Source organism: Aotus nancymaae, unplaced genomic scaffold (assembly GCF_030222135.1).
Source record: "Aotus nancymaae isolate 86718 unplaced genomic scaffold, 86718_ANA_hifiasm-v0.15.2.pri h1tg000072l, whole genome shotgun sequence".
In the NCBI taxonomy this organism is placed as follows: domain Eukaryota; kingdom Metazoa; phylum Chordata; class Mammalia; order Primates; family Aotidae; genus Aotus; species Aotus nancymaae.
Window position 1 is genome coordinate 16922193 of NW_026988487.1, and position 231092 is coordinate 17153284.

Genomic DNA, 231092 nt, shown 5'->3' on the forward strand with positions numbered 1-231092 from the left:
TGCACTCCAGCCTGGGTAACAGGAGTGAAACTCCGTCTCAAAAAAAAAAAAAAAAAAAAAAAAAAAAAAAAAAAAAAAAAAAAAGAATATGGACATCTTGGCCGGGTGCGGTGGCTCATGCCTGTAATCCCAGCACTTTGGAAGGCCAAGGCGGGTGGATCACGAGGTCAAGAGATCGAGACCATCCTGGTCAACATGATGAAACGCCGTCTCTACTAAAAATACAAAAAATTAGCTGGGCACGGTGGCGCGCGCCTGTAATCCTAGCTACTCAGGAGGCTGAGGCAGGAGAATTGCCTGAACCCAGGAGGCGGAGGTTGCAGTGAGCCGAGATCGCGCCATTGCACTCCAGCCTGGGTAACGAGCGAAACTCCGTCTCAAAAAAAAAAAAAAAAAAGACATCTTAAGATTATATAAATACAGTCTAATGCTACAAAAACACTTCTTTCCTCATATTGCTTTATATAAGATTAATGTATAGAAGTGGCATAGAAAGGTCAATTATTTTATTTCATTTTATTTGAGACAGTCTCGCTCTGTTGCCAAGGCTGGAGTGCAGTGGTACAGTCTCGGCTTACGGCAACCTCCACCTCCCAGGTTCAAGCGATTCTCCTGCCTCAGCCTCCCAAGTAGCTAGGTCTATAGATACCCGCCACCATGCCCGGCTAATTTTTTTTTTTTTTTTTAAATAGAGACTGGTTGGTTAGGCTGGTCTTGAACTCCTAACCTCAAATGATCCGCCTGCCTCAGCCTCCCAAAGTGCTGGGATTACAGGTGTGAGACACCATGGCTGGCCAATTTTTTAAAATTGATATTAAATTTTATGGGATAGAATTGTTAGTTTTACTGAATATAGTTTTTGTTTTTTAAAAAGAAAGTACTAGTCTTAGTTCAAAAGTCTTTATCAGATACCCATATATCAAAAAATGTAGGCTACTAAGTAGGTCCCACACTATTGGATTTCACGGACCAGTAATAAACATTTTTAAATTTTTTTATTTCATATAAAAATATTTACAAACATGGCATCTACTGTTACTTTCATTTTATAAAGGACAGAGAATACAAAAAATAATTTCAGAATAAATGAGTTTTCAATAGAATGAATTTAGATTTAGTTTTTAAAGATCAGTTGGGTTATGGTAGCTAAAGTGGGATGATTGCTTGAGCCTAGGTGTTCCAGACCAGCCTGAGCAACATAGTAAGACTCCATCTCTAATTAATTCATTAATTACTATGCAGACCAACCTTTATTTGCTTTGGAGTAGTTACTCCTGTCAGCCTCCACAATAGAATCATCTAATTTCTTTAAAAAGAAAGGGAAAAAGGGCCAGGTGCAGTGGCTCACGCCTGTAATCCCAGCACTTTGGGAGGCCAAGGCAGGTGGATCATGAGGTCAGGAGTTCAAGACCAGCCTGGTCAAGATGGTGAAACCCCATCTCTACTAAAAATGAAAAAAATTAGCCCAGCATTGTGGCATGCACCTGTAACGCCAGCTACTCTGGAGGCTGAGGCAGAGAATCGCCTAAACCCGGGTCGCAGAGGTTGCAGTGAGCCGAGATCATGCCACTCACTGCACTCCAGCCTGGGTGACACAGCAAGACTCTATCTCAGAAGAAGAAAAAAAAAGGGAAAAAAAAATTTCCCCTGAGACCAACTAAATCAGAATTTTTTTTATTTTAACAAAGCTCTCCAGGTGAGTTGAGAACAACTGCTATAAAAGATAGAAAAACCTCAAGAAATTTATAATCTTATGGTTTTTTTTTTTTTTTTTTTCCTGAGACAGAGTTTCGCTCTTGTTACCCAGGCTGGAGTGCAATGGCGCTATCTCGGCTCACCGCAACCTCCGCCTCCTGGGTTCAAGCAATTCTCCTGCCTCAGCCTCCCAAGTAGCTGGGACTACAGGTGTGCGCCACCATGCCCAGCTAATTTTTTTGTATTTTTAGTAGAGACGGGGTTTCACCGTGTTGACTAGTATGGTCTCGATCTCTTGACCTCGTGATCCACCCGCCTCGGCCTCCCAAAGTGCTGGGATTATAGGCGTGAGCCACCGCGCCCGGCCAACCTTGTGGGTTTAAAGGAGGTATTACAAACTCAAATATCCAGAGGGTCAGCAGTTACATAAGTTACACAGCTCGTATTTTACTAACTTAAAAAGACTGGGAACAAAGAGAAGATAACACAGTCTTCCAAAGAGAAAAAAACAAAAGAACAGGCATCAGGATGGTATCAAACTTTTCAACCTCAGAATCTATAATACAATGGAGCAATGCAATCATTCTGAGCAGAAAGGATCTCCCAACCTAGAATTGTTTTATTTATTTTTATTTATTTATTTATTTATTTGAGACGGAGTCTTGCTCTGTTGCCCAGGCTGGAGTACAGTGGCTTAATCTCAGTTCACTGCAACCTCTGCCTGCTGGGTTCAGGTGATTCTCCTGCCTCAGCCTCCTGAGTAGCTGGGCTAACAGGTGTACACCATCACTCCTGGCTAATTTTTGTATTTTTAATAGAGACGGGGTTTCACCATGTTGGCCAGGCTGGTCTTGAACTCCTGACCTCAAGTGATCCATCTGCCTCAGCCTCCCAAAGTGCTGAGACTACAGGCATGAGTCACCGAGCTCGGTCAGCCTAGAATTATTTTACCAGCCACTATCAATGAAGTGTTGGCTAGAATAAACAGATTTTTCAGACCTCTATTTCTCTTCCTTTTTTTCGAGACAGAGTCTTGAAATACCAGTTAGATATTTCCTAATTTGGTTCAAAACTGCCCACACACATTAACCAATCAGTGTCAGAATATGTAGTTTGCCTATCGCAAATCTAGTGTTGCATCTCATATTTCCAAACAGATATTTTATTTCTTCTTTCTTGGATTAGTCCCTTATTTTAGCAGAGCACTTCCTCCACTTCTGGGAGAGGGTGCCCAAAAGGTAAATTTTTTGAGAAATAGAAGTCTGGGCCAGGCACAGTGGCTCATACCTGTAATCCCAGCACTTTGGGAGGTCAAGGCAGGTGGCTCACGAGGTCAGGAGTTCAAGACCAGCCTGACCAACATGGTGAAACCCCATCTCTACTAAAAATACAAAAATTACCCAGGTGTAGGGGCATTGTGCCTGTAGTCCCAGCTACTCAGGAGGCTGAGGCAGGAGAATCGCTGGAACCTGGGAGGCAGAGTTTGCAGTGAGCCAAGACTGCGCCATTGTACTCCAGCCTGGGCAACAGAGCGAGACTCCGTCTCAAAAAAACAAACACATACAAAAATTGGCTGGGCCTGGTGGCACGTGCCTGTAATCCCAGCTACTTCGGAGGCTGAGGCACGAGAACCACTTGAACCCGGGAGGCAGAGGTTGAAGTGAGCTGAGATCACGCCACTGCACTTTATCCTGGACAATAGAGCTAGACTCTTTTTTTTTTTTAACACCTCCACCCACTCAACTCTTAAAAAAAATCCTGAAATATATATAACAAAAATAAGAAGACTCTGAAAAATGGCCAACTAGCTAGGGACCTCATAATCCAAGGAATGACACAGTAGTAAGTTCTTTGTGTTTTCTCTTTGCCTTGTGTATCCCAGACTTGACAATAGGCACAGAACAAAAAAAAAAGCCCCAACAAAAACCTTGCTCTCTTTAGCCGAAGACAAGGAAAGGAGCAGCCTAACAAGACAGAAAACTTTTAGCCAACAACCACTCTATTCCAGCCAAACACTACTGTACTGAGTTGAATGGTAGCCAACAAAACGCCATGTCTACATCCCAGAATCTGTAATAGTGACTATTTGGAAAAAGGTCTTTGAGATATAAAGTAAGTTAAAGCTGGACGCGGTGGCTCACGCCTGTAATCCCAACACTTTGGGAGGCTGAGGTGGGTGGATCACCTGAGGTCAGGAGTTTGAGACCATCCCGGCCAACATGGTGAAAACCCGGTCTCTATTAAAATTACAAAAATAGAGCCTGGGCGTGGTGGCTTATGCCTATAACCCCAGCACTTTGGGAGACGTGGCAGGCGGATCACGAGGTCAGGAGTTTGAGACCAGCCTGGCCAACATATGTGAAACCTCATCTCTACTAAAAATAAAAAAACGTTGCCTGGCATGGTGGTGGGTATCTGTAATCCCAGCTACTCGGGAAGCTGAGGCAGGAGAATCGCTTGAACCCAGGAGATGGAGGTTGCAGTGAGCCAAGATCATGCCATTGCACTCCAGCTGGGGTGACAGAGTGAGATGCCATCTCAGAAAAAAAAAAAAAAAGATCTTGAAAGCAAGAAGAGAAAAATGACATCTTATGTACAAACAAAAATAGTTACAACTGGATTTATCCTCAGAAACAGGAGCAGGAAGGAAGTGGCAAAGTATTCTTCAAGTAATGGGGGAAAAAATAAGAATTGTTGACCCAGGCTGGATGCAGTGGCTCATGCCTGTAATCCCAGCATTTTGGGAGGCCAAGGCGGATGGATCACCTGAGGTCAGGAGTTCGAGACCACCCTGACCATCATGGAGAAACACCTGTCTCTACTAAAAAAACAAAATCAGCCGGGTGTGGTGGGACATGCTTGTAATCCCATCTACTCGGGATGCTGAGGCAGAAGAATGAACCCAGGAGGTGGAGGTTGCAGTGAGCTGAGATCATGCCACTGCACTCCAGCCTGGGCAACAAGAGCAAAACTCCGTCTCAAGAAAAAAGAAGAAAAAAAAAAGAATTATTGACCCAGACTTGTATGTTCGGTGAAAATATTCTTCAGGGCCAGGAGCAGTAGCTCACGCCTGTAATCCCAGCATTTTGGGAGGCTGAGGTGGGCAGATCACCTGAGGTCAGGAGTTTTGAGACCAGCCTGTCCCACATGGTGAAACCCTGTTGTTACTAAAAATACAAAAATTAGCCAGGCATGATGGTACATGCCTAGTCCCAGCTACTTGGGAGGCTGAGGCAGGGGAATCGCTTGAACCCAGGAGGCAGAGGTTGCAGCGAGCTGAGATGCACTACACTCTAGCCTGGGCAATAGAGTCTCCATCTCAAAAAAAAAAAAAAAAAAGAATCACTTGAGCTCAAGAGTTTAAGATCAACCTGGGCAACATAGTGAGACCTCATCTCTACAGAAAATTTAAACATTAGCCTGACATGATGGTGCATGCCTACAGTCTGAGCTATTCAAGAGGCTGAGGCAGGGGCATCACTTGAGCTCAAAAGGTTGAGGCTGTGGTGAGCTATGATTATGCCACTGCACTGCATCCTGGGTGACAGAGCAAGAACCTGTCTCAAATCTCTCTCTCTAGATAGATAGATAGATATAGATAGAAATATAGATATATATAGTCTCAGCTACTCCAGAGTCTGAAATAAATAAAATATACATGTGTATACATATGCATATATACATATATATATAACCTGTAATCACAACACTTTGGGAAGCTGAGATGGGTGGATTGCTTGATGTCAGGAGTTTGAGACCAGCCTGGTCACCATGGCAAAACCCTGTCTCTACTAAAACAAACAAACAAAAAAATTAGCTGGGCATGGTGGTTCGTACCTGTAGTTCCTCAGCTACTCAGGAGGCTGAGGCAGGACAATCACTTGAATCTGTGAGGCAGAGGTTGCAGATCACACCACAGCACTCCAGCCTGAGTGACAGAGTAAGATTCTGTCTCCTAAATAAATAATAAATAAATAATACATTCCTCTCGAAACAACTGTTAGTACTAACTAGACAGGAAAAATCAGCAAGAATAAAATAGAATTCAACAATACCATCAACCAACAGTATCTAATCCAAATTTAGAAACATTCCACCCATTAACAGCAGGCTACACAGTGTTTTCAGGTTCCCATAAAACCCGAGTAAGTAAATGGCAGGCTTAAGCCATAACTTCTCAATATGGCATGGTGGCTTATGCCTATAACCTTAGCACTTTGGGAGGTGGGGGCAGGAGGATCTTGAGGTCAAGAGATCAAGACCATCCTGGCCAACATGGTGAAATCCTGTCTCTACTAAAAATACAAAAATTAGCTGGGTGTGGTGGCATGCACCTGTAGTTCCAGCTACTCAGGAGGCTGAGGCAGGAGAACGGCTTCAATCTGGGAGGCAGAGGTTGCAGTGAGCTGAGATTGCACCCCTGCACTCCAGCCTGGTGACAGAGCAAGAATCCATCTAAAAAAAAAAAAAACCACAATAACATTAAATATAAATGGTCTAAGAGGTCAGGACTTCAAGACCAGCCTGGCCAACATGGTGAGATCCTGTCTCTACTAAAAATACAACAACAGCAAAAAAACTCCTCAAGTGATCTGCCCGCCTTGGCCTCCCAAAGTGCTGGAATTACAGACGTGAACCACTGTGCCCGGCCTACAAATCCAGTTTAGCTCTCTTCTTCATCCCTACTCTCATATCCATCATCATGTCCTTTTAAGTCTAATTCAAATATCTATATACTGGATATGTATCCCTACTGCCACTGGCTCATTTCACAGTTTAATGTGAAACTTATAATAAAACTTAAAAATATATATTTTTTTGAGACAGGGCCTTACTCTGAAGTAAGACTTTTTGAGACAGGCTGAAGTGCAGAGGCACGATCTAGGCTCACTGCAGCCTCGAATTCCCAGGCTCAAGTGATTCTCCTACCTCAGTCTCCTGAGTAGCAGGAACTACAGGTGGGCACCACCACACCTGGCTTTTTTTTTTTTTTTTGAGACAGAGTCTCGCTCTTTGCCCTGGCTGGAGTGTAATGGCACGACCTCGGATAACTGCAGCCTCCACCTTCTGGGTTCAAGCAATTCCCCCACCTCAGCCTCTTGAGTAGTTGGGACTATAGGCGTGCACCACCATGTCAAGCTAATTCTTGTATTTTTGGTAGACACGGGGTTTTACCATGTTGGCCAGGCTGGTCTCAAAGTCCTGACCTCCAGTGATCCACCCGCCTATGCCTCCCAAAGTGCTGAGATTACAGGTGTGAGCCATTGCACCTGGCCGTATTTTTAAGTGAATAAAAAACAGCTACGCGTAAGCCACCATGGCCAGCCAAAAAATCAGTTCTTATGATTGTATCATTACGCAAATTCTTCCTTCTGGCACCTAGGTTTGGAATACGAGGTTCCCTATTTGAACAGAATGAGTTCACAGTTAAAGAAAAAAATCAATATTTAAATTACTTTCAATGCTGGGCATGGTGGCTCATGCCTGCAATCCCAGAACTTTGGGAGGCAGAGGCAGGAGTTTGAGACCAACCAGGTCAACATGGCAAAACCTCATCTCCGCTAAAAGTATAAAAATTAGCTGGGTGTTTGTTTACATTGTGTTAAAACAAAAAATTTAAAAAAAAGAAAAAGAAAAAAAAATTAGTTGGGTTTAGTGGTGCACACCTGTAATCCCAGCTACTTGGGAGGCTGAGACAGGAGAATCACTTGAACCCAGGAGGTAGAGGTTGCACTGAGCCAAGATTGCATCACTGCACTCTAGCCTGGGCAACAAAGTGAGATTCCATCTTAAAAAAAAAAAAATTAGTTTCAGAGTTCCAAATATTATCACTCCTGTCTCAAATTAAGTTAGGTTTGAGGCATGTCTGTGAATAGGGGGATTCTATACATAAAAATTAAGATGCCATTTCCCTAGAGAGGCTAAGAAACAAATACATTCAACAAGTATTTGATGAATTAAAGGAATGAGATGAAGATGATTTGTAGAAAACAACTCGTCTATCCTCATTCGATCCAACGATTCATTCCGCACACATTGTGTCAGGCAAGATGCTCAGTATCAGACACAGAATACAGAAAGTACAAGTAACCAGCTGGGTATGGTTGCTCATGCCTGTAATCCCAGCATTTGGGGAGGCCAAGGCTGGGGAGGACTGCTTGAGGCCAGGAGTTCAAGACCAGCCTGGGCAACAAAGCTAAACCCTTATTCTCTACAAAAAATAATAATAAATATTTTTTAAGAAGAAAGTACAAATAACCTTTCACAAGTTACAATGATATTTCATCAAAATGCCTGGAGCCACAAGAAGCCCATTTTCCCTTCTAATGAAAGGTAGATTAAAACTGGATTCATCATATCTCACAGAAGAAAAAAGTACACACATTGAGCTTTTAGTTTTTTATTTTGAGTCTGATGGATGGACAAGGTATCTATATTCTAGAATATCTTCTTAATCCCTAAACAAGTGAAAATCTACTTACTTATACGTAAAAAGACAAGGAGAAAAGGTCATGATTGTCTAACAGGGAACGTGAATCCCCAAATAAATTATCTTACAAAAATATCATACTTGTTTTTCTATTTTTTTTACTACTGGTAAAAATGAAAAAAATAATTCACATTAAAATAAAATCTGTAGGCTGGCATAGCAAGACAATTGTTTTTACATATTAAAGTCTTTCAAATAAATATTTTACACACGAATTTAAGTTTTCGAAAAAACAGGTTATTTCCTATATTTTTTTGGTCTGCTAAGAGACCACTTATCAAACTGACATTAAACTGGACTGCAGGTCATACTCTACAAAGAGTAAAATGCATGTCACAGGCAGGTTGGATACACACATGGGCATATTTCATACATTCGAAATGGCTAACACTGCTGTGCATACTACTTCCCTAAGTAGCTTTACCCTGTAAAAATACTGTAGCCTAGGCTGGGTGGGGTAGCTCTGGCCTGTAATCCCAGCACTTTGGGAGGTAGAGGTGGGCAGATCATTTGAGGTCAGGAGTTGGAGACCAGCCTGACCAACATGGTGAACCTCATCTCTACTAAAAATACAAAAATTAGCCAGGTGTGGTGGCGGGCACCTGTAATCCCAGCTACTTGGGAGGCTGAGGCAGGAGGATCACTTGAACCTGGGAGCCAGAGATTGCAGTGAGCTGAGATCATGCCATTTCACTCCAGCCTGGGCGACAAGGGCGAGACTCCATCCCCACCCCCTCAACCCCCACCGCAAAAAAAGAAAAAATTATAATGTTTTTGGGACCTAAAGATTATTGAAGATGGGATAAAAGTCAACACTGCTTACAAATACCTGAACATGGAGAGCACAGTCAACACGTTCATGTGGACAGCATATGAGCAAATTAATACATTACACAGCTTCTGATCTCTTCCTCTTGTTTTATTCTAAAGAGACTTGGATCCTTTATGATGATTTAAAAAGTAATATTACATTAAGTTTTCCTGGTCTAATAGCCAACTTTAAGAAGTACAGTGGAAGGGTATAGAACTTTCTACATCTTCTCATACTTTTAAAGCCAATTTGGTTTTTATTATGATGTAATACTTTAGTTAACAGTATGCTAAAAAAAATTGACTGAATTATATGATTTTTTCCACAACATTCAAGTATCTTTGTGCTAAAATACTACAAAATGAATCCAGTAAACACTTTCCATTTCCAATGCCCTAGGTTAGAGATGAATTCAACTTTTTTTAAAAAAAAGCGATTACAATCACACTGGGCTGAGGACAGCTACGTTAAACCCTGAAAACAAAAGCCAAGCACTCAAACATCTAAAACACCAACACTTTCCATCCAGGATAGAAAAATGAGCATCCAAAGTAAAGAGAACCACAAGACTGATCAAGTAACCAATCAAAAACCACTTCTCTGTTATTTGAACTTATAGTTACTCGAAGCTTGAAGTTTCCACCTTCACTATTATTGGTGGTTCCTAGAGTCACGGCTTCAATGTCAAATGTGACAGTGGACCCAGAAGTAACTGCAGGTAACTGATTTGTCATTTCTTTTCCATTGACAAAAACTGCTCCTAAAATGTTAAGGTAAAGAGTCATTTACATGTGAGCAATAACTAAGAGACCTGAAATAGTTTCTAGATTACTGGTAACATAGCTAATTTGCTAATTCAGATTAAAAAAAAAAAAAACTGGACTTAGCTTTTAGAGTTCTGGTTCAGGACTCTACTCTTTGTTTTTGTTTTGTTTTTTTTTTTGTTTTTTTGTTTTTTGTTTTTACTTTTTTTTTTTTTTTTTTTTGAGATGGAGTTTCGCTCTTGTTACCCAGGCTGGAGTGCAATGGCGCGATCTCGGCTCACCGCAACCTCCGCCTCCTGGGTTCAGGCAATTCTCCTGCCTCAGCCTCCTGAGTAGCTGGGATTAAAGGCACGCGCCACCATGCCCAGCTAATTTTTTGTATTTTTAGTAGAGACGGGGTTTCACCATGTTGACCAGGATGGTCTCGATCTCTTGACCTTGTGATCCACCCGCCTCGGCCTCCCAAAGTGCTGGGATTACAGGCGTGAGCCACCGCGCCCGGCCTGTTTTTTTGTTTTTCTTTCTTTGGACATGACTACTGCAGTACAGGGCGCTACTCTTTTCCAGCAGAGACTATGAGTTTCTCATATCAATGTCATGAAAAGAAACTTGACAGTGTTACAAAATTACTTCCTGTGAAATAGCAAGACTGTTTTCTATGGAATAAACAAGAATCTTATTCTGTGTAATTCTTTTTTTCTTTTTTTTTGAGACAGAGTTTCGCTCTTGTTACCCAGGCTGGAGTGCAATGGCGCGATCTCGGCTCACCGCAACCTCCGCCTCTTGGGTTCAAGTAATTCTCCTGCCTCAGCCTCCCGAGTAGCTGGGACTACAGGCATGCGCCACCATGCCCAGCTAATTTTTGTATTTTTTAGTAGAGACAGGGTTTCACCTTGTTGACCAGGATGGTCTCGATCTCTTGACCTCATGATCAAGGTATCCCATAGTGCTGGGATTATAAGTGTGAGCCACTGCGCCCAGCCCGCTCTGTGTAATTCTTGACTCAACAACACGATTTTTGTTTTTGAACGGAGTTTCACTCTTGGTTCACTGCAATCTCCGCCTCCTGGGTTCAAGTGATTCTCCTGCCTTAGCCTCCTGAGTAGCTGGGATTACAGGCATGCCCAGCTAATTTTGTATTTTTAGTATAGATGAGATTTCTCCATGTTGGTCAGGCTGGTCTCAAACTCTGGACCTCAGGTGATCTACTTGCCTTGGCCTCCCAAAGCAGTGGGATTACAGGTATAAGCCACCACACCTGGTCCCCTCCTTTTTTTTTGAGACGGAATTTTGCTCTGTCACCAGGCTGTAGTGCAGTGGCACAATCTTGGCTCATTGCAACCTCTGCCTCCTGGATTGAAGCAATTCTCCTGCCTCAGCCTTCTGAGTAGCTGGGATTACAGGTGCATGCCACCATGCCCCGCTAATTTTTGTATTTTTAGTAGAGATGGGGTTTCACTGTGTTGGCCAGGATGGTCTCCATCTCTTGACCTTGTGATCTGCCCACCTTAGCCTCCCAAAGTGCTGGAACTACAGGATTGAGCCACCACGCCCAGCCAACAACACAAAATATTAACATGTCTTGCTAGTAATTTTTAAAGAGCACTAGAGATGTAGACTGAATGATTTATTATTTGTAAAGAGTTTAGAACAATGCCTGGTACATAGTAGTTACATAAATCATGTCATTAAGACCAAAGCTTTCAGCCAGTCATGGTGGATGACGCCTGTAATCCCAGCACTTTTGAAGGCCAAGGTGGGAGGATTGCTGGAAACCAGGAGTCAAGACCCACCTGGGCAACAACTTATCTTTACAAAAAAGTAAAAATAAAAAAAAATTAGCCAGACAAGGTGGCATTCACCTGTAATCCCAGCTACTCAGGAAGCTGAGGTGGGAGGAAAGCTTGGGCCCAGGAGTTTGAGGCTGCAGGGAGCTATGATTATGTTACTGTGCTCCAGCCTGGGAGATGGAGTGAGACTTCATTAAAAAAAAAAAGAAAAAGAAAAAGACCTAAATGTTCTCATCTCCTACTATAAATGTGTGAAACTGGCAAAGATTCATATATTACTATAATAATTCATATATTTCCAAGAGAATGACAGTTATTCATCTCTTACCATTTGTACTAATGCACACAGCTTGATCCCGCTGCAGAGAGTCATATCCATCCTGTTTTGCTGCACACACTCCTATGCTATCTCTTCTGTCTGGTTGTCCCACAGTTTCAACTCTGTAAATGAAGTAGAAAGGTCATTTCATACTTTTTTTTTTTTTTGAGACAGAGTCTTGCTCTGCCACCCAGGCTGGAGTGCAGTGGCGCGATCTCAGCTCACTGCAACCTCTGCCTCCTGGTTTAAGCAATTCTCCTGCCTCAACCTCCTGAGCAGCTGCGACTACAGGCAAGCACCACCACGCTCAGCTAATTTTTGTATTTTTAGTAGAGACAGGGTTTCACCATGTTGGTTAGGCTGGTCTTAAACTCCTGACTTCATGATCTGCCCACCTTGGCCTCCCAAAATGCTGAGATTACAGGTGTGAGCCATCGAGACCAGCTCATTTCATACTTTTAAAATGCAACATGAACGATACCTAATAGCTATTAGCTTACCACATTGTTTTTTTCTAAATAATAATAGCAACCATGATTGAGTTCTTGCTATACTTCAGGCACTGTTCTAATTATTTTATATCTACCTTCTCATAGCAGTTTATGAGGTAGGTAGTATTAATGAAAAAAATACAAAAATTGGCTGGGCATGGTGAAACCCCATCTCTATTAAAAATACAAAAAAATTAGCAGAGTGTGGCGGTGGGCGCCTGTATTCCCAGCTACTTGGGAGGCTGAGGCAGGAGAATCGCTTGAACTCAGGAGGTGAAGGCTGCAGTGAGCTGAGGTCTCACCACTGCACTCTAGCCTGGGAGACAGAGCGAGACTCCATCTCAAAAAAAAATAAAAGGCAGTAACAGCCTACCTTCTACACTATTAGGATTAAAGAAGGCTGTTAGCACCTAAAGCACCTTCTCTTTTTTTGAGACAGGGTGTCACTCTGTCATCCACGCTAGAATGCAGTGGCACATTCTTGGCTCACTGTAGCCTCTGCCCCCTGGACTCAAGCGATCCCTCCACGCTCAGTCTCCCAAGTAGCTGGGACTACAGGTGCATGCCACTTTTAACGGCCAGCTTTCTCTTTCTCTCTTTGAAGTCTTGCTCTGTCACCTCTCAGGTTCAAGCAATTCTCCTGCCTCATCCTCCTGAGTAGCTGGGATTACAGGCATATACCACCACATCCAGCTAATTTTTGTAGGCTTTCTCTCTTTTTAATTAATTAATTAATTTTTTGAGAGATAGTTTTGCTCTTGTTGCCCAAGTTGGAGTGCAATGGTGCGATCTTGGCTCAGTGCGATCTTGGCTCACTGCAACTTCTGCCTTCCAGGTTCAAGCAATTCTCCTGCCTCAGCCTCCCAAGTAGCTGGGATTACAGGCATGTGCCACCATGCCCAGCTAATTTTGTATTTTTAGTAGAGACGGGGTGTCTGCACGTTGGTCAGGTTGGTCTCGAACTCCCGACCTCAGGTGATCTGCCCACCTTGGCCTCCCAAAGTGCTAGGATTACAGGCGTGAGCCACTGCACCAGGTAGGCTTTCTCTCTTTTTAAAGAGAAAAGTAGTGGTAAAGAGAAATTTAAAATATGGTTAAAAAATAAGATCGGCTGGGCATGGTGGCTCACACCTGTAATCCCAGCACTTTGGGAGGCCAAGGTGGGTGGACCACTTGAGTTTAGAAGTTCAAGACCAGCCTGGCTAATATGGCGAAACCCTGTCTCTATGAAAAAAAAATTAGCTGGGTGTGGTGGCACATGCCTGTAATCCCAGCTAATTGGGAGGCTAAGGCAAGAGAATCACTTCAATCCAAGAGGAAGAGGCTGCAGTGAGCCAAGATCATCGTTCCATTGCATTCCAGCCTGGACATCAGAGTGAGACTCCGTCTCGGGGGGAAAAAAAAAAAAAAAACAGGGCTGGGTGCAGTGGCTCACACCTGCAATCCCAGCACAGCACTTTGGGAGGCTGTGGTAGACAGATCACTTGAGCTCAGGAGTTCAAGACCAGCCTGGGCAACATGGTGAAACCCCATCTCTACAAAATATACAAAAATTAGCCAGGTGTGGTAGTACTCCTGTAATCCCAGCTACTCAGGAGGCTGAGGTGAGAGGACTGCTTGCATCTGTGAAGTGGAGGTTACAGTGAGCTGAGATCATGCCACTGCACTTCAATCTGAGTAACAGGGTGAGACCTTGTCTTAAACAAAAAGTGGGAGAGCTGGGGAGGGGAATGAGAAAGAAAATAAACCTTTAAAAAAAAATCAGAAAATCTGAGAAGCAAGGAAAGAGCAGGAATGTTCACACAGGAAGTCAGGGAGACCTGGAAGGAGGGTGGTGCTAGCAGACCTAAGCATCTAATGAGAGTGTGTCTAGAGACTGTTACGATCCAGCTAGTAACACAGGTTTCTCTGGCTTCAGCAGCTCTAAGCCTTACAGAAACTTCAGCAGGCACCAACTGGGCTAAATAACAAAGTAGTGACTTCAAGAGTATAGTCTCCCTTCTAACTACTAGGCCCTTAAGCACCCTCAAAAAACTAAATACTGTTTCTCTTGATTCAAGCAGGCCCACTTGCTCCTCCCTTATGCATAGAGTCCTCTTGCATTCACATCTCTGGCTTCAAGGACGATGCCTGAAATTCCTTTAAACAAGGGGAGAAAACATTTTCGTTCCACAGTCAAAACATGACAAAAATGCAAAAGGCTTGCTACGACAATACTGAGTTAAATGGAACTTCAGGTAATCACCCTGCAAAGTGGGGCCTGATGATGCATCTTTAGGAGAGGCCAGACAGACTAACAGTTTATTGAGACCTACTATGTCTTTCACGTCATGGTCAGCAGAAATGAATTTAAATCAATTTGTATAATTTCCAAGGTCTTAGTAAATATTTACTGAATGATTTAAGAAATAAACCTAAGTAGCAATCTATCAGACATTACCATGTATCCAAGGAGGAAGAATTTAAAAAGCAGGAGAGCATCAGATCAAGTGGTAAAAGGTCATACAAGGTAAAAGTTAAAGGAGCTAAGGATACAGTAGTAGAGGAACTGTAGACTTCAACAGTGACTAGAATCATCTTTACTCTCCCATGAAAAAGATGAAAAAGAAGCAATACAGACCAGTCTGGAGTCAGACTGCCCAGATTTAAATCCTAGCTTTGGCATTTACTAACTGTGTGACACTGGGTAAATAATTTCTCTGTGCCTCCATTTCTGCATCCCTAAAATAAATAACTAAATCTATCTCACTGGGTTACTATGAAAACCAAATGAGTTAATGCAAGTTAAGACAATACATGGCACATAGTAAATATTAATTGCAATTATTATTATCATTATTGTAGTCTGAGATCAAGTTAGGAAGTTCTGTCATTGCACAGAAACACCTTGTTCTCAGGAGAGTCACTAATGGAAATGTTTCTGTAAAGAAGGGACATAAGCAGAGAAGGAGTATGTTAGTGCAGAAAACTCATGATTACCTGGGGAATAATTAAATAGATTTTAGGTATTAGTCTTTTTTTTTTTTCTCTCTCTCTTTGTTGGTATTTTTCTGGTTAGAGTCATTCTTTCTTCTTTAAGGGGTGAGAAGAGGTATCAAAAATTAGACAAAACATAAACTAGTATATTCTGACAACTGCTGACAATTCAAATTACTTAACTGGAGAGGAACATGGCAACATTGACTTAGATAAAACATTCAGATACTCTCCATGCCTTAAACAATAAGGGCATGAGAACAAGAGGAACTCAGGTCAAGCATTCACAATAAAATTTCATCTCAAGACAAAAAACTTAGAGGAGAGCTTGCTACACTAACGTGAGTATGGTGAAAATCAGGCAAACTTCACTTCTTTAAGTCAAAACTGATCTTTGGTTTTTAGGAAGAGCTATTTAGAAACATGATCATAAAGAATACATCTCAGGCCAGGCACGGTGTCTCATGCCTGTAATCCCAGAACTTTGAGAGGCCGAGGCGGGTGGATCACAAGGTCAGGAGTTTGAGACCAGCCTGACCAACATGGCGAAACCCCGTCACTACTAAAAATACAAAATAGCTGGGCGTGGTAGCATGCACCTGTAGTCCCAGATACTCAGGAGGCTGAGGCAGGAGAATCGCTTGAACTCAGGAGGTGGAGGTTGCAGTGAGCCGAGATTGTGACACTGTACTTCAGCCTGGGCGACCAGAGCAAGACTCCATTCAAAAAAAAAAAATTACACCTCAGGTAACACGAACAGACTCGCTCTGTCACCAGGTGCCAGGCTGGAGTGCAGTGGTGCGATCTCAGCTCACTGCAACCTCCGCCTCCTGGGTTCAAGCAATTCTGCCTCAGCCTCCTGAGTAGCTGGGACTACAGGTGCATGCTACCACGCCCAGCTAATTTTTGTATTTTTTTAGTAGAGACAGGGTTTCACCATGTTGGCCAGGATGGTCTGGATCTCTTGACCTCGTGATCCGCCTGTCTCAGCCTCTCAAAGTGCTGGGATTACAGGGGTGAGCCACTGCGCCTGGCCACTTTCAGTTTTACTTTATGGAGTAGCATATTCATATGTTTACAGTGTTATCTGCAGAGATGTACTCTTAGTGATTCACAAAGGACAAAATAAATTCTTGGCCTCTATATTTTTGCTTTTTTTTCCCTGGAGACAGAGTCTTGCTCTATCACACAGGCTTGAGTGCAGTGGTGCGATCGCAGCTCACTGCAACCTCTGCCTCCCAAGTTCAAGCGATTCTCGTGCCTCAGCCTCCAGAGTGGCTGGGATTATAGGTGTGCACCACCACATCCAGCTAACTTTTGGGGTTTTTTTTTTATTTTTGAGACGGAATCTTGCTCTGTCGCCAGGCTGGAGTGCAGTGACACAATCTCGGCTCACTGCAATCTCCGCCTCCCAGGTTCAAGTGATTCTCCTGCCTCAGCCTCCTGAGTAGCTGGGATTACAGGCACAAGCCACCACACCCAGGTAATTTTTGTATTTTTAGTAGAGATGGAGTTTCACTGTGTTGGCCAGGATGGTTTCAATCTCCTGACCTCATAATCCGCCAGTCTCAGCCTCCCAAAGTGCTGGGATTGCAGGCGTGCACCCGGCCTAATTTTTGTATTTTTAGTAAAGACGGGGTTTCACCATCTTGGTCAGGCTGGTCTCGAACTCCTGACCTCAGGTGATCTGCCCACCTTGGCCTCCCAAAGTGCTGGGATTACAGGCATGAGCCACCACACCTGGCCTCTTAATTTTTATTTATTTATTTATTTGAGACAGAGTCTCACTCTGTCGCCCAGGCTGGAGTGCAATGGCACGATCTTGACTCACTGCAACCTCTGCCTCCCAGGTTCAAGCGATTCTTCTGCCTCACCCTGCCATGTAGCTAGTACTACGGGCACCTGCCACTATGCCTGGCTAATTTTTGTATTTTTAGTAGAGATGGGGTTTCACCATCTTGCCAGAATGATCTTCAACTCCTGACCTTGTGATCAACCCACTTTGGCCTCCCAAAGTGCTGGGATTACAGGTGTGAGCTGTCAGGCCTGGCTTTTTTTTTTCTTTCTTTTTTTTTTTCTTGAGACGGAGTTTCGCTCTTGTTACCCAGGTTGGAGTGCAATGGCACGTTCTGGGCTCACTGCAACCTCCGCCTCCTGGGTTCAAGCAATTCTCATGCCTCAGCCTCCTGAGTAGCTGGGATTACAGGCATGCACCACCATGCCCAGCTAATTTTTTGTATTTTTAGTAGAGATGGGGTTTCACCATGTTGACCAGGATGGTCTTGATCTCTTGACCTCGTGATCCACCCACCTCGGCCTCCCAAAGTGGTGGGATTACAGGCGTGAGCCACCGCACCCGGCCTTTTTTTTCTTTTTTTTTTTTTTTGAGACGGAGTTTTGCTCTTGTTACCTAGGCTGGAGTGCAATGGCGCAATCTCGGCTCACCGCAACCTCCGCCTCCTGGGTTCAGGCAATTCTCCTGCCTCAGCCTCCTGAGTAGCTGGGATTACAGGCATGCACCACCATGCCCAGCTAATTTTTTGTATTTTTAGTAGAGATGGGGTTTCACCATGTTGACCAGGATGGTCTTGATCTTTTGACCTCGTGATCCACCCGCCTCGGCCTCCCAAAATGCTGGGATTACAGGCGTGAGCCACAGCGCCCGGCCTTTTTTTCTTTTTTTTTTTTGAGACGGAGTTTTGCTCTTGTTACCTAGGCTGGAGTGCGATGGCGCGATCTCGGCTTACCGCAACCTCTGCCTCCTGGGTTCAGGCAATTCTCCTGCCTCAGCCTCCAGAGTAGCTGGGATTACAGGCATGCACTACCATGCCCAGCAATTTTTTTGTATTTTTAGTAGAGACGGGATTTCACCATGTTGACCAGGATGGTCTCGATCTCTTGACCTCGTGATCCACCTGCCTCGGCCTCCCAAAGTGCTGGGATTACAGGCGTGAGCCACTGCGCCCGGCCTTTTTTTTGTTTTCTTTTTTCTTTTTTTAAGACAAAGTCTCACTCTGTCGCCCAGGCTGGTGCCATCTCACCTCACTACAACCTCTGCCTCTCAGGTTCAAGCGATTCTCCTGCCACAGCCTCCCGAGTAACTGGGATTACAGACGTGTACCACCAGGCCCAGCTAATTTTTGTATTTTTAGTAGAGACAGGGTTTTGCCATGTTGGTCAGGCTGGTCTCAAACTCCTGACCTTAGGTCATCCACCTGCCTTGGCCTCCGAAAGTGCTGGGATTACAGGCGTGAGCCACCTCGCCTGGCTGCCTCTAAATTTTTAATATTGATGTTTGAGAGATATTCTACTTACCTCTACTTACCAAGAGGAAAAGAGACATAAACATATTAAACATCAAGCATTTTATATACATTTCCCAGTTAATCTACATAATAACCCTATGAATACAGGTGAGAAAACTAAAGCTGAAGGAAATAAAGAAGTCTTCCCACAGTAACACTGCCTATAAATGATGGAATAAGCTCAGGATGTTTTGAATTCAAAGCTCATGTACGCTCTGTGCACTTCACTCTGCTTCCTGAGGCAGGTGAGATGTTTTACCATCTACTTGCCTGAATGTTAATGTCTGCCCACAAAAATAAGTTGGAGCTCTGGAGTAGAGAACACCTGATGATTCAGAATCGTTCCGGAGTGCTATATTTCTTCGGCTGCTCAGACTGTACCCCTCAAAGCCAGCTGTCCACTCTTTTTAAAAGCAAAGATATTGAAAACTGTTAGAATCTCTTGAGGAACATCTTCAATACAAACACATTAAATAAACCATGAAAATGGGAAAGACTACTCGTAGGGGCCATGGTCAAGTTCAATAAAAGAAAAGAAAAGATTCCACTAACAGAGTATCATGATGAGTCCCACACATTACAAAAAAGATTTTAGTACATTCCTGCATAATTTTGGCATAATAAATCAAATAAGTGTTATCTCCTATCTAATAAAATCACAGTTCAAACATAATTGCTTGAACTTATTCCAACCTGATAAAAATCTAATTAATAAATGAGTCTACATCTTCTAAAAAAGAATGCAGGAGAGAGATCAATTTCAAATCATAAGACTTTTAAGAAAATGTTCCTCTCCAGATATTTCTTGAGGGTTTGGAAAATCAGCATCAGCTGGGCACAGTGGCTCATGCCTACAATCCCAGAATTTTGGGAGGTCAAAGCAAGAGGATTCCTTAAGCCCAGAAATTCAAGACCAGCCTGGGCAACATAGCAGACCCCGTTTCAACAAAAAAATAAAAAATTAGCCAGGCACAGGGGTGCATGCAGGTGGTCCCAGCTACTTGGGAGGCTGAGGCAGGAGGATCTTGAGGTCAGGCTGCAGTGAGCCATGATTATACCACTGCATGCCAGCCTGGGTGACAGAGTGAGACCTTGTCTCAAAAAAACTAAACAAATAAAATTAAAATTAAAAAAAGAAGAAGGGCTGGGCCGGGTGTGGTGGCTCATGCCTGTAATCCAAGCACTTTGGAGGCCAAGGCAGGTGGATCACCTGAGGTCGGGAGTTCAAGAACAATCTGACCAACAGAGTGAAACCCTGTCTTTTAAAAAAAAAAAGAAGAAGAAGAAGGCCGGGCGCGGTGGCTCACGCCTGTAATCCCAGCACTTTGGGAGGCCGAGGCAGGCGGATCACGAGGTCAAGAGATCCAGACCATCCTGGCCAACATGGTGAAACCCCGTCTTGATTAAAAAATATAAAAATTAGCTGGGTGTGGTGGCATGCACCTGTAGTCCCAGCTACTTGGGAGGCTGAGGCAGGAGAATTGCTTGAACCCAGGCGGCGGAGACTGCAGTGAGCCGAGGTTGTGCCACTGCACTCCAGCCTGGCGCCTGGCGACAGACCAAGATTCTGTCTCAAAAAAAAAAAAAAGAATAATAAAAAGGATTATCAGTGTCCTACACAGTATTTTCAATCTTTGGTTTTTAGTGAGGTTAAAAATCCCATCCAGCATTTCTTTTTTTTGGACTCTGAAGATAAGAAATGATGAAAACAAAAATCACATGAAGTAATCTGTGTAAAACACATGGTGCATGTTGTTCTTATCAATTCAGGATCTATACTTAGAATAGCTGGTTGTCAGGAGGTGGAAGTTGCAGTGAGCCAAGATCATGCCACTGCACTCCAGCCTGGCGAAAGAGCAAGACTCCATCTCAGAAAAAAAAAAAAAGAATAGCTGGTTGTCAGTGTCCTGACCTTAGCACAGACTACAAGTATTCTAATATACAGTTACGGTTCAGGAGAGAAAAGATTAGCAGCATACCATGAGGCACCAATGTGGAATGACCTATCTGGGGGACGCTCCAAGGACTCCACTCCTGTCGGCCATCTCCTCGGGCGCAGACTCTGAACTGATAATCAACATTGGGGTCTATGTGCAATACTATGAATTCAGTTTCAGAACCCACATATACATCCTCAAAATGATTTGAAGTAGATTTACGAAACTGGAGCCTATAATCTTGGGCTGTAAAGTCGTCATCCACCTAGGGAGAAAAACTTTATGTTAGGTAAAAAACAGAAAATGACTTCTCTCAGCATCACTGCTTAAAAACTTTGAATGGAACTATTTTGGACCAAGCAGACAGGCTCACATGCTGAATATGGGGTATTCTTGAGAAGGCCACAGAAAATATGCCATCACATTATCATCTCCTTCTCTTTTTTTGAGACAGAGTCTCACTTTGTTACCCAGTCTGGACTGCAGTGGTGCAATCTCGGCTCACTGCAGCCTTGACCTCCCGGGTTCAAGCCATCCTCCTCTCTCAACCCAAGTAGCTGGGACTACAGGCGCACATCCCCATGTCCAGTTAATTTTTTGTAGAGACGGGGTTTCACCATATCTCAGGTCTTGAACTCCTGAGCTCAAGCAATCTTCCCATCTCAGCCTCTCAAAGTGCTAGGATTACAGGTGTGAGCCACTGCGCCTGGATTCCCTTCTTTTCTTTATTGGATCATGTGTTCTATACTTCTCAGTCTGATATAAAAATGCCTGCTTCCTTTGAAGAAATGGCATGTTTTCTAATCAATGCCAAAGATAAAACATTCAAGATTCAATGATAAGTTTCCCACAACTATAAATCATTCATAATAACCAAGAGATAATTAACATATAGTATACAGGACCCCCATTAATTTTTACAGCTCCTGTATATATTCTGTATGTTAATTTAATTAGCCACCCGATAGAAAAATGGGTAAAAGACATAAATAAGCATTCTACAGGATAAGAAATATAAATAGCCAAAAATACACATTATAAATATTCACCCTAATTTGTAATATGGAAAATACAACCTAAAAACCACAACAAGGCAAGAAGTGGTGGCTCATGTCTATAATCCTAACACTTTGAGAGGCAAAATCAGGTGGAACACTTGAGCCCAGGAGTTTGAGGCCAGCCTGGGCAACATGGCAAAACCTCATCTCTAGAAAAAATAACAAAAATGAGCTGTGTGTGCAAGCACATGCCTGTAGTCTCAGTTATTTGGGGCTGAAGCAGGAGGATCACTTGAGCCCAGGAGGTCAAGGCTGGAGTGAACGTGATTGTGCCACTGTACTCCAGCCTGGGTGACAGAGTGAGCCCCTGTCTCAAAAACAAACAAACAGCTGGGCACGGTGGCTCACGCCTATAATCCCAGCACTTTGGGAGGCCGAGACAGGTGGATCACAAGGTCAAGAGATCGAGACCATCCTGGTTAACATGGTGAAACCCCGTCTCTACTAAAAATACAAAAATTAGCTGGGCATGGTGGCGCACGCCTGTAGTCCCAGCTACTCGGGAGGCTGAGGCAGGAGAATTGCCTGAACCCAGGAGACGGAGGTTGCGGTGAGCCGGGATTGCACCATTGCACTCCAGCCTGGGTAACAAGAGCAAAAACCTCCGTCTCACAAAACAAAAACAAAAACAAACAAAAACAAACAAATAAATAAAATAAAACCACAACAAGTCACATCTAGGCAAAAATATAAAGTCTCACAATGCCAATTATTGGTCAAGATATAGAATAACAGAAACTCACATACTGCCTGGAAGGCTAAAATGATACAATCATCTTGTAGAAAGTCTGTTATTACCTATTAGCATATGGATCCAATACTCTAAGAAGACCTTATAATTTTACAGCTAGGTAAATATTAATATTTTGCAAGTTTCACATATGTTCACAAGGAAATACAAGTAAAAATACTTATAGCAAAAAAACTGGAAGTAATTAGGCCTGCTAATACGAGTTCGAGGCCAACATGGCAAAACCCTGTCTTGACTAAAAATACAAAAAAAATTAGCTGAATTAGCTACTGAACCTGGTGGGGAGTGGGGCATGGTGCAGAGGTTGCAGTGAGCCAAGGTAGCACCGCTGCACTGGGCAACTGAGCAAGACATCATCTCAAAAAAAAAAAAGGCGAGGCACAGTGGCCCACACCTGTAATTCCAGCGCTTTGGGAGGCCGAGGTCAGTGGATCACTTGAGGTCAGGAGTTCAAGACCAGCCTGGCCAATATGGTCAAACCCTGTCTCTACTAAAAATACAAAAATAAGCTGAACGTGGTGGCGACAGGCGCTTGTAATCCCAGGTACTGGGAAGGTTGAGGCAGGAGAATCACTTGAACCTGGGAGGTGGAGATTGCAGTGAGCTGAGATCAAGACACTGCACTCCAGCCTGGACTCCGTCTCAAGAGAAAAAAAAAAAAAAAGAAAATCTCAGTTAAGAGTGTAGCTAAAGGGCCGGGCGTGGTGGCTCACGCCTGTAATCCCAGCACTTTGGGAGGCCGAGGCGGGTGGATCACGAGGTTAAGAGATCGAGACCATCCTGGTCAACATGGTGAAACCCCGTCTCTACTAAAAATACAAAAAATTAGCTGGGCATGGTGGCGCGTGCCTGTAATCCCAGCTACTCAGGAGGCTGAGGCAGGAGAATTGTCTGAACCCAGGAGGCGGAGGTTGCGGTGAGCGGAGATCACGCCATTGCACTCCAGCCTGGGTAACAAGAGCGAAACTCCGTCTCAAAAAAAAAAAAAAAAAAAAAAAAAGAGTGTAGCTAAAAAGATAAAACAAGAAAAAGAAAGATAGTTTTTACCAGCATCATAAGACAGGGTGGAAACAAATACACAAAATCGTTTTCAGATTCAAGCACTCATCTCTGAATGATGTATTTGTCAACAGCCAAAATACTATGACTAATTTGGACATGGTTTCTATTAAAATACAGTAACTCATATTCATAATATAATCTAACACACAAAACTCTCAGCAATACTAAGTGTGTAATGAAACTATACTTTAGGAATCTTATTTCAAAGGTATTAGTTCAGTGTTGAACAGAAAAAATATTTTTTTGAGATGGATTCCATCTCACTCTGTTGCCCAGGCTGGAGTGTAGTGGCATGATCTTGGTTTACTGTAACCTCTGCCTCCTAGGCTGAAGCCATCCTCCCACCTCAGTTTCTTGAGTAGCTGGGACTCACAAATGCACGTCCCTGTGCTAGCTAATTACTTTTTTTTGTATATTTGGTAGAGATGGAGTTTCACCATGTTGCCCAGGTTGGTTGAACTCCTGAGCTCAAGAAATCCACCTGCCTCGACCTCCCAAAGTGCTGGGATTAAAGGTGTGAGCGTGGTCCAGAAAATATTAAGACATTCAATATTCACTATAATCTTCTGGCTTTTCTAATAAGTAGAAATGGAAGAAATCCTCAAGTCACTGAGGTAAGCCTAGAAAATATGTGATGAGAAACAATGTTGTAATACAGAGACTTTAAAAAGTTCTTTCAAAACTATTTATCTAAAACTGGAAGAGCAGCTGGGCACAGTGGCTCACGCCTGTAATCCTAGCACTTTGGGAGGCTGAGGCAAGTGGATCACCTGAGGTCAGGAGTTCAACACCAGCCTAGCCAACTGGTGAAACCTCGTCTCTACAAAAAATAGAAAAATTACCTGGGCGTGGTGGCAGGTGCCTATAATCCCAACTACTCGGGAAACTGAATCAGGAGAATAGCTTGAACCCAGGGGAAGTGGGGAAGAGGGGGAGCAGAGGTTGCAGTAAGCTGAGATCATGCCACTTCACTCCAGCCTGAGCAAAAGAGTGAAACTCCATCTCAAAAACAAAAAAAAAGAAAGAAAATGAAACTTCAAGAGCTACCTCAGTATTCTCTGTGACTTCATTTTAGTCAAAGATTGTTGTTTGGGAAGAAAAAAATATATTCAAAAGTAGTTAATGAAAAAATCTGAATGGCCCCTAAATCTCAAACCCATAATGTGGAAGCCATTTCTAGAATTGTGAATTACATACCTTACACCATCGTACAATGATGCCTCCAGGTTTCTCTATTAGTTCTTCTATCTGTACTGGTGGGCGAGATGCTACTGTTCCATGCTTAAAAATGTGGTCTTTCACTATGTTAAGAATTGAGTCATCCAACTGAGCAGATAAACAAGGCACATCAACCAGTAAAGGTACTTCTGGCAAGCTGAGGAAACAAAGCTCATGTGTTATGAGACCTCTGATGGTTAAAAAATACAAGAAATATTTTAGAGCGGTCACATGCTTGAAAGATCCTGAAGTCCCCAGTAAGTAATTCTCATGGCAGTAGGGGATGTGCAAGATGTTACACAAATACTCTCTTTTCAAATAAATATAAGCAAAACAAAGTTGGTAAGACCCCAACTGTCCAGTTTATGCCAAAAGATCTGGTTTATTGGAATATGACTCAGTTTCAACAATACATTGAGAATTTCTAAAATTTTACAATTCTTTTATACGTTGGATTGAAAAAAATCTGAGCCATACTAAAGTACCAAAGATTATAATCACAACTATTTCATATTAGTAACAGTGGTAATGGGCAGTGACACCCTCCTCCTTTTTTTTTTTTTGACACAGTCTCACTGATATGGTGTGATCTCTGCTCACTGCAACCTCCACCTCCCAGATTCAAGCAATTCTCCTGCCTCAGCCTCCCGAGTAGCTGGGACTACAGGCACATGCTACCACACCTGGATAAATTTTTATTTTGTTTTATATTTATTTTGAGATGAAGTCTTGCTCTGTTGCCCAGGCTGGAGTGCAGTGGTGCAATCTTGGCTCACTGCAACCTCCGCCTCCTGGGTTCAAGCGATTCTCCTGTCTCAGTCTCCCCAGTAGCTGGATGACAGGCATGCACCACCACATCCACTTAATTTTTTTTTTTTTGAGACAGTCTCGCTGTGTCACGAGGTGCCAGGCTGGAGTACAGTGGCGCAATCTCGGCTCACTGCAATCTCCGCCTCCTAGGTTCAAGCAATTCTCCTGCCTTCCCGAGTAGCTGGGACTACAGGCGTGTACCACCACGCTCAGCTAATTTTTGTATTTTTTTTTTTTTTTGAGACGGAGTTTCGCTCTTGTTACCCAGGCTGGAGTGCAATGGCATGATCTCGGCTCACTGCAACCTCTGCCTCCTGGGTTCAGGCAATTCTCCTACCTCAGCCTCCTGAGTAGCTGGGATTATAGGCACGCACCACCATGCCCAGCTAATTTTTTGTATTTTTAGTAGAGACAGGGTTTCACCATGTTAACCAGGATGGTCTTGATCTCTTGACCTCGTGATCCACCTGCCTTGGCCTCCCAAAGTGCTGGGATTACCGGTGTGAGCCACCGTGCCTGGCCCTAATTTTTGTATGTTTTAGTAGAGACGGGGTTTCACCATGTTGGTCAGGATGGTCTCGATCTCTTGACCTCTTGATCTGCCCGCCTCAGCCTCCCAAAGTGCTGGGATTACAGGCGTGAGCCACCGTGCCCAGCTTTTTTTTTTTTTGAGATGGAGTCTCACTCTGTCGCCTAACCACCATGCTTGGCCTGAAAAACCTTGAAATACATATTCTCTTATCTCCCTTAATCAGAATCTTGAACAGAGGGAGGAAAAAAACAGACATAGTTTAAATGCTTAAAAGTAAGTCCAAAAGGCACAAACTCTTTTACCTGTCCAACTGAATGTGCGAGGCCTTTTTGGTAAAGCTCCACAGTTTCTCATTCTCTTCTCCCACACCATCAAGCATGGCAATCTCACCTACAATCAAGAATAAGAGAACTAGTACAGTGAAAATGATCGAATATAAAGTAATCAACAAAGCTGGTGGCTCACACCTGTAATCCCAGCACTTTGGGATGCTGAGGTGGGCGGATCATGAGGTCAGGAGATTGAGACCATCCTGGCCAACATAGTGAAACCCCATGTCTACTAAAATACAAAAAATTAGCCGGTCATGGTGGCTTGAGTCTGTAGTCCCAGCTACTCGGGATGCTGAGGCATGGGAATCGCTTGAACCTGGGAGGTGGAGGTTGCAGTGAGCCGAGATCATGCCACCGCACTCCAGTCTGGTGACAGAGCAAGACTCCATCTCAGAAAAACAAAACCAAACAAAAAATAAAGTAATCAATACAACTCATGTCTGGTGGGTCTCTAGTGTTCTTAGAAATAGTTCTTAAGTGATGCCACAGTCAAATTCCCAAAAAGTTAAAGTAGAAACTATTTTAGAAGTGACTCTAAGATCAAATCCAAGAGGAAAAGGGATACATAGTGGCAACGTTTTGCTAGAGATGAAAAATCTACCTGCTCTATACGAGGAAATCAACCTATTTTAGGCAAAGCAGAAGGCCTTGGGACTTCTTCCCATCTCTCCTATGGAATCATTATGAACTTTAATAGGAGCCAGTACAAAATACTGCCCTGAGAGGAGCAATAGGGGATAAGGCATTTTTTTTTCTTTTTTTTGCTGGGTTTCATTCTGTCACCCAGGTTGGAGTGCAGTGGTAAGATCATAACTCACTGCAGCCTCGAACTCCCAGGATCAAGCAATCCTCCCACCTGAACCTCTCAAGTAGCTGCGACCACAGGTGCACGCCACCATGCCCAGCTATTTTTTATTTTTGGAAGAGATGAGGTCTCACTATATTGCCCAGGCTGGGCATAGGGCTTGAAAAGTCAAATTATGCAGCTATGTTTTCCTAAAAGAGTATCATACATCAGATTATAAATTATTCAACAGAACACTAAAATGTTACATAGAGGTATATGAAAATAACCAACTTCTATGTCCTTCCACAGCCCTGAAGAACACTGCCAGAACTCTATTCCATGTGAATGTACCCTGCAGTTACTCAAGTTTTTTGAGACCATATGACCTTCTCCTTCACCAAAAGAAAAACAGAGACATGGCCAGGCACTGTGGCTCATGCCTGTAATCTTGGCACTTTGGCAGGCTGAGTCGGGCAAATCACCAGAGGTCAGGAGTTCAAGACCAGCTTGGTCAACATGGTGAAACCCTGTCTCTACTAAAAATACAAAAATTAGCTGGGCATGGTGGCATATGCCTGTAGTCCCAGCCTGTAAGGGAGGCTCAGGCATGAGAATCGCTTGAACTCGGGAGGTGGAGGTTGCAGTGAGCTAAGATAGCACCACTGTACTCCAGCCTGGGCAACAGTGTGAAACTCTGCCTCAAAATTAAATAAATAAATAAAATCCCCAAAATTCCACAAATAAGTTTTTGTCCTTTGGGAGAGGAGGAAAGAGTCTGACATTAAAAATATTCCTGGAAAAAAAAAAAAAAAAGGCCGGGCGTGGTGGCTCACACCTGTAATCCAAGCACTTTGGAGGCCAAGGCGGGCGGATCACCTGAGGTCAGGAGTTCAAGACCAGCCTGACCAACATGGTGAAACCCCATCTTTAAAAAAAAAAAAAAAAAAAAAATTCCTGAAGTTTCCTTCTGCTGCTGAGATGTATAATAATTTTTTTAAAACTAAAAAACATAAAACAGGCCGGTATGGTGGCTCACGCCTGTAATCCCAACACTTTAGTAGACTGAGGTGGGTGGATTGCTTGAGGTCAGGAGTTTGAGACCAACCTGGTCAACATTGTGAAACCTTGTTTCTACTAAAAATACAAAAAATTAGCTGGGCATGGTAGTGGGCGCCTATAATCCTAGATACTCAGGAGGCTGAGGCAGGAGGCTCACCTGAGCCCAGGAAGCGGAGGTTGCAGTGAGTTGAGATCACGCCACTGCACTCTAGCCGAGGCAACACTGTGAAACTCTCAAAACAAAACAAAAAACCCATAAAATAAAATTTTGGACATATAAAAATATTCAAGTATTAAATGCTATAACAATCACACATGTGCTTCAAAGAATTTCTTCTTTTTGAGACAAGAGTCTCACTCTGTCACCCAGGCCCGAGTGTGACGCATAATCACAGCTCACTGCAGCCTCAAACTCCTGGGTTCAGGGGATCCTCCTGCCTCAGCTTCCCAAATAGCAAGGACTACAGGAATGTGCCACTAGGCCCAGCCAGGATTTATCTTCTAAAATAAAAACAAATGATCAGTCCTCAAGGTGATGAGTGTATACTCCTGGTCTGTGATGCACTGCTTCTGGGTTTGTTTCCAAACACAAAGGCACCATGGAAAGACATTCCGTGGTACTGCTAGAAATATTTTCTGAAAAGCACTGTTATGGTCAGTGGTAAATAAACACTTCTCACTGAAGATAAGACAAAAACGTAACTAGCGTGTAAAGGTAACACTAGTACTATACTCTAAGTGGGACCAAAAGAAGATGAACTTCTAGGTGGAGTGAGCCTTGTGAGTCATCCATACTTTTTCCCACGCCACTCTCAGGACTCATTCTGCAGAAGGCATGGAATTCAGTCTCCTTTCCTGGCTCCTTTCTCAAATGACCTTTAAATGTTGGAGCCCCTTTAAATGTTGGTGCCCCTTAGTGTTCTAATCTCTTTCATCTGCTCTTCTCACATTACATGGTGTCCCTTGATGATTTCCTTATTCTGATGGATTGAAATTTGATATATATGCCATTAACTGCCATACTGACATCTCCTGGTATGATCTGTCTCCTAAGAATCATACCCATATTTCCATCTTAAGCACCTCAAGGCCAGGTGTGGTGGCTCATGCCTGTAATCCCAGCACTTTGGGAGGCCAAGGCGGGTGGATCACGAGGTCGGGAGATCAAGACCGTCCTGGCCAACATGGTGAAACCCCATCTCTACTAAAATACAACAAAAAATTAGCCAGGCGTGGTGGCGGGCACCTGTGGTCCCAGCACTCCAGAGGCTGAGGCAGGGGAATCGCTTGAACTCAGGAAGTGGAGGTTGCAGTGAGCCAAGATTGCGCCACTGCACTCCAATGCACTCCAGCCTGGGGACAGAGCAAGACTCCATCTCAAAAAAAACACCTCAAAGTCACCATGCCCAAGCCAAATGCCTAACTATGTACTAAAGCCCTCTTCTCCTCCTTCATTTCCTGTGTCAAAAAGTAAAACACAGCACTGCCATTTACTCAGAATCCAAAAGCAGGCTGATTTTGGTCATCACAAATCCTTCCCTTTCCACTCCATCACACATGTAGATAATCATCTACAGACAAGTCACGCTCAGTAAAATAATAATTCTATTTCTGCAGGAAAAAAAAGTCTCTATCTTGTTGTTTTTTGAGTTCAGAGTCTTGCTCTGTCACCCAGGGTAGAGTGCAGTGGCACGATCTCAGCTCACTGCAACCTCCACCTCCCAGGTTCAAGAGATTCTCCTGCCTCAGCCTCCCAAGTAGCTGGGACTACAGGCGTATGCTACCATGCCCAGCTAATTTTTGTATTTTTAGTAGAGACGAAGTTTTGCCATATTGGCCAGGCTGGTCTCGAACTCCTGACCTCAGATGACCCACCAGCCTTGGCCTCCCAAACTGCTGGGATTATAGGTGTAAGCCACTGCGCCTGGCCTTTTTTATTTATAAGGGACAGGGTCTCATGCTGTTGCCCAGGTTGGCGTGCAGTGGTGCAATCATAGCTCAAGTCTCTTCTCACATCAGCATCCTGGGTAGCTGGGACTACAGGCGTGTGCCACCATGCCTGGCTAATTAAAAAAAAAAAATTTGTAGAGACGAGGATCTCACTATGTTGCCCAGGCTGGTCTCGAACTCCTCACCTCAAATGATCCTCCTCTCCTGTCTAGCCTCCCGGAGTGCTGGGATTACAGGTGTGAGCCATTGTGCCTGACCCAAAATCTCTTAAAACCAGTCCTGTCTCATCTTTATCAGCCATTGCCTTTACCATTCCCACCTAGATTACTCTCTAATAACTTTTTTTGAGACTGAGTTAAAAAAAAAAAAGTTTTTTTGAGATTGCTCCTGGGCTCAAGCAATCCACCCACCATGGCCTCCCAAAGTGCTGGAATTACAAGCATGAACCACTGTGTCCGGTTTCTAATAACGTTTTTTTTTTTGAGACGAAGACGTCTCGCTCTGTCACCCAGACTGGAGTGCAATGCTGCAATCGTGGCTCACTGTAACCTCTGTCTCCCAGGTTCAAGCGATTCTCCTGCCTCAGCCTCCTGAGTAACTGGAATTACAAGTGCCCACCACCACACCTGGGTAACTTTTGTATTTTTAGTAGAGATAAGGTTTTACCATGTTGGCCAGGCTGGTCTCAAACTCTTGACATCAAGTGATCCTCATGTCCTGACATACCAAAGTACTGGGATTACAGGCCTGCACTATCCCGCCCGACCTTGGCCTCTAGTAACTTTTTAATCAAGTCTCTTTTCCCTCTAGTCTTAAAATCTCTGATAGAGTCTCCAAAAATAGGCAGGGTCTTTTTTGTAAAATGCACATCTGAGGCCGGGCGTGGTGGCTCACGCCTGTAATCCCAGCACTTTGGGAGGCCGAGGCGGGTGGATCACGAGGTCAAGAGATCGAGACCATCCTGGTCAATATGGTGAAACCCCGTCTCTACTAAAAATACAAAAAATTAGCTGGGCATGGTGGCGCGTGCCTGTAATCCCAGCTACTCAGGAGGCTGAGGCAGGAGAATTGCCTGAACCCAGGAGGCGGAGGTTGCGGTGAGCTGAGATCGAGCCATTGCACTCCAGCCTGGGCAACAAGAGCGAAACTCCGTCTCAAAAAAAAAAAAAAAAAAAAAAAAAATGCACATCTGATCATATCACTCTGCTGTTTAAAATGCTTCAACTGATCCTTGAATATGCCATTTACTCCATTTATGATGATATTACTTATATTACTTCTGCTTGGAATCATGCTGTTACCTCTTTTTCCTATGTCTGTTTGATGAATTGCTTCAAGCCTCTGTGGAACTCTTCTTACAGAAAGCTATCCTACACTTTTCCAGGCAAAGTTAAGTACTTCCTCCTCTATTCTCCAATAAGGTCTTAGATCTTTCTTACCATGTATTTCTCTCTCACTGGGCTCTGAATCCCAAAGGAAATAACTCTTACCTATTTTATTCTTTTATTGATTGATTGACTGACAGTCTCACTCTGTCACCAGGCTGGAGTGCAGTGGTGCAATCTCGGCTCGCTGCAACCTCTGCCTCCTGGGTTCAAGTGATTCTCCTGTCTCAGCCTCCCAAGTAGCTGGAACTACAGGCGTGCACCACCACACCCAGCAAATTTTTGTATTTTTAGTGAGACGAGGTTTCACCATGTTGGCCAGTATGGTCTTGATCCCTTAACCTCATGATCCACCTGCCTCGGCCTCCCAAAGTGTTGGGATTACCGGTGTAAGCCACTGTACCCAGCCTATTTATTTATTTATTTATAGATGGAGTCTCACTCTGTTGCCCAGGCTGGAGTGCACTGGTGTAATCTCGGCTCACTGCAACCTCTGCCTCCTGGATTCAAGCGATTCTCCTGCCTCAGCCTCCCAAGTAGCTGGGACTACAGGCACATGCCACCATGACCAGCTAATTGTTTGTATTTTTAGTAGAGATGGGGTTTCACCATGTTAGCCAGGATGGTCTCAATCTCTGACCTCATGATCCGTCTGCCTTGGCCTTCCAAAGTACTGGGATTACAGGCGTGACCCACCACACCCGGCCTCTTATTCTTATATTTTTTGAGACAGGGTCTCACTTTGTCACCCAGGTTGGAGTACAGTGGTGCAATCATGGCCCACTGCCACCTCGATCTCCTGAGACAGGGTCTCACTTTGTCACCCAGGTTGGAGTACAGTGGTGCAATCATGGCCCACTGCCACCTCGATCTCCTGGCCTCCAGGGATCCTCCCACCTTGACCTCCTAATTAGTTGAGACTTCAGGTGCATGCCAAAATGACCAGCATTTTTTTTTTTTTTGTAGAGACAGGCTGTTGCCCAGGCTGGTCTTGAACTCCTGACCTCAAGTGATCCACTTGCTTCAGCCTCCCAAAGTGGTGGTATTACAGGTGTGAGACACTGCACCTGGCTCCCTTGTTTATGTTATGTACCTGACAAAGACCTACGTTGAGAGAAGGTGGGAAGACATAAAGAAAGGAAGGCAGCAGGGCATGACTCATGTAAATAATTGGTTAAAGACATGAGTAAACACCAATCACATTTTTTTAACTTTCTAAATAGAACAACGGAGACTATAATTGTGGTGGCTTTCGCCTGTAATCCCAGCACTTTGGGAGACCAAGGTGGGAAGATTGCTTGAGAACAGCCTGGGCAACATGGTGAAACCCTGTCTCTAATAAAAATATAAAAATTAGCCGGGTATGGTGGCACACACCTGTAATCCCAGCTATTTGGTAGGCTAAGGTGGCAGGATCACCTGAGCCAGTGAGATCAAGACTGCAGGGGGCCCTGAGAGTGCTACTACACTCTGGCCTGGGCAACAGAGCAAGAGTAAAACCCCTGTGTCAAAAAAAAAAAAAAAAAAAGAATATAATTCAATTGTTTGTAACACAGAGGATAAATGCTTGAGAGGATGGACACCCCATTTTCCACGATGTGATTATTACATGCTGCATGCTTGTATCAAAACATCTCAATGTGCTCCATATCATTTATTCTTTATTGTTTTATAACACTTCAATTGCACTTGCCATGGGGATACCTAACTGTATATCTCTCATCCTATATTACAAACTGTCTCTAGGTAAGAACATTCTAAGAACCCCACAGCTGGCAAGAAGCCTGCTATCTTGAGGAATCAGCAAAGTGTCAATCTGAACAAACCATCTTTAACATGTGATATGGCTTGGCTCTGTGTTCCCACCCAAATCACATCTCAAATTGTACTCCCATAATTCCCATGTGTTGTGGGAGGGACTTGGTGGGAGACAGCTGAATCATGGGGCGGTTTCTCCCATACTGCTCTCAGTAGTGAATAAGTCTCATACAATCTAACAGTATTTTAAGGGGAAACCCCTTTTGCTTGGCTCTTATTCTCTTCTCTTGTCTGCCACCAGGTAAGACGTGCCTTTCACCTTCTGCCATGAGTGTGAGTCCTCCCCAGTCACGTGGAACTGTAAGTCCATTAAACCTCTTTCTTATGTAAATTGCCCAGTCTTGGGTATATCTTTATCAGCAGTGTAAAAATGAACTAATACAACAGGCTCCCTGGTCTCCCACCTTCTCGGACTAAGTCCTCTGCAGTGTTGACTCCATGTTCTATGAGCTTCTGGCAGTCATCTAGTGGTTTAATGGTCTCCTGTTCAATGGTGTCCACCTCTTGCAAAAGGGTCACCAATCGCTCATCCAAGAGCTTCCCAAGGGTTCCCTTTAAATCATTAAAATGCTGTTTGAGAACATCCCTTGTCTGTGATGCACTCTCTTTGATCTAAAAAGAAATAACAAAATATTCAAAATCAGAATCTCTAAAAAAGGCTAATCCATAGGGATAATTCACAGTACTCTAAAAGCACCGAATAACTATCATCTTCAATTCAGTAAAAAAAAAAAAAAAAAAAAAAATTAATTGAAATTATATAAATATAAGGTGTGATGTTGTGATATACATATACATAGGGAACTGTTATTATAGTCAAGCTAATTAACATGTCCATCTCTTCACATGGTTACCTTTGTGTGTGGTGAGAACACTTAAGATCTCTCCTAACACATTCCAAGTATACACTACAGTATTATCAACTATTGTCCCCATCCTGTACTTGAGATCTCTAGAATTTACTCCTGTTAAATAACTGAAACTTTGTACCCTTTGGCCAACATCTCCTCATCCCCAACTCCATCCCTGGCAAGCACCATTCTATTTTCTGCTTCTATGATTTCGACCTTTTTTTTTTTGAGATGGAGTTTTGCTCTTGTTACCCAGGCTAGAGTGCAATGGTGTGATCCCGGCCCACCGCAACCTCCGCCTCTTGGGTTCAAGCAATTCTCCTGCCTCAGCCTCCCGAGTAGCTGGGACTACAGGTGTGCGCCACCGTGCCCAGCTAATTTTTTTGTATTTTTAATAGAGACGGGGTTTCACCATGTTGACCAGGATGGTCTCGATCTCTTGACCTCATGATCCACCCGCCTCGGCCTCCCATAGTGCTGGGATTATAGGCGTGAGCCACCGCGCCTGGCTGATTTCAACCTTTTTTAGATGCTACATATAAATGAGATCATGCGGTATTTTTATTTCTTATCTGGCTTATTTCACTTAGAGTAATGTCCTTCAGGTTCATCCATGCTGTCACAAATGACAGAATTTCCTTCTCTTTTAAGGTTGAATACTATTTCATTGTATATATACATCTTCCATTCATTGTAAACCAAATGTGATTCATTTGCACAAACAGGCAGAAGTACACAGAGTTGGCCTTCAAGTCAGACAGAATAAGCCAAATCTTGGTTTCATCATTCACAAACTATGTCAATTTGCTTAAGTTAATTAAGTATTCCATGCCTCAATTTTCTTATTTGTCAAATGAGCATTATAATAGTTACTTTGGCCAGGCACAGTGCCTCACTCCTGTAATCCCAGCACTTTGGGAGGCCGAGGTTGGCAGATCAATTCAGGTCAGGAGTTAGAGACCAGCCTGGCCAACATGGGGAAATCCCATCTCTACTAAAAATACAAAAATTAGCTGGACATGGTAGGGTGGGCCTGTAATCCCAGCTACTTGGGAGGCTGAGGCAGGAGAATTGCTTGAAACCGGGAGATGGAGGTTGCAGTGAGCCGAGATTGCACCACTGCATTCCAGTTGGGCAACAGAGTGAGACTCCATCTCAAAAAAAAAAAACAAGAAAGAAATAGGCTGGACGCGGTGGCTCACGCCTGTAATCCCAGCACTTTGGAAGGTTGAGGCGGGTGGATCATGAGGTCAGGAGATCAAGACCATCTGGGCCAACATGGTGAAATCCCGTCTCTATTAAAAATACAAAAAAATTAGCTGCGCGTGGTGGCACACGCCTGTAGACCCAACTACTTGGGAGGCTGAGGCAGGAGAAATGCTTGAACCTAGGAGGCGGAGATTGCAGGGAGCGGAGATCGCGCCACTGCACTACAGCCTAGGCGACAGTGGGAGACTCCGTTTCAATAAAAAAAAAAAAAAAGAAAGAAATAATAGTTACTTCATGGAGTTGCTGTAAGGATAAATTAAAATAATCTATGTACTACAGTGGGTAAAATAAATGGCACATTGTTGTACTCGATAAACAAATGGTATAAATTATTATCTGTACAAAGTAGTTCTTGAAAACTGTATGCTTCAATACTAAAAATTGTTTAATTATGAGAGGATTAAAATACATTTTACTGAAAAACAGCAAAGAAATGGTAGATTAGAAAGCCATGGTCAGGGCGAGGCAAGGTAGCTCACGCCTGTAATCCCAGCACTTTGGGAAGCCAAGGCAGGTAGATCACCTGAGGTCAGGTATTCAAGACCAGCCTGGCTAACATGGTGAAACCCTATCTCCACTAAAAATGCAAAAATTAGCTAGGTGTAGTGGCGGGCACCAGTAAATCTCAGCTACTCAGGAGGCTGAGGTAGAAGAATCGCTTGAACCCAGGCGATGGAGGTTGCAGTGAACCGAGATCGCGCCACTGCACTCCAGCCTTGGCGAAAAACACTCCATCTGAAAAAAAAAAAAAAGCCATGGTCAGGCGCAGTGGCTCACACATATGATCCCTGTACTTTGAGAGGCTGAGGCAGGAAGATCACTTGAACCCAAGAATTTGAGACTAGCCTGGGCAACATGGAGAAACCCTGTCTCTATAAGTAATACAAAAAATTAGCCAAGCATGGTGGCACATACCTGTAGTCCCAGCTACTTAGGAGGCTGAGGTGGCAGGATCACCTGAGCCCAGGGGGTCGAGGCTGTAGTAAGCTGTGACTGCACCACTGCACTCTAGCTTGGGTGATACAGTGAGACCCTGTCTCTAAATAAATAAATAAAAATAAAAAGCCACAAAAGAAATTACCTCATGGATAAAATGCCCTCATTATGCTAAAAGAAAACCAATAATTTATTTAAAATCCAAAGAGATTTGTAGGAGGCAGAGCTGGGACAATGACTCAATCCTTTTTGAATCATAGTACACTTTGTGAATCTAAATGAGAGGTTTATAAAGCCTCTTCCTTTCAAAGTTATTGAAAGAGAAGAAAAAACAAAGCCTCTTCCCCCCAAAATGAATGATCTATACCCCCCAAAATTATTCTATTTCAAAAGTTTACAAATTCCCTCAGAGCCAAACCATGGTTTGCCTGGAGCAGTAATTACAAAACTTCGTTTGCAGAAGGAGCATCTAGGCTACTTGTTATAATCAGACTGCAGAGGTCCATCCCAGATCTACTGAATCAGAAACTGACAGGAGGGGCTAAAGGATTGTATGGATGGAGTTCTTATTTTTTGCAAGCACACCTGTAATTCTGCAGCCCACACTTTGAGAAACATTGCCCTAAATCTACAGATCTCAGATTAAGAACCCATATTCTAGGGGATACGACAGTGAGCCACTGCACCTGGTCCAGATTTTTATTTTAAAGACTGCAGATAACAGGCCAGGCATGGTGGTTCATGCCTGTATTCCCAGCATTTTGGGAGGCCCAGATGGGAGGATCACCATTACACCCTGACCTGGGCGACAGAGCAAGGCCCTCTCTCAAAAAACAATTCAGATAACATATAATACATTTTCTCTCACTTAATGGGAAAATTCTAACTACAAGCCATTCTGTTAAGTTAAAGCAAAAACATACTTCACTTTCCTTAATTTCATATGACATACTGTTTACTACCATAACCCTTTTAACTTCCTCTTAGCAAGAAAGTTTGAAGTGTAAAAAAAATCTACCAAGAAAGAACATACAAAAATATGAATAACAGACAATATTTCAATAGTTAATCGATAAATTTAAAAGCTTTATATTTATTCTCTAAATTCTCTCTGAATTTAAAAAGCAGAATACAATATTGTTTTCCAGCAATGTTCATGACCATGTAAAAACAAAAAATGCCCATGGCCAAGGACTACAACAGAAAAAGAGCAGTCTGATTTACTGGGTGGGCAGATCATAGAAACAATTTTCTCTTTATTTTTTTTGAGACGGAGTTTTACTCTTGTCGCCCAGGCTGGAGTACAGTGGCATGATCTCAGCTCACTTCCAGAGATTCTCCTGCCTCAGCCTCCTGAGGAGCTGGGATTACAGGAACGCGCCACCACACCCAGCTAATTTTTGTATTTTTAGTAAAGACGGGGCTTTACCATGTTGGCCAGGCTGGTCTTGGAACTCCTGATCTCCGGTGATCTGCCGTCTCAGCCTCCCAAAGTGCTGGGATTACAGGCATGAGCCACCTCATCTGGCCCTTTTATCTCCATTTGACATTAATGCAGTTATAATAATATTTGTACAGTTAGTAAAATAATTCTTTAAATTACAAAAAAATTCTAAATTAATTGTTAACTAATTTCTGTAGTTACCAAAGAATTTCTGTGAAATAAATCCAAGTCAAAATTAAAAAAAGAAAGAAAGAAAGGCCATAAACCCAAACCGTACTTGATTCAGCTCACCACTCAACTATAGGATCTTTGCAAACTGGGCCCTCATCTACATAGAACCTGGCAAACAAATGCTGTTGAGTGAAAATGCAGTTAATCACGTTCCCTTCAAAGAACTTTCTAAAAGAACCAGAGAGAGAACAGCTTATGATTTTAACACATCCCCTGGGATACTGTTAGAAATTCAGAATCTCAGGCCCCACCCAGAACTGCTAAATCAGAATGTAAATTTTTTTTCTTCTTCCTCCCCTAGAACCTATATTTTTAACAGGACCCTCAGGTGCTTTGTATACACATTACAGATACCAGAATAAATGAAGACCTTGTGTCACAGAGCTGTAATACATTTCAAACAACCAAGAGGAAATTCTGCAGTTGAGCACTATGCTGCCGAGATACTGTCTTGCTCTTTAGCGGATACAGCACACACAGGAAGTGCATTGGTTAGGTAAAGTCAATTTCCTCTTTAGAAAGAATTCAAAAGCTCCTTCAACTGTTGCAGAGCCTATGTTTTGTTTTCGTTTGAGAACCTCAGAAAAAAAGGAAGTATGTGAACACAAAACAGAGAGAGGGCTAAAAAAGTGAGAATCAATTTCCAAACTCATCTTTTGTACCCTCATTGTAAATTTTGTCCCTTTTGCTCGTAGAATCTCAACCACTGCTATTTCAAACTTGATACTACCTTGGGATCATTTTCTTCTCTTTGAAATAGTTCATGATTTAAACCTAGCCACCTTTAATCCAATCATGTAATGAATCAAGTTCATTTGCTTGGCTTTATGAAACTAATTTAAAAATGCAGCTCCAGTCGGGTGCAGTGGCTTACGCCTGTAATCCCAGTACTTTGGAAGCCTGAGGCGGGTCATGAGGTCAGGAGATCGAGACCATCCTGGGTAACATGGTGAAACCCTGTCTCTACCAAAAATACAAAAATTAGCTGGGCATGGTGGCTCTCACCTGTAGTCCCAGCTACTCGGGAGGCTGAGGCAGGAGAATCACTTGAACCTAGGAGGCAGAGGTTGCAGTGAGCCGAGATTGTGTCACTGTACTCCAGCCTGGGCTACAGGGCAAGACTCTGTCTCAAAAAAAAAAAAAAAGTGCAGCTCCACTGCTGAATTTCTTCATATCTGCTGTGGTACCAATGGTTCCATGTGTTCATTGTTAACTAAATAAATCTTCACAATATAGTTCCAGAAAGTGAGGACCAAAGAAGACAACTTACCCAAGTCTTATACAGTGCCAGAAGGAGTCTAACTCCAAAGACTATGCTCTTTCATTACACCAAGGTGTTTCAAACTTACAGAACACCTTTTTTTTTCCAGACAGGTTCTCACTTGGTCATCCAGGCTGGAGTGCAGTGGTACAATCACAACTCACTGCAGCCTTGAACTCATGGGCTCAGGTGATTCTCCCACCTTAGTTTCCCAGGTAGCTGGGACTACAGGCATGTGTCACTACACCCAGCTATATTTTGTATCTTTTGTAGTGACAGGTTTTCATCATGTGGTGCAGGCTGGTCTCGAACTCCTGGACTCAAGCAATCCTCCTGCCTCGGCCTCTCAAAGTGCTTGGATTATAAATGTGAGCCACCCACACTCAGCCACAGAACACTATTTTAAAAGAGCTCCGGGCTGAGCGCGGTGGCTCATGCCTGTAATCCCAGCACCTTGGGAGGCCAAGGTGGGGGGATCATGAGGTCAGGAGATTGAGACCATCCTGCCCAACATGGTGAAACCCCATCTCTACTAAAAATATAAAAATTAGCTGGGCGTGGTGGAGCGCACCTGAAGTACCAGCTACTCAGGAGGCTGAGGCAGGAGAATCACTTGAACCCAGGAGGCAGAGGGTGCAGTGAGTGGAGATGGCACCACTGCACTCCAGCCTGGTGACAGAGCAAGACTCCACCTCAAAAATAAAAATTAAAAAATAAATAAATAAAATAAATAAAAAAGATCCCAGATCAATCTGTAAATTATGTACTGGATTAAAACACTTCTTGGTATAACGTGTAGTATTGGCCAGGTGCGATGGCTCATACCTGTAATCCCAGTACTTCGGGAAGCCGAGGCAGGCGGATCACAAGGTCAGGAGTCCGAGCCCAGCCTGGCCAGTACGGTGAAACCCTGTCTCTACTAATAATACAAAAATTAGCTGGGCGTGGTGGCAGGTGCCTATAGTTCCAGCTACTTGGGAGGCTGAGACAGGAGAATTGCTTGAACCCGGGAGGTGGAGGTTACAGTGAGCTGAGATGGCACCACTGCACTCCAGCCTGGCAACAGAGAGAGACTCTGTCTCAAAAAAAAAAAAAAAAAAAGTAGTAGTATTTCTTGCCCCTGTGTAAAGACTTGTGTAGCGGACAACCAATCAGTCTCAAAGGCTACCTAACCATTCAAGGAAAAAACAACAGTGATGATTTGTAACAAAACAGACTTAATACAAATGACAGGCCGGGCGCAGTGGCTCACGCCTGTAATCCCAGCACTTTGGGAGGCCGAGGCGGGTGGATCACAAGGTCAAGAGATTGAGACCATCCTGGTCAACATGGTGAAACCCCGTCTCTACTAAACATACAAAAAATTAGCTGGGCATGGTGGCGCATGCCTGTAATCCCAGCTACTCAGGAGGCTGAGGCAGGAGAATTGCCTGAACCCAGGAGGCGGAAGTTGCGGTGAGCCGAGATCGTGCCATTGCACTCCAGCCTGGGTAACAAGAGCGAAACTCCGCCTCAAAAAAAAAAAAAAAAAAAGAATACAAATGACAGGCCGGGCGCTGTGGCTCACGCCTGTAATCCTAGCACTTTGGGAGGCTGAGGTGGGTGGATCACCTGAGGTCAGGAGTTCAAGACCAGCCTGGCCATCATGGTGAAACCCCATCTTTAAATAAAATAAATAAATATATAAAAAGAATACAAATGACAGGCAAGTCAAGATTTCAAAAAGGAAACTGTAATATTCATTGTTTATGTTGATTAATATTTGAAATAATTTGCCACTAAAACCTTTAATGTAACAGACCATTAAAACTTAATTGGCCGGGCGCGGTGGCTCACGCCTGTAATCCCAGCACTTTGGGAGGCCAAGGCGGGTGGATCACGAGGTCAAGAGATCGAGACCATCCTGGTCAACATGGTGAAACCCCGTCTCTACTAAAAATATAAAAAATTAGCTGGGCATGGTGGCGCGTGCCTGTAATCCCAGCTACTCAGGAGGCTGAGGCCGGAGAATTGCCTGAACCCAGGAGGCGGAGGTTGCGGTGAGCCGAGATCGCGCCATTGCACTCCAGCCTGGGTAACAAGAGCGGAACTCCGTCTCAAAAAAAAAAAAAAAAACTTACAAAGTTCCGGCCCAGGTGGTGGCTCATGCCTGTAATCCCAGCACTTTGGGAGGCTGAGGCAACAGGCGGATCACAGGCCAGGGGATCGAGACCACCCTGGCTTAATATGGTGAAACCCCGTCTCTACTAAAAATACAAAAATTAGCAGGACATGGCAGTGAATGCTTGTAATTCCAGCTACTCAGGAGGCTGAGGCAGGAGAATCACTTGAAACTGTGAGGCAGAGGTTGCAGTGAGCCAAGATAGTGCCACTGCACTCTAGCCTGGCTACAGAGCAAGACTCTGTCTCAAAAATAAATAAATAAAATAAAATTGAAGTAAATTGTAAAAATTGAACTAAAATTGAAGAAGTTAATCAACATATTTTTTCTCAGTTCATGTGAAATGTATATTACATTAGCTATTTGTCTTTGTACTGACACCAAGACATTAGTCATTACTAATAATGAAAACAGTAACCATACAGCAGCAGCTATCATCTACTAAGTACCTGCATGTCAGGTAAAATTGTACCCATGGTCTCATTTAACTCTACCATAACCCTGTGAAGAAAACATCTGTAGATGAGTAACATGGGAGTCAGAGAAATAAAACTGGCCACATCACAGTTAGTGAAGTGGCAGAGATTTTGAATTGAGTCTGACTCAAGAATAGACTTGTAAGTACTGCTATGTTTCCCCTTGTTTCTCTTACACTTAGGCTTTTTTTTTGAAAAAATGCTTCTTTGAGAACTTTCAAAAAGAAAACGTATATTAAATGATTTGGTAATCTGTTACATTAGTGGCCCCCAATGAACCAAGAATTCACACTTGCAAGTACTAGTGGCCTTGTGTGGTCCTCTCCCCTAGAATCTGGGCTGGGCCTGTGACTAGCAATGCAGTCACATGTGCATAGCGATAGAGTGAAACTCATCCTGTGCCAGTTCCAGGCCTCATCCTTCAGAAGACCTGTCAACATCTGCATTTTGGAGGCTACCATGAAAGAAGTATGCCTATCTTGCTGGAGAGGACAAGGGGAAAGGGAGAGGAAGGGGAAAGATGGGATGGGAGGAAGAGAAGGAGACAGATTGGCAGCAAGCCCCAAGTATGCCAGTGTTCCAACTGAGACTAGCTAATACTAAGTCTCCAAATATAAGTGAATGTTCTATGTCAGACATTCCAGCCTCAACTGCAACCACAAGAGTGTTGCCAAGCAAAACCAGGAGAACTACCTATCTGAGTCCCAATCAACTTCCAGAGTTGTAAGCAAATAAAATGGTTGCTTTTAAGTCATTAAGTTTTAGCACAGTTTTATTATGTAGCAGGTAAACAAACCATATGAAAAAATACATGTTTAATTCTCTATTTTCTGTACTAATAGAGTGCACATACTCAAGACCACAGACAATCTAAAAAAGAATGTCTGCAAAATTACACCCACAACATTCATAAAGGCATTCTTTCAACATTTATTGAGGCCTAGTATGTGCCAGAAATTAGGGTTATAAAGACGAATAAGGCATGGTCTTCACCTCAAAAACTCTGATTCTGGTAATGGAGATGGCATGCAAAAGTAACTATCATGAAATGAATTATGTTCTTACATAACTGGGGTAGCCACAAACTGCCATCAGAGCATAAAAAGAGCATTGTAATGGAAAAGAGAGGAGACATTTAAAGAAAAAATTGTCAGTTGGAGGAGTAGGGGATGTCACCTTACATAACAATAACATTTAGTATTATTATGGCTAATACTAATTAAGAATCTCTTATCTCCTAGGCACTGTGCTAAGCATTTTTTTTTTTTTTTTGAGATGGAGTCTTGCTCTTCACCAGGCTGGAGTGCAGTGGTGCGATCTCGGCTCACTGCAACCTCTGTCTTCTGGATTCAAGCAATTCCATTGCCTCAGGTGCCCGAGCAGCTGGGACTATAGGCGTGCGCCATCATGCCCAGCTAATTTTTTTGTATTTTTAGTAGAGATGGGGTGTCACCATGTTGACCAGGATGGTCTCAATCTCTTGACCTCGTGATCCACCCACCTCGGCCTCCCAAAGTGCTGGGATTATAGGCATGAGACACCACACCTAGCCCTGTGCTAAGCATTTTAAGTAAGTTTCTCATTTTAATTCCCACAATGGCCAGGTAAAGTAGATTCTATCCTTATCCTTATTTTACAGAGAAGGAAACTGAAGATTAGGAAAGTTTAGTTTCTCAAGCTCTCATGGCTAATAGGAACAACTACAATAACTGCAAATATCAGTGACTGACTAATAGCCCTCAATAAAAAAAAAAAAAAAAAAGGCCGGGCCAGGCATGGTGGCTCACGCCTGTAATTCCAGCACTTTGGGAGGCTAAGGCGGGCAGATCATTTGAGGCCACAACAAAAGCTATGCATGGGAAAATATTCTTGGTAAATGCTTATATGCTTATAATGTTAACAAAAATTAAAAACTCATACAAAGTTGCATATCCAGTAGTCTCTCAACTTTGCAGGATATGTATAGAAGAATACATCAAAATGTTAACTGCAGTTGTAAGTAGTAGAATTAAAGGTTATTTTAAAATTATTTCATCTGTTCTTGGTTTTCCCTATTATCTGGATTTAACCTTTTCTTTGAATACTATGTTAGGAACATTTTAAGTACTACTACTGTAACAAATTGTACTTAGATTTTTGTAGTGTTTTGAAAATGGGTAAAGAAGGGGAAGTGGGAGATAAAAGGAGCAATAACAGCTTTCTTTTCTTTGCTAAGCTACTAAGACTTCCTGCCTTGGCTTTCTGAAATAACTTTTTTTTTTTTGAGACAAGAGTCTCACTCTGTCGCCCAGGTTGGGGTGCAGTGGTGCCATCTTGGCTCACTATAACCTCTACCTCCCAGGTTTAAGCGATTCTTCTGCCTCATCCTCCCAAGTAAATGGGATTACAGGCAAGTGCCACCATACCCTGCTAATTTTTTTATATGTTTAGTAGAGACAGGGTTTCACCATATTGGCCAGGCTGTTCTCGAACTTCTGACCTTAGGTAATCTGCCTGCAATTACAGGCCTGAGCCACTGGCCCACCTGTTTTGAGTAAATGCTACATTCATCCCCGTCTTTAACTGGTATGCTATGTGTTTTCAAATTGTGTAGGAATATGATCTATAGAGAATCTAGTGTTACACAGTAGGAATATCAAGAATAATATTATACATTAGGAATATCAAGAATAATAACCTTCAAAAAGTTATCTGAAATCAATAATTTTAAAAATGAAAACATCTGGGCCGGGCACGGTGGCTCACGCCTGTAATCCCAGTACTTTGGGAGGCTGAGGCGGGCGGATTCCAAGGTCAAGAGATTGAGACCATCCTGGCCGACATGGTAAAACCCTGTCTCTACTAAAAAAATACAAAAATTAGCTGGGTGTGGTGGCGGGCGCCTGTAGTCCCAGTTACTTGGGAGGCTGAGGCAGAAGAACTGCTTGAACCCAGGAGGCAGAGGTTGCAGTGAGCCAAGATCACGCCACTGCACTCCAGCCTGGTGCCTGGCAACAAAGTAAGACTCTGCAAAAAAAAAAAAAAAAAAAAAAAAAAAATCTGGTCTGAAGAAAAAACATCACAACAAACCAACCAAAAAAATAAATTTAAAAAATGAAAACAAAATACTACGGGAGACTTATTCACCAAATGGTCACATTATAGATATTAAGAAATGCTAGAACAAGCACTGGCTTGAGATTGTCAATTACTCACTTCTTTACCTTTGTATAATTATCTAACAAATGTCTACTATTTCAAACAATGTTTTAATCTTGAGAATAAACCACAGCAGTTTATGAGGCTACACTTTTAGTTTAAACTACAGAAATCAGTAAAGAGCTGATGAAGTAGTAATGATGTACTCTAAGGCAATGTGCCTCAATCTTTATTTTATTTTTATTTATATATTTTTTTCCCCTCTCTTAGTGACTTTCATTTAACAGCAGCCTCAATCTTTAATGTGCATACATCTCACACCTGGGGATCTTGTTAAAGCACAGATTCTGGGTCAGTAGATCTGGGGTGGGGCCTGAGATTGTGCATTCTTCACAAACTCCCCAGTGATGCCACTGCAACAGGTCATGGACCACATTCATAGTAGCAAGCATCTAAGGGACACCACTGGGCAGAGCCTGACAGGGCCCTCACCAACTAGTATCTTTTTCCTTTTTTTTTTTTCTTTTGAGACAGAGTTTCACGCTTGTTGCCCAGGCTGGAGTGCAGTGGCACAATCTTGGCTCACTGCAACCTCTGCCTCCTGGGTTCAAGTGATTCTCTTGCCTCAGCTTTCCAAGTAGCTGGGATTACAGGTGCCCACCACCACACTAGCTAATTTTTTTTGTATTTTTAGTAGAGACAGGGTTTCACCATGTTGGTCAGGCTGGTGTTGAACTCCTGATCTCATGTGATTCACCCCGCCTTGGCCTCCCAAAGTGCTAGGCTTACTGGCGTGAGCCACCACACCCAGCCACCAACTAGTATCTTAATTAGGTACCAGGAGCTTACCATTTGCTCTTGAAGGAGCAGAGACTTGATTTTGTCAGTGTCCTGAGAAACACTGAATCAGAATACCAAAAGGTACCTGAAAGCTAACACAGTCATTTTATAGAGTGAACTAGAACACACAGACTAAAATATTGCCATTTCTCACTGTAGGTACCTCCAGTACCTCAACTAATTCCCCTTTGATAATGTACAAAGATGAAGTTTTTAAACTTACAAAGCTTGAAGACCAGGCCCTGACTTTGGCAATGTCATCAAGGTTGTGCCACTCTGCGAGGCCTGAGTGGCCAGCTGACGGCACTACATGACATTTGGATCAGCTATCTCTACTTATAACAAGCAGAAAAGCCAATGCTATAGAAATAGAACAAGTGATGAAGATATAATGGAAGTGAAATCTAAAAATGAATACATAAAAAATACTTAGGTTTTTCTTACTTGTTTTGTTTTTAGGGGTAGTAACCTAACGATCAGCCACCAAAGGAAAAAGGAAAGCATAAATCCATGAGGGCAGTATTCTGTTTCCTTGAGCACAGAATCTAGGATCTAGAAGTTTCTCGGTCCTACAGTAGGCACCCAATAAATATTTATTGAGTGAATGAACAAATGAATATTTAAGGAGAGTGGGAGTTAATTTCTTTGGTATTTGCATCTTAGCACCAAGGATTCCAGTGAGCTATAGAGAACTATTCTTAATGATTTCAACATCAGCTAGGACAAGTTGGCTGTAAACATTATCTGATTTCCTGAAGACAATGAACAGCTTTTTAGCTTTAACTTACTGAAACATTAGGAGTTACAGGCAATCCTTGCATTCCTACACAGAACTTCCTTTTCTCTGAAAACAGGGTAGGACCCAAACTCAACAACAAGAGGAGAAACTGCTACATGTTGGCAGTTTTGACAGAATAACTTAAAAGACATTTTTATTCTTCTTCCTTTTAAATGTTCATACAACATGATTTCTTTTTTTTTTTTTTTTTTTTTTTTTTTTGAGACGGAGTTTTTGCTCGTTACCCAGGCTGGAGTGCAATGGCGCGATCTCGGCTCACCGCAACCTCCGCCTCCCGGGTTCAGGCAATTCTCCTGCCTCAGCCTCCTGAGTAGCTGGGATTACAGGCACGCGCCACCATGCCCAGCTAATTTTTTGTATTAGTAGAGACGGGGTTTCACCATGTTGACCAGGATGGTCTCGATCTCTTGACCTCGTGATCCACCTGCCTCGGCCTCCCAAAGTGCTGGGATTACAGGCTTGAGCCACCGCACCCGGCACAACATGATTTCTTAACAAAAGACAAATTTCATGTGCGATGTTGAAGGATAAGAAACTAAAGCAAAGATAAAAGGTAGGCCAGGTACAGTGGCTCACACCTGTTATACCAGTACTTTGGGACGCCAAGGCAAAAGAAACGCTTGAGCTCAGGTGTTAGAAATCGGCTTGGCAGCTGGGCGCGGTGGTTCACCCAGGTGTGGTGGTAATCCCAGCATTTTGGGAAGCCAAAGTGGACAGGATCACTGAGGTCGGGAGTTCGAGACCAGCCTGGACAACATGGTGAAACTCTGTCTCTAGTAAAAATACAAAAATTAGATGGGCATGGTGGCAGGCGCCTGTAATCTTGGCTATTCAGGAGGCTGAGGCAGGAGAATCTCTTGAACCCAGGAGGGGGAGGTTGCAGTGAGCCGAAGGTTACAGTGAGCCAAGATTGTGCCACATCACTCCAGCCTGGGCAAAAAAGTGAGACTCTGTCTCAAAAAAAAAAGAAAAAAGAAAAGAAAAAGAAAATAAACCAACCTAACAAACACAGGAAGACATCATCTCTACAAAAAAAGTTAAACAAAATTAGGTGGGCATGTTGGTGTGTACCTATAGTCCCAGCTACTTGGGGATCTGGGGATCTAAGACAGGAGGATGGCTTGAGCCCAGGAAGACGAGGCTGCAGTGAGCTCTGATCATGCCACTGCATTCCAGCTTGGCAGCTTAGGTGACAGGGAAAGACTTTGGCAAAAAAAAAAAAAAAAAAAGAGCCTGGGTGTGATGGCTCAAGCCTGTAATCCCAATACTTATGGGCTAAGGCAGGTGTTCATCTGAGCTCAGGAGTTAGAGATCAGCCTGGACAACATGGCAAAAGCCCATCTCTACCAAAAATACAAAAAATTAGCCAGGTGTGATGGCACGCACCTGTAGTCCCAGCTACTCAGGATGCTGAGGCAGGAAAATCGCTTGAACCCAGGAGGCAAACGTTGCAGTGAGCCAAGATCATGCCATTGCACTCCAGCCTGGGCAACAAGAGTGAAACTGTCTCAAAAAAAAAAAAAAAGCCAGCCACGGTGCTGACACCTGTAATCCTAACACTTTGGGAGGCCTAGGCAGGTGGATCATGAGGTCAAGAGATCAAGACCATCCTGGCCAACATAGTGAAACTCCATCTCTATTAAAAATAAAAAAAAAAAGTCCGGGCACGGTGGCTCACACCTATAATCCCAGCACTTTGGGAGGCCGAGGCGGGTGGATCACGAGGTCAAGAGATCGAGACCATCCTGGTCAACAAGGTGAAACCCCGTCTCTACTGAAAAATACAAAAATTAGCTGGGCATGGTGGTGCGCGCCTGTAGTCTCAGCTACTCGGGAGGCTGAGGCAAGAGAATTGCTTGAACCCAGGAGGCGGAGGTTGCGGTGAGCTGAGATCGTGCCATTGCACTCCAGTCTGGGTAACAACAGCAAAACTCCGTCTCAAAAAAAAAAATAAATAATAAAAATAAATAAATAAATAAAAAATAAAAAAAAATTAGCTGGCGTGGTGATGCATGTCTGTAGTCTCAGCTACTCGGGAGGCTGAGGCTGGAGAATCACCTGAACCCAGGAGGCGGAGGTTGCAAGGAGCTGAGATCACACCACTGTACTCCTGCCTGGCAACAGAGCAAGACTCCATCTCAAAAAACAAGATAAAAGGTATGCCAAGAGTTTCTGCAAAGGTTAAACAAAAAGTTACCATGTGATCCAGCAATTCCTAGTTATATTCTAAAAGAACTGAAAACACGTCCACACAAAAAGTTGTACGCAAATTCTTCATAGCAGCATTATTCATAATAGTCAAAAGTGGAAATAATCCAAATGTCCAGTAATTGATGAATGGATAAATAAAATATGGTATATCCACATAATCATTATTCAGCCATAAAAAGGTTTGAAGTACTGTTACATGCTACCACATCAATGAACCTTGAAACATTATTCTGAGTCAAAGAAGTCAGTCACAAGGGGCTACACATGGTATGAGTTCATTTATATAAAATGTCCAGAATAGGCAAATCCATAGAGACAGAAAGTAGTTTTGTGGTTGCCAGGGGGTATGGGAGTCACAGCTAAGGAGTTCTTTTAGGGGTGATGAAAATATATTTGAAGCCGGGCATGGTGGCTCACACCTGTAATCCTAGCACTTTGGGAGGCCGAGGTGGGTGGATCACCTGAGGTCAGAAGTTCAAGACTAGCCTGGCCAACATGGTGAAACCCCATCTTAAAAAAAAAAAAAAGAAAAGAAAATATATTTGAATTAGCCAGTGGTCATGGTTGGACAACTCTGTGAATATACTAAAAAACATTGAACTGTAAACTTTAAGGCATGACTTTCATGGTATGTGAATTATATCTCAACAAAAAAATCATAGGCCGGGCATGGTGGCTTACGCCTGTAATCCCAGCATTTTGGGAGGCCTAGTGGGGAGGATCACCTGAGGTCGGGAGTTCGAGACCAGCCTGGCCAACATGGAGAAACCCCATCTCTACTAAAAATACAAAATTAGCCTGGCATGGTGGCGCATGCCTGTAATCTCAGATACTCAGGAGGCTGAGATGGGAGAATCCCTTGAACTCGGGAGGCAGAAGTTGCGGTGAGCCGAGATCACGCCATTGCACTCAGCTTGGACAACAAGAGCGAAATTGTCTCCAAAAAAAAAAAAAAAAAAATCACATGCCAGGCAGCACAGTTGCTTACACCTGTAATTCCATCACTTTGGGAAGCAGAGGTGGGAGGATCCTTGAGCCCAGGAGTTGGAGACCAGCCTGGGAAACATAACAAAACTCTCTCAAAAAAAAAAAAAATCATATGCCAAAAAGATATAAAATCAGAAAGTAAAAAATATAGACAATAGGTAGCATCCCTTCCTCTCTGTTCTTCTCATGTTTCTCCCATGCAAAATCCTTGACTAAAGTGCCATATATTTTACATAGTTATTCTGAAAATGACTGGAACCCTAAAAATATCCTAACCACCAAACAAAAGCAGCTGCTTATTTTGATAATATTTTTGTACCATAGACCTTCCTTAAAATGCAAGTTGACAGAGGACTTAAGCCACAAACCCAAACATGCACAGTCCACTAGAGTTCAAGAGATGCTGTTTTAACTGCCATCGGCACAAAACACATTCCCAAAAGAGACTCACACTCACAAAAGAGAACTACATTATTACTCAGTCTAGTCAGAAGGCAATGTCATCAGGAACCTAATTGTGATAGATGTCCATTTAGTGTTTTCTGTCTGAAGCCCAAGACAATGGGCCTCAAAAACAAAACAAAACAAATCTCATACTAAACTGAATTACAGAAAAGCATGCCCTGTGTTTAAATTGTTGGATATAAAATAAAAAAAATATATAGGTTTGAAAATTGAATACTGAACCATCTAGGGTATAATCACGTAATTTTTTTAATGTATCCAAGATCATAAGAAATTAATAACTATTCCCAGGTGCTAAACTCACTCATTTAGTGTCAACTCTACTGCTTCTTAACTGGTAATGCTGAGAATGCACAAAAAATAGTCACGTCATATATAATATATCTCAACTGGTTGAAATGTTAGTCCTATAATAAGAGGTATATTAATCTTTTTCTTTTTATACAAAGAAAAAGATTAGCGTCCCTATTTCAAAATAGCAGAAGGAATAATGCAGATGTTTTCAAAGAGAAATCGAGATGAGTGCACTGAAAGGCCTTGAAAATATTCAGCAAATCAGGATATTCATATCTAGATTCTGCTTCCGGTTTCACTAATAAAATACAAATTGATGTATTTAAAGCTGGCCTACACCGGCTTTACAAATATTTTTAAATATATAAAACCCAGCCGGGCAAATATGAATATTTTTAAATATATAAAATCCCAGCACTTTGGGAGGCCAAGGTAGGTGGATCATGAGGTCAGGAGTTCAAGACCAGCCTGGACAACCTGGTGAAACCTCATCTCTACTAAAAACACAAAAATTAGCCAGGTGTGGTGGTGCAGGCCTGTAATCCCAGCTACTCTGGAGGCTGAGGCAGAAGAATCTCTTGAACCCGGGAGGCAGAGGTTGTAGTGAGCTGAGACAGTGCTACTGCACTCCAGCCTGAGCAACAGAGTAAGACTCCATCTCAAAAAATATATATATACACATATATATTTACATATGTTTATATACATTTTACATATATATATATAAAACCCAAAACATGTTGTGTCCTTTATGATGAGAATATCCAAAGACACTGTTAGGGCAGCACTTTTCTACCATTTTCGGGTTCTATGCAGCATGGGAGTTCTAAGATGACCATATAGATTAATACTAAGTGTGACCCAGAGAAATTCAGATGGAATCCCATTCACTCAGGAAGCACTTAATGGCCGGGCACGGTGGCTCACGACTGTAATCCCAGCACTTTGGGAGGCCAAGGCGGGCAGATCATGAGGTCAGACGTTCAAGACCAGCCTGGCCAACATGGTGAAACCCCGTCTCCAGTAAAAGTACAAAAAAATTAGCTGAGGTTGGTGGTGCGCGCCTGTCATCCCAGCCACTCAGGAGGCTGAGGCAGGAGAATCACTTGAACCTGGGAGGTGGAGGTTGCAGTGAGCCAAGATCGGGCCACTGCACTCCAGCCTGGGTGACAGAGCAAGACTCTGTCAAAACAAAACAAACAAACAAAAAAAACCACTTGTTAAGCAGTTGTGTTAATGGCAGCCTGAAGATTATCTGTCCTATCTCCCAATGGCAGCAGGTTATATCTTTTTCTGTATATGTTCGAGGCTGTAGAGAAACCACAGGGCTTTCCTGTATCTTTGATAACTCAATCCCCGTGAAACAGATAATTGCACCACTTGAAAGTATATTTAGCTTTTCCTTTCAGCACTCCTCTCTTAAAATCTGTTTTTTCATTTCCCTATACTTTTGTATTCCCTCTCTCAAGGACAACGAAATCATTTTCCTTCTTCTCCTTTTCCAACATAGCTTCACTTTCACCTTAAATTTTAAACCTTCTAGAACGGGATTACTCTAAATGATTTTTTAAAGGCATTCAAGATCGTATATTCAGGCATTAACCGAATTCATTGTCAACGCTACTGCTTCTCAATCCTACCTCTCCCTCACTCTCGCCTCTTAGTCCTCCCTTTCCAATATCCATTTTGTCTCCACTTTCAGCTTTCCCAGGTCACTGTCCCACCCCTTCCTCAGGGTCTCTAAAATCCATGTCTATCCACCGCAGGTTTTCCCAAATAGTCTCCTCCCCCGACTCATCACTACCCGCGTGACCCCCTCGGATTCTGCTCTGGTCCCTCACTCTCCCCAACTTCGGAAGCCACTGCTACTCCCACCGCTGTCCCAGTTTAGGGAACGCTCCTCACACCCTCCCTCCACCCCCAAAACTTCCCCTTACGACCTCCCCAACTTCTACCTTTCCCGTTCCCAGACCCCACTAGGTCTCCCTTCACCTTCAATGAATGCCTCTTCCCTACTGTAGAGTTTTCGGACACTCCCGCCCCTCAAAGCCCTCCCTGCCCTCGCCCTGCACCCGCGCCACCGCTGGGCCCACAGCGCCCCTCTGGGTGCGGCCCTCCGACCTGCCTCCGCGCCTCCCGCAGCCCCTCAAGCCGGTGACCCAGCTCCCGCCGGTAGCTCTGCGCCGCCTCCACGCTCTCGCGGGCCTCCTGCAACAGCAGCTCAGGCTCCAGCTCCATCGCCCCCCTCATCGGGCCGCGCAGGCGACGGCAGCTGGCGCGGACTCCCGACTGTGCCGGGCGCCTCCGAGCGGCCCGGCGAGGCTCCGCGCAGACGGAAACTCCGCCCCGCCCCGCCGCGCCACGCCCCACGACGACCTTGATTGACGGGCGCGCGGCGGCGCCTAGCGCAAGTGGCGTCCGGGTCCCAGCGCCGTCCTCCCAGTGGCTCACCCCGCCTCTTCCGTGCTGCGGCACAGTGCCTCCGGCTGGGCCTCCTTGGGAAACGTGCTGAGGCCTGGCAAGATTGATAACCAGCACCTCGCCAAGTGCGTCTCACAACTCATCGCTTTCTTGCCTAACCTTCAGCGCTACCTGTATCTCCATTGCTCAGACGAGGAAACTGAGGGATAAAGTGGGGAACTGGTCCGGCGCTGTGGCTCAGTCCCAGCACTTTGGGAGGCCGAGGCAGGCGGATCGCTTGAGCCCTGGAGCCCTGGAGTTCGAGACTAGCCTAGACAACACGGCGAAACCCTGCCTCATCAAAGATACTACTACTATTACTACTACTACTGCTATTACTACTGCTACTAGCAACGCGCAGTGGAGCACGCCTGTAGTCCCAATTTGGGAGGCTGTGTTGGGACCATCCCTTGAGCCCCGGGGTTCGAGGCTGCAGTGAGCTGTGTTGGAGCTACTACACTCTAGCCTGGGCGACAGAGCAAGACCCTGTCTCTAAATAAAAAATACTTTTTTAAAAAAGTGGCCAATTGACTTTTCCAAGCCGCATGATTTGAGCCCAGATCTGACACGAGAGCCCTGGTCCTTAAATCATCGTTTTGCTATCTCTCAGCAGCACAGGCCTTAGGGGAAGTTACTAAAACCCAGGTGTCAGCGAGGCACGGTGGCTCACGCCTGCAATCCCAGCACTTTGGGAGGCCAAGGCGGGTGGGTCACGGAGGTCAGAAGTACAAGACCAGCCATGGCCAACATGGTGAAACCTCATCTCTACTACAAATACAAAAATCAGGCTGGGCGCAGTGGCTTACGCCTGTAATCCCAGCACTTTGGGAGGCCACGGCGGGTGTATCAGGAGTTCAAGACCAGCCTGACCAAAATGGTGAAACCCTGTCTCTACTAAAAATAATAATAATAATAATACAAAAATTAGCCAGGCGTGTTAACAGGTGCCTGTAATCCAGCTACTTGGGAGGCTGACGCAGGAGAATTGCTTGAACCCAGGCAGCAGAGGTTGCAGTGAGCTAAGATTGTTCCATTGCACTTCAGCCTGGGTGACAGAGCAAGACTCCATCTAAATAAAACAAATTAGCCAGGTGTGGTGGTGGGCACCTGTAATCTAAGCTACTTGAGGATTGAGGCAGGAGAATTGCTTGAACCTGGGAGGCAGAGGTTGTAGTGAGCCAAGGTTGCGCCACTGCACTCCACCCTGGGTGACAGAATGAGACTTGGTCTCAAACAACAGCAACAGCAAAACCCAGGTGTCACCGCCCAGGAGTTCGTGGTCTAATGAGGGATCCAAGAGAGAGGCCTAAGAGATGACCAGCAGGACAGCAATTCTGGCACAAGTCTAAGAAGGGTGTTGGCAAGTGTCTTCTGTAAGGACCAGGTAGTAAATAAGCTGGGCTTGGGCTTGCCAGACCAGAAGGTCTCTGTTGCAACGGGTGTGACTGTAAGTAATAAAACCTTATGGGCAGGGCGTGGTGGCTCACATCTGTAATCTTGGGAAGCCAAGGTGGGAGGATTGCTTGAGCCCAGCAGTTTGAGACCAGCCTTTGCAACAGGTGGAGACTCTACAGATTTAAAAAAATAATTAGCCGCTCATGTGGCGCCCTCCTGTGGTCCCAGCTACTCTGGAGGCTGAGGTGGGAGGATTCCTTGAGCCCAGAAATTCAGGACCAACCTGGGTAACACAGCAAAACCTTATCCCTACAAAAATAAAAAAAAAAATAAATAAGTAAAATTACAAGGAAAACTTCCATAAAACCAAGACACAAATCTTGGTCTCATTCAACTTGGTTTTCTTAGTCTGATGGAAGGCAAGAAATGTGTATCTATCTACACAATACCCAGAAACAAAACAAATAAAAAAACAGAAAGAAATATTCTAAAACTGCTCACTCTCAGGCTTGAATTTTTTTTTTTTTTTTTTTTTTTGAGACAGAGCCTTGCTCCGTCCCCAGGCGCCAGCTGGAGTGCAGTGGTGCAATCTCAGCTCACTGCAACCTCCACCTCCCAAGTTAAAGCAATTCTCCTGCCTCAGCCTTCCCGAGTAGCTGAGACTACAGCTGTGCACCAACATGCTCAGCTAATTTTTGTATTTTAGTAGAGATGGGGTTTCATCATGTTGGCCAGGATGGTCTCGATCTCTTGACCTCGTGATCCACCCGCCTCGGCCTCCCAAAGTGCTGGGATTACAGGCGTGAGCCACAGCGCCTGGCGCAGGCTTGAAATTTTTTTTTTTTTTTTTTTTTTTTTTTTTTTTTTTTTTGAGACGGAGTTTCGCTCAATACCCAGGCTGGAGTGCAATGGCGCGATCTCGGCTCACCGCAACCTCTGCCTCCTGGGTTCAGGCAATTCTCCTGCCTCAGCCTCCTGAGTAGCTGGGATTACAGGCACGCGCCACCATGCCCAGCTAATTTTTTGTATTAGTAGAGATGGGGTTTCACCATGTTGACCAGGATGGTCTCGATCTCTTGACCTCGTGATCCACCCGCCTCGGCCTCCCAAAGTGCTGGGATTACAGGCTTGAGCCACCGCGCCCGGCCCGAAATTTTTTATTTTATTTATTTTATTTATTTATTTTTAAAGACGGGGTTTCACCATATTGGTCAGGCTGGTCTTGAACTCCGAACCTCAGGTGATCTGCCCGCCTTGGCCTCCAAAGTGCTTGGATTACAGGAGTGAGCCACCACGCCCAGCCGAAGCTTGAAATTTTTATATGCGTTGTTTTTAAATTTGGAGCACAAGCTCCTAAAGAGTAAATACTCTTGTCCATCACAGTTAGAGAGGAAGCTGGTCTGGAAGTAGATGTCAGCTGACCATTAGACAGAGTTTTACAGAGATATTATCTCCATGGCATCACATTGGTCTAGAACAGACTTTTCAAGTGTACCCAGAGGATTCCAGGACACAGACTCCTGCCAATAGGATTCCCAAGAAACAAACTAAGCAGCTTGCCAATTTATTTATTTACAATAGGAATATAATTGTTGAAAAAAAATCACAATAGCTGGAAAATCAAGTTGTAACCAGAGAGTTGGATTCAGATCAGAATACTTTGGTCATCTGGTCAGCAAACCCTTTTTCCCTCTCGTCTCCAATCTCTTCTCAGAAAGCTCCTAACTGTACTGGACACAGTTAACAATTTTTTGCTCTCTGACTCCACCTTTCATTCCCGCCCCCCTTTTTATTGTTTGTTTGAGAACTGTCACCCAAACTGGAGTCCTGGGCTCAAGCAATTCTCCCACCTCAGTCTGCCTAGTAGATAGAATTACAGACACCTGCCACTAGACCCAGCTATTTGTTTATTTATTTATTTTTGAAACGGAGTCTTGCTCCTTTTGTCCAGGCTGCAGTGCAGTGGCGCAATCTCGGCTCACTGCAACCTCTGCCTCCTTGGTTCAAGTGATTCTCCTGCCTCAGCCTCCTGAGTAGCTGGGATTACAGGCGCCTGCCACCACGCCTGGCTAATTATTTTGTACTTTTAGTAGAGACGGGGTTTCTCCATGTTGGCCAGGCTGGTCTAAACTCCTGATCTCAGGTGATCCGCCTGCCTAGGCCTCCCAAAGTGCTGCGATTACAGACATGAGCCACCGTGCCCAGCCGACCCAGCTATTTTTAATTTTTTATTTTTTTGAGACCGAGTCTTGCTCTGTTGCCCAGGCTGGAGTGTAGTGGCATGATCTCGACTCACTGCAACATCCACCTCCTAGGTTCAAGCAATTCTCCTGCCTCAGCCTCTAGAGTAGCTGGGATTACAGGCGCCCGCCACTATGCCCAGCTAATTTTTTGTTTTGTTTTGTTTTTTGCAGACAGAGTCTCACTTTGTTGCTCAGGCTGGAGTGCAGTGGCACAATCTCGGCTCACTGCAACCTCTGCCTCCTGGGTTCAAGTGATTCTCCTGCCCCAGCCTCCTGAGTAGCTGGGATTACAGGCATGCACCACACATACGGCTAATTTTTGTATTTTAAATAGAGATGGGGTTTCGCCATGTTGACCAGACTGGTCTCAAACTCCTGACCTCAGGTGATCCACCTGCCTTGGCCTCCCAAAGTGCTGGGTTTACAGGTGTGAGCCACCCGAACAATTTTTTGTAATTTTAGTAGAGGCGGGGTTTCACCATGTTGGTCAGCTTGGTCTCGAACTCCTGACCTTGTGATCCACCCTCCTAGGCCTCCCAAAGTGCTGGGATTCTAGGCGTGAGCCACCGCGTCCGGCAATTTCACCTTTAAAAAGGAGCTAGCCGGCCGGGCGCGGTGGCTCACGCCTGGAATCCCAGCACTTTGGGAGGCAGAGGCAGGCAGATCACGAGGTCAAGAGATCGAGACCATCCTGGCCAACATGGTGAAACCCCATCTCTACTAAAAATACAAAAATTTGCCGTGTGGTAGTGCGCGCCTGTAGTCCCAGCTACTCAGGAGGCCAAGGCAGGAGAATCGCTTGAACCTGGGAAGCGGAGGGTGCAGTGAGCCGAGATCGCGCCACTACACTCGGCCCTGGCGACAAAGACTCAGTCTCAAAAAAGAAAAAAAAAGGGGGGGGCGGGGCGGCTAGCCTAGGGCGATAAGAATGTAAATTTTAATTCTGTCAACTGATTAGGTAACTTAGTGAAATCACGTCCTCCACGGCGAAACTGGGCTATAGGACGGACGTGCAAATTTCTAAATTCCCGGGTTGGCTTTCAATCCCACAGTGTGGTATTTCCACTTCCCGCGAGTTCGCCAAGGGAGGCATTTTGGCCCTCTCGGCTCACCGTCCGCGCAGCCTCCAAAGCAGCCGTAAGCCCCGCCCCTTGCGCTCAGGACGGCGCGAAAACCCAATTGACAAGAATTCCCTCCGAAGCTCTGTGGTCCGATCTGCGTTCCATTTGCTTTTCCCCTCCCCAGCCTGGGTCCCGAGCACTCATCCTGGAGCGCTGGTTTTGAGTGCACCCTGCATACACTGGCCGCGCCTCAGGGATCTCGCAGCCCGCGCTTTCTCGCCGCCTTTTTCCGTGTTCGACTCGGCTGATCAGGGCCCATCCTCCTCGCCGGCTCTCTATCGGTGGGCGCGGGGGAATCCGAGACGGCTCAGCAGAATCCCAGCAAGTCGCTCCTACTGGAGCGGGCCGCCTCCATGGCCTCTAGGCAGGCCAGGCTGGACCGCGTAAGGTCCTAGGAGCCGGGATTCCGGGAAGCGGGGAGTATGGTGGGGGTCCTGGCCATGGCGGCTGCAGCTGCTCCCCCTCCCGTGAAGGACTACGAGATTGAGGTGAGGTTGAGTCAAGGATCTGTCGAGTTCCTTCCTCTGTCTTTTGGGGGGATTGGGACGTGGGTCTGGGGGGAAGGTGATCCTGACTTTCCCTCTGTGAGGGGAAAGGTGGGAACATTGTGGAGACCCACAGTTGTGTGTGACACATTGTGTGCAACAGTTGCTAGTGTGTGTCGTTTCTTAAGAGTCGTGACAAGTCCTGATAAACATTTGGATTGTGAGATATTTGCGGGGATCACAGTAAGTTGGGGCCTTAAGATAACACGGCCAGTTCCCAGATCCCGAAATGTTGGTAGAACATGATGTTTTGGACTTAATACATATCACAGGGGATCCCAGGGTCAAGTTCTGGGTTCCTGATTTGGAATCACTGAACTTTAGCTCTGAAAAAGATCTTTAAGTTCAACTAGTTCGTACAACTACCTGTGCTAGGAATGCCGCTTTAGAATGTCACAATAGAAATCAAGCAAGGTACTTAAATAAATGAGTTTCTCATGGCTTAGTTTTGGCGGTTGGGAGTTGCAGCGTGACATGTCGATGTTCTTTTTCTTTGATCAAGTTTCAGTGACAGGCACTAAGTGGTCATTATAGAGATTCTTTTTTTATTTTTATTGAGTCGGAGTTTCACTGTGTTGGCCAGGATGATCTCGATCTCTTGACCTTGTGATCCGGCCGCCTCGGCCTCCCAAAGTGCTGGGATTACAGGCGTGAGCCACCGCGCCCGGCCTTTTTTTTTTTTTTTTTTTTTTTTTTAAGAGTTAGGAATGCCACTTTCGAACGTCACAATAGAAATCAAGCAAGGTACTTAAATCAGTTTCTCGTGGCTTAGTTTTGGCGGTTGGGAGTTGCAGCGTGACATGTCGATGTTCTTTTTCTTTTATCAGGTTTTAATGACAGGCACTAAGTGGTCATTACAGAGATTTTTTTTTTCTTAAAGACGGGGGTTTCACCATGTTGATAAGGCTGATCTTGAACTCCCGACCTCAGGTGATCCGCCCGCCTTGGCCTCCAAAGCGCTTGAATTACAGGCATGAGCTACCATGCCCGGCCTATAATAGAGATTCTAATGCAAGTAGTGGGCTAGCATCTTAAAGGAGACTTGCTGTCTTTTACACCTTTTCATCTCAGACTGCATTCTAACTGAAGCATGTATCTTGGCGTCCTCGAAGAGAGTTAAGATGTGTGTATGTTCATTTAACTGTGAACAGTTGTTTGTTTTTTAGAATCTGGTGACTTTTGTCTACTTAGTTGTTATGCTGATACTCCTTTGCTAAATCAAGGCAGCTAGTTACTCAACTTGTCTCAGGTGTGGAAAGGACTTCTGGTACTTGATGTACAGTTCTTGACTTTTATGTGGTCTGTTCTATCAATCTTTCTGTCACAGTTTCTGGTTTTGGCGCCCTAATGCTAAGAGACCCTATTTCATAATAATGTTACTTAGCATTTAATATAGTAAGGGTAAGAACCTTATACACATTATTTGGCTTAGTAGCAACCTTATGATCTGTTATCTGTATTCTACCAATGAAAGAAGGTAAAAAAAATAGCTAAAAGTAAGTTAATTTAATTTTTTGAAAAAGTAAATGAAAAGTTAAAAGTAATTTGCTTAAGATTCTACATCAGTAAATGTCAGAGCCAGCATTTGAATTTAGATCTGCCACACTCCAGAACCTATGTATGTTGCCTTTGATATAGTTGCAGTTTTTCAAATAATAACAATGGCGTTTTTCTTTTTCTTTTTTTTTTTTTGAGACGGAGTTTCGCTCTTGATACCCAGGCTGGAGTGCAATGGCGTGATCTCGGCTCACCGCAACCTCCGCCTCCTGGGTTCAGGCAATTCTCCTGCCTCAGCCTCCTGAGTAGCTGGGATTACAGGCACGCGCCACCATGCCCAGCTAATTTTTGTATTTTTAGTAGAGACAGGGTTTCACCTTGTTGACCAGGATGGTCTCGATCTCTTGACCTCGTGATCCACCCGCCTCGGCCTCCCAAAGTGCTGGGATTACAGGCTTGAGCCACCGTGCCCGGCCACAATGGCGTTTTTCTAGTATGTGTATGATTCCTTTCTTTCTTTTCTTTTTCTTTTTTTTTTCCGAGACAAGGTCTTGCGCTGTCACTCAGGCTGGAGTGCAGTGGTGCAATCTCAGCTCACTACAACCTCTGCCTCCTGTGTTCAAGTGATTCTCTTGCCTCAGCCTCCCAAGTAGCTGGGATTACAGACATGTACCACCACATCCAGTTAATTTTTGTATTTTTAGTAGAAACAGGGTTTCACCATGTTGGCCAGGCTGGTCTCAAACTCCTGAACTCGAGCAATCTGCCCATCTCGGCCTCCCAAAGTATTGGGATTACAGGCGTGAGCCACCGAGCCCAACCTGATTTTGTTTTAACATACACAATTTTAATCTGTCTATAACTTATTTTGCCTCATATTTATCCAAATGTTTAGAAATTTGTCCTAATATTTATTACTCCTTTGCCCACTAACTTGAATGCTACTGTTAACATACACCAAAATTTAAAATATAGCCTTATGTCTGTCTGCTTCTGCTTTTCTAATCTGTTCCATTGAGCTGCTTGCCTATTCTTTTTTTTTTTTTTTTTTTTTTTTTTGAGACGGAGTTTCGCTCTTGTTACCCCGGCTGGAGTGCAATGGTACGATCTCGGCTCACCGCAACCTCTGCCTCCTGGGTTCAAGCAATTCTCCTGCCTCAGCCTCCCACAGTAGCTGGGATTACAGGCACGCGCCACCATGCCCAGCTAATTTTTTTTTGTTGTATTTTTAGTAGAGATGCGGTTTCACCTTGTTGACCATGATGGTCTCGATCTCTTGACCTCATGATCCACCTGCCTTGGCCTCCCAAAGTGCTGGGATTACAGGCATGAGCCACCGCGCCTGGCCTGCTTGCCTATTCTTGCATCACTATTTTGCATTTGATCATGATAGCTTTGTAATATGTTTTAGTTTTCTGGAAGTATAAATCCCCCCTATATTATCTTTAAAAAAAAGTCCTTGTTATTCTGGCAAGTTTATTCTAATAAGTGAACTGAGAGAAGTTAAAAACAAAGGCTGAGGGAGCTTTTTGTAACCAATAAGGTCATATTATTTTTAATTTTTTTTTGAGATGGAGTCTCGCTCTATTGCCCAGGCTGGAGTACAGTGGCCTGATCTTGGCTCCCTGCAACCTCCACTTTCCCTGCTCAAGCCATCTTCCCACCTAAGCCTCCCTAGTAGGTAGGACTACAGGTGCGCATTGGCACACTCAGCTAATTTTTTTGTATTTTCTGTAGAGATGGAGTTTCACCATGTTGCCCAGGCTGGTCTTGAACTCCTGGGCTCAAGCAATTCTGCCTTGGCCTCCCAAAGTGCTGATTACAAGCATGAGCCACTGTACCCAGCAGGTTTTGTTTTAATATAAAGTTTGTACTGAAGTATATATATATATACACACATATATATAGTAAAGTGCACAAATTATAAGTGTACAGCTTGATATGACGTTGAGATTTGAATGTAGATTTAACTTTATTTTTTATTTACTTAGTTTTTTGAGATGACATCTTGCTCTGTCGCCTAGGCTGGAATGCAGTGGCACGATCTTGGCTCACTGCAACTTCAGCCTTCCAGGTTCAAGCAATTCTCTTGCCTCAGCCTCTCGAGTAGCTGGGATTACAGGCGGGTGCCAGCCACCATGCGCAGCTAATTTTTTGTATTTTTAGTAGAGATAGGGTTTCACCACGTTGGCCAGGCTGGTCTCAAACTTCTGGCCTCAAGTGATCCACCTGCCTTGCCCACTGAAAGTGCTGGGATTACAGGTGTGAGCCACCGTGCCTGGCCTGGTTTAACTATACAGCTTATTTTCTTCCTACGGCCAAATGTGATGGCTTGCGCCTGTAATTCCAGCATTTTGGGAGGCTGAGGCAGGCTGATCATGAGTTCAAGAATTCTGACCAGCCTGGCCAATATGGTGAAACCCCATCTCTCCTAAAAATACAAGAATTAGCCAGGTGTGGTGGCATGCACCTGAATTCCAGCTACTTAGGAGGCTGAGGCAGGAGAATCACTTGAATTTAGGAGGCAGAGGTTACAGTGAGCCAAGATCATGCCACTACACTCCAGCCTGGGTGACAGAGTGAGACTCCATCTCAAAAAAAAAGCAAAAAAACCTTATTTTCTTTCTAATGTATCATGTTTTTCAACTAAAGGAGGCTTTTTAAAAAAAATTCTATTATGTAAACTATTAGATCCATGTTTAAAATTTATATTTTGTATTATCTTGCTTGAAATAAGTGCCTTTTTTTCCTTTTTAATTGCTAGCCATGCAAAAAACGAAGGAAAGATGATGACAGATCTTCCTGCAAAACAATTACAAAATATTTATCACCACTAGGGAAGACTGGGGACAGGCTTTTTGCTCCACCAAAACCTAGTAATATTCTGGATTATTTTAGAAAGACCTCACCCACAAATGCGAAGACACAATTAGGGAAAGAGTGCAACATAAAGTCATCTGAATCATTACCTGTTGACAGCAGCAAAGATTGTAAGACACCTTTGGAAATGTTCTCAAATGTAGAGTTTAAGAAGAAAAGAAAGAGGGTTAATTTATCTCATCAACTAAATAATGTTAAAACTGAAAATGAAGCTCCAATTGAAATTAGTAGTGATGATAGCAAAGATGACTGTAGTTTAAATAATGATCTTGTGGAAAGTAGTACTTCTGTTTTACATTACAAGAAACAAGTAGAGGTACTTGGAGAAAACATTCAAGATATAAAAAGTCAGCCAAATACTGTGAGCTCCCTGCAAAATTCTAAAAAAGTAAATCTTAAACAAGGGACCACAAAAAATGACTTCAAAAAGTTGAGAAAAAGGAAGTTCAGAGATGTAGTAGATCTGTCTGAAAGCTCACCCTTGGCAGAGGAACTAAATTTGCTTAAAAAAGATGACAAAGATAGTAAGCAGATGGAGAATACTACAAGTCAAGCAAACTCTAGAGATAATGTAACCGAAGCAGCCCAGTTGAACGATAGTACAATAACTGTCTCATATGAGGAATTTTTAAAAAGTCACAAGGAAAATCAAGTGGAAGAGATACCAGACTCTGCAGTGTCAATTTGTGTTCCTTCTGAAACTGTTGAAGAAATAATAAGAAGTGGTTATACAAGTGAATCAGAAAACTCTGAAATTTCCCAGCAGGTACGCTTTAAGACAGTTACCGTTCTTGCGCAGGTTCACACTATTCCCCGCAAAAAGATAGGGAAAATACCCCCAATTTTCTTGAAACAAAAGCAATTTGAAATGGAAAATAGTTTATCTGATCCTGAGAATGAACAGACAGTTCAGAAAAGAAAATCTAATGTTGTTATACAGGAGGAAGAATTAGAATTGGCTGTGTTGGAAGCTGGAAGTTCTGAAGCTGTGAAACCAAAATGCACTCTAGAAGAAAGACAGCAATTTATGAAAGCATTTAGGCAGCCGGCATCAGATGCACTTAAAAATGGAGTTAAAAAGTCTTTTGATAAGCAGAAAGACCTTAATGAAAAATCTCTACGTGAAGAGGGAAGAGATGACAATTCTAAAAAAATCATGGAAAATTCTAGTATCCAAATAGTTTCAAAAAATGGCAATTCACAGTCACACACTGATAAAGGAAGTTTTCCAAAGGAGAAAAGTAAAAAGCTAAAGAAGAATAAGAAAACATTAGATACTGGGGCTATTCCAGGTGAAAACATAGAGGGAAACACTCAAAAGAAAGAAACAACCTTTTTCTTAAAAGAAAAACAGTATCAAAATAGAATGAGTTTAAGACAAAAGAAAACAGGATTTTTCAAAAGCAGCACTTTATTTGACAATGAAAGTCTTGTTATTGAAGATATAGCAAATGATGACCTGAAGGTTTCTTTTCTGTGTAACAATAATAAATCGTCAAGAAAAACCAGCATACCAGTTAAAGATATTAAAGTTACACATTCTAAGGCTGAATCTGAAGACACCTTGCTAAATGTTTCCACACCCAAGTCAACCAGAAGATCTGGAAGAATTAACAGTACACCTACTACAGAAACCATCAGAGGTATTGATTCTGAAGATGTACAAGATAGTAGTCCAATAAAGGCTTCCACTCCCAAAGCAGCCAACTTACCGGAGAAGCATAGCTTATACACAGCGGAATTAATAACAGTGCCCTTTGATTCAGAGAGCCCTATTAGGTAAGGTTTGTTTTTGTTCTAAAATTCTAGTATTCTGAATGTATTATTAGCTGGGGACAAAAATGCTTTAAGTATTGGAGGGTATTTTTTTTCCTGGAACATAGCTATTTACAAGAAAAAGAAGAGGATCTTTCTTTCTTTCTTTCTTTCTTTCTTTCTTTCTTTCTTTCTTTCTTTCTTTCTTTCTCTCTCTCTCTCTCTCTCTCTCTCTCTCTCTCCCTCCCTCCCTCCCTCTCTCTCTCTTTCTCTCTTTCTTCTTTCTTTAGACAGAGTTTTGCTCTTGTTGCCCAAGCTGGAGTGCAATGGCACAATCTCGGCTCACGGTAACCTTCGCCTCCTGGGTTCAAGCGATTCTCCTATCTCAGCCTCCCTAGTAGCTGGGATTACAGCCTTCCTAGTAGCTGAGATTACGCCACCACACCTGGCTAATTTTGTGTTTTTAGTAAAAACTGGGTTTCTCCTTGTTGGTCGGGTTGGTCTGAAACTCCCAACCTCAGGTGATCCACCCACGTCGGCCTACCAAAGTGCTGGGATTACAGGTGTGAACCACCATGCCCCGCCTTGAAGAAAAAGCACAGAGCTTCAAAAATGCTTCTTTGTTTGCCACATTTAATTATTTAATTTTGAATTTGTTTAAAAAATTATTTATTTATTTATTTATTTATTTACTTATTTATTTATTTATTTTGAGATGGCATCTTACTCTGTTGCCCAGGCTGAAGTGCAGTGGTGCTATCTCGGCTTACTGCAACCTCTGCTTCCTGGGTTCAAGCGATTCTCCTGCCTCAGCCTCCTGTAGCTGGGATTACAGGCATGTGCCACCACGCCTGGCTAATTTTTGTATTTTTAGTAAAGACAGGGTTTTACCATGTTGATCAGGCTGGTCTCTAACTCCTGACCTTGTGATCCACCTGCCTTGGCCTCCCAAAGTGCTGGGATTACAAGTGTGAGCCACCAAGCCTGGCCTTTAATTTTAATTTTTATATTTTATTTTATTTTATTTTATTTTATTTTTGAGATGGAGTCTCACTCTCGTCCAGGCTGGAGTGCAGTGGGGTGATGTCAGCTCACGGCAATCTCTGCCTTCTAAGTTCAAGTGATTCTTGTGCCTCAGCTCCTGAGTAGCTGTGATTACAAATGTGTCCCACCATGCCCTGCTAATTTCTTGTATTTTTAGTAGAGACGGAGTTTTACCATGTTGGCCAGGCCAGTCTTGAACTCCTGACCTTAACTGATCTGCCTGCCTCGGCCTCCCAAAGTATTGGGATTGCAGGTGTGAGCCACCATGCCTAGTGAGTTTGACTTACTTTTGAATCACTGGTTTGAAACTGATGGGAATTATTTTTTTTCTCCTGTTTTAGAACAGTCCAGAAATTGGAGCCCTAGTTGGTTCTTAGCTATCTGTCTATCTACGTATCTCTAGCTATCTATCTGGAAACAAGGTCTCACTGTGTTGACCAGTCTGGTCTTGAACTCCTGGGGTCAAGCAATCCTTCCATATCAGGCTCCTGAGTAGCTGGGATTACATGCAGACACCACTGTACCAGCTCTATCTTATCTATATTTAATTGAGATTCTTGTATGTTATAATCATGAAAATGTTTCTGAATATTTTTCTTTCAGAATGAAATTCACCAGAATTAGTACTCCCAAAAAATCCAAGAAAAAATCTAACAAAAGATCTGAGAAATCTGAAGCAACTGACGGAGATTTTATTTCTCAGACTAGAAAGGTAATTAAAATATTAGAGAGTCCTATAAGTGGCATTCTGTTTCCCTAAAAAACAAATAAAAGGCCAGGCACAGTCGCTCATGCCTGTAATCCTAGCACTTTGAGAGGCTGAGGCGAGCAGATCATGAGGTCAGGAGATTGAGACCATCCTGGCTAACATGGTGAAACCCCGTCTCTGCTAAAAGTAAAAAAAATTAGCTGGGTGTGGTGGCGCACGCCTGTAGTCCCAGCTACTCAGGAGGCTGAGGCAGGAGAATTGTTTGAACCCAGGAGGCAGAGGTTGCAGTGAGCCTAGATCATGCCACTGCATTCTAGCCTGGGCGACACAGCGAGACTCCATCTCAAAGCAAAAACAAAAATAAGATACTGAAAAACCCCACATTACTATTGGAAGTACTGAGCCAAAAGAAAATTCATGTATTTCATAAATTGGTTAACTACAACCCTGTGATATTTTTCACTATTATCTCTTTCCTCTGGTTGATTAAGATACCTTATTGTGAGGTGAAAGCAATCGATAAAGGCAGAGTATAATTTACTTATGAAAAGCTTTCTTAATGAGTTTATATTGTGATCAGTTTCCTTAACACTGCCGATCTTAGTTTGGAATGCTGTAACAAATTACTGTAGACTAAGTGGCTTAAATGACAAATATATTTCTCTCAGTTACGGGGATTGAGAAATGCACAATCACACGTCAGCTGATGCAATGTCTGATGAGGTCTGCAGATGACGGTCTTGTTTTCTCACATGGTAGAGAACATGTAGAGAGAGGGCTCCACCCACATGACCTCCTAAAACCATCACATAAAGGGTTAGGATTCCAACATACGAATTTTCAGGAGATACATTCAGTCTGTCACAGTACCTATAGGTCATGATTGAATTTTTGGCTTATTTCTGTAGATTAGAGACTCAAAAACAGAGTTTTTCAACCTTGCTGTTATTGAAATTTTGGCTGGATAATTCTTTGCTGTGTAGGACTGTCCTGTGCATTTAGCAGCACTCTGGCCTCTATCCATAAGATGCCAGTAGCACCCCAAGTAACTCCCATATTATGACAACCAAAAATGTGTCCAGTCATTGCTAAATATCCCCTGGAGGGGAAAATAATCACTTCCACTTGAAAAACAACAGATCTAAAGGGAGAGGTAAGATATATAAGAATGGTTTAGTTGTTTCTGCAAAATAAGCTCCTTGTCCCCACCATGGCAGAATTGGAGTAGGTACAGGTATGTGTGTTTCGAAAAAGCCACCAAGGTAACTCTGAATTAATCCTTGGGTGAAAACCACTTTCCTTTGCTTTTATTTAACAGCTGTCATTTTTGACATCACATTCTAGGCACTGTGCTTAGTACTCACATCATTAATCTCATAAAGTAAATATTATTTAACCCTGTTTTGTAGATGAAGAAACTTGCTGTTAGTTCATAGGATAAGGAAAAGGTTTTTATCTGTGACTCTGGGAAGTGTCTTTCCTAGTGTTACACAACTATAAGTAGTTAGAAAGATGGTCTGTAGTCTTTGGGAAAACATGCAAGATTCCAGCTGATTGTACCACAGCTAAAGGTTAAAAGTCTCTGCAGTGAACTTTGTCCCATATATTTTATTTTTCTTAATTCTAGAAGACAGCTTCAACTTTAATTTTTTTAGAGATATGTCTTGGTTTGCCTCATGTACTACTTAAAATTGGGATTTAATAGTAAATTTTCCAGCAACAGAAGTCTCAAAATTAAATGTATCCAAATTAGGACCTTTATCCAAACTTAGATCAGTTATTTTGTCTCAGTCTGTCAATGAACCTCTTACCACAGGGCCCTTGTTTACTGAAGCCTTATCCAGGCTTGTGTACTAGCTCTAGGAGAAAATCTTAGTAATTTTCTGGGTGAGATTTTTCTTTTTTCTTTTTCTTTTTTTTTTCATTTGTTATTTTTGTAGAGACAAGGTGTTGCTATTTTGCCCAGGCTGTTCTCAAACTCCTGAACTCAAGCAATCCTGCAGCCTTGGACTCCCACAATGCTGGTATTACAGGCATGAGCCACTGTGCCTGGCCAGATTTTTCATGTTTCTGTGAGAATAAGGAGTAAACTGGTTCTCCTAAGAACCCCATATTGATAACAGTTTATTGTTTATCCTTGCAGATAATAGTTTTTTAATAGTTACATTTTTTCTCTCCAGACATCTTTTCTCTGCCTAAATGTATATATTTTTTATAAAGGGATCGATCATATAATGTAAACTGTTCTGCGTCTTTCTGTGTATGTTTAATTCCAACATAAAAACTTGTTGAACTCAATATGGAAAGCACATTCTCTGGAAGATAATATTTAAATGTATATGGTCACATTGTACGTCAATGGCAGTGCTAAGCCTGAAGGTCAGACTTTATTCTTACCTGATGCTCTTTTTCCATATCAAAATACCTTTTCAACCTTGCTCCAAAGGATTCAGCCTAAAATACTCTTTGTACTCTAAAGTACCATGTTGTAATTCTTGTTTGTTTTTTTGAGACAGTTTTACTCTGTTGCCGAGGCTGGAGTGCAGTGGCATAATCACAGCTCACTGCAGGCTCAACTCCCCAGGCTCAATCCATCCTCCCACCTCAAACTCCCAAGTACCTGAGACTACAGGTTTGCACCATCATGCCTGACTAATTTTTAAATTTTTGTAGAGATAGGGTCTTGCTATATTGCCCAGGCTGGCTCCGAATTCCTGGGCTTAAGTGATCTTCTCTCCTGGGCCTCCCAAAGTTCTGGGATTACAGGCATGAGCTACTGCACCTGGCCTTATGTTGTATTTTTTATGTAATAGATCTTCTTGCTCTGTCTCTGTTTCTCTCTCTATATATATGTAGGTATGTGTGATGTATATACACATAATGATACACACAATAATAATGTACACTATATAATTGTACTATACCTGTTTGTACTCTTTCTTCTTTATCATATATAAGAACCTTGAGACTGAGTATGGTGGGTCATTTCTGTAATCCTAGCACTTTGAAAGGCCGAGGCAGGCAGATTACCGGAGGTCAGGATTTGAGATCAGCCTGGCCAACGTGGTGAAACCAGGTCTTTACTAAAAAGGCAAAAATTAGCTGGGTGTGGTGGTGGGCTCCTGTAGTCCCAGCTACTTCAGAGGCTGAGGCAGGAGAATCGATTGAACCTGGGAGGGGGAGGTTGCAGTGAGCTGAGGTCATGCCACTGCACTCCAGGCTGGGTGGCAGAGCTAGACTCTGTCTCAAATTAAAAAAAATAATAATAACCTTGAGGCCAAGGTCCCTGTGTTATAATACTATTTTCTCAATAGTATCCAGCCTAGAGCCACTCATACAGTAGACTGGGTAACTGTTTGTATGTGGAAAGTACTTTGCTTGAATTTGGTGACTAAAATTTAAAAATACACTGCCAAGTCTATACTACAGACATCCTCCTGGGTGTTTTGTTCACATGTAAATTTATTTACTTGGATAATTTCAAGCAAGAAATAAAGGCAAACTAATAATAACTAGATACATTTCAATTTAAGGTCCCTGGTAAGATTTGAATAACCATTTCTTTATTGATTAATGTGATTTGCAATTGTATTTTTTTCTATTAGTAAATATTAAATATTTTCCAGTGATATAAATTAATATTTCAATTTTTTGTCTAGGCAAGCAATGCTTCCAAAAACATATCAAAAGCAAAACAATTGATTGAAAAAGCAAAAGCTTTACATATCAGTAGGTCAAAGGTGACTGAAGAAATAGTGATTCCCTTAAGGCGCTCCTCTAGACATCAGACACTTTCTGAAAGGAAGAAATTGTCCAAAACAGAAGTAAGTATTACAGATATCTGTTGGTATAAATTCTCTCCTATTTTGCTGTTTGGAGTGGGAGAAGGAAACTGTTATAAAGTTATGAGGTAGGTTTGTGTGATAGCTTGAAGTGGTAGAGAGAATATTATTTTCAGTTTTGCTTTAAAAGCCTTCTGCTTTTTTTTGTTTGCAGAATACAGTTTGAATCCTTCTTAAGTCACTCAAGATCTTTCACAGGATGAACTACCTCTTCCCTTTTTTTTGTTTTTTGAGACAGAGTTTTGCTCTTGTTGCCCAGGCTAGAGTGCAATGGCATGATCTTGGCTCACTGCAACTTCCACCTCCTGGGTTCAAGCAATTCTCCTGTCTCAGCTTCCCAGGTAGCTGAAATTACAGGTGTATTTTTAGTAGAGATGGGGTTTCACCATGATTGGCCAGGCTGGTCTTGAACTCCTGAACTCAGGTGATCCACCCGCTTTGGCCTCCCAGAGTGCTGGGATTACAGGCGTGAGCCACCGTGCCTGGCCCTCTTCCCTTTCTTCAAAACAACTCTTTGCTCTAGTCACACTAAATTGTTCATTTTTCCCTAAATGGTGCAGTTTTCACGGTATTCATTTTATTGTTATCAGCTTGAAATATACATTCCAGGTACTCTCTTCTATGTGAGGAATTCCTACTCAAGCTTTGAGATCCTGCCAACTGCCAATACCTCCCCTTTTGAAAAAAATACTTAAGTTGTGGCTGGGCATGGCGACTCACGCCTGTAATCTCATCTCAGCACTTTGGGAGACCGAGGCGGGCGGATCATGAGGTCAGGAGTTTGAGACCAGCATGGTGAAACCATGTCTCTACTAAAAATACAAAAATTAGCCAGGTATGATGATGCAAACTTGTAATCCCAGTTACTCAGGAGGCTGAGTCAGGAGAATCGCTTGCAGAGGCAGAGGTTGCAGTGAGCTGAGATTGCGCCATTGTATTCCAGCCTGGGTGACAGAGTGAGACTCCGTCTCAAAAAAAAAAAACAAGTTTAACTGAGATATAATTCATATACCATGCACTTCGCCATTTAAAGTGTACAGTTCAGTGGCATTTGTATATTGATAGAGTTGTGCATTTATTACTATAGTCAATTTTAGAACATTTTCATTACCCCAAAAATAAACTCTTTTCTTCTTAGTTGTTACCCCCCAATCCCCTCATTCCAACAGCCCTAGCTAACTACTAATCTTTTTCTGTCTCTAGATTTGCCTTTTCAGGACATTTCAAATAAATGGTATCATATAACGTGATTTTTTTGTGTCTGGCTTCTATTGCTTAGGATGTATTTTCAGGATTTATGTTATAGCCTCATATTTCTTTTTATTGCCAAATACCCGATTCATCAGTTGATGGACATTTGTGTTGTTTCCACTTTTTGGCTATTCTGCACATTTTACCAACTCCTTCAAGCTTTGCTTGTATTCAAGACTCTTCTGGTGGAATATATAAAAAGAAAAAATAACAATAACAAAAAATAATGCCCTAAGCACAGTGGCTCATGCCTGTAATCCCAGCACTTTGGGAGGCTTAAGTGGGCAGATCACAAGGTTAGGAGTTCGAGACCAGCCTGACCAACATGGTGAAACTCCATCTGTACTAGAAATATAAAAATTAGCCAGGCATGGTGGCATGCACCTCTAATGTAATCCCAGCTACTCGGGAAGCTCAGGCAGCAGAAATGCTTTATCCCAGGAGGCGGAGGTTGCAGTGAGCCGAGATTGTGCCACTGCTCTCCAGCCTGGGTGACAGAGCAAGACTCTGTCTCAACAACAAAAAATAAAAAATAAAACAAAATAAAATAATGAAAGCTATGCTGATGCCTTCAAAACAAATAGTTTCTTTCCTGATGGGTACTTTACTTTTGTATATTTTTTTGTATTGATTGTGCACTCACCATGCTGTATTATAACTAGTTTAAACTATCCGCTCATGGATTAGCTCTTCCTTTCTCCTCTATATTCAGATATAACATTTGAGGCCAATTCTTAAGTTTTGCCTGTGTGTTCCCAGTTTCTTCTATATTGCCTCACATATGGTAAGGGCTCAGAAAATCTATGTTGATGACAGGAAAATAACAAACTTCATTCTTTTTTTTTTTGAGATAGAGTCTCACTCTGTCTCCCAGGCTAGAGTGTAGTGGTGTGATCTCTGCTCACTGTAACCTCTGCATCCCGGGTTCAAGCAATTCTCCTGTCTCAGTCTCCTGAGTAGCTGGGATTACAGGTGTGTGCCACCATGCCTGGCTATTTTTTTTTTTTTTTGTATGTTTAGTAGAGACAGGGTTTCACCATATTGGCCAGCCTGGTTTTGAACTCCTGACCTCAGGTGATCCACCTGCCTCAGCCCCACAAAGTGCTGGGATTACAGGCGTGAACCACCACACCTGGCCAACAAACTTCATTCTAATACATTTCTAGGGTGTACAGTTCTAACAGGGCTATAACCAGACTTTTTATAACTTGGTCATATTGACTGTTTATTTGGAATACAGTCTGTTAGTTGCTTTTTAAAAATTTTCTGCATATGAATGCCAGGTCATATGTTAGTTCATTTATTTATTTATTTATTTTGAGGCAGAGTCTCACTCTGTTGCCCAGGCTGGAGTGCAGTGGCGAGGTCTCAGCTCACTGCAACCTTCTCCATCTCCCAGGTTCAAGCAATTCTCTCTCCTCAGCCTCCTGAGTAGCTGGGACTACAGACATATGCCCCTACACCTGGGTAATTTTTGTATTTTTAGTAGAGACGGGGTTTCACTATAGGAGGCCGAGGTAGGTGGATCACCTGAGGTTAGGAGTTTGAGACCAGCCTAGCCAACATGGCGAAACCTTAGCTCTACCAAAAATACAAAAATTAGCCAGGCATGGTGGCGCGTGCCTGTAGTTCCAGCTACTTGGGAGGCTGAGGCAGGAGAATCGCTTGAACCCAGAAGGTGGTGGTTGCAATGCTTCAGCCTGGGAGACAGAGCGAGATTCTGTCTCAAACCAAAACAAAACAAAAAAATAAAATAAAGAGCGGATGCAGTGGCTCATGCCTGTAATCCAAGCACTTTGGGAGGCTGAGGCAGGTGGATCACTTGAGGTCAGGAGTTCAAGACCAGCATGGCCAAAATGGTGAAACTCCGTCTCTACTAAAAATATAAAATTAGCTGGGTGTGGTGGTGTGTGCCTGTAATTCCAGCTACTTGGGAGGCTGAGGCAGGAAAATCGCTTGAACCCGGGAGGTGGAGGTTGCAGTGAGCCGACGTTGCACCACTGCACTACAGCCTGGGTGACAAGAGCGAAACTCCGTCTCAAAAAATAAAAATAAAAAAGAAAGCCCATGGTCATAATAAACTCACTCTGATATCATATAAACTTGTATGATGTAAGCTTGGATCCCTGCTATTCTGGCATGTGTTTTCTGTTTCTATCAGGTAATATCTGATGGGGAGATGTATGGAGCTGGTAATTATTTTTTCTATGGTTTCTATCACTGTGATTCTTTTGAAATTTCAGTGACGTTAATTATATGACTTAATTAAATTTCTTTTTCTTATTTTGTTTTAGGATTCAGTTATAATAATAGATTCAAGTCCTACTTCTTTAAAGCATCCGGAGAAAAATCAGAAGAAACTTCAGTGTTTAAATGATGTGCTAGGAAAAAACCTTAATACAGCCACTAAAAATGTACCTGGTAATCAGACTTAATAACATTTAGAATGTATATTAGAATGTTTGGGTTTTTTGTTTTGTTTTATTTTTGTGTTTCGGGGTATTCTGAATGTGCTCATGATTCAAATTTCGTATCTTATATAAGACTTTAACTGTATTATATTTCTATTTTAATAAGTAAAGTTATGATATAGTGAAGAGTTTTATTATTATTTTTTTTGAATCAGAGTCTTGCTCAGTTACCTAGGCTGGAGTGCAGTGGCGTGATCTCTGCTCACTGCAACCTTTGCCTCCCGGGTTCAAGCGATTCTTCTGCCTCAGCCTCCCAAGTATGTGGGACTACAGGCCTGTGCCACCATGCCCAGCTATTTTTTGTATTTTTAATAAATAGGGTTTTACCATGTTAGCCAGGCTGGTCTCAAACTCCTGCCAGTGAAGAGTTTTTCAGGCTGGGCATGGTGGCTCACGCCTGTAATCCCAGCACTTTGGGAGGCCAAGGTGGGTGGATCACCAGGTCAGGAGATGGAGACCATCCTGGCCAACATGGTGAAACCCTATCTCTACTAAAAATACAAAAAATTAGCTGGGTGTGGTGGCATGTACCTGTAGTCCCAGCTACTCGGGAGGCTGAGGCAGGAGAATTGCTTGAACCTGGGATGTGGAGGCTGCAGTGAGTCTAGATCTCGCCACTGTACTCCAGCCTGGGTGACAGAGTGAGACTCCATCTAAAAAAAAAAAGGGGAGGTGGTTTCAAAGAGAAATTGAGCATATTTTAATTTAATGCATTTCTGTGTATCTTTTGGCTTTGGTTAAGTTGGTGGTTCCTAAATCTGACTGATCATAAAAATTATCATCTGAGTAAATTAAAACATTTAATAAATCTTTGATCCTTCCTTAGTTATATTGAATAAGAATTTTCAGAGGTCGGTTGTAGGAATTTCTAGTTAAAAAAAAAAAAAAAGTTCCCCAGGAGATTCTGATATTGCCAGGTTGAAAGAACAGATCATTTTATAGGATTTTTTTTTTTTTTTAAGTGAGGTTTCACCCTGATGGCCAGGCTGGTCTTGAACTCCTGACCTAAGGTGATCCACCCACCTCGGCCTTCCAAAGTGCTAGGATTACAGGCGTGAGCCACCGCGCCCGGCCATGGAATTTTTTTTTTTTTATTGAGATGGTGTCTTGCTCTGTTACCCAGGCTGGAGTATAGTGGCACAATCTCAGCTCACTGCAATCTTCGCCTCCCGGGTTCAAGCTATTCTCCTGCCTTAGCCTCCTGAGTAGCTGGGATTACAGGCACTTGCCACCACACCCAGCTAATGTTTGTATTTTTAGTAGAGATGGGGTTTCACTATGTTGACTAGGCTGGTCTCAAACTCCTGACCTCAAGTGATCTGCCTGCCTCAGCCTCTCAACGTGCTGGGATTACAGGCATGAGCCACCGTGCCCGGCTGAAATTTTTTAATTAAAAAATTAAATTTGTAAAAGCCAAAAAGATGTTTTGAAAGTAGCTTAAGGTGGAGATGGTAAACATTGATACTAACCTAAGTATTTATTTTTCTAAGGAAAAGTGAAAGTTGCTCCTTTATTTCTTGCAAGAAAAGCACAAAAAGCAGCTGATCCTGTCCCTAGTTTTGATGAAAGCAGGTAAGACCAATACAAATTTTTAAATGCCAAAATATATTTATGGAATGTGTTTGTATTGATTTGTTTACTGTGATGAGAAAGCATGTGAATTATCATTTGAAGCTCTAGTAAGTCCATTTTAAAAGATGACAATATTGAGTTTGGGACAAAAAAACTAAAAAAAGAAAAAAACTAAAAAAAAGAAGAAGAAAATAAATAAATAAATAAAAGACGACAATATTGACAATGCTGCAGCTGCTATTTGAATATCTTGGTTTTTTGCAAATGCTTTGCCCATTGCTAGATAAAACAGCATAATAAACAGGCAAACCAAAAATACAAAAAGCTGATTATGAATTTTATTCAGTAAATATGTAATACCTACTAGTATGTACCAGGCACTGTTTCTGGTATCAGAGATATTATGGGGTAAGACAGGACACATTTCCTGTCCTCATAAGGCTTAAGTGGAGATGGGAGACAGTCTATGATTAAACATTCATTAGGCCAACAAATGAAAAATTGCAGTTGGGCTAAGGAGAGGTAAATTCATATTGAGGAGATTTGCTCTGATTAAAGAAGGCTTCACTGGGGAAATGACATCTTAACTGAAATCTGAACAATGGGCAGGAGTTCACTGGGGGAGGAGCTGTGTTTCAGCCAGAGAGAACAGTCTGTGTAAAGTCCCTGTAACTGGAAGGAGCTGATTGAATGCTCGTGTGACTGGAGCACAGAGAGCAAGTGTGAGAGGTGGGTGCCAGCCAACATAGGACCTAGGAGGCCATGTTAAGAGATTTTATCATTATGTTAAGAGCAAATAAGAAGCAGCCAAAGGGTTTTAAATGTAAATATGGACATAAACAGATTTGGATTTTAGAAGTTTAATCTGCCTGCTGGATAAAGAATGGCATGGAAGAGGGGTTAGAGTGAATGTAAGAGTCCAGGTGTTGTGAGATGATGGGGGTGAGGACTAGGTTGCTGGGGATGACATACGAAAAGATTCTGGGAGATGAATTAAAAATCTCTTGATGATTAATTAGATTTGTGGGGGGAGGGTGTGGGTGAGGAAGATATAGTATGACATGTAAGTTCTAGTTTAATGCACCTGGATGGCATGATGGAAGAAGATCAGGTCTAGGAGCATCATGGGTTCAGATTATCTTTTCTTTCTGTTTCAGTTTTATTGAGGTATAATTATATATTGTTAAGCACACACAACTTAAGTATGCAGTTTTGACAAGTGCATCTTATCAAGAAATAAAATCTTTCCTTTAGCTCAGGAAGGTTTTTTGTCCTCTTTTCCTATTATCCCCACCAGCACTATCACAAGATTACCAAAATTTTCTGATTTCTATTTCCATCAGTTAGTTTGATTTCTATTATCATAGATTAATTTTGTCCGTTCTGGAATATCACATAAACTTCATATATGTATTATTTTGTGTCTGGCTGCTTTTGCATAGTATATACACCCACAAACACATATACACGTACTTTTTTTTTAAGGCAGAGTCTTGCTCTGTCACCAGGCTGGAGTATAGTGGTACAATTACAGTTTACTGCAGCTGTGACCTCCCAGGCTCAGGTGATCCTCCCTCCCACCTCAGCCTCCCAAGTAGCTGGCACTACAGGCATGTGCCACCCATGCCCAGCTAATTTTTTGTATTTTTTTTCCTTTGGTAGAGACAGGGTTTGCCATGTTGCCCAGGCTGGTCTTGAACTTTTGGACTCAGGTGATCCAGCTACCTTGGCCTCCCAAAATGTTGGGATTACAGGTGTGAGCCATGATGCACGGTCAGCTCTATCAGTTCAAAGTATATATTTTGGTGAGCTTTGTCAGTTATACACACAGTGAAACCACCACAATCAAGATACCAAATTATTTCTACTACCTGCCTCAGATGTGTCATGCTCTTTTACAGTCCATTCTCTAAGTGGCCCCAACCCAGCCAAATGCCAATCTCTTTTCTGTATACTAATTTATATTTTCTAGAATTTTATGTTAATGAAATAATATAGTACATGCTCTTTTGTGTCGAAATCATATAGTACATGCTCTTTTGTGTCTGGCATCTTGCAGTTGGCATCATGATTTTGAGATTTATTCATGTTGTCAAATACATCATTAGTTTCTCTCCTCTCCTCTCCTCTCCTCTTCCTCTTCCTCTTCCTCTTCCTCTTTTCTTTTCTTTCTTTTCGTGACAGGTTCTCTCTCTCTTGCCCAGGCTGGAGTACAGTGGCATGATCTTGGCTCACTGCAACCTCCGTCTCCCAGGTTCAAGTGATTCTTGTGCCTCAGCCTCCTGAGTAGCTGGGAATACAGGCACTTGCCACCATGCTTGGCTAATTTTTGTATTTTTAGTAGAGACAGGATTTCACCACGTTGACCAGGCTGGTCTTGAACTCCTGACTTCCAGTGATCTGCCAGCCTCAGCCTCCCAAAGTGCTGGGATTACAGGCATGAGCCGTCGCGCCTGGCCATATGTTTGCTAAGTAGTATTCATTTTATGGATATACCACTTTTTGTCTCTCCATGTACCTATTAATGGACATCTGGGTTGTTTCCTTTTGTCTTTTCCCTCTGCTTTAAGAGATAAGAGTCTTGAATGGGCACGTTGGCTCACACCTGTACTCTTAGCACCTTGGGAGGCCGAGGTGGGCGGATCATGAGGTCAGGAGTTCGAGACCATCCTGCCAATATGGTGAAACCTCGTCTCTCTTAAAAATACAAAAATTAGCTGGGCATGGTGGCAGGCACCTGTAATCCCAGCTACTTGGGAGGCTGAGGCAGGAGAATTGCTTGAACCTGGAAGGTGGAGGTTGAGTGAGCCAAGACCATGCCATTGCACTCCATCCTGGGTGACAGAGCAAGACTCTGTCTCAAAAAAAGAAAAGGAAAGAGAGATGGAGTCTTGCTTTGTTGCTCAGCCTGGTCTTGAATTCCTGGGCTCAAGCAATCTTCCTTCCTCAGCCTTCGGAGCAGCTGGGACTCAGGCGTGCACCACTGCACCCAAGCATTTCCAGTTTTAAGCTCTGGGGAATAAAGCTGCTATGAACACTCACGTGTAAGTCTTTGTGTGGATACACATCTTCATTTCCTTTTTAATTTTATCTGTTTGAATAGCTATGTATTCATATTTCATAGTTTTAATTTACATTTTTCTTGTGTCTCCTGATGGTGAGCATCTGTCATGTGTTTATTGGCTTTTGCATATCTTCCTTAGGGAAATCTTTTGCCCATTTTCTTATTGACTTGTCTTTCATCTTGTTGAGTTGTGAGGGTTCTTTATATATTCTGACTACATGTCCTCTGTCAGATATATGGTTTTGCAAATATATTACCATACCTTTTTATTTGTTGTATTTTTTGAAGTACAGAAACTTGATAATGTCCAATTTATGGGTTTGACAAGCCTAACATTTAAAAGGCACAGAGAACCTAGAATAGACAAAACAATCTTGAAAAAGAAGAAAAATTTGAAGGTCTCTTCACTACGTGATTTCAAGACATTGAACAAACCTACAGTAGTAAAAGTGTGTCGTGTTTATATAAAAACAGAAAAATACCAGTCTGGGCAGCATTGTGGGACTTCATCTCTATTAAAAATAATAATAATAAATTAGCTAGGCATGGTGGTGTATGCCTATAGGCTCAGCTACTTGGGAGGCTGAGACAGGAGGATCACACGAGCCTGGGACGTCATGGCTGCAGTGAGCCATAATCACACCACTGCACTCAAGCTTGGGTGACAGAACAAGACCTTGTCATTAAAAAAATAAAAAAATTTGCTCTTCTTAAAAATTTGAAAATATATAATAAATTTTTGTTTATTATAGAGACCATATAGCACTGTAGAACACTTGAAGCCATTCCCCCTATCTAGCTGTACTTTTATATCTGTTAACCAACCTCTGGCTATGTCTCCTTCTCTCCTCCCATCCCCTACCTTGACTAACCACTATTTTCTTCTCTACTTCTATCAGATTTTTTTTTTTTTTTTTTTTTTTTTTTGAGATGGAGTCTCACTCTGTCACCCTGGCTGGAGTACAATGGCACACTCTCGGCTCACTGCAACCTCCCTCTCCCGGGTTCAAGTGATTCTCCTGCCTCAGCCTTCCAAGTAGCTGGGATTACATGTACGTGCCACCACACCTGGCTAATTTTTATATTTTTAGTAAAGACCAGGTTTCACCATGTTGGTCAGACTGGTCTTGAACTCCTGACCTTGTGATCCACCCGCCTTGGCCTCCCAAAGTGCTGGGATTACAGGTATGAGCCACCACGCCTGTCCTTTTTTTTTTTTCAGACAGAGTCTTGCTCTGTTGCCTAGGCTAGAGTACAGTGGTGTGATCACAGCTCACTGCAGCCTCGACCTCCTGGGTTCAAGTGATCCTGCTATCTCAGCCCCCTAAATAGCTGGAACCACAGATGTGCACCATTATGTCCGGTGAATTGTTTTTTTGGTAGAGACGAGTTCTTGCTACGTTACTCAGGCTAAGGTTAATTTTTTAAGCTTCCACATACGAGTGAGAACATTTGGTATTTATCTTTCTGTGTTTGGCTTATTTCACTTAACATAATATTCTCCAAGCTCTAAGACATCTCTTACTAGAGGTCTTGGGTAGTTCAATTAGAAAAGAAGAATATATAAAAGGACATAAAGGTTTGGAAAGGGAGAAGTAAAACTATCCTTATTTGCAAATGATACATTTAAAAAAATCATGATTTTAAAGAAATTATTATTTAAAAATATATAGGGTAGGGCAGGCACAGCAGCTCATGCATGTAATCTCAACATTCCAGAAGGCTGAGGTGGGTGGGCAGATCTCTTAAGACTAGGAGGTCAAGGGTTAAGACAGCAAGACCGCCTTTTTTTATTTTTTTTTATTTTGAGACAAAGTCTTGCTCTGTTGCCCAGACTGGAGTGCAGTCACGCCATCTTGGCTCACTGCAACTTCCGCCTCCCGGGTTCCAGCAGTTCTTCTGCGTCAGCCTCCCAAGTAGCTGGGACTACAAGCATGCACCACCACACTCAGCTAATTTTTGTGTTTTTAATAGAGACAGGGTTTCATCATGTTGGCCAGGCTGGTCTTGAACTCTTGACCTCAGGTGATCCACCTGCATCGGCCTCCTAAAGTGCTGGTATTACAGGCATGAGCTACCATGCCTGGCCAGGAGAACTGCTTTAAGGAGTTCAAGACCAGCCTGGGCAACAAAGTGAGACTATGTCTCTAGGGAAAAAAAGTAAAACAAAAAATTAGCAGGGCACAGTAGTGCACACCTGTACTCGGAGCAACTTGGGAGGCTGAGGCAGGATGATCACTGGAGCCCAGGAGTTCAGGGCTACACTGACCTATAATTGTGCCACTGCATTCCAGCCTGGGCAAAAAAGCAAGACTGTCTCTTAAAAAAAATAAAAAAATAAAAAAACAAGAAAAATTGTAGATCAGCTTTAGTAATCTCTTTTGCTTTCCTAGTAGCTTGATGAATTTCTGTGTATGTATTAATTAATTATTTTTAGAATTGGGGTCTTGCTGTGTTACCCAGGCTTGTCTTGAATTCCTGGCCTCAAGTGGTCCTCCTCCCTCAGCCTTCAGGTAGCTGAGAGTACAAGTGTAGGCCACTGCACCTGGCTGAATCCGTGCTTTTAAAGAAAATTCTTGCTAAATGGCAGCCTAAAATGGGGAAGGCATCTGTTTGAGCATGCTATTATCTTACCTGCATTTGATTTACCTGGCAGAATTGTTTGAAGGAATAAATTTGCTAATTTTAGACTATTTATACTTTGATTTCTTATTCTTATGTTCCTAAATCTGTGTACCATAAAATCTTTTTTTTTTTTTTTTTTTTGAGACAGAGTCTTGCTCTCACCAGGCTGGAGTGCAGTGGCGCGATCTTGGCTCACTGTAACCTCCACCTCCTAGGTTCAAGCAATTCCCCTCCCTCAGCCTCCCAAGTAGCTGGGACTATAGGTGCACGCCACCATGCCCAGCTAATTTTTTTGTGTTGTAGTAGAGATGGGGTTTCACCATGTTGGCCAGGATGGTCTCGATCTCCTGACCTTGTAATCCTCCTGCCTTGGCCTCCCAAAGTCCTGGGATTACGGGCATGAGCAACCACACCCAGATGAAAGATTTAAATTTAAATTTAATTTTAATTTTTTTTTTTTTTTTTTGAGACGGAGTTTCGCTCTTGTTACCCAGGCTGGAGTGCAATGGCACGATCTTGGCTCACCGCAACCTCCGCCTCCTGGGTTCAGGCAATTCTGCCTCAGCCTCCCGAGTAGCTGGGATTACAGGCATGCGCCACCATGCCCAGCTAATTTTTTGTATTTTTAGTAGAGACGGGGTTTCACCATGTTGACCAGGATGGTCTCAATCTCTTGACCTCGTGATCCACCTGCCTCAGCCTCCCAAAGTGCTGGGATTACAGGCGTGAGCCACCGCGTCCGGCCCTAATTTAATTTATTTATTTATTTTGAGACGGAGTCTTGCTCTGTCACCAAGCTGGAGTGCAGTGGCATGATCTCGGCTCACTGCAACCTCCGCCTCCTGGATTCAAGCGATTCTCTTGCTTTAGCCTCCCGAGCAGCTGGGATTACAGGTGTGTGCCACCACGCCCAGCTAATTTTTGTATTTTTCGTAGAGGCGGGGTTTCACCATGTTGACCCGGATGGTCTCCATCTCTCGACCTTACAATTTACCCACCTTGGCCTCCCAAAATGCTGGGATTACAGATGTGAGCCACCGTGCCCGGCCCTAAGATTTTTAAAAAATAATTTATGTTGAAATAACTTTAAACTTAAGAGAGGTGCCAGAATACTACAGAGACTCCCATATCTCCTTTACCAAGATTCCCCACATTCTTGACCTTTTCTTGTTTTTGTTTTTTTCTTGAGACAGAGTCTCGCTCTGTCACCCAGGCTGGAGTGAAATGGTGCGATCTTGGCTCACTGCAACCTCCACCTTCCATTTTCAAGCAATTCTCCTGCCTCAGCCTCCCGTGTTGCTGGGATTACAGGTGCCCACCACCATGCCTGGCTAATTTTTTGTTTTTAGTAGAGACAGGGTTTCGCTATGTTGGCCAGGCTGGTCTCGAATTTCTGACGTCAACTGATCCACCTGCCTTGACCTCCCAGAGTGCTGGGATTACAGGTGGGAGCCACTGCACCCTGACCATTTTTATTAAAGAGTGCAGATTTTATGTTCTATAGGATGACCCTCAACCTGGGTCTGTCTCATTTCCTTATAACCAGACCCAGCTCATACAGTCTTGTCAGGATTACCACAGAAACAATGCCTTGCTCTCCTTGGTGCATCATGCATGGAGGCATATCAGCTGGACATGTTGATATCTACCAGATTTGTCCATCTTAAATTTATCCTTTTCTCTTTGAAATTGACCAATATTTTGTGGAACAGTATTCTAAGATTATGCCAGTATCTTTTATTCTCTTTTTCTTTTTCATTTTTTGAGACAGGGTCTTACTCTGTCACCGAGGCTAGAGTACAGTGGCATGATCCCAGTCCCTGCAATCTCTGCTTCCCGGGTTCAAGCGATTCTTGTGCCTTAGCCTCCCAAGTAGCTGGGATTATAGGTGTGCACCACCACACCTGGCGTGTTTTTAGTAGAAACGAGGTTTCTTGATGTTGGCCAGTCTGTCTCAAACTTCTGGCCTCAAGTGATCTGCTTGCCTCAGTCTCCTAAAGTGCTGTGATTACAGGCATGGCTACCTTGCCCGGCCTCTTTTTCTTTTTTAAAAATAGAGAATAGATCTTACTATTTTGCCTAGGCTGGTCTTGAACTCCTGACTGGGTTTACAAATTTGAGCCACTGCACCTGGCTAAATGCCAAAATCTTGTTTCTCATCAAACCTGCAATTATTGGTCTTGATATTGATGAGGTCCACATGATGATGGTTTCCAAATGCTGATTCTCCATTGCAGTCATTCTTTCTCTATTTGTTATTTGGCTGCTATAAGGAGGAGCTTTTGTATCTCCTCAATTTCTGTTTATTCTCTTATCTCTAAATTTTTAATTTATTCACTGGATTGTAATCCATTCATATTACTTATTTTGGTACTCAAATTATTTTTAATTTGGCCAGTGTGAGCTCTTCAGCTTGGTTTCTATGTTCCTTTGACATGTCCTCATAATTTATCGAGCATTTCTTTTTTTTTTCTTTTTTTTGAGTCAGAGTTTCGCTCTTGTTACCCAGGCTGGAGTGCAATGGCGCGATCTCGGCTCACTGCAACCTCTACCTCCCGGGTTCAAGCAATTCTCCTGCCTCAGCCTCCCGAGTAGCTGGGACTACAGGCACACGCCACCATGCCCAGCTAATTTTTTTTGTATTTTTAGTAGAGACAGGGTTTCACCATGTTGACCAGGATGGTCTTGATCTCTTGACCTTGTGATCCACCCCTCTCGGCCTCCCAAAGTGCTGGGATTATAGGTGTGAGCCACTGTGCCCGGCCTTTTTTTTTTTTTTTTTAATTATTTTAACTTTTCTTTTTTTTTTTTTTAATAGAGATGGGGTTTCGCCACGTTGGCCAGGTTGGTCTCGAACTCCTGACCTCAGGTGATCCGCCCGTCTCAGCCTCTCAAAGTGCTGGGATTACAGGCGTGAGCCACCGCGCCCAGCCCGAACATTTCTTAAGTTGTGGAACAGGAAGATATTCTAGGCCTCTCTTTTACCTGCCTTGTCTCAGGTCTTCAGTAAGACATTTATCTACAGACCCCTGGTTCTTTTTTGTGGAGGTGCCCATTAAGCTCATTGCTTCTGATATGGCAATCCTTCTAGGCCTCTTCAGTAGATAAAGTTAGGATATTGTGTTTGTCTGTTTTTAATTGCCATAAATGAATACCTAAGACTGGCTAATTTATAAAGAGGTTTACTTGGCTCACAGCTTTGCAGGTTGTACAAACATGGCACCAGCATCTGCTCAGCTGTTAGTGAGGCCTCAGGAATCTTTAACTCATGGCAGAAGGGGAAGGGAGAGTGGACGTGTCAGTCACATGGTGAGAGAAATAGCAAGAGAGAGGAGGAGGTGCCAGCCTCTATTCAACAACCAGCTCTCTGGTGAACTAATAGCTAGAGAACTTACTCATTACTGTGAGGACAGCACAAAGCCATCATGAGGGATCTGCCCCCATAACCCCAGACACCTAAGCCTGCCTCCAATATTGGAGATTATTTCTTTCTTTCTTTCTTTTTTTTTTTTTTTTGAGATGGAGTCTTGCTCTGCCACCCAATTGCCCAGGCTAGAGTGCAATGGCATGATCTTGGCTCACTGCAACCTTCGCCTCCCAGGTTCAAGTGATTCTCCCTGCCGCAGCCTCTCAAGTAGCTGGGATTACAGGCACCTGCCATCAAACCTGGCTAATTTTTGTATTTTTAGTAGAGATGGGGTTTTGCAATGTTGGTCAGACTGGTCTTGAACTCCTGACCTCAGGTGATTCGCCCACCTCAGCCTCCTAAAGTGCTGAGATTATAGGCATAAACCACCATGCCCAGCCTATATTTCAATAGGAGATTTGGAAGGGACACGCATCCAAACCATATCAGTCAGATGTATATGTATGTGTGTGTATATATATATATACACACACACACACACACAAACACACATTCAAAACTATTTTCTATGTGTGTAATATGTGTATATGCATGTAATATATGTGTAACATATGATACATTCTCTATAATATGTATATTTTATATTAGTACCTTGTACCTGTCTCCTTAATACTTGTCTTCTGCTATAGGGACATACTAATTTAACTACAATTTTTTTTTTTTTGAGACAGAGTCTTGCTCTGTCACCAGGCTGGAGTGCAGTGACACAATCTTCGGCCCACTGCAACCTCCGCCTCCTGGGTTCAAGCAATTCTTCTGCCTCAGCCTCCCAAGTAGCTGGGACCACAGGCATGTGCCATCACGCCTGGCTAATTTTTGTATTTTTAGTAGAGACGAGGTTTCACCATGTTGGCCAGGATGGTCTCGATCTCTTGACCTTGTGATTCACCCACCTTGGCCTCCCAAAGTGCTAGGATTACAGGCATGAGCCACCGTGCCTGGACCTAACTACAATTTTACCTGTCTTTTCCTCCTTCCCTCCAATTAACAGTAAAAAAAGCACACCTCCTCTTTTCAAAAATTAATTTTTCTATCCGACTTTATAGCTCATTTCCCCTTCATTTCACTCAAAGAGGAAAGGAAGACAGAAATACAGAAAAAGTTTTTGTAGCCTCTTTTGAATTACCAGCCCAAATATCCAATTGCACAGAATATTGCCATTCTTGCTATCTCTACAGACAGGCTAGGAAGGGCATATAAGCTGTGACACACCACCCCCAACCTCCTCCTTCTACCACTCCAGCCTCCCATTCTCCCCCATCCTTTTGCCTCCATCCCACTCCTGCCACTGTAGTCAGCTTTCCTATGATTTGCAATCTGAAGATAAACTAGGCAAAACTGAGACAATAAGGACCCTACTCTTCCTGCTGTTACATTGGAAACACTATTACATCAGAAGTTCTTGTATTAACTTTATGAAATATGACACTGATTTTCTTTCCTGATTGTTTAACAAGAAAACAAAAGACAAGAGGGAAAAACTCACCTACCACCCAAAGATAGCCCCCGTTAACATTTTGGTGGATGTCTTTAAGTTATTTTTTCTATACGTATTTATTTTTATTTAATTTCTTAACATGGGTAGACTTTCAGTTTTGTGATAAGCAAAAAAGAATGTGACCAGCTTATATTTTAGGTAATTTTATTACCTATAAATGTATTAAATAAATTTAATAAAATTAATATTTGTCAGTATTTTGCTGGGCACAGTGGCTCACGCCTGTAATCCCAGCACTTTGGGAGGCCAAAGTGGGTGGATCACAAGGTCAGGAGTTCGAGACCAGCCTGGCCGAGATGGTGAATCCCTGTCTCTACTAACAATACAAAAATTAGCTGGGCGCAGTGGCATATGCCTGTAATCCCAGCTACTCAGGAGGCTGAGGCAGGAGAATCGCTTGAACCCGGGAGGCGGAAGTTGTAGTGAGCCAAGATTATGCCATTGCACTCTAGCCTGGGCGACAGAGTGAGACTCCGTCTCAAAAAAAAACCAAAAAACAAAATATTTGTCAGTATTTTATATAAAATTACCTAAGATATGAAATTTTCATAAAATGTGTACATTGTATAATTATATTTTATACATAAAGCTAATATTTATATAAAGTTACCTAATATATATTTTATATATAGGTAAATTTCTGCCTTCCAGCCTCAGGCAGTTCTCGTGCCTCAGCCACCCGAGTAGCTGGGATTACAAGCACCATGCCACCACACCTGGCTAATTTTTTGTATTTTTAGTAGAGATGGGGTTTCAACATGTTGACCTGACTGGTCTTGAACTCTTTGCCTCACATGATCCACCCACTCACCTCAGCCTCCCAGAGTACTTGTATTACAGGCATGAGCCACCATGCCCAGCCCTAAAAATGTTTATTTTCTAGATAGTATAGTTTATTCTTTTGTTTATAACCTTAGCTTTTCTTTTTCAAATCATTTTCCTAAAAGTCAAGATACATCTGAAAAATCTCAGGATTGTGATGTTCAATGTAAAGCAAAGCGTGACTTCCTAATGAGTGGTTTGCCAGATTTGTTGAAACGGCAAATTGCAAAGAAAGCTGCTGCATTGGATGCGTACAATGCAGTGAGTACAAGCTTCCAGAGAGTCGTTCATGTACAACAAAAGGATGATGGTGAGTTTGTCTTTTATTATTGAATATTTACTCTTCAACTGTCAGAAGTAACATTAAACTATGTAAGTTGCTTAAAGATGAGGCTGAGGTTTAATTATCATTCTTTTTTTTTTGAGATGGAGTTTCGCTCTTGTTTCCTAGGCTGGAGTGCAGTGGTGCAGTCTCTGCTCACCACAACCTTTGCCTCCCGGGTCCAAGCAATTCTCCTGCTTCAGCCTCCCAAGTAGCTGGGATTACAGGCACATACCACCATGCCTGGCGAATTTTGTATTTTTAGTTGAACTCCCGACCTCAGGTGATCCACCTGCCTCGGTCTCCCAAAGTGCTGGGATTACAGGTGTGAGCCACCGTGCCCAGCCTAATTATCATTCTTACGGTGATTTCAGTGTGAATTCTAAGGACAATTTCTCTCACTATTTTTGGGTTTGGTTTCAGGACCCACTTGTGGATACCAGCTCTCATGGACACTCAGGTATCCTGAATAAAATGGTATAGGCCGGGTGCTGTGTCTCATCCCTGTAATCCCAGAATTTTGAGAGGCTAGCACAGGAGAATAGCTTGAGCCCAGGAGTTTGAGACCAGCCTGGGCAACACAGTGAGATCATGTCTCATAAATATATAAATAAATAGCTAGGCATGGTGGTGCATGCCTGTAATCCCAGCTACTCTGGAGGCTGAGGTGGGAGGATCACTTGAGTCTAGGAGGTCAAGGCTGCAGTGAGTTGTGATCATGCCACTGCATTCCAGCCTAGGTGACAACAAGATCCTGTCTCAAAAAAAAAAAAAAAATTTTAGCCTTTCTTCTGTATGTGGGAATTTCCCAGCTAGTCTTTCCAGTAATTTATTCTACTTTTCCTTATTTCCCATCTCTGTCTCTGGCCATTCAATTGATGAAGGCCTTCTGGTTATTTTTACCAGTACAGCCTTTATATAGCAATTTCTAATAGTATGTTCAACTACAGAAATTAGTTATGCTTTTCTTGCCTCATTTTGATAAACTAATTTTCACAGGAGTACTGCCATAAAACTTAGCATATCTATTTGTAGATGATCAGAGAGGCAAACACAGAGGGAACCTCTCTCTCTTAAAACCTTCAAAATTATTGAACACATACTATTGTCTGAAATTCTGCTGAGCAATTTGTATACCTATCTAGTTTAATCCCCATAACAACTCTAAAAGGTTGAGAATTATTATTATCACCCTCACTTTGAATGTGAGGATGAAGAAACTAAGATTTAGGATCTTGCTGGTGCTCACAAGGTTAGTAAGTGGCAGAGGTTGGGTTTGAATCCGGGTCTGACTTAAAAGTAGACCAAGATGCTAATGCTAACTGCCTCCTAAAAGGTTTTTTGTTTGTTTGTTTTGTTTTGTTTTTTGAGACGGAGTCTTGCTTGTCACCCAGGCTGGAGCGCAGTGGCGAGATCTCAGCTCAGTGCAACCTCTGCCTCCCGGGTTCAGGCAGTTCTCTTGCCTCAGCCTCCTGAGTAGCTGAGATTACAGGCCCTTGCCATCACGTCTGGCTAATTTTTGTATTTTTTTAAATTGTACTTTGGGTTCTGGGGTATAATTTTTGTATTTTTAGTAGAGACAGGGTTTCACCATGTTGTCTAGGTTGGTCTGGAACTCCTGACCTCAAGTGATCCACCTGCCTTGGCCTCCCAAAGTGCTGGAATTACAGGCGTGAGCCACTGTGCCCAGCCCTCCTAAAAGTTTTATCCTGAGTATCAAGGTTGATTTAAAAAGAAAGGAAAGTTTGTTAGCATTTGTTTATTTTTAATAACTGGGAGGAAAGTCTAAGTGATTTTTTTTTTTTTTTTGAGACAGAGTCTTGTTCTGTTGCCAGGCGCCAGGCTGGAGTACAGTGGTGCAGTCTCGGCTCAGTGCAATCTCCACCTCCTGGGTTCAAGCAATTCTCCTGCCTCAGCCTCCCGAGTAGCTGGGACTATAGGCGCAAACCACCATGCCCAGCTAATTTTTGTATTTTTTAGTAGTGACAGGGTTTCACCATGTTGGCCAGGATGGTCTTGATCTCTTGACCTCGTGATCCTCCTGCCTCAGCTTCCCAGAGTGCTGGGATTACAGGCATGAGCCATCTCGCCCAGCCGTAATTTTTATTAATTGTATTTGTTGGAGGTTACGATTTTTCTTCCCTTTCTAGTCATTGGGTTTTCGGTACTTTTGTGTTAATTAGGTAGTTGTCAAGTCTTTTCATGTTTACATATTTGACATTCAGTAAATGGATAATGTATAAATAAGGTTAATTAAGATGTTTTTTCTATTTTTCTTTAGGGTGCTGTTTGTGGCATTTGAAACCACCCCCTTGTCCTCTCTTAACTAAATTGAAAGAACTGAACACTGAAGTAATAGATCTCTCGAAATGTGTTATTGCTCTTGGTGAATTTTCTACATTGAATTCAAAGTTGAAAAGCAGTAATTCTGCTGCTGTGGTAAGTATTAAAGAGTTCATCCGTTGTAGTGTTTCCCTTACATCTTGCAGAGGAAAAAAATTTTGGGATATCTACTCTTGTAGCCTCCAGTTTTGTCCTAGATTTTAATTTTTAAAAAATCTAATTGTAGTACATATTTTAAAAAAATACTCATAGACCTTTAAAAACATTTTGAGAATTAATCATAGCCAGTTCTGAAAGAATATTAGATTACATAGCACATTTAGATACTTTATAAGTTAGCTTTATAATCTAATAGATATAATTAGTTCAAAGGGAGAAAAATAAAAGTAAATTAATTATTTGTAAGCTTTATATTTAGTGACTAAAGCTAATCTCTTTTTTTTTTTTTTTTTTGAGAAGGAGTCTCACTCTGTTGCTCAGGCTAGAGTGCAGTGGCACGATCTTGGCTCACTGTAACCTCTGCCTCCACGTTCAAGCAATCCTTCTGCCTCAGCCCCCCTCGTAGCTGGTATTATAGGCATGTGCCACCATGCCTGGCTAATTTTTGTATTTTTAGTAGAGATATGGTTTCACCATGTTGGCCAGGATGGTCTCGAACTCCTGATCTCAGGTGATCCACCTGCTTCAGCATCCCAAAGTGCTGGGATTACAGGCATGAGTCACCGTGCCCGGCCTAAAGCTAATCTTACATTGCTATTGATTTATGATGGACAGAAAGTGGTTGGTAATATTGTAATTAACATACATAGATGATGTTGATCTGTTATTGTACATTTTGTTCTTTATTGCAGTTCATGAGGACAAGGAAGGAATTTACTGAAGAAGTAAGAAATCTTTTGCTTGAGGAAATTAGGTGGTCAAATCCTGAATTTTCCTTGAGAAAATATTTTCCCTTACTTCTACAAAAACGAATTGAGCACCAAGTACTTTCTTCTGAGTGTCATGGTAAACAAGGTTAGTGATAATTATTATCATTTATGTTAACATATCAGTTTGGAGTTTTTATATATTCTTTTAAATTTTTATTTCTGAGATGGAGTCTTGCCCTATCACCTGGGCGGAAGTGCAGTGTTGCAACTTTGGCTCACTGCAACCTCCGCCTGCCGCGCTCAAGCGATTCCTGTGTCTCAGCCTCCCGAGTAGCTGGGACCACAGGCATAAGCCACTGCACCCAGCTTATTTTATTTTAAAATTTTTATTTATTTTTTTGAGACCAGGTTATGAGACTAGCTAGTTTTTGTATTTTTGGTAGAGACCGGGTTTTTCCATGTTGCCCAGGCTGATCTTGAACTCTTGGGCCCAAGTGATCCTTCCGCCTTGGCCTCCCCAAGTGCTGGGATTACAGGCATGAGCCACCATGCCCAGCCTAACATGTCAGTTTTGAAAACACTTAACCATTGACTCTTGGAAGTGTTCCCCATAGGCAACATTGCTTACAGTTGGCAGGGATAATTGTTCAGCTGAAGTAAAAGTATCTTGTACAATGCAATGTGCAGTGTTAATCCCTGCCAGTTTCCAAAAATGCCAACCCAAAGATAGCTTAATTATGTTAAAATATTAATCATTTATTTAAGGAATGCCTTAGATAATTTTAGCTTAAATAGCTTTAATTTAATTTAATACTTAGACTGTGCAAAAGACAGTCTAAGTATTAAAATCTCCAGCTTGCTTTCAGTATGTTGTATTTGATTCTTGGCTTTTCATTTTATTTAATTAATTAATTTACTTACTTTTTGTGATAGAGTCTTGCTCTGTCACCCTGGCTGAAGTGCAGTGGCGTGATCTTAGCTCACTGTAACCTCTGCCTCCCGGGGTTCATGTGATTCTGGTGCCTCAGCCTCCCTAGTAGCTGGGATTACAGGTGCTGCCACCATGCCCGGCTAATTTTTACATTTTTTAATAGAGATGGGGTTTCACCATGTTGGTCAGGCTCGTCTCGAACTCCTGACCTCAAGTGATTCACGTGCCTTAGCCTCCCAAAGTGCTGGGATTACAGGCATAAGCCACCAAACCTGGCCTATTAATTAATTTATTTATTTATTGAGACAAGAGTCTTGCTCTGTCCCCCAGGCTGGAGTGCAGTCACACGATCTTGTCTCACTGAAGCCTCCGCCTCCTGGGTTCCAGTGAATCTCCTGCCTCAGCCTCCTGGGTAGCTGGGATTACAGGCACATGCCACCATGCTCGGCTAATTTTTGTATTTTTAGTAGCAATGGGGTTTCACCACTTTGGCCAGGCTGGTCTCAAACTCCTGACCTCAGGGGCTCCTCTTGGCTCGGCCTCCCAAAGTACTGCGATTACAGGCGTGAGCCACCGCACCCAGCTTACTTATTTGTTTTTTAAGAGACAAGGCCTCACTTTGTGGCCCAGGCTAGAGTACAGTGGTGTAGTCATGGCTCCCTGCAGCCTCAACCTTCTGGGTTCATGTGATCTTCCTACCTCAGCCTCCTAAGTAGCTGGGACTACAGGTACACATCACCACTCCTGGCTAATTTTTATATTTTTAGTAGAGATGGGGTTTCCTCATGTTACCCAGGCTGGTCTCAAACTCATAGACTCAAGCAATCTGCCCACCTCAACCTCCCAAAGTTCTGAAATTACAGACCTTGGCCACTGCACCAGGCTTGCTTTTTCATTTTAAAGTTATAAAATTATTGGATACTTGGAAGTGATATTGATATTACTGTTTTTTGTTGATTAGTAAGCACATGCATTTCTTTAATTCCCAAAGTAGAACTAGAGCCAGATGTCAACCATAAAGAAACCAAAAGGAAACGAGTGGAAGCAGAAAATTCTAAGTCAAAAAGAAAGAAACCAAATGAGTATTCAGAAAATCTGGAAAAGACCAATAGGAAGTCAGAAGAACTTGGTAAAGGAAACAACTCTTCTGGGATAAAGCGAGATTCTTCCAAAGGTATGTTTTCTAAAACATCCCAGAAGAAACAGATTGCTTTGACTACATCTAAAGTGGAAACTAAAACAGTTGAAGATTTTGATACTCTTTTTTTAAAAAATTTAATTGAATTGTATTTTAATTTAAGATTTCATTTTTCTTTTTTTGAGACAGAGTTTCACTCTTGTTGCCCAGGCTAGAGTGCAATGGCACAATTCCAGCTAACTGCAACCTCCTTCTACTTCTTCGGTTCAAGTGATTCTCCTGCCTCAGCCTCCTGGGTAGCTGGGAATACAGGTTCCCGCCTCCACACCCAGATAATTTTTGTATTTTTAGTAGAGACAGGCTTTCAGTATGTTGGCCAGGTGCATCTTGAACTCCTTACCTCAGGTGATTCACCTGCCTTGGCCTCCCAAAGTGCAGATATTGATATTCTAATAATTAGATGACAATCTGTACCAGAAATATTAATGTCTTCCATTCCTGGCAAATTAGTTTTTCCTTCTTGTCCTAGAACTCTTTTGTTTTTTAACTTTTCATTCTTTCCTTCTCCTTTTTGTATGTGCTTATTCCAACTTTCAAATAATAAATATGTATTTGAAATAAGTATAACCTCGCAGATTATGGGCTTACAAATAACCCTATTGACAGATAAATGTTCAATCTTTGATTTTTCTGGGCTTCTATAAATATATGTGCTTTTATTTTCTTATTTTTTATTTTTTGAGACAGGGTCTCGCTCTGTTGTCTGGAGTACAGTCGCCTGATCTCAGCTCACACAACCTCTGCCTCCCTGGTTCAAGTGATTCTCCTGCCTCAGCCTCCTGAGTAGCTATGATTACAGTCACGAGCCACCACATCCAGCTAATTTTTGTAGAGACAGGGTTTCACTGTGTTGCCTGGGCAGGTCTGGAACTCCTGAACTCAAATGATCGCTCGCTTTGGCCTCCCAAAGTGCTGGGATTACAGGCATGAGCCATTGTGTCTGGCCAATGTATGTGCTTTAAAAAAAATCTGGTATTGGCTGGGGTCGGTGGCTCACTCTTGTAATCCCAGCACTTTGGGAGGTTGAGGCAGTGGGATCACGAGGTCAGGAGTTCGAGACCAGCCTGACCAACATGTTGAAACCCCGTCTCTACTAAAAATACAAAAATTAGCCAGCCGTGGTGCGTGCCTGTAATCCCAGCTATTTGGGAGGCTGAAGCAGGAGAATGGCTTGTGTAAGGTATGTTGCCGAGTTAAAATGAGGAAACTGAGGCCAGTGTGAGAAAATGAGAATCCAATTTATTCAGCTCCTGGGTGAGGTTCTATGGTCCGGGAAGGGGCCAGAGAAGTCGCACTGGGCTTCTCAGGGTGTGAGGTTTTATAGGGAGTGGAGGTAATTGATTGGTTTTTAGGGAAACAAAGAGCAGACAGTTTCATTGGTGAGGAGGGTTGATTGATTATTAGGGAAACAAAGAGCAGACAGTTTTATTGGTGAGTTTCATTGGTGAGGGGGTTTGATTGATTACTAGGGAAACAAAGAGCAGAGAGTTTCATTGGTGAGGGTAAGTCAAGGTGCTGATGGGGCAACCTGCCATTGGTTGCCAGGCGGGACTACTGGTGGGCTGACCGGCTGGGGAGGTCAATGTTAAGCTGCCATTGGACAAATCTTTGGCGGGCTTTTTAAATTTTGAAGGGGTCGAGTGAGGAATGCAGGAGTGGGTGTGTGGAGCCTGCATAGAGAGACCAGATAGGAGTGGGTGTGGGGAGCCAGCATAGAGAGGCCAGCATGGGGAGAGATAAGTGTGTCAGCATGGAGAGGCCGGCACGGGGAGAGATAAGTGTGTCCATTTAACTCCTGGTGAGGCAGCCGGCCTTACAGCTTGAATCTGGGAGGTGGAGGTTCCAGGGAGGCAAGATGGCATCATTGCACTCCAACCTGGGAGACTCCATCTCCAAAAAAAAAAAAAATTGTATTGTGCTTACTTCAGCAGCACATACACTAAAATCAGAATAATACAGAGAAGATTAGCATGGCCCCTGTGCAAAGATGACAGTTGTTTGTTTTTGTTTTTTTTTTAGTAGAGATAGGGTTTTGGTATGTTGGCTGGTCTCAAACTCCTGACCTAAAGTGAAGGGATGGCAATTTTAAAATTAAAAAGTTAAAAAAAAAGTAACAAAGTGGCCAGGGGCGGCAGCTCACGCCTCTAATTTCAGCATTTTGGGAGGCCGAGGCGGGTGGATCACCTGAGGTCAGGAGTTTGAGACCAATCTGGCCAACATGGCAAAACCTTGTCTCTACTAAAAATACAATAATTAGCTGGGCATGGTGGCGCACGTCTATAATCCCAGCTTCTTGAGAGGCAGAGGCAGGAAAATCATTTGAACCTGGGTGGCAGAGGTTGCAGTGAGCCGAGATCTATCCACTGCACTCCAGCCTGGACAACAGAGCGAGACTCCATCTCAAAAATAAAAAAATAAAAAAATAAATAGTGCTGACAAACAAGCGAGTACATGTGTCTTTTTGGTAGAACAATTTATTTTCCTTTGGGTATGTACCCAGTAATGGGATTGCTGGGCCAAATGGTAATCCTAAAAGAAAAGAAAACAAATGTTTAAGTGTGCACTTTAAAATTTTAATAAGATTATGGTGGTTTTTTTTTTTTTTTTTTTTTAGGGGAAAGATTTGGTGTGAAGAATTTTAAATGTAACATTGTTTTAAAATTACCTCTTTGGCATTTTGTAAATATAAATATTTCTGCAAATACCTACTGTGACATTGTAACAATAATATCAATGACTAAGAATTCATGTATGTTTATGTCAAGGAATATGTTTAATTTTTTTGTTTGTTTGTTTTAGATTCTGGAACTGAAGACATGCTTTGGACAGAAAAGTATCAACCTCAGACTGCCAGTGAACTCATAGGAAATGAGTTAGCTATAAAAAAGTTACATAGGTTGGTAAAATTTGTAAAGGAATTGAGAAATAGTTTACAAACTTAGTTTTACTATTTTTATTTTGAAATTATAGTTTTAAAGTAATATATGTTATGATAAAATATTTTAAAAACTGGTAGAATTTTAAGTGAAAAGTAGCTCTCTTTTCTTATATTTCTCCTCTTCGGAGATAATCATTTAAATTTCTTGTAAAATCTTCCAGAAAAATATTTTATGCGTATGTTAGTTTTTCCTTTCTAACAAATGGGATCGCATTACTATTAATTCAGGTCCCTGGTCCTTGGTCTTCAATTCTCACATCCAGAAAATTCTGAACATTTTTAAATAAAAATATTAAGTGATGGCTGGGTGCGGTGGCTCACACCTGTAATCCCAGCACTTTGGGAGGCCAAGCGGGCCCGATCACTTGAGGCTAGGAGTTCGAGACCAGCCTGGCCAACATGGCGAAACCCTGTCTCTACTAAAAATACAAAAATTAGCTGGGCGTGGCGATGCATGCCTGTAATCCTAGCTACCCCAGAGGCTGAGGCATGAGAATCACTTGAACCCAGGTGGCAAAGGTTGCAGTGAGCCGAGATTGTGCCAGTGCACTCCAGCCTGGGCTAGAGTGATACTCTGTCTCAAAAAAAAAAAAATCAAACCAAAACAACTTAAGTGATTGTGGATGTACTGCCTGTACCCTATTAGGAGTATTATGTCTTATGCAGTATATGTACCAAATAACCTTTTAAGTATCTGAAAAGTTATGAATTCTAAAACAATCTGGCCCAAAGGATTTCATATAAGGACTTACGGACCCATAATTTATTGCATGAAGTTGGTACTGTTCTAAGTACTTGTATTATTCTTAATTCATTTTATCCTTAGAACAATACTCTGAGCAGTTGGGTACAGTGGCTCATGCCTGTAATCCCTGCTTTGCTAGGCTGAGGCAGGAGGATTGCTTGTGGCCAGGAGTTTGAGAGCAGCCTGGGCAACATAGGGAGACCCCCATCTCTACAAAAAATAAAAAAAATATTTGGGCATGGTGGCATGCATCTGGTTTCTGAGCTATTCAGGAGACTGAGGTGGGAGGATCACATGAGTCCAAGAATTCGAGGCTGCAGTGAGCTATGATTGTACCCCTACACTCCTGTGACAAAGCAAGACTGTCTAAAAAAAAAACAAAACTATGAGCATAAATTCTGTTCTCATCTCATAGATGAAGAAACCAAGGCCTAGAGAGGCTGAGTTATTTGTCCAAGGTCACACAGGTAGAAAGTGATGGAACTGGGGTTTAAACTCAGGCATTCTAGCTCCAGATTAGAATTGAATCTTGCTGTTGTACATTGTATATTAGGCATCTTTCATGTAATTACACAATATACTGCAGTTCTTTTGTGTGTGTGTGTGAGAGAGACAGGGTCTTGTTCTGTTGCCCAGGCTGGAGTGCAATGTTGCAATCTCGGCTCACTGCAACCTTCATCTCCCATGCTCAAGCCGTCCTCCTACCTGAGCCCCCCAAGTAGCTGGAACTACAGGCATGTACCACCATGCCTCGCTAATATTTGTATTATTTGTAGAGACAGGTTTTGCTGTGTTGCCCAGGCTGGTCTCACACTCCTGGGCTCAAGCAGTCCACCTGCCTCTGCCTCCCAAAGTGCTGGGATTACAGGCCTTAGCCACTGTGCCTGCCCTGCTACCTCAGTTCTTTTTAATTGCTGTGTACTGGTTTCTAAGTTAGTGTACTATAATGTATCTTTTTCCCCACTGGTATACTTTTATGTTTTTTCTGTTAGAGGCTAATATAAACAATGCTGCAGTGAATATTCTTGCACATATAGTCTTGTATATTTTGGCAGAAACTACTTCATTTAAAAATGTTCCTGTCTGTGTAAAAATATTGTACTCTTTAGTTGATTTACAAGCACTATGGATTGCTTAGAAACTAACCGTATGCCATAACTTTCCCCAGTAATCATTTTACCAGAAAGTCTAAGAGATCGCTATATTCTGTGAATTATTTTTATTACATTTTCTTGTGGCAGTTGGTTGAAAGACTGGAAAAGAAGAGCTGAATTGGAAGAAAGACAAAATCTGAAGGGAAAAAGAGATGAGAAACAGGAAGGTATTTTGTGTCATTTTTTTTTCACTGTTTCACTGAACATTTTTAGAGTTAGATTAACTAAAACTTTCTATAAAATTTCTTAATTGGTATTTTATATTTGATTTTCTACTTTTTATAAATTCATTTTTCAGCATTTATTGCAAGACATTTGTGGGATTGATCATTGGGTTTCATAAAGTAGAATTGCTTCCTCAGCAATTATTTTATTTGCAATTGAATAATTTTTCAGATGTCTTGGGTAGCATAGACTTCAAAGGCAGTTCAGATGATGAAGAAGAGAGTCGTCTTTGCAATACTGTCCTTATATCAGGGCCAACAGGAGTGGGAAAAACTGCTGCAGTGTATGCTTGTGCCCAGGAGCTTGGGTTTAAGGTTAGTAACAGCTATGACGGGAGAATGTTAATGTAGTAATTACCCTTGGATTAAAAGGAAACATAAACCATTCCCCCTTTGTTTTTTCTTATATTCTTCTTTTAGATATTTGAAGTCAATGCCTCTTCCCAGCGCAGTGGTAGACAAATTCTATCTCAATTGAAGGAAGCTACTCAGTCCCATCAAGTAGACAAACAAGGTGTAAACTCACAAAAACCTTGTTTTTTTAATAGCTACAACATAGGCAAGTCACCAAGTAAGTAAATTATTTTCCTTAAGCCATAACATTTTGAAAAAAATAAAATTTAAGAAAATAATGTTAATTATCAGCATTTTGCTACTTATTTTTTATCTTCTACATATATACATGTTCCATGCCCACCCCACCAGACTATTTTAAAACAAATCTGAAGACCATCATATCATTTCACCCATACATTCTTCAATATTTATCTCTATCTGATAAGGACTTTTAAAAAAGCATAACTATAATATCATAATCAGACCCAGCAGAATTAACAACCAGCCTAAGCAGCACAGGGAGACTTTGTCTCTACAAAAAAAAAAAAAAAAAAAAATTAGCTGCGTCGGGTGGTATGTGCCTTTAGTCGCAGCTACTCTGGAAGTTGAGATGGGAGGATCACTTGAGCCTGGAAGGTTGATGCTGCAGTGAGCTGTGATTGGACCACTGCACTCCAGCCTGGGTGACAGAGTGAGACCCTGTCTCCAAAATAAAAGGATCTATTAACTATATTTGTCCGTATCATCTAATATACAGTCTGATGTCAGTTTTTTATTGTTTCAAATTATTTGTTCAAATCTGGATCCAAACAAAGTTCATATCTTATATTTGATTCATGTCTCTTTCTTTTAATCTCACTAACAGTTCACTCACCTTTCTTTTCATGTCATTTATTTGTTGAAGAATCTGAGTCATTTGTCATGAAATTTTTCACATTCTGGATTTGTCTGCTGATTATATCTTCTTGGTGTCAGTTAACGTATTTCTCTTCCCTATATTTCTTGTAAACTAGCAGTAGATCTATGGGCTTGATTAGATTCAGGTTCTGTTCTGGGTCTGGCATACATGTATAGGTGGGTTGTGTATTTCCTCTGACATTATAGCAGATTATCCATTGTAGATTACAAAATGATAATTTTATAATTTTCTTTTTTGCATTTATTAGAATTTTAAGAAGAAACACTATTCCTCAACTCTTTGGATGCTTTGAAATATAGTTTGTAGGCACCAGAAATGCTTCATTCTTTCCTTTATTAGTTCTTAGAGTAATGGTGTCCTAGCAGCCTTGACAGTTGACCAGTGAGTTTTTGTGTAGTTTAATTTTTTAAGTGTTATTATGAACTCATGGATTTTTATATACATATGATATGTTTCAACTCGTTGTGTTTATTATTTGTTTGTTGCTTTGAAGATTTTCTCGCTAGTTTTAAGTAATTTGATCATGATGTGCCTTGGTGTACTTTTCTTCATGTTTCTTGTGCTTGGGATTTGGTGAGTTTCTTGCATATATGTTTATAGTTGGGAAGATCAAAGTTGATAAATTTCTACCAGTATTTCTTGAAATATTCTTCTGTACTCCTCATTTCCTTTGGCAACTCCAGTTATTATAGGTATTTGAGACCACTTGAAATGGTCTCCTGGCACACCGATGCTTTGTTCAGTTTTTCAGTCTGGTTATTAGTGTTTATTCAAGTTTATGTATTTTTTCTTCTGCAGTATCTAGTATGCTGTCACTGGTATAAGTGTAGTTTTCATTTCTAGAAGTTTGATTTGGGTCCTTTTTATATCTTCTGTTTTTCTACTTACCATGTGCCCAGATATTCCTCTAGGTTTTTGAACATATGCAATACAGTTACAACAACTGTTTTAGTGGTCTTGGTTACTGATTCTCATCATCCATGTCCTTCTTTCTTTCCTTTCTTTTCTTTTTTTTCTCTCTTTTCTTTCTTGATGGAGTCTCGCTCATGGTGCCCAGGCTGGAATGCAATGGTGCGATCTCTGCTCACTGCAACCTCCACCTCCTGGGTTCAAGCAATTCTCCTCCTGCCACAGCCTCTCAAGTAGCTGGGATTACAGGCATGTGCCACCATGTTCAGCTAATTTTGTATTTTTATTAGAGATGGGGTTTCTCTATGTCAGCCAGGCTGGTCTCAAACTCCTGACCTCAGGTGATCCACCCACCTTGGCCTCCCAAAGTGTTGGGATTACTGGTGTGAGCCACTGCACCAGGCCCATCCGTGTCATTTCTGAATTGGCTTTTCAATTGATTGATTATTCCCTGTCTCATTATGAATTGTATTTTTCTGCTTCTTTGGATGCCTTCTTTGGATAATTTTGATTGCATGTCAGACTTTATACAGTTTACCTTCTTGTGTGCTGGATATTTATGTATTCCTATGACTGTTTTTTTTTTTTAATTATCAATTCTGCTCTTTCTGTACCTATAACTATTTGTTAACTTTCTTTGGTGATGTGGTTAAGATAGTTTGAAACTTATTATTTTCAGGTCTTGTGTGTGTTTGTTTTTGAGACAGTCTCAATCTGTTGCCAAGGCTGGAGTGCAGTGGCATGATTATGGCTCTCTACCACCTTGTATTGGGCTTAAGTGAACCTCCCACCTTAGCCTTCTGAGTAGCTAGGACTACAGACCACTGTACTCAGCTAATTAAAAAAAATTTTCTTTGTAGAGACAGGGTCTTGCTGTGTTGTCAGGCTAGTCTCAAACTTATGACCGCCAGCAGTCCTCCTGTCTTGGCCTCCCATAGTGCTAGAATTACAAGTGTGAGCCGACAGCACACCCAGCCTTTTCAGGTCTTTTAAACTGCAGTAGGCAAAACAGTAGCAACACTTAGTCTAGGGCTAATTTTGCCCTACTACTTAGGCAAAACTTTTCTGAGTGCTTCAATGCTCCATTAGTTATGTTTGTCAGTCTACTTGATGGGAAGATGAATCATTCCCAGCTCTCTGTGAGCCTCAGAGATGGTTTCCTCTGATCGTTCACTGATGAGTACTCACTTTTAGACTTGAGGGGGACTCTGCAAATTTCAAGAGCTTTATCCAGCTGTTTCTTCTGTATTCTTCCCAACATCTCTGTCTACTTGGCCTCCTCAGGTTTCTTTTTCTTTCTTCTTTTTTTTTTTGAGACGGTCTCACACTGTCACCTGGGCTGGAGTGCAGTAGTGTGATCTTGGCTCACTGCAACCTCCGCCTTGTAGGTTCATGTGATTCTCCTGGCTCATCCTCCCAAGTAGCTGGGATTACAAGCACCCGGCACCATGCCCAGCTAATGTTTTTGTGTTTTGAGTAGAGATGGGGTGACGTTTCACGACGTTGGCCAGGCTGGTCTTAGACTCCTGGACTCAAATCTGCCCACCTCAGCCTCCCAAAGTACTGGGATTACAGGCATGAACCAACACACCCGGACAACCTCCTTAGGTTTCTAGTGCAGTCTCAATTCAGAAAACATGGATTGGCTTTCCCCTTGCTATGGCAATTTTCTCAGGGCAGTAGGCTGGGCAGTCCTAGTGTTCACCTTATTTGTTTTTTGTATCTCAGAGATTACTGTCCATTGTTGCATGATGAAAAAGGCTTGAAAAGTGTTATTTCATATACTATGTCCAGTTTTTTTTGTTGTTCCTATTTTCAATGGGAGGATAAATCCAGTGCCAATTCTATACCTTGGCTAGAAGCAGAATCCTATCTTGTTTTCTCTTTGTGCTCATATTTTTCCATCTTTGGCTAGCAGGGAACTGTTGTTTTTTTTTTTTAAAGATGGGGTTTCACCATGTTGGTCAGGCTGGTCTTGAACTCCCGACCTCAGGTGATCTTCCTGCCTTGGCCTCCAAAGTGCTTGGATTACAGGCGTGAGCCACCACGCCCGGCCCAGGGAACTGTTTTAATTGGTTTCTGTCCTTTTAACACAACCCCAGCAATAGTTAATATTTTCCTTGCTTTCTGGCATGTCAAGATGTCCCAGACCTATAGTTAGCTATTTCTGCAAGAAGGTGGTTCTTTTGTTGTAAAATTTCTTTTTTATTTTATTTTATTTTTTCAGACGGAATCTGGCTCTGTCGCCCAGGCTGGAATGCAGTGGTGCGATTTCAGTTCACTGCAACCTCTACCTCCTGGGTTCAAGGGATTCTCCTGCCTCAGCCTCCTGAGTAGCTGGGATTACAGGTGCTTGCCACCATGCCTGGCTAATTTTTGTATTTTTAGTAGAGACGGGGTTTCATTATGTTAGCCAGGCTGGTCTCGAACTCTTGATCTTGTGATCTGCCCGCCTCAGCCTCCCAGAGTGTTGGGATTGTAGACATGAGCCACTGTGCCCAGCCAAATATTTTTATATTTTAAGATGTTGTATGTCTTACCTGTGGTGTTGAAATGTTCTATATTTATGAAATGATGGTAATGTCTGTGACAGGTTTTTTAACCTCAAGGTTTTCAATAAGCTTATTGAACACCTAATATACAGGGGCTATGATAAGATCTGTGGAGGCAGAGGGTACAAAAAAAGAATAGGACACAGGTATGGAAATATGAACATAAGATGGTATGTGAGGAAGATCCTATTCTGAGGCCGTACAGTAATTAGGACTTGTAAGGACTAAAACCAGGTACTTAGTGGGTAAGACAAGATATATGCTGTGGAAAAATTCCATGGGGATTCTGGAGAGTAGAGGTGAACTATTTATTTTTTAACTTTGTATCTATCTTCCAAAGTATCTCTAGAAATACGTATTATTTGCTTAACAATATTAATTTATTACAGGTCTAAATTAAAGCTGTACAACAAAGGTCTGTAATGTGCTCAGTGGATACTGTTATTTTCCTTCTACCCTCTTCTGACTTTAAGCAGGTGTAGAAAAAAATCATTGGAGGGATTGTGAACATTATTTGTTATAAGAATGTGTATTTCTGTCTGGGTACGGTGGCTCACACTTGTAATCTAGCACTTTAGGAGGCTGAGGTGGGCGGATCGCTTGAGCTCAGGAGTTTGAGACCAGCCTGGACAACATGGCAAAACCCCATCTCTAATAAAAATACAAAAAATTAGCCAGGCATGGTGGTATGCTCCCGTAGTCCCAGCTACTTGGGCTGAGGTGGGAGGATTGCTTGAGTCTAGGAGGTCGAGACTGCAGTGAGCCAAGATTATGCCACTTCACTCCAGCCTGGGTAACAAAGTGAGACCCTGTCTCAAAAAAAAAAAAGAAAGAATATATATTTATTTGGAGTAGAGTGTCTTCTCTAAATGACTAGCTTAACCTTCTTTACTGGTAGAATAAATAAATATAGTAATATTTGAATGTACAAAGTATTTGAATGTAAGAATGAAAGAAAATTTCTGTGCCTTTGATTTTTAACTGGTAAGAGTAGAAATATAGAAACAAAATAATTATCTTGTTACCTGTATGATTTTTAGAATATTTATCATTCAATGCAATTTGTTTTGGGCAGAAAAAATAAGCTCGCCTAAGAAAGTTGTTACATCACCAAGAAAAGTTCCTCCACCATCACCAAAAAGTAGTGGACCAAAGCGAGCACTTCCTCCCAAAACCTTGGCAAATTATTTTAAAGTATCTTCCAAACCTAAAAATAATGAAGAAATAGGAATGCTTCTGGAAAATAATAAAGGTAAGACATTAAATTGACAAATTAAATTTTATATTTTTTAATAATGACCCTTATATATAAAAATGTGAACACATTTTACAAGTTCCTGTTGCTATTTATTAAATCTCAGCTACACTGAAGGCTGCAGGTTCTACATATAGAAGTTTTAATATTTTGTTTCACCTTTTTTTTTTTTCTAAAAGACAGAGCCTTGTTCTATCACCCAGGCTGGATGATTTCGGCTCACTGCAACCTCCTCCTCCTGGGTTCAAGCGATTCTCCCACCTCAGCCTCCTGAGTAGCTGGAATTAGAGGCGTGCACCATCACACCAGCTAATTTTTGTATTTTTAGTAAAGACGGGGTTTTGCCATATTGGCCAGACTGGTTTTGAACTGCTGACCTCAAGTGATTCACCCACCTCAGCATCCCAAAGTGCTGGGATTACAGGCCTGAGCCACCACGCCCAGCTTATTTCAGTTTTTGTTTGTTTGTTTGAGTCGGAATCTGACTCTGTCATCCAGGCTTGAGTGTAGTGGTGCTATCTTGGCTCACTGCAACCTCCGCCCTCCTGGGTTCAAGTGATTCTCCTGTCTCAGCCTCCTGAGTAGCTGAGATTACAGGCGTGTGCCACCACGCCCAGCTAATTTTTGTATTTGTAGTAAAGTTGAGATTTTGCCATGTTGGCCAGGCTGGTCTTGAACCCCTGACCTCAGGTGATCTGCCTGCCTCAGCCTCCCAAAGTGGTGGGATTACAGACATGAGCCACCATGCCTTTCCAGTTTCAGTTTTGATCATGGATTTCAGTTTGAGCTTCTTCTGTAAAAATATCCAGTGTTTTACCAAAAGTTGATTTTACCTAAAATACCAATATTTTATTTATGCAGGAATAAAAAATTTTTTTGAACAGAAACAGATTACTCAGACTAAATCTACAAATGCAACTAATTCAAATGTCAAAGATGTTGGAGCTGAAGAACCCAACAGAAAAAATGCAACATCTCTTATTCTTTTTGAGGAGGTAGGCTTATAGAAGCATACATTTGTGAGAGCTCATGATAAAGACTTACTTTAAAGAATACTATGTTTTCTTATAAAGAATTGTAAAATAGCTAAGAAGGTCAGGAATATGTGAAATTAAAGCAAATGAAACTGTCAACTCTAGAAGAATTTTTCAGGAAGATGATTAATGTAATTCACAGCTGCTAATTATTGTTAAATGATTGTGTAAATTCAGATTCATATCTGTCTAGTTATAGGTGGTTGTGTTTTTAACATTTGATAGTTAATAATTTTAAAATTCATTATAGTGTGTGACATTATAAACTTTCAAGATGGCTGAATTCACACTGTTCATAAATTCATAAATTTTGTCTCTGACAGAATATTTACTGTGTATACATAACTGATATTCAGTAAGTGTATTGTTATTTATTACATTAATATTCTAATAAATCGTTTGTAGGTTGATGTAATCTTTGATGAAGATGCTGGGTTTTTGAATGCAATCAAAACATTCATGGCAACAACTAAACGACCTGTAATCCTTACTACAAGTGGTAGGTAGCAATGATTTTACTTCAGTTAAACAGTTACTCAAATCTGTAGTTAATCTGGAGACTGGAGTAATTATAATTAACTCACAAAATAGCAATCACTTTTTAAAAATGGATACTACTTTGGGTTACTGTGTTGGGTGTTAGATATTTAGGAAGCAGAGAACAATCTCTAGAATGCAAATAAGAGATCTAGTTAAGGTATTTTGGTAGGGAAAATACTAGATTCTTCTCTTTGCTTCCTTATCATAGCTATAATTAGATCACTAAATCTATTTAGTGGTCAGGATTTTTTATGGAACGCAATCTTTCCGCTGTTCTTAATACTGAACTTAGCCATTCTTTAGCCCCTGATAACACTTTCTTATGGATTATGGCATATTTAGTTAGCTACCATCAGCCTAACAGAATTGATCCATCTTCTAAAAAATTATCACAGAATGTTTAATTTTAAAAACTCAATTTCTGGGCCGGGCGCGGTGGCTCAAGCCTGTAATCCCAGCACTTTGGGAGGCCGAAGCGGGTGGATCACGAGGTCAAGAGATCGAGACCATCCTGGTCAACATGGTGAAACCCCGTCTCTACTAAAAATACAAAAAATTAGCTGGGCATGGTGGCGCGTGCCTGTAATCCCAGCTACTCAGGAGGCTGAGGCAGGAGAATTGCCTGAACCCAGGAGGCAGAGGTTGCAGTGAGCCGAGATCGCGCCATTGCACTCCAGCCTGGGTAACAAGAGCGAAACTCCGTCTCAAAAAAAAAAAAAAAAAAAAACTCAATTTCTTTTTTAAAAAAACTACAAATACTATATATTATAATATTCTAATATTTTTCCAATTATAAACATTCATGAGGCTAGGCTTTACTTACAAATTAATGCCCATTTGGACTTAGTGATTGTACTCTAAGAATATTGAGAAAAATCTTATTAATCTCAAGTTAGGTGTTTTTTGTTTGTTTGTTTTGTTTTGTTTTGTTTTGAGACGGAGTCTCGCTCTGTCGACCAGGCTGGAGTGCAGTGGTTCCATCTCAGCCTCCTGAGTAGCTGGGACTACAGGTACACGCCTCCACGCCAAGCTAATTTTGGTATTTTTAGTATTTCACCATATTGGTCAGGCTTGTCTTGAACTCTTGACCTCAGGTGATCCACCAGCCTCGGCTTCCCAGAGTGCTTGGATTACAGGCGTAAGCCACCGTGCCCAGCTAGTAGTTTTATTAGAAGATCATAGTTGGTCAGGTGTGGTGGCTCATGCCTTTAATCCCAGCACTTTGGGAGGCTAAGGTGAGCACTTGAACCTGTGAGTTTGAGATCAGCCTTGGCATCATAGTGAGACCCCATCTCTATAACAAACTTAAAAATTAGCTAGGTGTGGCAGCTTGAACTTATAGTCCTGGCTGCTTGGGAAGCTGAGGCAGAGGATCACTTGAGCCCAGGAGTTTGAGGCTGCAGTGAGCTATGACTGCACCACAGCACTGGGCAGTGGGGGTAGGGGGTGCTAAATATTTTCATAGAAAAGTATAACTGGAAAAGTTATTTAATGGTCTTAATGTTTAAGAATTTTTTTGTGTGTGTGTGTGTGTGTAGATCCAACATTTAGTTTAATGTTTGATGGCTGCTTTGAAGAAATCAAGTTCAATACTCCTTCCCTGGTAAGTTTTAAATTTTGATAATCATAAATTACATATCACAATTGTGTAAAAGTAGTTTATTATTAAATACAGCTATAATTTAGCTAGGTGTGTTGTCTCATACCTGTAGTCTCAGCTACTTGGGAGGCTGAGGCAGGAGGATCACTTGGGGGTGGAAGTTACAGTGAGCTGAAATTGTACCACTGCACTCTAGTCTGGGTGACAGAGTGAGATTCTGTCTTTAAATAAATAAGGCAAGGCACAATGGCTCATGCCTGTAATCCCAGTACTTTAGGAGGCTGAGGAGGGCAGATTGCTTGAGCTAAGGAGTTCAAGACCAGCTTGGGCAACATGGCAAAACCCTATCTCTACACAAAAATACAAAAAAATTAGCCAGGCATGGTGGCACATGCCTGTAGTCCTAGCTACTCAGGAGGCTGAGTTGAGACAATTGCTTGAGCCCAGGAGGTCAAGGCTGTGGCTGCAGTGAGCAGTGATTGTACTACTGCACTCCAGACTGGGTGGCAGAGCAAGACTCTGTCTCAAAAAAAAAAAAAAAAAAATAGCTGGCCAGGCATGGTGTCTCACGCCTGTAATCCCAGCACTTTGGGAAGCCGAGGTGGGTGGATCACCCAAGGTTGGGAGTTCGAGATCAGTCTGACCAACATGGAGAAACCCTGTCTCTATTAAAAATACAAAATTAGCCAGGCGTGGTGGCGCATGCCTAATCCCAGCTAGTTGGGAAGCTAAGGCAGGAGAATTGCTTGAACTTGGGAGGTGGAGGTTGCAGTGAGTCGAGATGATGCATCACGCTCCAGCCTGGGCAACAAGAGTGAAACTCTGTCTTAAAAAAAAAAAAAAAAAAAAAGCTATAATTTAAATGTGGTTTCTAAGGAATATGTTAAAATTTTTAAGTTTCAGGAAACTTCCGATTATTTCTCATTTTTTGCTTTAAAAATATTTTTCAAATATTTAAATTTTTAAAAATTTTTACTAGGCTCCAATGTTCACTAGGTTTTTTGCCTGATAACAATGCTTTTCTGAGGTAAAATTTAAATACAGTTAAAAATGCCCTTGCATGAATAACCTAACAAATATATTGTGTACATATAACATACATAAAAATCAGTGTCATCGTTATGCAGATCAAAATATAGAGCATTTCCATTACCTCCAAAAGTTCTCAGGGACCCTTTCTAGTAAGCATCCCCTTCCCCACCAGAAGTAACCACCTTTTTTTTTAACCTTTAAAAAAAAGTTTTTTTGTGTGTGTCTTTTTTTTTTTCTTTTTTCTTGTTTTTCATTCTTCTAAAAATAAATATTTTAAAATCAACAATCAGTTGCTGGGCATGGCGGCTCATGCTTATAATCCCAGCACTTTGGGAGGTTGAGGTTAGAGGATTGTTTGAGGCCAGCAGTTCCAGGCTGCAGCTATGATTGTGGTCAAGTCAGTTTTACTGTATGGGTTCTTTATTTTATTTTATCTTTTTGGATGAAGTCTCACTCTGTTCACTCAAGCTGGAGTGTAGTGGCACAATCGGCCTGTTGCCCAGGCTGGAGTGCAGTGGCACGAGCTTGGCTCACTACAGCCTCCACTTCCTGAGTTCAAGCAATTCTCCCACCTCAGTCTCCTGAGTAGCTGGGATTGGAGATACATGCCACCATGCCCACTAATTTTTTTTTGTATTTGTAGTAGAGATGGGATTTCACTATGTTGGCCAGACTGGCTTTGAACTCCTGACCTCAATCCACCTGCCTCAGCCTTCTAAAGTGCTGGGATTATAGACGAGCCACCACACCTGGCCCTGTTCTTACTTTTAAATTGTGTTTCTTAGCTGGAGGCGGTGGCTTATGCCTATAATCCCAGCACTTTGGGAGGCTGAGGCAGGCAGATTGCTTGAGCCCAGGAGTTTGAGACCAACCTGGGAAACATGGTGAAACCCCATCTCAAAAAAAACAAAAAATTAGCCAGGCATGGTAGTGCACACCTGTAGTCCCAGCTACTGGAAGATTGAGGTGGGAGGATCACTTGAGCCTGGGAGGCAGGGGTTGCAGTAAGCCAAGATCATGCCACTGCACTCTAGCCTGGGTGACAGAGCAAGATCCTGTCCGCCCCCGCCAAAAAAAAGTGTTTCTCTTAAATATCACATAGTTGAATCTTTTAAAAATCTTGTCTAGGCCGGGCATGGTGGCTCATGCCTGTAATCCCAGCACTTTGGGAGGCCGAGGTGGAAAGATCACGAGGTCAGGAGATCAAGACCATCCTGGCTAACATGGTGAATTAAACCTCATCTCTACTAAAATACAAAAAACAAAATTAGCCAGGTGTGGTGGCCTGCGCCTGTAGTCCCAGCTACTTGGGGTGCTGAGGCAGGGGAATCTCTTGAACCCAGAAGGTGGAGGTTGCCATGAGCCGAGATTGCCCCACTGCATTCCAGCCTGGGCAACAGAGAGAGACTCTGTCTCAAAAAAAAAAAAAAAAAAAAATTTGTCTAAAGAGGCTGGGTGCTGTGGCTCACACCTGTAATCCTAGCACTTTGAGAGGCTGAGGTTGTAAAAAGAAAAAAAATCAACTGGGTGTAGTGGCATGTTCCTGTAGTCCCAGCTACTTGGGAGGCTGAGGCAGGAGGATTGCTTGAGCCTGGGAGGTGGAGGTTGTAGTGAGCTGAGATTGTGCCACAGCACTCCAGCCTGGGCAACAGAGCAAGACTCTGGAAGAAAAAGAAAAGAACAATTTGTCAAGACAATTCTTCATTCTTCCTTTTATGTAGTCTATTGGATTAATCAAGTATATTATTTCATTTTACCTTCACTGTTGGCTTTCAGCTATATGCTAATATGGTCTCCACTAGCCAAATGAAGCTATTGAGTTTTTAAAATGCGGCTAGTCTACAGTTAATAAAAGATCACATTTTGTATGATAATAATTATATGAAATGTCCAGAGTAGGCAGATTTATAGAGACAGAAAGTATATTAATGGCTGCCTAAGTCTGGAGGAGCTAGGTAGAAATAGGAAGTGACTGCTGATTGGTCTGGGGTTTCTTTGGGGGATGATGAAAATGCTCTTTAATTAGACAGCGATAATGATTACAAAACTCTATAAATATACTAAAACCATTGAATTTTACATGTTAAGTGGGTGAATTGTATAGTGTATGAATTACATCTCAATACAGCTTATTATATATTTTTTAAATGTGGCTAGTCTGAATTAATTTGTGCTAAAGTGTAATATAAACACCAGATTTTTTTTTTTTTTTTTAGACAGGGTCTCACTCTCTTTCCCTGACTGGGGTGTAGTGGCTCAGTCTCAGCTCACTGCAACCTCTGCCTCCTGGGCTCAAGCAAGACTTAGCCTTCTGAGTAGCTCAGAAGGCTCAGCTAGCTGGGACCCTAGGTGTAACTTCCTCAGCCTTCCAAATAGGAAGTTTGGACCACCTCAGCCTCCCGAGTAGCTGGGACCATAGGTGTGCACCACCACGCTCAGCTAACTAAAAAATTTTTTTTGTAGAAATGGGGTATCATTATATTGCCCAGACTGGTCCTGAATTCCTGGACTCAAGCATTCCTCCTGCCTCAGCCTCCCAAAATGCTGGGATTGGATAGCACCAGATTTTGAGGACTGAGTGCAAAAAATAGGAATGTAACACATCTCACTAATTTTTATATTGGTTACATTTTGCAATCATAATATTTGCATATATTTTAAAGAAATGTAAAATTAATTTCACTTGTTTCTTTAATTTTTTAATGTGGCTCCTAGAAAATTTAAATTACATATATGGCTTGGTTTTTAAATTTTTTCTATTAAAAAATTTGCTTTTGGTAAAGAAATCATAACAGTGTACAGTTGAGTAGTGTTAAGTATATTAACATTGTTCTTGCAAAACTGAAATTCTGTGCTTGTTAAATGAAACTCCCTGTTTCCTCCTGTCCAGTAGCTGCTGGCAACTACCATTATACTTTGTTTATATGAATTTGACTACTCTAGATACCTCATATAAGTAGAATCATACTGATTTGGCTTTTTGTGACCGGCTTTTTTTTTTTTTGAGATGGAGTCTTGCTCTGTTGCCAGGTTGGAGTACAGTGGTGCCGTCCACTGCAATCTCTGCCTCCTGGGTTCAAGTGATACTCTTGCCTCAGCCTCCTGAGTAGCTGGGACTACAGGTGTGTGCCGCCACGTCCAGCTAATTTTTGTATTTTTAGTAGAGACAGGGTTTCACCATGTTGGCCAGGATGGTCTCAATCTTTTGACCTCATGATCTGCCAGCCTCGGCCTCCCAAAGTGCTTGGATTACAGGTGTAAGCCATGGTGCCTGGCCGTGACTGGCTTCTTTCACTTAGCATAACATTCTCAATGTTAATCTATTTTGTAGTATGTAGATAGCTTACAGGGTTTTTGTTTGTTTGTTTGTTTGTTTGTTTTAGTTTTTTGAGATGGAGTCTCGCTCTGCCACCAAGCTGGAGTGCAGTGGTGCGATTTCAGCTCACTGCAAACTTTGCCTCCCAGGTTCAAGCGATTCTCCTGCCTCACCTTCCAAGTAGCTGGGATTACAGGCATGCGCCACCATGCCCAGCTAATTTTTGCATTTTTAGTAGAGATGGGGTTCCATCATGTTGGTCAGGCTGGTCTCAAAATCCTGACCTTGTGATCCGCCCAAAGTGCTGGTATTACAGGTATGAGCTACTGTGCTAACCAGCTTACAGTTTTTTGCTTGCATTATATTTCTTTCTTTCTTTTTTTTTTTTTTTTTTTTTTTGAGATGGAGTCTTGCTCTGTCACCCAGGCTGGAGTGCAGTGTTAGAATCTCGGCTCACTGCAACCTCCACTTCCCAGGTGCAAGCATTTCTCTTGCCTCAGCCCCCTGAGTAGCTGGTATTACAGGTACACACCACCATGCCCAGCTAATTTTTATATTTTTAGTAGATACAGAGTTTCACCATATTGCCCAGGCTGGTCTTGAACTCCTGACCTCAAGTGATCTGCCTGCCTCGGCCTCCCAAAATGCTGGGATTACAGACCTGAGCCTCCACACCTGGCCCTTGAATTATATTTCTGTTGGACAGTACTGCTGTAGATTCTAGATGTTCTTTTCCTTCATCCTTGCTAAATTCTTTTATTAGTTATAGTAGTTATTTTGTTGGTTTCTTATATTTTAACTTTTTTCCTATTTTTTAAATTTTTATTAGAGACAGGGTCTGGCTCTGTCACCCAGGTTGGAGGGCAATGGTGTGATCATACCTCACTGTAACTTCAAACTCACAGCCTCAAGTGATCCTACCCCCTTGGCCTCCCAAAGTGCTGGGATTACAGGCATGAGCCACCACACTTATCAGTTTCTTAGGGTTTTCTATCTTCTGACTCATGTTATCTGCAAACAGAGATAGTTTTCTTTCCTTTGTTTTTTCTGCCTTTACTTCTTTTTGTTGCCATATTTTATTGGCTAGGACCTTCAGTATGATGTTAGGTAGAAGTGATAACAATGGACATCCTTAGCTGGTGCTTGATCTTAGATGGAAAGTGTTCATTATTTTACTATTGCATACAAAGTTAGCTATAGGTTCTTCATACCTTCTTTTTTATCAGATTAAGGAAATTCCTTTTATTCTAATTTTCTTAGAATTTTTATCAAGAGTGGGTGTTGGATTTTGTCAAAAGCTTCTTTTGCATGTGTTGAAATAATATTTTTCTACTTTTATCTCTCCCTATGGCTAATTACACTGACTGATTTTCTAATGATAAACCCCACTTGGTCATTGATGTATTATTCTCTATATATTGATGGATTAGATTTGTGATTAATTTATTAAGAATTTATGTTTATTTTCTTGAGGAATACCACTTTGTAACTTTCTTTTTTCTTTTTTTTAAGAATTATCTTTGTTAGCTTTAAGTATTTAGGTTAAGCTGCCCTCAAAATGAGTTGAGAAATGTTTCCTTCTGTTTTTTCTAAGAGTTTGTATAGGATTGACATTCTTTATTTTTTGGTACTTGATATAATTCATCAGTGAATTTATGAGTTTTCTTTGTGGGAAAATCTTTGATAAATTGATTTTTTTTCTTTTTTGAGACAGAGTCTCACTCTGTTGCCCAGGCTGGAGTGCAACAGTGCAATCTCCACTCACTATAACCTCCGCCTCCCAGGTTCAAGCAATTCTCCTGCCTCAACCTCCTGAGTAGCTGGGATTAGAGATCCGATATCGCCATGTTGGCCAGGCTGGCCTTGAACTCCCGACCTCAGGTGATCCCTTTGCCTTGGCCTCCCTCAATTTCTCTGCCAGGTACAATGGCTCATGCCTAATCCCAGTACCTTGGGAGGCTTAAGGCAGGAGGATTGCTTGATGCCAAGAGTTCGAGACCAGCCTGGGCAATATACTGAGACCCACCCCATCTCTACAAAAAAAAAAAAATTAATTACTTTTATGCACTCAGTGTAATTTCTAACCTGGTTTTTAAAAAAGTGTGTATTTTTCAGTGTTATAATATTCATATTTATAATTTTATTATAAAATATTCTATGAAGCTATACTGTTACTTAATCCTAAGGGGTTTTGTCAAGGTTTACAAAACTGCCTCCAGTGTTCAGGTTGGAGAATCTCCTATAAAAGTTTCCTTGCTGGAGAGAGATCCAAGATGGCCAATTACTAGCAGCTCAGAAGTGTAGCTCCCAGTGAAAGCGCAGAGAACGAGAGGATGCCACACTTTCAGACGAATTTTTGGTGCTCATGGACCAGGAGATTCCCAGCAGAGGAGCCCCACGGGTCGCCAGTGCGACTCTTGTGGCCGGCGTGGCGGTTCCTGGTGCAGAGTAAACGGGACTGGGTCCCCTTCTGGTCGACGTTTGGAGCTCCGGGAAGGCAGAGTCCCCTATTCAGCTTATTGAAAAAGGGACTCAAGAAGGAAGCCAGACTGGAGATTCCCAGGCAGAAAGGCACCATGAATCTTATTGCCGCTGTTTTAGCTGGCGCAGTGGGTTGCTCAGATTCTGGCGCTGGGAATCAACAAGTTGGACGTCCACTCAGAGACCTAATTTGAAAGTCGGTAATTACAAAGACGACAGGTGGATAAATTTACAATGACGGGAAGAAACCAGTGTAAAAAGGCTGAGAATACCCAAAATCAGAATGCCTCTCCCTCTACAGGGGATCACAGTTCCTCATCAACAAGGGAACAAGGCCTGATGGAGAACGAGTGCATTCCATTAACAGAATTAGGCTTCAGAATGTGGATAATAAGAAACTTCTGTGAGTTAAAAGAACATGTTCTAGCCCAATGTAAAGAAACTAAGAACCTTGAAAAAAGGTTTGACGAAATCCCAACGAGAATAGACAATTTAGAGAGGAATATAAGTGAATTAATGGAACTGAAGAATACAATATGAGAACGCCACGAAGTATGCACAGGTTTTAACAGTCGAATTGATCAAGCAGAACAAAGGATATCAGAGGTCGAAGACCAACTTAATGAAATGAAACGAGAAGACAAGATTAGAGAAGAAAGAGTAAAAAGGAATGAGCAAAGTCTCCAAGAAATATGGGACTATGTGAAAAGACTTAATTTATGTTTGATAGGTGTACCTGAATGTCATGAAGAGAATGAATCCAAGCTGGAAAATATTCTTCAGGATATTATTCAGGAAAACTTTCCTAACCTAGTAAGGCAGGATAATACTCAACTCCAGGTAATACAGAGAACACCACAAAGATATTCCTCAAGTAGAGCAACCCCAAGACACATAATCGTTAGATTCACCAGAGTTGAAATAAAGGAGAAAATTCTAAGGGCAGCTAGAGAGAAAGGTCAGGTTACCCATAAAGGGAAGCCTATCAGACTCACAGCAGATCTCTCATTAGAAACCTTACAAACTACAAGAGAGTGGGGGTCAATATTCAATATCCTCAAAGAAAAGAATTTTCAACCCAGAATATCATATCCAGCCAAACTAAGCTTCATAAATGAAGGGAAAATAAAATTTTTCGTGAACAAGCAAACACTCAGAGATTTCATCACCACCAGGCCTGCTTTACAAGAGCTTCTGAAAGAAGCACTACACACAGAAAGGAACAACCAGTATCAGTCATCCCAAAAACTTACCAACAGGTAAAGAGTATCTCCATAATGAAGAATCTATATCAACTAATGGGAAAAATAGTCAGCTAGCATTAAACGACAATATTAAACTCACAAATATCAAGATTAATCCTAAATTTAAATGGATTAAATGCCCCAATCAAAGACACAGACAGGCAGATTGAATAAAAAGTCAAAACCCATCGGTACACTGTATCCAGATCCATCTCACAAGCAAGGACACACAAAGATTCAAAACAAAGGGTTGGTGGAAGACTCATCAATCAAATGGAGAGAAAAAAAACAAAAAACAGGAGTTGTAACTTTCATCTCTGACAAAATAGACTTTAATAGTAACAAAGACTAAAAGAAACAAAGAAGGACATTACATAATGGTAAAAGGATCAATGCAACAACAGGAGTCAATGATCATAAATATATATGCACCCAATGTAGGAATACCCAGTTACATAAGACAAGTTCTTAATGACTTATAAAGAGACTTGGACTCCTGTACAATAATAGTGGGAGACTTTGACACCACATTGTTAATATTCAACAGATCAACGAAATAGAAAATTAACAGGGACATCTATGATTTGAACTCAGACCTGGAACAAGTAAACTCGGTGAATATTTATAGAATTCTTCACCCCAGGTCCACAGAACATTTTTCTCAGTATCACATTACACCTATTTTGAAAGCGACCACATAATTGGAAGTAAATCAGTCTTCAGCATTTGCATAGCATTTCACAGACTTAAATGAAATATTGGTTGGCTGTTTGTTTGTTATTTTCTTCCCTTATTCCTTCCTGTCTTCGCTGTTAAGCACAATTATCGGCACAAAAGAGGTTTTTGATACCTGTTTTTAGATTGCATTCCAGCCTGGGCAATAGAGCAAGACTCCTGTTCTCTCTCCCCCTTTCTCTTTCTTTCTTTCAAAAAAAAAAAAAAAACTTTCCTTGCTGTCTTGCACAATATACAGTTAGTAAAAGAAATATATGTAAATGCTTTTAATTTAGCAGTATATTCCCTTATATTTTTAAAAGCAGTTTCATCCTCAAGAAGAGCATTTAAGATGTGAATTTTACCAAAATTTGTCTCACTTTAGATGCTATTTGTAGGTATTATTTCTGTATTTCTTTAAACTTAGCAGTTAACCACATTTCTCTCTCTGTTTTGAAGCTAAATGTTGCCAGCTACCTACAAATGATTTGCTTAACTGAGAATTTTAGAACTGATGTAAAAGACTTTGTAACCTTGTTAGCTGCAAATAATTGTGATATCAGAAAAAGTATCCTTTACTTACATTTCTGGATTAGAAGTGGAGGCGGATTTTTAGAAGAAAGACCATTAACCCTTTATCGTAAGTTGATTTCTTATTAAATAAATTTCTATTATGGGACCCTTTTAAAAAATCTGTGCTATGACTGGATGCAGTGGCTCATGCCTGTAATTCCAACACTTTGGGAGAGTGAAGTGGGAGTATCTCTTGAGGCCAAGAGGTCCAGATCAGTCTGTGCAACATAGTGAGACCCCTGTGTTTATGAAAATTTATGGGAGGCCAAGGCGGGAGGATCACTTGAAGCCAGGAGTTCAAAACCAGCCTGGGCAAGAAAGTGAGACCCCCATCTCTACAAGAAAAAATTGTTTTGTTTAGCCAGGCATGGTGGAGTGCGCCTGTAATGTGGGCTACTCATTATTAGGAGTATTAGGAGGCTAATGTAGGAGGATCACATGATCCCAGGAGTTTGAGGCTGTAGTGAGCTATGATTGTACCACTGCACTACAGCCTAGACAATACAGCCATGTCTTAAAAAAAAATTTTTTTTTAATTAAAAAACTCTGTGCTATACTAGAATAGTTCAAAGATTATAAAACTTTTAAGACGTTATGTTGTCTTGTTATGTTAATCTTCAAAATAAATATGCATGTGTTAACTTTGTTCATAAAATGTTTGGACCTGGAACAGTGACTCACAACTGTTAATTCCAGCACTTTGGGAGGCCAAGTAGGATGGATCGCTTGAGCTCAGGGGTTTGAGACCAGCCTGGACAACATGGCAAAATCCATCTCTACAAAAAATTAGCTGGACATGGTGATGCATGCCTATGGTCCTAGCTACTCAGGAGGTGGAGATGGGAGGATCACTAGAACCTGGGAGATTGAGGTTGCAGTAAGCCAAGATCATGCCACTGCACTCCAGCCTGGGTGACAGAATGAGATTCTGACTAAAAAAAAAAAAAATTTGTAAACACCAAATGTGAGTAAATAGAATTAAACTGGACCTAGAAAGCTGGATTTTTTCCCTGGCTATGCTACTCTTTACAATTAATAGGTAAGCATACTTACCTGGCAGGGGAGATACCATGATCACAATTAATAGGTAAGCTCCAAAATTCACTTTACTTTTTTGAGCTTGTTTCTTCACCTCAAAAATGAGAGATTTGAACTAGATAATCTGTAAGTTACTTTTCCTTTTGTAGTTGTGCTTTTAAGATGATCTCATTGTTTAATTAAAAAAAACACATACAGGCCAGGTGCAGTGGGTCACGCCTGTAATTCCAGCACTTTGGGAGGACGAGGTGGACGGATCACAAGGTTAGGAGATTTAAGACCATCCTGGACAACATGGTGAAACCCTGTCTCTAGTAAAAATAGAAAAATCAGCTGGGTGTGGCAGCACACACCTGTAGTCCCAGCTACTCAGGAGACTGAAGCAGGAGAATTGCTTGAACCCTGCAGATGGAGGCTACAGTGAGCCGAGATCGTGCTACTGCTCTCCAGCCTGGGCAACAGAGCGAGACTCTGCCTCAAATAAGTAAATACATAAAATAAACACACACAAACTCCCACCCTATTCCCCTTTCCTCTTCAAAAGTTTTCTTTTTCTTCTTTGAGGTGGGGTCTCAATATATTGCCCAACCTGGAGTATAGTGACTGTTCACAGGCAGGATCATAGTGCAGGATAGCCCTGAACTCCTGGGCTCAAATGATCCTCGTGTCCTAGCCTCCTCAGTAGGCCAGTGTCCAGCTTCCTCCCGAGAAATTAGACTGTTAAATTTTCAAACTGTTACTTACACATTTATTAACATATGGTTTCTTATAAACAAATAATACTATAACAACTTTTTCACTTACTAAAAACATTGATTTTTCTTTCTTTTTTTTTTTTAATTTTTATTTTTAAAAGATGGGGTTTCACCATGTTGGTCAGGCTGGTCTTGAACTCCCAACCTCAGGTGATCCGCCCGCCTTGGCCTCCAAAGTGCTTGGATTACAGGCGTGAGCCACCACGCCCGGCCTTAAAAACATTGATTTTTCTACATGAGTATATATATATATATAGTATTCCTTTTATGTGACTATAATGTACAATCACTTTTAGCTTCAGGAGTCTTTAAATTCTATCTTTTCTGGAAAATTTTTATTTCAGAAATGCTTTATTTTAGTTTTTCAGTCATCATTTATTACCTATTCAAGTCACAGACACTTTTTGAGTACCTTCTCCATGCCAGGTCCTGTGTTTACATGGTGAAGACATGGTTCCTTGCCTGAACCATAGTCACAGTTCTCTAGTTACAGATCCTACTCTGGTAAATATGCAAATATTTCAAGGAAACCAAGGTGAAATTATCTAATATTAATTCCTTATCAGTTTTTTCCCTTTAATTAATTTAACATTTTTTTTTCCCTAAAGACATGTTACCAAAGGCCTGAATAATTTAACACTTTAACATATTCTTCTTCTTCTTTTTTTTTTTTTTTTTTTTGAGACAGGGTCTTACTCTATTGCCCAAACTGGAGTGCACTGGCGGTGCAGTCATGGCTCACTGCAGCCTCAATCTCCTGGGCTCAAGCCATCCTCGAGCCACCTGAATAGTTGGGACCACAGGGTATGCACCACTATGCCTGACTAATTTTTGCATTTTTTGTAGAGACAGGGGTCTCACTATGTTGTCCAGCCTGGTATTGAACTTCTGGGCTCAAGTGATCCACCCACTTCAGCCTCCCAAAGTGCTGGGATTACTGGCATGAGCCACCTCACCCAGCTTCATATTATTATTTTTCAAAGTAGATACTCCTATATATTCTATTTAGTGTAAGCTCACAGCTTTAACCATTTCTCAAAAGTAAATATAATGCATAACACATGGAAAATATCCTGGTGTAACAAATTAGTTAATAACTTTTTGATATACCACTGGATATAAATTGTTACAGCAAGAACTTTAGAAGATAGAAAATAAGTATAGTATAGGTTCTCTTCTTAAAAATGTCTTTTTTTATATACATTTCATTCCTGCCTTTTTTTTAAAAAAAACCACAGATACATAAAGTAAAACAATATTCCCCTGCTTCTTAAAAGTAGCCACTGTTAGACCTTTATGCGTATAAAATGCAGATACATACTTATTTAGCAAAATTAACCAGTACTATATATGTTGTTAGACAGTTATTTTTAAGTTTATTGTCAGCACATACGGTTCTATCCCACTGTTTTTCACAGCTGCATGCTTTTCTATAGAATAGAATGGATGTAACATAATTTAATTAACCATTACTTATAGACATTTAACTTATCTTCAATTGTGATTAAAATACAGTGAATATCTTTATACATATATCCTTGAATATGTCAGTAATTCTGATGGAGAGAATTCTAGAAGTATGACTGCTGGGTCACAAAGGCTGTCTACACTTTACATTATGATAGTTGTCAGACTGCCCTCTGACAATAATTATACCAACTTATGCTCCCATGCATATTATATGATGGTTTTTTATCTGTACTGCTGACAGAACTAGATTATCATTCTTTTAATTTTGCCAATTTAAAAAGTGAAATATGTACAGTATCTTATTTCGAATTTGCACTTCCGTCCTTAGTGGTGAAATATCTTTTATTTAGGACTTTGAAATTATTAGTATTATTACTATTTTTTGAGACGGAGCCTTGCTCTGTTGCCCAGGCTAGAGTACAGTGGTGTGATCTTGGCTCACTGCAGCCTCTGCCTCCTGGGTTCAAGTGATTCTCCTGCCTCAGCCTCCCAAGTAGCTGGGATTACAGGCGTGCACAATCACACCCAGCTAATTTTTTGTATTTTTAGTAGAGATGGGGTTTTGCCATGTTGGCCAAGCTGGACTTGAAATCCTGACCTCAGGTAATCCACCCACCTTGGCCTCCCAAAGTGCTGGGATTATAGGTGTGAGCCATTGAGCCCAGCTGAAGTTATCATTATTATTTTTACCCCAGTCAGAGTCTCGCTCTGTTGCCCAGGCTGGAGTACAGTGGCATGATCTCAACTCACTGCAACCTCCGCCTTCCAGGTTCAAGCTATTCGCTAGCCTCAGCCTCCCTAGTAGGTGGGACTACAGGTGTGCGCCACCACACCTGGCTAATTTTTGTATTTTGAGTAGAGACGAGGTTTTACCACCTTGGCTAGGCTGGTCTGAAACTCGACCTCAAGTGACCTGCTCGCCTTGTCCTCACTTGAGGTCAGGAGTTCAAGACCAACCTGGCCAACATGGTGAAACCCTGTCTCTACTAAAAATACAAAAAGGTGTGGTGGCGCGTACCTGTAATCCAGCTACTTGGGAGGCTAACGCAGGAAAATTGCTTGAACCCAGTATGTGGAGGTTGCAGTGAGCTGAAAATCCCACCACTGCACTCCAGCTTGGGTGACAGAGTTATACTCTGTCGAATGAATGAATGAATGAATTAAACACATATGTGGAGAACAAAATGGGGGTATTGATCCAGAAGATGTCAAAGGATCTCAGGCTTTAAATAATTGTTTGATACAATTTGTTTAATATATATATAGCTAAGATTTTCTTTTATTTTGTAGGAGGAAATAGCAGAAATGTACAACTAGTTTGCTCTGAAGATGGCCTTGATAATAAAATTCACCCTAAAAATACTAAAAGGAAACGTGCAGACCTTCCAAAATGTGACAGTGGCTGTGCTGAGACCTCGTTTGGCCTTAGGAACATTTTTTCCCCATCTGAAGACTTATTTTCATTTTTAAAGGTATTTTCAACATCTATCTTGCAATGTTGAATTTATATTCCTTTTCATATTCCCAACACTAGATTCCTACCTTTTGAATCTCAAGTTTAACTTAAATATGCCTATAATTTGTATAAGCAATCTGATTTTAACGCTTTCTACCACTTTGACAAATGGTACATAGGCATTGCTCTGACTGCATATTATAGGATTTAGAATAGAATTTAGAAAATTTTTCAGATAGACTATTTCAGAGAAGTAGTTTTAAATAAATGAGCTTTTTTTTTTTTTTTTGAAACGGAGTCTTGCTATGTCGCCCAGTCTGGAGTGCAGCGGCGCCATCTTGGCTCACTGCAACCTCCGCCTCCCGGGTTCAAGCAGTTCTCTGCCTCAGCCTCCCAAGTAGCTGGGATTACAGGTGCCTGCCACCACGTCCGGCTAATTTCTGTATTTTTAGTAGAGACGGGGTTTCACCATCTTGGTCAGGATGAGTCCGAACTCCTAACCTCATGATCCACCCACCTTGGCCTCCCAAAGTGCTGGGATTACAGCCATGAGCCATCGCGCCCAGCATAAATGAGCTTCTAATTATAATTGGAGTATATACTAAATACATAGAGAATTCTCCAAATTAACAGTCTAAATTTAATTGTTAGACTTACTATATATAGTACTATTTTGATGTATTAAGTATAGATAAATAAAATTATGACGGGTAGTGTCTCAGTACTCTGAAGTTAGAATAGGCGTAACACTGTATTCATATGGGTAGAAAAGTGTTCAAACACTGTACTGCTGTAACTTTCTTTACTCAAAATTCTTTTTCAGCACAAAATCACAACGAAGGAAGAATGGCATAAACTCATCCAGCTTCTTACTGAATTCCAAATGCGGAATATAGATTTTTTATATAATAATCTTGAGTTTATTCTGCCATTACCAGTTGACACCATTCCAGAAACGAAAAACCTTTGTGGCTCATCAGTAACTGTGGATACCAGTGGAGCAACAAAAAGTATGAAATGTCTTGGTAGGAAACATTCTGAAAGAGAACAGCCATTGAAAAAGTCACAGAAAAAGAAACAAAAGAAAAAATTGGTAACATTAGATGATAGTGACTTATTCGACACTGACTTGGACTTCCCTGATGAATTTATTAGCCTGTCCCCTGTGTCGTCTTCCTCAAATTCAGAAGAAAACAAAGCCAGAGACAAAGGAAGCAATCCAGAGACAAAGAAATCTATTTCTTGTCCTCCCAGAACACCTGCAGGAAAAAAAAGTTCTCCCCTCGTTTCTCATTGTTTAAATTCTCTCTCTGAATTCATGGATAATATGTCCTTCTTAGATGCCCTTTTAACTGATGCAAGGGAACAAAAGGAATACGGTAGAAATGACTTTAGCTGGACAAATGGAAAGGTTAAAAGCGGACTTTGTGATGAGTTTAGTCTTGAGAGTAATGATGGATGGACTTCTCAAAGCTCTGGAGAATTAAAGGCAGCTGCAGAAGCTCTTAGCTTTACTAAATGTTCTTCTACTATTTCAAAAGCACTGGAAACCTTGAATTCTTGCAAGAAATTGGGAAAAGATCCAACCAACGATCTTACTTTTTATGTTTCACAAAAGCGCAATAATGTATACTTTAGTCAGTCAGCAGCCAACTTAGAGTAAGTCTTACTTCCTTTACTTTTTATTCTTTAGTAATAAATGGTAAAGGAGAAATCATTATTTTTTTCTTAATTTAAAAATGCTGTACTATTGATTATGGTAAGCCGTTATCATTAATAATGTAGCTTCTAATGAGACAGTTAAGGAGACCAGGTTGATTGTTGGGAAGAGAAATAATGAGTGATTGGGGTGGATCTGGGTAACGCTTGAATGACACAGGAAGAAATTTGGTCTTGCTGTGATAGATAGCAGATAGTTACTGAGATTTTTCAGTATGGGAGTAATTGATGTGTTGACAGGCAATTAATCTGGAAGTGTCATCTGGTCTAGGCCAGAGGCAAGGAAACTAAACTGGTTGTGCTTAGGATTACTGCATTTGTATTGGGCATTAAAAATTAAAAGCAATGCATTACTTTTACAGCAATGCTTGGAAGAGGATAGCAGTCATTAAAAGTGTATTTTCTAGTCGATCTCTTCTCTATGTGGGTAATAGACAAGCTAGTATAATTGAATACCTGCCAACCCTTCGAAACATCTGTAAGACTGAGAAGCTAAAAGAACAAGGAAAAAGTAAAAGAAGGTAAAGGCTCTATTAAAAACAACATTTTAGATAGCTTTTTTAAGATTAATACATATTTTCATAAGATGAAAATATTAATATTAAATTGTATTTTTCTTTGTAATTTTGACAGATTCCTGCACTATTTTGAAGGAATTCATCTTGACATTCCCAAAGAGACTGTGACTACTTTGGCAGCTGACTTCCCTTAATGTTCCATACTAACAATGCTTTGTATAGATTATTATGTGGTTCTTAAGATACATTTTTATATTATGTGGATCTTCATGGAAAAGTTTATTTCTCAATGTACATTTTAAACAATTTGTATATTTTTTTATTGGTGTGCAAATATTTAAAATATTTGAGTTACAAATTGTATATATGATTGTGGTAATATTTTTTTCTGAATTTTTGTATTATCTGACTTAGCTTTGTTGGAGTATTTTTTGTATGTGAGCGAACTGTTTCTGAAAGGTAGAGTTCATTAAGATGAACTCTATTTCAAGTGTTTATATTATATATTAGTTTAATATTCAGATACATTATCTTTTTTTTTTTTTTCTTTTTGAGACGGAGTTTTGCTCTTATTACCCAGGCTAGAGTGCAATGGCGCGATCTCGGCTCACCGCAACCTCCACCTCCTGGGTTCAGGCAATTCTCCTGCCTCAGCCTCTCAGGCACGCGCCACCATGCCCAGCTAATTTTTTGTATTTTTAGTAGAGACGGGGTTTCACCATGTTGACCAGGATGGTCTTGATCTCTTGACCTCGTGATCCACCCGCCTCGGCCTCCCAAAGTGCTGGAATTACAGGCGTGAGCCACCACGCCCAGCCAGATACATTATCTTGGCTGGTCCAATGGTAGTGGGTTATCAGAACTTACTAACATTAGTGTCACTAAAGTTGGTATACAACCCCCACTGCTAAATTTGACTGACTTTTAAAAAAAAAAAAAAAAAAAAAGTAAAACAAAAACATTATCTGGTGCATTATATTTTTAACACAGAAGTTAAGGATCTTAATATTGTTGTTTTTTGTTTTTTGAGAAGAACTCTTGCTCTGTCACCCAGGCTGGAGTGCGGTGGCCTGATAGCGGCTCACTGCAACCTCCACTTCCTGGGTTCAAGTGATTCTCCTGCCTCAGCCTCCTGAGTAGCTGGGATTACAGGCACACACCACCATGTCCAGCTAATTTTTATATTTTTTTAGTAGAGATAGGGTTTCACTATGTTGGCCAGGCTGGTCTTGAACTCCTGACTTCAAGTGATCAATCTGCCTCAGCCTCCCAAAGTGCTGGGATTACAGACGTGAGCCACTGTGCCCAGCCTATATTGTACAGTTTTGAAGAGTATAGATGCATACCTGTTTATAAATATGTATGAAGATAGATGTTTTTACCTCTTACTTGTTCAGTTTACCTTTTCTTGTATTAATTAGTATATTGATCTAATTAAAAGTTAAAGCTAAAGGCTTTATAAAATATTTTTAAAAGTTCAGATGTAATCATCTTGGTAAATATGTACATTGTATAGGTTTGAATACAGGATGTAACTTAAAGATTTCATCCCTATACAGAAGAGAGAATTAAGATCTTCTGAAGTTTTTTGTTTTTTGTTTTTTGAGATGGAGCCCAGGCTAAAGTGCAATGGTGCGATCTCGGCTCACCGCAACCCCCACCTCCTGGGTTCAAGCAATTCTCCTGCCTCAGCCTCCTGAGTAGCTGTGATTACAGGCAGGTAGGCACCATGATGCCTGGCTAATTTTTGTATTTTTAGGAGAGATAGGTTTTCTCCATGTTGGTCAGGCTGGTCTTAACTCCCAACATCAGGTGATCTGCCCGCCTCAGCCTCCCAAAGTGCTGGGATTACAGGCGTGAGCCACTGTGCCCAGCTTGAAGTATTTTTAAAAATACTTATCTATTTTTTTCCCTCTTAAAAAAAATTAATGGGAGTGTTTTCCTCCCTATAAGGACACATTTAGTATTTTATTTATTTTTAGGTTTATAATAATTCAGGGAAAAAAATCTTTATCTTTTTTTTTTTTTTTTTTTTTTTAAAGAGGTCTCACTCACTCTTGTTGCCCAGGCTGGAGTACAGTGGCACAATCATAGTTCACCATAGCTTCAAACTCCTGAGCTCAAGTGATGCTCCTTCCTTGGCCTCCCAAAGCATTGGGATTATGGGTGGGAGCCACTGCACCCAGCCTTTTCATTCTTAATGATGGTAAATTCCTGTAAGATTTAGATTCACTTTTATGATAATGCCATGTTTGTTATGAACAACTAGGTAGTTTGAGAAACTATTTATCAAAATAGAAAACAATGGCAAAGGAGATGGTTTGGATGGAAAGAGAATGATTTGCTTTTTGGACATGCATAGTTTGAGGTATCTGCATTTCCAAAGTGGATATGTTCAGGTACACAATGACCTATGTAAATGTAGAGAGACTTTATTTGTGCATGCCAACAGGTCTAGAGTGTATACCAACTCTAGGGAGTTGGAGGTGCTAGAGAAAGGAGGACTTCCACTTTTTGCTTTATGTTTCAGATTATTTGAAATATTTTTGAACAAGTATATTTCACTTTTGGATTATGGAAAATGTTCATGTTATAGAAAATATTTAATACTTTTTTTTTTTTTTGGGTAAGAGATGGGGCCTTGCTATGTTGCCCAGGCTGACTTCAAACTCCTGGGCTCAAGTGATCCTCCCCCTTCAGCCTCCTAAGTAGCTGGCACCACAGGCAGATACCTCTGAGATTTAATAATTTGACACCAAAGAGACTTATGGTGGCTCACACCTGTAATCCCAGCACTTTGGGAGTCCCAGGCGGATGGATCACAAGGTCAAGAGATAGAGAGTATCCTGGCCAACATGGTAAAACCCCGTCTCTACTAAAAATACAAAAATTAGCTGGGCGTGGTGGTACATACTTGTAGTCCCAGTGACTTGGGAGGCTGAGGCAGGAGAATCATTTGAACCTGGGAGGCGGAGGCTGCAGTGAGTCTAGGTTGTGCCACTGCACTCCAGCCTGGTGACAGAGCGAGACTCCGTCTTAAAAAAAAGAGACTCAAGAGGCTTAGGTTCATAAAGAAGATACATTGAGAGCCTCAACTAAGGTAGACAGTGGTAAAATGGACATCAATAGATGGTCTGTCAAGTTAAAATATTACAAAGTTAAAAAATGAGCCTGCCAGGTGTGGTGGCTCACACCTATAATCCCAGCACGTTGGGAGGCCAAGGCAGGAGGATTGTGAAGTCAGGAGTTTGAGACTAGCTTGGCCACTGGTGAAACCCCATCTCTACTAAAAATAGAAAAATTAGGCAGGTGTGGTGGCGCACACCTGAGGCAGAAGAATCGCTTGAATCTGGTAGGCAGAGGTTGCAGTGAGCCGAGATTACATCACTGCACTTCAGCCTGGGCAACAGAGTGAGACTAGGTCTCAAGAAAAAAGAAAAGAGCCTATTAGACAAAACTTGTTTGTTTTTGGCTAATAGATTTGAGCTGATGAAAGTCACCTTTTGGGGCTGGGTATGGTGGCTCACACCAGTAATCCCGATACTTTTGGAGGCTGAGGCAGGAGGATTGCTTAAGGCCAGGAATTTGAGCCCAGCCTGGGCAACAAGGTGAGATCCCCTATCTTTACAAAAAATAAATTAGCTGGGTATGGTGACATGTGCCTGTAGTCCTAGCTGTTCAAGAGATAGAGGCAGGAGGATTGCTTGAGCCCAGGAGGTGCTGCAGTGAACTGTGATTGTATCACTGCACTCTAGCTTCAGCGAGAGTGAGACCCTGTCTCAAAAAAAGAAAATCAGCTTTTGGAGGCAGTGTGGCAAACCACATTCTACTTAGACAATGAGAGGAGGATTCTATAAGCTGTGTTATCAGTTATCTTTATTTTCATAATAAGCACCACCTAGGAAAATCATTATTCTCTATTTTAACAATATGATCATGCAAATGCTTAGTATAGATAGTAGTTGCCTTTAAAGGGAGATATGTTTGTTTCTTGTTTTGACTATTTGGCATCTTACTGTTTATTTTTTTAATGAAAAATTTAAAAATATTATGTGGTCTTGCTGTGTTGCCCAGGCTGCTCTCGAGCTCCTGGGCACAAGCGATCCTGCCTCAGCCTCCCAGAGTGCTGGGATTATAGGCATAAGCCACTGCGCCCAGCCCTACCTTACTTTTTAACACACAAACCTGAAAGGCACAGAATCTCATAAAATGTTTATTGATTTGGTCTTGGCTTATTGTGTAGACCATTTAGTAGCCGAAAATCATAAAATACGCTCAAAATATGTTCTTTTCCAGGAACGTGGATGTTCAAAACAGTTGGTTTTACATTAGAGCTAAAATTATACATTAATATGACTAGCACATTAACCTCAGAATTCTAAGGCTCAGAGTCAAACACTGCTAATTCATAGAAGGCAACAGCTTGTAATAATGAATCATAAAGCTCTTCTACTCTTCGTGGTTCACTAGATAAAAACATCTGTCTGTAGTGGACTATTTTATCTGATGGGAAGAACACCCGAGGATCCGCCTTCAGTACAGAATCGGAGAGGAACTGCTTCACTAGTTCTTTTCCACTAGTCCTGAAGTCACCAATCATCAGTTCAAAATGCTTCCCCACTGCGTTTCGATTCATGCTCAGCACCTGGTGCTGCCCATCCTGGGCAAAAGTTTTATTTAATAAGGCATACAGCATGGCTTCCACGATTTGAAAATGTAACAGTATAGGAAACAGAGATGAGTTCTGAATGGAAAGTGCTCTTTTTTCCAGAACATAGAAATCTGCTTTAGGCATCTTTGAAATGATTGAAGAAATCTTTAAAAAAAAAAAAAAAGACAAAATAAAGGAGCAGAAATAATTCATTACATTTTATGTTTGGACCCCTCTCTGTCCCTCTTAGTTAACTTGTACTATATTGCTATTGACAATTTTGAAATGATTGAAAAGGCATTTATGAGCAGTCTGGTTCTGTTCATGGTTCTGTCAGAACAATAGCTAAGCTAAACTGTTTAGTCCTCCTAAGTACCAGTTTCTTGATCTGTACAATGGACATCATAATTTCTAAAATCTGTATTGGCTTTAAGATTAGACAACTTAACTGTTTTATTAACCTACAAAAATTTTCTGGGATAGAGCATAGGGTTAGAATAACTAGGCAGGAATCAATCACCTCTGCAACTGACTAATCACATCCAATGCTCGACTAAACCACAGATTTTATATGTATAATCCAGGTGATCATTCCTGCCCATTTCACAAGGTTTTGAAAACTCAAATGAGACAATGTGATGTCATTTTAAGAAATAAGCTTTATAAATAAAAGACAATGTTCTATAACATTTAGAATGGAATACCATTGATTTTCTCAGTGTCTGCCTTTGATACATAAGGCATTTCTTTCTCTCTCTTTTTTTTTTTTTTTGAGACATAGTCTCACTCTTTGACCAGGCACCAGGCTGGAGTGCAGTGGCGTGATCTCGGCTCACTGCAACCTCCGCCTCCTGGCTTCAAGCATAAGGCGTTTCTTGAACTAACTAAAGCTTGAATTTTTAAAAATCAAAGGTGACAGAAAACATAATAGGAACAGAAGAAAACCCATCTTTACTGTTTTATTACATTCCTTTTGGGACCAGAAGATTAAACTACACAAGGAGCTCTAGCAGGTAGGAATCCGGAGGTGCAACTGCCTTACCTCTTCTAAATAGACGGATGATGAATATGTAGTTTCCTTCATTAATCTCCAACGATCACTTTGCTGCCAGTCCAGCACTGTCAATTTACGATCAAGGTGAGCCCAGGCAATTCTTCGAGTACCAAAAACAACAGATACGATACTATTAGCTGCCTAAAAGAAAAGACTGGTATAATTAGAAGTGTAAAGATTTTACAGATAAAAACTTAATCTACAAATTCAGAATGACTAATTTTTGTAATATATACTTATTTATAGTCTATTAATTGAGAATATTAAAGAGATGCAGGAGTGGCCAGGCACGGTGGCTCACGCCTGTAATCCAAGCACTTTGGAGGCCAAGGCAGGCAGATCACCTGAGGTCGGGAGTTCAAGACCAGCCTGACCAACATGGTGAAACCCTGTCTTTAAACAAAAAAAAAAAAATTTTTTTTTAATAAAAAATAATAAAAAAAGAAATGCAGGAGTAATTATTATTATTATTCTGTTCAAGATGGAGTCTCACTCTGTCACCCAGGCTGGAGTGTAGTGGCACAATCTCGGCTCACTGTAACATCCACTTCCCAGATTCAAATGATCCTTCTGCCTGAGCCTCCGGAGTAGCTGGGATTATAAGCACTCGCCACCACGTCCAGCTAATATTTGTATATTTAGTAGAGACGGGGCTTCACCATGTTGGCAGGCTGGTCTCGAACTTCTGACCTCAAGTGATCCGCCTGCCTTGGCCTCCCATAGTGGTGGGATTTCAGGCATGAGCCATTAAGGAGTAATTATTATTAAAAGGTAACCAGCAGCAGTTTATAGATAAAGAACCTATACTCATTCTCAGCACCTAGCCCAAAGTAGGCATTCAAATACTCAAGTGTAGCCAGGGTTTGTACTAGATACAAGGAAACAACAAACGTAACTGTACATTATAAGAAATGCCACCATAAAACTTGTAGAGAGGGGAATTAGGGAAGGTTTACTGGAGGACTAGGAGAATGAGACAGTAAACGGGAAGTTATTTCACCCAGATGTCTGGAAAGATAGGCTGCTTGACATCTCACACTATGGCAGTGGAATAAAGACTGGGAAAAGGGCAGAGGACTAGGCAGGTGTCTGTAAAGGTAAGTAACTTGCTTTATCCTGAGGGCTACAGGTGCCACTAAAAAACCTCAGAATTTTAAGGAATAACATAAGATTAACATTTCGGAAAAATCACTGATGGTGTAAAAGATGGGCTGGAGGGAACTAGACTAACGGTAGGGATCTGTGTTAGGTACCTGTTAAACATGAGAAAGTATTAAGAATTGAAGACAATGACAGAAGGAAAAGAAACAGTGCGAGCAGAATTAATACATAGGTTGAAAGAGGAGTCTAGGATAATTCCAGTTTTATATCAGTGACTGAATGGCATCATTAATCATGATGAAGATAGGAGTCACGTGACCTAGAGAAGGCAGGAAGAAATGTTTTGGTTTGTTTTTAATGTATTAAGTTTGGGTTGCCTGTAGGGTTTCAAAAGGGAGATATATAATAAGTAATTGAATACATAGATTTTGCTCCCTATCAGATCTGGGCTGACGATGGAGTACAATGCTATATCACCTTTCTCCAACATGGCTCACTTAGATATATTTACAAACTACTATGTTCTATAGATACTGAGGCAAACAAACAGGAACAATTAGTTCTCTACCCATCTCCCTTTCATTGCTAAGGATTGGATAAATACCTTATGACAAAATAGTTTAGATGCCCAAAATACAGACTTCCTTTTGGTTCTTTTCTTTAGCTCCGTGACTCTCAAGCTTTAGTGTGCATAAGCATTACTGAACCAGACTACACACAGTAAGTACTTCATGGGCAACCAGTTTTTTTTGTTCCTCCAGATTAGCTATACTGCATTAGCAACCAATTTTTTCTTAAAGGATTTTACTGCATGACTTATGTCTCCATACAAACTGACTTTAGAATCTAGCCCACTAAATAAGATGCAACTCCACTATAATCTGGGTATAAACAGTTTTGGCCATGAATTTGGATGAGAATACTCCCTGAAAAATTTGGTTGAAATATGTTCCAGATCAATTGCAGCAGTTCTACCTGAAGTCCATGAGTGGACTTGAATCTGCCAGTCCTCTGAAACTGTGCAATATTCTGTGTATATGTGTTATATCTTTTTCTTTTTCTTTTTCTTTTTTCTTTTTTCTGAGACGGAGTTTCGCTGTTGTTACCTAGACTGGAGTGCAATGGTGCGATCTTGGCTCACCGCAACCTCTGCCTCCTGGGTTCAAGCAATTCTCCTGCCTCAGCCTCCTGAGTAGCTGGGACTACAGGCACACACCACCATGCCCAGCTAATTTTTGTATTTTTACTAGAGACAGGGTCTTGTTGACCAGGATGGTCTCGATCTCTTGACCTCATGATCCACCCACCTTGGCCTCCCAAAGTGCTGGGATTATAGGCGTGAGCCACCGTGCCCAGCCTCTTTTTTTCTTTTTTTTGAGACTGAGTCTCACTCTGTTACCCAGGCTGGAGTGCTGTGGCACGATCTCAGCTCACTGCAACCTCCGTCTCCTGGGTTCAAGTGATTCTCCTGCCTCAGCCTCCTGAGTAGCTGAGACTACAGGCGCACACCACCACGCCCAGCTAATTTTTGTATTTTTACTAGAGACAGGGTCTTGTTGACCAGGATGGTCTCGATCTCTTGACCTCATGATCCACCCACCTTGGCCTCCCAAAGTGCTGGGATTATAGGCGTGAGCCACCGTGCCCAGCCTCTTTTTTTCTTTTTTTTGAGACTGAGTCTCACTCTGTTACCCAGGCTGGAGTGCTGTGGCACGATCTCAGCTCACTGCAACCTCCGTCTCCTGGGTTCAAGTGATTCTCCTGCCTCAGCCTCCTGAGTAGCTGAGACTACAGGCGCACACCACCACGCCCAGCTAATTTTTATATATATTTTTTTATGTATTTTATCATTTTATTAGGAATAATTCCAAATGGGTTATGAAGAAAATGTATTCATTGAATTTGACGAGTTTTCCAAAAACTCTTAATGAAGATATGTCTGCCCAATAATAAAACATCAGCAGAACTATCATATACTGAGCAAAAAATCAGGCTGATAACAAAAGCAACATGCAACATAAAAAAGACATGATATATAGGAAGACAATCTGCTGAATATTAAAAACCATCTAAATATCAATTCTTTGCAACCAGCACAGAACTAATTAGCTATCAAATCCAAACCACACCAAGGTAAGTTTGGTTGATGTAGGCCAGGAGTCAATGCAGGGGGAAAAAATTTCCTCAGTGCAAGAGAGCTGAATAGTGTTTTGGATCTTTCCCTGGCTGATACAAGCAGTAGTAGAAAATCTTTTTTGGCAAGGGAGAGAAATAAATACAAATGGAATGCTACATTTTTAAATTAGCAGACTGTCTCAGGGATGATAAAGGTGTCACTAAAGTAGCAAGGGGGTAACTTTAAAACATTATTTGTCTGGGGCTCAAAAAACACTCAAAACAGATTTATTTAAAGGTTTCACAATAGCTATGTCCAGGCATTTAGGCTTATGGGAAGTAAAATTAAAAGAGGATACCTTTTCCCCAAGGAGAATTTTTTTAAAACCAATAACATTGCTAAATAGCAACATTATACTTGGTAAACAATAATTGGCAACAAAATAAGTTCTGCCCAAACCAGTCCCAGATACTGTTTAATAACCAAGATACAAACTAATTTTGTTGTAACAAGCCTAGACCAATCTTAGCAAACATGTCCTTGGTTATCCAGTTTCATTTAACATTTTGAAAGCTCATTTGACAGCCAGTCAAGTCCTTCATACAGACCAGTTCCTTGTGTTGCACAAGTGGCTTGAACATACCACGTTCTGTTACGAAGAGACTGAAGACCTAGTTTATCTGTCATTTCACTGATGGCCATAGCATTTGGCAAATCCTGTTTGTTTGCAAAAAGCAGCAGCACTGCATCTCAACTGATCTACCAGAAGCATTTTCTGCAGCTCATCTGCTACTTCCTGAATTCTTTCACGATCATTGCTATCTACCACAAAAATAAGACCCTGGGTATTCTGGAAGTAATGCTTCCAGAGAGACCTAATTCTATCCTGACCACCAACGTCCCATACTGTGAAACAAATGTTCTTATATTCTACTGTTTCCACGTTAAAACTAATGGTAGGAATGGTGGTGACTATCTCCCCTAACTTCAGTTTATACAGAATGGTTGTCTTGCCAGCAGCATCCAATCCAACCATCAAAATGCGCATCTGCTTCTTGCCAAAGAGGCAGGAGAAAAGGGAGGAGATAGTGAGGCCCATGGCGGTAGTGGCACTTGCGATGGGCAGAAGCAAAAGGGGTTTGGGGCGGCCCCGTGCTTTCTCCTTTCGCGCTCCCAGCAAACTAAACCAGAGGGAAGAGAAAGCGGAGGAACAAACAGGGAGGCTGGAACGTCTCGCTGGCCGCTGTGCCGATGAAGCTCTGGGACAGGAATTAGCCGGTAGAGGACCTGCTAGGCGACTGGCGCGGCAGCTCTAGCTCTAGCCTTTAGGCTTTGACTGTGCCACATCACGCGGCGGCCGCGGCAACTTCAGCCGCGGCCCGGCCCCTCCAACGCGGACAGAATCGCGTCACCGCTGCCCCATCCCCCTGCGCTTCTGGTAATTTTTGTATTTTTTGTAGAGATGGGTTTCACCCTGTTGGCCAGGATGTTCTAAATCTCTTGACCTCGTGATCTGCCTGCCTCGGCCTCCCAAAGTGCTAGGATTACAGGGGTGAGCCCAGCCCTAGAATGTTTTGCTTTTTTTAATCTTACCTATAGACGTGTGATTCAAGATAGAATCCTTTTTAAAGGAGGAAAGGAAAATAAAATAATTTTAAATCCTGCCAGAAAGACTGGTATAATGTTCTAAAGTCACTCCCTGGCCATAACCCATCTTGGCTCCTTAATTTCTCATTAATCCTAACATCACCTTTAGACACAACCTAGTATCTCTATGACACTCCTCTTAAATAAGCCTTGCATAGACCTACTTCTCAACATCAACTGTTCTTTCTACCTAGAATGACCTCCTCTTCCAGCCAAAGGATCTCTCCTTTAAGGTCCAAATTGAGTTATTCTAGTAAACTTCCCACAACAGTCACAGCCCACTGTTTTCTCTCCTCTCAACTGCCAATTCACTATCTGTACATCTCACTATTTGGTAGTAATCATATACTTGTCAACTAAACCTGAAGAACCTTCCCAATGCCCAGAAGAGTGGGTTCTCAAATATTAGGCAGTATAGCAGACATGAAGAATATACCTTAAGTCTTTCTCTTTGTATGTCTGGTTTGAGGAGTTTTCTCAAGAACCGGTTTTCTGGTAACTTTCTTTTATCCCCTCCAGTCTTTGAACAAAGTATGGAGTTACAAACTTGAACTGTACTTTTATACTGAAACAAGGGCACATTCATTAAACTCTCCAAATTCTGAAATGGCCCAAAGTTTTGTCTGTGCTTTATGATATTGATAGACCTTCTTCCACGAAGCAATCTGAAAGCTTCAAGTTCTTCCGTAGATGCTGTATTCAACACATGCAAGATGGAAGCCTGCTGTTCTGAAGAGAAGCGCTTGTCAACTGCATTTTCAGGCTCTTTTGCACTTTCATCACAAAAAGTAACATCAGAAATAATTTTCTTAGGTGTAGTGGATTTTTTCCGACAGCAGGAATTATGTAAGGCCTGGGACAGGGATGACCTCGATGGGGCCAGAAAGCATCTCCACCTCCCTAAAAGGAAAATTTAGTAAAATATAAGATGGGATGTCCTACTTCCTTTAGTGTTAGTTGCAAACTTGACTAGATGCTTTGCAAAGTCACAAATACTTTCCTGGAATTTAAGAACTACTAGAGGACAATATTAAATTGTCCTGGAGAATAATCTTTAAAAGAGGATTCGTTTTTAAACTAAAATTATAGAGTTTTAAATACGGCTTTCGTTTTCAAGTCAGGAGAAATGTCTTCTGATTTTTATGGATCAGACCTAACTTTTACTGCCTAGAAAATTGTTGTTTTGCACTCATCAGGAAGCAACTAGTTGAAATATTTGTTTTTGAGACGGAGTCTTGCTCTGTTGCCCAGGCTGGAGTGCGGTGGCACGATCTCGGCTCACTGTAACCTCTGCCTCCCGAGTTCAAGCAATTCTCCTGCCTCAGCCTCCTGAGCAGCTGGGACTACAGGCATGCGCCACCACACCCAGCTAATTTTTTTGTATTTTTAGTAGAAACAGCGTTTTACCATATTGGCCAGGCTGGTCTTGAACTCCTGATCTCATGATCCACCCACCTAGGCCTCCCAAAGTTCTGGGATTACGGGCGAGAGCCACCTCACCGAAATAATTATTTCAACTGCTTAACGTTTTTGATATTTTTAATGTAGAGCGATCTTTTGGTAAGTAGTATTTCCTGTTAAGGTTTGTCTTCACTTCTGTTAAGGTTTGTCTTCACTTCCATTTTCACTAGTATCTCATCTGGTGGAATCAAGTAAAATTAAATTTCATACGTTTTTAATAAATATTTCAGCTAAGTGGTAAATTTAAAGGCAGTTTTATATTCTTCCGTACACTTCAAGATTTCTATCATGACGTTTTTGCAAGCATATGAAACACCATACAGGCCAGGCGCAGTGGATCACGCCTGTAATCCCAGCATTTTGGGAGGCCAGCCTGGGCGGAGGACCTGAGATCAGGAGTGCGAGACCAGCCTGGCCAACATGGTGAAACCTCCGTCTCTATTTTAAAAACAAAACAAAACAAACAAACAAAACACCATACAATGAATAACTTTGTAAAACCGGTGGGAAGTCACTCTAACATCGCAGCCACAGGAAAGTAATGCGGCCAGAGATAAGCAAGTAGCTGTGAGAATCTGAACCATCCGCCCACTTCGAGGAGCTACCTGTGAACCCCGAGGTCAGGGAAGCACAAATGTTCCGAAAACCGCCCCGTCAGCTAGGCTGGGGCTCCAGGAGAGGGACCTGAACATGGGACATGGGGAAGGAAACACTCTAGGACATGAGGGACATGAAGGAAACACTCCAGCTTCCTCCAGAATACCTCCAGTGGTATTTCATTAGCCTCTAGGGTCAGAGGCTAATGACAAACACTTAATTAACCCAGTGTTCCAAGCACCCTACCTACCTCCCTCCAGGAAGAGGCTACGGACTACCATCTCCAAACTGAATCGGTAGGTCCGGTCTTCCTCCATTGACTTCCGGTTCCTGCGTGCTGCGCCCAAAAGCGCCCGGCCTGCACTCGGCGAAAAAGTTCGTGTCAAAGCGGCGTTCTGGGGCAAGGCCCGAGGAGTGTCCCGCCAAGCAGTGGGTCGGCCGCGTCTGGGCTGTGGGCTTCCGGCAGGCCCCACCGGAGGCCTTGTCCCCGGATCCGGAGCCCCTGGCTGGCCCGCAGACTTCTTCCACTGCACCGGGGAAACGTTCTTGCCCCTACCGACTCCTGGGAGCCACTGGGCCGAATTTCCAGGAACGCGATTCAGAGGCCAGTTTTAGTCTGTAGTGGGCACGGTCCCTTCTTCGTACTCCTTCGTAGAGACTCCCTAGGTTTCTCCAAGACACTTAGATTGAGGAGCTCCTGTTGGAGCCCAGCCTGGGGCGCCGGGAGCGGGATCTGGTGGGGACAGCGTTGACAAGGTACTCAACCGTTTCACCAGATAGACTGGAATAACGGGGAGAAATGCGAAGTGTTTCAAGAGCTCAGCTGGTGAACAAGGCAGGCAAGCTATTAGGAAAGGGCGAGGGAGGAGGAGAGGGCTTTGGCGCTGGAGCGGTATTCCACTTAGAAGGGATAAAGGGAGATGAATCTGGCGCCAAATTTAGTTGATCCCTTGAATGCTGGGTGGGGCCGTTGAATAGCTGCACCAGGTAGGAAGCCCGAAGTCCCTCAGCTATATAATTTGCAGAGTCAGACTGGAGATGTGTTTCTATAAAATTGGCCATATAGTGTATAGCGAACGTGAGGCTGGATTGGAGGTGACGAACCTGGGAGCAAAGAGAAGTCGCGAAGCGAGTGCATTTTGCCCAGGCTGGAGTGCAGTGGTGCGATCTCGGCTCATTGTAACCTCGGTCTCCCGATTTCAAGCGATTCTCCTGCCTCAGCCTCCTGAGTAGCTGGGATTACAGGCGCGCGCCACCATGCCCGGCTAATTTTTGTATGTTTAGTAGAGACGGTGTTTCACCATGTTGGCCAGACTGGTCTCGAACTCCTGACCTCGGGTGATCCGCCCGCCTCGGCCTCCCAAAGTCCTGAGATTACAGGCGTGAGCCACCACGCCCGGCCAACCATAAGGAATTGAAGTTGGGAGATGTAAGGAGAGTGGAAAGAAAAGGATTCTTTCTGGAAGATGGGGATCCAGTTAAGGAGGGAGAGAAAGGTGATGAGTTTATGTTTTTTGAGGCAGCAATGGGTTGATTGTTCATGTCTGGAGGGCAATGGAGCTGTAGGGGAATCATAAGTATTAATAAGTTCTGGTCGGGAGCAGTGGCTCCTGCTGTAATCCCACCACTTTGGGAAGCCAAGGGGGCGGATAGCTTGAGCTCACGAGTTCCAGACCACCCTGGCCAACATGGCTAAAAAATTAGCCGGGTGTAGTGTTGCACACCTGTCGTCCCAGCTACTCAAGAGGCTGAGGTGGGAGAATCACCTGAGTGTCCAGGAGGTAGAGGTTGCAGTGAGTGGAGATCATGCCACTGCACTCCAGCCTGGGGCACAGAGCTAGACCTTATCTCAAAAAAAAAAAAAAATAAAATAAATAGTGTTCATAGGAAGTCTAGGAACCTTGGCAGTTTCTGGGGAACTTAGGAATCTAACAAGAAATAACATCAACTTTTTGTGCAAGATCCTCCAAACCAAGAGGAAGTAATTTCCTCAACTGTAGGGCTTATTCAACCTAATGAGATGTTATGATTGTATTGCATCCCTCAAAAAAGATTTGTTGAAGTCCTAACCCCCAGTACCTTATTATTTCCATATAAGGTCATTATAGATGTAACTAATTAAAATGAAGTCACACTGGACTGGGGCAGAGACTAATTCAATATGACTGTTGTTCTTATGAGAAGATGGAAGCAGGGATTGGAATGATGCAAGCCAAGGAAGGCCAAGGGTTGCCAGCAGTCACAAGAAGCTAGGAGAGAGGCATGGACCAGGGTCCCCCCAGAGCCTTTGAAGGAACCAACCCAGATAACACTTTGATTTTGGGCTTTCAGCCTCCTGAACTGGAGAGAGTAAATGTCTGTTGTTTTAAGCCACCCAGTTTGTGGTCATTTGTTACAGCAGCCCCGAGAAACTAATACATGAGGCCATAAGGAGTCCTGGTGATGCTTTCAGAGACTGTCTGGTTTGCTAGCAAGACACAGTTTATCACTTATGAACTGCATGACCAGAGGCAGTTTCTCATCCTCTCTGAACCTCACCTTCCTCATTTGTAAAACAGAGTTAATGGTACCCACCTCATAGGGCTACTTGGAGAATTAATGAGCAACTGGATACAAAGAACCCAGCACAAGATAAGAGTTCAATAAATGTGGTTTTCCCCAGTAAAGCATCATCTCTTATTGAGAAATAATTATGAATGACCTATAGGGGAATTACGCTCCTTCCTGAAAGCATTTATTCAGAAATGTGCTCTAACCAGAGCCAGAAATATAAAAGAAAGTGACAACTACTGCCTGATTTACTGTAAAACCAAATTGATGCCTTCAAAATGAAAGTCACCGTCTTTCCCCAGAAACCAGCTCCTTCTCGCTTCCCTGTTTTTGTCACCCAGATTAAGGTGTCTCTGGCTCCTCCTACTCCTTCCATCATTATGTATAGCCTGTCATCTAGTTTCTGTGTTTTTAAAACTGTTTTGACTGTGATCCAGGATACATGTGTGAAACAAGTTTCATTTAAAAAAAAAAGACCGGGCATGGTGGCTCAACACCTGTAATACCAGCACTTCAGAAGAGCAAGGCAGGCAGATTGGTTGAGCCCAGGAGTTCATGACCGTCCTGGGCAATATGGCAAGACCCAGTCTTTACCAAAAATACCAAAAAAAATTAGCTGGGCATGGTGGTACGCATCTGTAGTTCCAGCTACCTGGGAGGCTGAGGTGGGAGAAGCCCTTGAGCCCGGGAGGTGGAGGTTGTAGTGAGCAGATATTGCACCACTGCACTCCAGCCTGGGTGGTGGAGTGAGACCCTGTCTCAACAAAAAACAAAAACAACCTTTGTATTTTTGCATGTGATACACTCTGATATTTTCTATTTTCTTCATTTTTTTTCCAAGTTAAGAGTGCAAAAGGTTTATTGGAAAAAACAAAAACAAACAAAAATCTATTTTTAAGCCTGCAGGACATTAGGGGGAGATGTCCAGTAGATAGATATGCACATCTGAAGCTAAGGAGGAGCACTGAGGTTGGGCATAGGTTTGGAGGCCGTCAGCATATAGAGACGGTACTTTACCCATAAGAACAGATGCAATGAGCCAGGGAGAGGGGCTAGGTGTGAGAAAAGCACAGTGAGACAAGGAGAGGACTCCTTGGAAGCACCAGCATTAGATGTGGTTAGAGGATTCAGATTCCCAAGAAGATTGAGAAGCAATGTTCACACTTAAAAGGAGACAGGAGGCTGGGTGCTGTGGCTTACAATTGTAATTCCAGCACTTTGGGAGGCCAAGGCAGGCAGATCACCTGAGGTCAGGAGTTCAAGACCAGCCTGGCCAACATGGTGAAAACCCGACTCTATTAAAAATACAAAAATTAGCTGGGTGTGGTGGCGGACGCCTGTCATTGCAGCTACTTGAGAGGCTGAGGCAGGAGAATCACTTGAACCTGGGAGGCAGAGGTTGCAGTGAGCTGAGATTGCGCCACTGTACTCCAGCCTGGGCGATAAGAGCAAGACTCCGTCTCAAAAAACAACAACAACAACAACAACAAAAAACACATCACATTGTGATACTTCTACATGCTCATGAGAATAGCTACTGGAAATCTCATACATTGCTGATGGAAGCGTGGGTTGGTAGAATCACTTTAAAAAACTGTTTGGCAATATCTACTAAAGCTGAAGATTTGTACATCCTATGGCCCTGTAATCCAACCCCTGGGCATATATCCAACAGAGTGCAAGCAGATGTGCACTAAAGGACATGCAATTAGTGGAGCTACATGTATAATATTGCCAGTATTCGCCAGCTGTCTATTTGCAAAAATGGTGATTTCACGTGGTTAAACCTGATTACAAGAATGTTCATAGCAGCACTATTTGTATTGGCCAAAACCTGGAATATCTCAATGGCAGATTATTGTGTATTTATTGAATAAACATTTTACCCAGTAATGTGGATAAATCTCACAAACATAATGTTGAGTGAAATAAGCCACACCACTATAATATATATTTATGTATTTTTGAGACGGAGTCTTGCTCTGTCACTGGCTGGAGTCCAGTGGTGTGGTCTCGGCTCACTACAACCTCCATCTCCCGGGTTCAAGTGAATCTTCTGCCTCAGCCTCCTGAGTAGCTGGTACTACAGGCACACACCACCATACCCGGCTAATTTTTGTATATTTAGTAGAGACAGGGTTTCACTATATTGGCCAGGCTGGTTTTGAACTCCTGACCTTGTGATCCTCCTGCCTCGGCCTCCCAAGTGCTGGGATTACAGGTGTGAGTCACCATACCTGGCCATATTTATTTATTTATAGCTATATATAAAGTACAAAAACAGGCTGAGTGCATTGGCTCACACCTGTAACCCTAGCACTTTGGGAGGCCAAGGCAGGCAGATTGCCTGAACTCAGGAGTTCAAGACCAGCCTGGGCAACATGGTGAAACCTGGACTCTACTAAAAATACAAAAATTAGCCAAATGTGGTGGCGCAAGCCTTGTAGTCCCAGCTACTTGGGAGGCTGAGGCACAAGAATTGCTTGAACTCAGGAGGTGGAGGTTGCAGTGACCTGAGATCCAGATTGTGCCACTGCACTCCAGCCTGGGCAACAAAGTGAGACTCTGTCTCTGGAAAAAAAAAAACAAAAACAAAACAGACTAATCTATGATGATAAGCATGAGATTACCTTTGGGGCTAGTCTCTGAAAAGAGAATGGAAATGTTTTGGGATACTGGTTATCCTTTTTTAAAAGCTCTGTGCACTAGTTGAACATGTGTGTGTGCATTTTGTAAAATTCATTAAGCTGCAGGCTTATGATTTGTGTACTTTTCTGTATTTGTGATACTTCAGTAAAAGATTACTTAAAAGTTTAATTATTGAATGGGCATGGTGGCTCACGCCTGTAATCCTAGCCCTTTGGGAGGCTTGAGGTGGGAAAAATTGCTTGAGACAAGGAGTTCGAGACTAGCCTGAACAACATAGTGAGACACTGTTTCTACAGAAAAATTTTAAAATAGCCAGGTGTGGTAACACATGCCACACCTACTTGGGAGACCTACTTGGGACACCTATTTGGGAGACCTACTTGGGAGACCTACTTGGGAGACCAAGTCCTACCTACTTGGGAGACCAAGGTGAAAGGATCACTTAAGCCCAGGATCTGAGGTTATAGTGAGCCGTGACCATGCCACTGCACTCCAGCCTGGGCGACAGAGTGAGACCCTGTCTCCAAAAATAAAAAATAAAAAGTTGGCTGGGGCTGGTGCAGTGGGTCATGCCTGTAATCCCAGCACTTTGGGAGGCCGAGGCGGGTGGATCACTTGAGGCCGCGGTTTGAGACCAACCTGGCCAACATGTCAAAACCCTGTCTCTACTAAAAATACAAAAATTACCCAGGCATGGTGGTGCTCGCCTGCAGTCCCAGCTACTCAGGAGGTTGAAGTGGGAGGATCGCTTGAGCCCAGGAGATGGAGGCTGCAGTGAGCCGAGGTTGCACTACTGCCTTCCAGCCTGGGTGATGGAGCAAGACCCTATATCAAAAAAATAAAAATAAAATAAGATAAAAATACAAAAGTTGAAGTCTTCAAATTATTTTGAATTAGATATGTATCATAATTTTGAATGTTTATTTCATGACATAGTCTACTTTATTTAGTCCTCAAAGTCATTCGTCACCTTCAATACAGACTCCTGAGAAAAGGACTGCTGATTCTTGAATAGATAATTTGGGGTAGGGAGCACATGATATATTTCTCTGACTGCTCCACCCCCAACTCTCAGGGAAAGATAATTGTCCTACCAATCTTCATCTGGAAAAAGTTTTGGATTTTTTCCCTGCTTTTATGTTACATTTTATTATGATTTTCTCAGTATTATACACAACTAAAACGATTAGACAAATGATCAAAATAAAATGCAGCACTCACAATTTGAGACCCAGAATCAGAAAACTTGGCTCATGCTTCAATGTTGTTACATATTTCCTATGCATCTCAGTTTCTCTCTCTCTCTCTGTCTCTCTCTTTCTCTTTCTTTTTTCTTGAGACAGAGTTCAGCTGCTCTCTCTTTCTCTTTCTTTTTTCTTGAGACGGAGTCCAACTGTGTTGCCCAGGCTGGAGTGCTGTGGCGCGATCTTGGCTCACTGCAACCTCTGCCTCCCGGGTTCAAGCGATTCTTGTGTCTCAGCCTCCTGAGTAGCTGGGATTACAAGCACATGCCACCATGCCTGGCTAATTTTTGTATTTTTAGTAGAGACAGGGTCGCACAGCTGACTTTGCTGTTTTTAGTAGATACAGGGTCTCACAATGTTGGCCAGGTTGGTCTCGAACTTCTGACCTCAGGTGATTTGCCTGCCTTGGCCTCCCAAAGTGCTGAGATTACAGGCGTGAGCCACTGCACCGGTCAAAACTAAGACTTGAATTTAGGCATGGAGGCAGGAGTTTGCTCTACTGACCAATGGAGGCTGGGCTGGAGGATGGTGTAGAGGAGAGAGCTGGGGTAGGAGAGGGACAGCATGAGCGAGATACAATGGCATGGAGTTGGATAGCTCTGTGCTCAAAGGATGTGGACAGAGCACACACCAAGCACATTACCTCCCCTGGGCCTTTGCCCTGGTTATTCCCTTCCCCTAGGACACTCCTCTCTCAGATCGCTGCTGGTTAGCTTGACCCCTATCTACAGATCTTTGCTCAAATCTTACCTCCTCAGAGAGGACTTCCTGACCTGTCTATCGAAATAGCAATTTTCATTCTTCTCTATCCCCTCACTCTTTCTTTTTCTTTTTCTTTTTTTGAGACAGAGTTTTGCTCTTGTTGCCCAGGCTGGAGTGCAGTGACGCGATCTCAGCTCACTGCAACCTCTGACTCTCGGGTTCAAGTGATTCTCCTACCTCAGCCTCCCAAGTAGCTGGCATTACAGGCATGTGCCACCATACCTGGCTAATTTTGTATTTTTGGTAGAGATGGGGTTTCTCCATGTTTGTCAGGCTGGTCTTGAACTTCTGACCTCAGGTGATCCACCCACTTTGGCCTTTCAGAGTGCTGGGATTACAGGCATGAGCCACCTCGCCCAGCTGTTCCTTTTTCTTTATAGCACACATCACTCTTGCACTATTTTGTATATATGTATATTTGTTTCTCTGTTCATTTTCTGTCTCCCTAACTTGAAGGTAAGCTCCACAAAGGCAGCTATCTCCCCAGCTATGTGGCCATATCTCAGCACCTGTAACAGTATCTGGCACATAGTAGGTACCCCATAAATAATGAATGAATGAGCAAGCCCTGAGGGGGTACTGCAGTGGTGAGTCCCTCTGAGATGTGAGTGGTTCCAGTTGCTGAAGACAAGGTGATATTAAACACACAAATATGTTGGTCAACTCGATCACATTATTTACTCTGCATGGCTGCTTGTCAGCTGTTTCATTTGCCTTCAAAAGGAATTATTTCTTTCCTTCAAAAAGGAAAATACTTTGTGATCCCAAGTCTTCTTACTTTATTGATCATTATTTTTTACTGATCCTCGTTTCTTTGTTTATTTAGCAAACATTTGTTGAATCCCTGCTATGTGGCATGCAGGTGCTTGGGGATACAACAGAGAACACATCTGACCCAACCCCTGTCCCTGAAGCTTAGAATTGTGAGAGACCAATAAACCAGCAAGCAATTACAGTAGAGTAGTAGAGTATGATGCTTGAAAATACAGTTTTTTGTTTCATTTTGTTTTTTGAGACAGAGTCTCACTATGTTGCCCAGGCTGGAGTGGAGTTCAGTGGCGTGATCTTGGCTCACTGCAAGCTCTGCCTCCCAGGTTCAAGCAATTCTCCTGCCTCAGTCTCCTGAGTAGCTGGGATTACAGGCACGTACCACCGTGCCTGGCTAATTTTTTTTTTTTTTTGAGACGAAGTCACTCTATCGCCAGGCTGGAGTGCAGTGGTGTGATCTTGGCTCACTGCAACCTCCACCTCCCAGGTTCAAGCAATCCCCCTGCCTCAGCCTCCCAAGTAGCTGGAATTACAGGCACACGCCACCATGCCCAGCTAATTTTTGTATTTCTAGTTGAGATGGGGTTTCACCATTTTGGTCAGGCTGGTCTCGAACTACTGACCTTGTGATCTGCCCACCTTGGCCTCCCAAAGTGCTGGGATTACGACGTGAGTGACTGCACCTGGCCTGTATTTTTTTTGTTGTTTTTTTGTTTGTTTGTTTTTTTAGTGGAGACCAGGTTTTGCTGTGTTGGCCAGGCTGGTCTCGAACTCCTGATCTCAGGTGATCTGCCTGCCTCAGCCTCCTAAGGCATTCGAGATCAGGAGTTCGAGACCAGCCTGGCATAAGCCACCGCACTCGGGCTGTTTTTTTTTTTTTGAGACCCTGTCTCTACTAAAAACACAAAAATTAGCCAGGTATGGTGGTGTGCGTCTGTAGTCCCAGCTACTCAGGAGGCTCAGGCAAGAGAATCACTTGAACCGGGGAGGCAGAGGTTGCAATCAGCTGAGATCATGCCACTGCACTATAGCCTGGGAGACACAGCAAGACTCAGTCTCAAAAAAAAAAAAAAAGAAAGAAAAGAAAGCAAAAAATGGGTATAAAGTTGTATGAAAAATATGGTTCCAATCATATTTAAATATGCATAAAAGACCTGAAGGAAATTCACAGAATTGTTAATGATGGTCAGCAGCAGGATTATTAAAAAGCATAATGTTAGGGCCAGGCACGCTGGCTTAAACCTGTAATCCCAGAGCTTTGGGAGGCTGAGGTGGGCAGATCACTTGAGGCCAGGAATTTGAGACCAGCTGGCCAACATGGCAAAACCTCATCTCTACTAAAAATACAAAAAATTAGCCGGTTGTGGTGGTGTATGCCTGTAGTCCCAGCTACTCGGGAGGCCAAGGCAGGAGAATTGCTTGAAACCGGAAAACGGAAGTTGCAGTGAGCCAGATTGTACCACTGTACTCCAGCCTGGCGACTAAGCAAGACTCCGTCTCAAAAAACATAAATTAGCTGGGTGTGGTGGCACCTGCCTGTAATCCCAGCTACCTGGGAGGCTGAGGCACGAGAATTGCTTGAACCTGGGAGGCAGAAGCTGCAGTGAACAAAGATCGTACCACTGCACTCCAGCCTGAGCAACAGAGACTCTGTCTGAAAACAAACGAGCAAACAAAAAACCATAAAGTTAGGTTGAACTTAATGACATTTCCATTGTCATTTTGGTAAGTCAATTTCATGTGGTTCAACCTAATATATTGGTGAAAAGAGTCTAAGGCAAAATTGGATTCAAATCCCAGCTTCAGTATGCATGATTCAGTATACAACATCTCAGTTGTGTAACCTTGGACAAATGTACTTAACTTCCCTCTGAGCCACAGTAGCCTCATCTGTAAAATGGGCATAAACATAGTCTGTACCTCAGGGTTATGGCTAAGATTAAATGGAATAATGCATGTAAGGGGTCTGGCACACTAGAATCCCAGAATAAATGGTGGCCATAATCGTGGGTGGTGGCTTTTTCCTTCTTTTTTTTTTTTTTTTTTTTTTTTTGAGACGGAGTTTCGCTCGTTACCCAGGCTGGAGTGCAATGGCGCGATCTCGGCTCACCGCAACCTCCGCCTCCTGGGTTCAGGCAATTCTCCTGCCTCAGCCTCCTGAGTAGCTGGGATTACAGGCACGCGCCACCATGCCCAGCTAATTTTTTGTATTAGTAGAGACGGGGTTTCACCATGTTGACCAGGATGGCCTCGATCTCTTGACCTCGTGATCCACCCGCCTCGGCCTCCCAAAGTGCTGGGATTACAGGCTTGAGCCACCGCGCCCGGCCGGCTTTTTCCTTCTTTACTGTATTTTTCAAATTTCCTATAATATACTTTTAAAAAATTCTAAAGCTAATAAACATAATTATTTTTTTGTTTGTTTGTTTTTGTTTTTTGAGATGGAGTCTTGCTCTGTCTTCTCGAGTGCAAGACAAGCTTCTGTCTCTGGCTGGAGTTCAGTGGCATGATCTTGGCTAACTGCAACCTCTGCCTCCCAGGTTCAAGCAGTTCTTCTGCCTCAACCTCTTGAGTAGCTGGAATTACAGGAACCCACCACCATGCTCAGCTGATTTTTGTATTTTTAGTAGATACGGGGTTTCACCATGTTGGCCAGGCTGGTCTCCAACTTGTAACCTCAGGTGATCCACCCACCTCAGCTTCCCAAAGTGCTGGGATTACAGGCATGAGCCACAGCGCACCAGCCAATTATTTAATTTTCAAAGGAATTGTGCTCTATTCCCTGAAGATCTTGAGTTGGGATCTTGAGGCTCTTCCTGGGAATGTGGTTGAGGGCTTTCTTCCAGCCCTGCTGTGGCTTGGGTTGGCTAGACAAAGACAGTGACCTGAGAAGAGGTCTAGATGTTTTGCTTGGTGAGACCCTGGAAGCTTTATTTACAGAGGACACTCTGTCTCATGGCCCAAACTGCTCCCTCACTCCAGCGTCTGCTGTACTGAGCCCCTCAGAGGGGCTGCTTTGACCCATCCTGTTCCTCAAACCCTGGGTCACAGTGCTCAGTGTCCGCCTTGGTCATGACAGCCTTTGGCACTGTCCTCTTCATTTAGAAGCAGTTTCATCATGTCCAATATCCAGGAGTGGGCTACAGAGTTTTGTTTTGTTTTTGAGACAGTCTTGTTCTGTCACCCAGGCTGGAGTGCAGTGGTGTGATCATGGCTCACTGCAACCTCTGCCTCCTGGACTCAAGCAATCCTTCCATCTTAGCCTCTTGAGTAGCTGAGACTACAGGCACACACCACCACAGCCAGTTAATTTTGGTAATTTTTGCAGAGACGGGGTTTCACCGTGTTGTCCAGGCTGGGGCTACAGTTTCTGTCTAGGATGATGCAAAAGTTTTGGAAATAAATAGTGTAGGAAATATAGGGTACAAATTCAGTTATGAGAATAATTCTGGGGATCTAAGGTGTAGTATGTACGGTGATGGGTGTGTTCATTAATGTGATTGTGGGAATCATTCTACAATGTGCATAAATGTCAAATCATTCACACATTGAATGTATACAATCTTTCTCAAATATTTGTTAAAATAGGGATAATTGCACAACATTGGGAATATAATTGAATGCAATTGATGACATGGTATTGTACACTTAGAAATGGTTAAAATGGGTGGGGCATGGTGGCTCATACCTGTAATCCCAAAGCTTTGGGAGACCGAGGCTGGAGGATTGCTTGAAGCCAGAAGTTGGAGACCAGCTTGGGCAGCAAAGCAAGCTTCTGTCTCTGTGAAAATAGAAAAAAAAAAATTTGCTGGGTTTGGTGGTACGTTCCCATAGTCCCAGCTACTCAGGAGGCTGCAGCGGGAGGATCACGTGAGCCTAGGTGTTCAAGGCTGCAGTGAGCTTTGATTGTACCACTGCACTCGACCCTGAGTGACAGTGACACCCTTGTCTCTAAAGATAAAAATGGTTAAAATGGCAAATTTTGTGTCATTTAGATTTTATCACAATTTTTAAATTTATATTTTTCTTTTTTTTTTTTTAAAGGAGCAACCTTATTAACTGAACCATAATTTAAGTGAAAAAAAAAAAAAAGTCCAGAATGCACTAAAGGGAGAAAGTTTCATGAAATCACCTGGGACTGACTGAGCCACAAAAGGACATCTGGATTTAGGCCTGTTCCGATTCTTATGTGGCTCCATGACCTTGGATAACTTAACTCCTCTGAGGCTCAGCTTTCTCTTCTGCAAAGTGGCCTGATATGATGCTGCCCTCAGAGAGTGTCGTGAAGCTCAAATATGATCAAATGTGTGAGACTGTTTTGTAAAAAAAAAAAACAAAAAAAACTGAATGATTGAATGATTGTTCATCAGCATTGTCCTGCCACCATCAACACAAAAAATTAAAAAAGAAAAGAAACAAAGTAAAACAAAAGAAAAGAAAGCCAGACACAGTGGCTCACGCCTGTAACCCCAGCACTTTGGGAGGCCAAGGCGGGCAGATCACCTGAGGTCAGGAGTTCAAGACCAGCCTGACCAACATGGAGAAATTCCATCTTTACTAAAAATACAAAAATTAGTTGGATGTGGTGGCCCATGCCTGTAATCCCATCTACTTGGGAGGGTGAGGCAGGAGAATCACTTAAACCCAAGAGGCAGAGGTTGTCATGAGCCAAGATCACGCCATTGCACTCCAGCCTGGGCAGCAAGAACGAAACTTCATTTCAAAAAAAAAGAGAAAGCCTTATAAACAAAATACCAGAGTACATTGTTTTGCTCTGAGGATGCCTGAAATGCCACATTTAAGGCTGTTTGATGGGAACCTCCAGAAATAAGGAAGGGAAGAGGGGGACACTAAAGGAATCTCTCAGTCTCTCACTCCTTACCCTAAATTAGATGCTATATTTTCTCTTGTATTGGCTATTTTTTTCTTTTGTTTTTTCTTTTTTTTTTTAATTTCTAAAATTCAACCAGAGCCTACTTAGAACTGAGTTGGCTTTTGTGGGACCTGCAGGGAGGTGGCAGTGAGACTCAAGGTGTCAGAGGAGTGAAGGAGCAGGGACTGGGGAAGGGTGGGGTGCCAAGGAAGTGCCCCCACATCACAATTTTGCCTCAGTGCTGGGGAGAGGAGAAATGTCCTTAGCTTGTCTCCTCCTCTCCCTCTCTTCCTCCTCCCTCTGCCTTCATCTTTCTCCTGGGAGATTTATTTCTGTCCCTTTTTTCATCTAAGGCAACGGAAATGAATCATCTTTCAGCCTGTTTAATAAACAGCCCCATGCCTCCTGACCCCAGCTGACTCTCTCACTGGCTCCTCTGTGGCTGCTCCTGGGCTAGGTCTCACCCCCTCAAAGGCAAGACCCCCTCATGGCTAGCTATTCTTGGTAATGTTCTCCACCCTCCCTTCCCGCTTAGTCCTGGCAACTTGACCTCCTCCCACCCCAGGGATGACTGGAATCACACACAGCATTCCAAGCGACAATCCCACGAGCTGACCAGAGGGGCAGGGGAAGCAAGGGGGCCACCATGTTTGGAGGGTTTTTTGTGCCATCTCAATGACCCTATTAGTGGATCTCAAAATCTGCATTTTACAGTTGAGGATTCCGAGGCTCAGAGAAGTGAAAGAACTTGCCCAAGGATGAACAGTTGGGAAATGTGGAAATGAAGGAGTCAACATTTAAAGCCTGAATTTCTGGATTCCTGAATTCATTCCATTACAGCAGATTGCTGTGCATGTGTGTGCACGTGAGTGCTATCACCCGCATGTGTGTTGAACAGGGATGTAGGCAGGTCAGCTAGAACATCAGCTGCGATTCACCAGGATGGAAACCTGATTTTATCTTGAAGGTTAACACCTGTCTATCATATGCAGATAACTTAATGCATCCTATGCATGTGTGCATTAAGCCATCTGCATATGATAGACAGCTATTAACCTACAGAGGAGATGGCAAGTATGTACAGTATGTATTTCACCAGGAGGCCCGTGAGTCACTGAAGATGATGTCAGGGAGTTACAAAGATAGGGGAGCGGGAAAGAGGATTAATGAAATGCCCAGGTTTAAGAACACCGGTATCTTACCTTCACCTCGCAGTGATGGAACTTCACAGGTTAAAGTGCATGGCCGTGTCCACCTTGGTGAAACCACACTTTTCTGGTGAACAAAATCATGCAGCTATTAGTTGGACTTCTAAAAATGTGCAGGTACCATTTCTAGGAGCAATATGGAATACAGGAATAAAACTGCTAACGCCAAACTCTCTGGTGTGGGGATGTGTGTGTCTGGGGTCAGAGAGTGGAATTAACACAAGTATATAAATAACCATGATGCAAGGTAGATAGAAAGTGCTCAGGGCCAAAAGAAATGGACACATACTGCAACAGTATTCTAGGAGGCCCAGAGGCTGCAGAGATTACTCCAGGTAGGGTATCATGGAGGGTTTCCTGAGGAGATGGTATTTGCATATAGCTATGTCTCCAAATAGATTTTAAGATCTTACATCAACAGCATGGTTTACGAGAAGTTAGATTCTGGTTAATTTTCCAAGAAGCGCTGAGATGCAGACCTATGCCCTTGTTCCTTTTTCAGAGACATGGAAACTGAGACCCAGAGAGGTCGATTAGGTTGTCCACAGCCTCGCAGCTAGCAAGTGAGGGGCTACGATTTGATCTTGGGCCAGGGTGTTAGACTCCAAGTTGCGTGCTCCTGTCCCTCCCTGCGCGTTGTCGGCGGAGCCCGCGACCTGCCTGGACTGGCCGAGGGAGGGGCGGACAGTCCGGGTGGGCGGGGCGGGGCTGGCGGCCGCCCGGGCCTGGCTGAGGCACAACGGACGGGTCGGTCTCCACCTGCCGGGCCGAGCGCACAGGCCATGGGCTGAGCCCCACTTAGCCCGCCGGGCCGGCCATGGGCGATCGCGAGCGCAACAAGAAGCGGCTGCTGGAGCTGCTGCAGGCTGCGGGCACCGGCAACGCACACTGCGCCGACTGCGGGGCGGCGGGTAAGAGCGCGGCGGCGCGGGCGGCGCGGGACCCCCGGCCGGACCCCCAGCCCGCCGGACTCCTCCCCTTGGCCCCACCGGATCCCGCCCTCGGTCCCCGCTGGACCCACATGTGGGACCTGCGGGCCCGGATCCCTCCCACCTACACCGTGAACCTCCCACCCGAGCCCTGACAGCTCTCTCGGCACTCGGCCCCCGGTCCCTCAGAGCCCAGGCCCTGCTCCCCACGCGGGACCGGCGCGGATCTTCCCACGTTCTTGGACCCCGACACGAGAACCGGCAGCCGGGAGCCCTGCCCGTCCCGCTGTTTTTCCTGGCCGGCACCCGACTGCCAGTGTCTCGGCACCCAGGCGCTCCCCAAGCCCTCGGACTCAGACATCCCACACAGCTAGGACCAGACCTCGGGCCCAGGCCCCCGACCGTCGCGTGCCCTCTGCCCGCTTCTGGAAGCCCCCGAAGGCCTCCCCAGCGCCCCACCCCGCGGTCGCCGAGAGCCCCGTGACTCAGCCTCCCCACCTGCAGCTCCCCGCCGAGCCCCGTGGTGCGCCCCCCGCGCCCTCCTCTCGGTTCCCTCTGAGTCCCGTCACTTCCACATCGCGCCGCCTCAGACTCTTCCCCCGGACCCTGGACTCCCTCCAGGATCTTCATCCTGGTCGCTGCGCAGCGGCCGGTGGGCTAACCAGAAGGTGCCAGGCTGGCCGCTTAGTTCGCCCTAGTTGGGAGAAAGGGCGCCCTGCCTGCCCCAGCACCCCCAGCCCAGCCCTGGTTTCTTCGCCGCACTTTCGGCTCAGTTCCTCTCCTGCCTCTCCCGCTGCAGATCCCGACTGGGCCTCTTACAAGCTGGGGGTCTTCATCTGTCTCAACTGCTGCGGCGTCCACCGTAACTTCCCTGACATCAGCAAAGTTAAATCCGTGCGACTTGACTTCTGGGACGACAGTATTGTGGAGGTAGAAAGGCATGCGCGTGGAGAGCCGTGGAACCGCGGAGCTGGGGTGGAGGCAGTGGGCAGGTGGCTCCCATTCTACAGACGGGAAAACTGAGGCCCAGAAATGGGCAAGTCTTGCCAGAGAAAACACAGTCTACAAGATAGCAGCTTAGACAGAGGTCCTGAGTTCAAATTCTGACTCCATCATTTGCTTACCTTTTTTTTTTTTTTTTTTTGAGACAGCGTCTTACGGTGTTGTCCAGGCTGGAGTGCAGTGGAGCAATCTCGGCTCACTGTAACCGCTGCCTTTGGGGTTCAAGTGATTCTCCTGCCTCAGCTTCTCAAGCAGCTGGGATTATAGGCGCCTGCCACCGCACCTGGCTAATTTTTTGTATTTAGTAGAGACCGGGCTTCACCATGTTTGTCATGCTGGTCTCGAACTCCTGACCTCAGGTAATCCACCCGCCCCGGCCTCCCAAAGTACTGGCATTACAGCTGTGAGCCACCATGCCTGGCTACCACCACCAATTTCACAGGACTGTTGTGAAGATAAATGTAGGCTCAGTCCAGACACAAAGAAAGTAGTTAGTTAACAATTGCTATTGGATGGGTGTGGTGGCTCACACCTGTAATCCCAGCATTTTGGGAGGCTGAGGCTGGTGGATCGATCGCTTGAGCCCAGGAGTTCAAGAGCAGCCTGGGGAACATGGTGAAACCTCGTCTTTACAAAAAATACAAAAGTTGGCTGGGTGTGGTGGCATGCACCTTTCATCCCAGATACTTGGGAGGTTGGGGTGGGAAGATCACCTGAGCCTGTGAGGTTGTGGCTGCAGTAAGCCAAGATCGCACCACTGCACTCTAGCCTGGGTGACAGAGTGAGACACTGCCTCAAAAAAACAAAACAAAACAAAAAGTTGCTGTTATCATTAGTGAAGCCTTGGACTGGAGGAAGGGAAATAACCTGATTCATGGTCTTAAAGTCCTCCTCCTTTCCCCCTAGGCAGAAAGAGGACCACTTTGCTCTCCTGCCCTCTGGGTGTGGAGGATACCCTTAGCCTCCATGGCAATTCCATTTTGGTCAGAAAACCTCAAGAGAGCAGGCAGTTCTGAACTGTTTGGGTTGGCTGAGGGTTTCCAGGACTACTGGGGAAGCAGGCTGACATTTACTGAGTGCCCACTCTGTGCTAGGTACTGTGCTAGACAGCACCGGGCTGGAGGCTTTAGTGTCACCTTACTATGTGCTGGGTCTTGGGAAACAACAATGAACAAGATAAAGCCCCTGCCCATACAGAGTTTACATTCTACTGCAAGAGAAAGGCTAGAGACCAGTAAACCAGCACATAAACCTGAAGGATTTTACTTGCACCTTATAACTCCCCTGTTCTATTTTCTTTTCTCTTCTCTTCTTTTCTTTCGAGATGGAGTTTGACGCTTGTTGCCCAGGCTGGAGTGCAATGGCATGATCTTGGTTCACTGCAGCCTCCACCTCCCAGGTTCAAGCGATTCTCGTGCCTCAGCCTCCTGAGTATCTGGCACGTGCCACCACTCCTGCTTAGTAGAGATGGGGTTTCACCATGTTGGTCAGGCTGGTCTCGAACTCCTGACCTTAGTGATCCGCCCACCTCTACCTCCCAAAGTGCTGCAATTACAGGTGTGAGCCACAGTGCCAGCTTTTTTTTTTTTTTTTTGATATGAAGACTCACTCTGTCACCCAAGCTGGAGTGCAGTGGTGTGATCTCTGCTTACTGCAACCTCCACCTCTTGGGTTCAAGTGATTCTCCTGCCTCAGCCTCCCGAGTAGCTGGGATTACAGGCACCCACCACCATGCCTGGCTAATTTTTTTGTGTTTTTAGTAGAGATAGGGTATCGCCATGTTGGCCAGGCTGGTCTCGAACTCCTGATCTGAGGTGATCCACCCACTTCCGCCTCCTGAAGTGCTGGGATTACAGGTGTGAGCCACTGCGCCCAGCCCCCTGTTATATTTTCTTCATTTTTTTTTTTTTTTTGAGACAGTCTTACTCCCTCTGTTACCCAGGTTTGAGTGCAGTGGCACGATCTTGGCTCACTGCAACCTCCACCTCCCAGGTTCAAGCAATTCTTGTGCCTTAGCCTCCTGAGTAGCTAGAATTACAGGTGTGCGCCACCACACCGGGCTAATTTTTTTTTTTTTTTTTTTTGAGACAGAGTCTTGCTCTGTTGCCCAGGCTGGAGGGCAGTGGCATGATCTCTGCTCATTGCAACCTCTGCCTCCCATGTTCAAGCGATTCTCCTGCCTCAGCCTCCCATGTAGCTGGGATTACAGGTGCCCGCCACCATGCCTGGCTAATTTTTGTATTTTTTAAGTAGAGACAAGGTTTCACAATGTTGGCCAGGCTGGTCTCTAACTGCTGACCTCAAGCGATCCCCTGCCATTGGCCTCCCATAGTGCTGGGATTACAGGCTTGAGCCACCATGCCTGGCGGTTTTCTTCATTTTTACAGGTGAGATTCCAAGGGTCACTCATCAAATAAATAGCAGGCAAGATTTGAATCCTGCTCTGTTGGGATTCAAAGCTGGTGACACAGCCTAGAGGCCCCTGCAGAGGAGAAGAGTAGGATTCACTCTACACCAGTAACAACCTGGTGCTTCTTCCCACTTCTGCCCTCACCCTAGCTATGCCACTGCTGCCAGGGCCGCTTTTGGTGTATCAGCCTCTGGGTCTCCTGAGTGCCAAAGGGCCCTACTAATCATCCTGACCTGTGCACTCCATGAGGCCAGCACCCACTTCTTCCATCCTCCAGGCACATTTGTCTCCTGCAGACTTTCAGGGCTGCTGGGGGTCCTGCCCATCTGTGGAAGGCATGAGAGGAAGAATATGAGCCTTGGAGTCAGGTCTGGGTTCAAATCCCAGTTCTCCACTTATAGCTTTGTTTTGTTGAGCAAGTCATCTAATCCCTCTGAGCCTCAGTTGACACATCTGTAAAATGAGTGTCAGTGATGTGACAATGGCTGAGCTGATGTGTGAGCACTGTGGAGTCCTGTGCCCATATGAGGCATGATTATATCTGCCTATGATTGTTACAGGCCGGGGCTCCCCAGCGGTATGCATGACCAAGCCCGGTGGGACATCTCCTTCTTGGAGGCAGTTTCTTCTGACTCAGCCTGAGTCAGTGGCCTCATAGTTTAATTTCATGTTTCTTCAAGTTCTAATATTACCCCAAATTGCTGTTGTCTTACAGTTTATGACCCGCAATGGGAACCTCCGTGTGAAGGCCAAGTTCGAAGCCAGAGTCCCAGCTTTCTACTACATCCCCCAGGCCAATGACTGCCTGTGAGTGAATGATTCCTTAGGGACTGGGTGAGGGGGTTGTCCTGGTTCCACCTCCTCCCGCTCTCCATCTTTGGTGCCTTCGTCTGTGGTGGTCACTGCGATGGGCCTGGTGTGCAGGTAGATCCAGGAAAGCACTGGATGTCATCACAGAGAGCACATGGGAGGACTGGTGTGAGCCTCTTTCTGCCTCTGTTGCTTAAGCGTGCCTCTTCCTTTCTCTGGGCCTCAGTTTCCACAGCCCTGAAATGGAGGATTTTTCTCCATGATCTCTGCCTCTCTATGATCTCTATGATCTCTGACTGTGACATTCTTGTAGCCTACAGATGGTGGATAACTTGATAGAGGGGATAAACACTGGTATCTTACTAGACCAAATGTGTTTCAGCTACTTCCTTTAGAGAAATAAGTCTAGGGTTCTGCCACCTGAGCTCAGGTTAGCTCTAAGCAACTTGCCTGAGCTGCAGATCTCTAAATAATAACCATAAAAATAAGAATAACAGCCAGGCACAATGGCCGGTCCCTGTAATCCCAGCGCTTTGGGAGGCTGAGGTAGGCGGATCACTTGAAGACAGGAGTTCAATGCCAGCCTGAGCAACATAGCAAGACCCTGTCTCTATAAAAAATAAAATTAAATTAACTTAGCCAGGGCATAGTGGCCCGTGCTTGTAGTCTGAGCTACTAGGAAGGCTGAGGTAGGGGAATTGCTTGAGTCAGATTGCAGTGAGCTAGGATTGCATGTGTCACTGCACTCTAGTATGAGTGACAGAGTGAGACCTTGCATATATATTTTTTTGTGGCAAGGTCTCACTCTGTCACTCATGGTAACCAGTAGTTACCATATATATACACACATATATATGGTAACTGCTGGCTGGGCATGGTGGCTTATGCCTGTAATCCTATCACTTTGGGAGGCTGAGGCAGGTGGATCACTCTAGGTCAGGAGTTCAAGACCAACCTGGCCAACATAGTGAAACTCTGTCTCTACTAAAAATAAAAAATTAGCCAGGTATGGTGACTTATGCCTATAGTCTCAGCTACTTGGGAGGCTGGGGCATGAGAATTGCTTGAACCCGGAGGTCAAGGGTGCACTGAGTCAAGATTGTGCTACTGCACGCCGGCCTTGGTGACAGAATGAGACTCTGTCTCCAAAAAAAAAAAAATAGCTACTAATATTATTGAGCTTTGCCCAAGTACTAGGCCCTGTGCGAAATGCTTATGTGCACGTATCTGTTTAATTCTCTCAACAACCCTACAAGTACTGCTATTATCCCTATGCTACAGATGAAAAACCTGAGGTTTGTGGAGGCAGAACTGGTCTAGCCTGTCTGACACCGGGGCCTGGGTGTCTGTATCATGGCAATGGGAGAATTCAGTGTAAGAGCGGGGCTTTGAAGCAGCAGGAGGGTTCAGTTCCCCTGGAGGTGAGGGTTAGTGTGATACTGGTACCTAGCGGCTCTGGACCTCTGCAGATCTGACTGCCTGAGCTGCAACTCCTTCCCAGGTACTTAGACTCGCCATCCGGGCTGCTAGACAATGTCTTGTGTAAATGCAGAGAAGGTATTCCGTTAGGCTGACACAGCCTTATGGGGGTATGCCTGGCAAACAGAAAGCAGCTGCATTTCAGCTGCTGAGCCTCAGCAAGGTGCTTCTGGACAGTGCACAGACTATATAACCGTACCTAGTGGTCCTGTAATTTCTCAGTGCTTAGACAATTAAGGGCTACTCAGTCTGTGGAGTGGCTGGGGAAGCACAGCTTTCTACTTGGAAGACCTCCGTTTTCTTTCCCAACTCTACCATCATCTAGCTGTGAGGACATGGACAAGTTAGCAAATCTCTCTGTCAGCATTCTCATCTCTGAAATGTGGACAAGGATGCCCACGTCATCGCATAGTTGTAGAGATTACATGAGATAACTTAGGTAGAACCTTTCACATGCCACCCGACACACTGCTTTGAGTCCATTTCACCGTGTCTGCTTCAGAATGCTACCTGTCTGTGGCCAGTTGTGGGGTGTGCTGGCTCAACTTAAGAGGGCCTGTCTTATCCTGGCTAGCTGCTGCCACTCTACCCTTTGCTCTAAGCGCTCCGTAAGTAGCTGCTCTGTGCTAGGCTTCCTGCTGGCACTACACAGACATTACTTGCCATGACTCCAGCAGCAGCCCTGCACTTTAACCCTTTTTAGCTGAGTACTAATGACCACCTCCAAGACCAAGACTGGTGGCCCTTAGTCTCCACTCGTTCTCCCAGCTCTGATCCTGGGTCCCAGGCTTTCCACCTTCACGGTGGGCCAGGTGATTCTCCTCAATGATCTGTGGGCTGTGCACTAGGAAGGACTCTCTCTCTCTCTCTCTGTTTCCTAAAATATAGAGACGAGGTTTCACTCTGTCACCCAGGCTGGAGTTCAGTGGCACAATCATGGCTCACTGCAGCCCTGACCTCCTCGGCTCAAGTGATCCTCCCACCTCAGCCTCCCAAGTAGCTGAGACTACAGGTGCATGCCATCATGTGTGGTTAATTTTTGTTAACCTTGTAATTTTGTACTTTAAAAAAATTTTTTTTGTAGAGATGAGGTTTTGTCATGTTGCCCAGGCTGCTCTCAAACTCTTGAGCTGAGCTCAAGCCATCTGCCTGTCTTAGCCTGTCTTGGCCTCCCAAAGTGCTGGGATTACAGGCATGAGTTACCATGCCCAGCCTGGACTCTTGATTATAAGTGACAGAAACCCTATTTATTTATTTATTTATTTACTTATTTATTTTTGAGACAGAGTCTTGCTTTTTCACCCAGGCTGGAATACAGGGACACAATCTCAGCTCACTGCAACCTCTGCCTCCTGGGTTCAAGCGATTCTCCTGTTTCAGCCTCCTGAGTAGCTGGGATTACAGGCACATGCCACCATGCCCAGCTAATTTTTGCATTTTTGGTAGAGATGGAGTTTCACTTTGTTGGCCAGGCTGATCTCAAACTCCTGACCTCAAGTGATTTGCCTGCCTTGGCCTCCCAAAGTCCTGGGATTACACGTGTGAGCCACCGCGCCTGGCCAGAAATGCAATTTAAACCAGCCTAGGAAAAAGAGGATTTGATGGGTTCTGGGGATCAGACTCCCAGAAGGACAGTGGTGGAGCCGGCCTCAGGAAGGACCAAGCCTGGAGCTCAAACACCATCAGGTCTCTCACACTCTCTCGGGCTCTCTTCTCTCTTTCTCTCAGCCAGGCTTCCTCCACACAGCTGGCAGCAAGGCCGCAAGCAGGTGCCAGGCTCCACCTTCCAGCATAGCTCTGGAGAAAGCTCCATCAATCTCTCCTTCACTTTTGATCCTCTTGGTCCACACAGCCCAGAGCAGCAAAGAGCTCTGAAGGACCAGGTTAGGCCAGATGCCCAGCTCTAGGTCATTCCTGTGGCTATGGGGTAAGGTCATATATACCTTGCAACCTGGAAAAGGTGAGCAGGAACCAAACAATTAAAATAATGTCACTCTCAGCTGTGTGGTTTTTCTGCAGGACTCAAGGATGACAATCTCTGATTGAGGTCACATTAAACATCTACTATGGGCTGAGCAGGTGCTGGGTCCTTTATGTACGTTTAAACCTCTTATATTTTTTTGTTTTGTTTTTATTTTTGTAGAGATAAAGGCTGAGTATAACAATAGTGACACATTCCCCACATTCAGAGGAGTTAGGTAACTTGCTCTTGGTCACACGGTGGATAAATGACAGAGTGAGACCAGGTCCCAGGTCGTCAGATCCCAAGATGACTGCTCTGTTCAGTGTAGCATCCCCAGACTTCATGTGCAGGCACAGGAAGAGGCTCCTGGACTCTCCTGCCTGAGCTCATGAACATGCAGTGGGCGCGGGCAATGCAGATAGTCCAGAGGAGCCAGTATCTGTCTCATTGACCTAGAGAGCCGAGACTGGGATTGGAATAGCTCAGTGGTTCTCAGATAGCCCACCAGGAGAAATATTTCCCCCAGAGGGCATTTGGCATTGCCTGAAGACATTTTTGGGTGCCACACTAGGGTGGGGGTGCTACTGGCATCTAATGGGTAGAGGCCAGAAATGCTGCTAAACATTCTATGGAGCATGGGGAAAAACCTACAGGACAACACAACAAGGGATTATCCAACCCTGAATGTTAACAGTCCTGAGGCTGAGGAATCCTAGGTAGCTGGAACAGGCAATGAGGCACTGCTGTGATGTTCCCACTCTCAACTGCAGGGACTTGGAAAGTCACTGTGAGAAAAGAATGCATCCGTCCAGGCTTGGTGGTAATCCCTGCACTTTGGGAGGCTGAGGCAGGAGGCTCGCTTGAGCCCTGGAGTTCGAGATCAGCTTAGGCAATATAGGGAGACCCCGTCCCCACAAAAATTTAAAAATTAGCCGGGCATGGTGGCACATTCCTGTGGTCCCAGCTACTTAAGAGGCCGAGGTGAGAGGATCGCCTGGTCTAGGAGGTCTAGGCTGCAGTGAACCGTGGTCACACCACTCTAGCCTGGGACCTTGTCTCAAAAAAACAGAAAATGCATCAAACGCAGGTGACCACTGGTTCTCTCTTTTTAGGGTCTTAAAGGAACAATGGATTCGAGCTAAGTATGAGAGACGGGAATTTATGGCTGATGGGGAAACCATCTCACCACCAGGTAAAGTTATTTCCATCATCTTTTGAAATCTATGTTCTAATGAGCTCTAGAAACACCAAGTGCCTGAATATTAGGAGCCAGATCCATCCAAGAGATGACTGCTGTTCTCACTCTGGCTACAGAGGCCAAGGTGTGGGTTCTTCTGACTGAAATAACAACATGTCAGCTGGTGGGTCTTTATGCTCTAAGCAGCAGAGAAGCATATTCGTCTCAGGTCTTTGAAGCGTCACAAGCATGTACAGACTCTTTTTTTTTTGAGACAGGGTCTCACTCTGTTGTCCATCCTGGAGTGCAGTGGCACAATCACAGCTCACTACAGCCTCAATCTCCTGGGCTCACATGATCCTCCACCTCAGCCTCCTAAGTAGCTGGGAATACAGGCACACGCCACCACACCTGACTAATTTTTGTGTTTTTATTTTGTAGAGATGGGGTTTTACCATGTTGCCCAGGGTGGTCTTGAACTCCTGAGCTCAAACAGTTCTCCTGCTTTGGCCTCCCAAAGTGTTGAGATTACAGGTGTGAGCCACTGTGCACAGTGAGATTTTTTTTTTTTTTTTGAGACAGAGTCTCGGGCCGGGCGCGGTGGCTCATGCCTATAATCCCAGCACTTTGGGAGGCCGAGGTGGGCGGATCACCTGGGGTTGGGAGTTTGAGTTCAAGACAGAGTCTTGCTACATTGCCCAAGCTGGAGTGCAATGGTGTTACCTTGGCTCACTGCAACCTCCGCCTCCTGGAGTAGTCGGGATTACAGGTGCACACCGCCACACCAGGCTAATTTTTTGTATTTATAGTACAGACAGAGTTTCACCATGTTCCCCAGGCTGGTCTCGAACTCCTGAGCTCAGGCAATCCACTCGCCTCGGCCTCCCAAAGTGCTAGGATTACAGGCGTGAGCCACCGTGCCTGGCTAGCCAGACTCTTAATATAAATTGCAGGAAGACTCCTCCACTGGGCAGATCAATTAGGAAAAGATATCCCTGGCCAGGCTCGGTGGCTCACATCTGTACTCCCAGAACTTTGGGAGGCCGAGGTGGGCATTTCACGGGGTCAGGAGTTAGACCAGCCTGACCAACATAGTGAAACCCAGTCTCTACTAATAGTACAAAAATTAGCCGGGTGTGGTGGTGCGCACCTATAATTCCAGCTACTCAGGAGGCTGAGGTGGAAGAATCACTTGAACCCAGGAGGCAGAGGTTGCAATGAGCCAAGACCACACCACTGCACTCCAGCCTGGGTGACAAAAGTGAGATTTTGTACCCCCCCGCAAAAAAGATGTCCCTGCTCCTGGTGAACTTAGTTCCTGGTGCAGTTCAAGTCTTGGTGAGGAGCATGGGCATAAATTTAACCTTCCTTTTGACCATCGTGCAGGGTACAACCTCTTCTGTGGCCCTGGACCTGTGGCAGTTTCACCCCCACTGTTCTGAGTCCAAGCTGACTCTGACCCAGACAGAAAAGTATACAAAACCGCTCTTAGAGGGCCACAGGCAGTGCTCAGCTCTCCTGGCTACCAGAACTACAAATTTCTATTCTATTCTATTCTATTCTACTCTATTCTATTCTATTCATTTATTTATTGAGTCAGGGTCTCACTCAGTTACCCAGGCTGGAGTGCAGTCACATGATCTCAGCTCACTGCAACCTCCGCTACCCAGGTTCGAGTGATTCTCATGCCTCAGTCTCCCGAGTAGCTGTGATTACAGGCATGTACCACCATACCTGGCTAATTTTTGTATTTTTAGTAGAAACTGGGTTTCGCCATGTGGCCAGGCTGATCTTGAACTCTTGACCTCAAGTGATCCGTCGGCCTTGGCCTCCCAAAATGTCAAGATTACAGGCATGAGCCGTTGCACCTGGCCCATAAGTTATTCCTCAAACGAGCAGATCCCTAGAGGGTACTCATTATTTCTAAAGTTTCATTAGGTTAATGCTATCATGAAGTTGGGCAGGACTATATGTATTTAGTTGAGGTGTCTTTCAGAATCAGTCCAGTTTCTCAGGACTTTGCCTTCTTAAGACATATTCTAGGCACTGGGGATGCAGCAAGGAACTAAACAAAACTCCTATTCTTGGGCCGGGCGCAGTGGCTCACGCCTATAATCCCAGCACTTTGGGAGGCCAAGGCGGGTGGATCACAGGTCAAGAGATCGAGACCATCCTGGTCAACAAGGTGAAACCCCATCTCTACTAAAAATACAAAAATTAGCTGGGCATGGTGGCGCGCGCCTGTAATCCCAGCTACTCAGGAGGCTGAGGCAGGAGAATTGCTTGAACCTAGGAGGCAGAGGTTGCAGTGAGCCCAGATTGCGCCATTGCACTCCAGCCTGGGTAACAAGAGTGAAACTCCGTCTCAAAAAAAAACCTCTTATTCTTAAGGGTCCTCTTATGAGATGGCCTGATATCACAGAAGGTCAAGAAAGAAAGGTTTTAGGCAGTAGGAAGTGACCTGAAGTGAGAAGACATCATAAAATTTGCCCCAGATGGGATCCTTGTGTCCTGCAGCTGAAATAGGGACCTTTGAGTGGAGATATTTCGGCAGCAGATGGAAGGCTCATCTCCCCACTTGAGAACCTCTGAGATTCCTGAGCTGCTTGTGCATCTTAAGGTCACAGGTGTTCACTCTTTGTCATCCTTGGTGCTTAAGGTAACCGAGAAGGATTCCTGTGGAAGCGAGGAAGGAACAACTCACAGTTTCTGAGAAGGAGGTTTGTACTTCTGGCAAGAGAAGGACTCCTGAAGTACTACACAAAGGAAGAGGTAAGATGCCAGGCCAACAAGGGCGGGTCCCTCTGTGGGCACTCTCTCCCCACTAATGTCTTCATTCAGTCAGCAGTGCCTTGTCTTGTGGATAATCTCAGCCCCTGAGAGGCAGGCACATTTGGCTACTTTGCCTTGGTTGAACAATCAACCCAGTCCACTAAAAATCATACTTTCTGTCCACCTAGAATCAGTAGGCAGTCCATGTTTAAGCCTTTGATGACCACTTGATTTTACTTCATATATTCATTCACTTAAGAAACATTTATTGAGGCCAGGCATGGTGGCTCACGCCTGTAATCCCAACACTCTGGGAGGCCAAGGTGGGTGGATCACGAGGTCAGGAGTTTGAGACCAGCGTGGCCAACATGGTGAAACCCTGTCTCTACTAAAAATACAATTAGCCGGGCATGGTGGCAGGTGCCTAGCTAATCCTAGCTACTCGGAAGGCTGAGGCAAGAGAATCACTTGAACCTGGGAGGCGGAGGTTGCAGTGAGCCGAGACCGTGCCAGTGCTCTCCAGCCTGGGCAACGGAACAAGACTCCGTCTCAAAAAAAAAAAAAAAAGGAAAAATTTATTGAGTACTTACTGTATGCGAGACATTATTCTAGGCACTGGGGATACAGCAGGGAACTAAACAAAACTCTTGTTCCCAGGGAGCTTTCAGTTTAGTGAAAGGAAATAGCTCTGTAATAAAAATATCAATATATAATATACCAGCAGGCAATAGTTTTATAAAGTGAAATAGAAGAGGCTGCACACGGTGGCTCACACCTGTAATTCCAGCACTTTAGTAAGAGGCCGAGGCTCAGGAGTTTGAGATCAGCCTGGGCAACACGGTAAAACCCCATCTCTACAAAAAATACAAAAATTAACTGGGCCAAGCACATGCACCTTTGTATGGTAGCACATGCCTGTAGTCCCAGTTACTAGGGCGTCTGAGGTGGGGGAATCGCTTAAGCACGGGAGGTCGAGGCTGCATTGAGCTGAGATTGTGCCACTGTACCCTAGCTTGGGTGACAGAGTGAGACCCTGTTTCAAAAAAAAAAGAGAAGAAAAGAAAAAAGGAAAGTAAAATAGCAGAGAGTGAGAAGACAGAGAACAGTGAGAGTGTGTCAGGGAATGCTGCCACAGAATGATCAGGGAAGGCCTCTCTGGTGGCATTTGAGCAGATAACGGAATCAATGTGAGCACTGAGTTATGTGGATATGTGGAGGAAGAGTAGAATAGAGGGAGGAACAGTATGTGCGGAAGCCCTGAGCACAGGTATGGCCAAACACTTACACCTTTTTACCGATTCAAGAAAGATAATCCCTCTAAGAGGGTGCAGCCCCAAGGCTCCAGTCTCAAAAATCAGGAGCCTGGTTTGCAGTTGTCAGCCAGGAGCTTTTTATGCAGTGTAACTACTTAACCATAAGCTGCAGCCCTGCTTCTGAGCTAGAAGTGTGTTTGGTGGGTATAGGGCATCAAGGAGGGTGGAGCGACTAGTGCAGAGTGAGCAAGGAAAAGGGTGGAGGGAGATGAAGTCACATGGTGGAGGGCCTCGTAGGTCACAGCAAGACTTGGGATATCTTTTGCTAACAGTTTATTGAGATATAATTCACACACCATATAATTCACCCATTTAAAGTATACAGTCAATTGGCTTTTAGTATATTCACAGAATAGTAGAACTATCACCACAATTGATTAAAAAACTTTTTCATAACCCCCAAAAGAAACCCCTTATCCCCTAGCTGTAATTCCTCACCCCACCACTAGCCCTAGGCAACCACCAACCTACTTTCTATCTCTACGAATTTGCCTATTCTGGTTATTTTTATTTTATTTTTTAGAGACAGGGTCTTTCTCTGTTGCCCAGGCTGGAGTGCAGTGGCGCAATCATAGCTCACTGCAACCTTAAATTACTGGACTTAGCGCTTCTCCTGTTCCAGACTCTCAAAGCACTGGGATTGTAGATGCATATCACTTCACTCAGCTAATTTTTATTTATTTATTTTTGTAGAGATAGGATTTTGCTTTGTTCTCAAACTCCTGGCTTCAAGCAATCCTCCACCTCAGCCTCCCAAAGTACTGGGATTACAGATGTGAGCCACTGCACTAGGCCCATATCTGTCTTTTTTCTTATAACCATCTTCATGTATATGAAGTCGTATCTCATTGTGGTTTTGATTGGTGTTTCCCACATGGCAAATGATGTTGAGCAGCTTTTTAATGTGCTTATTGGCCATTTATATATCTTATTTATAGAAATGTCTATTCAGGGCCAGGCCCAGTGGCTCACGCCTGTAATTCCAGCACTTTGGGAGGCCAAGGCAGGCAGATCACAAGGTCAAGAGATTGAGACCATTCTGGCCAACATGGTGAAACTCCGTCTCTACTAAAAATTCAAAAATTAGCTGGCTGTTGTGGCATGTGCCTGTAATTCCAGCTACTTGGGAGGCTGAGGCAGAATTGCTTTAACCAGGGAGTTGAAAATTGCAGTGAGCCGAGATCGCACCACTGCACTCCAGCCTGGCAACAGAGCGAGACTCCGTCTCAAAAAAAAAAAGAAATGTCTATTCAGATCCTTTCCCCATATTTTTATTCGGTTATTTGTCATTTTATTATTAAGTTGTAATCGTTCCTTCTTTTTGAGACGGAGTTTTGCTATTGTTGCCCAAGCTGGAGTGCAATGGTGTGATCTTGGCTCACTGTAACCTCCTCCTCCTGGGTTCAAGCGATTCTCCTGCCTCAGCCTCCCGAGTAGCTGGGATTACAGGCACCCACCACCACGCCCAGCTAATTTTTTGTATTTTTTAGTAGATATGGGGTTTCACCATGTTGGCCAGGCTGGTCTTGAACTCCTGACCTCAAGTGATCTGCCCATCTTGGCCTCCCAAAGTGCTGGGATTATAGGCGTGAGCCACCGCGCCTGGCCTAGTCGTAATAGTTCTTTATATATTCTAGAAACAATTCACTTATACATGTATGATTGCAGAAATTGGGAGTTTGGGATTTTACTGAGATGGGAAGCAATTGGAGGATTTTGAGCAGAGAAGTGATATTATTTGACTTAAGCTATTTATTTATTTATTGAGATGGAGTTTCACTCTGTTGCTCAGGCTGGAGTGCAATGGTGCAATCTTGGCTCACTTTAACCTCCCTCCAAGTAGGGAGGAAGGAGGCCAGAGTGGAGGCAGAGAAATTAGTCAGGAAGCTGTTGCAATAACCCAAGTGAGAAAGAATGGTGGATCGGACCACCAATCAGGATAGTTAGAAGTGGTCAGATTCTGGATATATTTTGGAAGTAGAGCCAACAGAATTTACTGAAGGGTTGGATGTGGGGTGTGAGAGTAAGAGAAATCAAGGATGATTCCCAGAGTTTTGCTCTATGAAACTAAGGTGGCAAAGACTTAGACCCCTAAGGGGATGCTCAAAAGTCCTTTATATTTTGACATGCCTATTAGTCATCCAGTAGAGACATGGGGAAATAAGCTGGATGTACATTTCCTGAATTCTAAATCCAAGTGACAGAAGTTGGATATATGAGTTTGAGGCTTGGAGGAAGTTTGGAACTGGAGTCAACAGCATGTAGACTGGTTTAGCAATGGGACTGGCTAGGATCACTTAAGCAGGAAAAAGGCGTTCAAAGACTGAGTATTTTGGTTATTTGTTGCTGAGTAACAAACCATCCTAAAACATAATGGCTTAAAATATCACTTTACTATTTCTTACAATCCTATGGGTCAGGAATTTGAGCAGGCCTCTGCTGTTCCAGTGTAATCCATATGACATCAGCTGGGCTACTCTGCTGCCCTTAGCTGTCTAGAGACCCAAAGAAGCTTTCACTCACATGTCTGGTGCCTTGGTGTACTCTATATGGCCTCTCTCTCTTCCTCATTCAGGAGTCTAGCTCAAGCTTTCTTGTGGCATGGCGGCTGCTTCCCTAAGCAAAAGCAAATGCTACCAGACCTCTGGAAGGTTAACCAGGAACCACATTCTATTGGTCAAAGCAAGTCATGCAACAAACCCTGATTAAAGGGGAGAGGAAATAGATTCTACCTCTTCAGGGATAGAGTGTCATGTATACACTGGGAGGGAAAGACTTGGTGAGCACCATCTCTGGAGATCATCTACTCATTGAGCCCTGGGGCATTCCAGTATTTAAAGGACAGAAAGATGAGAGGTTTTCAATAAAGAGAATTTGAAATTGTGGCCAACAAAGTAAGAGAAGGACAAGCTCTGAGGACTTTAGACTTCACCTTACTCTACTTCCTGTATGTAGAAATTATTAAATATTTCTCCTATTGCTTTTCTAGGCAGACCAGAGCAATGCTAAAAGAAGGTGTGTCTATGGGAAGGAGAAGGGAGGATGAAGAGAAGTGGGCTAAAGTTTACAAACATATTGTAAGACGGAAGGAATCAATTCAATATTTGATACCAGAGCGGGGTAACTATACTTAACCAAAATACTCAGGTGACCAAAACCCTAAATACCCTGACTTGATCACTACACATTATATACATGTAGCAAAATTTCACATGTATCCCATAAATTTGTACAAATAATAATAAAAAAGGTCTGTCCAGTGTGGCCACATCGGGACCAAGTGAAAAATGTTAAGGGTTGAAGAATCTTTACCCTGCAAGTTACAGGAAGAATTTCTTCTCAGTCTTCAATGTAAAGAACTGAAAAATATGACTTTTTCAACATTTTTGCTGAAATGGTACAAAAGGCAGGAAGAGAAAGTGCTACTGTAGCTAGGAAAGGTCACTAAACCCCAGCAGCTGCTGTGAGTTGGCCTCTCAGACGGGGCCTCATCATTTTGGGAAAAGTTGATCTGTTTTTCAGTCCTACGCCAGTTCAGTCTAGAATAGTCCAGAAATAGAATAGGCTCCCTGTGTTCTTTTTTGTTTATTTCCCAAAGTGGATACTTTGAAATTATAAAGGTAGCTCATTTTTAGCTAAAACTTTTGGATAATACAAAAAAGGAAATGAAATATAAAGAAAGTGGAACTCAAAAAAAAGGCCGGGCATGGTGGCTCATGCCTGTAATCCCAGTACTTTGGGAGGCCTAGGTGGGTGGATCACTTGAGGTCAGCAGTTCAAGACCAGCCTGGCCAACATGGTGAAACCTCATCTCTACCAAAAAAAAAAAAAAAAGGCCAGGTGTGGTGGCTCATGCTTGTAATTCCAGCACTTTTGGGGGCCAAGTCAGGCAGATCAAGAAGTCAGGAAATTGAGACCATCCTGGCCAGCATGGTGAAACCCCATCTCTACTGAAATACAAAAAATTAACTGGGTGTGGTCCTAGCTACTTGGAAGGCTGAGATAGAGGACATTGCTTGAACCCAGGAGGTGGAGTTTGCAGTGAGCCGAGATTATGCCACTGCACTCCATCCTGGTGACAGAGTGAGACTCTATCTCAAAAAATTAAAAAATGAAAATAAAAAAGTTCTTAGATAAATGAGTTAAAAGATAAAAATTAAAAATATAAACTTTATTTTTCAACATAAGCTCCATCAAGGTCAACACTTTTATAAAAGATGACACCAGCCATTTAGTCTATCCCCAAGCAATTGAGGGTGCTGGGAATTTAACCATGCCAATGCAGTCTTTTCTACATTTTGTTTTTTATATTGTTGTTTGAGACAGGGTCTTGTTCTTTCACCAAGGCTGGAGTTCAGTGGTACAATTCTAGTTCACTGCAGCCTCAATCTCCCAGGTTCAAGCGATCCTTCCACCCCAGCCTCCTGAGTAGCTGGGACTACAGGCACATACCACCATGCCTGGCTAATATTTTTATTTTTTAGCAGAGACAGGGTTTTGTCATGTTGCCAAGATTGGTCTTGAACTCCTGAGCTCAAGCAATCTACCTGCCTCAGCCTCCCAAAGTGCTAGGATAAAAGATATGAAGTACACGCCTGGCCTTTTTTTTTTACACTATTAACTGAAGAAAGCTGGGTACCCTTTACAGATTTTTTAAGATTAGAAAACAAAAGAAGTTAGAAGGAGCCAAATTAGGACTGTAAGGTGGAGGCATAATGACTTCCCATTGAAACTCTCACAAAGTTGCCCTTGTCTGATGAGAGAAATGGAGCTGAAGCATTGTGGTCGGGGAGAATGACTCTCTGGTGAAGCTTTCTCAGGTGTTTTTCTGCCGAAGCTTTGGCTAACTTTCTCAAAACACTCTCACAGTGAGCAGGTGTTACTGATCTTTGGCCCTCTAGAAAATCAACAAGAAAAATGCCTTGAGCATTCCCCAAAAAACTGTTGCCGTGACCTTTGTTGTCAACTGGTCTGCTTTTGCTATGACAAGATCACTTCCACCTCTCGGTAGCCATTGCTTTGATTGTGCCTTGTCTTCAGGATCACACTGGTAAAGCTGTTTCATTTCCTGTTACAATTCTTCAAAGAAATGCCTCGGGATCTTCATCTCACTTGTTTAAAATTTCCATTGAAAGCTCTGCTCTTATTTGCAGCTGATCTGGGTGCAATGGCATTGGCACCCATTGAGTAGAAAGTTCGCCCAACTTTAATTTTTCAGTCAGAATTGTGTGAGCTGCACCAATTGAGATATCTATGGTGTTAGCTATTGTTTGTGCTTTTAATTATTGCTCCTCTTCAATTAGGGCATGAACAAGATAATTCTTTTTCCTTGCAAATTGATGTAGATGGTCTGCTGCTGCAGCCATCATCTTCAACATCATCTTGTCCCTTCTTAACAAGTTATCTATTTGTAAACTGCTAATTTCTTTGAGGCTTTGTCCCCATGAACTTTTCTTAAACCACCAGTGATTTCACTATTCATCCATCCAAACTTCACCATAAATGTTGATGTTTGTTCTTCAATTTTAGCAGAATTCATGTTGCTCTGAGAGATGCTCAAGTTGATGTCTTATCCTTCTTAGTGCCTCAAATGAAATCCCATTCAGATATGTTATAACAAGTTAGTATGAGTTTATTTTAGTGCAAAATAATTTGAAATCCTTGTGTAGTTTTTTCATATCATGTGTTTTCCATGAACTTTTCTAAGTCCCCTTGTATAAGATTATTATATGATTCATTTGTTGTTGTTGTTGTTGTTGTTGTTTTGAGATGTGCAATGGAACAATCTCGGCTCACTGCAACCTCTGCCTCCCAGGTTCAAGTGATTCTCCTGCCTCAGCCTCCCGAGTAGATGGGATTACAGGCATCTGCCACTACACCAAGCTACTTTTTATATTTTTAGTAGAAACAAGGTTTTACCATGTTAGTCAGGCTGGTCTCGAACTCTTGACCTCAGATGATCCCCCCACCTCAGCCTCCCAAAGTGCTGGGATTACAGGCGTGAGCCACTGTACCCAGCTTATATGATTTCATTTATATGAAATTTTAGAATAGGCAAAACTATACTGATAGAAGACTAAGTGGTTATCTGGTGTTGGAATGGGGTAGAGATTCTGCAAAGGGGGATGAGTGAACTCTTTTGGGGTGATATTTGGGATGATAGTAGTTTTTTATTTTTTTGAGACAGAGTCTCACTCTATCGCCCAGGCTGGAGTGCAGTGGTGTGATCTTGGCTCACTGCAACTTTTGCCACCCGGGTTCAAGCAATTCTCCTGCCTCACCCTCCTGAGTAGCTGTGTCTGCCACCATGCCCAGCTAATTTTGCATTTTTAGTAGAGACAGGGCATCTTGGCCAGGCTGGTCTTGAACTTCTGACCTAGTGATCCACCCGCCTTGCCTCCCAAAGTGCTGAGATTACAGGCATGAGCCACTGCACCCAGCTGATAGTAATGTTTTATATCTTGATTGTTGTGGTGATTACATGGGTATATACATTTGTCAAAAATCAAACTATACTCTTTTTTTTTTTTTTGAGATGGAGATTGCTCTGTAGCCCAGGCTGGAGTGCAGTGGTGCAATCTCAGCTCACTGCAACCTCCGCCTCCTGGGTCCTGGTTCAAGCGATTCTCCTGTCTCAGCCTCCACAGTAGCTGGGATTATAGGCAGGTGCCACCATGCCCAGCTAATTTTTGTATTTTTAGTAGAGATGAGATTTCACCATGTTGGCCAAGTTGGTCTTGAACTTCTGAACCTCAGGAGATCTGCCCGCCTCAGCCTCCCAAAATTCTGAGATTACAGGCATCAGCCACCACACCTGGCCTATACTCTTTTTTTTTTGAGAAGGAGTCTTACTCTGTCACCAGGCTGGAGTGCAGTGGCGCAATCTCAGCTCACTGCAACCTCTGCCTCCTGGGTTCAAGCAATTCTCCTGCCTCAGCCTCCCAAGTAGCTAAGACTACAGGGTGTGCCACCATGCCCAGCTACTTTTTGTATTTTTAGTAGAGACGGGGTTTCACCATGTTGGCCAAGATGGTCTTGATCACTTGACCTTGTGATTCTCCTGCCTGGGCCTCCCAAAGTGCTGGGATTACAGGTGTAAGGCACTGTGCCAGGACTTTTTTTTTTTTTTTTTTTTTTGAGACAGTCTCCCTCTGTTGCCCAGGCTGGGGTGCAGTGGCGCAATCTGGGCTCACTGCAACCTCCGCCTCCTGGATTCAAGCAATTTTCCTGCCTTGGCCTCTTGAATAGCTGGAATTATAGGCATGCACCACCACGCTTGGCTAATTTTTGTATTTTTAGTAGAGACAGGGTTTCACCATGTTGGTCAGTCTGGTCTTGAACTCCTGACCTCGTGATCCGCCTGCGTCAGCCTCCCAAAGTGCTGGGATTACAAGTGTGAGCCCTACCACCCAGCCCAGCCTGTCTTTTTTTAAAAGTTGGGAGAAATATTGAGAAAATTAAATACACTTTTTTGTGTTTTTATTATTTCTTTTTTGAGATGGAGTCTCGCTCTGTGGGCCCAGGCTGGAGTGCAGTGGCACAATCTTGGCCCACTGCAACATTGACCTCCTCTGGGGCTCAAGCACTCTACACACCTCAGTTTCCTGAGTAGCTGGACTATAAGCATGTGTCACCAAGCCCAGCTAATTTTTGTGTTTTTTGTAGAGACGGGATTTCACCATGTTGCCAAGCCTGGCCTCAAACTCCTGACCTCAAGTGATCAGCCCCCCTTGGCCTCCCCAAATGCTAGGATTACAGGCATGTGCCACTGTGCCCAGCCTGGTAGTTCTCACAGTAGATTTTAAAAAATAAAAGTCTCCCAGCAATCTTCTAAGAAAGCCATTGTTAAGAGTGTAGAGTAGGCTGGGCATGCTGGGTGCCGTGGCTCGTGCCTGTATTCCCAGCACTTTGGGAGGCTAAGGCAGGAGGGGATCACTTGAGGCCAGGAGTTTGAGAACAACCTGGGCAACATAGTGAGACCCTACCTCTATTTAAAAAAAAAAAAAAAGTTGGGCAGACGTAGTGGCACAAGCCTGTAGTCCTAGCTATGCAGGAGGCTCACTTGAGCTGGAGTTGGAGGTTGCAGTGAGTATGATTGTGCCACTGTACTCTAGCCTGGGTGATAGAGTGAGACCCTATCTCTAAAAAAATAATTTAAGAGTGTTGGTGTAAATCTATTTATACTTTCTATGCACATTCAAATAAGTGGGAAGGTGGGAAGGTAAGATGCCTGGAGCTGCCACCTCAGCCTCCAGCTTGGCACCCCAGGACTCAGCAGGCTCAGCTCACCACCTCCCCTGCTCACTGGTGCTGTGCTCAGCTGCCTCTTGAGATTTTTCTGCTTCCATTTTCCTTAAGCTATTGTGACTTCCCAATCTGAGTCTGTAATGCATACTTGTGTATATATTTGCATGTTTGTGTGAATGTATGTGTGCACATTTTATATTAATAGATTTTATGTTAATAGGTAATTTTTTTTTTTGACACAGAGTCTTGCTCTGTTGCCCAGGCTAGAGTGCAGTGGCGAGATCTCGGTTCACTGCAACCTTCTCCTCTCGGGTTCAAGCCTATTCTCCTGCCTCAGCCTCACTAGTAACTGGGATTACAGGTGCGTGCCACCACACCCGGCTGATTTTTGTATTTTTAGTAGAGACGGGGTTTCACCTTCTTGGCCAGGCCGGTCTCAAACTCCTGACCTCAGGTGATCCACCCACCTCAGCCTCCCAAAGTGCTGGAATTACAGGCGTGAGCTACCTCATCTGGCCCTAAATTTTATGTTAATAGGTTCCCTCTATACCTCCAGTACTGGGACTTGGAATTTTTCACTCATGAATTTCATGGACTTTTAAAAATATTAGTAATATTGATTTAAATTATTCTTTAAAATATTCTATGGTATTTCATTGTATAGCTATACCAGGATTTATTTAACTTTTTATCATTGATGGACATTTAAATAGTTTTCCTTTTTTTTTTTTTTTTAACTATTATCAGCAAGACTATAATAAATATCTTTTGACATACATATTTGCATAATAATACATTTACTTTTTAGGGGTAGATAATCCTTTTTTTTAAGGTTAGAGACAGGGTCTCACTCTGTCACCCAGGCTGGAGTGCAGTGATGCAGTACGAGCTCATTGAAACCTCAAGCTCCTGGGCTCAAGAGATCCTCCGTGTCAGTTTCCTCAGCCTCCCTAGTATGTGGACTCCACGTGCATGCCACCATGCCTGGCTAATCAGAAAAAAAATTTTTTTTTGTAGAGGTGAACTTTTTTTTTTTTTTTTGAGATGGAATTTAGCTCTTGTCGCCGAGGCTGGAGTACAGAGGCACAATCTCAACTCACTGCAACCTCCGCCTCCTGGGTTCAAGCAATTCTCCTGCCTCAGTCTCCTGAGTAGCTGGGATTACAGGTGCCTGCCGCCATAGCCAGCTAATTTTTGTATTTTTAGTAGAAACGAGGTTTCACTATGTTGGCCGGGCTGGTCTCAAACTCCTGACCTCATGATCTGCCCGCCTAGGCCTCCCAAAGTGCTGGGATTACAAGTGTGAGCCATCTCACCCGGCCCAAGATGGAGTGTTGATATGTTTCCCAGGCTGATCTTGAACTCCTGGTCTCAAGTGATTCTCCCACCTTGGCCTTCCAAAGTGCTAAGATTACAAGTGTGAGCCTGGCACCTTGGGATAGATTTTTAGATGCAAAATTATGCATCTGGATGTGACCACATTTTCCTCTAGAGAAGACTGACTAGTAGAACTTTCTTCAGTGATGGGAATGTTCTGTGTCTGCCTTGTCCAATACTGTAGCCACTAGCCACAGGTGACTACTGAGCACTTGGAATGGGGCTAAGTGCAACTAAGGAATGCCCCCACATCTGCTCATATCTGCTTTATTTGTTTAGCTTCCATAATGATTTGCTTCCCAAAAAGTTCTGTGGCTAAAAAGCGTGAAAAGTTCTAAGTTAAGACCTTTCCAAACGCCTTTCCAGCTCAATGGGGCCAGTCTAATTAGACAGAGGTCAGACATCATGGGATGTGCAAGTACAGGAGGTCAGTAGAATATCTGTGATTTTTTTTTTTTAGACGGAATCTCACTGTCAACCTGGCTGGAGTGCAGTGCCACAATCTCAGCTCACTGCAACCTCTGCCTCCACCTCCAACCATTCTCCCGCCTCAGCTTCCCGAGTCGCTGAGATTACAGGTGCCTGCCATCATGCCTGGCTAATTTAATTTTTGGGTTTTTTTGTTTGTTTTTGTTTTTGGGATTCAGTCTCTCTCTGTTGCCCAGGCTGGAGTGCAGTGGTGTGATCTTGGCTCACTGCAACCTCCGCCTCCTGGGTTCAAGCAATTCTCCTGCCTCAGCCTCCTGAGTAGCTGGGACTACAGGTGAGTACCACCATGCCCAGCTTATTTTTGTATTTTTAGTAGAGGTGGGGTTTCACCATATTGACCAGGATGGTCTCGATCTCTGGACCTCATGATCTGCCTGTCTCGGCCTCCCAAAGTTCTGGGATTACAGGTGTGAGCCACTGTGCCTGGCCTAATTTTTGTATTTTTAGTAGAGAAGAGGTTTTACCAAGTTGGCCAGGCTGGTTTCAAACTCCTGACTGTAGCTGATCTGCCTGCCTTGGCCTCCCAAAGTGCTGGGATTACAGGCACGAGCCACTGCGTCTGGCCAGTATCTGTGAATTTTGATAGGAGAGCAAGAACATTTAAAACCCATACATTTACAAATTGATGTTTGTTTGCGTTAAGGCCTTGGTGAAGCTTGACCAGAAGTCACCCTGTGGACTGTCAGCATCTTGAGTATCCTCTTTCTCTCTTTCAGGGTAAAAGCCCCAAAGCTGTCATCAGCATTAAGGACTTGAATGCCACCTTCCAGACAGAGAAGATAGGGCACCCACACGGGCTGCAGATCACCTACAGGAGAGACAGCCACGTCAGGAACCTGTTTGTGTATCATGAAAGTGGGAAGGTGAGATGCCTGGAGTCGCCACCTCTGCCTCCAGCTCACATCCCAGGACTCAGCAGGTGCAGCGTACCACCTCCCTTGCTCACCAGTGTTGTGCTCAGCTGCCTCTTGAGATTTTTTTGCTGCCATTTGCCTTAATCTATCATCACTTCTCAATCTGAGACAAAAATATGAGGAGGGAAGGGTGAGATCAGGGAGAGGAACCTGGCAAGTACCATGGCTAGCCACCAATGCACAGTCACCAATGGAAGTCTAGTTACAGAAGTGACTACGCCCAGGCATGCAAAGCCAGGTAGGGCCAGAGATTCTGAAACTCGGGGAGGAACTGATAGACAGTCAGGCGGCAGTGCACCCTGGGACCTGCTTCTCAACATGCGGTCCTGGCCCAACAGCACTGGCATCAGCCAGGAGCTTGTTAAAAATAGTCTCAAGGCTAAGCATGGTAGCTCTTGCCTGTAATCCCAGCATTTTGGGAGGCCAAGACAGAAGGATCACTTGAACCCAGGAGTTTGAGACCAGCCTGGTAACATAATGAGACCCCATCTTTATCCCAAAATACCCCCAAAATTAGCTAGGCATGGTGGCATGTACCTATAGTCCCAACTACTTGGGAGGCTGAGGTGGGAGGATCGCTTGAGCCTGGAAGGTCGAGGCTGCAGTGAGCCATGATCATGGCACTGCACTCCAGCCTGGATGACAGTGCAGGACCCTGTCTCAAAACAAAAAGAACAGAAAGAAAGAAAAATAGAATCTGAGGCCCACCCTGGATCTACTGAGTTAGAAACTGCATTTAAAAAAAAAAAAGGGACTGGGTATGGTGGTTCATGCCTGTAATCCCAGCATTATGGGAGGCTGAGGAAGGCAGAGCAGAAGGTCAGGAGTTCAAGACCAGCCTGGCCAACATAGTGAAACCCTGTCTCTACTAAAAATACAAAAATTAGCAGGGCATGGTGCCACGTACCTGTAGTCCTAGCTGCTTGGGAGGCTGAGGCAGGAGAATCACTTGAACCTGAGAGTTGGAGGTTGTAGTGAGCCTGTATTCCAGCTTGGGCAACAGAGTGACACTTCGTCTCAAAAAAAAAAAGAAAGAAAAAAGAAAAGAAACTGCATTTTAACAGGATCCCAGGTGAGTCTTGTGCACATTAAAGTTTGAGCACTTTTTTTTTTTTTTTTAACTTTTGAGACAGAATCTCACTCTGTTGCCCAGGCTGGAGTGCAGTGGCCTGATCTCGGCTCATTGCAACCTCTTCCTCCAGGGTTCAAGCGATCCTCCTGCCTCAGCCTCCTGAATGGCTGAGATCACACCCGGCTAATTTTTAAAATATTTTTAGTAGACATGGGGTTTCACCATGTTGGCCAGGCTGGTCTTGAATTCCTGACCTCAAGTGATCCGCTCACCTCAGCCTCCCAAAGTGCTGGGATTATAGGTGTGAGCCACTTCTCCCAGGTGAGAAGCATTATTTAATAGTCCAGGAAATCAGCCCAGTCAGAGACCAGCAGGCCAATGTGAAAGAATAAGCTGGGTCAGCTTCTGAGCAGAGTTACCTGACTGGACAGGGGACAGAGATGCTAAGTGGGGGTGGATGAAGGTGGGTGCTGACATTTCGTGAGCATATATTAACTCCCTTGGGCACTGCTTTTGGTGATTGCAGTCCATCATTTCTTAATCCTCAAAATAAGCCCCACATTACTGAGGCATGGACATGTTAGTAACTTGCTCAGGATCACAGCCAATGGTTCCTGAGCCCTGCACCCCCTTTACCACCCCATGTGCCTCTGTACTGTAGGGAGGACCCTTGGCAGCAGGAGCCAGGAAGCAAATGCAGGAACTAGACCTTCCCAAGGGGCCCTAGCACCACGGCCCTAGCCCCCACTCCATGCCAATCATTGCCACAAGGACTTGTGTTGAGGCACCCAAGGTCTCTGGTACTCAGGATACACAGCTCCCTCCTATCTGCCCAGTATGGTGCATCTGACAACCTGGGTCTGGCCATTCTTCTCTTTTGTGTGATACCCCAGCCTCTCTGTTAGATGAGCATAAGTGAGGGCTGCAAATTCCTGCCTGCAGGAGTCAGGGGGTGATTTTTTTTTTCCTTTTTTAGTTTTAATTTTTTTAAAATATAGAGACAAGATCTCGATATGTTGCCCAGGCTGGAGTGCAGTGGCTATTCACAGGCGCCATCCCACTACTGATCAGCATGGGAGTTTTGACCTGCTCTGTTTCTGACCTGGGCTGGCTCACTCCTCCTTAGGCGACCTGGTGGTCCCCCACTCCTGGGAGGTCACCATATTGATGCCAAACTTAGTGCAGACACCTGATCGGCATAGCGCAGTACAGCCCAGAACTCCTGGGCTCAAGCGATCCTCTTACCTCAGCCTCCCGAGTAGCTGGGACTACAGGCACAAGCAACAGTGCCCAGCCAAGGGGTAATTTAAAAGCTAAGTGGGGCCAGACTACTCAAGAAGCTGAGACAGGAGAATCGTTTGAAGCCAGGAGTTGGAGGTTGCAGTGAGCCAAGATCACGCTACTGCACTCCAGCTTGGGCGACAGAGCAAGATTCCATCTCAAAAAAAATTAAATAAAATAAAAAAAGCTAAGTGGACAGGTTTAAGGGGTGGGGAGGGGGCTGTGGCAAACAGGGAAACCTGCATGGAGGGTTAAAACAAACAAAACTTTGGGAACCACACAAAAATGTATGCAGGTTGGATTTGTCACCAGGGTCACCAGATTGTGACTGGAGAGACCTTCCAAGGTGAAGGCCTAGGCTTGTCTTTTCTCCTCATTCCCTTAGTGCCTGAGACCAGAGAAGGGTCTTTTTTTTTTTTTTAGATAGAGTCTTGCTCTGTCGCCCAGGCTGGAGTGCAGTGGAACAATCTCAGCTTACTGCAATTTCTGCCTCCCGGGCTCAAGCAATTCTCCAGCCTCAGCCTCCCGAGTAGCTGGGATTACAGGCATGTGCTACCATGCCCGGCTAATTTTGTATTTTTAGTAGTGATGGGGTTTCACCATGTTGGTCACACTGGTCTCGAACTCCTAACCTCAGGTGATCCACCTGCCTCGGCCTCCCAGAGTGCTAGGATTATAGGCATGGGCCACTGTGCTTGGCCAGAGGGTTCTTAATGAACCCCAGGACAAAAGAGCACAGAGCCCTGGAATACTAGGACTGTGTGCTTCGCCTATGAGAGAGAAAGGGGAATGGTTTCATTCATTTGAAACCACATTCAGATGATTTTCTCAATCACCATATTATATCAAAGTCCCAAACTACGACTATTTGAACCAGTCTTTTAGCCTCCTAGTTTCAAATTCCTGGGAGAAGGAATCTGATAAGCGCAGTCCAGCCTCTGTATTGGTCCAGGCCTGGTCCAGTTGCTATGGTTAAGCAGGGGCGGGATCACAGCAGTAAGTGGGGCTGCAACTGGAGGTGGGTGAGGATAGGTAGGGTAGTTCTCATAGGAGCAGGGCTTGGGCTGAGCAAGCACCGATAATCTATCTATTACAACATCAAAACTAACCTGCAGGATAAGTAGAATACTTTAGGTAAAATGTATGTGTGGATGGAGTGGATTAAGCAGAATGTCCCAAGAAGAAGGAACAGCAGGTGTTGGGAGAATTGCAAATAGTTTTGCGTGGAAGGAGCTCAGACAGCAAAGTCATACTAAAGAACTTAAGACTTTTTTTCTGAGGGTAGTAGACAGGACTCTAAGCCAGACTAATTAGATCTGTTTTTCTATTATCTGATTTTCTGATTAGAAAATCACTCTGGCTGCCATGAGAGGGCCAATCAGAGAGCAGCTGATCAAGGCCAGCTAGATACATGGTTGTCTGGGTGGGAGATGAAGGTGGCCCACGCTGCTGAGAGATGCATTCTCCCAGAGTGACAGCAGAAGGGGCTAAGCCAGCTTTGGTCTAAGATGCCATAAGCATCCTTATTAGAGGAGCCTCCCCAGGTATACCTGCTCTCCACCCAAATGCCAATCTTTGACATCTGAGGACAATGATTTCCTAGAGCCTTGCTCCTTCGAGTGTGTTCCACTGATTAGCAGCATCATATCACCCGAGAGCGTGTTAGGAATGCAGAGTCTCGGGCCCCATTCCAAACCTACTGAATCTGCCTCTGCATTTTAACAAGAGCCTCAGGTGATTTTGCACACGTTAGAAGGTGAAAAGCACTGTCTGAGGCCATTGCAGAATTCCTGTGCGGTTCACCCCATCCTTTCCCAGGGTTCTGGGGTTATCCCTGTCAGAGGCTTCCTGTTTGCCCAGGTTAGCCCAGGAGGCTCTGACACAGTCCTCCCTGGATGCCCCTGAGCTGAGCTGTGGGGTGTGTGCAGGCGCTGAATGCATGTGCTCCACACCCAGTGCCCAGCTAGCTTCCCGCCATCAGACTCAGCCTCCCACCCACCCCATCTCACTGCTGTGTGTGTCCTGTGCACTTCTCTCGGCAGGAGATAGTGGACTGGTTCAATGCTCTCCGTGCAGCCCGTCTGCAGTACCTAAAAATGGCCTTTCCTGCGCTCCCAGAGTCTGAGGTGAGCTAAACGTGGACCCCAACTTCTGAATCTCCTCTCAGCCATCTCCTTCTTTCCATGTCTGTTGACCTCAAAGACACTCAGAAGCCAGACTAGGTTTGTTTGCAGGCAAGACCTCGACATTGAGGGCTGGGCAGCTCCGAGGGAAACCCAAGGCATTCTCCAGGGTAGCCTGGGGCTTACAGCCTCACATACAACAAGGCAGCCTCCCAGAAGCAGATCAGTTTCTCCCCTTCAGGAGAGCGTCCAGGAGCTCAGCATTTGGCCATCTCTTTCTCACCCCTTCTCCCTCAAAAATGTACAAATGATCCCTCACATATTGCTCACAGAGTGCTTTGAGCCCATTTTGTACTGTGAAATGACAGCCAGGCAGGGGTGATTATTTCCATTTTACTGATGAGATATACAGTCCCAGGAAGGGCAGGTGAATAACCAAAGGTGCTCTTCCCTTTCTAACATCCCCGCTTTGCCCTGTGATGCTCTGGGCTTGGGAAAGCCTGGGATCCTCCCCATTACAGTTGTAACAGGAGCAGGTCTGCCCTCCATGGTCAACAGCGTGGGGAGCCGAGAACTTCATTTGGATTGTTTCCAGACTTCTGGGGCCTCCATCTCCCTATCTCAGGCTGGGCTGGGGAGGCCCACATAGTGTGGGGCAGAGGATGCGGCCTTGAGCCAGGAAGCCTGGGCTCTCAGGGATGCTCTACTGCTCACTTGCTGTGTGACCCCTGAAGGTCCTGGCACCTCTCTCAGCTTCTGTTTCCATATTAGTAAGATGGCAGTTAGTCGGGGTCATCTTCAGGGTCCCTTCTGGCTCTGAGGTTCTATGCTCTTGTCCTTTTCTTTTTTTCTTTTTTGAGATGGAGTCGTGCTCTGTCACCAGGCTGGAGTGCAGTGGCACGATCTTGGCTCACCTCAGCCTTCATCCCCCGGATTCAAGCAATTCTCCTGCCTCCGCCTCCCGAGTAGCTGGGACTATAGGCGCGCACCACCACACCAGGCTAATTTTTGTATTTTTTTTAGTAGAGACAGGGTTTCACCATGTTGGCCAGGATGGTCTTGATCTCTTGACCTCGTGATCTGCCTGCCTCGGCCTCCCAAAGTGCTGGGATTACAGGTGTGAGTCGCTGTGGCCAGCCTGCTCTGGTCCTTTTCAAGAGGCTCCCCTCTAAGAGGATTTTGTAAGTGATGGGGGTGGAAAGCCATTTTAATGTTGGGATTTTCTTATTCCCAACCATTAGAGACTCCTTGAAAGCCTAAATGTTTCTTAATTCCAAGGTCTGTAGGGAGCTAGGTGTCTGGAATGGGGTCTCCTCCTGGGCCCAGGGATGTGCTGAGATGGCAGCTGTCTGGGAGCAATTCCAGCAAGGCCTGGGCCACAGCCCTTGAGTCAGTCTGCTGAGTTTGCACCCAGAACTGGTTAATGCTGGCTCCCATGGGTGGGGACTGCAGAGTGCTGACTGCTGACTGTGAGGAGGGAGGACAAAGTGCAGATGCTCAGCCTTATTTAATCTGGGCAAGCTTCCCATCTTTGCTGACCCATGTAAAGGAAATTGCTCTTCCGTCAACGTCCTCAGTGTTCTCCTGCCTCTCTCATCCACTGTCGGTACCCGATATCCACCGCTGTCTTTCCTCCCATTTAATGTCTGTGTATGGTGTGAGGTTCTGAGCAATCACCAGGCCTGGCTCATGCTTTAGGGTCCACATGTTGAAAACCCAGGGCATCCCAGTGGGGCTGTGGTCCTGTAATAAATGCATATGGTCTCTGAAGCCCAAGAGCCTGATGCGTTACCTAGGGCAAGTCACCTTACCCCTCTGAGCCTCGATGCGCTCATCTGTCACCATGGCCACCATACCTACTTTCTAGGGCTATTGTGAGACTCCAGCGAGCCAAGGCATCTGAAGTGTAGGAAGCAGTGCTCCAGCCATGTGATTTGTCTTTTTCTCCCAATGGTTTCCCAAGGCCTCTACTTGCTCTGTGCTGGCTCAAATTCGGAATATTGAATAGTTAGGGACTCCATCTATTTTCTCCAAATGGAAGAATTAAAGCCTACTGAATGTATTTTAGGAGAAGGGGATTAGTATAGTTTATATTTTCTTTCTTGTATTTAAAACATTTTTTATTTGTTGTAGAGATGGGGTCTTACTTCTGTTGCCAGGGCTGGTCTCGAATTTCTGGCCTCAAGCAATCGTCCTACCTCAGCTTCCCAAAGTGCTGGGATTACAGGTGTGAGCCACCACATCTGACCTATATTTTCATTTTTGGCTCACAACTTTCCCTCTTTTAGACTTCCCATGGCTGTTCCCAAGACCTCATTTCCCCTGCTGGCTCCTGGAGCTCTGGAGAAGCTCCTTTATTCTTAGAAGCCTGGACTGTTGTTTGAAGCTCTAGACTTTCCAAGTTGAAATCCAGGAGCAGAGGAGGCCATCATCAACCCCTGGAAACTTCTCTAAGTGCAGGCTGCCAGGCTGGAAGGGATGCTGGGGATCACATGATCCAGGTTGCTTATTGCTCAGAGGAGACATAAGGCCTCGAGACACGGAAGGTCTTACAAAGGCAATGCAGCTCCTGGAGGCCAGAACTGGAGCTAGAACCGGGTCTCCCTACTCCTGCTTCAGAACTTCCTCTGTCCAGTCTGGCATCATTTTCTTTGCTTTTTTTTTTTTTTTTTTTTTTTTTTTTTTTTTTTTGAGACGGCATCTCCCTCTGTTGCCCAGGCTGGAGTACAGTGGCACGATCTCGGCTCACTGCAACCTCTGCCTCCCAGGTTCAAGGGATTCTCCTGCCTTAGTCTCCTGAGTAGCTGGGATTACAGGTGCATGCCGCCATGCCCAGCTAATTTTTGTATTTTTGGTAAAAGTGGGGTTTTGCCATGTTGGCCAGGCTAGTCTCAAACTCCTGGCCTCAAGTGATCCACCCGCCTCAGCCTCCCAAAGTGCTGGGATTACAGGTGTGAGCTACCACGCCCAGCCTCTAGCGTCATTTTCTCATTACTCTATGTCAGAATCCTGACCAATGACCAGGCCTTGCTCAAGGTCCTGCTCAGAGAGCCCTGGCCTGTTTATACTTTAACCCCCTAGTGTAGTAGCTGGAGTACAGTCTAGTGTCATCGGCCCTGGGCGTGAATCTCAGCTCTTCATGCTTCCAGTGATGTGACTTTAGGAAAACCCCAGCACCTTCTCTGTGGCCTGGTTTCTTCAGATGTGTAATGAGGCTGGTGATACCCACCTTGCAGGGTGATTGAGAATTGCACCTGGAGCCTGACGCAAAGTGGACCCTCAGAACATCTTCCCTGACACCAAGAGGGTCTCCGCAGAGCCTTGCCTAGGTCCATACGCTGGGGTTGCTGAAGGGGTCCTTGCACCGAGACCTTGTCATGCCAGTAAGCTCTGCAAACATCTGGGGTGTTGTCAACTGGCTTTGTTGAAACATTAATATTACATCCATTGCACTTTCCAAATATAATACCGTGAACCATGAGCACACATCCTTCCCCATTTCAAACTTCCCCTTGGTCAGGAGCCAAGCTAGGCAGGGAAGCTGGAGCCTTGGGGTGTGAGTTGGGGGTCAGTGTCTGTCTCTCTTCCCCAGCTCGTGCCATTCCTCACCAGGAACTACCTCAAACAAGGCTTCATGGAAAAGACTGGGCCAAAGGTACCTCTACCATTCCTGGGGAACGTACATGGTTTAATGTGTATAAAAGGTTTAATGTGTTTATGGGATGATTTTTAAGAGGACAGTGAAAGGTGTTAGGCCAAACTTGTCCAGCCCACAGCCCATGGGGCACTTGCAGCCCAGGATGGCTTGGAATGAGGCCCAAAACAAATTCATAAACTTTCCTTTTTTTATTTTTTGAGACAGAGTCTCACTCTGTCACCCAGCCGGAGTTCAGTGGCGTGATCTCAGCTCACTGCTACCTCCGCCTCCTGAGTTCAAGCAATTCTCCTGCCTCAGCCTCCCAAGTAGCTGGGATTACAGGCACCCACCATTATGCCCAGCTAATTTTTGTATTTTTAGTAGAGCCGGGATTTCACCATGTTGGCTAGGCTGGTCTTAAACTCCTGACCTCAAGTGATCCGCCCACCTCAGCCTCCCAAAGTGCTGGGATTACAGGCATGAGCCACCGCGCTCGAACAAATTCATAAATTTTCTTAAAACATTATGAGAGAGTTTAACGATTTTTTTTTCTTTGCACATCAGCTGTCATTAGTGTATTTTATGTGTGGCCCAAGACAATTCTTCTTCTAATGTGGCCCAGGGAAGGCAAAAGATTGGATCTCCCCATTTTAGGCAGTCGTTATGAAAGCGAGCCTTGGGCAAGTGGCAAAAGTACTCAAAGGGTTGTTTTTGGTTTTCTTCCTTCACTAGCCAAGGTGCAGCCCCTCCTGTGGTTCTCATTGCAGGGCTTTCTCTCCCTGCCCTAAATCAGATTTTGGCCGAGGCCAGTACTTTCAGCCTTGCCAAGCAGTAGCCACTTCTGATTTTTCCCAGACTTCCTTTTTCTCTAACTTCTTTGTCCACCGCCTGAGAAAGAGGAAAGTGCCTTTTCTAACTCAAGGCAGTACCTGGAGGCAGCGGTGAAGCTGGGAGAGGGTAGGGTGGGGTTGGAAGGGGAACGGGCGGAACCTTCAGAGCCTGAGGGCTCCTGCCTGGGCCCCAGGGAGAAGCACTAGGGTGTCTGACTGCGGTGGCTGGGCGGGAGAACCAGTGGGACTGGCCGGCTCCCTTGGCTCGGCCTGGGCTGGCCCCTGACCTCTGTCCTCAGAAACTGACTTGGTCATCTGTGGTAAGAGGTTCCCTCTTTTGCAGCAGAGAGAACCCTTTAAGAAAAGGTGGTTCGCCCTGGATTCTCATGAGCGGAGGCTGCTCTATTACAAGAACCCACTGGTAAGAGCCACTCCTGCTCCCTCCACAGGGCTTCCTCAAACAGAGCTGGGTAGTGCTTGTCTGGGACTATGTGAAAATTACAGATAAACACATCTCCCAGGGCCCCAGAGCTAGAGAAACCTCCGGAGGAAAACCTCTACCCCTTGTTTTTGTTTCTCTTGAAGTAATCTCCTGTGGCATGAAGATTCTCTCCCCTCGCTTTTAGGAAGTCCATTATGAGTATCCAAAATGCTGCCCCTGGTAGTTAAATAAGGTGTATTTCCTCCTCTAGTCTCCAGGGCTCACTTCTAACCAAGAGGCTGTGACGTGTGGTGGTTAGGAGTGCGGTGGATTCTAGAACCCAGCTGTCTGGGCTCTGGTCTCAGCCCTGCCACTTGTAGTAGTGTTGTCCTGGGCTGAGCACTTAGCTCTCTGTGCCTCAGTTTCCTCTTCTGAAAAACAGGTTTCATAAGAATGCCTTCCCCAGAGGTTGCCATGATGGTTATAAGAGCTACTATATGTAAAGCATTGTAATTCCTTATTTTAATAAGCTCTCCATAAATGTTAGGTATTACTTATTTATTTTTTTAGAGAGTCTCTTCTGTCACCCAGGCTGAAATGCAGTGGCATCATCACAGCTCATTGCATCCTTGAACTTCTGGGCTCAAGGTATCTTCGTGCCTCAGCCTCCTGAGTAGCTTGGAACACAGGCATGCACCAACATGCCTAACTAATTAGAAAAAAAATTTTTAGGGCTTGGGTGCGGTGGCTCTTGCCTTTATGTAATCCCAGCACTTTTGGAGGCTGAGGCAGGAGGATCGCTTGAACCCAGAAGTTTGAGACCAGCCTGTGCAACATAGTGAGATCCATCTCTATAGGAAATTTAAAAATTAGCTGGGTGTGGTGGCACATGCCTGTAGTCCTAGGTACTTGGGAAGCTGAAGTGAGAGGATCAAGCCCAGGAGGTTGAGTGTTTACACCCAACCATGATTGTGCCACTGCACTTCCAGCCTGGGTGAAGAGTGAGACCCTATCTCCAAAAATAATTCACAATAACAATAATTAATAAAAGTTTTTTGTAGAGACAGGGTCTCCCTGTGTTGCCCAGGTTGATCTCATATTCCTGGCCTCAAGTAATCCTCTGCCTCGGCTTTCCAAAGTGCTGGGATTACAGGCATGAACTACCAGGCCCATCCTCAGTATCTTTTCAACAGATGATGTGTATGATTTATTTCAGGGTTTTGATCTTTCAAATTCTGGGTCCCACTTAGCAGAAACCCCAGCAGGGACACTCATACCCCCTTCCCAAAATAGAGCTTGGAGGCCGTCAGGGCTGCAGGGCCTCTCTGCCCTGAGGGCACCCTCCAATGACCCTGTACCCTCTATTTTCAGGATGCCTTCGAGCAGGGCCAGGTTTTTCTTGGGAACAATGAGCAGGGATATGAAGTCTATGGAGACCTGCCCAAGGGCATCCGAGGGAATCGCTGGAAAGCCGGACTCACCATTGTCACCCCAGAGAGGAGATTTGTCCTCACTTGCCCCAACGAGAAGGAGCAGCAGGAATGGCTGGAAAGTTTGCGGGGTGTCCTGTCCAGCCCCTGGACGCCCCTCAGCCACCTCAGTAAGAAGCAGGAACTGAGGAGTGTTATTTTGGCCAAGGGCAGAGGGCAGAAAGGGGCTTCTTCACTTAGGTTCAGCTGTGATGCCACAAAAGATTCCTGATTCCTGCCTATGCTCTTTCCACTGTCTTCTCTTACTGCAAAAGAAAAGCACAGACACACACATTACTGCCAGAAAGTCTCCTCTGTCCAGCCCATTTTCCCCTAACAGAGCTGTTCCCCAGGAGCTCTTAGAGGAGTTTGGCTCTGGCAGAACCCCTGGTGCTGTCTGTACCCTTCGCAGTGTGGGGGCTGAGCAGCTTCTCTCTCCCTCCACCCTCCTCTCTGCTGATCCTTTTTCTCGTGAGAAAATCCTGGCCTGTTATTATTAGCTAAGGTCACACCCGCTGGGCAGCTCCTGGGATTTTTGGATTCCTCCCCACTCCAGGCTATTTCTAGTGGCTTCTTTTCTCCGAGTCCTCCTGTCTGCTTCTCTCCTGCTCCTCCTCTTTACCCGTAGGCCTTCCTCAGTGCCTGTGAAAAAAGAGGAGACGTGCTGAGCTCCAGCAGGAAACTGCTGGCCCAGGCCCTGGCTTCTGGGGCTCAAAGGAGAATTTCTGTGTTTGGAAAAGTACAGACTGAGCAGGTGACCCCCGACAGCCCCTTGGGGGAAACCCTTGTACCCTGTGAGTCTGACTGATATAAACACAAACTCTCTTGACTGTCCGACAAAGGCCAAAGCCAGAGAGCCTCAGAAGGGACTTGCAAATTGCGAGTGAGGTGCTCCAGCTGGCGCTTTCTTTTCTCTGTGGACTGCTGCTTATGAGTTTCTTGGTTTTTCTGTCTCTGTGCCTCTGTCCCTCCACTTTTTTCTCCTTTGCTGGTATGTGCATCCCCTCTGACGCCCTGGCTCTCACCCTTTCATTCTGTTTTTCATTCTGACTCCCTCTGTCTTTGTGTGTGTGTGTGTGTGTTTCTTTTTTTGAGACAAAGTCTTGCACTGTCACCCAGGCTGGAGTGCAGTGACATGATCTCGACTCACTGCAACCTCCTCTTCCTGGGTTCAAGAGACTCTCCTGCCTCAGCCTTCCAAGTAGCTTTACAGGCTTGTGACACCACTTGTAGCTAATTTGTTTTGTATTTTTGATAGAGACAGGGTTTCACCATGTTGCCCAGGCTGGTCTTGAACTCCTGAGCTCAAGTGATCTGCCTGCCTTGGCCTGCCAAATTGCTAGGATTGCAGATGTGAGCCACCGTGCCCATCCATGGCTCCTTTTGTCTTTATGCACCTGTCCCTTTGCTGTCCGTCTCCTCCACAGGGCAGCATTGGCATGGCCACCTTCCTCAGCCCTCTTCATTTCCTTTGTAGCTGCATCAACAGAGAGTGGCCACCACAGCAGGTGACCCGTTAACTGAGGAACTGGCTGCTACTGAACACCTGGAGCTCCTGGTGGGGAGGAGAAGTTCTCACCTCAGGCCTGGCTGCCCACCGTAAGTACCCTGCAGTCAGCAGCCATCCCTGGCAATGAACTCTGCCAAGACTGAAACTGTGGCTCTGGCTGCATTAGAACCCCATCAGCTACCTGAGCCTTCCCCACCACCCCACCCTGGAATCTGAGGATCTGGTACACAGATGGACATCCATCCCCTCCTCCCCCATACATACCCAGGCTTGAAATGCCCTACAGGCCCAGAACTTTCTCACATCTGAAATGGAGGCATTGCAATGAAAAGGCATCCACAGCATCATGCAAGTGACATCTTGTAAAAAAAAAAAAAAAGTTTCATCTGAATCTAACCATGAGGAAATCATCAGACAAATCCACATTAGGGGCATTAAATTGCTAAACATCTGACCCAGAATATTAAAAAATGAAGAGTGAAAGGTAAAGAAAGTAGTCAATGGCCAAGTGCGGTGGCTCACACCTGTAATCCCTGCACTTTGGAAGGCCGAGGCAGGTGGATCACAAGGTCAGGAGATCGAGACCATCCTGGCCAACATGGAGAAGCCCTGTCTCTACTAAAAATACAAAAATTAGCCAGGCGTGGTGGCATGCACCTGTACTCTCAGCTACTCAGAAGGCTGAGGCAGGAGAATTGCTTGAGCCCAGGAGGCTGAGGTTGCAGTGAGCCGAGATCACGCCACTGTACTCCAGCCTGGGTGACAGAACAAGATGGCCTCAAAAAAAAAAAAAAGAAAAAAAAGAGACTAAGATATGGCAACCAAAAACAATTCACGGTTCTTGATTGGTCCTGGAAAAATAATAAACAGCTGTAAAGGACATAATTGAGAAAATTGGGAAGTTTGGATATGAATGTATATTAGTTAATAGTATTGTAATGCTGTAATAATTGTGCTGTATTTGTATAGGAGAATGTTCTTTTTCTTAGGAGATACATACTGAAGTATTTAGGGATAAAATGTAATGATGTCTACAATTGATTCTTTTTTTCTTTGTTTTGAAATGTAGTCTTGCTCTGTTGCCCAGGCTGGAGTGTAGTGGCGCAATCTCGGCTCACTGCAACCTCCACCTTCCAGGTTCAAGTGATCCTCGTGCCTCAGCCTCCCGAGTAGCTGGGACTATAAGCGTGTGCCACCATGCCTGGCTAATTTTTGTATTTTTAGTAGAGACCAGGTTTCATCAGGTTGGTCAGGCTGGTCTGAACTCTTGACCTCAAGTGATCCACCCACCTCAAGCTCCCAAAGTTCTGAGATTACAGGCGTGAGCCACTGTGCCTGGACTACAATTAATTCTTAAATGGTTCAGCAAAAAATAAGTATATGTGTGCATGTATAATGTATGTGTATGCAGAGAGAGAGAGAAAAAAAGAAGCACAGAGAGAGAACCACTGTGCAAAATGTTAGCAACTGATGAATCCATATGAAGTATAGATGGGTGTTTATTGTCCTATTCATGTAAATTTTATGTAGATTTGAAAGTTTTCCAATTAAAAAGTTGTGGGGAAATGGCTGGGTGCAGAGGCTCATACCTGTAATCCCAGCACTTTGGGAGGCCAAGGTGGGTGGATCACTTGAGGTCAGGAATTACAGACCAGCCTGGCCAATATGGTGAAACCCCATCTCTACTAAAAAAATACAAAAATTAGCCAGGCATGGTGGTGCGCAACTGTAGTCCCAGCTACTCGGGAGGCTGAGGCAGGATAATTGCTTGAACCTGGGAGATGGAGGTTGTGGTGAGACAAGATCATGCCACTGCACTTTAGCCTGGGTGACAGAACTAGATTCTATCTGAAAAAAAGAAAGTGAACCGTGATTGTGCCACTGCACTCAAGCCTGAGTGACAGAGCGAGACCCTGTCTCAAAAACAAAAACAGCCGGGTGTGGTGGCTCAGGCCTGTAATCCCAGCACTTTGGAAGGCTGAGGTGGGTGGATCACTAGGTCAGGGGTTCGAGACCAACCTGACCAACATGGTGAAACCCCGTCTCTTTAAAAAAAAAAAAAAAAAAAAAAAACTAAAACAAAGTGAAGAGACACAGCACTTTGGATACATGGCAGAGAGGGATCCAGTGTGGGCTCTGAGTGTGGCCCTGCCACTAGCTCGAGACCACTGGAGTATTCACTTCCCCGCCTCTGTGCTTTGATTTTTCTCTTTGAAATAAAGTTACACTAACTATTGAAATTCAAAATAATACCAAGTATTTATGCACCTCTTAGGTGCCAGGCCCTGTGAATAGGCAAGAGATGACATGGTCCCTGCTGTCGCAGATCACAGACCACTGGGGAGGCAGCCTCTTAACAGGCAGTACAGTAAGATGAGTGTTCAGAAAGGGGAAGAGCAGGCTGCTGTGGGACTGCGTGGTGATGGGGCTTAGCCCAGTTCAAGGGAGAAGGAAGCCTCTTTCCTCTCCAGAAAGTGACATGTAAATTGAAACCTCCAAGCTGTTTAGAGGTTGGTCTAAAGGAAGAGGGTGAGGAAGCACTCTAAGCAGAGGGAACAAAGTGCTCAAAGGCGCCAAGATGGAAAAGAGGAACTGAAAGAAATCTCACATGGCTGAAATGTTAGAGAAACAGAGCGCCAAGACCCCTGCTCTGTGACTCATTGTTCCCTTCCTCTGTCTTCAAGCACCATGCAGAAATACACTGATGTTCTCTCTTCACTTCAGTGGAGACCCAGGGAGCTGGGAGGGTCTCTGTGGCTGGGTGTGGTGGCTTATGCCCATAATCCCAGCACTTTGGGAGGCTGAGGCAGGAGGATCAAGACCAGGAGTTTGAGAGCGGTCTGGGCAACACAGTGAGACTCTGATAAAATGTCTACAAAGAAAAAAAAAGACTAGCTAGACATGGTAGCGCATGCCTGTAGTCCCAGCTATTTGGGGGGCTGGTGTGGGAGGATCACTTGAGCCAGGGAGGTTATGACTACAGTGACCCCTGATTGCACCACTGTACTCAGCCTGGGTGATAGCAAGACCACGTCTCAAAAACAAACAAAAAGATTCTATGCATTTTATGGGACTTCCCTTTGGAGCCCCCAGTCAAAGCACAAGCAACACATCAGCCTGTTTCCTTCCTGAAGCTTCTTGACTGCCCAGATAGAGAGGTGAGTCCTCTCTATCTCCTCTGGCTCTGTTGTGCATTAAGGGCCAGTTTACTTGTCTGCCTCTTCCACCACCTGTGAACTCTGCTGGGTGTACTCTGCTAAATTCTGGGGATGAGGAAATTAATAAAGGCACAGTCCTGCCCTCAAGGAACTTATGGTCTAGAGGAGAAGAAAGTAAGTAAACACACAGTAACAAAGCTACTTGAAGAGGCAAACTGGGATTCTAAGGGTGGGAAAGAACAGACCCAAGAGATAAAGTTCTGGCTGGGCGTGGTGGCTCACGCCTGTAATCCCAGCACTTTGTGAGTCTAACAAGGGCAGACAACAGTCAGGAGTTCAAGACCAGCCCAGCCAACATGATGAAATCCTATCTCTGCTAAAAATACAAAAATTAGCTGGGTGTGGTGGCGTGTGTCTGTAATTGCAGCTACTCTGGAGTCTGAGGCAAGAGCATTGCTTGAACCTGGGATGCAGAGGTTGCAGTGAGCCAAGATCACACCATTGCATTCCAGCTTGGGCGACAAAGCGAGAGTCTATCTCAAAAAAAAAAAAAAAAGATAAAGTCCCAATGAAATGGAGTGCTTGGTTTTCGATGATTCCTTCCCCAAGGATGAGTATACCTCTATACCCTTTTTTAAAAATATTTATTTATTTATTTATTTATTGAGATGGGGTTTCAATTTAGTTGCCCAGGCTGGAGTGCAATGGCGTTATCTCGGCTCACCACAACTTCTGCCTCCTGGGTTCAAGCGATTCTCCTGCCTCAGCCTCCCAAGTTGCTGGGATTACACGACTTGGGAGGCTGAGACAGGTGCCCACCACCACGCTTGGCTAATTTTATATTTTTAGTAGAGATGGGGTTTCTCCACGTTGGTCAGGCTGGTCTTGAACTCCCGACCTCTAGTGATCTGCCTGCCTCAGCCTCACAAAGTGCTGGGATTACAGGCTTGAGCCACCGTGCCTGGCCACCTGTATACTCTTATATTAAATCCTGTTTTGGCTTGTTATTGCAAGGAAGTTTCTATTACTTGAATCAGTCCCAACCAATAAAGTTCTCTAAAAGAGATGATGCCTATGCTGAATCCTAAAGAATGAGTAGAAGATATTCGGGTTGGGGTAGGAGAAGGCAGAGAAAGAAGCATGTGTAAAGACTCAGAGGTATCAAGTGTAATGGCACATGCCTGTAGTCCCAGCTATTGGGGAGGGTTGGGTGGGAGGATCACTTGAGCCTAGGAGTTCCGGGCTTTAGTGCACTATGCTAATTGGGTGTCCACACTAAATTGGGCATCAATATGGTGACCTCCCTGGAGTGAGGAACCACCAGGTTGCCTAAGGAGGGGTGAACTGGCCCAGATCAGAAATGAAGCACTTCGGAGCTGATCAGTAGAATTCACAGGCCTGTGAATAGCCATTGCACTGCAGCCTGGGCAACATAGCAAGACCACATCTCTTAACAACCACCGCCACCAAACAAAGTCCCAGAGACAAGAGAGAGCATGGACTGTTCTAGAAGCTTTAAATAATAGAATATGGCTAGAGGACAGACTGTTGAGGGTAGGGTGAGTAAAAACAGATGAGACTGGAGGAAGCATTTTTTCCCAATAATGGTGGAGCAGATCATATCAGAACACTCATCCTACAGGTAACAATTATAAACTCTGGACAGATTATAACAAAACTATCCAGCTGGGCACAGTGGCTCACGCCTGTAATCCCAGCACTATGGCAGGTCAAGGTGGGTGGATCACCTGAGGCCAGGAGTTTGAGACCAGCCTGACCAACATGGAGAAACCCCATCTCTACTAAAAATACAAAATTAGCTGGGTGTGGTGGCGCATGCCTGTAATCCCTACCCCGGAGGCTGGGGCAGGAGAATTACTTGAACCTGGGAGGTGGAGATTGCAGTGAGTTGAGATCCCGCCATTGCACTCCAGCCTGTGAGCCACTGCTCCCAACCTTGATTTCTTATCTAATTTAGCATTAGAACCCAGGGTCACGGGATGAGTATTAACACATGTACTTGAATTGAAAAATTTCAGGGCTAGACTTGGTGACTCATGCTTGTAATCCCAGCACTTTGGGAGGCGGAGGCGGGAGGATTGCTTGAATCTGAGAGGTTGAGATTAGCTTGGGCAACATGGTAAACCTTGGTCTCTACAAAAAATACAGGCTGGGCATGGTGGCTCACACCTGTTATCCTAGCACTTTGGGAGGCTGAGGCAAGTATATCACCTAAGGTTGGGAGTTTGAGATCAGCCTGACCAACATGGAGAAACCCTGTCTCTACTAAAAATACAAAATTAGCCGGGTATGGTGGCACATGCCTGTAATCCTAGCTACTCGGGAGGCTAGGGCAGGAGAATCGCTTGAACCCAGGAAGTGGAGGTTTCGGTGAGCCAAGATCGCACCATTGCACTCCAGTCTGGGTAACAAGAGCAAAACTCTGTCTCAAAAACAAAAACAAAACAGATCGGGCGCGGTGGCTCATGCCTATAATCCCAGCACTTTGGGAGGCCGAGGTGGGCGGATCATGAGGCCAAGAGATCAAGACCATCCTGGCCAACATGGTGAAACCCCGTCTCTACTAAAAATACAAAAATTAGCTGGGCGTGGTGGCGTGCGCCTGTAGACCCAGCTACTCGGGAGGCTGAGGCAGGAGAATTGCTTGAACCCGGAAGGCGGAGGTTGCAGTGAGCCGAGATTGTGCCGCTGCACTCCAGCCTGGCTTCTGGCAACAGAGCAAGACTCTGTCTCAAAACAACAACAACAACAATGACAACAAAATAGCAAGGTATGGTGGCATGTGCTTGTGGTCCCAACTGTTTGTGGGACTAAAGCGATGGCTTGAGCCTGGGAGCTTGAGGCTGCAGTGAACAAAGATCACATCACTGCACTCCAGTGTGGGCAACAGAGACCCTGTCTCAAAAAAGAAAAAATAAACGAACAAACAAAAATGTGTGTGTGTGTGTGTGTGTGTGTGTATATATATATTCAAATACATAACATAAAAGCACCTTTCCAAAAAATGTTAGATTGACAATGATATATTGAAATAAAAAATAATTTTTCTAGTCCTTTCTATCAGTAAACAAGGTGTCTTGAAGTAAAAGTGTGATTGCTTATAATTGATAGTCCTTTGCTAACCTTGGCAAACTCTTTTTGGCATACTGTAGTTGCCCAACGGGTTCTTCCTTCCCACTGCACAGGCAAAACCATGAAGAAATAGTTTAATTAACATTAAGGTGAGCTTGGCCATGTGGGAGAACTGGAGTTATCAATCAGTCTCCCTAAAGGCTGGAGGTTATGGGTTTTCGGTTTGGTAGGCAGGGACTAGTCAATGGATGCTGCTGATTGGTTGGGGATGCCGTCATTCGGAGTGTGGAAAATAGTCCTCATGCACTCAGTCCACCTCTGGGTTAGGCCACAGGGCCAACTGAGTCATGAGTCACCAGTCCTGGTGGCGTAAATTTGGAAAACTTCTCCAATGACCAATCTTAGATTCTAGGATAGTGATGTTATCTATAGGAGAAATTGAGGAAGCCACAAGTCTTGTGACTTCTGGCTACATAACTCCTGAGCATAAGGGATTATAGAAATTATGTCAACATGTCAGCAGAATTCAGGCCCCTCCCATAAATTTAATTTCGTGGACTTTCAATAGTTTTACAAAGGTGGTTTCAGCCCTGTGAATAAAGAAGGGATTAGTTTTAGGGAGGGACTATTATCATCCTGGCTTCTAAGTTAAACAGTAAACTAAATTCCTTCCACGGTTAGCTTGGCCTACCCCAGGAATGAGCGAAGACAGCCAGCCTCTGAGGCTAGAAGCAAGATGGAGTCAGCCATGTTAGATTTCTCTCACTGTCATAATCTTTGCAAAGGCGATTTCAATACAGCTCAGAAAATGAGAAAGTGAATATTTATTTGTTTGTTTATTTGCTTTGAGAGGGAGTCTTGCACTGTCTCCCAGGCTGGAGTGCAATGGCACGATCTTGGCTCACTGCAACTTCTGCCTCCTGTGTTCAAGCGATTCTTCGGCCTCAGACTCCAGAGTAGATGGGATTACAGGCACCTGCCATCATGCCTGGCTAATTTTTGTATTTTTGTAGAGACAGGGTTTCATCATGTTGGTCAGGCTGGTCTTGAACTACTGACTTCAGGTGATCCATGCACCTCAACCTCCAAAAATGCTGGAATTATAGGCCTGAGCCACTGCACCTGGGCATAAATGCATTTTTTAAAGAAACCAGCCCATCTTATTAATAACTATCATTTCAATAAAATTTTCTGTTTAAAAGTTATTTATATAAATTACAGCATACTTTTGTTTTGTTTGACTGCGAATCATGATTATATTGATAATTCAGTCTGAGAGAAAAAATTTAACAAGAGCCCTTTTGTCATAGAAATTTAAAAAGAATTAAAATTTTAATACATATACATACTTTTGTGGCAGAGAAGTATTACAAAGTGATAAAAGACTTACATGGACAAAATATATTGCCTTGGAATGTAATTCTGTGGAGAAAATAGAATGGAAATACAAGTTCAGAAAGATAAAAGAATGACAAAATTTCTGATGTAGGCTGGGTGCAGTGGCTCATGCCTGTAATCCCAGCACTTTGGGAGGTGGAGGCAGGTGGATCACCTGAGGTCAGGAATTTGAGACCAGCCTGGCCAACATGGAGAAACCCCATCTCTACTAAAAATACAAAATTAGCTGAGCGTGGTGGCACACGCCTGTTATCCCAGCTACTCTGGAGGCTGAGGCAGGAGGATGGTTTGAACCCTGGAAGTGGGGAGGCTGCAGTGAGCCCAGATCGCGACACTGCACTCCAGCCTGGGCAATGAAGTGAGACTCCATCTCAAAAAAAAAAAGATCTGATGTAAATGAAGAATTTGTTATTATGTTTTTACTACCAGAGCTGACCACTCTCCTCCTTCCCCCTTTCTTATAACCACTGCATGATTTTGCATAAAACTTTTAGAGAGTGTCCAAGTTTTTTTCCAGAAACTTGGCTGTGAAATGGAAAAGAGGAGAGCTGACTCGGGATGCTTAGGTCAAAGGTAACTTTATTTTATTTTTTATTTTTAAATTTTTTTTGAGACTAGGTCTAGCTCCTTCCCCAGGCTGGAGGGAAGTGCTGTAATCACAGCTCACTGCAGTCTTGGCCTCCTGGGCTCTCACAGCTCACTGCAACCTTCACCTCCCCTCAAGCAATCCTCCCATCTCAGTCTCCTGAGTAGCTGGGAGTAGCCAGGCCTGTGCCACCATGCCTGGCTAATTTTTTTTTTTTTTCTTAGAAAGAAAGAAAAAAAAGAATGAAGAAGAGGAAGAAAAAGGAAGAGAAAGAGAAAGAGAGAGAGAGAATGGGAGTATTGCTTTCTTGACCAGGCTAGAATGCAATTTAGTTATGGGTATTGAAAACCACTTTTATACCAATAATTATACTTAATGATGTAGACAGGAAGGAATAAGGGAAGAAAATAACAAACAAGCAGCTAACCAATATTTCATTTAAACCTATGAAATGCTATGCAATTACTAAGGAGTGATTTACTTCCAATTATGTAGTCACTTTTGGAATAGGTATGAGGTGGTAATGTATGTTTTGTGTATTTGAAGTAGAGAGTTCTATGTATGTTTATTAAGTTTACTTGTTCCGGGTCTGAGTTCAAGTCCTGGATGTCCTTGTTAATTTTCTGTCTCATTGATCTATAGAATCGTTAGCTCTTCTTGTTACATTGATCCTTTTGCCATTATGTAATGTCCTTCTTTGCCTCTTTTGATCTTTGTTGCTTTGAAGTCTACTTTATCAGAGGCGAGAATTGCATCTCCTGCTTTTTGTTTATTTGTTTATTTTTACTCTCTGTTTGGATGGTAAATCTTCCTCCTTCTCTTTGTTTTGAGTCTTTGTGTATTGTTGCATGTGAGATGGGTCTGGATGCAGCATACCGATGGGTTTTGGCTTTTCATCCAATTAGAATATATATAAGTTTAATACTGCCATTTGATGCTAGCTGGCTATTTTGCCCGTTAGTTGGTGTACATTTTTTATTGTGTTAATGCCCTTTGCTTTTTGATATATTTTTGGAAAGGCTGATATTGGTTGTTCCTTTATATGTACAGTGCTTCTTTCAGAAGCTCTTGTAAAGCAGGTCTGGTGGTGGTGAAGTCTCTAAGTACTTGTTTGTTCACAAAAGATTTAATTTTTCCTTCGCTCATAAAGCTTAATTTGGCTGGATATGAAATTCTGGGTTGAAAGTTCTTTTCTTTAAGGATATTAAATATTGGTCCCCACTCTTTTCTGACTTGCAGGGTTTCTGCTGAGAGATCTGCTGTAAGTCTGATAGGTTTCCCTTTATGGGTAACCTGACCTTTCTCTCTGGCTGCCCTTAGTATTTTCTCCTTCATTTCAACCCTAATAAATCTGGCAATTATGTGCCTTGGGGTTGGTCTTCTTGAAGAATATCTTTGTGGTGTTCTCTGTATTACCTGGAGTTGAATATTACCCTGCCTTGCTAGGTTGGGAAAGTTTTCCTGAATGATATCCTGAAGAGTATTTTCCAACTTGGATTCATTCTCTTCGTCACATTCAGGTACACCTATCAAACGTAAATTAGCTCTTTTCACATAGTCCTGTATTTCCTGGAGACTTTGCTCATTCCTTTTTATCCTTTTTTCTTCAATCTTGTCTTCTCGTTTCATTTCACTGAGCTGGTCCTCGACTTCTAATATCCTTTTTTCTGCTTGATCAATTCGACTGTTTAAACTTGTGCATACTTCGCGAAGTTCTCGTGTTGTGTTTTTCAGCTCCATCAATTCACTTATATTCCTCTCTAAATTGTCCATTCTAGTTAGCATTTCGTCAAACCTTTTTTCAAGGTTCTTAGTTTCTTTGCATTGGGTTAGAACAAGTTCTTTTAATTCACGGAAGTTTCTTATCACCCACATTTTGAAGCCTGCTTCTGTTATTGGAACACACTCGTTCTCCATTAAGCCTTGTTCCGTTACTGATGAGGAATTGCGATCCCCTGTAGAGGGAGAGGCATTCTGATTTTGAGTATTCTCTGCCTTTTTAGGCTGGTTTCTTCTCTTCATTATATATTTATCCCTCTGTCGTCTTTGTAATTACCGACTTTCTAACTAGGTCTCTGAGCGGACGTCCAACTTTTGATTCCCAGCGCCGAAATCTGAGCAAAGCACTGCGCCGGCCAAAACAGCGGTGTTAAGATTGATGGTGCTTTTCTGCCCGGGAATCTCCGGACTCTGCACCTAGAACTGCTGCGCTAAGACGCCAGCAAAACCGCCGCGCCGGCCACAAGAGTTGCTCTGGCGACCCATGGGGCTCCTCCACTGGGAATCTCCTGGTCCGTGAGCAACAAATATTCATCTGAAAGTGTGGCGTCCTCTCGTTCTCTGTGCTTTCACTGGGAGCTACATGCCAGAGCTGCTACTGATCAGCCATCTTGGATCTCTCTCCCTTTTTTTTTTTTTTTTAAGATGGAGACTTGCTCTGTTGCCCAGGCTGGAGTGCAATGGTATGATCTCGGCTTACTGCATCTTCCCCTTCTTGGGTTCAAGCGATTCTCCTGCTTCAGCTTCCTAAGCAGCTGGGATTACAGGTGCCTGCCACCACGCCTGGTTAACTTCTGTATTTTTAGTAGAGACGGGGTTTCACCATGCTGGCCAGGCTGGTCTCGAACTCCCGACCTCAGGCGATCCACCATCCTCGGCCTTCCAAAGTGCTGGGATTACAAGCGTGAACCACTGTGCTTGGCCAATTTTTGTATTTTTTTGTAGAAACAGGGTTTCACCCTGTTGCTTAGGGTAGTCTCAAACTCCTGAGCTCAAGCAATCCACCTGCCTCGGCCTCCCAAAGTGCTGGGATTACAGCATGAGCCACCATGCCCGGACAGTGATTTCATTTTTTAAATTGGAAGATCTGAGCATGTTTAACTGTTTAGTATCATGCCTATTTTACAGAAAAAAAGAGATGCTCTTAGAAGCTATGATTTTACTTCAATGTGAGATTCTGGAACAAGATCCAGGTAATCTATCAGTCAGGATAGGCTAGGTTATGGTGTATCAATACACACCCACTTAATCTCAGTAAGCTGAACGCATCCTAGTTTTCTTCTCCCGCTTACTACATATCCTAGGGTGGGTTGGCAGGGAGTCTGCTCATCTTAGCCACTCAGTGACCCAGATCACTGAATGATGGTTTTATCTCCATAGTTGGAGCAGCTGGCAGAAGGGGATACAATGACCAGCTCAGTCGCCTTTAAAGCTGGTGGGAAGTAACATTAGTACCTCTGTGTGTTTCAGGTGTGTCAGGGAAGTGCCAGTCCTACCCTGTGCCCAGAAAGGGAAAGCACTGGAAACGTTGATGAGCAGCGCTGCCTACTCCATGACACTTCCAGTGTTGGAAATAACCGCAAACATTTTTTTTGTCCTCAGCTTCACGAGTAGCTGGGACTACAGGCATGCACCTAGATGACTGGCTTTGTTTTTTTGTTTTGTTTTTCTTGTTTTTTGCTTATTTATTTTTTGAGACAAAAGTCTCGCTCTGTCACCCAGGCTGGAGTGCAGTGACATAATCTCAGCTCACTGTAACCTCCGCCTCCCAGGTTCAAGTGATTCTCCTGCTTTAGCCTCCCAAGTAGCTGGTACTACAGGTGGGTGCCACCACACCTGGCTAATTTTTGTATTTTTAGTAGAGAAGGGGTTTCACCATATTGGCCAGGCTGGTCTCGAACTCCTGACCTCGTGATCTGCCCACCTTGGCCTCCCAAAGTGCTGGGATTACAGGCGTGAGTCACCGTGCCCGGCCTTGTTTTATTTTCAGTAGAGATGGGGGTTCGCTATGTTGGCTAGGCTGTCTTGAACTCCTGACCTCAAGTGATCCAAAGGTCTGCTACAAACTTGTATTATCTGATACCTACTTTGAGCCCAGGCGAGAAGGGGTAAAGCATGAGGCATTGTTAGTTCATTTCAACAGATTGGGGAGTTGTGGGTTTTAGTCTCTGACGCCTCATTGTTACCATGAGAGCTTAGAAGTTCCATTACCTCTATGGGTCATCTGGGAGGACTTGGTGCTCTTTTAGTTCTAACATTTTCTGCTTGCAGTGCGCTTAGGACTGGAGTAGGAGGTGAGTGAGTGGGAGAACGCAAACCCCACAAACGCCAGGCGAGGCATCTTAGGAAAACACTTTCTAGTATTTTGTCCGCGTGTCTGTAGGGGAACGCACTTACGTCCCGCAGAGGGCAGTAAGGACACAGAGCGCAACTCTGCTTTATAACTGCGAGTTAAAAAGCCTTGAATGCGCGTCAGAATCATATAGGGGAGGTTTTATAAAATACCCGTGCTCCGCCCAAGACAATGAAATCAGACTCCCTGCGAGCGGGGCCCGAACATCAGCATTTTTGAAGACACCCCCCCCCCCCCCGCCCCCGCGCCGCCACCGTGACTGTGCGCCGGTGATCCTTAACCCCCGCTACTTGTTAGAGCAGCTGGATGACACCTCGCGGGCTCATTCTCACAAATGAGCTCCTGAATGGAGTCCTTTCCTCCCAAGAGTTGTCGGTGTTGCATCTTTTTGTTGATTGTGTGTGTGTGTATTTTTTTTTTTTTTTTTTTTTTGCCTACAGCACCCGGTATTCCCAGGCGGCCTCCCATCCAATTACTAACCAGGCCCGACCCTGCTTAGCTTCGGGCTTGTTCGTATTTATATTTTTTTAGCCTACGGAAGAAGACATCCAGTGTCGCTGCATCTTAATGGGGGCACATCCAGCGAAAGGGTATCTTGGAGACATCCGCGGGTTCCTAGCGGCTGGCGGCAAGTGGGTTTCCGAGGGCAGGGGGCCGCCACTGAAGGTCAGCTTTGCCATTCGCGCTGCGCTGTGGAGGCTCTAAGTCCGCTTTCAGCAGGACCGGAGGAAGGAGACTGGGTGGCCTCCCAAGGGAGGAGGGGAAGAGGCGACCGAGAAGAGGAGGGCCGGGGAAAGAGGAAGAGCGAGGGAGGAGCCTGAGGAGACGCGGCCCCGGGCGGGCCCGCTCGACCCCGACGTCCGCGCCCAGCCTGGTCGCCATGGCGGGCCTGGGCCCGGGCCCGGGCCCGGGGCCCGCCGTCCCCGTGTGGCTGGCCGAAGACGACCTGGGCTGCATCATCTGCCAGGGGCTGCTGGACTGTCCGGCCACGCTGCCGTGCGGCCACAGCTTCTGCCGCCGCTGCCTGGAGAGCCTGTGGGGCGCGCGGGGCGCGGGGGGCCGCTGGGCCTGCCCCACCTGCCGGGAGGTCGCCGCGCAGCAGCCGCGGCTGCGGAAGAACACGCTGCTGCAGGACCTGGCCGACAAGTACCGCCGCGCCGCGCGCGAGCTGGAGGCGGGCCCCGACTCGGCCCCCCGCCCCGGCCCCGGCTCCGGCCCGGCCCCCAGGCCCCGGCGCCGCCGGTCACTGTCGCGGGTAGGGAGGCCGAGCCCGCAGCTCCCCTCGCGTCCCCGGGCTGCCCCTTTTCTCTCTGGCTCGAACTCCCTTCCTCAGCCGTTCTACTTTTAAACGTTCCTTTTCTCAATCTAACTAACAGTGGACTCCCGCTCTTAGGAGGAACTTTGAAGTTCAGAAAAGTATGAAGAAGCAGAAAAAAAAAAATTTCCCCATCTCCCGAAAGCCTGTCAACCTAGCAGCTATACGCCTTGGCATATTTCAACTTCTTCCCAATCTATCTGCGGTCTCTTTCTCTCAAAATTGTAAAATTGTGGTAAGATGTATGTAACATTAAAACTTGCCATTTTTGCCTTTTTTTTTTTTTTTATCTCGAGATGGAGTCTCTCTCTGTCTCTCAGGCTGGAGTGCAATGGCACGATCTCGGCTCACTGCAACCTCCGCCTCCCGGGTTCAAGCGATACTTCTGCCTCAGCCTCCCGAGTAGCTGGGACTACAGGCGCGCACCACCGCGCCCAGCTAATTTCTTTTCTATTTTAGTAGAGACAGGGTTTCACCGTGTCGCCCAGGCTGGTCTCGAACTCCTGAGCTCAGGCAGTCCTCCTGCCTCTGCCTCGCAAAGTGCTAGGATTACAGATGTGAGCCACCGCGACCGGCCTCATTTTAACCATTTTTAAGTGTATAATTCAGTGACAAATTAGTTACATTTCCAATGTGCAAATAACACTGCTGTTTCCAAAACCCTTTGATGACCATAAACAGAAACTCTGTACCCATTAAGTAGTAACTCCTCATTTTCCCTCCCTCTAGCCCCTGCTCACATCTAAGCTACTTTCTGCATCTGAGTTTTCCTGTTCTAGTTATTCATATTAACTGGAATCATTCAATGTTTGTGCCTTGTTTCTTTCACTTAGCATAGTGTTTTCAAGGTTCATTCATGTAGCATGTGTCAGAACTTTATTCCTTTAATGAAGGCTGAATAATATTCCATTTGGGTGGATGTGCCACATTTTTTATTTCATTTTTTATTAATTTTTTTGAGATGAAGTCTCGCCCTATCGCCAGACCGGAAGTGCAGTGGCTCCATCTTGGCCCAGCAACCTCTGCCTCCCAGGTTCAAGGGATTCGCCTGCCTCAGTCTCCCGAGTAGCTGGGACTACAGGTGCGCACCACCATACCCAGCTAATTTTCGTATTTTTAGTAGAGACGGGGTTTCACCATGTTGGCCAGGATGGTATCGATCTCTTGACCTCGTGATCCGCCTGCCTCAGTCTCGCAAAGTGTTGGGATTACAGGCGTAAGCCACTGCGCCCGGCCAATGTGCCACATTTAAAAAAATCCATTCATCCATCCTTGGACATTTGAATTGTCTCCACCTTTTGGTTACTTGTGAATAATGCTGCAGGGAACATTGCTGTGCAAGTATCTGAGTCCCTGTTTTCCATTCTTTTGGTATATACCTAGGAGTGTGATTGCTGGATCATATGGTAATTTTATGTTTAACTTATTGAGGAATGGTTTGTTTTCCACAAGGCCTGTACCTTTTTGCATTCCCACTAGCCATATACAAGGGTTCCAATTTTTCCATATTCTTCTGAATACTTATTTTCTGGATGGTTTTGTTTTTCTTTTTTAGCATAGCTTTCACACCTTCATATAGGCGTGAAGTGATATCTCATTGTGTTTTTTTTTTTTTTTTTTTTTTTTTTGAGATGGAGTCTCGCTCTAGGCTGGAGTGAAGTGGCACAGATCTTGGCTCACTGCAATTTCAGCCTCCTGAGTTCAAGCAATTCTCCCTGCCTCAGCCTCCGGAGTAGCTGGGATTACAGGCACCTACCACCACACCTGGCTAATTTTTGTATCATTGCCAAATCAAATGTCATAAATTTTGCCCTGTGTTTTCTTCTAAGAGCTGTATTATTTTAGGTCTTACATTTAGGTCTTTGATCCATTTTGAGTTAGTTTTTGTATCTAATGTTAGGTAAGGATCCAACCTTATGCTTTTGTGTATAGATATCCAGTTTTCACAATGCAATGTGTTGAAAAACTGTCCTTTCCCCATTGAATGGTCTTGGCACCTTTGTCAAAAATCATTTAATCATATATATGAGAGTTTATTTCTGGTTACTCTATTCTATTCCATTAGTCTATATGTCTGTTTTTATGCCATTACCACTATTTATGACTCCCTCTGTCTATGGTGGTTCCCGGGTCCAGTTTTATAGAACCCAGGACCTGAACTTTGCTGTTTTAAAGGTGGAAGTACAGAAGAGCATCACAGAAGTTGGTCAGGAGCTGACAGAGCTGGGGGAACGGCTTATAGACATTGTCAGGAGCCTGCAGAGTCAGAGGCCACTATCAGAATCTGGACCAGACAATGAACTGAGCATCCTGGGCAAGGTAGGCTCTTCTGGGAGAGGAAAGGATCTGAGAGGGGTTAGGGCTAGGGATTGCTTTCAACTGAAACAACATGAATGTGTTTGAAGCTGAAGGATGCAGTAGGTCTCAACCTTTTATTGTTCTCTTCACTACCAGACATGGATGATTGGACATTTCGTATGCTGAGGTAAGGTTGGGAAGCTTTGAGTGGGCTAGGATCGTTCCACTTAACCAACTATCTCTAAGATCACCAATGACTTCTGTGTAAACCCTGTAGACATTCTGATGCCTGTCTTCACTGACCTTTCAGCAGCCTTTGACACAGTGGACCCCACCTTTATTCTTAGCTTTTGGGACAGCAGTCTTCTGCCTTTTCCCCACCTCTCTCTGAGTGATCCTTCTCAGTCTGTTTGCAGGCTCTCTCTCCTCTGCTCAGGAATTCAATGCTGGACTTCCTCAAGGCTGAGTTATAGGTCCCTTTCTCTCCCCTCCAGGTAGTCTTCCCTGTACCCATGGCTTTAATGACTACCTCTGTGCACAAATATAGCTCCAGCCTGGACCCTTCTCTGAGCACTAGGCTGCTATATCTCCCTTCTCATCTTTTCTTCTTGGGTATCTCAAAGCATCACACTTAACGTGTCTTAAACTGCTCCTCTTCTGGGATTTCTCGTCTCAATGCTGGCCCTATTATTTTTCCAAGTGCACAAGCCAGAGACATGGGAATCATGTTACCTCCTTCTCCCTCACCCTAATATGCAGCATGTTATAGCTCTAAGACCTGCCTAATTACCTCTCAAATCTATTTACTACTCTTGAGCTCCTTTGAGACTTCTCTAATCCAAGCCTCTGATAATTTCGTGTCTGGATTGCTGTCATAACCTTCCGAATGCTCCACTCTCCCTCTTCTAGTCTGTTTTCCTCATGGTCATCACAGTGACCACCATAAACACATCTGAAAATGTAACTCATCTGCTTAAAACGTTCAAGTGACATCAGTTTGCTCAGGACTAAGACCCAAATCCTCACAGGATCAACAAAGCCCTGTAGGATCCCATCTGTGTCTGCCTCTCAAATCTCATCTCTGCTCACTCTGCCTGGCTCTGTGAGCTCCCAGCTACACTGGCCGCATCAGTGCCTCTGGTGTCTCACGTCTTCCCACTACAGGGGACCCTTCATGGAATGCTCTCCTTTCCCTCTATCACTTAGGTAATGCTTGCTCATCCTGCAGATCCTAGCTAAAACATCCCTTCTTCAGAGAGAAGCCTTCACTGATTTCCTCCAACAAATCAAATTCCCCCATTAGAGGCTCTTAGGATTCCATGTACCTTTCACTGGTAGTAGTTATCACCATTGCAACTTTGTAATGACTTGTGCGTACTCTGTATTAATGTCTGCCCCCCTCCCTTTTCCTGCACTAGACTCTTAGCTTCATGAGGATAGGGACTGTTGATGCTTTTGTTCTTTTGTCCACCATTGTATCCCCATGCCCTAGCACAGTACCCAAGTACCCACTTATAGCAGGGCTCAACAAATACCCACTGAACGTATGAATAAATGCATCTTCAGGGATGCGATGTGTTGGGATAGAAAGTCTGAGAGTCTGACTTTCAGACTTAACATTGTCACTCACTAGTATCATGACCTTGGGCAAGTCTTTTCATCCTTCTGCGTATCAGGTTCCTATCTGTAATGTAGAAATAATAATACGTGGCCTGCCACATCACTGGTTTATTGTGAGGATTAAAATAGGTTTAAAAAAGTGCTTGACCAATGTTAAAATATGGGGTGATATAATTAACTGTGGCAATTTAGTTAACCCCTATGAACTTCAACTTCTTTTGTTGAAAATGGAGATTTTTTACAGGCTTTTAAACCTACTTTGTGAGGTTGTTATGCAAATGAGAGAAAGGCAATAGCTAGCATGTGGAAAACACTCAATAAGTGTAATACTACTGTATTTTGATTGGTGGAAAGAATGAGGAGTGGATTATGCAAAATTGGGAAAGAAAGTCAGGGGTTGAAGTTGGTGAGCAGATAAAGGGCTGTATTGGGGAAGAACAGGACCTGAGGCTAAAGAAAATCAGGGAGCATGTGTTGGAGGCCCCAGAAAGCAGGACCTAGATGCAGGCAACTTGAGAAGTAGCTCAAGTGACATGATATAATGATAGAGGTGGGAAAAGATTCTTTTTTTTTTTTTTTTTTTTGAGACAGAGTCTTGCTCTGTCGCCCCCAGGCTGGAGTGCAGTGGCGTGATCTTCTCAGCTCACTGCAACCTCTACCTCCTTCCTGGGTTCAAGTGATTCTCCTGCCTCAGCCTCCCACTTGGCTGGTATTACAGGCACCTGCCACCATGCCTGGCTAATTTTTGTATTTTTAGTACAGATGGGGTTTCACCATCTTGGCCAGGCTGGGCTTGGACTCCTGACCTCAGGTGATCTGCCCACCTTGGCCTTCAAAAGTGCTGAGATTACAGGCGTGAGCCACCACGCCCAGCTGAAAAGGTTATTCTGACCTCCATGGTTTATCTCAGTAACTGTCTGTAATATTTATTTTATAAAGCCCCTAGGAGTTAGATGTGGCCCCCTAAAAACAGAAAAAAAAAAGAAAGCCCCTATAAGATGCATCTAAAAATGTTAAACTTTTTTGGTATTACCTGAGAAATCCAAGTTTATTGTGCAAAATGTTAGAATAGCATTAAATAAAGCAAATTAAAATGCTCCATAACTCCATCACCCAGAAATAACCACTCTTTGATATTTTTGCTGTACTATATATTATTCCAGATTGTTTTCAAGGCATATATTTTGAGGGCCTAATTTTGTTTTTAAAAACTTGCTAGCTGCATGCAGTGGCTCATGCCTGTAATCCCAACACTTTGGGAGGCTGAGGCAGGTGTATCACCTGAGGTCAGGAGTTCAAGACCAGCCTGGCCAACATGATGAAATCTCATCTCTACAAAAATACAAAAATTAGCAGGTGTGGCAGTGGGTGCCTGTAATCCTAGCTACTTGAGAGGCTGAGGCAGGGGGATCCCTTGAACCCGGGAGGTAGAGGTTGCAATGAGCTGAGATCATGCCACTGCACTCTATCCTGGGCGACAAAGCAAGACTCAGTCTCCAAAAAAAAAAAAAAAAAGAGACTTATTTGGAGTTAAATAGATTAAATAAAAAATTATAAATGGACAGAAGGACTTGAATATAATATTTGATGGGCTGTGTAGGGGACTTCTGTTTATTCATTTTTAAATGATTAATCAATAGACTTTTTCTTCTGGCATGGATCTTTTCATGGCTTCTCCAAAGCTGGTGACTTCTGATGCAGCTGCAGGGAAAATCAAACATATTCTCCATGACCTAGAAGAAATTCAGGAAAAATTACGAGAAAACTTGTCCTGGAAAGAGGCTCCTGAAGCACAAACACAGGGTGAGCTGATCTTATTTATTGGAGGAGGATTAAATATGGAAGTTGGGGGTAATGGCGAAGTTCTCCATGGCTTTGTTCTTTGGGGACAGGATCCCAGAGTCCAGCTATATTACCACTGTGGTATTGGGAATCAGGTAGGGGTGGGCTGAGATGTTTTTGTGGCTGAATATGTTTTTGGCGATGACTGAAGCTAAGTATCACTTAATAGATAGAAACTCATTTTTGAAGATTCATGCACATCCAGGCAGGCAAATCATCTGAGGTCAGGAGTTCAAGACCAGCCTGGTCAACATGATGAAACCCTGTCTCTACTAAAAACACAAGAATTAGTCAGGTGTGGTGGCAGGTGCCTGTAATCCCAGCTACTTGGGAGGCAGAGGCACAAGAATCACTTGAACCTGGGAGGTGGAGGTTGCAGTGAGCCAAGATCATGCTATTGCACTCCAGCCTAGGCAACAAGAGTGAAACTCCATCTCGTTTCTTATTTAAGTGGAGAAGCATGATTCCTTGGAAAAAGTTTCTTAAGGAAAACAATTAGAGAGTTTATTAGTTGTCCCAAAAATTTTCTGAGAAAAAAGCAACTTTTTATTCTGTGTGCTTCTAAACTTAGGTTGGATTCTTTAGTAATTTTATTTATTTGTACAAATTTAAGATCAATTTTTAAATTTGGGGGGTTACGTTTAAAATTTCTCATTCAAAAATCAAAACAGGGCTGGGTGCAGTGGCTCACGCCTGTAATCCCACCACTTTGGGAGGCTGAGGCGAGTGTATCACCTGAGGTTGGATTTCGAGACCAGCCTGGCCAACATGGTGAAACCCCGTCTTTACTAAAAATACAAAATATTAGCTGGGTGTGGTGGCACATGCCAGTAGTCCCAGCTACTCTGGAAGCTTAGACAGAAGAATCGCTTGAACCCAGGAGGCAGAGGTTGCATTGAGCCAAGACTGTGCCATTGCTCTCCAGCCTGGGCAACAAGAATGAAACTCTGACTCAAAAAAAAAAAAAAAAGATGTGAATGTATACTGCACTTTTAATTTGTGTTTTTCCATGAATTGTCTGTTCATCTCTTGTGTTATTGGTCTTTTTAAAATTGACATTTAGGAACTCTTTGTAAATTAAAGAGATTAACCTTTTGTCTGTTATATGAATGGCAAATTTTGTTCCTTAATATCTCATTTATCTTTTATAGGTTTTATAATGCCATACAGACATTTTTAATTTTACTTTTTTTTTTTTTTTTTTGAGAAGGAGTTTTGCTCTTGTCACCCAGGCTGGAGTGCAATGGCATGATCTTGGCTCACTGCCACCTCTGTCTCCTGGGTTCAAGTGATTTTCCTGCCTCAGCCTCCCAAATTGCTGGGATTACAGGCCTGCGTCACCATAGCCAGCTAATTTTTGTATTTTTAGTAGAGACGGGGTTTTACCACGTTGGTTAGGCTGGTCTCGAACTCCTGACCTCAGGTGATCCATCTGCCTTGGCCTCCCAAAGTGCTGGGATTACAGGCATGAGCCACCACGCCTGGCCTTTACATAATTTTTTATAGAGATGAGATCTCACTGTTTTTCCCAGGCTGGTCTCAAACTCTTAGGCTCAAGCAATCCTTCTGCCTCTGCCTGCCAAAGTGCTAGGATTACAGCTGTGAGCCACCATGCCCGGCCTCAATTTTTTTTTTTTAAGAGACAGGAGACAAGGTCTTGTTCTGTTGCCTAGATTGGTTGACTAGAGTGCCATGACAATTCCTAGGCTCTAAATGTTTCCTTTTTATTTTTATTTTTTGAGACAGAGTCTGGCTCACCCCAGCCTTGACCTCCCAGGCTCAAGTGATCCTCCCTCCTTAGCCTCCTGAGTAGCTGGGACTGCAGGCACATGCCACCACACCTGGCTAATTTTTGTATTTTTGTTAGATACTGGGTTTCACTATGTTGCCTAGGCTGGCCTGGAACTCCTGGGCTCAAACAATTAGGTCACCTCAGCCTCTTGAGTAGGTGGGACTACAGGTGGCGTGACCACACTTTGTTCATTTTTTGTGTATTTTTTTTGTGGAGAATAGGTCATGCTTCTATTTTCACATAATAAATTTTATCTGGTTTTTCTTTTAAGCATTGTAGATTTTAAGTTTTGGTTAGAAAACTCAACCACCTGAAGTTTAGAAAGTAATTTTCTGATGTATATGTGTGTGTTTGTATTTTTACAGTTTACATTTAAATCTTTGGTTTCATGTTTTACATTGAAACCTTTGACCCATTTCAAGTCTATCTCAGCATGTATCCTAATGCATTTTGTTTTATTTATTATTATTATTTTTTGAGATGGAGTCTCACTCTGTTGCCCAGGCTGGAGTGCAGTGGCGTGATCTCATCTCACCACAACCTCTGGCTCTTGGGTTCAAGTGCTCTCTTGCCTCAGCCTCCCAAGTAGCTGGGATTACAGGCTCCCGCCATCACATTTGGCTAATTTTTGTATTTTTAGTAGAGATAGAGTTTCCCCATGTTGGCCAGGCTGGTCTCGAACTCCTGGCCTTAGGTGATCTGCCCGTCTCAGCCTCCCAAAGTGCTGGGATTACAGGTGTGAGCCACCACGCCTAGCCTGTAACTTTAATTTTTTAGGAACAGGTCTTACTTTGTTGCCCAGACTAGAGTATAGTGGCACAACCATGGCTCACTATAACCTCAGCCCTCCTTCTTCAGCCGCCCCAGTAGGACTGTAGGCCCACACCACCATGCTCAGCTATTTAAAGAATTGTTTTGTAAGGCTAGGTGTGGTGGCTCACGCTTGTAATCCCAGCAGTTTGGGAGGCTGAGGCAGGCAGATCACGAGATCAGAAGTTGGAGATCAGCCTGACCAACATGGTGAAACCCTGTCTCTACTAAAAATACAAAAAGTAGCTAGGTGTGGTGGCACACGCCTATAGTCCTAGCTACTTGGGAGACTGAGGTGGGAGAATCAGAAGAATCACTTGAACCTGGGAGGCAGAGGTCATAGTGAGCTGAGATCGTGCCATTGCACTCCGGCCTGGGTGACAGAAAAAAAAATTGTTTTGTAAAGACAGGGTCTCATTATGTTTCCCAGGCTGGTCTGGAGCTCCTGGCCTTAAGTGATCCACCTACCTCAGCCTCCTAACTAGCTGGGACTATAAGCATGGGCCACCATGCCTTGCTTCATGTTGCAGAATTGAAACTCTATACCCATTAAGCAACAATTCCATATTCCCTCAACCCCCTCTTACCTGGCAACCACTATTCCACTTTCCGTTTCTATGAATTTGACTATTCTGTATATCTCATCTGAGTAGAATCATACAGTATTTGTGTGAGAGGTTTATTTCACTTAGTATAATGTACTCCAAGTTCACTTATGTTGTAGCATATATCAGAATTTGGTTTCTTATTGGGTGTTTTTTGGTTTGTTTCTTTGAGATGGAGCCTCGCTCTGTTGCCTAGGCTGGAGAGCAGTGGCACGATCCTGACTCACTTCAACCTCTGCCTCCTGGGTTCAAGCGATTCGCCTGCCTCAGCTTCCTGAGTAACTGGGATCATAGGCATGTGCCTCCATGCCCAGCTAATTTTTGTATTTTTAGCGGAGACATGGTTTCACCACGTTGGTCAGGCTGGTCTCGAACTCCTGACCTTGTGATCTGCCCCCCTCGGCCTGCCAAAGTGCTGGGATATCTAAGACATGAGCCACCGCGCCTGGCCTTTTTTTTTTTTTGAGATGAAGTTGCTCTGTCACCCAGATTGGAGTGCAGTGGTGCAATCTTGGCTCACTGCAACCTCTGCCTCCCAGGTTTTTTTTTTTTTTTAATATAAAGATGGAGTTTCACCATGATGGCCAGGCTGGTCTTGAACTCCTGACCTCAGGTGATCCACCCACCTTGGCCTCCCAAAGTGCTAGGATTACAGGCGTGAGCCACCACTCCCAGCCGCCTCCCAGGTTTTTAAGCGATTTTCCCACCTCAACCTCCCGAGTAGTCGCTTGGATTACAGGCATGTGTACCACACCTGACTAATTGTGTGTGTGTGTGTGTGTGTGTGTGTGTGTGTGTGTGTGAATTTTTAGTAGAGACAGGGTTTCGCCATGTTGTCCGGGCAGGTCTCGAACTCCTGACCTCAAGTTATCCGCCCACCTCAGCCTCCCAAAGTGTTGGGATTACAGGCATGAGCCACTGCACCTGGCCAGAATTCATTACTTTTTTTTTTGAGACAGAGTCTTCCTCTGTCATCCAGTCAGTGGTGCCATCTCGGCTCACTGCAACCTCCATGTCCCAGGTTCAAGAGATTCTCCTGCCTCAGCTTCCTAAGTAATTAGGACTACAGATGCGTACTACCATGCCCAGCTAATTTTTGTTATATATATATATTTTAGTTCGAGACTGGAATCTCGCTCTGTTGCCAGGCTGGAATGCAGTGGTGCAATCTTGGCTCACTGCAACTTCTCCTCCTGGGTTCAAGCAGTTCTCCTGCCTCAGTCTCCTGAGTAGCTGGGACTACAGGCACGCTCCACCACACCCAGCTAATTTTTGTATTTTTAGTAGAGACAGGGTTTCACCATGTTGGCCAGGATGGTCTCCGTCTCTTGACCTCGTGATCTGCCTGCCTCGGCCTCCCAAAGTGCTGAGATTACAAGCGTGAGCCACCACGCCCGGCCTACTTTTTGTATTTTTAGTAGAGAGGAGGTTTCACCATATTGGCCAGGCTGGTCTCGAACTCCTGACCTTGTGATCCACCTGCCTCGGCCTCCCAAAGTTCTGAGATTATAGGTGTGAACCACCGCACCCAGCCTAAATTCATTACTTTTTGAGGCTAAATAATTCCATTGTATGTATATATCACATTTGTTTATCCATTTCTCTGTCTATGGACACATGGATTGCTTCAGTTCCCACCTGAATTTTGAGCATGTTCTCTTGACAGGCAGCTTTCTTGCTCTCATGGCCTAAGTTGTCACAGGCACACCCTAGACAAGGTCTTTCATCTCTTCTCAGACTAAGTCTTAGATTCACTTCAGCTGCAGTCACTTAAAGATACAACTAGGACAAGATTTCACCTTCTAAGTCTGCACTCTAGGACGTCCTTTACTTATCATATGCCTGATGTGGTCATTGTATTCTAGCACACATGACTGCTTAAAGTTAATAATTAAAGGTTAGCACATTGAGAGGGAGAGGTGTCAGCAATGGTGATGAGTCTCACACCAACTCAAGTTACCTAGTTTATATAACAACAGTTTAAAGCATTGACTTGGGGGTCCTGTATATTCTAGGTGTCAGGGTGCTGCAATCCTCTGGAACTGTATTAGTTAATTTTATTTGATAAGTGTGCATGAAACACCTTCTATATATGGGGCTGGCATGGGGTTTGGTGCTTAAAACAATGTAGATGAACAAGATCTCTGCCATCAAGGAGCTTAGAGCTTAGTGAGGAAACAGTGTAAAGTCCGCAGTAAGAACACGGAGGTGCATGTACCTGGGCTGCATGCACTGCCTCTGCCTGATCCAGTCCTGACACTGAAAAATGTGCAGATGATGAGAAGACAAGCCGCGTGCCTTGATCATGATGTTTGGATACCTTCAGTTTGCCTTTTTCTGATGGGACTTTCCCCTCCTAATTTTTTTGTTACTTAGGGGAACTCTTGGAAGCCCCATCTTCCTCCTCATGCCCATTGTCTGACCAGAGCCGCCCTGCACTCAGGAGAGCTTCTCAGTTTGCTCAGTGTAAGTATGTGGTTCACTTTAAACTTGGGTGTGGCTTGCTGCGGAGCAGAGCTTCGAGAACATGCTGTGTCCATCTATCTCCCTACTGCTAGGGCCACTCCTTGGCTTACTGCACATGGATTATTCCCTATACCAGGTCCTTCCATTGGGGGGAGCTGATTGCAAAGGCAAAGCAGGTTGAGACTCTATACCCAAGAGCACTCAGAGCCTAGGCAACCTTTGAGCATCTCTGCTGTGGCCACCAACTACAGCCAACTGCCTGTTCCCAAACCTGCTGAGATCTTTCTGCTGTCCCGGTCTGGCGTAGTCCTTAAGAGCATGGATCCTGGGGCCAGACTGCTTGGGTGTGACTCCCAGCGGCTCCACTAACTAGTAGTGTGATCTTGAACAAGTCACTTAAGCTCCTAGAGCCTGGGTTCCTCATCTATAAAATGGAGATAATATAGTACTTCTCTTGCGGGATTGCCATGAGGGTTAAGTGAGTGAGTATGAGGAAAACACCTGGAGTAGTCATGCTATATAAGTGTTAGCAATTTACTCACTCAATAGGAAAACATATGAAATACACAAAGTGAATAAGATATGGTCCTTAATCAGGAAGTTTCAGTTTAACTGGGGAGATATAAACAGCTGTGGTCATAAATCACCATAAGATAGCTAGAAGACGGTAAGTATCTTGAGAGAACACATAAAGCACCAAGGGTGTTGAGAAAAGCAAGAGATGACTTTTTTGCTGGGTGGGATGCAGAGAGGGCTTCCTGAAAGATGACTAGTGGGTAAGTAAAAGTTAATATGGGAAAGGAGTATTGTTGATATAACAATATCAAAGACATGTATAGAAAATTGCAAGTTGATATACCAATTTTTGTTTGTTTGCTTGTTTATTTTTGTAGAGACAGGGTCTCTCTATGTTGCCCAGGCTGGTCTGGAACTCCTGGCCTCAAATGATCCTCCTACCTCAGTCTCTCAAAGTGCTGGGATTACAGGCATGAGCCACTGTGCCTGGCCTGATTTTTTCTTTTTAGAGACAGAATCTTGCTCTGTTGCCCAGGCTGGAGTGCAATGGCACAATCTTGGCTCACTGCAACCTCTACCTCCCAGGCTCAAGCAATTCTCATGCCTCAGCCTCCCGAGTAGCTGGGATTACAGGCATGAACCACCATGCTCAGCTAATTTTTGTATGTTTAGTAGAGACAGGATTTTGCTGTGATGGCCAGGCTGGTGTTGAACTCCTGGCCTCAAGTGATCCACCCACCTCAGTCTCCCAAAGTGCTGGGATTATAGGTGTAAACCAGTGTACCCGGCTGAAGGAGCTGGCCTGATTTTTTAAATTGACATGAAGTAACTTTATAGTGGGTGCAGTGACTCATGCCTGTAATTGCAGCACTTTGGGAGGCTGAGATGGCAGGATCGCTGGAGCTCAGGAGTTCGACACCAGCCTGGGAAACATGGCAAAATCCTGCTTCTTTTCAAAATAAATTTTAAAAATAAATAAATAAATATAATTGTACATATTTATGGGATATATAGTGATGTTTCAATACATATGATGCATAGTGATCAGATCAAGGTAGTTAGCATATCTGTCATCTGAAACATTTGTCATTTCTTCCTGTTGGGTGACGTGCCAATTTTAATGCCAGTGTGAGTAAAACATTATCACACCAAAAGATACAAAGCTGCTTTTTGCTATTTCAAGACCTCTTAGCATGGATGATCAAAAGGTAACTGGCCATGTTCTTATTGTTCTTTTTTTTTTTTCCGAAGGGGCCATTAATCCAACCTTTAACTTGAAGAGCCTTTCCTGTAGCCTGGAAGTGTCCAGGGATTTCCATACAGTGACTGTGTCTCCCCGTCCACAACCCTATCGTTGGAGTTGTGAGAGGTTTTCTACCAGCCAGGTCTTATGTTCCCAAGCCCTCTCTTCTGGAAAGCATTACTGGGAAGTGGACACTAGGAATTGCAGCCACTGGGCAGTTGGGGTGGCTTCCTGGGAGATGAGCCGTGACCAGGTCCTGGGAAGGACTACAGACTCTTGTTGTGTGGAATGGAAAGGGACTAACCAGCTCTCTGCATGGCACATGGTCAAGGAAACTGTCCTTGGCTCACACAGACCTGGGGTGGTGGGCATCTGGCTGAACCTTGAGGAGGGGAAGCTTGCCTTCTATTCAGTGGACAATCAGGAGAAGCTTCTGTATGAGTGTACCATCTCTGCCTCCTCTCCTCTGCACCCTGCCTTCTGGCTGTATGGCTTACATCCTGGAAATTACCTGATAATAAAGCAAGTAAAGATGTAAGGTTTCCTCAGGGATTACAAAACAGTGGTTTCCTGGTCCCTCCTTCCCAGGGCAGTAACTTGTCTTAAGAATACCACTTTTACTGGGTGCAGTGGCTCACCCCTTTAATTCCAGCACTTTAGCAAGGTCAGGAGTTCGAGACCAGGCTGGCCAACATGGCGAAACCCCATCTCTACTAAAATACGAAAATTAGCTGGGTGTGATGGCAGACACCTGCAATCCCCGCTACGCAGGAGGCTGAGGCAAGAGAATCGCTTGAACTTGGGAGGCAGAGGTTGCAGTGAGCTGGGATCATGCCATTGCACTCCAGTCTGGGTGACAAGAGCAAGATTCTGTCTCAAAAAAAAAAAAAAAAAAAAAGAATACCGCTTTTTAGATAGAGATTGGGTCTCACTAGGTTGCCCAGGCTGGTGTCAAATTTCTGGCCTCAAGCAGTCCTCCCACCTCAGCCTCCCAAAGTGCTAGGATTACAGGTGTGAGCCACCATGTCTGGCCAAGAATACCACTTTTGAAGTTAATCCTTTTGTGCGATACAGGATTAACTCAGCTGTTATACTTACGATGTTTGAACCCTGCACATTCCAAATAAAGGACACGCCCATGCCTGGCTCCTGGGAGATAACCTCTAAGCCATTAGAATATCCTGCCTGATGAGTGTTTTTGTTTACCTGTGGGCCATGGGCCATGCAGTATCAGCTTGACCTCAGCAGCGTCAAGCTGAGGAGACTAAGCCATGTGGGCAGTGAAGCATGCCTATGTGACCAATGCCCCAAAAAAGCCCTGGACACCACAGCATGGGTGAGCTTCCCTTGTTGGTAATACTCCATGCACACATCATTGTGGTCACACATCATTGCTGGGAGAATTAAACATTATCCTCAAGACTGCCAGGAGAGGATAATTGGACGTTCTCTTCGACCTTGCCTTGTGTGCCTTTCTTCATTGCTGATTTTAATCTGTAGCCTTTCATTGTAATAAACTGTAACCATGAGTACAACAGCTTTGCTGAGTTCTTTGAGTCCTTCTAGTGAATCACTAAACGTAAGGGCAGTCTCAGGGATCTCCAAACATAATTTGCTACTTATCAATTGCTGTGTAAGAATATTGCCACAAATTTAATGGTTTAAAATAACACATATTTATTATTTCACAGTTTCTGAGAGTCAAGAGTCAGGGCACAGCTTAGCTGAGGCTCCTACCTTGGAGTTTGACAAGCTGCAGTCAACATGTCAGCTGGGGACACAGGGTCAGCAGAGGCTCGACTAGGGAAGGATCTGCCTCCAAACTCACATGGCTGTTGGCAGCCTTCAGTTCCTTGTGGGTTGCTGGACTGAGGGCCTCAGTTTCTTTCTAGTTGTTGGCTGGAGACCACCCTCAGCTCCTTACCCCATGGGCCTTTGCAACACAGCTGCTTGCTTCCTCAAATCCAACAAGGGAGAAGGTCTCCTAGCGAGACGGGCACAAAATCTTACATAGATCTTACATAGCATAACCACATGAACACATAATCATGTACATCCCATTGCCTTTGCCTTCTATTGATTAGAAGCAAGTCACGGTATCATCCACACTCAAGGCGTGGGGATTACACAAGGACATGAATGCCAGGAGATAGGGCTCATGGGGGCCACTCTATGGTATGCCTGACACAGTGTATTATTTTGCACTTGATTTCCCCTGTTTTTAAAAACATTTTACTAACATAAGAAAACAGATATAGAAAACTACATGAAACGTGTGGAGCTTAATGAGTTATTATAAGGTAAATAAATGCCCTTGTAACTATCATTTAGGTCAAGAAATAGAACCTGCTACCCACCCCAGAAGCTCCTTCCTGTGCCCTATTCTAATCACAAAACCCTCCCTATGCCTGAAAAGAGTCTTGACTTTCACACTAATCACTTCCTTGCATTTCTGTAGAGTTTTATCACTCAAATATGCATCCATAGCCACAGTAGTTTCACCCTATCCGTAAAAAAAAAATTGGTATGTCCTTTCCTGTAACAGCTTTGTTGGGAATATTATTTATTTATTTATTTTTATTTTGGATCTCACTCTGTCACCCAGGCTGGAGTGAGTGGTGTGAATCTTGGCTCACTGCAACCTCCACCTCCTGGGTTAAAGCAATCCTCAAGCTTCAGCCTCCTGAGTAGCTGGGATTACAGGTGTGAGCCACAATGCCCAGCTAATTTTTGCATTTTTAGTAGAGATGGGGTTTTGCCATGTTGCCCAGGCTGGTCTCAGACTCCTAAGCTCAGGCAATCTGCCCACCTCAGCCTCCCAAAGTGCTGGGATTACAAGCATGAACTGCTGTGCCTGGCCAACATGTAATTTACATACTATGAAATTCACTTACTTAAAGTGTACAAATATATGGCTTTTTTAGTATATTTACAGAGTTGTAAAACAATCACCATAATCTAATTTTAGGATATTGTCATCACCCCAAAAAGAACCCTCGTACCTATTATCATTTGATGTCTCTTAGTCTCCTAATATACATCTCTCTCTCTCTTTTTTTTTGTCTTACAATTCATCTGTAGAAGGACCCTGGTCTTGACTAGCACCTATTCTGGAGATGGAGACATTCAGCTCTTGACCTAGGTTGAAGAGAAAGCCCTGTCATGCAAACCAGCCAGGCAGCTTTTGACAGTACATTAAACTCTTCATGCCTTTCTTTTCCCCTCTCAAATGGACATCATTATTATTTGCCCTTCCTTACCTTCCTCACAGGATTGCTCAAAGAATTAAATAGAGTAGGAGGTGAGGAAATCAAAGAATACAAGGGTGATGGTAATTGCAGCAGCCGTGACGGAATTACATCTTACTATCACGCACCTTGGCCTCTCGCATCCTGAGACTCACACCTAATTTCTATACAGAATTAATCGCTCCTTCAAAACAGGGGCAAGCAGAATTCTTCCTCATGGTCTACTAATATACTTTCTGAGCCTCACCACTGCCCTGCTTGATGAGTATTACTACCTTTCTGTTGCTGCATAAGGAAGCAGAGGCCAGGACACGTGTGGGGGTTTGTCCAGGGTTGATCGGCTAGTCATGGCAGAGCTGGAACCAGGCCCAGTTTTCTCTTTTTTTTTTTTTTTTTGAGATCAAGTCTTCCTCTGTTGCTCAGGCTGGAGTGCAGTGGCACGATCTTGGCTCACTGAAACTTCTGTCTCCAGGGTTCAATTGATTCTTGTGCCTCAGCCTCCCAAGAAGCTGGGATTATAGGTGTGCGCCCCCACTCTTGGCTAATTTTTGTATTTTTAGTAGAGACAGGGTTTCACCATGTTGTCCAGGCTGGTCTCGAACTCCTGACCTCAAGTGATCCACCTGCCTCGGCCTCCCAAAGTGCTGGAATTACAGACATGAGCCTGGCTAGTTTTCTCATCCTGGAATCTCTCCCCTCATTACTCCCCGATGAGGTCCTATGCTAAGGTCAGGACCTGGCCTTCTGCTTTGATGGGACACAGCTAGCCCTAAAGTCATAAGATACCCTTTCTTTTTGATTTTGGTGGTTGTCCTTAGTTAGTATAGTGGCCTTGAGTTGTCTAAGCAGGGACAGAGCTTCCCTGTTTGTGCCAAGTGACCACTAAGAAGCTATGGATGGCCGGGCACGGTGGCTTATGCCTTTTGGCAGCTGAGGTGGGCGGGTCACCTGAGGTCAGAAGTTTGAGACCAGCCTAGATAACATGGCGAAACACTGTCTTTACGAAAAATACAAAAATTAGCTGGGCATGGTAGCACACATCTGTAATTCCAGCTATTTGGAGGCTGAGGCAGGAGAATCAATTGAGCCTGGGAGGCAGAGGTTGCAGTGAGCCATGATCATGCCACTGCACTCCAGCCTGGGTGATTCATTGAGACTCTGTCTCAAAAATAAATAAATAAGACTCGGCGCAGTGGCTCACACCTGTAATCCCAGCACTTTGGGAGGCCAAGGTGGGAGGATCACAAGGTCAGGGGTTCGAGACCAGCCTGGCCAATATGGTGAAACTATGTCTCTACTAAAAATACAAAAATTATCCAGGTGTAGTGGTGGGTGCCTGTAGTCCCAGCTACTTGGGAGGCTGAGGCAGAAGAATCGCTTGAACCTGGAAGGTGGAGGTTGCAGTGAGCTCTGATTGTGCCACAGCACTCCAGCTTGGGCAACAGAGCAAGGCTCCATCTGAAAAAATAAAAAATAAATAAATAAATAAACAAACAAAAAGAAGCTATGGGCCCTCACTTTCTGCATCAAGGAGCTCTTATCTTCTCACCCAGAGTTAACTTTGATGTTTGCCTTTTGTGCCAAGATTCAGAGTTTGGAGTGTGGGGTTTTAGCCTCTTGAGGTTCTTTGGTTATTGTCCTCTCAGTGTTTATCGCAATGAGGCCTCTGCGAGTGTGGGTTTTATCTGCCAGCCACATGATGTCCCCATGCTGGAGCCAAGGCACTAGAATCAGAACGATAGGAAAGACAGGAAGGCTATCACTTTTGACTCCCTTGCTTTTGGCTTGCACTTTGTGTCAGCGTATCTCTTCCAGGATACTATAGAACATAGTGTCCTTCCCTCAAACCAAACATAAAATCTCCAAAGGAGAATAACGAAAGCTGAAATGCCAGAGGATGAAAGACCTCTCACTGGGGTCTGCACTGTGGGGGTGAGGAAATATCTGCCCATGGACCAAGCCAGAAAGACTTTCCTTGGGGACTGTCTTAGTCCATTTGGGCTGCTATAACAGACTCCCATAGACTGGGTGGCTTACAAAAAAACAGAAATTCATTTCTCAGCTGGGCACAGTGGCTCACGCCTGCAATCCCAGCACTTTGGGAGGCCAAAACAGGAGGATCACTTGAGTCCAGGAGTTTGAGACCTCCATCTCCACAAAAGCATTATATATGAGCTGATGGTGATCGCATGTGCCTGTAGTCCCAGCTACTCTGGAGGCTGAGGCTGGAGGACCGCATGGGCCCAGGAGGTCAAGGCCATAGTGAGCTGTGATCATGCCACTGCACTCCAGCCTGGTGACAGAGCAAGACCATCTAAAAGAAAGAAAGAAAGAGAGAGAGGGAGGGAGGGAGGGAGAGAGCAAGAAAGAGAGAGAGGAAAAAAGAGAAGAGAAGAGAAAAAAGAAATTTATTTCTCACAGTTCTGGAGGCTAGGAAGTCCAAAATCAAAGTGTTGGCAGAAGATTTGGTGTCTAGTGAGGGAGCTCTCAGGAGTCCCTTTTTTTTTTTTTTTGAGACAGAGTCTCACTCTGTCACCCAGGCTGGAGTGAAGTGGCATGATCTTACCTTACTGCAACCTCTGCCTCCCGTGGTCAAGCAATTCTCCCTGCCTCAGCCTCCTGAGTAGCTGGGATTACAGGCACCTGCCACCAAACCTGGCTAATTTTTGTATTTTTAGTAGAGACGGGGTTTCGCCATGTTGCCTAGGCTGGTCTTGAACTCCTGATTTCTGGTGATCGACCCGCCTCGGCCTCCCAAAGTGCTGGGATTACAGTCCCTTTTATAAGGTCACTAATCTCATTCGTGAAGGCTCTGTCTTCATGACCTAATCACCTCCCAGTACCATTGCATTGGGGGTTAGGATTGCAGTACATGTAGTTTGGGAGAATGAGAACATTCAGTTTATAGCAGAGACACACAGGCTCTGGGAGACCACCAGGAACTCCTTTAGCAGCTTCTTGCCCTAACTGGGGTCATTTCTGTCAAAAATTTGTTTTCTGTCAGGCCTCGTCTCTCTTAAGTGCTTTTTTTGCTGGGGGTTGGGGAGAATGGAGTGTCCTCATCAGTGCCATGGGCTGCTTTTCTCCTCTTGCACCTTACACATTCTGGTCAGGCAGCTGCTGGATAGTTCTGTTGAATCCACTATTAGGTCTGGGGCTTGGGTTCCTGGTAGACCACCTGCTAATCAGGAAGCCACCATCTTGTTAGGCTTGAGGAATCCTCTAAAATGGTTATATCTATCTGTCCCTTGATTCTCTCTCAAATACTATTTTGTTTTGTTTTTGAGACAGTCTTGATCTGTCGTCCAGGCTAGAGTGCCGTGGTACAATCTTGGCTCACTGCAACCTCCACCTCCCAGGTTCAAGTGGTTCTCCTGCCTCATCCTCGTGAGTAGCTGGGATTTGGGGCACATGCCGCTTTCTTGTATTTTTAGTACAGACCAGGTTTTGCAATGTTGGTGAGGCCATTTTTGAACTCCTGACCTCAAGTGATCCATCCACCTTGGCCTCCCAAAGTGCTGGGATTACAGGGGTTAGCCACTGTGCTGCCCTTATTTTTATTTTAACTTAATTAATTAATTAATCTTTTTGAGATGGAGTTTCACTCTTGTTTCCCGGGCTGGAGTACAATGGCACAATCACAACTGACGGCAACCTCTGCCTCCCAGGTTCAAGCGATTCTCCTGCCTCAGCCTCCTGAGTAGCTGGGATTATAGGCATTTGCCACCACAGCCAGATGATTTTGTATTTTTAGTAGAGATGGGGTTTCTCCATGTTGGTCAGGCTGGTTTTGAACTCCCAACCTCAAGTGATCTGCCCGCCTCGGCCTCCCAAAGTGCTAGGATTACAGGCGTGAGCCACCGCGCCCAGCCAATTTTATTTTATTATTATTATTTCTTTGAGACAGTCTTGCTCTGTCACCCAGGCTGTGACCTGCACCTCCTGCATTCAAATGATTCTCCTGCCTCAGCCTTCCAAATAGTTGGGACTACAGGCATGCACCACCATGCCCAGCTAATTTTTATATTTTTAGTAGAGACGGGGTTTTGCCATGTTGGCCAGGCTGGTCTCAGATTCCTGACTTCAGGTGATCTGCCCCCCTCGGCCTCCCAAAGTGCTGGGATAACAGGTGTGAGCCACCATGGCCAGCCTATTTTATTTTATTTTTGAGACAGGGTCTTGTTCTGTCACCTAGTCTGGAGTGCAGTGGTGTCATTATGGATCACTACAGCCTTGACCTCCCAGGCTCAAGTGATCCTCCTACCTCAGCCTCCCGAGTAGCTGGGACTACAGGCATGCGCTGCCAAGCCTGGCTAATTTTTTATTTTTTGTAGAGATGGGTTCTCTCTATGTTGCCCAGGCTGGTCTCAAACTCCTGGACTCAAGCAATCCTCCCACTTCACCCTCCCAAAGTGCTGGATTTTTATAGGTGTGAGCCACCATGTGTGGCCTACTTTTTTTTCTGGGAAAGTTTAATTTGAAGACTTGGTTTTCCAGCTGATTTCAGAAACAAAACACAAAATCAAACAATGCCTGAGAAATCTGGGGAGATGTCTTAGTCCCCTTTGCCCTGGTTAAGGGAGAAGTGCTTTCCCCAGGGAAACGGGGGCTTTCAAGAGGAAATTGAGGATCTTCCTTTGTGTATGCTCAGCTCCATCACCCCTAACTCTGCCTGAGCCCTTAGCCCCAAACTCCAAATTCTTCCTCATTCATGATTCCTCAAAACCCCAACCACTGCATGATTGTCCTTCCAAAGACTGCAGACTTCCTCTTTAATTGTAGTATTTACATCATACTGAAGATATATTTTGATTTGGGATTTGCCTTCCTAATTAGCCACAGGACTTTTTTAGGACAGCGTTTCCCAGGCTTCAGCTGTTCATGCGCCCCCTGGATGATTGTAGTCACTTTTGCATGTCTCTTGTACCATAATTTACTTAGTATTTTTCCCTAAGTCAACTCACTTTCCCCTCCTCACATATATTTTTTATTGTATTTTATTTATTTGAGACAGAGTTTCTCTGTGGCCCAGGTTGGAGTGCAGTGATGTGATCTCAGCTCACTGCAACCTCTGCCTCCCAGGTTCAAGTGATTCTCCTGTCTCCCAAGTAGCTGGGATCACAGGTGCCCACCAGTATGCCCAGCTTTTTGTATTTTTAGTAGAGACAGGGTTGGCCATGTTGGCCAGGCTGGTCTTGAATTTTTGACCTCAGGTGATCCACCTGCCTGGGCCTCCCAAAGTGCCGGGATTACAGATGTAAGCTACCCTGTCCAGCCAATTTTAAAAAGAAACATTTAAACAGCTGGGCACAATGGCTCATGTCTGTAATCCCAGCACTTTGGGAGACCGAGGTGGGTGGATCACGAGGTCACGGGATCAAGACCATCCAGGCCAACGTGGCGAAACCCCGTCTCTACTAAAAATACAAAAAGATTAACTGGGCGTGGCGGCACACACCTGTAGTCCCAGCTGCTCGGGAGGCTGAGTCAGGAGAATTGCTTGAACCCAGGAGGTGGAGATTGCAGTGAGCCAAGATTGTGCCACTGCACTACAGCCTGGGCAACAGTGGGAGACTCCGTCTCAAAAAAAATAAAGAAACATTTAAACATTCATAGATGGAAACCAGAGTCATGTGTTTTAGGTACAGGGTCAACTCTAAACATGTTTCCAGGAAAACACAACAATATGACTACCTTAGTATTGTCCTCTGTCTAAGGCTCTGAACTCAAGGCTTGCTCAGAAGCCCTTGTTTTCATCTTGACTTAGAATCCAAAGATAAGAGAAAACAGAAAGACTTTCTAGACACGAGAGTCACTGTTTCTCAATGTCCTCGCTCCATCTACAATGATCTCTTGTTCTACCACTTTGGGAAACATGATTCTAAGAGATTGGTCTGGAGTGACAGAGTTCCTTCTTCTCTCCAGAGATGTCACTTTCACCAGAGGTCTCATTCTTTTACGTCTGCATGACCTCAGTGAAGGACTGTGTCTTCTCTCCTTCCCCAGTGCAATTGTTTCACCTTTATTTTTCAAAATAAATATGCCCTGTGGGAGAGAACCTCATGGCTTTAGTCAGGGGCAACCTCCAGGATATAATGTTTGGGAGTAACCGTAGGTTCTTTTCTCTGAGTGCCTTTCATATCAGTTAGGCACCAGGGTTTGACACTTGATTCTGCCTCCTCAAACTGTCTCAGCTCTGGCCTCTGCTCTTCCCTCTCCATCCACACTCTGGGTTCAGACTCTTATCACTTCTCTCACAGATGATTTATTTATCTACGTATTTATTATTTATTTATTAATAGAGATGGGGTTTCATCATGTTGCCCAGGCTGGTCTCAAACTCCTGTACTCAAGCCATCTACCCACCTCAGCCTCCCAAACTGCCGGGATTACAGGTATGTGCAACCATGCCCAGCCTCTCTTGGATTATTTTGTTCCTTTTTTGGAGACAGAGTCTTGCTGTATTGCCCAGGCTGAAGAGAAGTGGCTCAATCTCAGCTCACTGCAACCTCCACCTCCTGGGTTCAAATGATTCTTCTACTGCCTCAGCCTCCTGGGTAGCTGGGATTACAGGCACAAATCACCATACCTGGCTAATTTTTTGTATTTTTGGTAGAAATGAGGTTTTGCCATATTGGTCAGGCAGGTCTTGAAATCCTGACCTCAGGTGATCCACCCACCTCAGCCTCCCAAAGTGCTAGAATTATAGGCATAAGCTACTACATCTGGCCAAGTGCTGTGTTTCCTATTCCCTAGAAATAGGAAACAGAACACTTCTGTGACCCCAGATGTGTGGGGATTATTTCCCCACACACCAAGCAAGTAATTCGGCACAGATACCAGCTGGGTGTCCTATAATTGAGTTCAATTCTGACACTATCTACCAGAACATACTGTCAGATCTCATAGGTAGAGGACTCAGTCCCACAAAACTGTCCCTACGTCAGATGCCAATCACAAGCCCCAGGTTGTGATCTGTGCTTGTGATTGACCAGCTATAAATTGGCATTCCCACATCCCCTTCCTTGGGTTCGATTAATTTGCGATAGCAGTTCACAAACTCAGGGAAATGCTTACTGTACCTCTTAGGGAAGGTTTTTGGAAGGGGTGGTTAGGACAAATAGGGAATGATTTGGAGAATTCTAGTGAGAAGAAATATGGATGCCTAAAGATGAAATTCCTTGTTCACAACTTGCCTGCCTTGATAAAAATCTATGTTGTTCATTACTATGTCCTTAGCACCTAGCATAGAGCCTCAAGCATAGTGGAAATTAGTAAATATTTGTTGAATGACTTAATAAACATGATATCCTACATTAGCATCTCACTTAAAACATTGTTATTCTTCAAAATATTTCTACGTAGTTTAAAATATATAATTATTAGGCCGGGTGCAGTGGCTTACACCTGTAATCCCAGCACTTTGGGAGGCTGAGGCAGGCGGATCACGAGGTCAGGAGTTCGAGACCGTCTTGGTTAACACAGTAAAACCCCATCTCTACTAAAAGTACAAAACATTAGCCAGGAGTGGTGGCATGCATTTGTAGTCCCAGCTACTCGGGAGGCTGAGGCAGGAGGATCACTTGAGGAGAATCGCTTGAACCCAGGAGGCAGAGGTTGCAGTGAGTCGAGATCGTGTCACTGCACTCTAGCCTGGGTGACAAAGTGAGACTCCGTCTCAAAAAAATAAAATAAAATAAAAAAATACATAATTATTAAATTAACTTTGGGCTGGGTGTGGTGGCTCACACCTGTAATCCAGCATTTTGGGTGGCTGAGACAGGTGGATTACCTGAGGTCAGAAGTTTGAGACCAGCCTAAAAATACAAAAATTAGCGGGGTATGGTAACGTGCACCTGTTATCTCAGCTACTAGGGAGGCTGAGACAAGAGAATCACTTGAGCCTGGGAGGCAGAGGCTTCAGTGAGCTGAGATTGTGCCTCTGTATTCCAACTTGGGCAACAGAGCAAGACTTGGGACTCCGTCTCAAAAAAAATGCCGGGCGTGGTGGGTCATGCCTGTAATCCCAGCACTTTCTGAGGCCGAGGCAGGTGGACCACCTGAGGTCAGGAGTTCAACACCAGCCTGGCCAACATGGCAAAATCCCGTCTCTACTAAAAATACAAAAATTAGGCGTAAGGTGCACACCTATAATCTCACTACCTGGGAGGCTGAGGCAGGAGAATGGCTTGAACCCAGGAGGCAGAGGTTGCAGTGAGCTGAGATTGCACCACTGCACTTCAGTGTGGGCAACAGAGCAAGACTTCATCAAAAATAACAATAATAAATAAAAATAAATCAATAAACTTTGAAATTTTACAAAAGACGGTTGTACTAAAATTAATTTATGATCTTTAACATACTTTTTCTTTTATTTGTACTCTAATAAGTTTTTGTTATCTGAGTAACACATGGGCATGCTTGTAAAAGTTCAAAATTTAAATAATCTAGAAGGTTAAAGTTGCATAAATGAATATATCACAGTTTTTAATGGTCATACTTGCATATATTTTTATATTTCTATATTCTCACTTATTTTGCAAATACTTTTCCGTCTTTCTAATAGTCACTAATTTAAATGACTGCAAAAATTCCAATCATGTTATGTCATACTTAATTTAGCTATTCCCCTACAATTGTACATTTTTCCTTTTTTTTTTTTTTTGAGATGGAGTTTTTTGCTCTTTTTGCCCAGGCTGGAGTGTGGTGGCACGATATCGGCTCACTGAAAACTCCACCTCCTGGGTTCAAGTGATCCTGGCCTCAGCCTCCCGAGTAGCTGGGATTACAGGCATGCGCCACCAAGCCCAGGTAATTTTGTATTTTTAGTAGAGACAGGGTTTCTCCATGTTGGTCGGACTGGTCTCAAACACCCAGCCTCAGGTGATTCACCCACCTCAGCCTCCCAAAGTGCTGGAATTACAGGCATGAGCCACCACTCCCAGCTTTTTCCATTTTTTTAAAACATTTTTTAAAGTGTGTAGTATTGCTTAAACAGAATACATACATATACACACACACATATATATATGTATATATCTGTTGCTATAAACAGAATATATGCATCTGAGATATTAAGGAAAAAAACCAAAGTGTCTTTTTTTTTTTTTTTGAGACAGCGTCTTACTCTGTCACTCAGGCTAGAGTGCAATGGCACGATCTTGGCTCACTGCCACCTCTGTATCTTGGGCTCAAATGATCCTCCTGCCTCAGCCTCCTGAGTACCTGGGACTATAGGTATATGCCACCATGCCTGGCTAATTATTGTATTATTATTATTATTTTTTGAGACAGTTTCACTCTTGTTGCCCAAGCTACAGTGCAATGGCATGATCTCGGCTCACGGCAACCTCCGCCTCCCGGTTTCAAGCAATTCTCCTGCCTCAGCCTCCTGAGTAGCTGGGATTACAGGCATGCGCCACCACACCTAGTTAATTTGGTATACAGGGTTTCTCCATGTTGGTCAAGCTGGTCTCGAACTCCCAACCTCAAGTGATCTGCCCTCCTCGGCCTTCCAAAGTGCTGGGATTACAGGTGTGAGCCACTACACTGGCCCAATTATTGTAACTTTTGTAGAGATGGGGTTTCGCCTTGTTGCCCAGGCTGGTCAAACTCCTGGCCTCAAGTGATCCGCCTGCCTTGGCCTCCCAAAATGCTAGGATTACAAGCATGAGCCACCACACCCAGCCCAAAGTGTCTTTTTCCTATTCTCTTACACAGTCACTCAGCATAACACTTTTGATACCAGATATATGTGAGTTTTTTTCCTCACATACCAAGCAAGCAATTCTGTAACAGACACCAGTTGGATGTCTTATAATTCAATTCAGTTCTGACACCTGGCGAGCCCACAGGTTAAGGGCTCAATGCCATAAGACCAACCCCCATTGCTGCTAGGCGCGAACCTGTACAGCATGTTACTACACTGAATACTGTAGGCAACTGTAACACAATGGTGAGCATTTGTGTATCCAAATGTATCTGAACACATAAAAAGTACAGTAAAAATGCAGCTTATCATCTTATGGGACCACCGTCATAAATGTGGTCCATCATTGACCAAAATGTTGTTGTGTGGTGCATGACTGGATATATACATGGTCATCCCTTGATACTGATGGGGATTTATTCCAGGATCCCCTTGAATACCAGAATCTGAGGATGCTCAGGTCCTGCAGTTGGCCCTGCTGAAACCCCGGATGTGAAAAGTAAGGCTCTGTAACCATGCGTTCTACATTCCAAGAATATTGTATTTTCCATCCCCATTTTGTTGAAGCCACAGATGCGGAACTCGTGGATATGGAGGGTCGGCTGTACATATTTATATATCTACATTTTTTCTTTTGAATTATTTTCTTATAATATATTTAATTCTCATGATTTCTTTGCAGAGGTAAACGGAAATGATAATTTTTTTCTTGCATTAAAGAAGAGCAAGAAAATAAATTATAAATGTACCGTTCCACGGAATTTTTTGTTTAGCAGAAATGGCTTGTGGCCTAAAAAACTTTTAAGAGTGTGTGTGTGTGTGTGTGTGTGTGTGTGTATAAAAGATAAAATAAGTCAGCAGGCCAGGTGTGGTGGCTCACATCTGTAATACCAGCACTTTAGGAGGCTGAGGCAGGCAGATCACTTGAGCCCAGTTCAGGACCAGCCTGTGCAACATGATAAAAACCCCGTCTCTACAAAAAATAAAACAACAATAACAAAAAATTAGCTGGGCATAGTGGTGCATGCCTGTAGTCCTAGCTACTCAGGAGGCTGAGGTGGGAGGATCCCTTGAGCCCAGGGGTTGGGGAATAAAACGGTGGGGGTGGAGTGTGGGGTGGACGTTGCAGTGAATCGAGATTGTACCACTGCACTCCATCCTGGGTGACAGAGTGAGACCCTGTCTCAAAGAAAAAAAAAAAGAAGTCAGCAAAATTTTTAATGTCTCTAAAGTGATTACAACTTAAATGCGTTTTTGCCTTTCAGAATTTACAATTTGGTGGGCAGGCTAATCAATTTGCCCTTGGGAAGATGATACAAATCAGTAAATGCATTTCTAATTTAAGGGCGATATGAGAACATGTACTACATTTTAAGCAATGTGACGAGTGCTTTACCCGCATTATTTTATTTAATCCTCAGAAGAGTCCTATGAAATAGCTCCATTTTGCAGATGAGGTTTATGTTTTTCAGAGAGGTCAATCATTCGCCCAACATTGCTAGCCAGTGTTACACAGCTAGCAAAGTATTGGAGATAAAATGTAGGCTCCAGAGCCCATGCTCTTAATCACCCATAGAAATTCAGGCCATTTGGGGGTAGGCTTCTCAATATCAATTATGTCTTAATTGAGAGTATTTGTTTTCCAATTTATCTGAAAGGAGCTCAAGAAAATTAAAAAGAAAACTAGGCCGGGCGCGGTGGCTCAAGCCTGTAATCCCAGCACTTTGGGAGGCCGAGGCGGGTGGATCACTAGGTCAAGAGATCGAGACCATCCTGGTCAACATGGTGAAATCCTGTCTCTACTAATACAAAAAATTAGCTGGGCATGGTGGCGCGTGCCTGTAATCCCAGCTACTCAGGAGGCTGAGGCAGGAGAATTGCCTGAACCTGGGAGGCGGAGGTTGCGGTGAGCCGAGATCGCGCCATTGCACTCCAGAAACTCCGTCTCAAAAAAAAAAAAAAAAAAAAAGAAAACTAGATGCAACCTAATTAACAGATGAAGCTCTTGTCTGGAAATTTCCTTTCAACACTGTTACAATCAAATGCCTTTTAATAAGTAATTGTGCTGAGTGATGTATCTTTAAGTCAAATCAAACAAACAGGCAGGATCCATGTCCTCTAGAGACTGACCCTTGTGACTGACAATGCAGAAGACATGGATGTTTGAACAATGAACCAAGAACAAGTCTGTTAAAAGGCAAGATAAAATACAGTATTTACCTGGTATCAAAGCATTGGAATTTTCCACTCCACCAGAGTGGGCCCGGGGTGGGGGGAAAAGGAAGAAGCATCCTGGAAGGAATGGGACACAAAAGTGAAGAAAACGCAGATGATGGATGCTGCTTTGGGTTTAACTTGAAAGAGCAAAGATAGATGGGTCTGAAGCATGGGACCGATGCCAAGCCAAGTCTTATTTGATCTCCTGCCCAGGACTGTGTCTAACTCACCAATCAGAGATGGGGCCCCTGTTCCCACCCAATGTCAGTCATTTAACACACACTTTATCTTCTACCCAGCAGGCCTGCCCACTGGCCCTGGGTGTTCTGCTGTCCTGGGACTTGGAGAGAGACTGTGTTGCAAGTTCCCCCTCTGATAGGCATAAAGATGGATCCTCTTATCTCCTGGTGAAAGTACTTTGCTCTGTCCTCCCTATGTCCCCTGCACAGTTGAGGAGGCATGAAGACTGTATTGTGAGGGTAGAGCTCCTTCCTGGCATTCTAGAGGAAAATTCCATCAGTGTCTTCGAGATACCAATCTGTCCTCTTGGCCTTATCCAATCTATTTAATATACTGTAATCAATCTGTACTATCCCAACAGTAAATTCACTGCCAACAACTCCGTGCTTTGGCTTATGATTTGCTGCAGTATGTGTCATCATGAAGCTCTATCCTCAGGCTCAGAGAGGTGAACAGAAGCCACTTCCCCTATAATTTATTTTATTTGATGTGTGGGTGGGAAGGGGGAGACTAAAGGTCCTTATTGGCATCCTCCCCTGGAATGTTTCTTCATTATCTGCCAGTGAACAAGGAATGTGTCTTTCCTATCTCCCCCACTTCAACATCTATGTATCACTGACCATGCACCAGGCACTATTCTAAGGGTTTTCCATATATATGTGTGTGTGTGTGTGTGTGTGTGTGTGTATATATATATAATATATATAAAAAAACTACATATACATATATATATGTGTATATATATGTAATACATATAGATGTGTATATATATGTAATACATATAGATGTGTATATATATGTAATACATATAGTTTGGGGTTTTTCTTTTTTTTTTGAGACAGGGTCTTACTCTGTCACCCAGTCTGGAGTGCAGTGGCACAATCACAGCTCACTGCAGCTTTGACCTCCTAGGCTCAAGTGATTACAGGTGCATGCCATTACACCCGGCTAATGAGTCTTGTTTTTTTTTTGGAGATAGAATCTTGCTCTGTTGCCCAGGCTAGAGTGTAGTGGTACAATCTCAGCTCACTGCAACCTCCACTTCCCAGGTTCAAGTGATTCTCCTGCCTCATCCTCCTAAGTAGCTGGGATTACAGGTGCCCACCACCACACCTGGCTAATTTTTGTATTTTTAGTAGAGATGGGGTTTTACCATGTTGGCCAGGCTGGTCTTGAACTCCTGACCTCAGGTGATCTGCCCACCTCGGCCTCCAAAGTGCTGGGATTACAAGCGTAAGCAACCATGCCTGGCCTTTCCTATTATACTAATTAATTTAATCTTCATAACAATCTCATGAGGTATGTCCTATTGTTATTCCCATTTGGCAGATGAGGCACAGAGAAGTTAAATAATCCGTCCAATGATGCACAGCTAGTAACTGGCACAATTGATGTCCAGACCTAGCAGGCAGACTCCAGCGTGCTTACTCTTTATTGTTGTTGTTTTTAAGAGATGGGGTCTTACTTTGTCGCCCAGTCTGGAGTGCAGTGGTATGATCACAGCTCACTGCAGCCTCAACCTCCTGTGCTCCAGCAATCCTCCTATGTAGCTGGGACTACAGGTGTGGGCCACCATGTCCAATTAATTCTTTAATTTTTTTTCTTCTTTTTTTGTAGACAGAGTCTTGCTGTATCCTCCAGGCTGGAGTGCAGTGGCTTGATCTCAGCTCACTGCAACCTCTGCCTTCTGGGTTCAAGCGATTCTCATGCCTCAGCCACCCAAGTAGCTGGGATTACAGGTGCCCACCACCACACCCAGCTGATTTTTGTATTTTTAGAGGAGACAGGG

The 231092-nt window shown here is 43.8% G+C and overlaps 5 protein-coding genes, 1 long non-coding RNA gene and 2 pseudogenes across 16 annotated transcripts; 4 read left to right on the top strand and 4 right to left on the bottom strand.

Moving 5' to 3' along the window:
- Positions 1-8079: 8079 nt before the first annotated feature.
- Positions 8080-52953, bottom strand: CRLF3 (cytokine receptor like factor 3). 2 transcript variants are annotated; one of them, XM_012449276.3, is made up of 8 exons: positions 52825-52953; positions 33745-33952; positions 26312-26399; positions 24647-24824; positions 20621-20843; positions 18912-19044; positions 11879-11991; positions 8080-9756 (listed from the first exon to the last, which is right to left on the bottom strand). In XM_012449276.3, the coding sequence occupies exons 1-8, from the start codon at positions 52951-52953 to the stop codon at positions 9500-9502; spliced, it is 1329 nt and encodes a 442-aa protein (XP_012304699.1). In that variant the 3' UTR covers positions 8080-9499. The 2 variants fall into 2 exon arrangements, with proteins under 2 accessions (XP_012304699.1, XP_064223742.1); XM_064367672.1 differs by lacking the exon at positions 52825-52953 and adding an exon at positions 37826-37843.
- Positions 52954-57975: 5022 nt separating this feature from the next.
- ATAD5 (ATPase family AAA domain containing 5) lies at positions 57976-127612 on the top strand. 6 transcript variants are annotated; one of them, XM_064367673.1, is made up of 23 exons: positions 57976-58410; positions 62729-64623; positions 66247-66355; positions 70012-70176; positions 73740-73866; positions 75407-75488; positions 87020-87234; positions 89528-89685; positions 90441-90603; positions 92381-92563; positions 95387-95483; positions 97512-97591; positions 97821-97963; positions 98069-98219; positions 103440-103616; positions 104481-104614; positions 105059-105152; positions 106732-106796; positions 116040-116220; positions 120707-120888; positions 121696-122531; positions 122954-123112; positions 123225-127612. In XM_064367673.1, exons 1-23 carry the CDS (start codon positions 58345-58347, stop codon positions 123301-123303), a joined length of 5541 nt encoding a protein of 1846 aa, XP_064223743.1. In that variant the 5' UTR covers positions 57976-58344; the 3' UTR covers positions 123304-127612. The 6 variants fall into 6 exon arrangements, with proteins under 6 accessions (XP_064223743.1, XP_064223744.1, XP_021525437.2 ...); XM_064367674.1 differs by having other exon boundaries at positions 92384-92563; XM_021669762.2 differs by having other exon boundaries at positions 87050-87234.
- Positions 94503-94603, top strand: LOC135271021 (U6 spliceosomal RNA; annotated as a pseudogene).
- On the bottom strand, positions 127310-136067 carry TEFM (transcription elongation factor, mitochondrial). The gene is made up of 4 exons (XM_012449273.3): positions 135987-136067; positions 134115-134578; positions 128803-128955; positions 127310-127925 (listed from the first exon to the last, which is right to left on the bottom strand). The coding sequence occupies exons 1-4, from the start codon at positions 136051-136053 to the stop codon at positions 127488-127490; spliced, it is 1122 nt and encodes a 373-aa protein (XP_012304696.1). The 5' UTR covers positions 136054-136067; the 3' UTR covers positions 127310-127487.
- On the bottom strand, positions 132494-134108 carry LOC110568059 (ADP-ribosylation factor 4-like; annotated as a pseudogene).
- An 8261-nt stretch (positions 136068-144328) lies between the features above and the next one.
- Positions 144329-149872, bottom strand: LOC135270980 (uncharacterized). Its single transcript, XR_010339135.1, has 3 exons — positions 149785-149872; positions 147398-147490; positions 144329-147083 (listed from the first exon to the last, which is right to left on the bottom strand). It is a non-coding gene; the product is annotated as an uncharacterized LOC135270980 (long non-coding RNA).
- A 735-nt stretch (positions 149873-150607) lies between these two features.
- On the top strand, positions 150608-190320 carry ADAP2 (ArfGAP with dual PH domains 2). Of its 3 annotated transcripts, XM_012449270.2 has the most exons (11): positions 150608-150701; positions 151519-151649; positions 154847-154938; positions 159496-159575; positions 162220-162332; positions 174475-174621; positions 179068-179151; positions 182741-182803; positions 183959-184036; positions 185408-185636; positions 186983-187101. In XM_012449270.2, exons 1-11 carry the CDS (start codon positions 150608-150610, stop codon positions 187015-187017), a joined length of 1146 nt encoding a protein of 381 aa, XP_012304693.1. In that variant the 3' UTR covers positions 187018-187101. The 3 variants fall into 3 exon arrangements, with proteins under 3 accessions (XP_012304693.1, XP_012304694.2, XP_012304695.1); XM_012449271.3 differs by lacking the exon at positions 185408-185636 and having other exon boundaries at positions 186983-190320; XM_012449272.3 differs by lacking the exon at positions 174475-174621.
- A 9942-nt stretch (positions 190321-200262) lies between these two features.
- On the top strand, positions 200263-215426 carry RNF135 (ring finger protein 135). 3 transcript variants are annotated; one of them, XM_064367679.1, is made up of 7 exons: positions 200263-200637; positions 202873-203016; positions 206256-206418; positions 207668-207721; positions 208221-208240; positions 212041-212130; positions 213898-214014. In XM_064367679.1, exons 1-7 carry the CDS (start codon positions 200263-200265, stop codon positions 213922-213924), a joined length of 873 nt encoding a protein of 290 aa, XP_064223749.1. In that variant the 3' UTR covers positions 213925-214014. The 3 variants fall into 3 exon arrangements, with proteins under 3 accessions (XP_064223749.1, XP_064223748.1, XP_064223750.1); XM_064367678.1 differs by lacking the exons at positions 207668-207721; positions 208221-208240 and having other exon boundaries at positions 213898-215426; XM_064367680.1 differs by lacking the exons at positions 206256-206418; positions 207668-207721; positions 208221-208240.
- Positions 215427-231092: the final 15666 nt, after the last annotated feature.

Coding starts and splice junctions, on each gene's coding strand:
- CRLF3 (XM_012449276.3), bottom strand. CDS start 52,953: ATGAGGGGGGCGATGGAGCTGGAGCCTGAGCTGCTGTTGCAGGAGGCC. Junction 26,400..33,744: donor AGAGGACTTAGTCCGAGAAG/GTGGGAGACCAG, acceptor TCTTGATTGTAG/GTGAGATTGCCATGCTTGAT. Junction 20,844..24,646: donor TCATTGTACGATGGTGTAAG/GTATGTAATTCA, acceptor TTTTCTCCCTAG/GTGGATGACGACTTTACAGC.
- ADAP2 (XM_012449270.2), top strand. CDS start 150,608: ATGGGCGATCGCGAGCGCAACAAGAAGCGGCTGCTGGAGCTGCTGCAG. Junction 174,622..179,067: donor TGTATCATGAAAGTGGGAAG/GTGAGATGCCTG, acceptor TTCTCTCGGCAG/GAGATAGTGGACTGGTTCAA. Junction 185,637..186,982: donor GACGCCCCTCAGCCACCTCA/GTAAGAAGCAGG, acceptor TTTCCTTTGTAG/CTGCATCAACAGAGAGTGGC.
- ATAD5 (XM_064367673.1), top strand. CDS start 58,345: ATGGTGGGGGTCCTGGCCATGGCGGCTGCAGCTGCTCCCCCTCCCGTG. Junction 104,615..105,058: donor CTCTTATTCTTTTTGAGGAG/GTAGGCTTATAG, acceptor AATCGTTTGTAG/GTTGATGTAATCTTTGATGA. Junction 105,153..106,731: donor TGTAATCCTTACTACAAGTG/GTAGGTAGCAAT, acceptor GTGTGTGTGTAG/ATCCAACATTTAGTTTAATG.
- RNF135 (XM_064367678.1), top strand. CDS start 200,263: ATGGCGGGCCTGGGCCCGGGCCCGGGCCCGGGGCCCGCCGTCCCCGTG. Junction 206,419..212,040: donor TCCTGAAGCACAAACACAGG/GTGAGCTGATCT, acceptor TTTGTTACTTAG/GGGAACTCTTGGAAGCCCCA. Junction 212,131..213,897: donor AGCTTCTCAGTTTGCTCAGT/GTAAGTATGTGG, acceptor TTTTTTCCGAAG/GGGCCATTAATCCAACCTTT.
- TEFM (XM_012449273.3), bottom strand. CDS start 136,053: ATGGAGGAAGACCGGACCTACCGATTCAGTTTGGAGATGGTAGTCCGT. Junction 134,579..135,986: donor TAGCCTCTTCCTGGAGGGAG/GTAGGTAGGGTG, acceptor TTTTCCTTTTAG/GGAGGTGGAGATGCTTTCTG. Junction 127,926..128,802: donor CATCCGTCTATTTAGAAGAG/GTAAGGCAGTTG, acceptor TTTTTTTTAAAG/ATTTCTTCAATCATTTCAAA.